Source organism: Anabas testudineus, chromosome 21 (assembly GCF_900324465.2).
Source record: "Anabas testudineus chromosome 21, fAnaTes1.2, whole genome shotgun sequence".
NCBI classification, from domain to species: Eukaryota; Metazoa; Chordata; class Actinopteri; order Anabantiformes; family Anabantidae; genus Anabas; species Anabas testudineus.
Window position 1 is genome coordinate 6,542,347 of NC_046629.1, and position 276,502 is coordinate 6,818,848.

At 40.4% G+C, this 276,502-nt stretch overlaps 8 protein-coding genes across 14 annotated transcripts in view; 2 read left to right on the top strand and 6 right to left on the bottom strand.

Moving 5' to 3' along the window:
• The window catches only part of sec22a (SEC22 homolog A, vesicle trafficking protein), an 8,236-nt gene extending 7,348 nt beyond the window's left edge, over positions 1-888 (bottom strand). The window contains exon 1 of the mRNA XM_026377184.1: positions 795-888. The gene's annotated coding sequence lies outside the window, so the exon portion shown is untranslated. The remainder of the gene's footprint in view (positions 1-794) is intronic.
• Positions 889-5,325: 4,437 nt separating this feature from the next.
• On the bottom strand, positions 5,326-50,022 carry pdia5 (protein disulfide isomerase family A, member 5). The gene is made up of 17 exons (XM_026375956.1): positions 49,883-50,022; positions 42,019-42,145; positions 39,418-39,505; positions 34,924-35,007; positions 34,750-34,795; positions 32,866-32,958; positions 31,851-31,911; positions 30,910-30,977; positions 28,833-28,924; positions 26,074-26,145; positions 24,063-24,199; positions 18,909-18,979; positions 17,990-18,153; positions 17,398-17,528; positions 14,140-14,210; positions 8,854-8,988; positions 5,326-7,833 (listed from the first exon to the last, which is right to left on the bottom strand). The coding sequence occupies exons 1-17, from the start codon at positions 49,946-49,948 to the stop codon at positions 7,753-7,755; spliced, it is 1,587 nt and encodes a 528-aa protein (XP_026231741.1). The 5' UTR covers positions 49,949-50,022; the 3' UTR covers positions 5,326-7,752.
• A 686-nt stretch (positions 50,023-50,708) lies between these two features.
• On the top strand, positions 50,709-179,562 carry sema5ba (sema domain, seven thrombospondin repeats (type 1 and type 1-like), transmembrane domain (TM) and short cytoplasmic domain, (semaphorin) 5Ba). 3 transcript variants are annotated; one of them, XM_026375953.1, is made up of 24 exons: positions 50,710-51,409; positions 74,800-74,864; positions 100,867-101,094; positions 113,604-113,703; positions 114,248-114,293; positions 134,505-134,567; positions 135,374-135,472; positions 135,574-135,787; positions 141,394-141,679; positions 151,499-151,634; positions 151,916-152,123; positions 152,254-152,461; positions 160,413-160,530; positions 160,886-161,070; positions 162,491-162,634; positions 163,506-163,653; positions 164,682-164,907; positions 166,117-166,329; positions 169,352-169,522; positions 171,112-171,186; positions 171,705-171,842; positions 173,559-173,603; positions 174,766-174,971; positions 176,912-179,562. In XM_026375953.1, the coding sequence occupies exons 3-24, from the start codon at positions 100,914-100,916 to the stop codon at positions 177,086-177,088; spliced, it is 3,387 nt and encodes a 1,128-aa protein (XP_026231738.1). In that variant the 5' UTR covers positions 50,710-51,409; positions 74,800-74,864; positions 100,867-100,913; the 3' UTR covers positions 177,089-179,562. The 3 variants fall into 3 exon arrangements, with proteins under 3 accessions (XP_026231739.1, XP_026231738.1, XP_026231740.1); XM_026375954.1 differs by lacking the exon at positions 74,800-74,864 and having other exon boundaries at positions 50,709-51,409; XM_026375955.1 differs by lacking the exon at positions 171,112-171,186.
• A 17,637-nt stretch (positions 179,563-197,199) lies between these two features.
• On the bottom strand, positions 197,200-236,575 carry slc49a4 (solute carrier family 49 member 4). The gene is made up of 9 exons (XM_026375564.1): positions 236,149-236,575; positions 232,997-233,090; positions 226,810-227,081; positions 226,006-226,135; positions 219,745-219,853; positions 214,766-214,833; positions 209,114-209,241; positions 205,384-205,566; positions 197,200-198,960 (listed from the first exon to the last, which is right to left on the bottom strand). The coding sequence occupies exons 1-9, from the start codon at positions 236,441-236,443 to the stop codon at positions 198,845-198,847; spliced, it is 1,395 nt and encodes a 464-aa protein (XP_026231349.1). The 5' UTR covers positions 236,444-236,575; the 3' UTR covers positions 197,200-198,844.
• On the top strand, positions 236,186-247,105 carry hspbap1 (hspb associated protein 1). Of its 5 annotated transcripts, none has more exons than XM_026375559.1 (8): positions 236,186-236,324; positions 237,570-237,823; positions 238,821-239,005; positions 240,644-240,780; positions 242,039-242,210; positions 244,281-244,364; positions 244,791-244,901; positions 246,347-247,105. In XM_026375559.1, exons 2-8 carry the CDS (start codon positions 237,628-237,630, stop codon positions 246,929-246,931), a joined length of 1,470 nt encoding a protein of 489 aa, XP_026231344.1. In that variant the 5' UTR covers positions 236,186-236,324; positions 237,570-237,627; the 3' UTR covers positions 246,932-247,105. The 5 variants fall into 5 exon arrangements, with proteins under 5 accessions (XP_026231344.1, XP_026231343.1, XP_026231346.1 ...); XM_026375558.1 differs by lacking the exon at positions 236,186-236,324 and adding an exon at positions 236,664-236,810; XM_026375561.1 differs by lacking the exon at positions 236,186-236,324 and adding an exon at positions 236,806-236,895.
• Positions 247,106-247,316: 211 nt separating this feature from the next.
• On the bottom strand, positions 247,317-260,092 carry slc15a2 (solute carrier family 15 member 2). Its single transcript, XM_026375557.1, has 22 exons — positions 260,007-260,092; positions 258,627-258,714; positions 257,521-257,662; positions 257,052-257,144; positions 256,745-256,844; positions 256,262-256,352; positions 256,106-256,183; positions 255,328-255,410; positions 255,125-255,208; positions 254,939-255,028; positions 254,320-254,364; positions 253,990-254,025; positions 252,782-252,870; positions 252,157-252,238; positions 251,458-251,583; positions 250,459-250,623; positions 250,302-250,348; positions 250,028-250,135; positions 249,741-249,840; positions 249,509-249,652; positions 248,732-248,836; positions 247,317-248,547 (listed from the first exon to the last, which is right to left on the bottom strand). Exons 1-22 carry the CDS (start codon positions 260,013-260,015, stop codon positions 248,347-248,349), a joined length of 2,106 nt encoding a protein of 701 aa, XP_026231342.1. The 5' UTR covers positions 260,016-260,092; the 3' UTR covers positions 247,317-248,346.
• Positions 260,093-262,893: 2,801 nt separating this feature from the next.
• On the bottom strand, positions 262,894-269,751 carry si:dkey-91i10.3 (cytochrome P450). The gene is made up of 9 exons (XM_026377344.1): positions 269,107-269,751; positions 268,141-268,331; positions 267,414-267,613; positions 266,223-266,420; positions 265,349-265,512; positions 265,058-265,224; positions 264,386-264,467; positions 263,968-264,174; positions 262,894-263,489 (listed from the first exon to the last, which is right to left on the bottom strand). Exons 1-9 carry the CDS (start codon positions 269,344-269,346, stop codon positions 263,373-263,375), a joined length of 1,566 nt encoding a protein of 521 aa, XP_026233129.1. The 5' UTR covers positions 269,347-269,751; the 3' UTR covers positions 262,894-263,372.
• Positions 269,752-271,411: 1,660 nt separating this feature from the next.
• eaf2 (ELL associated factor 2) lies at positions 271,412-275,409 on the bottom strand. The gene is made up of 6 exons (XM_026375567.2): positions 275,243-275,409; positions 274,718-274,812; positions 274,358-274,494; positions 274,033-274,226; positions 273,633-273,854; positions 271,412-272,935 (listed from the first exon to the last, which is right to left on the bottom strand). Exons 1-6 carry the CDS (start codon positions 275,343-275,345, stop codon positions 272,892-272,894), a joined length of 795 nt encoding a protein of 264 aa, XP_026231352.1. The 5' UTR covers positions 275,346-275,409; the 3' UTR covers positions 271,412-272,891.
• Between the last annotated feature and the right edge of the window lie 1,093 nt (positions 275,410-276,502).

A 276,502-nucleotide genomic window follows, 5' to 3' on the forward strand; every position in this document is an offset into this window, starting at 1 on the left:
TATGCCCTTCACAACCAGGCATCATCTGTGACCCAGACAAAAAGGTTAAAATAGACAAAAGCAATGGAAGATTTATACGCAATAGACTATTAGAGACCTACATAGGAAACACCAAGTGTAAAATGGAAAGGTGTAGGTCTTCAACGTCAACATAATTATTGTTAATGAACAAAACATGTCTTCTTCTTCTTGATTGTTGTGTTACAACCATGGACAGCTCCACAGACAGGTGACAAGGAGGCACCTAGAGGCATCATGTCGCGGCATGCTTTCAGTGCACTCTTATGCAAACATGAACATTTCAATCGAACCACAAAACTATTGCACAGTTTGATTAAAACAGTTATATATTTTGTCAGGGGGAAAGGCGTTCACGGTAGCTAGTTAAGCTAACTCGTTAACATTAGCCATGGAGTAAATACTAATTGCAGCTACTGGTTTTATTTCCATATGGTAACAAAACAGTCAGCTAAACGCTTGGCACGCTGTCTACAAGTGTTGCTTTCCGAACATGTATCAATACATTTAAAGGACAGTTACCATTAAAAGAAAATGGAGTGAGTAACATTAGCAACAGTAGAACAGATTAGCCAGCTAGCTAACGTTAGCAGCTAGCTAACCAAATTAGCTTGTTCACCAATATCTTTCCTGCTAACTTTAGCAAACCATAAAGCTAACAGCTAAGACAACAGCTACTTCGCGTACACACAATGCAGTCAGGGCAGCATTAGAAGCAAACCTGAACAAAGCTCACATTCCTGACAACCCAAGATAGACATTTGAGAGTTTAATACCTGACAAACGAGCGTAGCATCATGTGAACATCTGACATATGCAGCTCTGTGCACAGCTAGCAAACCACAAGCAGCGGTGCGGGCTACGTTTACGTGGCTGTTTCGCTCTGCATTATGGGAAAAAGGCCTCTCATCAGTCACACACGCACAAAAACACAAATAAATAAATAAATACGGATGATGTCCTGTAATAAAACATCGGGAATATTTTTATTTTTATTTATTCTGTTTTATTCGGTCAAGAATATACTTTCATTGAGTGCATACCCACCCCTATACTCTTGTTTTGTGTCCTATACTCAAAGACAAGAATGGTGAGAAAACTGTAGGTAAACATGGTAAAAAGCAGATAATATCTCTATAAATGAACTGAAGTTTGAGCAAATACACAGACAAATAACGAGATTATAAAATATATGCACATAATATGCATTTCACCCCCTCAGCAGCTCCATCAGAACATCCTTATTCCTGGATAACTGTCTCTCTAACTGTGAATATAATGAAGCAGGTGAGAAAGACCATCAGCCAACCCAGCAGACAGCACCAGACCCAGTCTGTTTAGTGTTTTTGTCTTGTCCTAATAGTGTGCATTTGCAAAAGTTTGTAATTGGAATATTTGTTTTTAATTCTGTGGAAGTGTTAAATTATTACAATAACAGTAAAGTAGATCCTAATTTGATTTGTGATGTTATTTTTTTTATTTTTAGTACCATACTACTCGGACACCCTCCAAAGTATGATAACAGTCTTTGATTAGATAACACACAGTTAGTGAGTGAACAAAAGATGAAAAAGTGGGAAGCGTAAGTGGATAACACAGAACATAATATAAAAACACAAATAAAAGCACAGATTAAACATTTTCACAAAACGCTACTAAATAAATACACTTTGCAGGCAGCTAGGAAACAGTGTACTACAATACACCCTGGCTCCTTAACAAAGATGGTTAATATTCATGAACTATGCAATAGACGTTTCATAATTCAAACGTTCACTAGATTTCATTTCTCGTTCTATTTGCCCTAGTTGCTATTTCCCTTTAGAAAGCCAGTAACACATTAGTTCGACTCCCAAGCAATTGATGCTCAACTCAGACCTGAAATAGGCCACTATTCACTAGCATCAGCACTTTCTTCTGTTTTCATATGTTTCCTGTAAGAATATGAAGGAAAACATAACTGTGGCCAGAGGAAATGAAAACAATACAGAGTCCCATCCTTCACACATACCCATGCAATCTCCCCAGATTCCAGGCAATGTGTCAGCCTGAAGGGACCTCCTCAGTACCCTCATGACCCGTGTGTGTGTGTGTGTGTGACAGGAACACGGTAAAGGTAGAGGATGGATGTCTGCTGCTGCTGACAGGTTGATGAATAGCCACAGGTCTGGGCGAGTGTTTAGTGCACAGAATGTCAGGTGTGAGGAAGGCAGTGTCGTCATTCACAGTGACACAGTCTAAACATAGGTGCAAACACATCAGTATTCAAATGCATCACTGCCAATGCTCTCTTTCCCAGTATGTCATCATTATACTTTTCAATTTTCAGCTCAGGAATCTCGAGAACTATGACACATCTAAAAATACACCTGCACAATGTTCTTTTAGTTCATCTGCAGGATGTTGACATTTTTCTTCCCAGGAAATTCATGAAATGCATTTTGAAAGCAGTGTCTTGGGTGAGAACCACTGTAACTCAGTCATTACATCTTCCAATAAAGTGAAAGGACATATATCCTATGTGTGAACACCACAACCCACATGGGATATTTTTGGTTCAGTGCCATTTCCTTGATCTCTCTTATAGTTTCAGTGAAGGGAAATATTATTACAGCAGATGATTATATTTCACCCAGTGCGCTTCCAACTTTATGGTGACAGTTTGGGGAAAAGCCTTTCAAGTTCCATCACAACCTGATCCATGAGGGAATTTTTTCCTAGTTGGGTATGGACCAAGTTGGTCGGCCTGCACAAAGCCCTGGAACCAACCCCATTCAACACCTTTAGGATGAACAGGAACACTGAATGTGAGCCAGTGTCACTAGCGCACTTGTGACTCAATATGAGCAAATCCATGCTGACTGGCTTCAAAAACTGGTAGACAGCCTGAAATCAAAATAATGGAGGCTGTAACAGCACAATAAGCTCCATGGTTCGGGAATGATCCCATAGGATTAAAGTGTCTACATCATTTTTGATTTGAGGCTATACATTTAAAACAGAAAGCCTGGATTACAACGGGGTAACTGCTTCCAAAAAAAGAAAAAGAGGAAAGTAGAAGATCCAGGATTTTTAGAACTTGGTCCTCAGTGACGGTCGTTATAAAACGCATCCATGTCAGAATGGTTCATCCGCTGCAGCATTATTTTTAAAAATTTTGCTATTGGCTCTTTGCCCCTTTCCCAAATCAATCAAAGGTTCCCCTCTCAATGTTAATTAACTCTCTGGGGTCTTAGCCTTTTTTTCTGATTGCCAATAACCCATCTCTCATAGTATAGAAACATCTGTCTAAACGAAGTACTGCAAAAGCTGTTTGAACACAGCCCAGTGTATTTCAATATAGCTGGTGCACTGATGTCACGTTGCATTACAAAAGGCTATGAGAGCACCGTCTTAACAGTTCTATCACAAATCCCCAAGCAGAAAGATAAGTGAAGCTCTAAGCAAAGCTGCCTTTTGCTTTGATTCTCTCTATCAAAGTAAAAATAAAATGCCAATAGTTTATATGATATAAACCATAATTCTAAATGTCGACCAAGAAAATAATAATACTTACATGTAAACATTGTAATACAGGAAAATAGTTACTAACATATAATAAATATTAGAATATTATTATATTAATTATAATATTAAAATGCTGGTGTACTGTGCTGCATGTGAATGAACTCTCCCTTGAAGATTTCATCATCCAATCAAGGATAAGCATTTGACTGTTTCACACAACATCAGTGATGGATTTTGTAAACTGTAATTTACCAATTTATATCAACAATATTATACAGGGGATTCGATTCTTGTCTGTGTTTAGTGACAGCTCCACTGAATTGCAGAAAGAGTGAACATATGGATCTTTCAGCAAGGGATGTAAATCATTTTGATTACTGTCTCGTGAGAAATGAGTTAAAGAAAATCTTTATCTCTCCAGAGCAGATACTTAAAGGTCTATTTATTTATTTCATTGACTTCTGGTGTCTTGACCAATTTATCCCAGTGTCAGCATATTGAATAGCAAAAGAATAGAATTAAGATTCATAAATAACGGCACAGGACGTGATTATGTTCAGAAAAGATCAACAAAATCAACACCAGGAAGCTGCTTTTGGCAGGGGTCACATGTGGGCACGGCCTACACCTCTGGTTCTGTACAGAGGTGAGGTGGAGGACAGGCAGGTGGACTGCGTCCGAGTGCAGATTGACGTCACAGAGATAAAATCCTGAACAGCCCAAAACACAATTATCCATAAAGGGAAAATGGCTTCTGTTAAGGGTACTTGAATCTGAGCAGACCTTGACTTTGAATTAACAACCCCGTGCCCTCCATTTCTAATGCTCATTTTCCACAGGTTAAAATGCTTGTCCCTCCCTCCAAGAAAACCCACAAAGATGCAATGAAGCAAAGCTCCCAGGCATGAAAAATGCCCCACCCCTGTGAAAATCCTCTAAAGTGAAATTGGGATTGAGAGGGTATTTCTGCTTGTGCTCACAAGCATTAATCAGAGCGCTATGGCTCAACCCCTGCATGCATCCTAACAACAGTGTTTTATCTAAGAAGACCTGGACGACCTGTAAAGCGCAAACACTAAACACAAGAAACTTCTGTCTCAAAGTCACTCGTCGGCTAGACGGAGCCTCAAGATGAAAGTTGTGAGGACTCAATAACACACAGTATTCTCAGGACCTTGATTGTAAAAGTCGTTCTTGTTTTTTTTTTGCTCCTAGTGTTTGACACGCTTGACATTGTGGAAATGCATAAGTTCAGGCATCGGAGGTTTGACAACTGTTTGACCATGAGTGGGGTCACTTCTAGGTCGAAAGCCATTTTCCAGCCATTTCTCATTATAAAGCCATCAGTGTCAGGTCGGCTGAGGGATGCTTGTGGTCCATTTGCTTCCCTTCTAAAATGCAGAACTTAGAGGAATACCAAGATAAATGGGCACCAGAACTGTCCGTCAGCCCAGCGACCGAAGGAGGTCAACTTGTATTTATTTTATTGTGACAACAGAGTAGACTAGAAAATGCTTTTGTTGAATTTTACAACAACTGCGGACCTCTTCTCACAGTGTGGATAATCTTTATTGAACAAATGAACCTATACCACATACTCTCTCACTCTCTCTATATATACACTCTATATTTATCTATATACTTAATGTTTCCCACTCATTAACCCATTAAATTAACAAGACTAACACTGGATATTGTGTTGTGTGTCCAACTGTAAGACTATTAAAGGTTAAAATTGCACAAATGCATCTAGAAAAATAAATGTATTAGTAAATAGAAACACAGCAGGTATTAAAAGAGTGATGTTTTGAAAATGTTTGACTTTATTCTATTTTTTCTTCCTTACTGTAAGGGGCAAAACTGTACATATGGCTGGGCACAGAAAAATCAACAAAGGCAACAATGACTTCTTGGCATAATTGTGACAAATTCCCACACAACATGGATACCTTTGGGATAAGACAGAGGTGGTGGCTCCATTATTCAACAAACATGTCACTGTGGACACATCTAAACGAAACAAATGGAACAGGAATCAAAAGGTAATCATTTCTCTTGGAGAGGAGAATAAACACCTAATTACAGCGATATGTCAACACTAAACTGTATAAAGTGCTCTTTCAGATGCACTTGCATACTGTGTCATGTTAATAGTCACACTGAACACTGAGAACAGAAAACGTGTTTGGTGCCAGCCAGAACATTTGAGACACTTTAACTTGGAATTAGTCCATTAGGAATTACTAATGTGTCTGATGAGAAATGGTTCAGTAACGTCTACTGGCAAATACATGTCCTCATGATATAGTACAAAAAAAGGACAATCCAATCTTCTTTTCCATGGGATACCATTGTAAACAATAATTAATTTGGTGACCTGTATGGGCTTAAAATGACTCGGCTGGAATGCAAAATTACAAACGAACTAGTTCCCTTTAATTGTGTAGCTATCCCTGAGAACTGTATTCATAATGAAAGAAACCAACGCCTTGAATAATAAAACACAAGTTCAGCTACAGATAAGCCTTTAAATATTTATAGTGGACGACGCGTGGGAGTGGAAAACACACAGCGTTAACAAGAAAAAAGAAAAAGGAAAGAAAATCGCCACAGCAGGAATGATAATGGTCCCGAATCGATGATGACATTGTGCTGTGGAGGGTGTCTGGAGACTTCACTTATTTAATACTTAATTACTCCTTGGATGCACTGTGAAGTCATCACTTTGAGTATGATGGAAAGCATGGGAGAGCACTGTCCGTGCCAAGTGAAGCCAAGCAATTTCACGCAAAGGCATCACAGGCAGATACACAGAGAGACAAAACTGGCCAGAGTGAGTGCTGTCATTTAGCTCCTGGGTCCGTGATGTGTTCAGATCAGTAGTAAGTGGCATGAAACACACTTGGTCCCCATGAACAAAAACCCTGAATGCCTGCAGTGTAAACCAGACGTCTGCATTTTTCCAGCATCTCCCTGCACAATGTATGAATGCAGAGGAGAGGGTGAGATATTGTTTGGAATCCATGATTACTTTAGTGAATTGAGGAAAAATTCATGTTTTGGACATTTTATGATCAACATGCAATATTTACCCACCATATGCCTCTCATACTTATGGAAATGAGCGCTACCTTTGTTAAATCGTTGATGAAATCCCATTATGAATGAGCAACAAATAAACATCACTACAGCTGTGAATGTTGTTAATATTTGGAAATGTATGAATCATAGAAATGTCAAGGGCGATGTGCAGTAATATTTGGCATTTAATGTTCCTGTTTTTTGTTTTTTTTTTTTGTTTGTTTTTACTTTATTTTCCCCTCTTTCTCCTTTGACTTGCACTGGTCCATGACTTAGCTGTGGAACCTGCAGAGGCACCAGGCCTCTGCGTCTGATCTGCTTATCATTTTATATTTCTGCACTTCCAGCTATGTTTTGATGTTTGCGTCTTTAAGGCCACAGTTCTGAGCAAACAAACCTCTATATGTCCTTTCTAAAAGTGAAACTAATCATGAAAGCCGGGAACCATACAGAATATTGCTCTTTCAACCATAATTTGACATACTTCACATGGCTACGTTAACTGATTTCCTACAGTAGCACTTCACATTTTGCTGTACAAGCTCTGGGCTTTTTTTAGATTCTAAATCAAATCATCAGTGGGGGTAATAAGTCATTATTCTGGATGGTTCTGGACTTTAGGACATGAAGATTCTGTACAAAAATACTGAAACCAACATGTGTACATCAATAATCAGCATGTGTCTCTTCTAGAGACAGACCAGGGTCAATGGGACTGGTTTAGGACCCCTGTGGAGAGACGGTGCAGCCTCCATCTTTAACTAACGATGCCCTCCACCAGCATGTGTGTCAATCACACAGACTCCACAGGGCTAAGCAGGGTTAAGTATTGCATAGATACAGTATAGGGTGTAGCTTTTCACATATGCAGTCACAGTGTTCGGGCAAAGAAAAAAAGAAATCACTTTTTTGTCTATGTATTTTCTGCCCCTCAGATTATCCATGAAAGAAGTCTCAAGTGGTCAGTCTGACTGTAGGTACGCTGTTGGTATTATTACAAACATGATCACCATGGTATAAAAAAATAGCCTTTTGCTGAGGTCATCGAGTCTCCCACGTCAGTGCTGATAGGGCCCTTGTCAGGGTCAAGGGTCACAGTGCAACGACAAACTGTGCAGTGCAACACCCCCTCCCTGCACGCTGCCCTCAGAGCTCCTCTTTCCTCTTCACAACTTTTTCCTGGTCACGTCCTCTTAGACTGCGCATGAAACCTGTGAACCCGGCCTCCTGTGGAGAGAGTGACGGACGGAGAGTCACTAAAGCACCCGTTTGATGATCATTTCATAACTTGAAGCAATATGTCACTCTTGAAATGCCCTTTTCTAATCTAATAGAAAACAGAGTGCTGCCATTAAATATTAAAACTACACAATACAATTGTTGTTATCAAGTCAAAGTTCAGGCTGCTTAAACACATCCACAGTTTTCAGATCTTCCTGCATTATTCCCTGTTGTCTATTGTTTGATACTCCGCTAACGGTAGGGCTGAGCTGTGTGCATGAGCCTGGACCTTGACTGTCTCATCTTGTCCTATAAATAATTCACTTTTAATAATAAATAATTCTGTCCACTTGTGGTGACCTGTCCACAGATTGTGGAACAGCCTTGACTAAACATTCCTATAATATTATATCCTGAAACCTGTGTACAAGCACAATGGATCTCCAACAATACGTGTGTGTATAGCACACTAAGTTAATTGTTGCTATGAAGTAAATCAGACATGTGAATCAGCAGATTAATCTACTGTCTAATAAGGTGACAATAAAATAATATGAAATGGATGAAAGTAACACAACGACGAGGCCATTTCCTGTGCAACGATCTGCTCTAGCATTAAAACTGGCATCATCTCATCTTCCTGTGAGGATTAGCCGTTTCTAACCTCAAAGCTGATTAAAGACAGCTACGATCATCACCACGCAGCCTTGAATACACATTAAGATTTGAAATTATGTTGTACTAAACATGTGACACTATAATTGGGACCGTTTCAGCTAAATTCTGTTAACTGTGATTTTTTTATACTGGGGCAAACTAAGCACTTTCTGTGATCTCTGAAAAGCTCGAGTAAAATTGGTGTTTTAATCTAAATAAAAATGTTCTAAGCCCTTTTCTTGCATTGGTAATGACGAGCTAGTACGTGGGAAAATCAGTTCCGAGCTTTGGTTGTGAAGTTGGAGAGGGAGTAAATGACTATGAAGTAACTATGAAAGCAGCTGAGATACTGTATGTAGGACAACTTACCCCACGATCTCCGTTGTATTTTTCCACAAACTTGCCGTAGTTGTAGTAGTTGAATGTTGGGTAGCCCTCCACCCCTTCCTGCTTACAGAGCTCATGGTTCTGTCCCTTCGTACAGTCCACAGCAGCGTACACAATCTGAAGAAGAAACAGAAATGAAAAACCTGTAGCTCGGGATTTATCAGTTTTATTATCAACTTAATTAAGCGTAAAAACATCTTTCATTAATTTCAAGCCATAAAATCTGAAACGCAACAAATGATCTTGTCAGGAATATGGCACGTTTAATAAAACTCCTCGGAAAGCCGGCTTTAATTTATGTTTGAGAAAGAGTTACCCAATGGAAACTTCAGTGCTGGGACAGTTGCAGGCATTTTCTCTGAAAATAAAAACAATGCTAAACAAAATGAAGTTTAATGTGGGTTTTGATTTATCCTGGCTGTAGATTTTCAAGCTGGCACAAACACTGTTCAGCTCCTAAAACCTTCATGTTTATATAGAATTTGGCTCATATCAGATCATTATATTTGTCTGTTTTATTGTTCTATAAAACTAATTTTAATTCACAGCTAGCGTTTTTATTGTTTTGGTGTCTTTGAAAGCACTCGCTATATTTTTGAGGACAAATAAACTTTACTATTATTGTAGATCAATACTATAAAAAGCGTACACAGGATATTAGAAGCCAACTCAATATTGAGCAGCTTAAAGGAGCATTTACTGTACAATAAGTGATTTCAACCCTTCATCTCATCCAAATTTAGAACACCGGTTTCTATTCCCAGATTTACAACGCATTTGTCTTCAGCTAAACTGTCTAGAATGGGTGGTGGCAAAAATAATTCCTACCACAATCACTCCTACATAAAAACAACAAGGGAGATTTATGTTGCGAGGCTGTTGCATCAGTTTGTGACAAGCCGCCCCAATGATGCGTAAACGCCGCCTCACTGATACATGACTCACTCGGCGTGTCCTTTTGGACAGCTGAAATGTCACCCTCTTTCAGGGTGCTGAATGCTGCACATTGAACTTGTCACCATCAAATAATCGCTTCCTGCCTGCGTATGCTGAATGTGGAAATGACAGATTGGTTGCGGAAGGAAAACATATTAGATGCTTTGTCTGTGCATTCTGCCGTGAAGTGGCACTCAAAACTTCTTGTCCTAATTACAAAATACAAGTGTCTTTTGTTTTTTCTGTCCTATGCAAATAGAAATACTGAAATGTTGAAAATGTGCATAAGGGCCAGTGCATCAGCAGAACATCAGACGAGTGCAGTCTTCTGAACATGAGTGGAGACGAAAGAGCCTCTAAAGGTATATTCAAGTTCTCTGGTCCGTTAATCAGGTTTCTTAAAATGGGGCTATAAGTGCTCAACCAACAAGAGGGTTTCATGGACTTATTCACAGCTGACAACACCGTAACACCATCCGATTTTTATGTACTACACCTGGGCAGTTCACCAAAGGGCCCTGTTGCAGCAGCAACAACAGCAGACATACTGTAATTTAAAGACAGACTCCATCCAACTGCTTTTGTCGCTGTAATCAATCAAGTGGTGAATTGATAGAAAATGAAGTTGTAGGCACGTTGTTCTTCACAAGTCCGCCGCTACTTCCATTATTGATTCATCTTCAAGTGACAGTGGACCACACATCATGTCATTGATCTATAGCAACATTTCTGAGGAGCAGCATATTACCAACAGGCCTGGTCTCAATCTACCACTGAAGAGCAGGCTGGAAAGCAAACTGGGCTGATAACACCACTGAGCATGCTCTACTCCAACCGCGTTCCTGCTAAATATGGATATGCCCAGAGCTGGTTAGCTATTCTGGTACTAAAATCAACAAACAGAGTATCTGTTATATTAAAGAGAGAAAATGGAATGGTAAGATGTATTGTTACACACCATTTATTTATTCTTATAGTCCCCATTACACTCAGTTACATCACTATAATACATAAAATTACAATAGTATGTGACTGTATACTACTACCACCTTGTATATATCATTCAGTACAACTTGAATAATAAAAAAAACATAAAAATGCATGATTATATGCTTTGTGATAAAATGTCAGTGGAAATGCAATATGGATCATTCTTTTTTATGGGACTAATCTTATTTTCATAGCCCCGTTAGCAACAAATTGTTTTATTGCTAATGCTGAAGATAGAAATAGGCCTTTCAATTATATTTGGACATTTGCTTTGCTTGTGCAGAATATCTTGTCATGTTATTTCCACCTGTTGCTCAGCAGAACAGTGCAACGCTATTGATAAGTATGTACTGTCACCTGCATGTGCATTATACACAGGATGAACAAAACAGAGATGACATAGTGCACAAGAGAGTTCAAACTCTTTACTCATTGTTTTCCATAAAGTAACAGAGTTCCAGGAAGCCTCCATTTAATGGGGTATTTACGTATATACTGTGCAGTTGCTTTCCAAAATAATGACAATCCAACACAATACAACGCACAACAAGCAGAAACTTCATATTGTTACACGTTAAAACATAAAATGCCTGAAAATCGTGTCCTCATTAGTGGTGCAACAGCCAGCTTTCGGAAACAAACAGCTCCTGCCAATGTTCACCTTTAATGCTGCCATTGATTGGAATTTGGGGAAAAGACAAACAGCTCAGAACAAACCTTGTACACAGCTCCCCCCGCTGTCATACAGCACCGAATGAGGAGTTTTAATTGTTTGCGTCTTCAAAGCCAGAGCTAAGCTTGTGTTTGTCTTTGGTAAATGAGGCAAGGGCAGCTAATAGACTGTGATCAACACTGGCCTGGTACAAGACTCTGGGGCTCAGCTTAATAAATAGGAAAGGATTGCCAAGTAAACACATGCCCAGTTCTCAGATTTACTCTTGTTCAAACACATCTTCACACCTCCACCGGCCACTGGAGGTGCAGACGAAGACAGATCTTAAACTTCTGCATTTGTACAACCTTTGCAGATATGGTGCTCCCCTGGCTTAACAACCTGTAGACATTTCATCATAAGGCTTCTAATCCAAACTCCACAGCTGAGTGGTGAAGTAGTGCTGTAATACCCAAGTGCCCTGAGCTGTTATGGCCACTGGATACTGAATGTCAACAATAAATAAATAAATAAATTCTCCGTTCTAACTCTTTCCTAGTGCTCATTTTTAACTGAATGGTGTCCCAACTACTATTTATCCTTCCAACACCAACATGTGTGTGATGTAATGTGGAGGACTATCATATGACTATGCTGATTGTGGACTGATGATTGATGATTAGTATTTAGTGTAATAATGGAGGTATCAGCAAAGGCATGTTCAAATTCCTAAACTTGTAGCTGAAGGGAAAAACTCAGTTGTCAGCTCAAACATTTCCAGCTCATCTGTTGAGGTTTAATGTTATCGAGAAATGTTACAAAACATTGCCTCAGAAAAAATGGATGACTAAGTTACTGAAAACACATCACTACCATCTGACAATGATTTTGTAAAATTCCACTCAAATGAGAGAAACGTTGTCTGAGCTCTATTGGATCAATGTGCAGTTAACATTAAGCATCTCAGTGAGATTTTATAATCATTTTTTAAGGTGAGTGTCACTCTAAGATGATAGATTGTAGCTCTGGGTGTCGCCAAACACACAACCACAGTGTCTCTCTGTGTGTGTGTGTGTGTGTGTGTGTGTGTGTGTGTGTGTGTGTGTGTGAGTGAGTGAGTGAGTTAGAGAGAGTGTGAGTCACTCTGTTAAGGGGGTTTGGAAATATTAAACCCTGCAGTCAGAGAGTATTAAAGTGGAAAGTCAGAAGTAGGAGAGTGCTAGGACACAAGGAAAAAGGGAATGAGAAGGAGTAGAAACGATGGAAGACGTGGAATAAGTTCTGTTGTGACTGTCTGAACCTGTTTTCTGGATGCTACTGTTATGTTAAGCTCTTATCAGGCATTTTGCATATGAAATATATAAGTGCGGCAGGCCTTCATGCTAATTTTAGAATACCTGCTTAATTTACAAAATTGCAAGTGTGCAGAATTAATATAATACACCAAACATCTGCTCATTTGAAAGTCTAAGATCCATTTTCCAAATAATGTATACACAGTCAATTAACCTCTATGAAGGCAGGTTTCATGAATTCTTACTTACTTTTAGGGAAATATACTTTCTCACCCACAGTCATGTGAGAAGTTATCAGGTCCTCTCTAAAGTCCTGTGTAGACACGCAGTACTGTGCAAATGTTTTGGGGACTTTTGATGTTGAGATTATTATTCATTGCACAATACAATTCAGGGGAAGCATCTGATTGGTCACAGATTCAATGTGGGGTATGGCAATGACCCCAAACATCGATTCAGGCATGAAGAAGAACAAGACGTCCTGCAACAGATGGTGTGGCCCCTACAGAGCCCCTGCTATCCACATCATGGGAGTCAGTCTGGAAATTCATGAAGAGATAAAAAAACACTGAGACGGCCAAAACTGGCAAGTTTCCCCAGATGCTTAGAAAAACCTACGTGCCAAGTGCATTCAAAAGGTGTACAAGTGTACTTAGGAGAACAGGCAGAGTCTGATGCATTAGGAGTAAGGAGGGGGATGATTTTCAAAAGGGTACATGTCATCGTGATAAGTGTGTTTTTGTTGTAGCTGGTTAAGATGGTGACCAGTACAACACGGCAGTTTAAATTATGGTTTTGTGAAACAACAGCAGGAGGTGAGGGACAAGCTAAAGTGCTCTGAGTTTGCTTGTGATGTGGTCTTTGCTTGGATCGTTCATGAATATCTTGCTGACCAAGTTTATTGACATTAATGAGTCCAAGATCCAGTATATGAAGCAAATCAACTGTGGATGTAGGTGTAGAAAAGTCAACTGTGGTTTGTGTTTGAAGAGCTAATGACCCGTTCTTTTGTTCTGTGCATGTTCAGCTGAAGGCAGTTATCAGTGCACTATTGTGTGAAGTGAGGAATGGCGTATTGATAGGCTGTAACAGAGTTCATGTCACTGAGTAGTGAGTTTATGGCAGTGTCACCAGTTTATTAAGTAAGAAAGGCAGTTTAAATTTGTTGCATAGTGATGCCAATATTCCTTTGAACTCTTAGAGCTATGATAAACAGACCCCATTAGCGAAACTGCACATTGCATCAATAATTATGTTCTCCTCTAACTGTGGGTAATGATAGAAAACTAGCATTGTTACTTTGAGTGCCAGCTTGAGCTTGCCAGATGCCACATCTCTACTGCTTGGTGTAAATGTATGTGTATGTAGTTAAATGTGTGACGAAGCAGCACCAACCTTGCGATCTTCTTTGAAGAGCTCTGCTGCTGTGGTGAAGTGGGGGACAGTGTTTTTACAGTGCGGACACCCTGGTGGAGGAGAACACACAGATGGGACATTACAACAGCTCATCAAGACACATTTGCAACATAACATCCAGCTTCATGTCCTAAACAGCACCTTATATGAGTCATAATGTTGCGTAAACTTAGTGCCAATAACATGCACCGATACGACAGTAAATGCATTATATACCCAAACTCAAATATGTTCGCAGAGCACTTGGACTTCCTGCAGTTGTTCAAAGCTTCACACCTCACTAGAGATAGTTCAATTGTATGCCATAAGAGACTGTAAATCTCTTTATTGCTGCTATATATACACAACCTCCTTGATGTTTCCTCTGCTACAGCAGCCCCCCATTTATAGTATGTCAATACTCACACAAATACATCTCATAACACTAGGAAACATATTTACAGACAACAGGTTCACTTAGAGTACAGTAAGTAGAGACAAGCTGCCCACCAATACACTGGAGCTGCAGTATTAATGTGTGACGGGAAGATATTCTGATTTTAGCTACACCTTGCTAAGAGAAAAAGAAGCATTGTTGCACAACACTTGCAAATTAAACTGTGCGAATGCTGTGCTGACATCTTTCTCCTCTTCTGAAATCCAAATCTGACTTTCTGTAGGTGCCGCTCGTTTGTTTTGTTCTTTTGTTGCTGATGTCAAGTACCTACTTCTGCTCATTACAGTCAAACTGTCGCAACCATTGTTGGAAATTGAGTTCTTCTGCGAGAAAGGTGAAAATGGCCAGAACACAGATCGTGGTCACAAATAGATTTTCTAAGAAGCAAATCACAGATTGTCAGTGGGTGACTGAATAAAAGCTTCATGTACTCAGTTAGTGTTAAATGAGCAGTCCACCAGCACTTGATCCACATAAATCACAAATGTAAACAATTAAATCTTGATTTCTCAACATTTCTTTTGCATTTTGATCTAACTAGCCGTTGCTTACAGTTATCTCAAGTTTAGTAATGCTATGCTACTAATATAATGTGCAGGGTGCTGTTGGAAAACTGATAGTGAACTTGTTCTAAGATTATGTAGATCACCGAATGGCATAACAGATTACACCTACATCTCATACTATTAAACTAAATACATTCAGCGATGGACTGAATTTATTCAGTTACCCATTGTTGACATTGGCCTTGTTATAACCAAGATGGCAGGAATTGTTTCCACGAATCATTAGCGGCATTAACACAACGATCTCACCGTAAATGGATTTTACAGGCTACAAGTGCACCGACTGATGGTGGGTACTGTTATAATTAAGTATTTTTATGCCCACAGGCATACACATACACCTTCAACTTAATTATACAGCAACTCTGCAACCGTCCATTTAACATGCCTTCTTTTTCAAAGCTACATATCTAAGCCTGCATTCAGCGTGGCTCAGAAAACCATTCCCCGCTGAAGTACCCTTTTAGCTGCAACATTAAACGACCTTTGAACCTTTAAAGGTCCTGTCGCAATTCTGAAATGAATATGTAAAAAAAAAACTGAACAGATGCACATGATTTATGTTTGTTCCTTTACATGGAGACAACATGCTCATCAGGCAGGATTGAATGAGAGTAGACCGATGACATCACACTGCACACTAACTACTACATAGAAATATTTCTTTGTAGTACTTTATACCTCTGTGTAATATTTATATCTCTTGTCATCCACTCTGCTTAAATGCAACTGAAAAGGTAGTTCTGGTGTTGAGTTCTGCCGCTCTCATTCTCTCCTCTGCCCTGCACGTCTCATAAATGCCGACAGAGACGGCTGCACATGGACATTTAGTAAATTAGGCAGAGATTTAATTTGATATTGTACTGTATGTATCCAAAGGGACGATAAAAACCCAGTATCATCAATGGCAACAGAGAGAGGATATGTTTTAGTTTCAATGAAGCAGATTTGAGGCTAAAAGCTAATAATCCATAACACTGTTTAAAAAAATGACTGTTCTATAGGAAGTATCTCCAGCATCGATGTCGTAAGAAAGCAGCTGTTCCTCATTAAATGCTCTATCAGATCCAAGCTCCCTCACTGATAAAAACACAAGCGAGCAGGGTGCAGATGAGGAGGGAGGGGTCACAGGTTGTTACTCCCTGATGTGCATATGGAGCGTCTCTTTGTAGAAGGAAGCACCAAAGGACCTGACAGCTGCAGCAGACTGACCGTTGTGCTCCGTCTGGCTTTGAAGCCCTCATCAGACACAAAGGGCAAGACAACAAGGACAGAGGTGCACATGTCTACGTGTCAACAGATACTACAAGTTAGTAGCTCTATATTCCTTCACTGTTTTTTTTTTTTTTTTTCTGAACTATGATTCGCAAACAGTTTTTAAATAAATAATTTAATAATAATTCCAATGAAGAACAGAACTCCAACTCCTTTAAAACAGCAGTAAGCTGGAGCCAAAGGTCGACACCAGGGGTATCTGAATATCAGGCTCAAGATAATCTGAAACTCCTGTTAGCCAAATGTGCTCAATTAATCAACTGATGAATTCAATGTGAGAAATCCATTTTCTAAATCTGTAAACTATCAGTCAAGCATCTTTAATTGAGTTTTTAGATATTTAGACGCAGGAGAACTTTAATTAAATCTAAAAATAAACATACGCAAATTTTTGAGCTAATCAAATTTTTGCTAATCTTTTGAAATTACCTGTTTAGAGCAAGTTAGTGTCACATTTCTGGGTTAATTGCTATAAAAAAAATCCTTAAATATTATATTAGTTATCTGATTCAAGCTCATCTCCAGGGTTACAGCTTTTTTACATCCATTTAACAACTACCATTTTTCAGGGCATTTGTTGTGGTCAACTTTGCCATTTCTCAAGTTTTAACTAGAAAGGTAATTTACAGAATTGCGTTTCCAGGGAGCTTTAAATATGAGGAGGAAAAGTAATGTGTTCTCTTTTTTTAACTTGCTCAAATCTATTCTCGGTAATCTGAATCATTCTTCCATCTCCCCATGGCTTAGGTGGGGTTTATATACTGTGCGCTGAGGAGCTTGGCAGGAAGCTCTGAGTTATGTATGCGCTGGTTTAAATCCAGGATATGATCACACCAAGTCCAACAATTGTTTGGAAAATTGTTTCGTTCCAGTAATTCTACACCACTGTGTAGCATATTACTATTTTAACTAAACTATTTTCAAGTGTTTAAGTAGAGTTGATGTAAGTTAAAGTCTTACAGGGAGCATAAAACATGACAAGAGCATGTTTCTTCTTCTTCAGTGCCTCTCGGAAATCCTCTGATCCAAGATGGCTGACGCTAGATGGTTTGTCTTCCCAAGACTGCTCTGGTGGAGGAGGTGCCTGGGGACTGGAAAAGGTGCAAAGCCGTGTTTATTATGTATAGCATAAAGAGTAAAAAACAGTTTAATGCATTTATTGCAAGCAGCATACCTGCCTGCTTTTAAAGAAAAATGATTGAATACTACTAATACAGAACACTCGATGAGTGAGACTTCATCTCTGCTGACCTCTGGTCGCAGACTTTGTGTTTATGGACCCTGTAATTGCCAGAACTGAACTGATGTCATCGTCAGTCCATTGCTTTTTACAATGACCCTTTCCAAAGATGAATTTATTACACTGGGAGGAAGTTTGGAAAAAAAAGGTTAACAGCTAATCAAGGACAAAAGAGAGTGCAGCTGAAATGTTTAAGGTCAGGACTAAGTTACAGCAGTGGCCATTCATTTACATCTGCGGCTAAGTGTGATAACTTTGAATAAACTGCGAAGTAAAGAAGTGATTAAGTTGAAGGTTAAAACTGTGACTCACTTGTGCAGGAACTCGATGATTTTGTCTCTGGTTCGAAGCTGTGGCAGAGTGTACTTCTCTTCACCATTCTCAAAATACTTAACAGTCGGGAATCCAGAGATCTTGAAGCGATCCCCCACAGCCTTGTGCACTGTGGCATCCACCGCTGCCAATACACCTGGACTCTGTGAAGCAGCAAAAATAGAAAACCTTAACTCGTGTGGGACTTAATAATAATAAGTATATATTAAGAATTGAATAAATAAAGTGATAATTATAGAATAATCTATCTAATGTGAGTCTCTTAGACTAAGCTGTTATATCTTATAATAAAAACCAAACATCGTAGAAACAAAACAAGTTTGCAAACAAGCTTTTTGTGTATGAAGAAGTGCTACATGAAAAACACCAGCAGTGAAGCAAGGAGGAGAAAAATAAATGACGTGCTAGGCCATAAGGGCTCAGGGTGAAAGAGGCTCCAGTCCATCCATATTAGATAATGGCCAGGCTTTTCTCATTGACCTCCAGTGCTGGGCAGAGAGCCACAAGGAGAAGGTCCAAGCGTCAGGCCGGGGGGACGCTCATGGATGAGATAATTGCTTCAGTCACCAGGCTGGAGTTTTATAGGCCCTGCCCCTGGCTGGGGAGTGTTAAGATTACCACAGAGGACAGGATAGCGGGGAGGAGAGGTGAGGAACACGCCCGACTAATCAGAAACACATAGAGAGCTGGGCTTTTGCACAGACAGACCAGTGTGTGAGTTGCATTGGCCAACAGCCTTTAGGCCAAGAGGAGGGATTATCAAGATGTGTTAATGAGGCACCGCCATACCCGCGTAGCTGTGCATGTTCAGAATGTGGCCTATAAAGAATAAACAAAACACACAGGGCAAGCAGACGTGCATGCACGTAAACACAAGCATAAAGGTCATGAAACTCACGTCTGCGCCCTTGTTGAGTATTTCAGCAGCTTCATCAAACTCTGGCTTCATCTTCTTGCAGTGGCCACACCCTAAAAGATCAAAATGACACATTAGCAAGATCGATGGCGAATTTCTGAGGCTCCTAATTAATTTGAGATTCAGTTCAGCTCCTATTAAAAAAGAAAATCACCTGTTTTTCTAACAATTCCTTAAACTGGTTATTAACAGTAAATGTAGGAGCAAAGATATGAACTGAGGCAGAATATAAATAATTTAATAAATATACATTAAATGTAAAGACCACAAATAAAAAACAAAAATTCATGAAACAAAAAGAATATATAAAATATTTATGTACTTAAATTTAAGTCATATATAGACAAACATCAGTTCTGAATGTGATATCAGCCAAAGACATCAGCATGTAATCAGCCATATCAGTGAGAGTAAAGACAGATGAAGGAATCACCTCTCAGTTAATGTGGCAGAACATACAAATAACAAGTAACTACAGCGCATATTCCAGAGGAAATGATTTAACCAGTACTCCATTAAAGATGAAAGAGGTTTAATGGAGTAAACTTTGCACAACATTACTTCCACAGGCCTGTCTTGTCAAATGCATCAACAGCTGCAATTCTTTGGTGTCTTGCCGCTTCACCCTTGTTTGTCAGGGGATTAAGAGCTGGCATGCTGAGGGTGAAACTGTAAGTGAGATGACACAGGATTCCAGTGTTCACCGGGAGAGTTAAGTCACATCTAATTACTTACTACGTTTCACTTCCAGGCACGGGTGTGTGTTCGTGTCTGAGTAAGCATGATAGAGACAAACTGAGTGAGCATAAGGGGTGGGAGTGAGCGAGTGATGAGCACAGCACTGAAAGAAAGAGCATGAAGAGGACAAAGGGAGGTGGAGCACAGACCGGTGGAGGTGTGGGTAGAAGTGGGTGATATAGTTGAAATTAATCCCGACTAATGGTGACATATCATATTGTTCATGATAACACCGATTCAAATTTAAAAATGATAACAGGAATTATCTCCCAGCTGTGGATAAGGTGGTGGCTCTTCCAACTTGAGAGGAAAAAATACAAAGAGAATGAATTTCATTACTGCCTCAAACTTCACCATCAACCAAATAATGTATTTCTCTGTTCTCTAATTAAAAAACAGAATTGTATTAGTGTTTTTTTCTCTGTATAACTCTAACATCCCTCTGGATGCAGTGGTGTCTGTGTGCTTGTGTGTGTACATGTGTTTGCAACAAATCTATTCCAGCATCATGAATAAACTCCACGCTTGGTGTGGAGGTTTGTTTAATATTGCATGAGCAGCGAGCAAAGTGGCAAACACTTTATTTTGTGGATTTAAAATGACTTTCATATACACATATACAATGCTTGTCTCACACAACATGTTACATTGGATGAGCAGTGTGTGTGTGTGTGTGTGTGTGTGTGTGTGTGTGTGTGTGTGTGTGTGTGTGTGTGTGTATTTTTGCACAGATGCATGGACCAAACTTTGCAAATTGCCAATGTCAAAACAGTTCAGGAATTCCTTTCTTCAATATAGAGTGCAGTGCAGATGCAGGATATAAATCAAGTTTGATATGCCTTGTGGAAAAAAAAAGTGCTTCTCTCTCAACTGAGTCACTGCAGTGTGTGATCATGCACACTGTGTTGAGGCTTACCAGAGAAACAGAAACTGAAAGGACTTTGTCTGACCCTACAAAGTGATGAGTACGAGAGAAAATCAAATGTCCGTCCTGCGCTCTGCATCATCCCTGCTCCGCATTCAGAACAAGTGTGCATGAGAGGGCATGGTCACTGTGTGTGGAACGGGAGGGGTCAGAAACGACTTAAATATTGCTGATTCAGACCGAGTGTGGTGGAGAAGAGCTCAGAGTCGAGACAACAAACAAACATCAAGCTGCTCTAACTGTAATAGAAATCGATGCACGCTGAAAAGGAAAAAGCCTGGTGAGATCCCTCTGCTTGACAGCAAATGTTAGGGTGTTGTAAGGTCATATTCGCTGGGTTTACTGCAGCAGAAAGCTGAGCCTTTGGCTACTTGCTAAGTTGCCAGTCAGGAGAGATGTCAAAATCTGAACTAATAACTTCCTAGTGCACCAGCTGCAGGCTAAATACAAACATTCAGAGATCAACCATAGTCATTTACAGCCATACAGTATATGCTAGAGCAACATTCTGTGTTCAATATTTTGCTGTGCTTTCTTCCAACAACCCTGGCAGAGAGGACCTTTTGTTTTGGTCCGGGACATAATCAGGCTCACTGTGGGAAACACAGTGTTCAGTTGAATGTTTTGCTGCTGTAAGGAGCTGCACACAAACAACCCCCACTGAGTGCTGTACAGAGGACGGTGAGAATGGCCACGCTGAGAGGTGGACAGAAATGCAAGCTGATGGTAGTGGTTGGGAGACCATTAATCTCACTCTGACAACAGGGCCATTAAGAAACTGCATTGAAGCAGAAAGGTTGGGCATCTGTGTGCGTGTGTGTGTGTGTGTGTGAGAGGCATGAGGTCTGACTGTGTGCAAAAACTGTCGTTGTGTCATGGTGTGAAATGTGCATTTGATATGTGTAAAATATGTACGTGTTTGTGTGTGAACAGAAAAGACATGATGCAGCTTGTTTGAGCTAAGAGCCCTTGTTTTGAGTGTGTGGGCTGCTGTCCGCAGGGTAAGTCAAGTGCAGGACAAACATGAAACAATGACACAGGGACAGAGGAGACCGTTTCCTCTTATTATGAAACACGAGCATTGTGGGAACTAGATAAACAGACCAATTAATGACACTGAAATGATCACTGCAACTTAGCTGTATAATATGTGGTGTCTGCTAATGCTTCAGTAAATGATGTAAGAATATAAAAACTCACTGCTGTACTAGGGCTGGATGGATTTTTTTGGGAATCCTCATATCTCTGTTTTATTTGATGTCAACTAAGTTTAACTACAGGAGAATTACTGCAAAACAGTTAAATCCAACCTGAAAAATCACTAATTAAAGCCGCATGTGCCCTTTTGTATTTTTGGTTGTAACTTGACTGATGTGATGGTGGGTGTCCATTTATACAGCATGTAAATAAATAAACAAACTAATAAATAATAACTGTTCAAGCAAGCTGATGAATCAGCGACAGGAGCTAAAATGAACTATTTCAGACAGAGGGTGAGAAGTGAGAAGAGGTACTGAGCCCTAAATAAGGACAATAAGCAGATTTTGCCTATTGCAGTAGAGCTCCAAATAAAAACCTTCAACCCAAAATCTGCATAACATGGCCTATCGTTTGGTGTATATGACAGTATTAATAACACAACTACTCGTACAAACATTAATTAAAAAGTACTGGTGCATTTCTTCAAGGGGAACTAGTCAATGTTCAGCCTATCACAAAACCTAGAGGCAGTGGGCAACACCCAACTCCAAAGCTGCCTGATTTAAGAATAAGTGCAGCTTGTTATGTACTTTGTACGTCATGACCAAAGGTTAGTCAAAGCTGCATGAAGCATCTGATTCTATCCTAGTCTTAGGTGATTCCTAAAAGATGCTGATAAATGCAATGATGCCTCTAAGCTTTTCTTATCCAACAGATCATATTTATACACATTTGATGTGATTACATTTAATACTACCTATAAACTCAAATACAACAAATAAATATTTACTAACACACCTTTAGGCAATAAGGACATAGTGAATGTAGCAGCTCATAGTGCAGTGTGTGAGTATTAAGGATGTTTTTTAATCACTTCAACAGCTGGAGAGTGTGTTTACCCTCTGGGGGGAGTGCAGTGCTTCCAGCAACCTGGAGGTATGAAAACTCTGCAGCTAAGAATGTGATGGCATCTCGAAAACAATGAATCACAATTATTATGAAAGCTGGGGGAATGAGTCCTATTTTTATTTATTTATTCATTTATTTTTAAAGTGTGGAGACTGAGACCAGCACAGAGAGAAATAGAGCAGTCAAGAAGGTAGAGAGAGGAAGGTAGTCACAAGTGGAAACAAAGCCAATAGAAAAGAAAACAAATAAACAAAGGTCCAGAAATAGTTTACAATATGATCCATCGTGTGTAGAGTAGTCTTTCGTAGGGTGTTGAATCTATTTGTACTTCTATAGCTATGGATCTGTCGCATTTATCAACATGCAAAATCTCCTTTGGACAACTTCCTCACACGCAGGACGGTTGGACCAAAGTAAAGCAATCTGGAGCTTTAAAAAAAAAAAAATTAAAGAAATCTAACCCACTGACAAAATGTGGCATATTCACAAAGTTCTGTGCAACTGCAACAGCATGGTGCGTGAATGAAAATGACAAGCAGGCTTATGTAAACCATATGGCAACAATGAAGTATTCTGATGTGATGTGAGCTCGCGTTTGAGAAAACAAAAAGTTACTGCAGCCAGTTTGTCTTCGAGTTTGTTTTTCATCTTTCTTCGGTTACTTGCTCCAACTGACTGTTAACGCTGAGCTAAAACGGTGATGCTCTTTGTGCAACTAAATAACAGTTCTACCCGAGAGAATCAGCAACAGATTGTTTTACGCAGCAGGAAGGAATGTGAAGCTCCTCTGACACACCGCTGAACATATTTTACAGCTGAAAGTATGTTTCTTTGCTAATAACAGAGGGTAAAAGGGGGTTATTAAAGGACAAGGCTGGCAATATTATGTATAATTTATATTATTTATATGAAAGGAACTAAACCAGCAACAGCAATTTTATCCATTTATCTACAACACAATATTTTTTATTTTCAGTAATAAAGCTTATTAATCATGTTCTTGCAAACCCTCTATTCTTAAGGAATAGATGCTTCCTGCTCTGAGAGCAGGAAGCATCTCAGAGATAATTAAAGCAAACAGGATGCACTGACCACAGTTTGTGTCGCAAAAGGGTCTGAACGCATATATACATTCATTATGGTATTAAAAAAACATAAGGTCAGCTGTTGAGAAAGAAAAACATTGGCTGTTTTTTTAAAATGAGAACATTTGTTTATTTAATCAGTTTTTTAAAACTGGTAATTGTGGTTTTGCCTAAACCTTAGGTACTTGATTATATAATCATATAAAGCACAAATAGCCAATGATGGAAATAATCCCTAGTTACAGCCCTGCGCTTTTTTAATTAGCTTTTCTTACTCACATGGGGCGTAGAACATGACCAGAGCAGCGGGGTGTTCCTTCAGGAAGCTGTCAAAGGATTCATCTGTCAGGTGGAAGACGGCGGAGTCCGTCTCCGACCACAGCACCTCAGGTGTCTTTGGCTGGGGAGGCTGAGGGCTAAACAGGGGGGGGAGAAAGCAAGGGCAGGAAAGGTAAGGCTCATTTAAAAAGCAGACACATTCCAGCTGTAGTGTAATCTGTGTGGAGCAAAAATCAGACCCAGCTGTAATCCACACTCCACCCAATATGTCACTCTCACACTGACAGACACACATCACACGCACAAACACACACACACACACACACACATCTGGACTGAAGCCGCCACGCCTTCATGATGGAGCACTGTTCTGCGATGCCAAGAGCGAGTGGACACAGATATAAACAAGTGCACACTCCCTGCGTACGTGCACATGGGTCACTAAAAAAGACACACATCCAGTTCCCTTCTGCAAGCTTTTATCGTCATCACATAGTCACGGCTGAGACAATTGTGCAACTGGTAGGCTAAAAAATGCTTCAACTCCTCCAGACACTAACCTTTTATCCAGAATGTCATCTGTCTAATATACATCTCTGTGATGCATAGAACGCTCAGGAGTTTATCAGGGACTGATGCTACACCAGGCTTTATCAGATGACATCTTTGATTGCTCTTGTGCAATGTGAGGTGCAGTTCTCTTCTGTCCTGTTTCTACACACACCATACCACTTGGGCTGTACCCCATTATTTGAGACAGGCTGCTGCAGAGACATATGATCTGCAGAGATAATGACTTTTACCTCCACTTTTCTGTCCACATAAACCCTTAAAGCTACAGTAAGTAAGCTAAGATCACTATTAAGTCAAAATCGAGACTTGTTATAATGTGAAATTTAGAAAAACAAAAGACCTCACTCTTCAATAGCATAGTTTGAGGGTTAATGTCAGATTCTGACCTCTATTATTCTGTTGGCAAAAAGAATGATTTATTTGAGTAAAAAGGTGGAATGAAACTGCATGGGGAATTAAAAAACTGGAGACTGCTGAGTCTTAACATAACTGAAACTTCATCAAAATTTGGGAGGAGAATTTGTGTGATAAACAAGGGAGAGGAGATAAAAAAATATGAAGCAGTGTCCTACAAAAAGAGCACAATGGACACAATGTCTTAAAATATGAACACAGCAAATCAGACTAAAACCTTTCAACACAGTTTAGTTCAAAAACCCTTATCAGCTTTTCCCCATCTGCAGCCAAACCTGCATATGTGCTGAGGCTCGCAGAAGGTCAGTCTTCCACCTTACATGATAGTGAACAATACATTTTGTGCTCTGAGGTCAGTGCATTTGTGTAAAATTGTATTTTAGCATTTTTGACAGAAACAGATAAAACAGAAATGTATGACCATTTCAAGTCAACACTGAAATACGAGATGTAATCTATTCAGGATTATCACTCATTCACATGGCAACTATTCTGCCAACATGACTGCTCGATTGCCAGCCTGGCAAACACTTCTGAATTATACTGCTGGGCCCTGAATAAGCAGAGTAGTAATGCTTGGACTGGGGAGGGAGTTGTTATGTCAGTGCGTTAAAGCGGCTGTAGCTGGAATACATCCTCTGCCTATCTCACTCTGTTTCCTGTGACAGCTGTGAAAGCCCTGCTCCGTCCCTCAGGCTGCAGCCCAGTGGACAGCTGTGGTTTTCTGGCCAGGACCTAAACAACACTGCAAAACGGAAGTGAAGAAGAAAGGGAAGCGAAACGAGCAGAGGCGTGAGATCGGGAATTATGAGCAGAGATTGTGAGCCAAAACGAGACGAAGACCCGAGCAGGTGTAGAGTAATGACGAGTGAGTCAAGTTGATGAGAGGCAAGAAAAGTTACAATGAAGGTCAAATGAAAAATAAGTGATTCCAGACATTTAAGGTAAGAGGCAGAAGCAGGCAGAAAGCAGAATGAATTGAAACTTGAGTTCAGAACATGACAACGATTAGGACCATACTCACTTTTTCATCCAGTCTGCGATATCCTTGGCTGTGGCGCCATAGTTTTCATAGTGATGAAGGAACTTCCCCTTCCTAAAGACAACAGAGCATAAGAAAACATGAACTCTAAACCATCTGTTAGCAACAGACACAGTTTTGGCTCAGTATGTTGAAAGTGTTTTAAAAACACTACCATATGATACTTTATTTAACTGAGGTCCTTAGATTACACAACTGAAAAGCTTCCTTTGAGGTATCACATGGTAGTGCATCACAAAAAATGTACTGCTTTGTAAAAAAAATAGACTCAAATAGTTCAAATGGTATATTTTAGATTAATGACATGCAAAGTGAAATATTGCAAACCTGTTTTACACATATTTAAATCTTAGATTATTTCCTAAGAATGTGTTTTCAATACAGAAATGTCCAACTTGCATAACCAAATATGTTCATTATAAAGCACTCAATACTTTTTGGTTTGGTGTTTCCAATTCACAAAGGATAATTTCTTCAGAGCATTAGCCATTTAACAAAACTTCTTCAATAGAAATGTGTTTACTGTCATCCTAACAAAATGATCAGAACACATAAAACATAAAGTGTAGTTAAAAAGAGGTGAAGTCTGATTTCAGATGAGAAGAGACAATGAAAATCGCAGTAATCCAGGTTATATGTGATTAATGTAAAGACAGGGTTTTTAACAAAATATAACCCAAAATAAAACCCTGAGTCAAACAAAACAGCCCAAAGCCAAAAGGAAATGTTCTATGAGAGCTGACAAATGGTCTGATGGTAAGTTCAACAATGACTGATACTTCTTCCTCTGTCTTGTATTTTTCACATCTAGCTTAAGATTGCATATAAGAAATGACAGTAGCCTGTTGTAATGCATTTGAAATGAGCCAGAAGCATATCCTCTGCTCTGCAGTCTGAAAAGATTCAAAACTTAAGCTGATTTTCTTCATAGGAATGAGTTTATCTACTCTATTCACTGTGACTAAATGAAGGCACCGAAGTGGATGTGGTGGCTCAGCCCAAGGGATCAGTGTCACAAGTAACTGGCTCTAGGTAGTGTGATTCTGCAAACACAGAGGGTGGTGATGACCGCAGATACAGCTCCCAAGATACGTAGCGGACACTATTAAAGGTGATACACAATTACACACACACACACACACACACACACACACACTGGATTTGGAGCTTAGAACTTGCATTTTAAGTAAACCGACTTCCGACCCGTCGCTGCTTGGAATTCAATCAGTGAGATTTATGACCAAGTCTACAATCGCTTGCTTTATCTCTGCTGCTGTAAAGTACACTGAAACCTTGTAAAATCAACTTGAGGAAATGTGTGATAAATGTCATTTGCTTTACTGTCTGGTGTGTTTTTCTGTGTTTAAAAGACACCACAAGGACAAAGAAGCTGAAACTGTTTCAGTTACTGTTTTTTAATTGATAGAAAGTTGCTGCTGTATTGAGTAGTTGTAGCTTTCTTAATATGCAGGACTAAAAGGGTAAAAGACCTTGGACACTTGGTCTTACCAGGTGCAGCGGCGAGATAACTCCAGCTGTGTTGATGCCGATTTACCCTGTAGTGATTAGTTGCTGTTTATCAGTGAGAGGCTCATTACTGAAGCCAATGGGCTTGAATGGTCGTTAGCCAGTCCTGCGCTGACACTAATGCGCTCCCAGCTAACAGACTGGCTCTGGCTCGGCTACACATGAGTGCGTGGGCATGTGTGTGTGTTCCCACATTCACACAATACACACAAAAATCAAGTGCACACCTACAGGAAGAGCGCGCACACACCGACTAACCACAGAGGCACTTAATCAGTCCTCGTCTAATTAAAAGGCCAGACTGAAATGAGAGAGTATTTAATGTGGAAATGCAGATGATAAAACTGGTGCAGGAAGAATAAGGAGCAGACAAGAGAGTGGGAGCTACAGAGCGCCAGCAGGCAGTTAACACCACTGTAAATATGAGGATGGTGCAGGGATGCTCTGGCTGGGGGGTCTGCATTAACAAACACCATCAGTCACACTCTCAGTCCTTAATGAGAATGTGGCTAAAAGCTTGAGTCTGTGTATATATACTGTACATATTTAATGCTGACTGAACAGGAACATAAAATGATCAGCTTACCAGCAGCATACATCTCTCCCCAATACTAAAACATACTACATCAATGTCACATGTGACGTTAAGGTGTTCTTGAAGGAACACCATTAAAAGCCTTGATGTAGTCTGACATGCTAATAATTAAGAACGCTGACTCATTTTGACTCAGCACAGCTTTGCTTTGTTGTTGCATTGTTAGCTATTGACGCAACTGCCAACAGAATCTCAGGCATTGTTTGGCGTTTTTGTTTAAAAAAAAAAAAAAATAGTTCAGAGGATAATTCTCTTATCTGTCAACTAATATTTCCAGCTGTACTTCATGCAGCACAACCTTAGTAGTACCAGTGTGTCCTCCGTGCTCCTCTGACGATAGCATGAGCTGCACCCAACACTCCTGTGAGTTTACTTTATTTCAAAAGGAATACCAGAGGATTATAAGGCTTTTCAGAAACTTTCGCCTTTACACAGGATAGAAGCAAGTTCTAGACCTGGAGGATCACGTCTGCAAGGTGCAAGTCTGCCAGCATCACGTCTGTTGGCGTTTAAGAGGCCCGGACTGCGCTTTCTGTTTGAAGTGTCCCTACTAAGATGTTCTGAGCTTTGGAAATGAGGACTGAGCCTAAAGTGAGACAGATGAGAGGACTCGACTCACTCAAAGTAGCAGAAGGTCGGGTAGCCTTTGACGTTGTATTCCTGCTTGAGGCTGTCAAACTCAGCTGGGTGCACATTCATCCCCGCCAGCACCTTAACAAAACAAAAGGGAAATATAGGCATGGGTTGTCAGGGAGGTGAAGTAAAGTGAAGCGAGAGAGACGAGACAGAGAAATTACATTAAACATCACCAAAGACTCCTAAATAAAAAAGATTGATTACTGCGAGTATGAAAAAAGACCAACACAGATACAATGAATATTGATAAGAGGGATGTGATCAAAAACTCAATATTGTCACCAACTCTTTATTGACATTTTATTTAAATAACACAGAACATGACAGATTTGCCTCAACCACATGGAAAAAGACAAAAACACCTAATTTTAGACGTGTTTCACATAACACTTATTCAAGCACCATCTTTCACTGGGTGTAGCATACCTGTTAGCATTAAAAAGGCAATTAGTATAGTAAATGCATTTGTCTAAAGGCAAACTAGCAGCTGTGGGGAACTGTTCTGCTCATTTCACACTAAAATAACATAAGAGGATCGAGGAAGAGAGATTCTGCTAATTGTAAGGCAAAAAACATTAAGATTGTCGTAAGGGTGGTGTCAGAGGAACAGCTCTGTGGATACCTACATACAACCACTGTATCAGCCATCATTTTAGAAAGATGAATGCTAAGCTAATTATAATCATATAACATGAACTAGAATGTATGTCTAAACATTAGCATGTTAACTTGCATGCCAACAACAAGATGTTTATCACATATGCTTTAACATTTCCAATTCTAATGTGTACGGCTAAAGTAAACATACTAATATTATTATGTTCGGTATGCAATATTTTGGATGTTAGTTTTATGACAAATTAATGCAGAAAACCACATAATTTCAAATGGTTCACATACCTTTTGTTGCCACTGGATGTATATTTACGTATTACAATGCAAAATGCACGTTTGCTGCAACATGAAGACTTGATGTCAAGTCTACTATTTTCAAAACAACACAACAGGAAGCCCTTTGTCTTGGTTATCTACCAGGAAGAGGAAGTGAAGAGAGGGACTCCTATAGGTTCCATGGTTGTGCCAAATTTGTAATAATCCCATCAAGGAGATCCTGATCCTCACCTTTCAACCTTTCTGTGTCTGTGATGTGACCAAACGTCTGTGTCAACATCTCACACACACACACACACACACACACACACACACACAAACTTGTGCATGCATCTTAAGTTGAGAGGCTGACATCGAGAAGGCTCCATAATCAAGCAAACATGCAATTAGTTATATTTTCTTCAGATTCATGTGAGGCAAACACGACACACTACTCTACTTCACTGTCTCCTTGGGCGGCTGACTCAAGGCGAAGTGTTTATGAACGTAAAGAATTTGTTTCCCTTGCTGATCTAATAAGCCTTTAAGGCCTTTGTGTGTATGTGCATCTCTCCAATGCTGACAAAAAACATTTCAACAACTATTTTCCCCCAGCGAGGGAAAGGAGAAGTTGGGAAGTATACACAAAAACTGGGCAAACTATACCGACATAAAATCTATATAGAGGGTGTAAACTTCAGCCATAAGGACATTAGCCCTCAATTCTGGCTGCAGGTGCCAGGTTAAAAAACATTTAATACAGTCATTACTTATACACCTGTATAATACTTGTATAAAGCACTAAACTCATTAAAAAACAAACTGCTAGGCGAGATTGGTAGGTGTTTGAATGAACTATTGTAATTGCTCTGGTGTCTCGATATAAACAAAAACCAGATAAAGTATAAATCAAGCACCGCAGAGGGAGGATCCAGCCTTCAAAATAGTCTTTAAAGGCCCTCTGGGTTATTATCCTCCTGAATCAAACCCCGTGCTGCGAAGGTTGCTGAGGTTTCTATTTGAATGAAAAGTTTTGGAGGAAATACAACCATTTAGGCTGATCCACACATTGACTGCTGACACATTTGATCTAATCTGCAAAGATCAGACAAGGACTGCTGCAAATCAGAGATGGTTAATGCACTGAGACAGCTGACCAAGTGTGCAGGGGGAAGATTCAGTAGACTTACATATTTTCCCTTTGTCTCTGTGGCTGCTTGCTGAAAGATTGGCTGCATTCTCTTACATACACCGCACCCTGCAACCAAAATACAAAACACAGCAGAGGATATTACAGAGAATTCAATGGGAAACACTGCTATGACAGCATCGATACAACTGTCAAAAGCTTTCCCATCATCTGCTAGGAGAATTGTTTTTTTTTGTTGAGAGCAGCTTGCAGTGCGCTTTCGGCTGTGAAATATATGATATAGTGAAAAGCACTGACTATAATAACTGAACACTTTACTTTTGAGCAACAACAGGAGACAAGACACTCAATCTATGCCAACTAAACATGACTGTTGTGCAGCTGGTCTCAAAACAATTGAGGTGATCAGTCATCCAATCAACAGAATTTCTCAACACATTTTATTAACCCATTAACTTTTTTTTTTTTAATTAGATGCTGAGAAAATGTCAAACATTTTTCTATTCCAAAGCTTTTTTTTTAGTTTTTCACTGGAAGTCCATGTTTGCACTGTGGGTCAAGCAATACAAGCAATTTGAAGATGTCAGTGTGAGCTCTGCAGACAGGTGACTAGGTACACAGGCAATTTTACAAACAATTATTCAGAATAAATAATGGAGATATTTATCAGTAATGCAAACACTGCACAGTATATTCATGTATACAAAGATGTGTATGAAAAACCCACTGCTAGGTTGATTAGGATTATGACAGTATTGCCAAACCGAGCAGATCTAGTCCACAACTGTATACGCCATGTTCAAGTGGGACATCTTTTATTCTAAGTTCATTTCATACGTTCTGGACATTAATAGCTGCTGTCACTTTCTGGTAGTACACCATCTTCTGATCAGAATGTATTCAGTCTAGCTAAAAGAACACTGCTCGTCTCTGTCACTGTGACTGTGACTGAATGAACACTATAATAATGAAAGGACTTACAGGGAGCATAGAACATCATGAGGATCGGCCTCTCCTCTTTCTTTAGCAGTTTTCTGAAGTCCTTAAAAGAAAGAGACAGAGAGGGAGGGAGAGAAAGAGATGATTAGCCTTTATTATTTAAATATTTACAGTATAAACAATGGCTACGGAAAATATTCAGAGCAATTTTCACTGTGTTTTTTCTCCATTTTCCCTATAATACTTACAGTAGAGGCGTCTGAGCATAAGTAAAAAGGTTATCGAGTGTGATGGCACAACAACTCTCTGGGTCAAACTCCAAACTCTGTGTCTGGTGAACATCTAGTACTGCTCATCACCTGGCTAATGGCATTCCTCCTACAGCATGCTGCAGGGCAGTCTCTCCGTTTAGCATAGCGAACTTAAAAATAACTAAGCACACCATGATCTTTGCTTTTTCAGCAGTTTGGTAGACTGTGTAAATTACACAGTCATCACATCAGTAACGATGGAAAAAAAAACAACTTTCTTCTTTGGACAGCAGGAAGATCAGTTCATACTAGTTTCTCTTTCTCATCATCACCTTCATGAGCTCAGCTACTCCCTAAAAACCTGTATTCAGCATAATCTTTTGTTGAAATATTCAACAAGGCTGCAGGCATGAGAGAACGGGCAGGCAAAAAGTGACAGGACTGATGTCCATTAAATTAAAGAGCTTTCAGAATGCAGCATACATCTATTAATGTCCTAGGATGTTAGGCTATGTGTTAGGGATTTTAAATCAGGTTCCCTTTGACCTGTCTGGAAATATTTTGTCAGGTGTAAAGACAGGATTGTATTAGTAGACTTGATGATCTACACTGACTAAATCTGTGATGATTGAGCTGATTTGTAGAGTTTGAAGAGGACATTAACATTAACTTCCTCCTTACCGTCCTGTCGTGTCCCAGTAATTTTAAGTCAACACTAATGTTCTGGATGTCTGCAATTAACAATGCAGCAGCTCCTTCTTTATAGTTTATCCTGAGAACAAAAAGTTCTTTAGGTCACTACTTACTTTTTCTGTTTCTAGGTGAACGACATCTTTTGCCTCGGGGTTCTCCTCCCACAGTGGGGGTCCTGACGGGTCTTTCAAAAATGCTACCATGGACTAAAAAGAGAGAAAACAGAAAAAGCCATGATGAAACTTTATCAAAGACAACACTTAGCTCATGCAACAAACTGTCGCTGGCACAAAATTGTGCTTCAAACTGTGGAGCGAGTAGTGTTGATTTACGTGAGCACTGCGGATTCCCTCCTAAATTTAGTTCAGGCAATGCTGTAGGCTGTGCCAGATGGAGGCTCATATAGACCAACATGTTTGTGCATCCAAGATGTGTCAAAGTTATTTCAGTACCTTTAAGTGTCTGGTAATGGGTTTGGTAAAGCTTCCTGTAAATATAATGAACCATATGTTTGCAGTGGGAACAGCAGGAAATATTTCACTCAGCAGCACTATAACAATGACAGTGGGGACACGGGTAGAATATTAAATGATAATGATGTTATTATCAAGATTAGTTACTTTGTTATGGTTTAAACGGAGACTTTTTGTGTTATAGTGTTTCGCTGGCCCATCCATCTGTCAGTGAAAGAGATATGGTAAAGATATATCAAAACAGAATAATAAAATAAAGGCAGGTGAAGAGAACAGAGCATCGGCTCAAGTATATAAGTGAATCACAATTAAAGATGAACTGTTTATCATTTTATATATAAATCACAATTAGTTCTATAAGAAAGACCATAATTTGACATTGTAATTTACATAAAACAAGTCTTTATGTTGTGAACCTTGATTTCTCTGGTTGTATTCATTTAAATGTAGACTAATTACATCTGTTATTATAAAATGTCTTTTTTTTCCCTGTATATTTGCCAGAATATTAAATAATAACAAAAATGTTATAGCTGAGAAAAAAGCAACAAGTACTTTCTAAATCACAATTATTATAATTACTTTTCTATTTAATTATTCTAATTTCTATTACCAAAATGAGAAATGCATTTTAAAGGTTTGTGTTGTGGGACAGCAGAAATTACCTGTGAAAACAACACTGACCACATTTTAAATTGACATAAACTAATCATATTTTAAGTTCATATTGCAAATATCTTGGAAGTTATTTATGAAGTTACTTATAAAGTTCAGTATTCACTTTCTTTTAGAAAATATCTGACGGCTGCTCTGTGCTAAATGCTTCTAAATCCGTGTTGTTGACTCTTTGGTGCTGAACAGTGTCCTGATGTGCTGGAGAACTCCCCAAAGCAATGAGATTTAAAAAGAGTAAAGTTGAGAATTGGACATCTAAACAATGAACTGAAACTTGGTATAAAGCTCTGTGAAGCTGAAGGGAGCTGCAGATTTAACTGATAATTCTGTAGGTTCATCACTACAAGCAACACATTTTACATTATCACCCTGTTTTCACATTGTCGTTTGATACACTGTTAAAAATATTGAGTATACTGCATTTAATAAACAGCCCACTGAATGTGACCTACATTCATATTTTCTACAGAAAGCTATAGATAAGATTATAAGATTTAGACAAATAAATCTGCAAGGATCTAAGTATTAATCAATCACAACACTGTATCTGTCTCTTTTAATGTAATGTAATTTAAAAGACATGATTGTGCTTAGTACAAACATATGACGACCATCACTATAGCTATGAGGTCAGGATTTTAATTGCAAACACCATACTAGTAAGAACAAAACACATTTTCATTATAACAAAATAAATACAGTTGCCCTTATCTGACTAAACTATTACATTTTATCTATAAAGACACACTGGGATCCACAGAAATGTAGAATAGGGTTCAAGCATCACTAATATGAATGTGAAGAGCCATTAGCCCATCAGCCCAATTAAAATTATGGCTGAGCACTCACCTTGAAGGTAGCGGGCCTGTTGTACTCGGTGTGGAACGTCCCATCTCTGCAAGACACAGCAGACACAGGGCTCACAACACCAGAAGTAAACGGTGAATAACATGCTTCCTAAGCTGGGAACATGGGGACGCTTCCCAGGAAGCCCTGAGGTGTGAACAGTTTCTGGTTACTCACTTGTAATGTAGCAGCTCTGCTCCCCCACGTTTGGAGCTCGGGTCCACCTTCACTTTCTTACAGAGCTTACGACCCTCTGAATCTCTGAGAAGGAGAGAGATCAAAATAAAGAACGGGAACTTCAGTTTAATCCAAATGATAAACCATATACTGAACACAGGCAAATTATAAAAAGCATTAGAAACTCTAAAGAGAGCACTCCTTTTTTAAGCTGTTGATGTGACAGAATGAGTTGAGCTGTCAAAAGCTTCTTATTTGTCTTTATTTTTTATTTTATTGTCTTTATATAATACACATACTTTTCATTCTGTTCAGTAACTGCTTGAATTTCTGGTTTTCTTGTTGTGTATTATGTACTTAATTCTGTTTAAGAAGCTTTGTCAATGTGTTTTTGGCCACAATGTCTTTCCAATAAAGCTTTACTGAATTTAATTTAGAAAACATAAGAGAAGGCAACTGTATTAACATTCATCAATCTAATCTCACGTACAGTGTTGAATAAAGAAAAACTCACGGCTAATACAGTATGCATACAGAAACACATACACCTGCAATGGGAATGTACAGCATGTCAGCATATAGAAACTGTCTGTAGAACAAAGGCTTATTTCTGTAATTGAAAAAGGCTCTGGTTGGAAAGGAAATAAATATGGTATCTAGCCACCTACACATGCTTCACACTTCTTACACTGAGGCACAATGAGCAGCATGAAGTACTCATCCTCGTCTGTAATATAGCATGGAAAATATGAATTCATTTAGAGCAAGAGATGGAGAGAGATCCTGGCTGTAGATAAGGCTTGATGCTGACGAACTGAAAGAGGTACAATTCTATTACGGCTCTAAGACCTGCAGCGAGCCAAATATGTGTTCAGTCTAGTTTTGCATCATACGAAGAAGAGTAAATCTCACATTATTGACAGGCAGCATCTCAGGTAATGGATGTTTAATTCCACATTTTGCTGAGTCATTAAAGCAGATGGCACCAACCAGGGCACACCAGGAGCAGATGTGACCTTGACACGTATTTGGAGATGACACACAGCGAACCGATTCAAAGCCAGTCGGCTGTTTCTAACTCCCTGAAACGCTGCCACACCTGACAAATGCTGTGAGGGCAACAATACACTTGTATAGAGAGGTCGCAAATTATGTTTCACTAACATGTCAAAGAAACTGTCAATATAAACGCTAGAGAAGGACCCTTTCAAGTAGACTTTATTAAAAATATATATCCCAAAAGATGTAATTTATTATGATTAATCATAGCTGTAGTAAATAGTAATATTAATTTAGCAGAATGAACAGTGCAGGTACACATAGACTTTGGATTAGTATAGTTTTTTTTGTATTTATTGAGCTGTTCAGTGGTGGCATGAAATACAACAGCACTTTCTGGAAGAATGTGAATGTGCCACACACCTGGCACAGACCAGCAGAACAATGGATGTGGATTTTCATCCTCTTACTCATTTGGTCATACTTTCACAGTAAAGCTGAGTCAGAGAAAAAAGGCTGCATGCCACTTTTGTTTCCACACTTCGGTGTCTGGGAACCAATCAATGACAAAGCAGTACTCCTCAATCACAGGACAAAGCCCACAGGAGTTAAAATGACTAACTAGCGAATGTTCACTACGCAAACAACAAAGGCCATGAATAGCATTTCATTAGAGGCCCTAAGAACCAGATGAGCACAACCGTTGTGCATTCTTCTCTAGAAGACGTCACTCAATGCGTGAGCTCCAGATCTCCAACGCTTCAGTATGGAGGAGATCTGTGGCTGGTGATGTAAGAAGGTATGATGGATGTGATGCAGGACACTACAATGGTACTGCTAATGAGAAGAAAAACTATTATCCAATCATGTAACGTTGGGAATAATACCAATGTGCAGAGTAGACAGTGAAATAGAGAAATGGTCAACACTTACTAAACTGACCCATATTAATCATGTTTGTTCAAATGAAAGATTTTCTTTTCAAAGCGGCTGAAGGACACAATGTCTGACACTTGTAGGTCAGGGATACTGTGTTAAATGATTATGATCACAACTCCATATTTTAGGAGCTTTGGTCATTGTTGCCAGCAGTTATGAAAGCAGTGTACTCAACCAGAGTAACTGCAAAGATCTAGGAATTTAATGACAGCATTAAGAAGTGTGATAGACCATGAAACACACACTATCAGACAAACAGACGTCTGAAACACTTCACATAAGCTAAACTAAAGTGGAGGGAAAAAAAGCAGTAAACACAAACAGAGATTTATTTATATCACAAATAGTCTGTTGCTAACATCTATCACAGTTTACAGACCAGTGATCCAACTTTGATTTATGTCATGAGTGCTCACTTCCAATAAAGTGGCAAAATTAATAAGCTGTTAAACAACAGCTAATAAGACAAACTAAAATGTCTGAACGGTCATATTTCTTAACCCAGTGGAATAATGTTCCCAGATCTCTGCAATTACTTACTAATCATAACCAAAACCAACATTATATTAAATTATATTATAAAAGTCTAATGGTTTTGAACACTGGAGCAATGGCCAAAATTCTGCATTAGGCCAAAGTCAACAGGGTCCCTTTCGTAATGGATTAATAATGGATTCATCATGCAAAGAGGATGAAGTCCTGCATGCCATTTAATTATTGCTCTTCCAAAACATAAATCCTAATCCGTGTTGGGATTGTCGTGCTATTTTCATTGATTCGCACAAGACCAAGTTTCTTAGTATGTTCTATGTCTTTTCTGAATTTGCAGAGGAATGGTAGCAGGCGACACAGTCCTGTTCTCCCTTCCTGTATGAGATCATCCATCCCTATGGTGGATCCCAGTTGGCCAACACTCAGGTCCCTGTCATCTGTTCAAAGTGTGTCATTCTGGCCTCTGTGGCCCTCTTCCTTGGCAGGGCTGACCATTCTCACACTGTGATATGCGCTTTACTCTCTCTCTCCCTCCGTCCACCACGAGCACTCAGCTGGAGCTTCGATTTGGAGCCGGTCCATCTGAGATGGTGAAGAAATATGCCAAATAGCACAGTGTTTCCCTACAGTGCCTGGCACAGGAGCCATGTGTCCTGCAGTGAAGAACCCAGCTCGCTCTGGCCCCCTGGCAGGAATCTGGCCTAGTATAAATCTCTGCTTAGCATTCGCACACTCTCTAGCGTGGTGGAGTTGTTGTAAAGAGAGATGATATCATGTAACAACGAGTCACAAAGCAAATAGTAAAAAAGGGCAAGCACCATGGAGACTTCTGACAGTTGTGACTTTAGTTTCTCTTCCTTTATGTCCACTCAGTCGTCAATCCCGATAAGCTTGAGAGGAATTGTGAATGTTGCAATGAGCAAAGGGGAGTTACTGCCACCCCACACTTTCCTGTTTTTAAGAAACATTCTTTCCTCTCTTGTGAAAAAGGCAGCTTATGCAGTTGATGGGATGACAGGTATAAAAAAACATTAAAGAAAGTGAAACTGAACACCAGAAAGAGCAGAAAGAACAACAAGCCAGAGTCAGATCACTGGGGAGCAAAGCAAGCAGAGCTCAGAGAAAACAATTCTTGCCAGTATCTTGGGAGTACCTTGCATGTGGTTAATGTAAACACTTTCACAGTGTGGGCTGGAGATAGATGTGCTCCAGAAAGACAGAAAACAGATGTGCAGTTCTGTAGAAACTATACAAAGTATAGAATCTAACATTTTTCATATATTGGTCATTTTCAGTGGGGTGGTTGGAGGTTGACAATGGTGCAGTGAGGTGCAGCAAGAAGGTCCAGAGTTCAAACCCACTGTTTTCTCATAGAAACTTCGGACGTCTGGATAATCCATTTGTTTAGGTAGGCTTCTTGTGCTTAGTTTAATTTCTATTATTTAAAAAGAACATTTATTTAATGTAGAAACATGTTAATATTTCTTAAAGCCAATCAAACCAGATATCACACATGCTAGTGGGCATAGTGTATAGTAGCACCACTATCAAAAGTCCGGGATTTAATTGAGATGGACTGACTAATCGTGTTAGCTCTCTATACAAGAATGGTGGGAAGCATACAACCACATTTGAAGAGAAATGAAAAGATACAGAAAATCTGGCAAAGTACAAGCAGTTTGTAAAAGCACAAGTGAAGCGGTTTTCAGAAAACCCACACAGCATTAAGCGAGTGCCTTCATTATCACTATCACACAAAGAACGCCAGGGAGGACTGAAATGGTATAAAGACATACAAACAACACATTAGACCCAGAGCTTCAATAATAGTGAGCGGCCTCCTGTCAAATTGTGGCCATACAATGATCCAGTGGAACTACACCATTTACACCCCAGTAGAAAAGTCATAAATTGTGTAGATGGATTCCAGTAGACACACTCAAAAGGAGTAAATAGCTCTGCCTTACAACTGCCATCAGAAAATCTAAATCCCTCCAACAAAGGAGGCTATGAAGTTCATATCAATGGGTGTGACGGAGAAAAGTATTAGAATGTGTAACTTACCCACAGTTTACCCAGGCTATGGTCCCTTGGCCTTTTACTGTCTGGGCCACATCGGACAACAGTTTCAGGTGGGAGTCCCCTGATGTAGCTACACACAGAGAATAAACCATGGTCAGCCTTGTTACCGCAACCGTACAATAGCTCAGGATAACCCAAAACCTTGAGACACAGAGCACACTGTCATGTCAAATACAGAGGAGGGGAATTGAGTTACAGTGGAGCTAGGCGTCTTACTAAAGCACCAAGTGATGAAGAAAGAGATCGCTGAGTTTGAGTTGGTGAGGTGATGGAAGACGGTTGTCTAATGCTTTTCACTGGATGGGCTTAGGGAGGGGGCTTATGTTACATCAGCTTTCAACATCTTACAATAGTGGGACTAAGCAGGAGATGGGCGGATTATATGGTGACACAAAGACTCTTTGGCTGCTGAAGCCGGCCATTTTTTTTGCAAATGAGGTAAACGCAGTGGGTATGTTTTAACAAAACATATAGCCTGTACTGTACCTGCTGCCTGCTGCTTATTACCATATTCTGAGCCATGATGAACATCAAGTGTGAGCTCAGGCAGGGACAACACTGAGTTCATGACCAGGAGAAACTTGCACATTTTATGAGGGGGAGAAGTTACGTCTGAACTGTACAGTTTACTTTCTGTGTTAGGAAACAGGAGAAACTCGTGTGTAAAAAACTGTACCAGCTACAACAGAGCACACAATAATATTAGAGATGATCACATATGGCAAGCAAAGAAGATTCCTTTAAGTAAGAAAAACAAACTGTAATATTCATGTGCCTGTTTGACACAGTGAATCATTTTTAGAGTCCCTCCAAACCAAATGTGTTTTCTTCACTGCATAATGAGAACAATGCTTCTCAACACTCCAGGCCAAAGCTATATTTAGATTTAGGGGCACTGCCAAGACTCCCCAGAGTCCTGCCTCGCACCGGGTCGGTAACAGAAACATCTGCCAATGAAGCATCAGTTTATTATATTGTATGGGGCAGAAGGCAAGCATACACTGGCTGGTAGAATTTCTAATAAGCTCATTGTTAATATTTAATGAGCACTAACCAGAGCAAAGCTCTCCAGGGATGTGGCTGACCTCATAGGGTCAGAGGCTGCTACTGGGAACGGAACAGGGCAAGACTCTTTACAGAAAACAGGGAATGAATGCAATGTGGCTGGAAGCAGTTAGATAATTGGTTGGAGTGGGTGTTAAATCAGCGTGGAAAAAAAAAACCTGCATGAGGAGGGTAACTTTTAGTTTGTTTAAAGAAGGAAAGAGTGTGTGATACCAAAGCCAGTGACCAATCAGCACTACTGCTCGATACATGCAAGACGTATCCAGCGACCTACAGTGATGCAGGCTTATACAGGCCATGAATTATAAAACAAATAAATCTGTGGCCGTGGGGCTTTGAGAGTCCTCTGCAGCATTCTAAGGGGTAGGAGTGTCTTTTGAATAGAAAAATTAATATAAAGCAGATCCTTCTTCGAGCCTGCCGAGTGCTTTCCTCGCCTTCTCAGAATATGCAAATGAAAATGGAACTGAAATCTACTGTGGTGCATTAGGGATTTCCTAATGGTTGGAAGAAGACAAAGTTTTATAACTATGTTTGCATGCATAAAATGTTTTAGTTTCTATTTAGCAACTGCTCTCTAATTCTATAAGATAAGCATTTCAAAGTTCATTACTGAGACAAATCGCTGCAATCATCCCTTTATAGCAGGCTGCAGACTGAAGCTGCATAAAACATTAATTCAAAATATAAAACACTTGACACACCTTATATCAAATCTGGCTATAGTGCCACTGTAGTATTGTGATTTTCATCAATTAAGGGTTTTAATGTTGCACAATCACTCAATTTTCATTCTAAAACAAACATTGTGATGTACCAATCGCAACAATTAGTTGCACAAATGCCTGGCTTTTAAAAATCTGAATCGGGATGTTGGAGCTAAACATAATGTGGACACAGACATTTAAAAAGGTACATTACATTTTTCATTTGGTAGTTTGTGCACCATCTCCTCTTGCTTTAAATTACATTTTCCTTAACAATCTTGAGCGGTTGGGATGTAGCTGTGTGTCTTTCAAACACACCCTGAAAATGTGAATTTCAAGTCACCTTCTATGATCATAATAAAATTATTATCATTATCTGTAATTGTGCACTTAAAGGATTGTTTGTTCTGCAGCAAAAGAAAATATGAAGATCACAGTGTAACAATAAAATAACAGTTAAACTCTAGATGTCTATGAAATACCTGTGATATCAGATTTAGGCCTATTGCCAAATGCTTTTTTGCTTTCCACCGTTTCACAACAATCTCTAAAGTGACAAGCTATTTGAGAGTCATTGAGATAATTCAAGCATTATCCATGATCCATTACTATAATTGTTTGGCAGGACTGCTGTCCCGCCTCCTCTGTTGCCAGAAACAATGGAGGCACAACCAGAAATTAATGCTGCTACATGAGACCACACTTACTGGCAAATTCAACCCCTCATTGTTCTTTCTTTAATATGTTTCTCATGAACCAGATGTATATCCTTGTGTACAGCCTGATCCAATGCATTTGTCTTTTTATTTACCTGTTTTTGTGTAGACAACCAGAACATTAGTTCTTGTCCTGAGCAGCTTTTTGAAGTCCTTGTGGTCGCTGACCTTCTCTATTAGAGGAGACACCTTCACAGCGTGGAGAACTGGCAGCAGCCAAACCTGATGAAACACAAACAAAACCATTATGAAATCTCTCATGGTGTGATGATGCACAAAGGCAGTAACAGGACTTGATATCAAATCTCAAAAGATTTTGCTGAAACTCTGCAGCAATTTACTTTGGACTTTGGACCAGAAGTACTGTACAACAGCATTATTGGATAAGCACAGACATACCTTGTACTGTAATGTGGACAAAGGAACAGACAACCTGTCTTGTCTTGTAAAAATGTACTTATATTGTCAATAATATAATGCGATAAGGAGGGCCTGTAAAGACTGAACGATTTTAATTTTAATTATGTGTTCTACATCCTTACTATTCATACTCTGTTAATTTTTGTGTTGGCTGAAATTTAGTTTGTGTTAAAATTTAACACTAAAAATCACTTGAGAGTAGAGGCGATGCATTTTAAGTGCTCTGCTTTAACTAATGTTGTGCACGTTTATGAAATGTGTGCTTACCTACTACAAGCCCTGTGGCCAATTACCATCATTTTCAGCTTATGTTTATGTTATTTTTTTAACACTATACCAGTCCATATCCAGAGGCTGTAAGTCGTAATTGATATTAATAAACACAAAAGCATTAACTTGCAATTTACACTTGCTTCGGCACAAACATGGCAAGACGTCATTTCCAATATCAGCCTGTACTAAAAGTGGTTTCAAAGACTGCAACAGGTTGGTGCATCTGTATCATTAGTCTGAATGACTCCTTCGACTTTCCAAACACTGGTAGTTGGACTAATTGTGTGAAACACCTAATATAGGAGACAAAGCCCATACTGAGAGGCTCACGCTTTATCCAAACAGCTAAGAACAGTTACGGGGGGAAAAAAGAAACAAGGTAGTGTACACTCAAGCCATCTGCAGTTAATTCCATGCATGCTAATCGTCTGTGCCATCATCATTCATTAAAAAGCCGTTCCTCTCTGCCTACAGAGAACTAAATTAGACACCAAAATTGTCTAAGTCAGCGCATCCTGCCTGATGAATGATATCACCTGTAATGAAAACAAACACCTGTCAAGCTAATTTTCTAATTTTAATTCCCAACTGGATGCTCTTCTGAGGTGAGTCTGATGGGAATTTTAAACACACTGCACTCCCTACAAGAGTACATTTGAAAACTAACCCACAGAAGGACTTAGTTCGACTCAGGTGTGTATATATTTTATATGTATTTGCATATATGCATTATTATTTGTTGGGCTAGGATGTTGATCTGTGCTTACTTTATCATCTGAGGTCAGTGCATGATTAGAAACAACAGCAAAAGGTGGCATAATTAGAAGCCGACAGGTGACACCTGCCTGCATAGGTGAGCATTCAGTGGATGGGAGAATGAGGGCCAAGATTAAGAAGGGATGAAAAGAGATAGCAGTCTGTCTTACTTATCCAAGTAAGACAGGAAATGTGACACTTGACGGCCTCAGAGAAGGATTAAAATGACGCAGGCTGAACAGGACTCTTACTTCAACGTTCCCATCTCCCTAAATACTAAAACATTTACTGCTATTGTCTCTGATACAAATGAACATGCCTATATTGTTCGGCAAGTGAAAATGTGTTTGAAAATTGCTCACAAAGTCAGACTCTCAGAAGTATTGAGAGTGTTTTGGATTAGTTACAGTCTCAAAAAGGCTGTGAGCTGCTACTGGTGATGCATGAATCTGAAACCAACCACAGATAATTACTTTTGTGTCACATGAATGTACAAACAGATGCATTTCCAACAACTTCCTGTAGCATGAAATGTATCGGCTGATACATACACCTACAGATGAGGCAGCCGAGAACAACATTTGCCGTTGTCAAGCCAACACTGCAGATGACTGTGATACATGTCATGCATCATCTTCCAGTGACAGACATACAATAAAAGAAATAACTAGACTGTGCTGACAGTTAGCCCACAAAGCAAGATAAGTGACAGGCCCATTCAGAAGCAGAATTACTGCACTGCTGATGATTTAAGATGGAGTTTTATTACAACGCATAAAGCTATAAAAAAAAGAAAGGATGACTGCAGCAGAGCAGTGTTACTTAGAGTGAAGTCAGATAATATGAAGTGTGGAGGTAACAAAAATTAGACTGATATCAAAAACACAGTCACGATGAGAATCAGATTTATATTTCATGGTGCCTGACGTATCTGCTGAGAGCCGGTGCTCGCTCTCTATCTGTGGCTGCTCGCCTTCTATAATAAATGGTAAATTTTCAACTTAAACCGCAAATGATAAATGTAGACTACAGATCACAGCTCACTTTTTATCAGATCGCAGCAGTCTTGTCATCTCTCAATTATTCACACACAATTTCATCACATTCGTTTTGGCAGTTTGTCCTTTCTTAAGACACCAAAGGATTTCTAACTTTGACAACAGGTCATATATAAAAAAAGAGTCACACTCTAATATTTCTTTGGACCAACTTTAGCTTTGAATACTGTACACATTAGCTGTGGCATCGTTTCAATAAGCTTCTACAATGTCAGAACAATTACTCCCATCAAGAGCTGCATTCATTTTTATCTACGATCTTGTTTTGATGATAAGAGAGTTGAGCCGCTGCACAACGTCTTCTCCAGCACATCCTAAAGATTCTCAGTGGGGTTAAGGTCTGGACTCTGTGGTGGCCAATCCATGTGTGAAAATCATGTGTCATGCTCTTTCACAGTTTGAAAAGAAATGAGAAGCTTCTCACTGCATCGGTTAGGGTTAAATAACTTGTTGCCAGCTGAAACATAATCACCCATGTAGTGATTATCCAATGGGAGGCTCTCGGCTTTTTGCTTAGTGAAATCCAGGAGGTCACTGTTTTTTGGACGGGCAGTGTACATATGAAAGAACTTTCTACATTTTAGGATTCTGTAAAAGGTTTAAAATTTGATTCAATTGAACAAAGTGCAAATATATTTTGTTCCAGTCATTGCTGTTTATAGGTCACAGTTGTGCAGCCTTACTGTATATTGTTCCACCTAAAGCTCTTGTAATTCATGAGACCTGCACAATGCATCAAATTGGGAGTCAAGGATGCAGGACTGATTAAGTACAAGCGAAAATGACCATATTGCTGGATCCCTTGGTGATGGTAATGAGAGCCTGTGAGATGATAAGTAATAATGATAATGAAAGTAAATGTGGCCATTCTCTCCATGAAAAAACATAAATGGTATGCTTTGACTGAAGTTTCTCACATCTAATACCCCCACTGAGTTCCAGAGTACAAATGCATACAGGCGTCTTTATGCTGCATATAACAAAGAAGGAAAGATGATTTATTTTTTCTTTTACTTTAAAAAATTAAGCCTCACTGCCAGCGCCAAGTGTGATGCCAATGCCTCTGAATATGTGGTAAAAATGGACGTAATTTAAGTAACTTTTAGTAACACTTGATGGTTTCTGCCTGGTTTAGTTCATTTTTTGGCATTTTCACATCACATTTTCCCTAGTAATGTGAGAAATGCACTATGTTACAGTGAAATAACACATTCTAAGGTTTAATACTGTGCAGCAGTACAGTTAAAATTTAACTGATTGTTCATGTTTCATGTTGGTATGAATATGAAAAGGCTGTGAGAGTATGACAGCTGCTGCCAAAAGGTTTTACTGTTCACATCAAGTTATACAGCATAGCATGTCACATTTGGATCTAACTCAACTCAGTATTGTTCAGTTAGATTTATTGTAGCTTACTGAGCATTTTACTTGTGCGCAGACTTGTGACTTGAGAGCAGCATCTTTACCTTTCTTCCTTCTGTTCTTGTCTCAGCCTGCCAGTCACCACCACTACAGAGAAACCCTATCAATGGCTACCAATCAGCGAGCAATGTACCTCCTCAGCTCTGAAGACTTTCTTCACACTGCAATCCCTGTGAGAGGCATTATAATGGGGCTGCACTTCGTAGCTTCCCAACACTGTCTTTCCCCATTATCGCAGACTCTTCAACACACACCGCAGAGAGACGGCCTCATTGGTAAGAAGCAGATCAATGGAGATGAGAGACAAGGAGAGCAGCATGGCTTGGTATAACAAACACAAACTAATTTTTCACACAGTTACACAGATATTGGGCTCTGTCAAGAATGCTAAATGAGAAACGGGAACAGAAAGTAGAAAGTGAAAACAGGCACTTGGAGTTCTGAACCACCAGTTTGAAATAAATTCTATTCTTGAACCTATTGATAATGATAATGTGAAAATATTAATAAACACTGTTAAGAACAAAAACATAATTGTCCTTTAGCAATATAAAAAGAGACAAAAATGTTTCTATTAGTTTACCACATGTGGTGGCATGAAGCCAAATCCTGCAAACACAGCTTTTATTTCAGATCTTATTCATTTTAAAACTATCATACAGTTGCATCAACACTGCAATAAAACTGTTTTTTTATTGCCTTCATGAATAAAACACATAGAGCCTTACTGTGTCGAGCCATTTTCAACCAATATCAGGCTGGTCAGTAAAGAGTCAATTAAAATGATCCTAACAAATCCATAGTACTGCAACTGTACTTAAAACTTAGCCTCTGTTCAAATGTCCCACAACCTGAAATTCTTCCATCATCAATCACACAACAACCCTGCATGTGGTAACACTGTTAAACTGGCATTCTGTGATTACATGACTCAGTTCTCTGAGGAAAGCCATTAGTGCTTTATTCATCAACCTTCCTTATCTGCCATAAAGGTATGTCCTGTCATGTTGCTGAAAAAATGTGCCGCTTACTAAGCAGCAGGTGCCCAGCCCCTGCCTGCGAACCCACACCCTCCATCTGCTGTGACAAATCTGCTTAATAAATGGCATCCAGTTCTAGGGGCAGAACTGAATCAGCATAAATCACACCAGTGTTTGTGAAGCACTTGCCTTAAGTTTCCTCTGACTAATGAGCCAGTCAGGTGTGTGCTGGGGTGTGTGTGTGTGTGTGTGTGTGTGTGTGGACTGGCTGATTATAAGAGGAAGTTACGAGACATCCGATAACGCACACAGAGCGCTGATTTAGAGGCTTCTCGGCTCTTAAATGAGCAGAAGAGCAATCAATTAGCCATTATAGAAACTATCACATTTCAGCTATTAGCCAAGGAAGTCAGGGGACACGTTCGGCCTACGAGCACATTATCATATCTGGCATAATGGCTTATTGTGTCTTATTTTGTTGTGAGCTGTCTAGATGTAGGTGTGCAGTGATAACAAAAAAAAAGTTTCCCCCTGTCAGTCAGTCTCTGAGCTCTGCTTTTGTGAGATAAGTCTGGTTATCAAATCTAAATACTTTAATGCTATTGAGTGAAATCTGTACTCGCAATATGGACAGAGACACCAAACAGTGGACCTTTGTTTAGGTGTGATTATGACCGTTTATTGGTTCAGTGCCTGAAAGATCTGCTGAGTATGAAATGCCAGTAAAATCTGTTTCTGGGGGACAAATCAATAAAGACCACCCGTCCTGGTTGCTAACCCAGCTTATTCTATGAATCTGTAAACAAAATGTCACCGAAAACACACATACACACACACACATATCGATTATTTGACCTGAAAAAAAAAAAGAGACTGACAAGGAGACAACATTTCGACTTTACCAGCATCGAGCAAGTGAACCAAATAGTTCATTTAGCGTGTGTGTCTCTGGAGGGAGTTTGGATTAAATTGTTTTGACAGGCAGGCCTCCACCACCCCGACAGCTGCCCTCTAACAAAGCGCTGCAGTGGTTTATCCCCTCCCTTGTAAGACCACCTCAATACACAGCACAGTGCTACCTAGCAGTACACACACACACACACACACACACACTCACAGCTCATTGAGGGTGGGCGATAACAATAGAATGAGTCACACCGTCATAATAGTGTTTACATGTCATAATTAGGGGAGTAGCTAATAATTATTTTCCTTCATCATTAATCTGTTGGTTGCTTTTCAATTAATCTATTTAATCTGTTAAATGTGCCCAGTGTGACATCTTCAATTGCTTGTTATGTCCGAGCTATGCTTTAATAATAATAAAACAGAGGTTCACACTAACAGACGGCTTGTTTCAACATGTTCACTGGCAATTTTAAAATGTCACACTACCAACTTCAATTCACGCTCAACATATTTATTCACATGGCTAGATTTTAGTAAATCAATATACAGAATGATCAATGAAACTGAGGCAAGAGAGCACCCACAACATCAGTGATCCTGAACCCAGAAAGACGGACAACACAAAAGAAACGTATACACCATTTTGAAATGGTCAGTTTTGTATTACCGTCCCCTGGAGTTCACACAAAAGCAGAGTTAAGAGTTAATGTTAAGCAGTGAGTTAACACTGTAAACCTGTGGTCACAGTTTCATCCCGTTTGCTGTGTTAGACGGCCGACTAATAGTGACACTGTCCAAATACACTGTACATATCCACCCAAGCACCGCCCTTGTTTGCATAGGTAACGGGCAGCAGGACACAAACCACGGATTCACAGTATAATATTACAATTTTTATAATAGAGTTTTTAAATCCTTTTTTTTTTCTTGTAGCTTAAGGTACTCTTCTTCTAGAACACACAAATGACTCGACAGCAATAAATAAAGAATTTTCAAGAGCTTGCCATTTGATTATCGTGATTTATTGAAATGAATGGGAAGCAACAGATGACCTTACAATGGTAAAGATATATTTTAATTTCTAAATGATTGCATCCCAGTTTGGTTTAGTTTTAATATACTAAATGCAAAACCACATATGTAGTGTATCACTTACAGTGTATGCAAAAAAAATATGTTTGCATGATTTTTGCCCTTGATATTTGCACTTGAATTGCTTTTGTATGAGAGCATGCCCTGTGAATACACTTGAACATGAACTTGAAAAACTTTTGAAGGAGGCTGACATATGGTCACCATGAGCAGAACTTGCATTTATAACATTTACCACTTACTTAGAAAGACCTTTAAGTAATTATCAAGTAAAAAAAAACAACATGAGCATCTGGGTGTTTTAGACTGGAACTAATTAAACACCTCGCCTTGGACTATTGTTCTGCATTTTACGAGGAAACACACATGCACATTAAATTAGATTAATTAGGGAACAGAACTAATTGGCCTACTATTAGGAAATGCTTTCCATTCTCTGGAGGTCATGTTACCTGACAGTCACGTGGCCTTTAACGATAATAATTCCGGTTTGCCCACATAAGCAGTGGTGAGTTCACAACCGTGAGGTGCAAAGTGGAAAAGTTAACTTTCAATCCTCTTTACAAACTGGAATCACTTTGTGTCCTGCCGTGTTAGCACAGATAACCTGTGGCTAACCTGCAGAACCCATGAAAGCAGAGGCTCTGCTGGACGTAAAGTGCATTTGTTATCTCGGTTATCTTGGAGGTTATGGCCGAGACGCAGGGGAGGAACACCCCGTGAACGTCTCACAGGCGACTCTTTAGCTATAATAAAACTGCTCCGTGCGGGTTGTTAAATGAAGAAATCCTGCGGTTTTACCTGCGCCACGAACACCGCAGTCCACCCCCTCTATTACTAGCTAGTTGAATCCGAGCACCAAGTTCAGTCAAGGGCTGTCAACTTTACCTCCTGCACGGACAGGCTAGGAGCCGCGGTGAGGAGCGACTGTCATGTTTTTCCCTCCTGGATCCCTTCACCAGCACAAACCCGCTCCTCGTCGAGCGGCAATGTCACAGAAAACCACTGCAGATTTACACGACACCCTGATAATACTCGTCGGGACTCACCAGCAACACCAACATGCACATTTTCGCCTCTCTCATCCGACTCCCGTAGCGGTTCCAAGAAGCCATGATGCCGTTGCCACGTCTGGATACGCAGGCGCAATCGGTTGTCCACCGATTCTTGGGCACCGCGCAAGGCGTCTTGGGAAATGCAGTTCTTTAAGGAAAACGCCAAGGGGGGGAGGTGTTGCACCTGCAACACAGACACACACCCACTCCTTCTGTGTTATTAGCGTGAGTAGTAGTCTACATGATTTTGTTTTTATCAGCATAATGCAGCCACACTGCGAAACAATTCATTACACAAGAGGGTAATTAGTAAATTGGCTTGTGACTGAATGGCTTATAATTAGCTCTTTATCAATTCCAGTTCGGTTCATCTAGAAAATTTGGTTTGATTATAGCTGTGAAATGTGCTCCAGCATGTGATTAATACGGAGCAGGGGCCAAAAGGCCGGCACAAAGTAAATATATAGAAATGCAATTATAAGAAAAAAGAAAAGCTTTTATCTAGACTGTATTTTCTCAGCTCATATTTCATCAGGTTTAATTGTAGGCTGCTATAAAAGGGAAAACCTAATTCATAAGTGTTTTTGGAAATGGAAATGTGGTTGTTTTCTCACTATAATACCATATTAGACCTACAATTCATCTCCACCTGTTTAGCATAGCTGTTAAAATAGAATGGAACCAGGTTTGTTTTTAAATTATCAAAATGAATGTTTTGGTTTGTAATAATGATCATTTATCACTGTCACGTCAGACTAACGTCATTACTCACCTCAGGTTTCCTTCAATTAATGAAAATAAGGCATGAATAAATAAAACAACACAAATTGGACATTCTCTGAATGCCCTTTGGCTAAAGCCATTTTATTGCGCCTACACAGGCTGACACAATACAAAACAATGGAACTGGACTGAATGCACTCCAGTCCAGTATATTGCCATCAGTTGAATCCTGTGGCTCCACAGTTTTTAATTTCGCTGTTTAATTTGGACAACACAGCGAGGACAACACATGAATCCCCAGTGGACTTGCATTGCCGGGTTACCCTCCGCGCACCGCGGATATAGCGCAGGTTCCGTGGAGTCCCAGACAACAACATGCAGGGAAAAACCTCTCCCAGAAGCCCTTCTGGGTCTCTCGGGTGCCCGCTGTGATTCACCGTCAGGTACACTGCTCTCGCTCTTGCTCTGCACAACCACGCTGCTGACACACTCTTCCAGTTCTCCGGGGGTGTCCATGCGTACTTCCTCCCTATTGCGCTTGTAAATCGGCCCCATCTTTGCTTCCTCTACCCCCCCGCCCCACTACTCTTCTCCTCCCACCGTCTCCCCTCAAGCCGGTGGTATCGTCCGACGCTCCAGCGGAGACAGAGCGCATTTGTCGACAGCAGGTCGTTGAGAGAGGGACGCGCACCGCGGCTGAGGACGCAGTAGACCCCGTCTCTGTTCTGTCGAGTCTGATTCTCTGCACATATTTACCTGGCTTTGTCATCAACTTGGGGAATACAAACATCTTCGAAGGTAAAGGAAAATTACTTTTTCCCCTCTTTTATTTATCGAAATACATGAAACAGTTGATCCAAAACCACTTTTTAGTTGTGCGCGGACCAGTTTTCAGCTTCACATTTGGAAACGGATGAAGTTGGACAACACAATCCCCTGATTTCCTGCTCAGCAATAACCTGCTTAGATAAAATCCAAACTAACACTCCATCACATCATGCTGTGGGGTCCGATTTTCTCCGGGCCATGTTTTCCATCAGAGCCGAGTTGGAGCAGTGTGGCGTTTGTTTTAATTCTCACTGCCCAGCACTTCTCCTTGCTGTTTGTGCACTTTGGTCGTTTGTGTGCGGGATGATTTGTCCGTTGATATAGCATGTGTTCCTCTGAGCAGTTAGCACATCCTTTATGCCTCCCCAGCTTTACTTTCCACTCACGTTTCATCCCAGGATCAGAGGAGCATTTGTGGGTTGCCGGAGCTGCTGTTGTGCCTGCGCGTTAGCTCTGTCTCCAACTTACTTTGTGCTGCACTGTAGTCCCGAAACGGACGAGATGGGAACCTCAAAAACAATCTTAAAGGGAAACATGATTGATATTATCTGCATGCATGTGGACTGTGAGTGCTTAACTTGTGCGTCTCAAACGCATTTTCCTCACATGGTGTGAATTTAAGCGCGGTTACATAATTTGATCCACAAACTTGTGAAGTTAAATTAACCATTGTTGACCGACTTAATGGCCTAATCGCTTATCAGTTCCAATTAACAGGTCACCTTTTATCCATGTGCAGCCTTTGCGCACATTCCGTGGTGCTTTAAGCCCCAATCTTTCTTTCTTTCTGTTATTTATTTATTTATAAAATCCCATCCACCTAAACATGTGTGCGACTAATTCTGCATGAAAACACTCAAAACGAGCTCTGACAGTCGTTATTCACGGAACCGTCACTTGCACCAAATGCTTTCCCACGTCTCCACGACCCATGCAGACACAGATCAGTTTTATTTTACCTGCTAAAGAGGGATGAGTGTCCAGCGGACAGCATAGCAGCCGGGAGAAGCCGAACAAAGCAGCAGGGCTTTATAAAATAGGGCATTTCCCTCTTGCACTGATTTCAGTGGAGTATTGTGAAAAGCATTGTTGCAGCGGGAGGCGTGTTGTGCTGCTGCAGATCGACAGAGGGCAGTGTTGAGCAGCACTGTACAGCTGTGATGACACCTTTCCAGGTGAAGCTTGCTGCATCATGTGCTGCTGTGCTCTCCACAAGAGAACACAGACTCTGTACTGCAGACCAGGTGCACTGGAGCAAATCTTCAGCACTCGTCCAACCTTGAACAAATTAAATCATAGCTATAGGTACATCGCTTTATTGGATGGTTGCTTTTATGATTTTTTTCTTTCTCGTTGTTGCCTCAGTTGATTAAATGTCAAGCGCTTTTCGAACAAGCTTTTATCTGCAGAAACAGCCCTCAGAGACATTTAGTCCATCGCTGTAATTTTTTTTCAAGGCTTAAGATACTTGACTAAATTCATCAAGCAACTTATTCACTTGAAAGCTATTTTCCAGCACCAGCAGCCACCACCTCTGGGGCTTTTAGAGGCGTTTTTAGCGCTGTGCTCTTTTTCATCTGTAGTATTTTATTGAGCCTCAGTGGTTCAGGGTCTTCAACAGCATCAACGAAGGACACTGTATTATTCATTAACACTCAAATGGCTCTCAAATGTAACTGAGCACGGTTGGTTTGAGTTTTGGGAAACTTATCTGATGACAAAACTAGTTTGTGTTGCAGTTCAGTTTTTTTGAAAACAACTTTTCTGCTTTTTAAAACTCACAAACTTTACTTTACTGTGCAAATGCGAGTAATGTTCTACAGCATAAATGCTCCATTTTATCTTTCACTAGACTAACAAGTGAACGTATCACTGAATCTTGCCTTGTCTCATGTCCAAACAGCTTAATTTCCTCAGTCTGGAATTCAGAACAGCAGGTGGCACATCTCTTGTTTTTACTTGAAAGTCCTATTTGGCCTCATGTTTTGATTGATATTCATATATTCTTATAGGTTTTGTCCGGCCCACATGCTTGTCTTATGGATGATTAACGCTTTTGTTGTTTGAAGAGCTGTTTTAGTATCCTGGGTCAGTCCTTTCAAATGGAAAACAGGTTTTCATCTTTGATGAACTTATGAGGGCTCTTGACAGGTCCTGGTGTGGGGAACTAGACCAGCAGAGCAAAAGAGACCCGAAACAAAACACAAACTGGCTGGAGCCACCCCTCCCATCCACAGCAGCTCCTCTTAAGACTATCTCTATGTTCACTTTCTCCTTCTTTCTGTGCCTTTCTCTCCCTGATGTCCTTGTAGTTACAGTGTGTTAAAGTGCTTTGTTTTTGATTATATGTAAGGGTCTGTATCTTTGTGGCATCTGATGTCGACATGAATAATTCATTTTCATCACCAAACATGATGTGGAGGAGATGGTCTGGAGTAGATGAGCCGGCAGCCACTTCATCAAATTTTTAATGATGCATATTTAAAGTGTGCCATGTGGATTATGTCTGTTGTCGGGCATCATTTGAGAGGGGACAAACGGATATGAAAGTTTAATGTCTGGAGAACTTGATCTGTCTTATCCTCCACCCAGTAAGAAAGAGAAGGATGCCGCGTTCCCTGTGACCTGACGTGAGTGTGTGAGCGTTGATATGCGTCTGTCTGAGCAGATAACAGACAGATAGAGATAACAAGTGTGATTGAATCTGGTCGGAGGTCACACGGTTACCCTTCACATGTCTTCAGGTCTCTAAAACTAGAAAACAAGTTTGAAGGAAAAATAACTGTCTTCCCACTGTTGACAGACTGTTTTGTCATTTCAAGGTTCAGCTTTCACCAACCAAAACCAAGGAGGTAAATCAGCACTCTTACAGCAGCTGTTTGACTTTTCATGCAGGTCAAACAAATACTCCAGGACGTGTGCCACTGCTCATATGAATCAGACCTCTGTATATTTATGCTCTGTAACCCCTAGCACTATTTTTGAATCCCAACTCGAGAGCGGCTGCAACAAAGACGCATTTCCACGCTTTAAAATCTAGGAAGGATGCTCTAAGGAGTGCTGTGAGGCAGTGAGTGGCTAGCTGAGACGTGCTCTGCTGCCTGTTGATCTTGATTTTGTTTCTTTTTGAAAAGCCAGGGCCTGGTATGTGAAAGCAAAGCAGAGAGATCTTAGACTTTAAAAGTGCCCTTCTTGAGCAGGATTCACATGGTAATTAGGTCAGGGCACACTGAGGAAAAACAAAGTTGTCTGGATGCAGACAGAGAGGAAAACATACCGCGTTTTTGTGGAGATGTTTCAAGGAGAGAGACGAGACAGAGAGAGAGTTGTGTACTTAAAGTAGCTCTGTATATTCTGAACAACGCTGCCCCTTTGGAGCGTCTGTGGCTCTCTGTTATGTAAATATAATACCAAATTTGAAATCACAGCTTCAGGCGCTGTGGCTTGTGGTGGCAGACCTTGCCTCAATACTCACTGTGGTCTTTCTACCCAGAATCCAAATGCTCTGCTCCCCTGTCACCTGAATGTGATCATGTCGTCCCACATTGCTGACATAACGTTGCCATTTCCATTCACGCGCTCTCCGAAGCCTGATTGAGGTCCTGCACCCGAGTACACCTCGTTTAGTTTGAGATGAAATAATTCCACAGCTGTCTGATGACATGCAAGGGTTGGCTGAAGCTGCTTGGATTCTTTCTGTAGGTTCAGCTCAGTGTGTTTGCTGTAACCAACAAATGCGCACAGTGAAAAGATAAAATGCTTTTGACTTTAATTCACTCTTCTGTTCATGACAGATTAGGTAGGATGGTGGATATGTACTAACTAGACAGTTTGAGCCATCAGCAGAGGGAGGCCAGTGCTCCGTGTGGTGCAGTCTGAGCCAGTGGGTGGAAATGAATAATTTCATAATGTCTGTCTGGGTCCCCTCAGTCTCCCAGGATCTCATTGTTTCTGAATGCGCAGTGCACTTAGTGTGGCCTTCACTTGCAGCGTTTGACTGTCTGTAACCTGGCCCCTCTCTGCCTCGACACGCAACCTTGGCATCTGTGAAATCTGATACGGCTTCAGCGTCTCTTCACTCTGTCTGCACCCCTGCTAATTAAAGCTTGATGCGACCCAACAGTATCAATTTGTCTCTGGAACATTATCATCATTGTTTGCCCTCCCTTAGCTGTGTTCTTCCTATTGCACCTTTGCGAGCAGGCAGTATAAAGATAAAAAGGGCAAGCCATTTGTCAAGCAGAAAAATGAACTGGAGAGAAAACATTCCCGTCCATAAGTTATATTTATGATGCTTCATGTAGCTCTAAAGCGGTTATTTGATTAAGTACTTGGATAAGTTTATCATTTATGGTATTTAATATGCAACAGTATCAACATTCTTTCTTTTCAGCTTCCTAATTGTGAGGTTTTTATGATTTTCACATTATTGTATATTGAATATCTTTATGAATGATTCATTGATCAATTTACAAACATTATTGATGAGTCAATAATGAATATAATCATTATTGTAACCCAGTTTCACATATACAATATCTTTTAAACTTGCACCTACTGTTTGAAAATCACCCCAAGACAATTGCAGTTTCTCCTCGGCCGCTCATTTGACAGACAGCTTTTAAACTGAAGGTGTTCTTAATGTGTCGGACTGTTCGCTTTCCCTTCTTTTTTTAAACATTCCCATTGTTGCCTCTCATTGTATTAGACGAGGTGTGCGGGAGTGCATGTGCGCATGCGTGCATGTCTGAGCAATTTGATTTTTCTCTTTGTATGCGTGTGAAGCGGACGTGAAGGCATGTGCCTTTTCTCTCCTGTCCCTCCTCTGTTCAGCCCCAGCAAGGTCTGAGCAGAGCGAGAATAAAAGGGGGCGCAAGAGGAGGAGAAAGTGCTCCCACAGTTGATTTGGCTATTGTGGGGGGAGGAACACTATTCCCATTGATGCTCTGGACGCATGGCTGAAACCCCTAGAACCTTTAGGAAGGGAGCTTATTCAAGGCTTGATGTGACCCGGAGGACTGGGTTGGAAGATGGGTGTTGAGCCTATTGTGGGGACGGTGGGAACATTGTCCCTGCTCCACTGCTTTAATACCTCTCTGAACCAGCGGCTCTGTGAGCTGGATGGGCTCTCAGGTTGTCCGCTTTTGCTTTACAAGACACCAGAGAGGTCTCATGTTAGAGGTCTCATGAATTTTCAGCCTCCTCATGAGAAACATTCCTGTGGGGTCGCGTTAGGAAATTGATGGTTAGAGTGCTGCAAAATCTTCTCTAGCTGTTGAGTTGAGATCTGGTGATCAGGAAATTCACAGTAAAAACATGGTTCATGAAATGCTTCCTTCATGGTGTCTGTGGAAACAACTTTATTTAGTTTTTCTTCACTTATTCATTCAGTTTTCCTTTTTATTATGTAAAATTGGTACCAGTCTAGTAGAAATTTAGTTATCTGGACAAAAATATCCTGATACACATTCACACCTGACACCAATAAATGACATAACTCTGCCATATACTATATATATATATATATATATATATTTATATTTATTTATTTATTTATTTATTTCAGGCTGCTGAAATTCAAGCAATGTCTCCCACAAAAGCTGCTGTGTAAAGTGCACAAGTCCCTTCATCAAACCCTTATTTTACTTTGAATCTTCAGCATTCCTCTCAGGGATCTCACGGTTTCAGGTATTTTACTTTGAAAAGCTCCATTGTGCGCTGCTTAAGAAACCCTCCAAATGGAATAAGGCTCATTTCTACCCTGGCATAGCCTTTAAAACGGTTATATCTCTTCTAAATGGAGTCACAGGGTGAGAGCTAAACTCCTTTCTTGGGTCTGTGCTCAGTGAAGTAATAGGTTTGCAGTAAGCTCTCCAAACAAGGGTTGGATTAGGGCATATTGACAACTTTCGGGGTATTTACTGTAACTTGCTATATATTTACAGACTGACGGGGAAACAGACACTTTATAATGTGGTTTATCAAATTTGCTATTGAGATTTGGGATCATTTGGTCCTGTAAGAGGCTGTCATGATCATGATACCAGCTGGTTTGGTGGCTATTAGCTACAGCAGAGGAGAGTTCCTGATGTGTTTTCTTAGCGGTATTATTATATCTAATTCATGGCCTCTGATAGGTTATATAACTCACCAAAGAACAGCAAATGCATCACTGCTGGTCAGTGGTCTGGTGTTTGTCAATGGGACTTTATGTTTGTTTGCACATTCATGTGTTTGTGTCCATGTGTGCATATGTGTGTCTGCTTTTTAATATGTGCACTAATAGCCAGAAAATCAGCAGTTAGCGAAAGCAGGCAGCTGGTCTGCACTTTCGCTGTTTCCCACCATTCTCCATCCCCATAGCACATGTAATTGGACAACCACATGTCAAGCTGTGTTTTGCAATATGAGTCTAATGATTTTGCAACACTAAATATGATGAGAGCAATTGCTCCTTTGTCAGATGTTGGTTGGAGATATAATGAAATGGCTAAATTCACTGCAGACCAGAGCACGACTGGTCATTTCCATCAGCATTTATTTCATGTTCTCTTTTACTCCTGGGTGTATTTACCCCCAGCCCGTGTTTTGCACAATCCTTGCCAAATCCTCATTTTACCATTTAGTATTAGTTAGTTTTCAAAGGGACCAGAACTAGTGCACAGATTTGCACAAGTGGAAGCTGCACCTGTGCACAGCACAGCATAGATCCTGCACACAGGTGCTCACTGTGATGCCTGCTATCAGGCTAACTTGATGTTATCATCTTTCATATCATATTATGTTTTTCATTCTTCACAATCCGATTTCAATGCCTCTGATTAATTTTCTCTGTAAAATCGGCTCACAGCGTGGTTCTGAATTGAAGAATGTGTGTCAAAGGGATGCAATAACAGAGACCACATGCTCTTTTGTGTGGTGGCTATACGACTGTTTCACATCTCAGATGCCAAAACATCTAAACAATTCACCTAGAGTCAGACCAGGCTGTTAGTCAGTGTTTGTGCTTGATAGCTTTTCCTATCTCACCTGGGTAACAATGAGCACTTAGCTGTTTTCCACCTCAACCTGCCAAATGTTCAGAAGATATAATTCTATTGCATCTTTTGACCTTTATGTTTGGCTTTTGCCAGAAATCTCTTGGTCTTAAGCCAACAGGCAGACTGGATTTTCTCTCCACCAATGTGGCAGATTTATGTTGTGTGTGTGTGTGGGCTCATTTTTTAAATTGATGCATGTAGATAGATGGTGCTGCAAATGCAACCTCAATCAAGAGCCTGTTAGTTGACTGCACTAAACATGGAGAACATGCAGGTGTATGACCACTCTGAAATGAACATAACGGCAAACGCTCCCCATGAAAAAACATTAAAGTAAAAAAATAAAAAGCATGATGCATGCAATTTTTGCTTTAAACATATTTTGTGCTGTAGCACCTCGACAGTGCCGCTGAATTTGGTTTGTGGTTGGCTCTGGTTACTATGACGATAGAAGTGGCTCTCGGCGGGGCAGGAGGGTCCGTTTCAGGCCGAGGCAGACAGAGAAATAGAGGAGCGTGACAGTGATTAATACCCTGGCAGAAGCAGTGGACTCTGAGAGCCCCGTCGTCACCATCGGAGTGTTAAGGAGCATGTCGGCCCACAACGAACACTGCGTCTCACTAGCACAAGAATGAGAAGTTTAATCACAATCGTGTGAATTATTTATAATACAAAATCTATTACTTCTCGACTTGGTGGATAAAAGCTGGAGTAAATTGAAATGTTGGATTAGGCCAGGAAGGAAATGAGATTCACCTGTGTGTCTTCTAAAACCAATCCTCCTGATTAATGGCAAAACATATGTCCCAGTGTTCCCGTCTGCTCCCCCCCCCCTTCAATTCTGAAACGTGAAACAAGTTGAGGAGCCTTTACCAGGTGGTGTGGGGAGAGGGGCTCATAGTCTTATAGACTTTTGAGAGACACATGGCACTCTGCCTTCCGTGAAGCATGTTAACAAGGAAGAGAAGTGATGGATGACTAGAGGCAACATACTGTATCTGCATGATAGAGATAAGCGGCCAGCCGTGCTTTTACTTTCCACTGTCCCCCCCCTACCCCAAAATGGAAAAACTTCAGAAACACTTTGCCTGAATATTTGACCAGCAGGGTTTGTGCTCAGAAAGCACACTGTGTTACCTTTATAGACATCACCGATTGCATTATCTGGATAGTCTGCTTCTGTGCAACCATACACACACGTGTGCACAACTTATTCTGTCTTCACAGTGGACACACTAAGGAAACAACCTCAAAGCTTTTCCACTGTACCTATTCCTCTTTCATGTCCCGCACCTGGATGTCAAGGTCCATTAGAGCTCCTTTAGAAGATCTTGGTCCCTGCATGGGTTTTTGCACTTCATCGCACTGTCCCTCCCCTGCTCCCCCATAACACTGCAGCTGAAAGGAGCCTCTGTTGGGTTTCTGTAGTGCATATTAAGTGTATGTGAGCACCATGTACTGCAGTTAAAGCTGGTCTGCAGGAGAAGGGAAGAAAAGCTTCCTCTTCAGTGACCACTGCACCTGCCCCCCCTGCCCACCACCTTCAAACACTCTTTGCTCTCTGTGACTTGACCCTTTGGCCCTGTCATCTTATGTTGACAGCCGTGTAAAGGAGCTCAACTATTTGATGGCAGTGTAAGATTTAGAGAGGACATGAAGACAGACACGCACACACACACACACATTCTTTTGTGCATTCATTCAACTACAGGAGGTAACATTACCTTGTCATTTTTCCACACCTGTCTGGTTTCTTCAACAGACCCCAGTGGAATAGATGTGTGGGCATGTTTTTTTTTATATTTGTGTTTACAAAATGCCACAGGTAGTTTCAACTGGAAGGAAGTGGAGCATTTTCAAGCAATGTGTAAATCAGCTGCTGGATGTTTGATGGCAGAGTAAATGTCTGCCCCCGCTCACAGCAGATTGCTCTTGCTAGTCTTGGCCAGAAGCCCCATTCATCACCTACCACACAGCAGCTTTAGTCAAGCCCTTTTTTCCACTACCAGTTTTGAACCATTGTGTCTCTCTAATAGACAAAAATAGTGGTGTTGTGTTTTATATTTTCAGAAGTATCTTATATAGGGTGTAGTGCATCCTTCATTTATTAATATAAATAGTTATACAACACCCTGCACCAGGGACAACTACACATCAGTGGACATTTTCTGTGTCAGCTTTTGGATTTGGTGTTAATGGAGAAGTCTGAGGTGTCTACAGGGTGGACAACTTCAGCGTTAAATGATTAATCACCCAGAAGAACAATATAAATCTAGAATGAACACCGTGTTTGACACACAGTAACGCCTGCTATAAGTTGCATTTTGCTGCTCATATCTGCAGCATATCTGCAAACCGCATCCTATTGTAACAGTCTAGTTCGGTCATAAGTATAGAAATATTGATTACTGCAGCATTATTGTGTTTATTATTGAAAAAGAGTTGCACAAGGGAAGTTGTCTAAAGTTTTCGTCCATGTTGGTATGAATTCAGGGACAAAAACAAACCAAGTACCAAAACAAGTAGGTTCTGTGTGTGTATATGTGCATTTATGTTGCCCACAATACTTTTCACTGTTGTCTGTTTCTCATTCTAATATCTCCTTGTAGTTACTTCTACTGTAATTGATTCATTGTCCAGAGATCTGAGCCTCCTGTCTACACTAAATCCAATTTACATCGAACGCAATAGGCTTTATTTAGCTCATTTACCAACACTACAGCGGTTTGGTCTTTTCATAAACACCTGGGTATGTAGTGCTATAATGAAAGTTGATAGATGAATACTTACGTCATGTCATTGCTACAGCACTAGCAATTACCACGGGGTCAGACAAGCGGGTGCGAGTGTTATTTAGACACACGCTGCTCTCTCATTTTCTGTGCCGCTCTGGGTTTCGCTTCTGATATCGGCTCCAGTGAGTTATGACACCCTCAGGAAGCAGTGAGAAGACAACAGGAAAGGAACACTTTCACACAACTCTCTTTCACACACTGTTCAGCAACTTTCAGGTTGCAGAAATGACTACTGAAGGTTTTGGAGGCTGCAGCATGGACAGTACAAGCTGGCTCAATTCATGTGTATGAAGATACTGTGGATGCATGTGATGAAGATAATCTTCCACTCAGCTTAAAAAATAAAATATATATCAGTGTTTGCAGCATGGCTGAAGTTGTGTTCATCGTGCATTTAATGTAATGTAACTCTGTTGCTACAAAATAAAATACCAGTGGTTATTCAGATTTTAGAAAACATACACATTTGGCTCGATTGAAAAACTTCTGTTCCTCGCCTACTAGCCACATGGCTGCCTTTTGCTTTGCTGTGATGTATATTGATCTGAAGGTAGCAAACCTGTTTGCTACTGTTTGTTTAACCTATTTACACATCTTTATTGTCGGTATTGTGCATTTTAGTATTGATAATTCTACTTTCTAAAAACAAAACAGCCCATCTGTTGTGCATAACTACATAGTGCATTAGGTAAAAATTTGATTACAGAGGCATTAGTGAGATCCAACACTGATGCTGAGTGATAAGGTCTGACTCGCAGGTAACATTCTGGGTGTTGGTTGGGACTGAGATTACAAGCTAGTCAAGTTTTTCCACACCAAGAAAAGCATTTCTTTATTGTAATGGGAGCATGTTAAAACAGGTACTGGCCCCCCCAAACTTATCGACAAAGGACTTCATTGTCTAAAACAATTGGATAGTATAACAGTAAAATTGCTTTTAAATGGGAAAAAGAACTTCGTCTAAACCATGGGAACCAACGGTCGTCCACATTTCTTCGACTGTCTAGTGAATTTATATTTACAGTTATCACCCGGAGTTGAAGCAGAAGCTTTTTTGCTCCTACATCCACCTCCCCTCACTGCAGTTCTGTGCTTAGAAACCCTTCAGGCTGTGCTGTACCACCCTCAGTGCCCCCTGCTGCCTCGACAGCGTGCCCCTGCTGGCATGACGCCCAGACACCCTTGGCGATTTACAAACCAGCGGTGATGGCGGCTGTGTCCAAGCGTCTTTGACTTTGCTGAAGACGTGCTCCTATTCATTACAGCGCCACAAATGACAGAGGGCCACTTGTGTTCTGTGGGCAGAGGGATAAACAAGACATAAAACACAGGGCTGTTGGGGACAGTCAATTTGTGGCGGTTAGACAGTGTTTAACTTCAGGTGTCCTTTCTCTGTGTGTCTTTTTTCCATGTACTGATTTGTTTTTGTACCAAAAGGGTAACCTGCAGGCAATATAGATGAATGTTTTCAAGTGGCTGCGTATTTCTATGACAGATTTATATTATTAGGGAGCTCCTGTGTACCTTGAATTAGTTTCATCAAACGCTGAGAGTGATTTTTATTGTTTATAATAGATAATGCATTTGAAGTCTGGCGCTTTGTTAGACCTGCAGGAGAACTTCTTGTTTTGTTTGCTCTGCCCTGCAGGTGTTGCCAACACACTGTAGTACCTATTATATTTGAGCGTTTTGTTTGTCAGGCATGTATGATGTTAGTGGTTTTGTGGGGGATTACTTTTTATTAAAGTTAGTTGTACGGACGTATTTCCGTGCTGCATTTAGTGGAGATGGTTACGCCAGCGAGCAGATGTAAGCAGTGTACTTTTAGATCAGTGTTCAAAACGTAATGGTCACTTTGTGATGGCTCAGGGCTGCTAAGCTCCATGATGCAGCAGAATGACCTCGCTGCTCCAAAATATTCTGAAGTGAAACGACCTGGCCTGGGTCCAGCTTCGTGGCCCTGCCTCTGCTGACAACAGTCATTTGATACTGGGGACAGAGGACAGGACGAGTCCTTAGTGCTACTGTATATGTGTGTGTATGTGTGTCTGTGTGACACTTCTGTGATCTAGTGCGGTGTCTCTGGCCTCCAGGGACACCCAGACAGCTGGCTGGCACAGGAATGTGATGAAGACTAAAAGACTTAAGCCACCCCAAGCTATCCTGCTCTTCCTGCAATGCCAACTCTCTGTTTTGTCTTTTCTCTTTTTCCGTGCCAGAGTCAGACGCACCACAGGTAGGCAATTTCAAAGCCTACTGTAAACCTAAGGTTGTGAGAAAAGAATCTGAGATGTGCAAAACTGACACTGAAAACTGAAAAGCTTGGCTCATGATAAAAGCATTGCTTTTCATTTAATCAGAGTATCTGTAAGCACCACTGAGTAGATTGATGTAAAATGCGCGCGGTGGAGCTCATCTTTTGTGATGGATGCTCTGGCTATGAAGCTTTAGTGAACCTTGTTTGAGTTTTTTATGTTTGAACAATAAATTGCTGCTTTTTATGGGATCTCTTGCTGACTGAGTCAACCCCATTTCAGGCTTACTGTTTTTCCAATAAATGATTCATAACAGGTCATTAATAGTGGTGCATTTATCAGAGCACATAATCCTGCCTCCACACTTTGTGGCTCACCACACTGGCAGGTTTTTCATTGGCTTCTATTTAATTTCTCAATTTAAACACATTTCTTTACCAAGATCTTACTTATGGGTTATAGCAAGTTATCTCAAGTCAATTTTATGGATATTGCCTATAACCACACAAGCCTAAGAGGGCTTTATCATTTGTACAACATACATATACAACGTCCTCTGTCATTTAACTTTTTAAATTGAATTCAGTTTTCTTCTGACTTAATTTGAATTTTACTTTACTCAAGTTAAAACCACTTTGCTATTGGTGTTGTAACACAGGTATGACGCTGGTATGTGCACCAAAGCAGTTGAGCCATATTGTTTGAGAGATTTCGGCACATCTGCGTTTTCCTGCACTTGTTTTTGGTTTTTAAACTCATTAGTTAATAAGTTTTGATGTTTGTTTCTACATTTAAATTGAAGTTTTCAGGTGCTACAAAGTGTTTACCTTTATGTGTCCCTGTCTTGTGGTTTTCCAATTGGCTCCTTGATGCTCTGGAGTGAAATGAAGCAGAAATAGAATAAAGGTATGTTAACGTTGGAAACAGGTCTCATTCATGCCAGACTGAATCGCAGTAGGCTTTGATCTGCTGCTTTGAGAGGCTGACATAAGAGGACAGCATGAATCACAGCGTTGATTGGCTCATAGAGTTACGCGAGGAAATGTTTTTTCTTCGCTTGGCTGATGAAACCTGAATTAATTATGTATCACTTGCAAACTGGCTCATGTTGACTTGTGTAAGTTCTGCAGAGGACACCTTAAGTTTATTTAAGGTGTTGTCAAAGTAAGCTAATTGGGTTGTGCAGGCTTGAACATTTCTTCTGGGTGAGCTGGATAGACGACTTTCAAGATTCTGAATGCACACTGATACCCGTGCACATACACATTCAGACAGTGTAACACGGTTTAATGCTTCCTTTTATTCCCCCCCCAGGCCATGCTCCCTTTGAACCCAAATTAATAGCTTCCTTTACTGTGTCACGTATAATTTGAACCTGTCTCACTGTTCTGCAATTCAATCTTAATTGCTAACTACTTCCATTTCAAGAGTTGTTCAGCAAACGGAGCATATGACGGATGACTCTTTGGCAGTAAACACAGAATTACTTAATCAAATACTCTCTATCTCCCTGCTGCCTTTCAGAAAGCCAAGAACTATTTGTTGTCATCCCAGGAGAAGAGTTTGATAAAAGACAGGGGCATTGGTTACATACCACTTTCTTTTCTTTAGTTATATCCTCACACCACAATGATGAATGGGGGTTTCATTCCTACACTTTAAAAGATGGATTGGGAGCTTGATTTGCTGTTAAATGATCTAATTCTTACTGTCTTCTGCTCCTCTTGTCATACTTTCAACATTTATCTCTGTCTTTTATTCTCTCCTATTTACTGTGTATCATCCTTATCATCAGACGCTGCTTTGTAATTCCTGACATTTCTCATTTTGGGCCTCTCTTGTGGTACTCTTTTCATTCCTCGCTTGATGTCTCTCTCCTTCGCTCGCTCATTTTTTTTTTACCTTCTCTGTTTTTTGGTCTGTTTCCAGCCTCAACTCCAGGTGGATTTCCTGCCGATCAAAACCACATATAGCATGCACTTCTGTGTTCACCTGACCAAGGTGTTTTAGGAAGATGAATCACCTACAGCACTTCACTATTGGTCCCCTCTCGTCAGGTCCATCGCTCATTTTTCTGAGTGTTGAATCCAAATAAAACGAACCCCAAGACTGATTGTGTTTAGGTTTAGGACAATTACTACCAATCTCACTATCACTGCTTGAAGTTGAAAGATTAAAGAGATTTAGCAGATATTATGCACATGCTCACATACAGCTTGTACAGTCGGGTCTTCTTGTCAAACATATTACTAATTGATTAGTTGAGTGACTGATGAACATTGTGAACACATTGACAAATATAGAAGTTTGAATCTTGCCATGAATCTGCTGCTATTTTAACTGCTATGAATCCACAGTTGCAAACCCTCAACCAAAAAAAGCAGTCTACAAACCTGTCAGTCACCTTTTAAGCCTACGGGATGTGAGTGTTTGATGCACAAAGCTAATACGAACTTGTGCCTTTGGGCTCAGGCGATGTTTAGTTCCAATAAATGAAATTCTTAATGCTATAAAATAGCAATATTCTAGAGAAAGGTGTGCTTAAAACTAGCAGGAGCTTGGGGCAGAGCTTTTCCTGTTACACCATGAATTTGCCCTAAAACACAAAGTCTGGTCTTCACAGAGCAGATCCTCATCCACTACCTTTGGGAAGGAGCTAGGCCTTATCAGCCAACATGAGGCTCACTTGTGCTTTTTGCCTGACTGGGAGCAAATCCCTTCAGCCAGGTTCCAAGAATGGCGGCCATGTTTTTCATTGGTGTAATGTTTGCATGTCAATGTACTTTTGAGCATGTAGTGCTGTTTTTTTGGGGGGGATTATGAAAGGTCTAAGGCATAAAAGGTTAAAAGGTGAGACCACCCCATGTTTGGTTCATTGCTTCCGGGGTTAATTGTAATTCTCCACTTGGTTCCATGTAAGGGTGAAGTTTCTTTCTCAAAATAAGGGTTGAGTCGGTGTTTCAGTGCTGCAGGCTGAAAACTGTGTTAGCTTAATGCACATAATACATTAGACTAATGGGAACATTTCACTCAATTTTCTACCCGTAATTTACATAGTGGAGGGTAAAAAGGCATATGAGCTGTGCAGTTTGAGCAGCTGAAAAAGCTACTGATTGCTATAATACAGCTGATTCCCTGTCTGTTTGAATTTGCTTTGATGCAGCTGCAAACAGCCGAGGAAACAGAATTTAGGTTTAGTTTCTGTGGAAGATTTCTGCAGGCAAATTCTCCCAGAAGGTGTGCTTTTCTCTGGATTTGCGTGGTGCTGCAATGCGCCCTTCCCCTCTCGTCCCTCTTGTTTCCTCCTCCTCATCGCCCACTCTTTCTTTCTTCCTGAGTCTGGGTGATACTTACCGCTGCTCTGTGCGTCTCCGCTCACTTCTTCCCTTGATGGCAACTGACAAACAGGGAAAAGATGGAGAATTATCCTTTTTTCCCTCCTTCTGGAAGCTGGTGTCCTTTGGCTTGATAAACAATTCCTAGCCTGAGTCTTTTCTGTTCCTTATCCTCGGGGCCCTACATGCCTCAGAGCCCAGTGTTTGTTGGAGTAAATATGCATGTGAACGGCAGGTGCAAATGGTTTTCTTCTCCTTTCAATGCCACATACAGTTCGCCCTCCGAAGAGAGAAATAACCACTTCACGACTGCATGAAAGAAGCAGTTCTGCCTTTCTGTGTTTCTTGAGTGCAGCTGTTCTCCACCCACTAAGTCGGGGGATTTAGCTGAATCGTATTGCTTTGCATGTTTTAATGATGCAGCTACTGTCAGAGTTGTTCTCTGTTGAGATGTGAGGTCGAAGAAAAGGGAGCGAAACAGAGATCAAGCATTTTGGAAATTGAGGGACGGTTGGTTTGAGTGCATGCTGCTGAGGATATTCTCACAAATTTCATTAGAAAGATTTAAGTTTCAGAATGAGAGACGAGAAGCTGGCAGCCAACACTGACTCATAATAAAAATGTAACCTCTATGTTTTGTACAATTCTTTAAGAATGAGAGGATAGATATTGTCAGAGATTTGATAATCTCTCAGTTTCAGTCACAGTTTTTTGCCAAACAGGAACCAGGTCTGAAATTGAAGTGGTTTTGCAACCTTGTAAAGTTTGCAGCTAATGTTTAATTTGACCCCAGCAATGCAGTGTGTCTGTTTTGTTGTATATGTAAGAAAATAAATGTGAAGGAAGGGTACATTTTCCTGTTGCATTTGCAAGGTCGAGCCTTCACAGGCATTGTGAAGGCTTCTTCCACTGACCAAGTCTGACCTTACCTCTGTTACCTGTATGTTGGTTTATGCATAATAATGGGCAGTATGCACAGGATAAATGCTGTCACCCATTCAAACCTCACTCAAGAGCCACATCATGTTTGCTGCAGAGGCAAATTTCTGCAAATGACTGAAAAATAACTGATAATTTTAGTGCTTAAATCAAATGTGATTATTTATTGTGCAAAACACTTACACTCAAATCTATCTATCACTCAAACACAACAGTGCCTCACATGTTCTTCATGTTTGTGTCAAGCGCTGTAAAATGGATCCAGGTCTCATTCTGCCTGCTTGGCAAGACTTGCGCGGCCATTTGGCTGCTGCACAATTTGGATGTGTGGATCAATATTCAGCTCGATAAGTATAATGTTGGTCTGAAGCTGAGGTTGCTGCTGCTGGCTGCCTGCAGACAATTCAATTCCCCCACTGTGCACTTCACTCTGCACCAACACAATAAACTGTAATTGGAACAACCATGTTCACTTGCAGACACATACATGAGAGGAGCCTTTTACACAGAAACAGAAAATTGCTCAAGGACACAGAAACAGAAAATCAGAGTGCACATTTCAAGTACTCATAGATGGATATATCTATACATATACTGTAGAATATTCCATGGCAAACAAAGGCTAACATACAAATTGTGTATGTCATAATACATGTGCATGGAGTACTCCTCATATTGTTGCTGTAAATTTTCCCTAAATAGACATAAAGGTAAAGTCGTCTTTTATTTTAAGCCGGAATTGTTTGACATTTTTAAAGGATCTAATTACAGAGTGCTTGCTTTTTTGTTTTATTTTATTAGTATCTCAATAACACATACATTTCTCGATGGGGACAAACGACCATCGCAAACTTGTTCTTGTTAGCACCAGCCGGTTTGTGGAGCTCCTTAATGCCAGCGATGTTAGCCCAGCTCCTCCACATTGATGAGACCAGCCTGCTGCAGCTCGGCCTAAATTGAGGAGGAAACCAAATGACCTTTTTCTCAGCAGACATTTTTACTTGTAAAAATCCAGGTGGAATTAAAATAAATGAAAAATAAATGCTCCGTTCCATATAGGTGACGCTGAAAGCTCAGTGAGTCATGCACAATACCAAAGCCCTAGAACTGGCATAACTAAAAGAAATGCAGTCACAATTAATGTATTAATTACACCTGTACTTTTCCTGCTATTTGAAATGTCATTTGGACAGGATTTTGCCATTGTTCACTACACAGCAGGCGAGTGCATGGACCTTAATCACAGTTTAAAGTGTTGTGAAAAGGGGAAAGAGCACAAAAGAGAGAGGCATTTACCAAACAAGAAACTAGTTATATGCTATGTCACTTTGAAAGATTTGAATTTTGCAAGCCGAGCCCACTTCTGCTCATGCTGAGGGTATGGTCATGCTGCATGTAGCTACTTCTACTGTTTTACTAGAGAGACTGTGAACATGGAAAAATGTGGACATCAATTAATCAAACCTTATTTATATTGCACCTTTCATATAGGTAAAATGTAGGTTTTAAGTTTACAACCTAGTTTAAACCCTAAACTCTAAAAACATGATTCCTTTTCATTAGTTCTCACATCCTCAGGCAGACTTCAGCATAGAAACTAATAGCTGCCTCATCATTAATGAACATTTGAGTAACAGATAAACAGATAAACTCTCTATAGCTGCAACTGTAGATAGTCAAAGCTTGTTTGTGATACGCCACAACTCACGCTGTGAACTGAGTTAAAGTTAAGGGCATTTATTTTAGAACATTTTATACATAATGGGGAGTGAAGTATTGTATTTAATCTGAAACAACTCCAGTGCAACAACAATGAATCAAATAAAAGATGATTACATTAACACGACCAAAGGGAAAAACGTTATGTATGAATATAAAGACGTAAGATGAGGTAGTACAGTATGAGGTAGTAGAAGTATTAGTAGTAAGCAGCAGTTGTTTAACGTGAGCAGAATGTTCAATAAGATTTTGATACTGTAATTGCAGAAAATCCAGCAGAGTGATGCTTCACTCTAGAGGATCAATTTCAGAAGTAGCATTCTCCCAGTTAAAAGTTAATTCACATAATATCAATAGTTTAAGCTATTAAACGTAATATTTCTGACCTTCAGTGTTAGGATCGATGGCGTCTTGATAAATAAGGTTTGTCAGATTGAACAGGATACAAGCGTTTTGTATTAGATTAGATTTATTATTGACTTATCGCAAATATTCAAATCCTTGGATCAAGATTTATCAACTTAAAGGCAAAAGTACATTTGGAAATATAAATATAAATGTATAATATTTAACCCTGGAAAAGTACAGTGTGTATGAGGTACTGTCACATTTTGGGATCTGATGCATTTAAATAGCATAGTTAGCGCTCCATCTTTTCTAACGCACACTGATGTATTAACAGCCCCAAGCTTCTTTAATGGAGGTACCACTTAATTATGAGAGGGGCCACTTGAGCTTAGTGAGCAATCAGATAGACATACTGTAGATGCACATCACACGAGGACTGAAATTAACACACACGTATTTATATAACACTTAGAGTGTAATGGTGGAGGTGGGTGTGTGGATGCAAACAGCTGCCCTGTTCACATTTATGTTAATGACGCTTTTGTTCCCTCTGTGGTCTTTAAGCTCAAGCCTTGTTTCCATCTAAGCTGTAACCTTTAGAAATTTGTCACCGCTCTCTCTGTAACGCAAGTGACCTTTCCGTTAACTTGGAGAGGCTGTCTCCGAGAGCGAGGAGTGCGAGGTCAGAGGTCATGACGTATGTAAACAGATGTCAAGTGCTATGATGGAAAACCAAGGACATATGAAACTTTGCTGGAATCCAGCCAGGCAGGGACGTAGGAGGACGGAGCAGAATAACAAGGGTAGTGGATGACTTTGCCCGTCAACGTGATGCCATGGTTTCAGGTTGTGCAAGTTAAACCAACTACGTGAGAACCGACCTTTTTTCGAGACGGCATGTACGTGAGTGTGTGTGTTCTCATGTGACCACAGTCACTTGTCCGTCTACAGCCTCTTGACTGTATTAGATTATTTAACCAATGTAATTACCAGTGTCTCGTTTCTTCTCTTACTGTCTTTCAAGTCCAACTGCTATGATTTATTGCGAATTATCAACACAGTAAAATTACCTTGTTTTTAAGTTTTTTGTTCTCCATTTGTTCCTCTCTCTTTTTTTATGCTTTAGTTTTCCACAGCTAAACATTAGAGGGGTAACATATGTTCAGATTGTAAAACCCTCTGAGACAAAACAGTCGTTCTGTGCTATCTTCAAGAACTTGCCCCACTTTCTGCCCCTCATGTGTTAGCACACATTTGGGTCACACAGAAAGGCACTGGTTGAGTTAATAAATCAGCATAGTTTGAATGAAAAAAACACTTATTGTTGTTGTGAAGATATCTCTACAATCCTCGAAGACTCTTCAAACCATCTGGATTGATGAAATATTCAGACCGCTGAATGATAAAAGTGATTTTTAACTAATTTCTCAACTTGCATCTCATTTTCAAGTCACAGGTAAACTGGTTGCTCTCCACCCACCTTGATTTACTTGGTAATATGAGCACCGTGCTATTGTTTTAAGACTGACTTAATGTTTTTGTGTAGTAATTTCAACGATCACATTTAGGGCAGGCCCATCTCTGCCTCTGCATGGCTGGAAAATCCTAATCTTCCTACGTGATTTGAATATTCTTCTTGTGATTTGATGCTATATAAATACATTGGATTTAATAAACTGAATTAATTGAACAGGAATAAAACCTCAAAGAGGGTTTTAAATTTAATGCTATAAAAAGAACATCTGGATCCATATAGCGGTGGAGCTGTGTTCTCAGCCGTGCTGGCTTATTGAGGCTACACCAGCCTGATGGTGTTGGTCAGTATGCCAAAATAAGTGACTGCACGTAATGCACAAATGGTGCTCGAGGTAATTTAGAAACCGAGTCATTACATGGTTTATCTGGCAGACTCATTGTTTACTCTGCTGACTGTGAGTGGGCAGAGAAGCGGCACAGCTGAGCAGAGACAAGCCCAGTGTGGTTTTCCTCTGTTACTCGCTGCATGGTGAAATTTTGCTGTGTTGCTGAATTTATTATCGAAATAATTTAGAAGTTCGAAAACCTCGGCTTATTTTATTCAGTGTGTTTGAACTAATTATAACAAAAACAGAGGTATTTTACTTTGCTATGTTGACAGCACGTAAGGCCACAAAAACATTAAGAACTTCTTTGTTTTATTGTTTGTTCCTTAGATAATTTCTGACCTATGTGGGTACATTACTGTGGCAGATTGTACCTTGAAAGTCTGCATCATTATAGTTGTTCATCATGTTAATTCAGCACTGAAATACCGTCACTTACCAAATTCAGATGTTTCTATGACACTACAACAGATTATTAGGAGATTATTTGGACTGCTGGTTTATATCATGTATTGTTTCCTTGGTGCAGTAAAAACACTTGGTGTGTTTGACTTTAGGTGGCTTCATAAAACAAGTTTGCTCAGCAGCAGCACCCTGCTACAGTCTGATGTAAACTGAAAGCTGCAGGCAGTAATTCGCTCCTAATTAGACATATTTCCTTACTACCCTGAAGAAGGAACGTTAAACTACACAAGTATACTGTTCGTGTGTGTGTGTGTGTGTGTGTGTGTGTGTGTGTGTGTGTGTGTGTGTGTGTGTGTGTGTGTGTGTGTGTGTGTGTGTGTGTGTGTGTGTGTGTGAACTCCTGCTGTTTCGTAACTTGCCTCTTCACCTACTTCCTGCTAAGTCTTCATTTAACTGTCTGACTCAGTTACAGTAACTGCAGTTTAATTAGTAGAATTGGATTTTCACTGCTGGCTCCGACTGCGGCTGTTGATAACCACTTCTTATGGACACAAAGCAGCGAGATGCACTGTGGTGAGCTGCAAAAGTTTTTCAGCATCATACTGTTATCAGAAGGGCTTATGGTTATAGTGCATTTCAAGTTCAACACACACACAGAGACTGACGTACACAGTTGCTGCTTTATATCTGTATGTATGTGTGTGTGTGTGTGTGTGTTCTGCTATAATTATATTATAGTAAAGATAAGAATATGGTGTCGGGAGATGTCTTGTCTTTCAATCAAGATTCAGACCAGTTATAATTATTAAATACTGAACTTGGTTTTGGGGTCATTCAGTTGAGCAAAAACTAATTAAGGGTAGATTGAGATCATCCATTTTATAGACGTTTTCCACAGCAGACATTTTCATTTGTCATAACAGAAACAGCACAGGTGAAGAACATTTTAATTATGAAGACTCCATCATGTGTCACCTTTATGACACAATACCAGAGGCGTGGATCTACTGGACCTTAATGCAACGCGATTGTCTTAATATGATCAATTCCACCTGGGCTTTTTCTGGGCCGAGAGACAAGTCTGTGAAATGGATAAGTCAGTCTATCTGTTGCATATAGGCTAAAAGCACCAATGATCTTGTGTACAAGCTCACGGCTACAGACTTGTGCAATCTCTGAGATTTGTGGATTTATGCTGGCGTTTTATATTTCAGTCTGACACTGTATCTATATTAGATGTTTTCACTTTAAGAGTGATTGCTATTTCACCAATACAAAAGCTCTGACCGACTCGGTTGTTTTTTTCTCCAATCTCGCAAACAGCCACAGTTTGATAGGCCAGAAATAATCTGAAATGTGGACAGTTATTATTGCAGGCAGTGTGGAACCAGGCATCGGTTCTGATCTTATCTCTCGCTATCAACTTACTGTCTGCGTGTCAAATCCCAACTCTGCGCTCTGGTAATGCTGAATGTGAAATTCCTGTCAGTCATATGGTCGGCACGGTTATGTTTTCCCAGACTTTGTTTGTCTGTTCGGTGTAAAAGCATCGCTGCAAGAGTTTGGGGTGTGTACGCATGTACGTGCTTGTGTGTCTGAAAGAGAATAAGAGTGTAGGTCACAGCCTAAGCAGTTTATGGGAATTCTTTCTCCTCACTTGTTGCAGTGAATAAAGCTCGATCCCACACTGACATTGAAGATTATGGGGCGTTTTTTTGTTTGAGCGGACACTTCCTGCTGCTCAGCCCTAAATTCTCAGCTTAGCTCCATAGAAAATCCCCTTAACTGCATTTGACTACCTGTCTTTATAGCTGTTCAGAGTCTTAGCACTGGACTGGTGAATCCAGTAGAGGAACCCTTACGTTGGATTAATTAAAGCCGTTATTTCTGAATAAATTACATAAATTGATTTGAACCCATCATAACGTTAATAAATAAAACTAAAAGTTAGTTGCACCCCTAAATATAATCCACCTTGTACTCGTTCTCGTTTCTGATCATTCTTACTGGACCAGATGACAATAACGGTATCGATCTCTCCTTATTCCTTTTTGCAGTTCTGTGGTGAAGTGAGGGAAACGGCGGCCATATCGCCGCAGTTGACACCACAAGAGGGATGGCATGTCTGAGCTGTTCTTTCAGGTTGCCGTAGAAACCAACCAGGGCTATTTGTTCCAATTTGCTCTGTGGTGTTGAGATCAAAAAGCTTGGAGCCCAAAGTGCTCTCTGCATATTAGCATCTGTGTTGTGATTCATCGCAATCACACATCCGTTCACCTCCTTTGCCTCCATACTGTTAATTTACACTGGAACACATCTGCGCTCTGTTTTTTTTTCGTGTGGTACAACTCCCCTTATGTTATATGGGATTTAGAGTTTAATGTGTTTGAACTGTATTGAACTTTGTGGTTTGTTATTGTCCAGTTAGGCCTTCACTTGATGTAAAGGCATCTCGCAGGTCCCTCTTTTACTGCCAACCCCATGAAGTCTCTCTTTAAATGCCATTCCTGCTCCGCCTTCTCTGCTCCATTGAAAAGTTGGCGGTTTGTTTACGAGCGCTCCAGCACTTCTTTGTGGCTCTGCACACTGCTTATGAGAAGGAGGCGAGCAGCTTGTGAAAGACTCACCCATCCCCCTCCTCTTTCTCTCTCCCTTCTTCCAGATTTAGTTTGAAAAGGACAGACGGCACTCTCAGCCCCGTCCCCACACCCTAGTGATGCTTAGCTGGTGAGTACACTTTCATCTTTTTTCCTTTAGAACTTTTCATGACATCTTCATGCATTTTTTAAGTTAATTTCTGCATCTTTACCTGAGTTTGTTTTGGATCCCCCCCCACAATTCACAAGTTTTGCTTGCAAACACCAAATCTCTCTCTGGTGTGGTCTGGATGTCTCTACAGTGAGGAATAGCTTTTTCTCTCATTCTTCAGTTCTCTAAATATTGTTCTCCCTCTACCCCCTAAATCTCTGTGGCCTCTGTAGTAAAAGTGAGGCGGCCTTTTTTGGTGAAAGCCCTTTATTCTCACTGAGCAAAGTGATTTGAAAAGCAGCAGTGAGTGCATGGCAGTGGAGGCGGAAGAGAGGAGGATAAGCAGGAGAGTTGGGGAGTGAGGGGGTGCAGTTTTACCTCTCTCTCCTCTCTCTCTCGCTCTCTCTCTCTCTCTCTCTCTCTCTCTCCTCTCTCTCTCTCTCTCTCTCTCTCTCTCTCTCTCTCTCTCTCTCTCTCTCTCTCTCTCTCTCTCTCTCTCTCTCGAATCAGTGAAGCTCTCTGGTGCTGACAGCCTTGAGTCTAATTGACAGTGTACAGTGAAAATGTTCAACGGTGATGTGAAGCAGGAGCACAGTTACCTTGTAGTGTCCCCTCCAACACAACAAAGTGGAGTCACTTTGATTGCATTTGCACACTGATCAGTCACAACATTAAAACAAGGGTGAGCATGGGCGCTCTGACCGCTGTGCAGCTCTGCAGGCTCATGCGCCACAAGGTTCAATCCAGTGTGTGTTCTGACACCTGTGGATCATGACCCTGTCACCACTGAAGTGGATTTAATGTTGTGGCCACTCAGTTGTACATCTGAGGCTCATTGTTAAGACGTATTTCTTGTTGTTCTAGGCTGGCACTCATTGAGTGGATGTCTATAGAAATGTCAGGAAATTAGGAGAGAGAAGAGGAGGTAACACACGTGCAACATTCACAGACAAGCAGAACCACTTGATTTGAACAATCATGACTCAATTACACAGTTAGTGTCCAGAAAAGCAGAATTCCCCCTTCATTTTTCTTTTCTTTTTTTTTTTTTTTTTAAAAACCAATTTTGCCTCAAAATACCCAGACTGTTTTTTTAAAGAATCAGAGCAGTTCCTGCATCCAGACATCATTACATTTCCTGCTAGAAGAGGACTCGTACAGCGGAGTAAAAATGGTCCTCTTGTGACAAGAACAGCTCAGAAAGTGCTTCCATCAACAGAACGTTAAGTGGAAATGGGGAGCAAACAATCACTGAGGGCAAACACTGAGTGGTCTCTCAAAGTTTTTATCTTATTACTGAGTTTTTGGAAAATTTTCATTTTATATTGTTATCAAAATAAATGTGCAAACTGAAAATACAGAGATTCAGATATGTTTAAAAAGTGTTTCCCAACACAAATGATTAAAAATTTCAATGACCTTAGTGGTTGTCACACTTAATTATTTACTTTTTGCAGCGACACGTTTGTTTGACACTTTGTGAGGAAGTTATTTAATATCCTTGTGAACTTTAACTTGACTATTAAACAGCTCAGAAAATTGGGGTTTTGTGTAACTGGTTGTTAATTATTTAATGTGAAATACTTTAATGCTGGAGAAAACATCAATCCATGACTTAAGTCTGGTATTCACACTAATCATGCTCTTTGTTTGCATTGAAATGGCAAGATTAAGCCTTTATGTAGATTCTTAAATCACGCATCTTCCTTCAGGCATAATTAGAGATTATGCGATTTAAATGTAGATGTGAAAACATGGTGCGAAGAAAATGCCAGAAGCTGTCTTGTTATTTGTTGTTTTTTTATGAATACTTGGAAAAAAAATCCTCCAAACTCCACAAACAAGATAATCAAATGTCATCATTCTTTTAAATAACGTTTTGATGTACCTGCTGAAAAGCACCAGGTGCCATTTTCCATCACTAACTTTGTTGGATTTGTTGGTAACCACATGGATTGCCAAGAAATCAGATGCCCACTGAATCTCAAATATAAAAGAAGTCTCCCTCTTTAGGGTTTGTCTCTCTGCTCCAACCAAGTTAAATATCCCTGAAGGTTGCACCTAGCATTTGCCAGTGCTCTGTAGTTTTACTGAGACTGTTCTGCACTTTTGTTCTTAGTTACTATGCTCTGATCAAGTTGTGGCCTACTTACAGGATCTTTTTTGCTAATATGTGTCATTGGAGCAGAGGAGTGGTGATCACGCTCGGGCTGCTTTGAAGAAGCTCCCCTGTGTTTGTTCTGGTTCTCTCTGCTCCTCTGGGAGGAGATCAGGAGCTCCAGTCGTGGTTGGCATCTCGTCTCCTCCAGCCCCGCTGTTGTTTGCTGATATTTAGTTCAGGATGACAATAAGCCGGAAGAAAACAAGCTCCTTTCAGGCCAATAAGAGAGAGAAGGGGTGGACTGAGAGGAAGAAAGAGACCTACGATAAAAGGGGGGGGTAGGGGACTCATCCCTGGATGGCGATTCTCTTTAAAGCTTTCTGTTTGTGGCCCCTAGGGCCAAATGAAGGGAGCGTCATTATCCCTGGCAAATTACCACGCTGCCTTTGTGGTCCAGCCATGGTACATTAGGGTGCCTTAAAACGTGGCCGATCCGTGCCCATTCAGCTCACAAAGAGAGGGGCTGCTGGCAGATCCTTGGCCTGGCTCACAGAGGACGCATTCAAACTACACTGGGGGGGGGAATGGTGACGGTGGGGACGGTGATGGAGAAGGTCTACTGAGATGAGTTAAAGAAATCACTCCAGCCAAGGCCGATGTGACATAGCCGCGCTGGTGATGTCATCATTTGGCTTCATCTAGAGTTTAATCAGCCGTGGAAATCCTGGATCTGATGAGGAGACTCGTACCAGTTCTGCCTGCATGCATTCCTCTAGAAATCTGAGCATTTATCCTTGAATCCTTTATCTGGAAGGATAAGGAGGAGTTTCTGGAATTGTAGCTGCTCTAATACTCAGCAAACATCATTATGAATAATGTGCAGGTGTGCACACTGCATCTATAGTGTACGTTACCTGAGGCTGATGCAGCAGCAGTCACAAATTCACTTCTGCTGCAACAAGGACGCAGGAACCTGCAAATGAAGACTGGACTCACGTTGTCCTGTTTCAGATGCCAAAACGACAGCAGCAGAGAGATGAGAGTAAAACACGTTGTTGTTGTTCCTGTATATGCAGATATCTTTGTACACATTTACATCTAAAAACCAGAACCAGACCACCTACGATCTGTACTCAGTTTAAAAGCTCAGTTTAAAAGGGCCACAGTTGATCCTTCAGTGAAGTGCAGTTAACAGAACTTTTAGAGACAGATCCCAGCATCATATTATCATAACATTTTCCTAATAAATAATTAAAATACTGTTTATGCAATACTAAAAAACTTGGCTTCATATGTTGTATGGAACAAAACGGTGTGCTAGAAAACCGAACGCTCATGTTTCAGAAAACGCTCTCAAAGGCCCCCGGATGCCTCCTCTGTGTAATTTTCTGTTTCTGTTCTGTTAATTAGCTGTTTCATAACATGCTCTTGCTTTAAGATGAAAAGTAATGAGCAGGTCCTCAGTCCGGGATATAGGACAGAACTTGGGATGCTGCTTCATCTGGTTAATGCTTTAATGTTTTGGGGGTTATTTGAGATGATTGGATGAACGCTGCTCCGTATATTTCACCCGTCTATTTCTGAGAGGATGAATCCTCAAAAGCTGTAGGAGCTGATGTGGGAATGAAGTCATTTGTTGCAGTCTGCTTCCACTATATGTGTTAGTGAGGTTATAGGGGGCATTTATTACAAGCTTTGATAGACGTTTAGTCCTCCTTTCCAAGATCAGCACGTAGTTCTGACTCAATATAGAGTGATCAGGGTTGATCCTCTGGGCCTGAATCAAGTTTTCACTAAATGCCCGTAAATTCAGCGTGCACCATGAACCCTTCAAAGGAAACTAAATAAGAGGGCTGCTGAAGGCACTGTAAAACCCCTAGTGTGTGAAATGTTTGTTCTTGGCACCTAGCCTTTATTTATCATCTAATCAAGTGGAAGCTTTAACTCTGGCGATTGATGTCTCCTTCATTTTATTTTTCTTTCCACGACAGGTGGGAGATTTCATTACTTTCTAACATTGTTTCCTGCTTTTATGAACTCAATCCCTCTGCTGAAGTAGATGAAGCAAGGGAGGAGGCTTTTGTCCAGAGGCCGCGGTGGAAACCCTGAGCCTGTAAATCCTGTACTGATCTTTGGATCATTAAGCTGTGAGCCCTGAGTCCTTTGGTTCTTTATCACCAGGCTTGGATCCCAGGCCATAATGGAGGCTAACTGGCTAATGATTAGCTGTCCTCTGCAGATACTCCAGAGCTGGCTGCTGCTGCCTGTCTGAATGAGAAGATCCAATAAGATATCTGGCCTCAAATGTTTTCTCTTTTTTATCTGTCTGACTTAATGTCTTCATATCTACAGCTATTCAGTTTTCCACAAAGCTTAGTGTGGAACGTAAATGGGGTGTGATTGTGTAAAGTGATGTTGATTTAAAGTATTGTGGATTTGAATATTCAAAGCTGCTCGTGGCCCTGAAAGGCTGTAAAGCTGCTGATGTAATGAATTCACAATAGAGCGGTGTGTGGAGTGGTTCGGGCACATGTGCTTGTGAATTTGACAAACAACATTTACCCCTTCTTAGCGCTGCTGCTGCCGAACAGACCGTCGTGTCTCCAAACAGTATCTAGGTTTATGGAGCTGAGAGGAAGATGATTGGCTTCTGTGAAAACGAAGACTGAGAGGCTGTGTTTTGGATAATGATCACCTTTTCTTCCTCCTATCAAAAATCCTTGATTAGTTGGAGCTATGCAGGCGTGTGAATGGGATTCACAATGGTCTTTGAAGCAAAGCTAGAAAATGACTATGATCACAGTCCCTCTCCAGTTACAAAGTTGACTTTGAAGTGCCTACTTTTGAAGGGAGAACATGTTAGTTAACTTTTGTAAGTACCTGAAGATTAGATAAGACTGAGATTATGCTTCACAGTCGGTTTCACCGCTGACGTATCCAGCCTATCAATTTAGTCCAGTGTATCAACCCACATCATTAGATGTTCGAGATTGTTGTACAAACATTAAGAACCAGAGAAACTGCTTTTATATTATTCCATTCACTCTGATAGAAAGCAGAGATGCCTCAACACAAGGCCTCACTTTGTTGTGAACAGGAGGGCGGATTCATGCCTCATGCATTCGATTTTCTTTTCTGTATTTTTAGCTGCACCTGTGTTGTCCGATTTGTGAAGATGTTCTTTTCATTTGCCTGGGTTTTGTCTCTTTACGTGGGTTTTCCTAAGCTGTTAGACCTGTTGCAAGGTTTAATGATTAAGTTAGTTCATTAACACAGTTAGTTTGGTTTGGAAGTTATGGAGAAAATACTGTGAATACATTTCAATAAAGTGTGTTTTTACTGAATAGAGCATGATGACTGCTGTATTTCTTACAGCAAATAAGTGATTATGATTTTAGACATAAATAAAATCATGTAAACCATTCTAACCTTGACATCCTTATCTCTGCGTCACAACAGGGGCACTAGGAAAAGAAGATTACTCAGCATGTCTTCATTTTGCTCTTTCTCTCATTTGACTGTCAAAAATGCTCACGTCAAAAATATTTAGCAGGAAACGAGCAGTCCAAGCTGACCACGGTTCACATGCCTTGTACCTGTTGTAGCCTCGACTTGTGGCTCAGCCTGTAACCCCTTTAACACACCAGTGTAAATCCAGCTTTAGTTGTGTGAACGTGTTGAAAATCCTGTTAGAAACTCTTGATATTTTGAGCTAGAACAGCCTCACCTCAGTTTGACCACCCAACAGAACTTATCCCCGTTTCCCCTGTCGGATTTTTCACTCTGTGGGAAAACCACTTTGACCGTCCACAGCCGGGTCGGTTGTGGGTTCCTGGCTGTAAACTTGCTGTTTTCTGCTTAATCATTCAGTAAGGATTAGTGGCAATGTGGCTTTTCTAATTATAGACCTCAGCTGTGCACTCTCCTCCTCTGTGGGTTCAAACCTAGCCCACCAGGCCCTCACCCAGCGGCTTACTCACAGCTAAACTCAACTGCTACTTGCACACATTTACTTCTGTGTGGTTAACTTGCCGTCTCCTGATTGTTGTTCTTTATTTTGCTTTTTATCACTCCACGCTTCTTTTATTTTCTCATTTCTCTTTTACTCCCCCTCTCTCTTGTTGAGCTCACAACAATGACTTTTCATTTGGATCAAATAAAACTCAATGAGGTAGCTGTCAAAATAAATCACTTCCTGTATCAAGTAGGAAATAAGGAATTGCCTGAAAGGATAAAACCCCACACAATCAGTCCATTCCCTTTCACGTCTTTTCACATCTTTTCATTCTTGGAGAACAATAGGTTTGATTAACCCCTCTGGGAAAGCTCATTATCCATTTCCATTACAAAGGTGTTTGTAAGACACTTGGATTTGAAACGCCTGAGCAAAAAAAATGTAGATCAAAGGAATATATTGATGTCCATGAGTTCTGAATGACAATAATAGAAAAATTATGGCTGCCAATCACAGCTCGTGCATCTGGCTCAACAACAGGCCAGATGTATATGCTGCATTGATGTCAGAGATGTGTTTTGATCACAGTGACTGTTTTGTGTCCAATCTGTGAACTGGGATGCTTGAAATGCTATATATTATATAATATAATAGCTGTTGTCTTAGTTCTAGCGCTAATACACATGTATTGTGTATGTAATCCTCACACACTGCCATCACTTTTCCCTTTGCGTGAAGCCTCATGACTACACAGGCATAATTTACGCCTTATCCAAGGTCACATAACAATGAGCCTGCCAACAATTCAACATACTGAATCAGCTCAAAAGCAGAAGTCCTGGTCAGACTGGTGCTAATGGTGCAGAACACGGCTCAAAACTAGGCCGACAGACACTCGCTGACCTTCACCGACCGCCCAACGTTGGCTGATAGCCGACCGTTGGCTTGGTGCGTCGTGGACCTACCTGTGTTTCCACTGGAGGAACCAGACTCTAAATTAATACAGAGACAACCGTTTGCCAAGTCTCCAGTTTACAGTAACCTGCATTTCTGCAGACTAAGGGAAGACACCGCATGAATATATAAATTCCAGGAAGGCCCTATAGCTTACAAGGTTTTGTAGTGTTGTCTGACATTGTTGATTGCAAATAATATGTTAGCAATAGGTAGCAACAGTTATTTCTCCTCCAGTTTCTCACATCTCATCTGTTCCTGAGCCAATATTTTCAACTTATTCAATTTGAGTTTACTTTGTATACTCTCTATGTGGATTGTATTCTGCCCTCTCACCTAGTTATACCATCATAAAATAGGTGCTTTCACTTCAATATATCCCAATGGTATTACATGTAATCCATGCTCTTGTACAGGATGACCTACTCTCTTTGGCAAAATTAGGTTTCTTTACCGAATTAATTATTCTGAGGTTTGGGGCCGAGAAGGTTTCTTTGTGTTTTCAATCACACTGGCTTCTTTTTGCCCCCCTCGCCACCCCCGCCACCCCCGCCACCCCCGACTTCAACATTATGGAGCACGAATGTGAGAAAAGCTGCTATGAGTTCTGCTCTGTGAGTGAATACTGAAATGTAGATTGAATAATAGACACACGAAACATCACAAAAGAGCCTTAATTGAAAGTGTGCCTATATCAAACTAAACTGCCTGCATCAATTAGTTAATGATTACGCTGGTAATTAGATCTTTGAAAATCATTGTTTAGCTGAAGCTGATTGTTTCATGTTGTTCCCCAGAAGATATCTTGGATGCTTAGATTCTGGCACATTATAAAAACCATCCACACACGCACTTTGATGAAAATATCCACGCTGCAGCCTCCAATTTACAGCTCAGCTTGATCAAACTGCTCATTTACAGAACTAATGAGAAAATGAACAAAAATTAAAGAATAATTTCGTTGTTGTATTTCATCAAGGGAAGAAGCTGCGTTTCTTTTTCTGCCACGGGTGATTATATCACAATTACAACACAACGCGGCCCCTTCGGGCATCCGACGAGGGCGGCGGCTCCCGTTTGGGATTCTGAACGTATCGCTGGAGCTAAACAATGCCACCGAGTGATCGGACTTGTTTTCATTTTCATCACCAAATTTCCCGGCATAACTCCTGGGTCACGCATCAAGAAGACTGTAACGAGAAGTTGTGTTGTGAGACCACATAGCAATTAAAACAGGATACAAGATGGGTTTTTTTTCTAATTACATCACAATGGATTTAATTATAGCTGGATGTTTTGCAAAACAGCAGTATTACAAATAGCATCATGCTTGACTTTTATTGGTGACAGGATGTTTCCCCGATATGGGAACAAAACACTGGCACCATTTGGGGAGATATAGAGGAGGTTGTGAAAGGAAACAAAGATCCACTGCAGCTTTTTTATCTGTTTGTTTCTAACATGTAAGTGCCTCAAAAGAATCAAAATAATTTACATCTAATGATCCTTTAGATGATGACTTAATGATGAGTAAACTCTGCTGAACTTTCTTTAATGATCTCAGAGGTTTGATGTCTCACTCAGCGCACGGCTCACAGTCAAAGTTTGGACACTTCAAATAAAGATGAGTGCAAAGGAAGATTTTTCCTTAAAGTTGAACGTCTGACAGTTCAAAAGCATTGTACTCTTCTGACAGCTTATAGTGCTCGTGCAATGTTAAAAATCCCTCTCCCGAACACTTGCTCTTCCACCCTTTGCTTTCAGTCAGACGTTTTGTGAAATGAATTTAGCTTTGTGGTTTCTCCCAAACGTCGGAGCACTTTGTGTCTGCTGGTCTGTGTCTCTGTGTGTGAGATGTTGTTTAGATGTAGCTACATGTGTCCGGAGTGTGAGATGGACTGCGTTTGTCTGAGGATTCACATCCACTGACAACTGGTAGTCAGATTTTGCTTTCTCTCTCTATATGCAAATAAAACATCACTTCCACAATGTGTCTGCAGGGTATGAGCCTTTTGTGGCTTCTTTTTTCTACAGCGACTATGTTGCAGAAGCAAAACTTCAGAATCAATTGTTGCATCAAATAAAAATCAAGAATAAATTATCTCAACAAGTTGAAGATAATGTGAATCATACAGTATGCTTCAGCACCCAGTCACCAGATCTCAACACCTATGCGACGGCTGAAGCAATAGATTTAACACTAAATGAGGGAAAGAATGATGTTAATTCCTTCCTTGCTGTAGAATATGTTACATAAGACACCACTTTGGTGTTACAGAGGACTTTTATTGAATCTCTAGAGGCGGATCATGGTTTTGGAACATGCCGAGCTAATAGGTGGATAGACGTGGATTATGCTGTCACATTTTGTGCAATCTGACTTGTCATCAACCCTTTGTGATAGTTAAGAAATCAGCCACCTTTCAAACCCACAGGTGATAGATAAAAGACAAAGATGGTCTGCAATACTCTGTGTGTACTAAACACTAAATGTGTGTTCACATGAAATCCAGATCGTGTCCCAGAACCGTCTGTCTGGCTGATTAAATTCTTAGAGTGTCTGTTGACTGTGTTAATGGTCGTATTTTTAGCTGTCTCGCTGTCATGAGAAGAATTTCAATATCATGTGAACAGGAACAAGATGTGTGTCTGTGTCTCTTCCTATCAAACTCAAGGGAAAGTGCCAAATTGAAACGCACGAGATCCAAACTGATGTTATAAATCCAGTCATAACAATATAACAGAAGGCCCTCCAAATGATCATTTCATTCTTTTGGCATTATTCACAAAACCATGACCCTAAAGTTTCATGTTTGTGCCTGAATCAGGGATGTGCTCAACAACAGAAGCTCTATATATGGACCGTTTTTTAGGAGAATGCCTTTGTGCATCTAATAGTTGTGCAAGTCCTGCTGAGTGGAAACTGTTCACTGCAGTTCACAGTATATACAGTAAGCTCCTTTTGTGACAAGCACAGTGCTCAAAGTGCTTCTGAAAATAGAGTAAAGAGAAACTGAGAGCGAAACTGAAAATGAGCTGCTGATTATGCACAAGACTAAACGTAAAAAGAAATGACTAAATGGCGGATTCAGAATATTATACCTGTATTTTTAAATCCAGAATCTTATTAAAAAGACAAATAATGAGCTGTGTTAGTTTGCGCGGTGTCTGGGTCAGTGTTGTGCTGAAGCTGTGGGTGAATACGACTCGCTGAAAGTGGGACTGATGCTTATTATATCACAGATCAGACCAATTAACGAGAAGGTGACAGTGTTTGGATTTTCCCGAGGCGATGCCGCCAACGCCACTGACCTGTTGCATCCGTTGTGCTGGCAGAGCCGAGACCACCGAGAGTCTGAGGAGACTTGTTAAGAAGCATAGAGCTGCTCTGCTCAGGCTGCTGCATCATCTGCGATTGATTTTCTCGGCACAGCACAGAGACCTGAACACAGACGCACGTAATCGCCGTGTGTGTGTGTGTGTGTGTGTGTGTGTGAGAGAGTAAATAAAGCTGCCTTACTGTACTTACTGTACTTCCTCTCAGACATCCACACACTCAGCTGCTGGAGACGGCCTACTCAGTGTCACACAGTGCCTTTATTTTTATCTTTTTATGAGTGCAATGTGTGAGTAATTTGAGGCTTTGTGAAATCGATTGTTTGCGAGATGGTTGTATAACCGTCAACAACAAAATTAATGCTTCTGCTAAAGTTCCTCAATTTGGAATGGCAGAGGTATTCCCAGCAGCACGTGTTTGCGTGCAGTTGACGGTTAAGGTTTTATTAAAGTTTTGCAGCCAACCGCCCCTCCCCAAGGAGCACAACAGTAGAGAGTGATGAATGTCCACAGTCAAAATCCAATAAGATGAATTTTGGTGGGGACAGCAGCTCTTGCTCACTCACTCACACAAACTCTCTCCCTCTCTCACCTGTTCTGTCTTGTAGTCTCTGTGCATCACTCTATCACATACGCCCAGTCGCTCATCCACCAGCGGGGGGTTCCAAATCTGTCGTTTGTTCATGGCAGATCAATGCCCTGTAATCAACTGGGGAGACACAGTGCTGGTCTTTAATGGAATGCCTCCTACCTGGGTGGCCTGTCTCTCCGAGCCTGTGCTCCAAGCCTGAATTAGATTCACTGGAGCATTTGGTGATCAACAGCGACAGACAACTCAACTGTCTGTTGTTGTCTCCATTGTGCACGCTCGCTTATTGGTGAAAGTTTGCAGCCTTCTTTACAAACTGCTGTAAATGCTTTCAGTGCAAGTGCAGCATGAAAGCAAAAGGGCTGCATTTAATTACACTCACACAAGATTTGTACTGGATTCCATCGTTGCTGCCTGGAGGTGAAGGTGAACTTTGCTGACTTATTCTACATTTAAACATGTACTTTAGTGTGTTTAAAGTTTAACTGGAAGAATTACGCTGCCCCAGTGTCAGCTGGGATCGGGTAGAGCTACTCTGCAGCAGCTGGGTGCCGCTGGTGACAAAAGGTCTAATACCTTTTTCTGTTTTTTTTTTTTTCTTCTCTGGACATGACGTATCTTCGCCTCGCGGGTAGAACCGAATTTTCACACAACAAAGAGTCGGATGGTATTGGCACGACTTCCTTTGATGTTATGAGCAAGCTCATAAATAAAACTCTGCCATTTCACTGTTCCTGCACACCAAGTTGCCTACAGTGCTCTGACAGCGACGTTCAGTTCAAACACGGACTATGTATTACACCCCAGGTGGGTGTGCAAATGACTGTCCTTGCTTGGAAGCAAAAGTGGAAGTAGTTTCAAAGTCTTGGGAGCAAGTTTGGGCTGCATGTGTAGGTCTGCAAAGTACCACTGTTGACATTCTGCAGACGAACTTTGAGTTCGAGAGAGATCAAGAAACAGCTGCATGCATGATCACTGTAACCATTGACAGCCACGTTGGTCACTTAGGTTTCAGCAAATGCCGGTTAAGACTTCATGCAGAAAGTTAATGAACTCCAAGTAAAACCACTTATGAAATAATACATGCATTGATCTGTAATAATTAGTGTCCTGAGAATTATTTGAAAGTAGAGATGTGCTGTGCTGCAGTTTTAACATCAGCTTATCATCGATAATAATGCACGAGTATATATATTTTTGAGTTATATATTATTCTTTCAAATACTGTAAAATGTCAGTGCTGCAGTTTAAGGATCTCACAGTACATGACATATAATCAAAATCAATTGGAAATGAGGCGTTGTAGATATCCTGAGTTGGTCTGCTGCCCATTAACATTCCACAGAGACCTCAGTTATGGGTCTCACAGGTTGTCAAAGCACTTGCTGTACCAGCTGCTCCTCTTCCCCATAGGTGATGTAAGATTTGTTTGAAATGTTGGCACGCGCTCTGTAATTTTAAAGTTTGATGTTTTTCTGAGAAGCAGAATAAAAAGTGACACAAACAACATGAGTTTTGTGCTGAGCAGAAACACATTCAAGTCCTGATGAGTCGACTGCTAAGTCTCGGTTTTGAATTTTGGTTTTCATTCCAGTGTCTGCTGTTTTGTTTGACTGCTGTTAACTATTATTTTCATCAAGAACTGCAGCCAGAGATGTGATCAGGCACAACGTCCAATCATAGTTGCACATAATACATATAAATTGCTTTCACACAGAAAAAAACAAACATATAAATCTGTCCCAGAATGTGACAATTTATCTGCAAATTATTATTATTTTATTTCCATTTGGCACACTTTGCCACAGCTCTCTCTCAAAGAGGAAAAACAACTCGCACATAAACAGCATGCAAAGAGCCAGACAAGTGGTCTCTGTTGTGTGCGGATGACCAAAGCCTGAGCTCAGAGCCACTGGCCTGGCTGTGTCACTCACATAACACAGACGCAGCAACACACAAGGAGCTTTTTAGACAGAAGCCACAAGCTTGTCTTCAGGCTGCCTGTGATGGATCATTTTGACACAGTTCAATAGTGTGTCATTATTGTGGGAGGCCTTGGAAATGTGGCTCTTTTAGATGAACTGTCATTCCTAATAAAATATTACTGTTGACAACTGTAGCTCAAACGTTGCTTGAGATTGATTGTTGTAAAAGAACTCGCACCTTCTATGAGTGCAGTTGTGCCTTTGTGATGTGTTTAAAGCTACACATTTCCACTTTTAATTTTGTATTCCTCCCGTTAGAATACTAATTCAGACATTTGCTGCATTCTTCCCTGAAATTTATACTCCTATGAGAGAGAGCTGGCATTTGCGTTGATCAGTCATGCACTCAGATCATGCATTCCCGCGTGTGCCATGGTGTCAATTAAACCTGAGGTCTGCTGTGCTCTAGCGGGCTGACTCTGTCTAATGGGGCTCCATGTGAAGAGACTATCCATAATAGAATTAATAATGTGACACACTTGCGAAAAGGGCTCAGTTATCATCACCATCTCATTTGCAGTGAATTCTTACCAAGCGCTTTCGCTTTCAGAAATAAAACATTAGAGGCAAAACTGGACAAAACCTCAAGCCTGGCCATAAAACTCGAAGTTCATGGTGCATTAAATTCCAATGAGTTCCAATTCTGCCCGGCTTCCTGATGATTAAAGCTGCCTGGGTGTGTTTCGGCAGGCGAAGTAGGGGAAGTATGGTGTAGTAGAGTTACAGTTCAGATCTATCAGTGGAGAGAGGAAGGGAGCTGACAAGAAGCAGAAGGGTTTATTAGTGTTCTTCTTCCTGCTTGGTGCCACAGAAATAGCACAGGATGGAGGAGTGATACTGCTGGAGGAGAGAGATGTAGCCTCTCAGGCAAAATAAAGTCATAAATAAAAACTTTTTCATAATATAAATGAAAATTTAAAACAAATGAAAGCGTTCTCAAAGCTGCAGCTGTTCTAAACACTCAGCATCGGGCAGGAGTGTCGTGATGGATGTGTTAATATTTTCAGTGGAAGCGACAGAGGCTGGGATAAACTGAAATAGACCATTTACATAAACATTTCCATCCACTGGCCACTAAAACTGGGATTACCTCATAAGATAGAAGGCTGCTGTTTACCTCATGTAACACAATACAAATTAATTGCCACTGTGCAAATTTTCCAATGTGGTAAAATCCTGTGTCAGTGTATTTTGAACAATGCTGGATTTTGGCACCTGCACACCTTACAAATCATGGCTCTCTCTCTCTATTCAAACTGGATCTAAAAGCACGGCCACCACCAGCAGCTCCATGTGTTGTTTAAACAAATGGCTGATTTCAGTCTGAATCCTTCCACAGCTTCTGTCCAAGGCACCAAATAGCTCCTACAATACTGCAGTGCCAAAGCTCTACCCATTACATCCAAGTGTCACCTAACTTTGAGTTATGACTTTGTGCACCCGTGGTAACTCCAAAGTTTTTTTTATACAATATAGCTGATTCTGGTCTCATACTTTGTGTTGCAGCAACATTTCTTTTGACTTTTTCCAGAGTTTTCTGCCCTGGACGTCAAAAACAATTGGTGAAAAAGCCGTGATATTACCTTGTACTCCAAAAGTACAACAACACCTTCACCTGGACCTGGAGAAGTGTCGGTTGAAAAGCACTTTTCAAGTATTTGAAGAGGCCTGAGTGATACATGTAGAATAATAATGATAATAATAAATAACCACACAGTTTTGTTTTTTTTTTTTTAAGTTAGAAGATATATATGTCCAGTATTGCAAATATATCACGAGGTACAACTAACAAGAGTTGTTTATGCCACTTAATGTCCTGAGCAGTGAGCAGGCTGTAAAAGTTCCTTCTGGTGTGTGTGTCATTGTATTGTGAGTGTTTGTGATACCATTCAGGGTGAGTTATCAAGGCTGCCTGTGGGATTGAGTCCAGCCAGGTCTGCCAGAACACCAGGCTCTGCAGCAAACTGAAGGCTCTTTTCATTGCCTCGATGTCTGTCTCCGAGCATGGCTGCTGCTGACGGGATCGTGGCCGTGGATCACTACTGCTAATAACACTCCACACGCCTCCTCTCTCTAATTGGCAACGGGAATTGCTTTGGGGCTGTGAACTGTTGGTCGGACCAAACAAACAAACAATAAATCAGTTATAATGGAAACATCATCAGTTGCAGCGCTGCTTCAAGTGTGTTTGAGTTTGTAGTAGAGAGCGATCAGTAATGTGGGAGCTGGTGGTGGGAAATTGTCCTCTAGGCTAAAACTGGAGATGCCTGACGTACAGTACATGTCATTTACAACTCGGGAACATACACATGATTTTTAAAATCTAAAATCCCACATAGTCCATGCACACAAACGAGCAGTTTGCAGGCATGTGCGTGTACTCACATTCTGCACAGAAAATCATTTAATGATAGATTTTAGATGAATAATAATTGAAATTGAAATGATGAAACACATTATATCTGTGTTTCATCACATAAATGCATAATTCCATACTAATCTAAGAAGATAGGAGAAAACAAGCTCAGAGGAACTCACTCCATCCTGTGTGTGCCCATCACCGAAACAGCACACAGCAGAGTTAGAGACTAGCTTGTGAGGAAAGTGGGGGACAGATATTTTCCCATCTAGAGTAACGAGCTGAGAGGAGAGCAGATGATATTTAACAGATGTGCTGAAATGACTCAAATGAATTCATAGTGTTGCTTTGTGTGTGCTGGATATGGAAATAGGTGATTGTTTGCTAATATTAGCCATGATTCAAACATTTAAACTCCCCCTCTTTCCCAAAGTAGATGAAATTTAACAAATCATGCAACTTTATTCTTAATATCTTTTAGATATCACATCATGTCTATGTGCATAACAAACAGAAACGAGTCGAACCGTTGGCTCATAAATCATTTGTTTTACTTTTCTAACACAATATAATCATTTATACAACCACAAACATTGTTATGAATATAAATTATTCTTTATGCATTTAAACATTTGAGTAAATATTATTATACAGTACTGATGTCAGGATAAAACTGCAATCATTATTGCTACATTGGTAGTATTAACAGTATTAATGCGAACACAGATCCACATCAGGAAGCTCGATAATTAGCTACAGAACCGTTTTGTGTGCTTCTTATTCATGGTGCTGCACATGCTGCAGCCGCACAACATGCATCTTTGTAGCTTTTCTCATCATATCCAGTGATATGTTTTGATCCAGGCTCTCTTTGAAGTTGGATGTAATAAATTTGCTCATCAATTACACTGTCTGGCTCGACCGTCTGTGCGTGTTTTGTTTGGTGTCCGCTCCAGTTAATTAGAACAGAACGTGTCGTGTCGTCCTTGAGATAGCAGCTAATAAGTGCGAGCTGTCTGAATCGCTGCCTCATAATGCCTGCTCCGCTCTCCCAGCAGACAGACACACCGTGCAGAATGGATGGGTAATGCAGTGAGTGTTGCAAATGATGCACAGGCAGTGCTCCTGAACTGAGAGGGTCATCTGTGCGTTGAGTGGGCAGCCTCGTCGAGGGGTCCTAGATGGAACAAATAAATCGGCCTGGTATTTTCCTAGACCTCACATATCTTTATGTGTGCGCTGGTTTTGGATTCCTCAGATGGTTTGTAGCGTTACAACGTCTTGATGTTTGAAGTGAGGAGATTGTCTTGCGCCACTATCTTATGTTATCAGCCGTTATCAGCCCAGTCGCCACTGCCCGGCCCTGTCTGTATCCCATCACAGAGACATGTTTAAAGCATTTATCAAACACCACATAGCAAAAGATCTGAAGGTAGGTAGAGTAGAGAGCCAGAGACCACCATGGTTCTTAAGATGAAAAACAAGAGCTGAAGTGATGGAGCAGCAATAACCAGTTACTGTCTGTTTGTTGTGGTTTATACTAATGTGATAATGAAACTGCAAAGATGTAAAGAGGCAGCTACTGGTGTGATTATGCTTCAGCTGCACGTCCATCCAAGAGTTCAACTATTATTGCCAATAAATTGAACAAGAATCCCTTTAATTTCCCAGTTACTGTGATTCTTTAATTTGACATTTGCCCACTTCACTGTTGGGTATTTATATTTGATTAATAATTTATAATGACTAAGTAATTGTGGATCAACTGATCAGTTCAACTAATTGTTTTAGCAGTAGTGTTTTTCTTTCTTTCTTCTTGTTAAATACTAAAGGCTTCCTGTCTGCAGAACTTAATAAATCTGAAGAACTCCATTTTTCTGTCTATGTTTCCACACTAAAATATTGCTCGCCTTTGCAGTGGGCCTCTTCCACATGTTATCAGTTCTTATTTTTGGGCAGAGAACACAATCACAGAAGCCTCGATAAAAGCTTGCTGCCCTCCAAACTCGCATTTTCTTTGTGACCCTTGGCTCTTTCATTAACACCATCTCTTCAGAGCGGCGGACGTCCCTTTTTTGTGCCTTCGTCAGGCCAGAAATGTGCCCGACAGACCTTTTGTTTGAGTGCTTACTCATGTCTCGGGCTTTTTGTTGCCTAATTACCCATCATTTGGGTACTGTCCCTCTGACCTCGCACCTCTGACACATTGCTCTGCTAAATGACACAGAAAAATGCACAACTGTGACGAGTGTAAATGTACCAGAAATGTGGTAGAATAATAAAATAAACTGGGTGTGTGAACAGATTCTGTTGAATTTTTTAACCAATTCAACTTATGTTTCCCTACTTTATAACTTTTTAACCCCTTAAAATGAAGCACTACTTGTGAGCTTTTACCTTCTGTACTTTATTTCAGTGACTTATGAGTAATTTGAATAATTCTTAGAAGCTAGAGGAGGTAAAAGTGGATAAGAAAGATTTTATACAGTTTTCAAATGTTAAATGTTGTTCCCTGTTCTGTATATCAACATTTATTGAATTAAACCATTAAAAAATGTTGGAACAATGAATCAATAACAACAAATAATTTTATAGCTATAAAATTTGCATTAACACATGTTCAAAACCTTACAACTGGACCACATCTTGTAAACTATTTACTAATAAAAGCAACACAATAATTATATAAGAATATGTTATAAGTGTTAATTCGAGTCACGTTTTAACTAGCAAATTGCATTTCCTGTTTTCCCACTAATAGTTATGTACAGCAGTGTCACCTCTGGCATTTCCGCGGTGTTTTGAGGCTGAATCGCCTGCGAGACTCGCTGCCACTCATTGTATGGTAACTCCCTGTGTGTGAAACTGGTGGCCAAAATTGAACAGTCTCTTATTCTCAGAGCTTCACCGAACTAGTTGGATGAGTTCAAATCAATATGGGCCGGGGGGCTCCCAGTTCACACAACGAAACAGTATCAGGTAGACAGAGAGAGAAATGCAGTCGATAATATCACATTATGGTTTCTGTGTGTGTGTGTGTGTGTGTGTGTGTGTGTGTGTGTGTGTGTGTGTGTGTGTGTGTGTGTGTGTGTGTGTGTGTGTGTGTGTGTGTGTGTGTGTGTGTGTGTGTGTGTGAATAAAGGTGTGAGACTGTGGTTGACAGTGCCAAGTGAAATCATAATAGAGTTTCTAAGGGCCAGACAGAGTGTGTTATTACAGACTGGGGGATGTGGAAAGCTATAAAATGGCTGGCTCTTACAGGTGTGTGTTTGAAGTAGCAGCAGACGGGTGAGGTTTAAATCTGTGTTTATATCTGCGTGTTAGGACCCGGGATTAACCAATGCATCTTGTGGATCATTTGTGAAGTAGTGCACATGTGGGAGCAGAGGTGTGTGTGTTAAACAAGAAAGGAAGGAGCCACAGTACACGAACACCACCCTCTGCAGAGTCTGTCAATCAATGCGTGTAATCATACTGCAGTCTGAGTGGACATTTGCCGACCATTAATCGCTGTGTCTCTGGCCTCAGCCCATTATTCTTCAATCAAACTCTTCCCCAATCACTCCTGGTCAAATCACACTCTTCTCCTGATTGTTGTCGTTACTACAAGTGCTATGTAATTGTGATCTTCTTCTTCTTCTTCAAACATTTCTTTGGTCTATTCAGTGTAGCTCGGCTGAAATTACACAAAAACCTTCATCTTAAACATGAAAAAACTGAGGGACTACTGTTGTACTTTTTAGGAGATAAATGGTTTCCAGAACTGGTGGAGTTTTTTTTATTATGAATTATTATTATTATTATTATAAGTTGGAAAAGTAGTATGGAAAAAATGGGGAGAAATAGTGGTTTAATTTGATTTATAATTGAATTCAATGTTCAAGATTACTTCACTAGTTTGAGGATCTCATCTACATTAAAACATTATTAAAACCTGATGCTTCTGGGGTAACTGTTACTAATTGAATCGGAGACATTCAATTATATAATTTCACAACATAGCAAGGGCATTAGGTATTAATTGTATGGAACAAATCACTACTTAGTGCACATAAGTTACCCATTTGAGAAGACGGTTTACTAATTTGTTTTGCACAAATGTTAAAAAAAACTCTACGTCTGATTCCCACTTGAAGAAATTAAATGATGCCCTGACAGAATGATCTTAACTTAAGGTCTCCTTACTTGTTCTGGAGATTTCCCTCCCACAGTCCCCCAGATTGCACACAGATACACACACATAGCGTGAGAGGTTCATATAAGTACATAGACACAAATGGATGAACAAAATATGTTCATGTATCCAGTGTCTTTCTCTCTCCGTCCCTATTTTGCTGTTTCCAATCACATCACATCTCCGTTGTCAGTCCCACAGTTATGTGGGTATATCAGATGGCTCTTTCCTTCAGGCACTGTAATGCCTTGATTCCACCACAGCTTCTGATTTGATACCGGACATAATCCAGACAGCACCTGCCAACCTGGCCAACCTCATCAGCCCTGCCACTCAGTGTTTCCCCCAAACAGAAAATGCACATTCACACAAACACACACACACACAGTTTTTTCCAGTCCAAGGTCAACCCTCCCTCATTCCTATAGAGGATCCATTCTCCGGTTGTTCCTGCTTCCTCAAGCATGAGTGAAGTGACTCAATAACTTGCTGTGACCTAGCCATCACCCTTTCTTTCCAAGAAGAGGAAAAAAAAGCTCTTTTATCTCACCCATCTTCATCTCACATTCCTGAGTCCTGCCCCCAAATGTGGTGTCTACATGCTGTTCCCCGGAGACTCACATGAAGACCCTGTTGCCCCCTACCCCACCCCTCCATCACAGTGCAGGCATTAAAGAGATTGGTGGGGTTGAGCTATTGAGTTGAATTAGACATGGTCAATGTAGCCTTGGCTGGACCAAACCCCCTGAGGGCAAGAGTGCAAGAGGTTGAATAGGATGGGAATATGGTGGCAATATGCACCCATGAAGTTGTCAGTGTTTATCATGATGCTGTAAGCTTGGCCAGATTTGCTAGTTTGGTTAATGAGAGACGCATCTACACACTGTACATGTGTTTTTTCATTAAAATGACAAGAGTGAAATAAGCTGTGCTTGGTTCTATTAAAAACCTGCTTGATTTACACTCGGATTTGGAGGCATCGATCTTCCGTTTACTTCCTTGAGGAAGCAGGTGTTATTTTCTTCTGTTCCAATTCATTTTTGCACTCGTGGGAGAATTCCTGTGAGCTTTTGGATGAGAAGGTATTGGTATTCCTGTGCCATAAAAGCTAATGATGAGCACTGGGAGGATCGCAGGAGGAACAATAAATTTTTCACATGCCATTGTGGTGGAGCTTAACTTGAAATCCTGCTAAAAGATGCTTAACAGTGATGTCTAATCACCTCTAATGAATCAAAGACAAAAGGGAGAAGTTTCCCCCTCTGGGGTCTTCATTACCGAAACTAACAATTAGAGTACATTTCTTATCTAATATCTGCAATAATTTTATTCTAAAAGCAACAAACATTGATTTCCCCACCCCTCTGGTCTTGCAAACTAACATCCTCCTGCTCCAAAATGTTATAAAACAGGCCGTTCTTTTATACAGGTGGCAACTGCTTCCCAATAGGCCATAAGCAATTTAATCAGTGTCATAATAGATTTGGATGATATTGTGCTCAGGGAGTTAGCATTGACTTGTAATTAGAGGCACTCCCCTTGCAGGCTAGGTTGAAATGAAAAGACAAAGGTGCAGATCCTCTGAAAACTCCTGGTTTCTGTCTCTAAAGTGATGGAAAAAAAAAAAGAAGAATAAGGAAAACAAAGCAATAAGAGCAGGCGTGGGTTAAAAACGCTTTTATGAATGATACGAGGAGAATCGACACACCTCCTGCGAGGCCATACTGCTTGGAGAAATATGATGTGCTCTGGTGATTGCAGGGATTCATTTTGAAAAGCAGTAGTTATGGCCCCATTGTGCGACCTTTTTCTTCTGGTCTTTTCTTGAGCTGAAGGTGAAGTGTAACATTTGGAGCCAAGGCTGTTTCCCACAGTTGGAGCTAAATAAACATTGGAAGTGAGAAAAGAGATTAAGGGATGAAACAGACATGTTCAAATCCTGAGGAGTGTTTCTTGATCAGCAGCAGTTTTCCAGTTGAGGTTCACACAGATGTACCAGAGTATACAGTACATGTGCTGTAATCACCTAATTTTTGCATATCTTGCTCACATGTCGAGCTTTTTATCGTCCTGAGCTCTCCATTTCCTGTGTTACATCAGTGGGCAGTCCGCCATCCAGCTCACCCCAGGAGGTCTTCGCCGAAATACACTCAACCTGGTTCCGGCTGCTTGACTACCAACTTGCCGCTCTGTTGCCATAGATACATGCTGGCTTTGGCAGGGACTTATGAGAATCTGTGCAAAGGAAAGGTTGAGATTTACTGACTGCCATCTGGATAAAGAGTGGAAATGATTTTTTTAAAGAGAAGAGCTTACCTTGTTTATCTAGGTTGAGCTTTCCAAAATTATCCTAGCACCAATGCACTGTAGTCTTTTTATTATAAGCCACAGGGAGGAAAAACATTAGTCGTTGTAGTGCTTTGGGTTGTTTACAACAAGATGCACCGTGCTCAAGCATCCTGGTGAGATATTGATGCAGTACACCTTAACAGGAAATACGCTGCCTCTAGGTGTTAAACATTTAGGTCAAATTGTGTGCCTAGTATAAATTGTCAGAGTACACAGCCAGAAGTAAGAGTGTACAGTACTGTGCAAAAGTCACCACTTGATTTTAGCAATGCTGTAATGTCCATGATCAAGCTTCTGCAGACCAGGGCAGGATCCGCTTCGCATCCTGATGAAGCTGAACTTCCACTCCTATTTTTGTCCTTGAACTCTTCATATTTCTCTACAAGAAGACACACTCCGTATTTTTCACTCAACTTTGTTTTCTAACATTTTTATTGGAAAGACAGTGATAGTGGTGGATGACTTGTGGTATCCTGCTAATTTACTGCAGATTAAAGTGGGGGAAGGTGTTCAAAAAAACTTGTGCAGTAAAACAGTCAGATATTCATTTCACCCTGAAACTTCCTCAGATACCCCTCTGTGCATGTACTGAAAATCTTTCACAATCAATATTTGCAGTACTTTAGTACATATTACGGCTAATACTCCTGGCGGCATGATGTCTCTGGAGTATTGACAAAGAGACATCCCTGTAGGTCCTCAGCTTATAGGACACCTTTAATTGACTTATTGTATCCAGTGGGAGGCCTGACTGAATGACTGATTGATGGACAAGCAGTGGATCAGCAGCTCTTTAAAGGTATCCACTGTTTGAGTAGGGACAGCTTCCCCAAAAGTATAGATCGTCTGGGTATCTTGCAGACAAACTGCTGCTAATCCCGAACACAGCAGGACAGGAAATTGGATGGACTACACGTTGGAGTGGCCTTAAAGAGCTGAGCTTGGTATAAACACACACACTCATTCAGCTCCAAAAACTGGCAAAATCCAGCCATGGACAGCTGGTCACTCTCCATATTGGGTCATGGCAAGTGAGGAGTACTGGCGCATGCTGTGCACCAAGATCCACTCCTGAGTTGTTGTGTGTGTGTGTGTGTGTGTGTGTGTGTGTGTGTGTGCGCGCGCGCATCTGGGTTTGTGGGAGTATATATATGACTTTCTACAGACATTCGCGCACAAACCTCATCCTGCTGCTGACAGTACATTTCCCTTTGTGTGTCCATGCCAAGATAACTTAACCACCAAAGTCTGAACTTACAGCAGAGTCCTGGTCATCTGTCATGATCTGCTGCCCTTGTTGCTCTCAGTTCAGCTTTTAGACTAATGAGAGGATTTGTAGAGTCAGTCTTTGACATTCAGGAGTCAGCAATTTAAACAAAGCACCTGCATACTATGCTCCTGCAGATAATAGAAATAAAGAAATACATTTGTAGTATGTAAAATTCATGTCCTGTAAGCATAATGATGTAATGTTTGATTTAACCCAGCAGCTGGAATCATATTACGCCTGTCCCCCCATGTTTCATGTCACTCTGTCAGGTATCTCATAAAAAAAAAAAATTTAAATAAAATGTCGGAAAACTAGAAATGAATGTGGAGACTGCTAAAGAAATGACTTCCCATTTATACTGACGTAGCTCATTCCTGTTACCTGTGGATGTGTTATACTGCTTTATGGCCGTATTTGACCTTTATTTGATGTAAGACAAGTGTCATCAGTTTGTAAAAATGTAAATCTCATTGTCACAAATCTGATGATGGAAATGTGAGAAATAAACAAAATAAGACTTTAACCTAACCAGATGACCTAACAGTCTGCAAATCAGCTATGAAACAAACAACCAATCAGGAAAATATGGAACATATGGTTCAACTTTTCAGTTTTAATTAAAAGACTTGCTGCAATATTCTGAATAACAGACGTCGTTCTGCTTCACTTTGCTTAAAGCATTTAATAGTCATGTTTAATTACTAATCAAAATTAAGACGGCTAAAACTGAGACAAAACCAAAATTAAGACTGCATGCTACTAGATACATGGACATTTATACAGTATATTTAGATATGTAGATACTGATACAGTGCTTGAATATAAAGACCACAAACTTATAAGACTGCCACATTAATGACCCTCTAAATGTTGTGCTTGTGATAATGTAACTCAGTTATATTACATAGAAAGAAAACTAAAATGGTTCAATGATTGAACCTTGAGGAACACCATGTTATAAAATGAGGAGATGGAACTATTCCGTGCTGTGTAGACAGACATGACCTTTGAGTGTCATGTGATCTTGGTTATCGCACTGTAACGTGATCTTGCGTTGGTTTTGGTAACAGAACCCAAATGGATACAAGACAAATGGACGTCAGGGCTAAAAGCCGGTTTACTGGGTTGTTGGGCAGGATTACAGTCTGCAAATGGGAGACCAGAGTAGTCACACCTGGATCAGTTACCCAGGTAAGGTAACTATGAATCAAGGGATCAAGGCTCTGAGAAAATGTATTACTGAATGGATCAATAGCAGCTTCTAGAACTACTGACGTTAACAAACAATATCTGAGTAAACAAAGAAAATGAAGAAGAGTAGAGACAAAGGTATATGAGGGAGACAGTTCAGGCGTCACAATTCCAGGATCTGTGTGCAAGTCTTCACTTGATGTCACACTCTAACATTCTTGTTTGGTCTGTAAACAACCAACAAGTCTTAGAAAATCAGACATCTGCCTGCAGGAGTGGCATAAAGCTGCCAGCTCAAGAGGCCTGCATGAGCCCTGTAGAGGTGGTTTAAGCTTTTCTTTGATTATTGCGACTACTAAAATAGTAAAATCTGCATTAATTTGAAAACGGCCTAACTGAATTACTGGGTTACATTTAATCCTTTCACTTGTACCTGTAGCAACATACTGATGCCAACACAACCCATTTGTATTTTTTCTTTCTTTCTGTCAAATGCAGTGCTGTTTTTGGTCTGAACATGGCTCCACAGTGAGCCCTGAAACTTGACAGGCATCCAGCTTGGCTGAGTCAAGTCTAGTGCAGTGTACACTGAATACTTCCACCTGTTCCATCAGCAGTTTGTTGGCAGTAGCTGGGGACCTGTTGACTTCACTGTATTTAATGACAAACACGGGCACTGTGTGCATTTGCCTAATTAGGACCAGCTTTAGTGAGAGGGATAATTGATTGCAAGGCAATATGGTTGATTTGCAACTCAACCAAGCTAATAATTTGTTATTGATTGAAGCATTAGCAAGAAAAACACAACAGAGAGATGTAACCTAGTCAAAGTGCTGCAGAAACTTGTTGCTCTCGGTTTTTAATCTACTTTAATGATATTACACCTCGCTAAGCTAACGTCTTATGGAGTGGAGGATGGGAGATGATGAACTGCCGGTTTCAGCTCAGCACTGTAGACTCATATGTTATGACTGGAAGAGATTACATTTACTTTGAAAGCATGAGAGTGTCTGAATGTGTGTTTTGTCTTGGAACATTTTGTGTGTATGTCTTTCTGTCTGCAGCATGGATCTACTTACACAATTCATTATGTGAATATGAAGGTAAGAGAATGACTAGACGTTATGAATAAGCATCACAAACTTAAAATAAATTGTCGTCCAAACATTTTTCCAGGATATCACTGAGAGACGCAGATTTAAAGTGAACTAATTTCTGCTTCATTGACTTTTGGAAACGTATGCCTCATTGAACAGTCCACTATCACATTCAATTTTCCAATTTTAATCAGCCATTAAATTAACTTCCAAGGTTTAATTGCACATTTTAAATAATTATCTGGAGGTCAGGGGTTAGGTACTTCTTTGAGATGGCTTATTGCTGAAGTGAAAGAGTTCTCTGGGAATTCTTTCCACATGATGTCCTTGACGCTCTTTCTCTCTCTCTCCCTATTTTAGTTTATTCGGCTTTATATCTCCTGTTTCCAGCCACTTTAACATCCTTGCTTTCATCCTGCGGCTATTTCCTTTTAACCAAATTTTTATACTATTGCATTACTTTTCTATTTCAGTTCTTCTTTGCTGGGTTCACCCCTCAAGAATTAAAAGTTTGAGGGAAGGAATTATTTTGAAATGACTCAGAAAGAGCTTCTTTTCTTTGAAGCCAGGTTTAGAGATTTTGCATTGAGGTTGCTGAAGTCGTCTCCTCTTTTTTTCCAGCTGTATCCCAGAGGCCCACCTTGGCAGTTAGAGGAGAGGTCGCCACCATGACAGCGTCCTCGCAGGACTCCATGCTCTCGTCTATGGCCGGCCTCTTCCTGCTCCTCCTCTTCCCAACCATTTTCACGCAGAACTCTGCAGTGCCGACGACCCCGACCCCGTTGCTGTTTGACCCACTGACCCAACCAGAGTGCACAAAGAAAGAACATCCAAAGGTTTCCATCCAAGGTCAGACATCATTTATTACCACTGGGTTTCTACAACCACATGATGATTCTATACTTACCTCATTTATATGGATACAAGACAGTTGGTTTCTAGAAGATTGCAGGTAGTTGATGGTGTAAAACCTGTATTTTCAGTTTGCAAGTAACCAATCATGTTTCTCTTTTCTGTTGAAGCATGGTTCCTTTATTTTTTACAAGAGTATTTAGAGAGAGAAAAGTGAGAGGACAGAGAAAGAGGACAGTGTGTGTAATTTCACAAAATAATCAGCGGTCCATCTGTTCATATCGACTTATTTAGACTAAAAGAAGCTGAAATTTTATTTCTCATTTCAGTGTCAGTTTTAATACGACTTTGGATTAAATTATTTGGATACAGGAAGAATTTTCTCTAACTGATGGTTGTGGCTTGAATCCCAAGTTGTATCCCAGTGTTTCTAAAAATCAGAAATTGGGCTTTTAATCTGGAAACAGTTACTTACAGAAACCTTCACAATGTAACTGAAGCACAAGAGTTGAAATTAATTCACTCTGCTCCACCCCTCACTTCTTTGTTACACTCTCCTACTGTCTTATTTGCTCTCCACAGCTCTGCACAGCTCTGCATAGCCTTTAAGGTGTTAGTCATTGTCAAATTACTATAAATATGAAATTGCAAAAGTCATAAATCTGAAAATGTCCGATTGAGAGAATCTTCTTCAAAAGCTTTTAGAAACAAATATCTCTGCACTGCTGACAGGCTGTTCTGTGAGTCTGACTTTACAGGAGGCATTGACAGCACCTCTCCACAATAAGACTTTTCTTAACTCTACATCTGAGGCTAGAGCTTCTCTCTCTCTCTCTCTTTTTAAGCTCGAAAGCCAACATTAAACAATCGCACTGATATGGCACGGCTCTATAATTGAGTCAAAAAAAGGTAATCTTATTGTGTGGCCACTTTCCATGCCAACACCTTAATCACAAAGCAGAGAAGTTTAGTAATCAGTAACTGACATGGAAGCAGAAGGCAATGAATTAATTGCAAAATAAGCAACAGAATGCATTCACCACTATAAATGGGCTCATAAAAACATGAGAACAAGTAAGAAAGGGAACACTAATTGCTCCCTGGTCTAAATCTCTCTCATCTGCTATTAAGAGAGTGAGACAGTGAAATGGTTTGTTCAGGGTTCATTTGTTGTGAATGAGGTTTAATGCTGCATTTGATTATTATCAAAGCGAAACACTCCTCTGTATATTCATGCTATAGAGCGCTGCATACCCAACCCAACGTGTGTTTTCTGTGTATGGAAACATATAGATACGACTTCTCACAGCAACAAAATCCATTGTTTTCATAACCATATCCATGTACCAGCTCACAGTTTGGCATTGAAGGAGGTCAGCATGCAGCTATAAAAGAACAACAGAAAGCAAGAGGAGACAAGATTGAAATGATTGTGTAGAATAATGGTGTTCACTATCGAGCCTTCTCATCTGTACAATGGGCCAAGAAACAAACTCTTCCTCATGGCATGAAATGGAATAGAACATTTTTGGGGCACCGACTCACTGATAGATACGACAGAATGAAAGGTAAACACACACAAAATTGCTGTGTTTATTTTTGAATGGCTGTTTGTGTTGTTCCTCTGCCGACACTGGCGACTGAGATTGGAGAAGCAAAAAAAAATTGCGTGTCGGGATGGAGGAAAGAAACACAAAAATTGAAGATGTGGCCAGAGGGTTTTTTTGTGATTAGAAATATACTTTACCCCCTCCAAACTATTTCCTTGCGTCTTTTTGGTTTCTTTTGTTTTGGGCCTGCAGTAGTGTTCCTTCCATGTCTCCCTCTGCGCTCTGGGGCCGTCCACCCATGCTGTAGCTATGAACTCTGGCAAATTAAACTGAAAGAGATCTGTGCCATTTGGTCCTTTTTTTGCTGGGCCCTCTGTGTAATAGCAGCTTTAAGTTGGAAAAATGCAGTTTTCAATCTATAGAACCTGTGGAACGGCTATTTTCATTCCCCACAAAGCCAGGCTGAGGTCACCTACATATATTCTGAGTCTTTGCCTCTGTCCTCGTTCACCCACCAGGCCTCCAGATGTCCAGATTAGGCCAAGCGCCACCGGTGCTTCACTTCAAAGGCGTGCCACTTGAGAATGGCTCTCATGGCAGAGAGCTGCAGGGCCTCTGGCCTGTCAAAGCAAGCAGAGCAGGGCATTATGTGAAGGCAGCCATATAGAAAAGGCCTCCACAATGAAAGTGTCAGCAAGAACCTGAGATTAGCCTCTGTGATTGATGAGCGTTTTATAGCAGCTTGTTGAAGCGCTACCTCATTCACCTGGAGGAGACCAGGGAGCCAGCTAAGGAGATTTTACTACAGGCATGCAGGAGCATGTGAGAGCAAACGGGAGCATCTACCCACATATATATAAAATGACAAGTGAATTTGTTTGTGTTTTTATGTTTGACTGCCTAAGTAGACAGGTTTTTGTGTTGCAATTATTGTCTCTGTGTGATGGAGTGCAGTTTAATTGTTGGTGTCTCTGAGCAGAGGCTGAAGGGATCAGATGACTTCGGGCCCCTGAGTTGCTCTGTCCAGTGAAGCATGCCACCTGTATTATATCCCGGCTCTGTTTCCTAGCTTCCTCTAGCATTAAGCATTTCTAAATTTCACTCCAAGGACACTTGGGTTTAATCCAATTATAATTTGTCATACAGTATGTTGGGACAAATTTACTGATACATCTGTCACTAGCACCCAATTATCTTTTTTGTTTTTGTATGCACTGGATAAGATTTTAGGATTATGTTCAGATGCAGCACATTTTTTGAAATGAAAAGTATGAGGAGTCACAAGGCGGTGGCTCGTGGTGGAGGGGCGTACAAAACACAACTTTACTTTTAAATAACAGATTTTTGAGCTGTGAACTCAATTTCCAGATCACTAAATATGGCAGTCTTACTGTTTGTTTACTCATCAAGCAGATACAAAGCATTATGACCAGTTGTTTTTAGCTTCCTGGCAATTGTTAATTCAGTTTTCAGTCTTTCTTAGTTGTTTTTTGGACACATTATTATAAAGATATTAATTATAGTTGTAATCATAATAAGCATGAACACTAAAAAAGAGACAATAATTAGATTTTAAAACTAAAAGCAAATAAGTAAGTAAACAAGGTAAATTAAATAAAACAATTAGGAAGAATAACTCACTGTAGGGGACTTGGGGTGAAATTAATATTGAAAAAGATGCAATTTATTATGTTATTTAATTAATGTGAATTTACATTTTATAGATTTATAGAAAGGCTGTAAATCAACAGGCAAATTGGTGGTTTGAAAAGTAATCTTACATATTTTACCGTGATAGTAGTGTGTAAATACTAGCAGTAGTTGAAAGTAGTGATGCTGTAGGTCATTAGGAGAAGATGCAGGAGCCAGATGAACATCTACCTCGTTGAGCATCGCGCTTTTCCATCAACCTCGACGACATATTTGTTTACGTCTCCTGCTGCTGCAGAAACCACACAGATGCATGCAGAAGTATGACACTGGAATCACGTAACCTTCACCCACAGGCACACGCGCCTCTGCATGCACGAGCCACCAGCTCACGATTCAGATGGATGATACCGGCTTGTGGCTTGTGACTGTAGGTCTGATAAGAACAGGGCATGAGGGCAGGAGCTGGAAATCTCTGTTTTGGGATGGGGAGTCACTCGTGTGTTTTACTATGAGGCCTGGAGAACTAGTTTTGCAGCGTGTATAAAGCCTCAGCCTGGTTTGTAAGAGAAATTGTTAAACGCTGCGCATTGACGACACCCAGTGCAGCAATATCCTTCAAGGCAACAAGATCTTTCATGAGGGAGTATGTGTAGGAAAGTAATGGTTGAAAATAGGACCTTCGGTTCAGTTTTCACTACACCACTTTGTTTCACTGAGAAAAAGAGGAGCTGCATGGGTCATCTGCTCAGCTTAAATCACTGTAATGTGAGAGAAAAAGGAGAACAGAACCAGTGTCTTTGCTCATTTCCTGTTCAGTTCCTTACAAATCTTGTCTTTTTCATTTGCTTTTTATACCCTCTCATATCCCCTGCCTGTCTGCACTGTTCTCTCTAGCCATCCTATCTCCCCCCCTCTCTAATCATTCTCCCTATCCTCTCCATGTTCCTCCGTATTCTCTTTTTTTTTGCTTCCATCCTTCATTTTCTCTTCATCTCTGCGTCTCCATCATTTGCTCTTTCTCAGACTGCTCTTCTTCTACTCGGTAATAGGCAGAGAAATGCATCGCACACTTTGTGCGAGTCAGTTTCTTTCGTCTGGGTAATGGCGCTGTCGTTTAGCCATCATGTCGCCATCTGAAGGGCTCTTGAGCAGTGTAAGAGCAATACCCGTTTAAGACATAACTGTTCACTTAAAGAAAAAGTATTTGCCATAGATTTCATTTGACATTCTGCTCTTACTTCGTCTCGGTTTCCCATCTCATTCATGATTACAGTGGAGCTTCTAATTGAAGATGTGATATCAGAGCTGTGGTGTGTTTACGGCCATCAATCAGACACCTGACTGGAGTTTAGCATGCTGCCGGCGCCATTCTCTCGCTCACTGATGGCATGTCAGGACATCAAATGCAGGCCCAAGAGATAACGGAGGACCCAGAGGCCCAATAGGACCAGACAATACAAAACATTTAAAGCCCTTATTGCCACTTTATCTGAAAAGTAGGAAGGTTGTCTGAAAATTGCTCTGTGCTTTACTGTGTTTGTGCTGTGTCCTGTCTGCGTTGGATGCTTCTTTGAGATGTGCACCTCATTGTGTACATGCATTGGCCATTTTACTTTTATTCAGTTTCATGTTTGAATAAGTTTCTAAAGATTCTCTAAAGTTCCATTACATTAACATGTTCAAATAAGGATATTAATTCCATAGTCATTCCAATAAATCATATTTAAAAGTAGCTCCTTCTTGAATCCGTCCTAAAATCTCTTCTCTTCTTGCCAATTAATGGTATTTTTAAACTGCAAATTGAAATCTGTGCCAAAAGAGTCCAGGGTTCAAAGTGGAAAATGCTTCTTCTTCCTTCCTGAAACAAAAACAAATAAAATCACTTTCACTAACACGATTAATGAACCAATTTGAAACAGTCAGTGAACAAAAATATGTTTTTGTTAATTATTATTGTATAATAATTTCATATTTTGGGTAAAATATTAAAACGATCAGAATCCCCCATAAATACGTGTCACAGCATTAAACTGAATAGAAGTAAAAGGAACTAGAAACATTTATTTTACCAGTAGAGTAGAATTATTATTATTTAATTATTATTAAATATCTTTACCCAGTGTAGACTTTGGAAACTTTTTGCAGTTTACTTTATGCAGCACTTGGTTAGACTCAGATCATAGGAGAACGTCCCTCAACTTGCTTTAATTAGTGACCATCATGAGGCTCATGATTATTAATTAACTCACAGATGTAAATTAACTTGGAAAATAGGAAACCCATTCCTTATGCAGCTTGTTAGAGATCTGAGAAGCCGACTCGTCACTGAAATAATTTCCAGCTCGCTTCTGTTCTGCAGCAGTGCCACTGCTCCCTCTTGGTGCTAAATATCTCATGAACATCGAGGCACTAACTGGTCTGTTGTGTCTGTTTTAGGCAGATACCTGTATTTAAATGTACAAAAGATACTTTGACAGATGTCAAACCAGCAATTTAACAGACACTGCTGAATATTTAGCTGTGATATCATCGCTACCTTCCCACTTCTTTCTGAGAATATCGTTCATATCATTCTTCGTTTTCATTGGGACGTTGTAGAGGCAGACAGACATCTTTACCGGCCGCTGACTGAGAGGCTATTAGCCTCCTGGCCCCAGCGCTATTCCTCCTGTGGCTGCTCTGTCCCTGGTCTCTCCAGGCTCTTTCTCAGCACTATCCGTAACCCCCCGGACCCTTCTATCTGAGTTCAGTCAAGTGGGAGGATGCGGAGAGGAGGATAGAGGGAAAGTTGTGCTCCACTGAGGCACAGAAGCCTCTCTCAAACTAACACCCTCTGCAAGCTGCAGCTGCAGTGAAAAGTGAAAATCAAAAGTTAGAATAGGAGAGATACTGAAGAACAGGAAGACGGGGTGGAGGCTGGAGTGTGGAGAAGGGCAAAGAGTGATATGAAGAAGACCAAACAAAACATATTTCTAGGGATTTAGGCCAGATAAGACTGAGCTGTAAAGAAATGCATGAGTACTGAGCTATATTAGAAATGTGGGGAACTGTGACACTTCTGCTTCTGCTTTATTTGCACAAAAATGTGCTTACAGGAAATGGATATTGTATGTAAATTTGTACATTGCAGGACGGATTCATCCCGGTGCCATTATTTGGCAACAATTGTTATATTCACATGTCTTGTTGTCGGTTGAGCGAAATTTATTCAGAGCGGAATCATATGTGTGCTAATTGACACCAGAGGTGATGCTTCATTCACAGAGTCGTTTGCCAGATGGCAGGTAGCAGCGAGTCTGTGTGTGACCTGTTTCGTTAACAATACTGGATCAACTGGCCTTGCCCTCAAGATACCCATTCTTATCAGTCAGTCTTTTTCCCATTCACAAGACATTGTGTTTCAGTGTACCCCCCCGAAGGAAAAATAATGACAGACAGCCACCTCTAGTACAATATATGTCATCCAGAGCTCATTAAACAGTGCAGCGCTTGAGGGGAGAAATCAACTAGATGCCTGATTATAATGCTAATGATAAAAAAATATGATAATGTGCAGGATTTTATTAGGTGAACATTTGCTGTCAGACTGAGGATGAATAGGTCAAAGTGAAGAAAAGGAACTGTGCTGAAAGACAGTTTTAAAATGTGATCAGAGTTTCGTCCTGCAAAAAGGTTTTGCTGTGTCTAGTCATTGTTTTACCTCAGTCTTTGCTCACTCTACTATTTTAAACCTACTTTTAAAAATCCTAATTATTTTACTAATGTCATACAGTGGAAATGTGTCTGGATCAGGTTGATGGTACATCTGTGCAACATAATACAGTATATCCAAAAAATCTCTCTGTATGTGAGATTTCACCACGTCTTTAATGGCTGACAGCATCTTCCCAGCTCACATACAGGCAACGCTTGATGAGCTAGATAGCACAAGAGCCCAGTGACTCAAATTGGGAGGGATTAGATGCAGGTAAGATTGGATCTTTGTCAAATAGCCATTCCTCCGAGCTCCAAGTTGAGGGGATCTCACATTCCATGAGGTTTTAAGCGATAAACGGATCAGATTGTGCCCGAGCTGTGTGGTTTTCTGTGTGTGTGTGTGTGTGCAGACACAAGGTTTTTGGGACACACAATTTGTTGTGCTTTCATTCCCTCAGCTCTGTAATATGTTGGCATTTTCCCGCTTTGACTGCTCTTCATCCAGACTCGGTCTAATAGTGACTCATATCAGTCGGGGTGCCACTTCACTCTGCCCACATGCTGGTTGTGTGGGAAGAAGCCGAATGTTTAAAAACTGCTAGATGGACGGAGATAGAAGGGTTATGATTTATGTCTTTGTGAGACAAATGTCTCAGCCACTGCCCTCATCTTTCTCCTCATCCCTCTGGCAGCCACGGGCTAATGCATTAATCCGTCTGGCTGCCGATTGCAGAGGGGAAAAAAGAACGCAATAATCATTCATCAAGTCCGGCTTGGGGCCCACGAGTCAACCATGAGGGAAGGGACTTTCATATTCATTCTGCTTTATTGTCCCTGCTCTGCCCCAACACCCGGCAAGACGGTTAGAAGGGAGAGAAGTGAGCAGTGCACATAAAACCACTTGTAAGCAGGAGGATAAATGTCAGTCAGCGAAAGACCCCTCACTGTCAGAGAGGCCTTTCTAAGAGAGTAAACAAGCTCATGGTTCATGAGCTCTCCTGCATGCTACTGAATCAAAGTCAGCCATGCTTCTTCTTTTCTTACACGCTTTGGAAGCGATGTGAGGAAACGTTTCTATGTGTGTAATGCTTCTCAGTTCAAATTTCAAGTGATTTATGCACCACAATAAACTCTGTGAAGTGAACACCAACAGCTCCTGTTTTACTGTTAGGTGCATAACGTTATCTCCCGTTATCTCTTTCTCCATTGCGAGCTCTTATTTTATGGTTCATGTCGTATGTTCTGTTTTAATGGTCATTTTTATAGGGGGAATAAGTCACTTTTAAACACTCTGTCATCTGTCTGAGTGGCATCGATTTCTATTTCTGGATGTTTTCCAGAATGTATTTAGTATGTAACATGGGGGGTGGGTTTTGGGGTTTAGGTTTGATGAGGTTGTATTTTACCTCACACAGATTAGCTTCAGGGTTCATTCTAGTTTTATGAGCATCAGTCCTGTCTCTGTTCTTTTTGCTTTCACCCATAGCGTCTCTGTTACATGATATCACCTAAGAGGGGAGAGAGAAAACCCCCAGATAAATTGTCAGACTTGATGTGTAACTACATGTATTATATTATTGTTATTATTATTATTATCATGTTAATAAAGCAGCCGTGACAGGGTTCTTTTAATAGTCTATGGTTATTGCTTTTTCAAACATCTTTGCACACATTATTATTAATATTTACACAAATCACAAATCTGTGAAGATTCTGCTGCATTCATTAGTATTCTACTGCATAAATATTATATAATTGTCATTCAACTCCATCAGAGAGAGGGACAAGATGCAATACTTGTTTAAACTACGTTAATGGTGCACACCTCCAGAGAGTCTCTCATGCATTCATAATCTTGCGCAATTGTGTGAAGATAGTTGAAGGTTGGTAAAGACATTCAAATGTTGCATACAGCATTTTTCTAGCTCCACAAATCTACCCAGTCACTGCGGGCACAGTGGGCCTGGAATACTGCAAAGACTGTCGACCACAAGTGTGGATGCCTTTATTCTACTGACAAATCACAAACTGTTAGGCTCTAAATTGCTTTAAATGAATGTGATTTCTGAGAACTTCTGGGAACAGCAGTTTGGGAGTGTGGTGATGTTAAAACAGGCGTTCTTGGTTAAATTCGGTTTTGATTGGCCACACGTACGGTAGCGGAGCCCTTCACAAACAGGATATCGGTTTAAAAAAGATGAGAATTTGTACTTTGTCTTCTCTTGTTGTGTTGCAATCAGTAAATTGTTTATGAAATGGATTCTTCCAGCTGTTACCACTCGAGACAGCTGCAGTGTAACATTAACATAGCTTCACAATGTTATTGTGTTCAGTAAAGCGAACACAACAGATATTTTCCACAAATACAACAAAAGTGAAGCTAATAAAGCAGGAAAACTGATTTACTGAGCATCAGCTGAAAGGCAGCAGTCGTGATGGTGCTGATAATCTTCTGACAGTAATGAAGTGTCGCAGTCGGTGTTTAAAGAGGCAATTTTTTACGTGTCAGACTTAAGTCTGTTACTTTTACCGCGACGCTATGCACACACGTATATACTCTGTTCACACATGCTGCAGCTTTGTGCAAACCTGTCAGCACGTTTAAGATTCCTTAAGTCAACTTCAGGCGTGTTTACATAAAGTTGTGAAGCTAAAGATGGTCTACTCTCCCCTCTGCTCCTCTAGCTTTTGCCCTGTGCAGCCATTAATCAGAGAGTTATGTGCAGATGGTCGAGCTCGCCTCATCGCACCGGCCTTGTATGGTTTCTACGCCCACCCTGCATGTCAGTGATGCTCCACCCGTAGATGCATGCCTGAATTTGAGGAATGGAAAGAAATCTATTGTATGTACACCTAATATAAATATTTATCAGGAGACCAGGCGATGGCCTCTTGCAGAATTTGAGTGGTTTTAAAATTAAACTGGGGCTTCGGTGATTTATTAAGTGCACAGAGGTTATCAGTGATTTAGCTCTGTGTGTGTTTTAAAATCTATTATTAATTTTTAAAGGTTACATAACTTTTCTGTGCTGGTTGGTTGATTAATAATAAGAGAAACATGAACGGAAATCGTGTTCTTTTATTATGTTCTCAGTGAGCCCTTGATGAAATAATTAACCATGTAGCATGTTGTTGCTTCAGGCAGCACACGTGTTGGTATGACTGTAATTTTCAGAGCTGCTGGCTGCTACACCCAGTACAGTATGTTGCAGCTCTTTCAAGGGCTGAACACGTTGTCATCAGATTAACACTCGCCAGCATTGGCTGCATAGAACCCTAAATGTTAGCTAATGCAGTCATTAAGATCCTCTATTCAGAACTGAATCAAGTTCATTATATAAATGCTGTATCCAACACATATAAAAGTTATATAATAATTAATTAAGATAACATAGGAAGAGAATTACAATACATCAGTGAGCTGCAGTGTTACACACACTGCAGTAGTTTTATTTCACATACACTGTGTTGCTGTCTACTCTCTAAGGCACCAAGTAATGTGCAGCTGAAAAAAGTCCCCAAATAAATACCGTAAATGTAATGTTTCTTAGAAACTACTGTGTCCAGCTGTTAATATTTGAGGTTTTTTAACTCAAGAAAAGACTTTATAACAGAACAGAGTGTGCCTTAGGTCAGAAGTTCTAAAATATTAAGTAAATAGAATTAAATTTTAATTCAATACCAATTTATTTGTTTCAGCCAAAGCCCAAGATGAATGAAACCAATTAATGCGGAAAACCAAACATGTTTAATTAAGTAAATCATAATGAAAGGTCCATATTTAAGGACTGCAACAGAAAACACTTCTCCCTCCATTAGTGAGTTTCCGTTCTTTTCATTTTGTGCCGTGTGTGAAGAAACTGCTCTTTGTTGGAAGGATTTTGTTGTGTTACTTTGTTTTAAAAAGAGGTTTTCTTCAGGTAGCATCCTTGGTCAGGTCACTTTTAATTCTTCTTTTAAAACTCTTTCATGGTTTTGGCGCGTGAATCATCTTCCACTACACCTTTTAAATCTTACATTTTTGTGCCATGGTTTTCTCCTGGAGGCCTCTGTAGTGTTTCAAGTTATCGCAGGTGGGACTCCTCCTATACCTCATGTTATATTCAGCAGCTTTACCGTGTGCAGCCATGTTTCTTTAGATGAAGCAGAACTGAGTCAGTTGTGGTATTTCTGGATCATTTTGTTCACACAATTAACCTTTATTTGAAATCACAGGCTCAAGCACTTTGTGGAAACTGTTTCAATTTCACTGTCTAGCATCCTTAATTATATTATGTGTGTGTTACTGTGTGTATCTCCTTTATACATGTGCAACCACCACCACACTTCACTATAGATGCAGCTTCTCTCTCTTATCTCTACTCACTGGACATTTCCAGAAGTCCCAAAATCCTTTTTCTACACTTTCATGTCGTCTCAAATCTGTAGCCTCAAGCTTATATGGGTTATTTTAATATTTAATTAAATCAAGTTTTAAGGCTTTAAATGTTTGATTACTGCTTCCCTAATGAATAGTTATCAGCAGTCTGGCTTGAATGTTTCACACATGATGATCGTACTTTTCTTTTTTGGTTTAATTTGCTCCTTTTGTGATAATGTCGTTCTAGCATGTAATGGCTTTAGAAATCACACAAAGCCATGTACAGTTTTACTATATTGTTAACATTAATTCCCAGATGTGCTGCCATTTATTTTTTCTCTGTCTCAGATGTTGGGTGGAAATAGCTGAAAGCTATTTAACACAGCTTTTCAAATTGGTTAAGGGAATATGAATTCCCACTAACCGCTGGGATACTATGTACAGCATGGGAAATGTGGTAAATCCTTCCACGCTGCACAAACCTCCCATGTGGTGGAATCCGTTTAAAGTTTGGGTCACACAAAGATTGAAGAGAAAATGCTCTTTTCCTGCCGTTTTTAATGCGACATTAAAAACCCCACCAGGCAGCACCTCCGCTCCAGTGCTCTGAAATTTTGATTTGTAAAAGCCAGTTTCAAGCAGCGTCGAGGTTTCAGCCTCGTACGCCACACAGAGCTGTGTTTGTCCAAATGTCAGATTCTATCAGGATTGTTGTGTCTAATGTGACTACACAGCGTTATCCTTCTCCACAGGAGACGCCATCTCAGCAAAAGAAGCTTCCCCCTGCCCTGTCCACTGCATGTTTTACCACTACAGCAACAACTAATGATTTTTAAGACAAGGAAATGGTGAACGTAAAAAACTAATGCAGGGACGACATCTTTGGTTTGCTGTCTTTATGTGACGCAAACGCAAATAAGATTTAATTGACAATTATATCAACACAGACAATTTGTCAGTTAGTTACATTTGTGAAGTTAAACCAAAAGATGATTTGCTTTGCAGCATTTTGCCTAATAAGCATCCTTAGCAATTGACTAATTATAATTGTGAATTAAATTTCTATTAAACAACTTATCATTTCAAACATACACATACACTTGAAATACCAAATGATATATTTATTTATACACAAAGGCTTTTGTTTGAGTATTGTCTGTGAATGACGCTGCTTTTATTTCATGAGCTCTGACACAGTTTAACTTTTACTAACCTCTTGTTATTTGGTCTTTTCTTTCATTCTCCAGCACTCAGTCCGTGGATTTCTACTTTCTCCTACCCTGGTGTGAGAGACTACTCCCAGCTCACCCTTGACCTGACTAGGAATGAGCTTATTGTGGGTGCCAGGTAAGGAACTATAAATCCACTCGGCTTTTCGCCCCACGGAGCACATTACTTAGAACGTGATACCCTTTCTGACTCACTCATACTGCGTGGTTTTCGGATAATGATGCTTCTTAAGTGCTCATCTGAGGCTTCGTTGGACCAAGTCAAGTTATGGATTTGGCAGAAGGGATGAACTTGGAAGGAATACGTCATTTCACATTTCTGTGTGTGTGCGTGTGTGTGTGTGTGTGTGTGTGTGTGTGTGTGTGTGTGTGTGTGCTCTCATAAGCTGACATGAGTTCAGCTTTCACCTTGTCTGACCCCGTCAAAAACAAACTCATTCATATGCAAAAACATAAATGAAGCTAAAAACTATGAGATAAGATATATGGACACTCACAGCCTGGCCTTCAGTCGGGTTTGCCTGAGGTTTACAGCAGCTAAAATGACCTGTCACTTCTCTGATACTCCATTTGCATCACTGAACACATTTCTTTTTCTGGATAAATGTTATTCAAATCGTGCTGCACGCTCACAAATCTTCTTCTCTTTCTGCTCAATCCAGAAACTACCTGTTCAGACTGGACCTCAGCAACATGTCGCTGATACAGGTAGGCAGACTCATTTTAATATACTCCTCTCTTTCCTCTCTGGGGAGCATGGGTTTAAAGTTATTACATTATTATTACAATACATATTAAATTATACTTTGCTCTGCGTTTGCAGACGATGCAGACATGTACGCCTGATCTATCCACTTGTTCAGCCTTGTTTTTTTTTCTTTTGTTATCTGATATTACAGTACACTGAGCTTTATTTACACTGTTCTTTCTGAGCTCTGTGTCAAAGGCAGCTGCTCATCTAGCATAAAATGTAATAATGTGTTTGAATACTGACTATAAATGTCACAGCTTTTATCTCATGAACTATAATGCAATTTAGCTTTTACTTTCTTTTGTGTTTTATCCTCTGTTATCACGTATTACACTCTGCTTGTTTTACATTTTGTCTACCTATGATTTGCATCTGCAGGCAGCTGCTCTTCTGGTGTGCAATTAAAAGAAACATCTGCAGGCTGAAATGTTGATTCAGCTTTATTGCTCTAATAAAGGCTTTTTTATTGTGACGGAAAAGGTAGATTTATTGTATTGACCAGTGAGCAAGAAAGTTTCTTCATGAGCATTTACATTGACAGGGCAGGTTTAGGTCAGGAGCTCAGGGTTTGACTGGAGTTGGAAGGTCCATAAAAGATTGATCGGTGACTGCTTGTGTGCGTCTGCATGTGGTATAGCAAAGAAGCACAGATCTCATTCATTCATTATAAGTTTGTAAAATCTCGATGACTTCTTGTGGGTGTAAACATCATCTGATTAGATGCTTTGGGAGCAGTTTATCACAGAAATCTAACAGAAATCTTTACAAGAGCCTCGACCAGAACCCTCCGAAGACAGCTGTATATCAGCGCTTTGATTAACTTTTGAACCGTACGTATTTTCTGATGCTACAAAGACTTTTTCTGGTAACTTTGGGAGCAACAAAACAGCAGGCGAGTCATTTCCTCTGTTCAACTTTGCTTTTACTGAATTCCCAGAATTTGTTAAAAGCATACACACAACTGTCCTGTCAGTCCTACCCTCGCATCTCTTAATTTGTTTTCATATCTAGATCAAAGTTTTTATCAGTTTGTTCTCTGGAAATGTTACAATCAAAGGTACAATTTTCTCAAATTCTCCTAGTCCTTGAACAGCTTTAGTTATTATCTGCTGCCGTAATAAGTTGTATGAGATAGTAGGATTTGACCTATACGTTCATCTGGCTGCAGCAAAAGGGCAAATAGCATTAAAACAGCAGTACTTGCAGTATGTTATGTAACGCCTTTATAAAATGTCCAATGACAGATGAAACCAATTATTCAAAAAGAACCTCCTGCTTTGAAATTTCCCTGGGTACGAGAAACGTGGAATTTCTGAACACCTCGTTGACTGATTTTATTGACATTTTTGCAGCAAGTGCTCACTGCTGCGGTTCTCACGTGTCGATAAAACACAGTTGTCTGTGATTTGACATCTGTTTCCTTTGATTTCCTGTCAGCGTAGTCGAAGTCTCTGTCGATGAGGCTTTATCTTGGGTGAGAACTGCTTTTAACCAGAACTAGAAACATGAAAATGATTTAAAAAACCTCGTCATGTTGGAAAAGTTAATGATGGGATGGGATACTTGGTTTAAATGGCCTTGATGAGTTGCTCTCTGGACGGGTGTGTGAAGTTTATGTATATGCATATATGAGCTTCTGCATCCTGACGGCTCTAACGTGGAAAGCCTGTGCTACTGTGACTGCTGTGCAGTGAAGTAGCTGTGTAGCCAGGAGTGTTGGCTCCGGGACACGAGGTTGCTGTACGGTTGCATCAGGCATCACACATGACAAGGCACCAGGTCTCTATGGGAGCATGTAATCTAAACCGGTATGTCACTGTCACTGAGTAAAGAAAATCAGTCTTTATATAACCCATAGCAGAGTGCACAGTCTCCATGTGCCAAATGACAGCATATATCTTATTTTCGTTAGTTTGCCAAAGGTTTAACTGCTGCAGGGCAAATCTAATTATATATTCTGTTATGGTTAATGCTACTTCTTTTAACTCCAGCTCTCAGTGTAGAGCATAATAACACTAAATAGCTCTCATTCAATAAAAAAGCAGAAATACATTTTTGATCCTTCACAAAATGAACTGTGGGTGTTGGTGTTTAAATTCGGTGTATATTCCACCAAAGCAAATCTCACATTATAATATAGATTTTCCACCTTTCATACAAACATTGCTCTCAGCTGATGCCAATATGAAAAGATGTCACTGGGAAAATGTGGCTGCTTTAGTTCTTGTTTTTGAAAATGTCTTGGAGATGAAGGATTTGAGAATTAGATGCTGTGTGGAAACATGCGAGCTGCAACGCCGGGTGGTAAAAACTGGACGTGGAAGATTACTAATGATAATTTCATATTATTTTATTTGCACTGTACTGTCTTGAAAAGTCAGACTGTAGGTTAAGAATGAAACTTGCAGCATCAGTTACATTTGGATTTCAAGGACAACAAGTTGCATTATTTTACACCAAGTTTCCCCACAAAATGAAAGCACATCACCAGACTCGAACTGCATTTGACAAAGTCCCCCTTTCACAGCAGCCACAGCTGAATGACATGATGTGTACAGCTGCCACCCGTGTGTCACTGCCGATATCAATGCGTCCTTTGTCTGCACGTCCTAGTTGTCTAGTTTTCGAAGAGACAAGTTGACTTATGAGGGATTTCACTTGTTTTCGCCCTGATTGTGTTGTTTTCCACAGCTCCACAGACCCGTTCTCTTTGTCTTGAAAAAGGCTTCTGTTATCTTAACGTCCTTATAACATGTACGCACGCTGTCGATACACGGTGAGAGTGCACACAAATACCCACACACATGCCCTCGAACGTATCATTTATTGTCTTTCTCCCTCACGCACACACACACCTACGCACATATCATCAGCTTATTGTGAGCTATAGGGATAAATCAAGTGCATCCTTCTTTCTTTTAACCGATGCAGAGGTGTCATCCATGATGCCAAGACAGAAATCAATGAGAACATTATACAAACTGCCCAGCGAAGCAGGGAGGAGGGTCTCTAACGCCCTGTGCTCATTTGCCAGTAAACGAAAGCTGTCCAAAGAAACGGAGGAGGGCGGCATCTTAAAATACTCCCTTTCTTTTGTTGTATAACCAAACGGAAAACAAACCTAAATCTCCCACTTGCCAGTCCGAGCTGCTTCTACTACATCAAAGGCTCATTTCTCTGAGGCATTTAGTTTAGATTCCTGAGCCAGTGATATGTTGCTTAAATACCCAAACCACCTGTCAGAGACGGAGGCTGTTTTCACACTGGGTTTGTTTGTTTGAGTCCAAACTTAAGTTCAGCTGTCTGCGCTCCCTCAGGATGCTCGGTTTCCCTCATCAAAGTGTTGCTCTTCACGAACATCGCCAGGAAATGATGTCAGTGAACGGGTGGACTGAAGGAGTGTGAGAACTTGCAGGGGTAAAAAACGCCAACTCTTTTATGATGTGGCAGAAATTCTGTTGCCTGTTTATTAAATATTCACATGAATATTGTGCTTCTTTTTATCATATTGCAGTAATGGAGCCCTTTTTCAGCTGTTAATAGAAACATGGCAGACCTTCACTGTTCAGTTAATAATTCATCAACCTTGGATTCCTTCGTGGGGACTGATGTCTACAGTAGCTGCAGTGGACAGTATGTTTAGCTTGAATTGATTTGTTTTATTCAGTTTAGGACAAAGTAAGATCAATACAAACACAGTTTGTAAGGTTTACACCGCACTGTAGATTCGCAGCCACATACTGGATCTGCTACAGTTATTGCATCATGTGGATCTCATAAGCAACCTTTTAACCAGAATGCATTTACCACACACACAGACCGCCAATACCTTATTCCTTTCCAAGCCGGTAGTAGAGGTAGTCTGCTATGTTGCTCTCTGCTGTCATGCCCACCTGGCCAATGCTGCTTTCACCATCTAGCAGTCCAAGCTATCGAAAGAGCCCAGTTCTCCCTCAGTGCTGCTGCTCCAGCATTGTTCTGCAGGTGTCTTTGCAACCATCACTGCTCCCGCTGCTCAGCTCTAATTAACCCCACCACCGCTTTTGGCATCCACCTGCTTTGATTCTGTATTTTCTATGGGGGGGAAAGATATCAGCCATCATCAGTCTTTCTGTGGAGGCTCTCAGAGATTGTGGGCTGCAGGTATTGAGAGGTCAAAACGCTTAACGCTAACTGTACTGCCGAGCTGTGTAAATTAATTTTCTTATGGGAGCACTGATTGCTTTCTGAATGTGCACAAGCACCACAGTTTGAGATTTGGAGTCAGAATAGTCGTGTGTTGAGGTGTTGGTGCTGAGTTGAGTTTATTTGAACCGACCCACATATGTGTGGTATTTAGGACATTTTACTATGATATGTGATGTTCTTTAAAAATTCAACTCACCTTGTCACTAACATATAAAGGACGAAACCACTTTATTTTATTTTTAACAACAGTCACCCACGATAGTTGGCTCCTGACTTAAACCACTGAAAAACTAAACTGTGCACTTGACACCAGCGGCTTCTCTCTGGAACCACGTCGACCTGTTGAAATAGATGCAAAGCTCGATTGGCTTTGCCTTTAAAAAAAAAAAAAGGTTGTCCATTGAGAGCAGGTGAAAGTCATACTGACGCTGTTTAGAAATGACTTGCTGATTGATTGAAAAGCAAACCAGCGAGGGTGGCCCACTCACGGTCTAATCACAATGCTGCATTCTCTGGCCTCCCATCATCATCTGTTTGGACTGGTTGGCCTGGGTTTTCCAAGTGGGCCATTATCAGGTCCTGTAACCACACACCGCTGTCACCAACACCATCCTGCCCCCCCTGTTAGTTTCTGCTTTTCTCTCCTGTGTCAAGCTATTAGATATTGTGTCGGTGTGTGTGGTTTGTTTGTGTCATTATCCGTTACACCACCCAAGCAGAGAGCTGGCCTGCACCAATCTGCCAAAATCCAAAACAGCCCCTGCAGGAGAGATTAAGAGCTGGATATATATATGTGCTCGCTTTATATATGTATATGCGTGCAGAGGCAGACAGGTTATGTAAATGACGTCTTTGCAGAAGATTTTAAAGGTACACCATGGCCAGAGGAGGCATCAGCTGGGGTGCTGATTCCAGGGCTTTTAAAGGCTGAGCCCAGACTGTTGTGTTCAAGCACCTGAGAGAGCACCTGCCCTGGCCATTAGTGAGCAGGCAAGCGTAGAGGAATGAATGTGCAGGGAATGAGCAGAGAAAGAGAATTAGAGCGGGAAAGAAAGAGAGGAGTCGAACAAGGAGAGTCAGGGAAAAGAAGGAAGGATTGAAGGACAGGAAGGACAAAGAAATTTCCTATAAAACAACACTGAAAATCACACATTTTCAGGAGTTGACATGAAGAAAAACAAGAAAACGAATATAACTCAAGAGAGAACATGAAGGAAGTGAAAAACTTTCAGTCTTCCCCAGCTCAGCATTTGCTCCCTGGACATTTTCTGCACTGAACGTCTGTGTCTCTGTGGAGTTGTACAAAATAGTTTCACCAGGTTTTAGTTCCTGTACAGAAAGTGTCCATGGAGAGCATTCGCAGCCTTCAGAGACTGTTTTTGTAGAAGAAAAGAAGACTGTGGCCAAGTACCTGGAGGCTTTGAGGTCCAAATAAATAATAGGAATATTTCCCTACTGACTGAAAACAAGAGCACATACAGTGAACAAAGCACTTCCTCATGGAGCTGCTCAGACAGATGACCACATATAACTGTTGTCATGTAATGATGAAACGGTACCGTGTACATATAACATTGTTTAAATGTTAGCTTTTCCCTTTATTTAATATAGGAATATAATATCTGTGTTTTTGGCATCATGTCATTTACAGACCTCAGCGCTAAAGTCGTGCTTCAGGTAGCTGACTGGCATCAGCTGTTCATTCATGCATTATTATCAGAGGTTCATTCATCGGCTCCGTGGCTACTTGCCTTTTTACATCTGACTGTACTTCAAGTGGCCAGAACTGAAACACATCACTGAAAACACCTTAGGTGCACAGATTTAGGTTCGGTTGATTTGTGTGGGTTTGTGGCGTGGCTGATGTGAAGGTTTGGGGGAAAGAATCCAGCTTTTGTTATCACCTTGAGATTGGAATATGCATACAAACACCCTGTTCTTTACCCAGATCTTGTACTTGAAACACACACACACACACACACACACACACACACACACACACACACACACACACACACACACACACACGCATCATCATCACCCACCCATCTACCTCACAGCGGGACTGCTCAGGCATCCTACTTGTGCAGAGCAGAGACTCTGAACATCAGATACTGCAGCATATTCTTAGAGTTTGGCATGTGTCCTTCACCCTTCTTCTCTTTTCATTTTTAAATACTTCTCCGTCTCTCTCTCACTTTCTCTCTCTGTCTTTTCGTGGGATGCAGTACCAGTATTAGTGCTGGTGGTGGGCCTGATTGCAATCCACCTACATGCTCTGTCCTAGAAGGACCCACTGACAGAGCTCTCTCTCTCTCTCTCTCTGATGTGCCGGTCGGCCTGATCTCTCCTGCAATTAGAACAGCGAAAGGAAGGTGGTGGGAGGTGCGTGTCTCCTGTGTGTGAGTGTGGTGAGGGATAAAACAGAAGAGTGGGAGAGTGGTTAAAAACAGCAGAGGTACAGAAAAGCTCAAGTGTTGGAAGGGTGGGGGAGGGAAAGGAGAGCTGAATCAAAGGCTCCGTTTCTGTCATCTGCTTCTCTCATTGTTTATTTTCCTTTCTCTCAGGATGCAGATCTGCCAGATGTCAATTCCACTTCTGTCAAAAAAATAAATAAACAAAGAAGCGGTAGTAACTTTTGATGGGCAAAGTTTTCATGTTAAAGATGGGATTGGGCTCCTCATTCCTTTTCTCTCCCCTTCTTTTGTAGTTTCAAAGTAATAGAAAATAACACAAGCGGAGCTCTGTTTAGCCTCTTTCTTTCGTCTGCATGTTGCAATGTAGTAACAGGAGATAGAATATTGATTTGTCTCCAGCTAAAATATTTGCTCAAGATCACAGAGCTACAGAACGGCACTGATTGCTTTTTTTTCTCCAGGTTTTTTGGGAGTTAAGGTAGTCGGTGTCCTTTCGCTTTGTGTCTTTTTGCTCTGTAGTTTTTAACTTTAATATGGCTCGAAGGCCTTTGGTCACATACACTGTTCACACATGCATTCACATTATTACTACAACTACGACGTGCACGCACTTCAATCCTCCTTCCTTCTATATAAATATATTTTTTTGCCTTTCCCACATGCACTCACAGATGTGCGGTTATCTGACAAGGTCAAGGCCTTCTGCAAGAAGATGGTGAAGAATGTAGCTGCTGGTATCAGCCACTCAGTTGGTACAGGGTCCTGACCTGACTTTTTACTCCGCTTAAGTACGAGCATTGACAGAGATGGAGCACGTAGGAATTGAAATAAGAAGAGGAGAACGAATAGTAATGGGAAGGAGGTGAAGTGCAGGTAGAAATATTCAGGAGTCAGAGGAACATTAAAATAACCTGCTTCTTGCTGTCATTTTAGCAGAAATACATTTCATGCATTTTGGACCCTGTTCACTTAAAAGCATGTTTAAAAGCATCCCAATAGACTATTCATGCGCTTACTAAGTTTCAAGCACCCATATTTTAAATGTAGCTTGTTTTGTTGGCAGTAGTATTAGTGATTTACCTTTTGAGGCGGTGTACTCCTGAAATATTAGCTTTCATGTATAGGTTAACCTGTGAGGGGAGCTGTTAAAGCTCATAAAAAGCCATAAAAATGCTTATGAACAGTGAATAATGTTCAGAGCTGTTTAGAATAACTTCAGATTAAGTGAAATCATTTTGGTTTCAGCAGTGGAAAAACAGAATGACAGGACATAGTGTTCGCACAAAACAAATGAAACCTGTGTGTAAGAGAATGATAAGGACGAACCGAAGGGGGAGAAATCAGTTATTACATGTAAGTGTTGAAGAGTAAATGGAGGAGAGGAGGAGGAGGAGAGAGGTCTTCGTCAGTCTATCAGATAATCCCTGCATAGATAAGCCGGCAGCAACATGGAGGTGGAATGTAAACATCATATTACTGTCTGGATCTCCACATAACTGTCTCCATCCATCCACCTTATGTATTTCCTCTATCGCTCCCTCTCCCATGTTGCGTGATACGTTCTCTAAATCCCATCTACTGAAACAATCCCAAGGCTTCTGTCACTTTGTCCTCAGTAGAGCATTATACTCACTCATGTTGTCCGCTGTTGCATTCCTGTCACCTTCATTCCTCCGTTGAATCTTTGTTTGTGCCCATTCATAATCTCACTCTCGCGTCTCGAGGGTTCGACCATTTTAAACTAGTGAAAGAGTTTTTGGGGAGTTTCCTTTTCCCAGTTTGAGGCTATTTGAGGTTGAGGTTCAGACTGTGAATCCCCTTTAGTCAAATGTATGTAGACATAAAATGTCTTTACTCCAAATGTTGTTATACTTTAACTACTGCAGGCTGTGCTGCAGGAAATTATAGACATATATACCCACCACGGCAAAGCTGCTCATTCATCCAAACTTGTATCTCATGTCATTGTAACACCAAGACGTTGTAAAGAGTGCAGACCAGTAGTTGACTTCAGTCCCAGTTTTGTCTCTTACAGCTCTGAAACTCAGTCACTCTGCTCCTGTAGGTGTGCTGCTGCTGCTGCAGTGTTCCATGTGATAGAGCACAGCCAAGCATTTCCCTCTGATTGGTTTGCCCTTTTTGTAAATGCATGGGGGGTAATGGAGTTGTGGAAAGGACAATGGTGCTTTTTTTGTGTGATTTCACTCTTTTTTTTTTTTTGCTTGTTCTGTTCCAGAGCTCCACAATTTCAACAATCATTATCCCTGATATGAAGGAACTCACAGTCACTTTTTTTTTCCAGAGCAAGACTTACTTGAGGTGACCTCTATTTTGTTGTGTCTTTATTTTCCAAGTAGGAGAGTTTTTTTCTTTCTTTCTTGCTGTGAGCATGTCAAAAGTTCTGAGAGAGGAGTTGTCCCCTGTGTGTCTGGGGCCTGGGATTTGTCCTTGACGTGGTGTTTGTGTTTAGGGTTGTTTGAGTTGAGTTGTGGTCTGTAGCTCCCACAGCAAGCCGATGATGAGCAGCCCCCAGGTGGCCGTCGTGCTGTGCAGCATGATGGTCTGTCTCTTTAGGGCTAAAGACCTCTTTACCAGATGCGAGCCTGAGATACAGGCTGACAGCGGCACTCAAGCAAAACTGCACTGTGGCGTCACACACGTGTGTTTTTCACTTTCAGGAATTAAGCTATAAAAGTACGAAATTACAGTGCACGTCCCTTTTTATCTATTGTTATTATCAGGACAGTTAATTTTATGTATGTATTTATTAATATGTGTGCAGTATGGTACTTTTACTGGTACTCACCTGCCTTGATGCTTCTTAAAATTAATGTTAACACACTGAAATATTCAAAATCAAGACGCTATGTTTTAATAATTGCACCACTCCTTCATATAAATGTGTTTTTAGATACCTTTTTACCATTATTTATTCTGGAATATTTCAGAGGATGATTTGGTTATGATAAATCTTACATTTAACAAGTTAAAGGTAAAAAAAAACAGTGGGCCTAAAACAAGGCCATGACCGTTTTCATGTTTATAGTTTTTCCTGCTTTTCCCTTTGAGTGTTCCATGTTCAATTCACCAAAGTGTCTTAACTGGACAAATCTATCATAGATCACATTTCAGACTGATTACAGTCTCTTGTGATGAAGAGCTGCATGTCCATAAAATGTGATCATTAGCATAACCACATTCAGTCATGTATGACTGAATGTTTCATGAAGCCGAGCTTCAAGTCTGCTGTCAGAAATCTGCAGACTAAAGCACAACAGATTTAACAGTGACAGCCGGTCGCAGTAGAAAACAGAAAACAGAAAATATTAATAGTACATCCGTCAGTGACGTGCGATTAGAGCAGTACCGTGGAAAGAGTGTCTGTTCATTATATGTGAAGTTAGACACTTTAAACATGTGCAAAGCAGTCGCCCACATATTAGCATAAGACTTACAGGTGATTTTACACTGTCAGGTGTTGTAAATTCTAAAAACAACAGCACAGCAAGGGAGCAAGTTTCCATTTATTACAGAAATTTAGAAGCTGCTGTGAAATATGCCAATAAAATCACAAAAATCTAAAACACCTCTCAGTAAATTAGCAAACCAGGATGGTGTTATAGGCCTAATTTGTTATCGTCTACAATGTACGCTTTAATTAAATCAATGTCTGTCAAATTTAATACAGACATTAATTTCATTTTGCTCTTACCTAAGAGAAAACTCGAAGTATGTTAACATTGATGACTAAAACTAACTCTCTTCAATCACTCATTAAGGACAAATCGTTTTTGTGTAAGGAACAATATCTGTTACAATACATTTACCAGTTGAGGGAACAGCTGGTTTGTCTGTTTCCTGATGCTTCGTCCCAGAGTGCATTGTTTCCCTGTGGTGGATCAAGGTCAGGAGAAAAAAGTGACCTAAGGGTCAATAGGTCAACTGTCACAGTTTGTTCCTTTAAACAGGAAATGGCTTGAGTAAACTCCCTCATCGACCGCTACTGTTGGAAATGTCCCAGTGCACCAGAGGAAAAATAAATGCATCTGTTAATGTAGGTGTTTTTGTAGGAGCCTTGTGATTCCTCTGGGGCAGGAGGAACTGGCATCTGGTTAAGCTGAAGACACACTGACCGGTTCTCATCCAGGCTTTAGTGTGAACAGTAGTAGAGTATATGAGCTACAATCCACACAGAGCTGAAGGGCAGAGTAGATTCATAAAGGAAGTCTTCTGACTGCTGTCTACAAAGTGGTCAACCCAACAGCACCGGCCCACCTGAACTCCCTCATCCTGGTCTACAATCCCTCTCGCTCACTGTGCTCTGCAAGCGAATGACATCTTGTTGTCCCCTCACCTCACCGGAAGAGATCCATGGCAAAACTCTTCAGCTCGGTTGTTTCTTGATGGTGGAAGGATCTACCACCTGTGCATGCTCAGCTGCCTCAATTGAGACTTTTAAATCTACCAAAAATAACAAATAAAACTTGCACTTAAACCATATCAAACTGAAACAGCCCTTTCTAGAGCACTTTACTTAGATATTTTGCTTTTTACCTCACTTGTAAGTCGCTTTTGGACAAAGCGTCTGCCAAATAACTAAATGTAAATGTAAGTCTGGAATCAAATGAATGAAAGGCCACAGACGAACTGACCCTCTCGGATATTCATCCCCTTGATTCGCCCACAGTATCAATGTCCTCTCTTTTGCCCTAAGTTTGATGAGTCATGGCTGATTCCATTCACACCCTTCATTAATTTCTGGGCCGCAATTTGGCCGGAGATTTAATTATTGATGCAGCCTTTGTTAGAATGGAAGGATAATCTGTGAGCTAAGAGCAGGAGGGAGCTACTTGTCATCCTGTAATGTCCCACAGCTTAGATAACCAGCCTGGGAAACAATAACTAGCTCTAATGGCACACAGGACGTACTGTATGTGCCATGTTGCCTCCATGTATGCAGCATATTTTGTGAGTTATACAAGGTGATTTAAGTATGGACTTATGTTTCCAGATAGTTTAAACTTGTATTGGCTGCTGAGGGTTAGGGGAAGAAGAAGAAGAAAGAGAAGAAGAAGAAATTATTACATCACATATATTAATGAAAAATATAAAAATGCATTGATGCTTTTTAGAAGGTTTGATGCAACTGAGTGAAACACAAGCTATTTTTTAAATGGGCAAAGGAGGAAAAAGCTCTAAATGGCTCATGTCCCGTGTTAAAAGATGCTCCTGAACACACCACTACATATTACAACTTCAAGCAGTGGCAAGATGAGCACAGACACAGGTTAACACTAGTAAACAGTCTGTTGATAAATGATAAATGCTCTTTTTAACACAAACTGTGAGGTTTATGTAAGCACTGCGTCCTCTTTGCTATGTTCGTGTGCACATACATCTGTATTACCTGCATCTTTTTCTGTACTTGTGTGGGCACATACAGTACAGTACATTACAAAAACAAAAAAAAAAATCTTTGAGAAAGGGAGAATAAGCCACTGTGCTGGTTGGTTGGTCATGGAGAGACTGTCTGCTTTCACCTGCCAGCCTCCCTAATGTGGAATTACAGTGAGTGGGAGGCAGCAGCAGTGTGAGTGGGCAACCACAGGCTGTTAGCGCATACTGAACCGTACAGTGTCTTCAACGCTTTCACATCAGAGGAGGAAAAAGCAGCTTCCTGTCCCCAGCTGCAACCTCTTGAATTGCTATTGTTGTAAAACACACACCACTGTGACTGTAAAACAGCTTCTTTACATATTTATACTCACACAGTCACAGAAAAACATATTTCTGTATTTCCTCCACATGTCTAATAGAACACTGTGGGATTTATTGAACACTCAATTTTGATATTTTTATGTGTTGTTGGGCTTTAAATGAGTTTGTAAAAGATATATAATCCTTTATTAGGCTTGGTATTATTGTAAGTTTTCTTATAGTTGTCCTCAAGAATACATGGGAACAACAAGATTGCATGGTCAACTTAACAATCTCTGCTGCTGAAACTCTGATCCTTCTACTTGGTGACTGAACTTCTTTAATGGCATCCTCTGTGGTTTACCTGCAAAACTCATCAGCAAACTGCAGCATGACCACAACTCTGCTGCTCATATACTCTCTCATTAAAGTTCCATAACACCACCATCCTTCAAAAAAACTGCACTGGCTCCCCGTCCCTCAGAAAATACCCTTCAAAATCCTGCTGCTTACTTGTAAAGCCCCTTCATAACCTGGCCTCCCACCATCCCTGCACCCACTAAAATTTGCCTTTAACCACTGATTTCCACCTTTGTTCCTCTCTGCATTTTATTGCAGACTTTGTGTTCTCACTCTCTTGTTTTCCCCGTGGGTCCTTCATTTTCTTGGAAACATCCCAACCATGTTATTCTCCACCTGTCCACCAGAGGCCCCCAGAGTCACCCACTGTTTTCCCTGCTCCTCTCTGCACACCTGCTCTTCTAGTTCTAAATAAAGCCTCGGTGATCATTTGCTGGCCTCATGCTTGTTTGTCATGTTGTCTGTGGTGCTTATTTGCTCTGGTGTTGCAACCTTTCCTGTATTGTACTGTATGTTTACCTGTTAGAAGATACTAGATGCTGGTTTCTCTCTTCAGTGTAGATATAGAACAATTCTGATATTGTATTACTCTTATTTGAGGTATTTTAACAAAATCACCTATTTAAAAACCTTTAAGATCCTTTAATTTGCTCTGATTATGATGTTAAGGTGCATCAGTGTTTAGTGAACACATCTGCGAAACAAACGGGAAATCTGCCCGAGCATCTTGTGTAAACTTGGTGTTTTCTATACACTCTGTAGCATCTTGGTGTGAAATTGAATCACTTTCAAGAAGGCATTGACACATATTTGTTGAGCAGAATTTAGTGTTTTAAACTTCGCTGCTACTGGAATGAAATCTTTGTCAACATGCTGCTTTTCACGCTTGGAGTCAGGCTGAAAAAGCACAAGTTGTCAGGAATGTTTGAAGGTTCAAATTCATGGCTGAATAGCTTTTCTCCCCCTGCTCCTCTTCTTTCCTGCTGCTAGTTGCTAGTAGCTGTATTTTCCAGCAATGTGGACGTTTAGTGAGAACTTTGAAAAGGGTCTGGTGTGAGCTGAACTGCAGACCCTCCCTCAAACCGCCTCCCTCCATGTCTGCAGTATTGTGTCAACTGAGGTGTAGGTTAGTGACCTCATGCTACGCTGGCTCAGACTGTCTGAATGTGGTGTTTGACAGAGAGAGCAATGTGCAAAGAGACTGCTGGTGTGTGTGGAGAGAGTATAAGAGACAAAGGAAAGGATGTGGGTGTGTCTTTGTAGAACAATGAGCTGCAAGACAAAGGCTTGTTGAAACTCGTTGGTTTGGTAAAACGTAAACCATGAATCAACGTGTTTACAAAAGTAAATGTGAACATAGGAGTTATTATTGATCTGTTCATTAGTATCTCCATCAAATGGTGGAGATAACAGAAGATGTGCATGTTCCTATCAAAAGATACATCAATATTGTCTTAGAAAACACTTTTAATTAGAAACTGATTTTAAAAATGAGTCAAATGATTCAACAGGACTACTGTAGATCCAGGGCTGATGCTTAACAGAACCTTATGTCTGATTCTCCATCAAAACACGGACTGTGTCTGTAAAATAAATGAATAAGAGTTACTGAATGTACTCATAGCAAAATATTCAAGCACATTTGCAAAAAGATTTCATTTGGTGCTGAAATGAATGAAATCCTATTCAAACTGTTCCCTTGATTTCACTGAATCTGATAATGCAGCATATTCACTTTTAAAAAAACACAACCCGCTGACATGTGCAGACTTTTCAACATCTTTTCCAAAAGGCCACCCTGTCTAAACCTTTACTTCTGGAAGGGCACAGCACCTCTCAGTACACTTCTGCACACTGCTCACTTCCTAAGTTGGCCCCGGAGTTGCCATCAGCTGCGTTTCACCTGTCAGCCAAAAGATTCACCTGCGGGGCAAAACACCCATGCAGTCTCCTGCTTTCAGCTTCACGCTCACACTGCCTGTGCTGTGCTATATGTAGGTGTACTGCAGCTCAAGTCACAGAAAATGCCAAAGAATAACTAGAAATATAAATGTTACTGTGGACTCCCAGATGCTTGGACATTACAGGATCATGGAAACAGCAAAGCTGTGTGATTTACATTATGACAGTGTTTACACAGTCATAATTTTATTCAGCAATTAACAATCAAAACTTTTTGTGCTGGACAAAGATGGACTGTCTGCTACCCAAATATCAACTATCAATCTATTAAGCCACAGATTTAAAATGTAATTGTAGTTAATTAATTAGCATTAACAGAGAAATAAATAATCATAACTTAACATAACCTGAGGTTTATAATCAGTTTCACACACTAACAATGTGTCACTGGTTTCCCACCTTTGAGCACCACTGGTGGTGTTCACTGTGTTGGAGTTTCTCCTCTGCACCACCTCACTCACACCAAATTGTGCCAAAATTGGCCATATTGTTAAGGTGTGTGTGTGTGTGTGTGTGTGTGTGTGCCCACATGTCAGGTGTAGGTTGTTTCTTAAAATAGCTGATTAAATACATCGAGAGAACAAAGCTAAATTCAATAGAAAGGGGAGTGGAAATAACTGGAAGCAATCAGCAGGGTCAAAGTTGAAACAGAGAGAGAAAACAGACTGTGGATACTGTGGATACTGTGGATTCGTCATCTCCATCCTGTGTTACAACAATTAAAAACCATCCAGAGGAAATGTCAACAGTAAAATGCAGCAGGATGAGTGAGGAAGAAAATATGAGGAGCCCACGAGGTGGTGGTTTATGAGAGAGCGGCGACACGCTGAACATTTCTCCTTCTTATGAACGTCTTCCAAATTTGTAATTACAAACAACCTGTTTGCATGAATAATACATAAAAAGCAGTTTATGTGGTTTTATGCTCCAGAGTATGAAATGAGAGTAAATATTTAAATGTCACAAATTTTCATTATCGGTGCTTCCAGAGTGGAGTTCGTTAGACTCGAGGCATTTTAGCAGAATGTGCTGTTGCAGTTACAGTGAGCTGAACATATTACGTGTTAGCTGTAGCTTAATACAGGCTGGTGAAGTTATTAGGTTTTTGTCTAATAGTCTATCTCTTTGAGAATAAACTCACACCGGTTGAGTGCCACCACACTGCGCTCGTATCGGAATCTATCTTGACTGTAACAAGTGCCAGACAGCTACTATTCAAACAGCCATTACTCCCCTGACACACTTATTTACAATATTCATGAGTTATAATTAGTTGTCACACATGATGTTAGCACTGTGTCAGTGAGAGGCAGCCTTATCAACACAGCACCACATGTCAGGAATGGCCACATTTGCAGCCACTCTCTGTACTTCATTAGCGTTTCTCGCTCTCCGTCTTCTTTTCTTTCTTTTTTTTGTTTCCTTTCTCTGAGTTTCTCGTAAAAATAGAATTCATTTTCGGGCCCAGCCACCATCTTTCTGCAGTAAAAGTGATGGATCCTCTTCCCTGCTACTAATTGTATTTTCTGCCTATTTTATTTGCCTATAAAAAATTCATGTTTTTTGCGCCTCTTCGCTCCTTTAAGAAAGATGCCGCGGGGAGAGATTTTCTTATTGTGTCTAGGGAGTTGAGAAATTGGGAGAAATGGGGTGTCAGGCTCAGGTTTGGAAGGGGAATTGATGGCAGGGAGTGCACATGGTCGTTGGCCTCGCTAATAGATGGGAATGAACTCTAACATGCATCTGAAGCTACAGGCACCAATAATAAACAGAATCTGTGGCCTTGGGCGTACTCGGGCGTGACAAATGGCTGTAAGTTGCTGTCTGAAAGGCAGACGACTTTTTAATTGTGTGGCATTTTGTGAAACGGGCACATTCATTTCAATTACATTTCAAGTAGTTTTTTTCTTAGCTTCTTCTAGTTATGACTAGTTTCTGTGTATGAACACTACTGATACAGACACAGTGGCAAGAAAAAGTATGTGAACCTCTCGGTTCAGAAACAACCCTGAGTGACAGCCAGAGATTTGAAGGCATCATTGGAACTGACTAATATCTGTGTTCATGAGTCTACAGTGGGGCGCAGGGCACCGCATATAATCATGAACACATCCCAGATCAGATCATGTTTTATGACAAATTAATGCAGAAAACCATTTTGTTTGTCTTCTTTCTTGCTACTGTATCTGTAGTCTAATAGTCCTTGTGTGTTTTGAATACACTTACACCTCATTTGTGACCAGTGTAACAGATCCTTGAAGACTGTACTTAACTGTGTGTATTGTAGCAGGCGGTCTAAACTCTCTCTCTTGTGTTTGTATTTACATATTCGAGGAAAAACTGAAGCTTTTTTTCTCCTGCTTCATAAATTTGAAGTGATTTAAATGAACAAGATGTCAGTCTTCATAGATTCAAGCTGTCTTGGCACATGGCATGAAAAGATGCTTTAAAAAAAAAAAAAGGAGAGAGTAGGAGAGATACGTGGTTGAGCTGCTCTGCAAATGCATCCGGCAGACATTCACACACTGGCTAAACTGGCAGTGAATCATTTCCAGCAGTGCTGGAGCTCGTATGTGACAGCCAGGACTGGTGGATATGGTTGTTAGTTGAAGAGGCGGCGGTTGATGAAATGTGACTTTGACACAGGAAACCGTTTTTTGTCTACTACCAACATTTTTAATTCTGACACAGCAAATTAATCCATCATTTTCTCTCCTTCTCACACCTTTCGTTATGTTCTTGGTAAAAACACAAAACATTATACAGCTTTCATTCACCCTGTTGATGGCACTCGGGCCATTCAGGGTTTGGTACAGTGGGAAGGTATTTGAGGGAGAGGATGCTGAGGCAGAATTGGTATTCTCACAGGCTCTGTGTGACTGTGGCTTTGTTCCAAAGTGGTGTGAAGAAGAGATGGACAGAGGGAAGGGGAGGAGGAGGCGGAGGGAGAGAGGCACTTTTTGGTGAAGGTCAGCGGGTTAAGCCGATGGGGATCCTTGGAGATGGGGCCCTGTTGAAAAGATGGTAAATGCCCCAAGCCATGATTCATCGCAAAGGCATCCATCACCCGACGTGTGCGTGTATGTGTGTGTTTACAATGACGTCACCCCATCAGTCCCCAGGCTGTCACGGGCTGACAGCCAGGGGCTGTGGAGGAGCCGTGTTTTTATTTCAGCAGGCGGGGTGATGGACTGCCGCGGAGGGGGTGGGGCTGCTCTCTGAATGGCAGGTGCCACGCTGGTCGCTGTGCTCACGGGATGTGGATTCGAGGTTGTTTACTGCCTGCGCAGAACGAGCAGAGCGACTAGACAGTCGGGCTCCTGCAGATCACATTAGCTACTTTTTGTATTTCTTATTTCGTCTATTTCACGTTCGGCGTCTGGAGCTCGAGTTTCATTTTAATCACAGTTTACTTTATATAGCCGTCCCCTGCTGCTGCTGCCTCTCTCTCCATGGCTGTCTGAAGCAGGTTAATTGAAGGGAGCTGCTGTGGGAGACGGGGAGATGAGCTATAACTATCAATATGGGCCAGAGCCCACTTATGGTGCTCTACCAGCTGCAGCAGCTAAACATAGCTTTATAACACCAACGAATGTGTCTCAATCTTCAGTTTGAACCTGCACTTACAGGACATATGGTTGTGGAGTGAAGAGGGTTTGTCTGTTTTCATGTTTGATTCAGTTTATGGTTGCGGCTGCTCTACTCAGACTAAGTGGAACATGCTGCTTGTGACACACTGGTCTCTCTCTATGGTTTCATGCTTTACTGTTTTGGTTTCACTCTCATCAACCTCATTTCTAAATGCAACAACAACAAGCAACTACAACTGGTGCATGTTCCACTTTCTTCACTGGCTAGTTGCTAACATTGTTAGCCATTATATGGTTATGTGTGTTTATTGAATAGTGAAGCTTTAAATTGTGTCTCAAACTATGAAACATGGTGAAAGAAGAACTTCTTTTGCAGCGTTTTGGCAGCAGACACAGTTCTGGCAGAGTGATCCATCAAAAAACAATCACACAGTTATGAATTTTCTATTAATATAAGCTCAGAATGAAAGCATTAAAAGAAGTCCTTGGATCATGTGCAGATGTTTGACTGGCTCATTAGGCTGTGGCTAGTACTGTGCAGTGTGGCATTTTCACTCATTATCAAGAATTTATGCCGAAGTTAATCATCCCAAATCGTGAACTTCCACTCCTGCAAGCATAGTTGATGTACTCCATGATCTGTGAAATAAAAGCTCTATTTATTTAAAGCGAAATGAACGCTCAGTGAATTTAAACTCCACATTTTCTCTCCAAAAATGATGTTGGCAGATCTCTTAAGTTCTCATTAAATGTGCTTATCCTGTTTTTAGTTCCATTTAAATTCCTAAAGAGCTTCATTCTGTGCACTGAGGATCTAAAAATGTGATTAACTCAAAACTATATTTTCCCAGCAGAATCACAGAGTCCTGAGGCTATACAGTTTTAGTCCCTTCCGCTGAGCTTTAATTAAAGCAAAACGAGGATCCAAAAAAGCATGAACTTGCCCCAGGACACGTGAAAAATGAAATTGTCCAAGACTGCATATAGGTGTTGAGAGTCTGTGGATCAGATTTAGGTTTTTACTCGGGTTGGTTTCAGTTCTCCATTTGGCTCCTAAACTACTGACCCAGTTTTTGTTGACTCTTGCTTGGCCTCACTTGGCAGGCTTCACTGAATGTTGGTTCACAACTTTGTCCCACTGGCCGATTGTCCTGGAAAGGCACATCATAAGCTCTAGATAATTATCTGCAGCGGGTCCTCTCGTGAATGGCAATCCCTGCTGGAGAGGAGAGAAAGGAGGAACGACAACAGGCAGATAGATGGAGAATTAGATTGATTTAATATAATGCCATGCTTGTAACTTGTCCATATTTGGGCAGCCTCCCTGTTTGGACAGTGAGATCAGAGAAGAGGAGTAAATGGGGGAGGGCTGGGGGTCCCCTGGCACCTGCACATGTACAGTTTATGCCAAGAGAGGGACGTCTCTCAACTCTCTTAAAAGGAGCCAGTGCCACTCTGGTGGCCAAACAGTGTTTGTGTGTGTGCACATGCATGTGTGTTTGTCCTGCAGTCGTGCAGCGCTGCAGCCTGCATCTATAATTAAGCCCAAGACACAACCATCAACCATCAACAGGAGTATAACAGGCCAGTGAGATGGAGGAGGGAGGGGGGGGCTGGTAGAGGTGAGAGCTGCAAACTTTCTGAGGAAGAGAGAGAGAGAGAAAGGAGAGGGAGAGAATCCATTTACATGCTAATGCTGTCCTCTGCCTCTTTGGGTACGTTGCCCGCTACCCTCGAATAAGCTCTTCGCTGGCAAGCTGGTCGCCATGTTTACACAATAAACAAACAGCAATGAGGTTAAAGTCTTTTCATGCATCTTTTTGTGCGTGCCTACAGTATTAGCAACAGTCAGCTGTTGCATAACTGTGTTGTGGTGTCTGAAGGTCTCAGCCGACTGCTTTTCGGCCTCTTTGTCATCATGCGACTTTTTTTTTTTCTTGTTTTTGTTTCCTAGGCAACAGAATGGGCACCAGACGAGGAAACCAAGAAGTCCTGTCAGAGCAAAGGCAAAACAGAGGTAACCTTGATCCCACCCCAATTACAACACTTGATGTCAGCACTGCCTGGCTGACAGAAAGGCCATCCTAATATCGCCTGGCTGTGGTGGTGAGGTCCTTATGGGCCTCATAGGAGGGCTCTGTATGGAACAGCTATTTCAGACCCTTCAATCAAAAGTTGTTTTCCAGAGGGCAAAGGGAAGGAAGGGAAAATATGCACTAGCAAGCCTAGGGCAAGACAGTGAGCACATAAAAAGACTTCCTTTCAGATATGCCTAATAACCAACGCTGCCATCAGCTGTCTTTCTTCGATTGTTTAGTGAGAACCGATTGCGACGTCATTTTATCTCCCACAGTCTTCGCAGAGTGACAAATGATACCAAAAACAAAAAACAATCAATTCTCTTTGAAGCCTGTATCACTGCAATTACCTCAGTTCTTCGCCACGATACAAAGCCGCCGCCATTTGCAAAAAAATGATACTTGCATAAAACGTTTCATTACAAATAAATCCATTTCACCCCTTTGTTAAAAAAAAAAAAAAAGATTTTGCTCTTTGTTAGAGAAACATACTTGACTTACTGTATTGTCGAGCGTCTGTCGATGTCAAAAATAGGCTTCCATTCGGTTCACTCAAATGAGCATTCATATTTTTGAACAATGGACTTACAAGAGCGAAAGCACACGCTGAATTGCTTTGCTCTTGGTTGCGTGCCAGTCTGGTAACAGAAGACTTAGCCCATTGTTCCTCTCAGCAACATGCCGAAGAGAATCTCGCCAAGCACCTCGACTGCTTCTCTTAACTTTCTTACCTACTTTTATGCAGATTGAATGTCAGAACTACATCAGAGTCCTGCTAGTGAACAAGACTGAGGTCATGACCTGTGGAACCAATGCTTTCCAGCCACTATGTATTACTCGAGAGGTACGTGTGTGTGTGTGTGTGTGTGACTTGTTGTTCCTCCTTTCTCCCCATGTTTCTCTCCTGTCTTTCTTACCATCTCTGTTTGTTTTCATCCCTCACAGGTGGGCAACATGAGCAGCATGCTGGAGCGGGTGAATGGCGTGGCGAGGTGCCCATACGACCCTCGCCACAACTCCACGGCTGTGGTGACAGAGAGCGGAGAGCTGTACGCTGCCACGGTCATAGACTTCTCCGGCCGTGACCCCGTCATATACCGCAGCCTGGGTGGTATGCCACCGCTCCGGACCGCCCAGTACAACTCCAAATGGCTCAATGGTACAGTAACGTATGATTATATGATGCAAACACACACTTAAAGGGTGATTTGTGTGTCTTTAGTGCTCATTGTCATCTCAATTGTCATTTTAAAGTATTTGATGTCACAAATTTGTGAAAAACTATTTAAAGTTCATTCTTTAACCACCGAAAGCAAAGTAACTGAATGTAAAATAAGCATAAATATTAATGAAATGACTGAATTTATAATCCTATGATCACATCTAAACTCTAAAATACTCCACATGCAGTTAAATTCACACTGATTTGTGTGAAACTATGTCTGAAAATTCCTCCTGTTACTTTAAACGTTTCCCAAGGCTTGTCTGGAGCGGCAGATGGGCGAGTCTGCACTTTTGCTTCCAACTCTTTTGTTACAGCCAAGATGGATCAATCCGACAAGGGGTGTTTTCAATGGATTACAAAGACTGTTTGGATTTGAGGTTGTGTGTGGAACACGCGGTGCAGGTCGGGCATAGGAATAGATGGGATTTGTGGAATAGCGGAGAACATAAAATGTTGTCAGTCGTGCCGGTGTCAGTGTCAATAATCTCATTTCCGCTGACACTGTGTATTTTTTCTCTGAACGTGCTGCAGCAGAAATCCACTCATCCAGCAGAAACGTAGATGAACCTTCAAAGGTTCAAGACTGTGGACATAAAATGGGAGAAAAGTAGGCTGTGATTCCTCAGTAGTGAGCTGGAAATCTGATAAAACATTTATCTACTGTCAAGTTGTGGGTCAGTGCTAGTCAGTGGGAATGCACAGAACTGAAAAATACCAATCAATGACTTCTGTATGTGGAGTGTGTGTGTGTGTGTGTGTGTGTGTGTGTGTGTGTGTGTGTGTGTGTGTGTGTGTAAAGCCAAACTCTCAAAAATAAAGTAATTCTCCAGCCAGTGTTAAAAAAGAATTAATATTGATTCATATTGACTTTGGAACAAACATGTATACAACATATAACACATGGAGTTCAAGGTGATCTGTTTAAATGACTTGTTTGTTTGACCAGGAGTTCAAAGACAATGACTTCACAATCTTATGAAGCAGAGAATCGTCGCAGCAAAACCTCACATTTAAGATGTACGTAGGCTGTGAGAGATTTGGACTTTGGAATGAAAGCACTAGAGAAGCAATATGATTGAATGCGAGCAAAGATAAAAGGTGGGAGAGTGTGAAGGTGGCGAGGATGAGGATGAGGATGAGAGGGAGGCAGAGAAGACAGACCGAGGAGTCAGTGAGTGATGTAATTATTCCTCGCGGCAGGGAGAGGGTGAAATTGCAACACACAGCACGCTTCACACCACACGGGGACCTTGTCTGTGCATGTATGTGAATGTGCTTGTTTGTGTATATGTGTTTAAACTGTATGCACGCTGCATGTGCTGCCACATGTGTCAGAGCTCTGTGTGTTTTACAGCAACACACACACACACACACACACACAGTATGTGGGAGGGAAAAATATGAGTAACAAAATAGATAGTGTCCTCATCTGCATAATCACAGCTGGCTGCATACACACAGTCAAACACGCAGGTTAGACTCCACTCCAGCAACACACACACACACACACACACACACACACACCCGTGCCACCACAGACAATGCCTGCTTTGCTTCATGGCTGATTCTGCGAGGGTTATGGAGTTGAGTTCTCTGAGGATTTGGGGTGTGAATGAAAATCTCATTTCCAGCTCTAAGCCTCTCCAGTTCAGGAGAACCAAAGGCAGGGAGGGAGTCCTGGATCTAATCAATCTGTTCCCTTATTGGATTGGTAGCCTGCCAGGTGCTGACCAGCTGTTTCCCATCATGCATCTGAATGACACGAGGAGCTTGTGAAGCCACCAGTAAAATAATCTAAAGAAAGACTGTGTGCTTCTCTCAATCTCCCACAGAGCCTATATGCAATAATATACTTATTAACATTTGTGACTTGTTTTCACCCTCTTCTCTCAACTTTTGTAGTAATGCCCATAAAAATTAAAGTAAAGCAAGACGATTCTCAATCCTGTATATAACACATACAAACATGACATTTTAAGCTGTCATTGACTTCAAATTCAAGCTTCTATACATCTGCTGCATTAGAAAGCTGAGCAGAGAAATAGTGTAGACAATAAAATGGTCTGAGATGATGTTTTGTAACCTGCTCTAGTCAAACGCAGCACTGTCGTAGTTCATGTAGATCATGTCTTACATAGTTGGTACCATTGTTTAATTCATGGTCAGCTGACCTGTAACATGCATCACATTCATGTGGCCATTACAAGCGGATACCTCTGACTAATTACTCACAGTATCTTCATGCCAGCACTGTTTGCTGCAGCTTCCTACGATGCTATAAATTCTTTATGATGCGAGAGTCCGATGCTTTATTAAGGTGGATTTGCTCTGAAGCACAATCATCATTGCTTTGAGAGCACCCTTAACAATCTGAACCTTGTCCACCAATTACAAATTACAAATTACAAATTGTTATAGAAGGTTAATTGCTGAATGAAAATGCTCTAATTATTTGTTTTTATAGTAATTTAAATGGCAACTCCAAGTACTTGGTTTAAGATTTGAACAAAGAAAATGCTGATTTAGATCATAATTTGCAACACACATACATTTTAAATGTGGAAGTCGTAAACTTCCCTTATTTGTTTTGTTGATATCATTTTTAGTTCAGACCATAATAGTTTCTAGACGCAGGAAAGTCGACTGCTTCAATCTCATTCACACAGTGCATTTCTTTCTGCTTCCACTTGTTATGGATGCAGCTTATTATTATTTTGGTCGACTGTTCCTCAAGCCTGCAGAAACAGCTGTTCACCACACGAGACCTATTTGAATTGCTGTGTAGTCACATTCGGTGGACTGGGGAGAAAAAAAAAATACAAGTGGACGTGATTCAAGACCTTGCTGTGTTTCCTCCAAAAGGTATTTGGAAAAACAAATTATTACAGAAACATGAAAGAGAATATTCAGTTTTTAACTTCACAACTAATCTGATAAGCAACAACTACTGTATGTACAGAAGATGAACAAATAACAGTAAATAACTAAATTAAAATCAGAAAAGATGCAGCTTATAGGCAGAATAAACATTCAGAGTAAACCTAATGATCAGGAATTAGTCACCCCCCCCTTTCACTAATGAGTCATTTTTCATTCTCAAATGTAAATATTAAACAGCCGTGCTGTAACTGTATTTGATCTAAGGCGTCGTGTGACGTTACTGATGGCAGCTTCCCATCTCCAGCACCCGACAAACCGTCCGCGCTGAACAATCTGTTTACCACTCGACAGGGTGCTGTAAAAAAAAAAAAAGGTTTGTCACATTTGCTCCCACGCAGCTTCAGCAGTATCGTGCAGAACCTGTTAGTTCCTTCTGCCCTTTGGCTGACACACACAAACCGTGTGCATAAACACAGGTATGTAAACACAGAAAGAGTCGAGTGTGCAGCCGCACTGCAGCACGAACATGCTGTAAACACATCCTTGAGATTACATAGCTGAGAGAGACATAATCACAATTAGCTCCAACATATTATAACAGTGGTTTTGTTGTTTTTTTTATTTTTACCATCAGTTGCAATAACAGACATGACACCACTCCTTTTTTCCTCTACATGCTTGTTAGTGCCAGTTAACGGAGTGAGAACGTACTGAACACTACACTGATCAATTTGACAAGTTGTTTTTGTCACAGATGTAACAATGAATTATACCTTTGGGCTTGTTGCATTATAGTAATGCTAGTAATTCATCTTCAGGGTTTGATTTTATTTAATTACATTTGTCTTAAACCTGTGATTTTATAGCAGTACTTGGTGAATATAATCTGAAACATGATCAGATATACATGACACTCCTAAAACTACACAACACACTCTTAACTCTGGTGAGCATGGCAGAATAGCAGGAATGCTCAAGTCACTGTACCAAAGAATGGTTGAAGCAGAGGAAAGTTGATGATTTGGAATTTGAAGCAGGCAGTTCACGTCAAAATGCTGAAAGAAAAGAGCTGAAATCCTCCAAGTGGATGTGTTGGAAACATTAGTTGAAGTTATTGCTACAAAACGGCGCCACACCAGTTATTTCTACGTCTCATTTGTTTCATTGGGTTCTAGTTTTTCAGACTTATAATGGTTTTTGTCATTTAGGCAGAAAATTCAAAACTTTAAAGCAAAACTACAAATAAATGCATTTATTAAGTATAAATTACTCCCTTAGCTACCAACTCCTCCTTCTGCGGACGATGCAAACTGTTTGTTTTTCTTTTTTAATCAGATGTGAAATTGTATTTAACGGTGACAGTAGCTGTATTGACAAAGATTTAGTCTTGTCCTGCTTCACTGCAAAATCATATTGTCCTATAAAAACCTCGACCAGCCCCACAGACACATCTCATCATGGCTGTTAATGGGTCATTATGTGTGTGTGAGAGTAAAAGAGAGAGACGGACTGTGTTTATAGCATCTGAGCCTCTATGTTTTTTTTATTTTTTCGTTTATGGGTGTGCATGCACCTCTGCAAATTACCTTTTTTCATCCATTTGTTTTTGTGCTTTATGTGAGTGAGAGTGTCTGAGTGTGTGTGGTATCACTTACTATAAATGGGTCCCAGGAGAAAACTGGAGCGACGGCAGCAGCAGAGGAGTCATTTTTTTATTTCGCCGTTCCCGTGCACAAGTAATAGTCACCTGAAAGAAGAGAAAACGGAGGGACGAAACAAAACTTAGTGCATGTGATGAAGCTGCAGTCAGTTCGGTGTCAACACAGCACCGTGGCTGCTTTCTCTTCAGACTACAAACTACAACTTCTGTGTCAGAAATCTTACAAGGAGGGCGTCTGTGGCAGCATGAATGGATCTACAGCTGTATCTGCTGACAAATAAAGGATTGGTTTACTCTTATTACTCAAACCCTAATTGACAACTATGTATTGATATAAAGTTATAGGTCCAGAGTGACCAGGAGTGCCAGCACTATCTCTGTTATTACAAACTATAAAAGGGGAAATGTGAAAGGTCCAGTTTACAGTCAACACTTTAAGCTTTTACGCGTTTTATAAAATGTATTTAAAGCCTCCTAAGTTTAACGTTCAATCAGCCCAGAGGCGATTTTAGAATAACATGAATGTACAAGCTCTGTTCCGCTGCATGCTCCAACCAATGAATTAGTATTCTGTGATGAGTCATATGTTTGCAAAGGATGACAGTAACATCCCATTCAAACTGTTATTCATTCTGCTCTACCTGATAACCCACCCAGCGGGGAGAGCCATTAATCACTCGCTGAGTACCCCGGGGCAATAAAAGCAGCACGGGCATCCAGTTAAACAGACATACTCCATGGATTTACCTTCACAACATCAAACAGATTTATTAGTCACCATTTTTTAACTCCTCCTCCTTCTCTTCCTCTACATCCTCTCCTCTCGTTTACACCTTTGACATTGAGGCTCTCTTCACACCATCTTTTAGCAATCAATACTAAGCACTACAGGGGTCAAAGCAACAACATATCCTGAAGATAAATGGATGAATCTTGCAAATATTTCTGTTTCCCTTGAGTCATGAACTGATCCTCTCCCTTTCCTCCTCCTTCCTGGCAGAGCCTCACTTCATCTCAGCCTACGACATCGGCCTCTTCACCTTCTTCTTCCTGAGGGAGAACGCGGTGGAGCACGACTGTGGCAAGACCGTCTATTCCCGCGTCGCACGGGTCTGCAAAAATGACATAGGTGGGCGTTTCCTCCTGGAGGACACCTGGACCACGTTCATGAAGGCAAGGCTCAACTGCTCCCGGTCTGGAGAGATCCCCTTCTACTACAACGAGCTGCAGAGCACCTTCTACCTGCCGGAGCAAGACCTCATCTACGGCATCTTCACAACCAATGTGTGAGTGGATGCAAATTAAGGAAATAATTGATTAATAATGAATTATTAAGTTGTTTTAGAGGATTCAGACATTTTAAAATGTTATTTACGCACAGAAACATTGTCTCACTGCCTCGTCTCCCAGGACAATTAGATTACTCACCACAAATTAAACACAGAACTGTAGATAATTAATCACTGAACACTGTTTAATTTAATTTTCTGCTGTTATTATTTCATACATGTTAGATTAACAAGTTATATGCTTGAATAAGTCTGAAGGGAGTATTGCACTGGCAGCAGAGAAGCATCACTTGCTCAAAGTACTTTTGGTGTTTACATGTTTGCACAAGAAAATGAGTGTGTTGTCTGTATCATCAGAGCTTCTCATCCACCTGTTGAATGCAACTCTGCACTCTAATTTGGCAGCGGAGGCCTCCATGTCTGAGTAGGGACGTCTCCACTAATAATCTGGGAGGACAGAGTGAAGTTGTGTTAGATTGTGATGATGGAGGTGATACCTGGTGGTCAGTGTGCTGACAATGTAAGTTATCAGGGGTGTTTGGCCACAAATGTAGTCTTTCAGACAACTTCGGACATCCCACCTCCTAAACAAGTACCAGGATTCTCTTGTGAGCTGTTCTCCGACCAATGATGAGACTAAATCGACTTCCTTGTCTGCTTCGAGCTCTTTCTCTCTGTTTTCCTAGGAAAAGTGAACAGATTTTGATGAGAATTCCTGGTAACAGGATCTCAGTTCCTGGTATCTGACCCCAGTACAGATCCCTCCACAGTTTATTATTACATCCCTCAGGGCGCATATGAAAACACAAATGAGTCAGCACATTGTTCATTACTCACCCCCTGATATCTTTTACTGATATCTTTTAATAACTGATTTCAAAACATTGCTGTGACCTCGATTATTACTGTTTCGGGAGCATTAATGCATTATCAACGTACAGTTCTTTCTTTTCTATTAGAAAATGTTCAGTGCTGCTTTCTTAAAGAGCCGTTCTCTGCTCATTAATCTCAATAAGCATGAATATAAGCGCTGCACTGATACAGGATCTATTCTTGCTTTAATTGTAGTATAATAAAATATAGTAGAGGGAATACTCCAACAAAGAAAAAGGACTTCTTAAACTTTTCTGACATTTATCATTTAAATTACCTCGAGGCGTGTGTGTGGATGATGAAAATAAATGTAGGGGTGTAGGTAAATGGGTTTACTGTTTAATATGCTGTTTAGCCTATTTAAAGAGACAGAATAACTCTTCATACAGTACTCTGTGTGTTATGATACATACTTTTGGTCAAACTACAACTAACCTTAAGTCATCCATCTATTATCTAAACCACTTGTTCTGCAGAGGAATTTATGTAGGAGCGCCTGGAGCCAATCACAGTTGACACTGGGCAGGAGGCAGAATAGATTCTTGACAGGACTCCAGTCTATCACAGGCCCACACACACAGACACATAGACACACACCATTTCCACTCACCAGTATGTTAGAGTCCAGAAGCCCAGAAGTCATATGATACTAAACAGTAGTAGTTAAACATCTATAAAGACGTAGTAAAGAGTTAAATTGCTGTAATGTAACACTTAACCGTGCATTGCTCCTCAACACTGTCCTCTGTGTTGAATAGAAAAGATGAACAACCCCAGTAAAACACGCTGCAGCTGTGCTGAAGAGCCCTTTCAACACAAACAAGAATATTAATGGGGAAACAGTGAGACACACACACACACACACACACACACACACCCAAAGCACTTCAACTCGAGCTTCTCTTCATTTAGCCCTCAGAATTCACCACTTCATATGGTTTGTTATTCCGACATTTCCCCACCTATACAAAAAGAGACAATTTCCCGGAGTTTCGAGTCCCCCTGCTGCTGCTAATGATCAGTGTGGATGCGTGCGGCTTCTAGCCGAGCTGGATATACAGACTGGCTCTGGTGTTTGATTGCTCCAGGTGGGGGTGTCACACACTTCATTACAGAGAGGAAACAGTAAGAGAGTGTGGTTTAGACCTCCTGTTATCCGTTTTATTTTTAGTAATAGTGTAATTGCACCACACGCTTGCCTAACTAGAGGATGGCAGAGTCGCTGCCTTTGTCTCACTCACCTCCTTCCTTTTTAAACTCGAGTCCCCATGAAGTTAGAGAGAGAGAAAACACGTTCAACCTCCTCAGAGGATTAACCCTTTTCACTTTGAGCACCTTCAAAACACAATGTCTAACCCGCGAGCAAAATATTTGCCATCTAAACACTCAACACAGTCTGTTCTCAAGAGGAGAGAGAATTTCTGTTTAAACCAATTTGGTGCATTTTTGCTCCGCTGAGGTTCTTACAACAGCAAACAATGAATAACAGTAAAGGTCTATGGGAATATTCTTATTCTCTTTCTATCCAAACGTTTACTGTACACGAGAGGATACTGAAATTCAGCTGTCCACAGTTTCACAAACTCAAAGATGCTGCATGTTCCAAGGTTTTAGGGGATTCTCTCCACAGGCGAGATGCAAAGTTCAAAATTCAAGCCTATGTTTTTAGATTTGTCAAGTTGAACCTGAAGTCGCTGCGTCTGCAACCGAAGTACATACTGTACTGTGAATGTGTGTGCATGTTAGGTGTGTGTTTCTGTGTTTGTCAGCATGCACAGCCGTTGGTATTCTGATGTATTCTGTGTTCTGTCAGGGGAGACGTTGAATCCTGCCTCTCACCTTCTGCTCTCTCACCTGGTAAGCTGCCACCAGGTGGAAAGAGGGAGTGTGAGAGGGGGGGGGGAAATGGTCGAGAGGCAGAAGAAAATGAAAAACGAAGACGTAATGAGGAAAAATCGGAGAGCTCCAAGCTTTTGTTCATTGTCTTTTGTCTCCTCCTTCCTTGCTCTTGCTTTCTAAAACAACTCATTGGTCCTTCCCTCCGAAACCGCCTCTCTCGTCGGAGTTGGATATGTTAATGCAATCACCACAAACACTATCTCCATCTGTCTGGCCTAAATTGAACAGGCTCACAGCTGCTCCCAGGAGTTCAGGGCTCTAAAAGAGAACAGGAAGAGCTGTAGAGCAAAGTACTTTGTCTGCTCATGACCTGGGCTCGGTATCAAGACCGTAGAGCGAAACCCACCTCGGTGACCTGCCTGATGCATCCAATGAGGATTCACGAATGACTGAGAGAGCATTTTGTATATTGTTGTTACAGATCAGTGTTTTAAAAGTTAATAAACAGGAAAAGTTAAGTTTTCTTAAATTTTGAAGCAGGTAAGAGACTCGCAACTGAGTCTCTAGTAGTGGAGCCTACACTTCCCACAATGCAACTCAATAACGTGTCTGCACAGCCCAATATAAAATCTGTGTCTCACTGTGGTCATGTTAAAAATAGACTTATAGCACAGAAATACCACTGGAGTTGAACAGAAGTCGTTATGCACCCTGTGTAGACGGCTCTATTAATTAACATGGAAGTGTTTCTCTAATGTCAAATGTGTGAGAGCGAGTGGAAAAACACGGCTGAAACATTTCCTGTGTAGAAAAGTCTCTAGATCCCCTTCTGCCTCATAAAAGCCCATGTTTTCAAATCCACATCCCTGCTTGTAACACGCTGACGGCAGAGCTTTGTCAGGGCCACAGGAGATGTTCCACAAACGTTCTCACTCTCAGTTGAGCAGCACTTCTCATAAACGGTCAACTAATTTAGTGGTGCAAAAAAATGCATCACTTGAGAAGAATTATACAGCAGCCATCAATCAACAATACAAATAAAATCTTTCGAGCTCCACTTCAGATGAGGAGAGTGGAAGGAAAAGAAAAGGAGGAATGACTGTGCTGTAATTTTATAGAGATGTGCACCAGCTAGTGGAGCATGTCAAGCTGTTATGTAGTGAAGGGTTTTAGCATTCCATCAGAATAAGGACACTTAAGACCTCCGAGCACGACCAGGTCCTTTAATTAACTCCGGGTCCTTATTGGCAGGGTACTTCTGTCATATGCTCAGAGCAGCAGCAAGATTCTCCTGCTGAGGTGTCTAACCTGCCATTACTAACTAATTATGAGCCTCCTTATCTATTTCTGGGTGACTTCACTGACTCCTCCACTTCACTAGTTCTCTCATCAGCGAGGCCGGGGGCAGGATAAGGATCGCTGAAACAAATGGTCCATTAATTGATTTGTAGATGGACATAAAGTTATTCTACATTTTACAAGTGATTTAGTCATTTATGAGGCGAAGCAAAGCTAAACATTAGCTGGCCTTATGTTCTCAAATGTGCAGATATGAAACTGTAAAGTGGATTTTTTTAGGCTTTGGACTATTAGTCAGACACAACAACTAGTGGAACACTTTTAATTGGAGTGTTTTGGGAACGTGTGAAGGGCATTTTCATGTCACACGTGTACAGTTTGCTTTTAGGAGCCAGGTTTGTTCAGCAAGTCGTCGGACCATGTTGGAATGTGTTTATGGCTGTGTATGTGCTCTCCAAGGTGTGGTGACAGGTCGGTGAATAAATATTGTTTGAATGTGGTGGTAATGCAGCACAGTGTCAGTCTCTCGGCATGCATAACGTGCAAAACAACTTACAGTCATAACAACTTTCAAACCACACACACACACACACACACACACACACACAAATAGATATAGACATTAGACCTTAACTATTTAGACAGGAGGTGAAGGTGACTGCAGTGAAGAAAGGGAAGATATAAAGTGTCTGATAAGGATCATCAAAGCTGTGTTTCAGCCTTTTTTAATAACTGTCAAATCTTCTTGTTTGACACTTATACTGTATGTTTAATGATCTGATTTCAAACTGAATGTACTGATACACGGAGCCTGAAAGGAAAATGCGCGTAACAGTCCAAATACCGGAGTGTTTGTGCAACCTGAAGTGCACAGAACGACTCCTCGAGCTCTTGAATTTGTTCCTATCCATTGAAAATATGCTGCTGACTCAAAGTTGGATCACATTTGACGTGGGTGATAAATGATATGCTGGGCAGCCAAGTGAAGCAAGCCTCATGACTGTACAATATTCCTGATGTTACACAACGTGCTCTTCCCGTCGAATCAGCTCACTGACATCAAATCTACCTTGAAATGAACTGCACACTCCCAAATGGAAGATTGAGCCTGATCTAAATCCAGTTGGACTGAATTAGCTGCTTGTGTTCCAGCAGCTTTATTCTTTCTTCTTTAAATTGAACCCACTATTTGGATTTCATCGGAGTTCCTTCTCTTAAGGCCTATTTGCATTTGACTGGAAATCCTGTAAAAATGGGCCAAGTCATCCTACAGAGCTCAAATTTGCCTCTGACGTTAACATGTCTATTATGTTAGTTCTGTTAATCAAACACCTGGATTTTTGTGCACCCCACTGACGCTGTGGTGTTTTATTGTTCAGTAGAGGTGTTGCTGACTCAGGCTGCCTCTGAATGTGACTGTTTGGGGCCAAAGCTGTTGCTTCTGCTGGCGTATTGTTGTGCAGTGTAAAAATATGTATGGATAATCTTGGCAGCCTCGGTTCAATTTCTGCTCCCTGCAGCCATGTAGCTCTGCTGAGTGAGCTCCTTTTTTCTTTTCTGCTGCGATGCAGGTATTCACTGGGGTTGAAACATTGGCCTTAATGTAGTTTGAGCTGTTGCTTTTTTCAATAAAATGAGGTTAGATTAAAAAAAAAGCTGGCGTTTCAGCTGGACTCCACTGTAGTTCCTCAGCTCCGGTGTGTGTTTGTGTGTACAAAGGAAGTGTTAACGTATTTTTCTTGTCAGAACAGTTTATTTATACAACACATTAAAAACCAATGTTGAGTAAAAGTGCACGAATACGACGTAATATAACCGATTATGTAGTTGTAACTAACAAAACGTTGAAGAAAAAATTATATGTGAACAAGATCAAGAAAGAAATCTCTCAGGATCCGATTTAAAACGTGCACCAGCAAATAAACCAGCATCCAGCCCACAAAGATAAGGTTATCGAGTGAGATGTATATCAGCTATGTGTGTTTAACACACAGTGCTGTAGGTCCTGATCTGTACACACTGAGACTAACGGAGAATCTCATTACCTTTCTAAAGGTGCTAAATCCAATTTGTTTATGTGAATTGACTCACAATAAACTACAGTGTGTGTTCATGATGATCAATGTCCCAGTGCAATGATTTAAATCTGTGTTTTTAACACAACAATGGAGCTCCAAGAATAAGGTACATGAGCCTCAGAATACACAAACGGTACTTCACAGCTGCCTTGGGTCTTTTCAGGTGATTTGTTGACAATAAGAAAATACCTGTTGTACAACTTGCTGCTGCATGAGTGAGCAGCATTTTAATGTTGTAGTTGAAGGTGGAGCTTATTTTACCTACTCATGATCTGTGGGTAGTTTGATGTAGGGTATGAAATTCATCCTATTTGCTTCTTGTTACATAAAATTGTACTTGTAATTTCACTTTAACAAGGTGTCTGATATACATTGGTAAGAAAAAGTATGTGAACCTTTTGGAATTTCATGGTTTTCTGCATTCATTTGTTATAAAATGTGATCTGATCTTCATCAAAGTCAAGAGTATTAACAAATATAATGTGCCTAAAATAATAACAGAAAAGAAAATCAGATCTTTCATTCTTTTATTGAGTACAACCATAAAAACCTCACAATGCCCGTGGAAAAAATATGTGAACCATTGGAATAATTATTAGCATAAGTTAAGTTGGGTATTAGCATAAGTTAAGAAAATTAGTTTAGACGTGTGGACTAGAGCTACTTAGGATTCACTTTTTATGACAAGTTAATGCATTAGGTCACCTTATGGACGGCTTCCTGCTGACTGAACTACACCCAGACCAGTGTTTGTCAGCACCACCCTTATCTTTCGCCAGCTATGGATGGAACTCAATAAACCAGCAGTTTGCCAGTATGAGATCACAGAAATATATTGGTTTTCTTTAGAAATGTCAGCTTCTGAAATCCAGCCGTACATGTTCGAGCTGGAATCTGATGCAGAATATGACGGCGGAGAAGAACTTATAAACACTCAATAGTTGTCCGACTTATTTATTATGACGTGAAAAGGAAAACTTTGTGTGTTTACAATACAACTTAAAGATACTTCTCTTCTCTGTATAGATGCATTTCAGAAGCTGACATGTCAAATGAAAACAAATGTATCTTGCAAGAGCTGGCAAAAGATGCAGGGAAGGACGTGCAAACAGGAATCTGGCCAATCAGAACAGACTGTGACGTGCTGAAATTTATTCTAAGTACCAGTGAAGCCCCAGAATAAAATATAAACACAGAATTCAGCATAATGTTGGGAGAACATGACGTATTGTAGGGACACCACTGTACGAAGTGGTCTTTGGTGACGGGTACTGATCAGAGGGAATGAGGGAGTAAGAAAGAAGACAGCAACAGAGACTGAACCTTCTTCTGAGGTCTTGCTGATTCTTCTTTCTCTCTCGTTCCCTTTCTGTTTCTCTCCTACCATCTCTCATTCTCAGCATAAAAGACACAGCACTGTTCGAAGTGTGCAGCAGAGAACATGCAGTGAGAAATCCAAAGCATCATGGGATGTGATTGATAAATGGGAGGTTTTGATAAAAGGATTTGAACAAATGAGTTCACAGCACAGAAGAAGGAAAAGGACAGGAAGTAGAGTGTGATGAACTCTCTAAATCAGGTGTTGGAGGGAACAAACAGTGACGGGATCAGGCTGTTGGGACGAGATGAATCACTTAAAGAAGTGGCTTCAGTCATCATGAAAATGATCATCGTGGCGCTCGGCCTCAGAGAGCGCCAGAGCAGCGGCAGTAAGCTGCACAGCAGATGTCAAACAGCTTTCCAATCACTTTCCTGGGCTTTCAAGCTGATTCAAAACATATGGGTGGCACCCATCAGTGCAATAGACTGTATTCTGTTGAGTGTTCTTTTTGGCTCTCTCCTCTTGGCGTTATACAGAAACCCACTGTCGAAGGGCAGATGTCAGAAAAAGCTGGACACGGTCAGGCTCGTAGTTTGGCTTCAGTGCAAGATGTAGCTACGATACAACTACAAACCCACAGGTTTAACTTCCTATTATGTCAAACTGTGTGCGTGTGCGTGTACGTGTGTGTGTGTGTGTGTGTGTGTGTATGTGAACTGTTGTGGCCACGGTTCCGTTATTGCAGCTCATTTGCCTGTGGTTTCCTGTGGTTTCCTGTGGTTTCCTGTGGTTCAGATTGGTTACCACTGCTTCACCACAGCACTCACTCCTGCGTTGCTCTTTCTCTGCCTCTCTGTCACTCATGTCTCAACCAGAGCCACTGACAAAAAAAAATATATAAATAAGAGGAAAAGTGTTTTTGCTGAAGTGTGGAGCTCGTTCTGTGCAGCAGCGCACGAGTCAATCAATGAGCCACCTGTTTAGCTTCCTCCATTGTTTAGTCAGAGCTCATTTGGAGCTGCACCGCACTTTGCCACCTTGCAGAAATGACAGAACACAGTTTTCCCCCAACTCTGAACTGAATCACTGAGAAACAAAGATGAACAAAAGCAATGAATCCAAAACGCCACCCAGTAATCAGATTTTTGTCTGTTAGATTCAACAGAATCGGCGAGTGGCGCGTTCAGCATGGATTGTCATCACGTAGGAGTTGTTTGAAGAAACAAGAGGCTCAGGTGTAGTTTAGAGCAAATTCACTGCTTCTATAGAAAAGTTACACTTGTTTGGTTTGCATGGCCTAAAGCTTGATAGGATCTGTACCGCCAGGACAGGAGTGACGGTATCCAAGAGGAGGAAATGGGGTTCAGGTATATCCCATTAGCATAGTGACTTTACTCTATCCCTTCATGAACGGACGTCGTTTAGTGCCGGTGACCTGTCGGCTGACGCCATTCCTGAATAGCCTCTAACTGTAGTCCCTGAAAATGGAAATACAGCCTCGCTAAGAGATGAATGACTGCGTTATTAAAAAAATGAAAATAAATGGATTGAAATGCAAACACAGCTTTGATAACAGGTTGACAACTGCACGTTAAAAATTTTAACTCAACTAAGAAGGTACCAAATCCTGCGACACATTTTTTTGCCTCACTGCTCGCAGCCTTTACTGATTTAAACATTACCCAAGGTACTGAAACGGCCCACAAAGCACCGTTAAATTCTTACAACAGTCTTTCTTTCTTTGCCTCGTTGTCTGAGTCACTCAGACACTCGTGCTGTTTCTCTCTGCCTATAAAGTTATCGCTCACTATCTCCTAACTGATGGTTTATCAGCATCTCACACGCCGCGTTCACGGGTTCTGTAAAAAGTCTGATTGTTTGCTGCGTGTATGGGAGAAGGATGAAGCAGTCAGCAGTAGCAGACAGTCAAGAAACTCATTACCTCACAGCACATAATGGCCGAAGAGAGTCGTGATAATAACTTTACTCACATTTCCAGTTTAGCACCAGTTTACTCTCATATGTAACAACGGTGTGTGTGTGTTTGCACATAATCTGTGCAACTGTCCCCTATATCCTCAGCTTAATACTGTCCTCATTCACTGTGCAGCACTGATAGCGTAGTTTACCCTGCAGCCAAAGCAAGCCCACGATGTAGCACCTGTTTAGTGCAGGTATAAATAATAGGACTTCCATTAAGAGGCTACAGAATGGGTTTTATTACATAGCTCAACCCTGCTGCTATCTGATACAGCTTCACATTTACTGCCAACATGTAACCAAGTAGGAATATTATTGTTGAAATAATATCTTTGTTTATCTTTTTTCCACCACTTCCTGTCATTTCTCCCTTTCCCATCATCTTTATCTCGCTCTCTTGTCCTCCCTGTCCATCTCGCTATAAAGCAACAGTATAGCAGCGTCGGCGGTGTGTGCCTTCAACCTGAGCGCCATCACCCAGGCCTTCAACGGACCCTTCCGCTCCCAGGAAAACCCTCGCTCCACCTGGCTTCCCACACCCAACCCCATGCACAACTTCCAGGTTAGTTTAGCCACTTAATCCAAACTAGTCGCCCACTAAATGCTAAACTGAAGCACAGCATTGAAGAAGAATTCTTATGACCTTCACAATCATTGTAGTTTCCCTTTTCTAATTCTTCATAGATAGCTGTCATTTCATACTGTCTCAGTAAAATCTTGTGTAATCGCTGTAGTTAGGTCAAAGTCACACAACAGAACAGAATCCAAAATTAAAACAGTCTAACCACAGTGTGCCTGTGTTTTTCTTGCCTGTTTGATTCTCACTTCCTTTGTCCCCGTCAGTGTGGTACTATAAATGATGAGGGCCCCAACGAGGGTCTGACGGAGCGCAGCCTGCAGGATGCACAGCGGCTCTACCTGATGAACGACGTGGTCCAGCCGGAGTCTGTTGATCCACTGGTCATGCAGGACGATGTTCGTTTCTCCAACCTGGTCGTTGACATTGTTCAGGGCATGGACACCCTCTACCATGTTATGTACATCAGCACAGGTTGGTGGAGGAAAACAGAACTAAAGTGTGACCTCAAGTATAGGTCTTAGGAATATGCATTGAAGCGTATTTGAATGTTCTGTTTAAACAAGACGTTTCTGAAAATTCTTATTGCTTTTTGCCAAATCAGAATATGGCACCATCTTAAAAGCACTGGCTACACCCAACAAGAACCTACAAGGCTGCTACCTGGAGGAGATGGAGCTTCTCCCATTGGGGGTGCGTGAACCAATCCTCAGCCTGCAGATCCTGCACAGCGACAGGTCGCTCTTTGTTGGGCTCAACGACAGAGTCCTGAAGATCCCACTGGAGAGGTGCTCCACCTACAAAACCGAGAAGTAAGTACAGCATAAAATCTCCATGTCAAACAGAACATTACATCCAGGATAACCACACTACATTTTACCATGTGGCAGTTCTTGTTGCACAGATCAAACTAAATACACTAAATAGGACCCCAGTCATTAAAAAAAAGGCTTCATAGCACCATTGGTGGTCAAATGTTCTGCAGGAAACCTTTAAATTAAAGAAGCTTCTCACAGCTTCATCTGAGTGCTGCTTAGCTGGTGGCTGTACGCAAAAGTACTTTAGTCTATGTTACTACATCAGCACAGCTTGCAGTCATCAGTGTCCGAATTTAACACACTGCTGCATCTTTGATGCACGGCATCGTGATCCTGGATCAAGGCTAGTCTGTCCTGGTGGATGTGAGACTTCCTACAGTTCCACAACTACAATAACAACACAATGAGCCCGTCTCCTCTGTCTGACAGCAGTTTACACAAAATATTGTTCATTTAATGTGTTTTGGCAGTGGATTCATTCTAACCTGGATGGTCCTATTGAAGGTAATTATCTGTCCTCAACTAGGATTAATGTCTGGAAGACCTCGCCTATAATCATTAAAGACCTTATGGAACCAGACAAACGACTGGGGCGGTATCTGCTCACTGAAGGAAATTAATTTGTTTTTCCTCTGTTTTTTGTTTTTTATTTTTTTTAACTAAATTCTGCATAATACAGACAAAGCCTTGTTCTAGCTTTTGTTTTGTGTCTGAGATGAAGTTGAAGCTCCATCATATACTGCCAGAGAAGTTTCCCTGAAGGCACATTTGTGTGTGTGGGAGAGAAAGTTATGAAGACACAGAAAGAAAGAGGGAGAGGGAGAGAGAGGCCTTTTGGTCTGTCATATACAGCTTCAGGGTTATTCATATGAAAATTTCTGTCTCAAGGGTGAGCGAGGGGAGAAAGGCTCCGTGGCTGTATGTTGAACCTTCTGTATCTCATCAGTGCTCTCAATCAGGATCCTCAGTCGGCTACCCCAGTCCTTCAAAGTCAACTTCATTTTAGCATACAAATGGCTTGATGCTTTTTTTTTCTGCTGTGTGTACGTGTCTGCATATGGAGGGCAGTCTACTCAGTGTGATTTGTGCGTGGGTGGGTGCTTGGATGAGTTTTCATATGCATGCTGCCTGATGAGTCAGCTCGCTATTTCTACTAAATCCAAACTCCCAGACACATGGGAGCAGACACACACACACACACACACACAAAGGAGGTAGGGAAACCATTGCCTTTAGTAAGATGTGGGTGAGATATGCGAGATGAAAGACACAGAAAGTAGCAGGAAGACAGAGAAAAGAAAAGCAGAGTCCTATAAAAGACACAGTGAGGCGAAACGATAAGACTGGTGTGCTGGGCTGAGGAGGGAGGATGAGGAAGGACGGGTTGTCCTTAATTCAGTTTGTGATATTCTGCTGACTTCTGTGGCTCACTACATTACACACTGCAGGTGCAAACTGAGCAGCACAATACAGCCTATGTCACAGGTGTATGTATCAGAGTCACAGCTCGGCTCGTCTGGACATGAAGTAAAAAAGGAGGCTGTGTAGTGATTAAATGAAAACATTAACTGAAGGCACATGCAGTTCTTTTGATTTGTAAAATGTGACTAACACCACTTTTTTGTATATGCAGTCATAATTCAAAAAGATAGTTTGAGATAGTTCATTTGAATTGATGAAAACTGATAGAAGCAGAAAGTCCTTGGCATTTAAGAAGCTGCAAAAGGTGACATTCATGTAACTGGGCAGCTATGTGCACACATTAGCCCGATAGTGCTTCATTGAGGCTTGTGTGAGGCTTTTATTTCTTTAGTTTATTGATGGCTGAAATCTGAGTACTAGGGCAGGCACACGTTTTAATATGCTGCTGAATTCATGCAGCGTTTGAGGCTTTGGAAGCTAAACTAATGCATCTGACCGTGCATTATTGTTACCACCAACTTTCTGGCTTTTACCATTCTGACTTTCTCTGTGCATCACACCCCGGGTGTTACATGGCTGAGACTATGTGAAAGAAACCCACCTGCCGTCCTACTCTTTGTCTGAACACAGTCTCCGTCATTGTGATGCGGCCTGAATGAGCCTCTTCTGTTCATCTCTCGTGTGGTGTGTGGTCGTCCCATTCACAGCCATACATCAATTCACATGCTGATAACAGCTGAATATACTCAGATGGTTTTATGGCTCCTCTGCTGCTCCACATGCTGATTTCTACCAGCACATGCATGCACACAGTGAAAAATGGTGGTGTTTACAGTACTGTGGTAGGCGTCAGCGACACAGAGAGGTTGAAACATGATTTATGGACAAATCATAACTTGTCCTTCTGACAATAGAATAATGGATCGGCATTAGTTGTTGTAATTAGTGTGACAATGGGTGGTGCCTCTGATACTCTATCAAGGCCTGAATGCAGGGAAAAAATTAAAAAACGCAATTGAATCATTTGGAAAATGGAAAGACGAAGCTCAGCGTCCGAACTGATCCCTTTCCTTTAATTACATTTAAATTCATTCTGGACCAAAACTGTCCTGACATGTTAATAATAATATAAGATGAGTGCGGGACCAGTAGGATTTCAAATTTACTCCAAGTCGCTGCTGGAGTGCAGAACGAGCTACTAAAAGAAAGAAGACAGCAGGGACACTATTTAAATCTTCAGACACGACCCTCAGATCTAACTGCTGTTGTCACCTTGTCTGACACCAGAGCTGTTGTGAAGGAGTCATAATTTAAGCAGGAACGTTCAGGAATAGCAGCAGACTATCAGATCTGTTGCTTTGTATCTGCACGCTTTGCAGAATTACAACCTGGTGCTGTGATCTCAGCAGCTTCAGCACCTGCACCAATCTGTTGGAGCATCATTCAGCCTATTCGCTGTCGGTCACACTTCGTCTCTGTGATGCCTTTCAATAAATCCAAATTCAGCGTAATACACAAATGCAGTATTGACGTGTGCTTGTTTGCAGACTAGTTTAAAATGCTGACTCTCGCCCTGAGAGCAGAATAACATTTACGTCACCTTTTTTAACTGAAGTACCTTTTTTTTGTTATATTTATAAATGTTTTCAACAGCCTGTTATTTGGATCCTTTTAGTGATAGCTAACAGACAAATGCTGCAGCTTGTGTTCCAGTGTGTTTGTCCTCTATTTGTGGTAATTATATTTGACCTCAGCAATTGGCACCCCTGGCTAACAGCACCACTCTGTCCTCCGCCCAGCCCCTCCATCTATCTATCTCTCTATCTCGCTCTGTTAGTGAAGTGATTTATTTTGGCTGCAGTGGCATTCTAGCTTAGCCACACTGTTGCATCCATCAGGGTGTTTTTTTTTTTTTTGTTCCGATGAAGGAAGAAAGGTGGACCACTCTGCCAAATGGTGGATGAAACTACTGGTCTCACTCAGCACACACTGCAACTTTAAAAGCAAGTGCACTAGTTTTCTTTAAGCGCTCGGTTTACTTGCTTGTCAAAACTGAGACTTGGTGTTGCATGGGTGTTGAATTGAATGTCACACTTTCTTTTTTTACTACTGTTTTTGCAGCTGGTGATGAGGAGAAAACTCAACGAGCACAAGGAAAGAGCAGTTATAACAAGGAGGAAACACTCAATAAATGAGGATAATGTTGAGGGAGCTCAAACGGAACAAATCTGCCTTTTTGTCGTGGCTCTATTTTTACAGTAAAGCTCACACATCTGCTTACATAAACATTATGCTGTATTACATGAGGTACAATAGTCCTGCTAGTGACAGTTAAATTTCCCCCTGAAGGGCTTTGGCTCAATTGTTGTGTGTGTGTGTGTGTGTGTGTGTGTGTGTGTGTGTGTGTGTGTGTGTGCAATTAACAGTGACCTGGCAGCAGTCGTGAGGTCAAGGCAGCTCAGCCTGCCTGCAGCATGAGTTTAAAAGTACATCAGGAAACCACTAAGTGGCCAACGTGGAAAACTATTCACTATAAGCATCTCTGCTACTGTTTGTGTGTGTGTGTGTGTGTGTGTGTGGCTGCTTGTTAAAACCACAGTATATGACATGTTGCAGGAAGCTTCCACTATAATTTAGCATTAGGCCCTATAGGACCTACAGGCTTACAGGCCAGTCACCTGCAAACCCAATTTACTGTCAGCAGGGCCCCAGAGCCCACTGCTGCTAAGCCTGTATGACCAATCAGAGGAGCACTTCACCAGCCAAGGACTGAGAGACAAAGAGAGAGATGGTGTTCACACAGCAGACGTATTTATTACTTCTCCAGAATGCTGTTACTTTTATTACAGCCTTTGTTCTGGCTGCGGCTCAGTGTAATCATTTTGCTCTCTGTCTCAATCTCTTTCTCTCCGTTTCTGTCTATACTGCTTACTCACCCTCCTCTTTCTTTCAGCTTTGATTTGGACTGGCACTACGTCTTAACCTCCAGTTCATCGCCTTTCAAATCCCCTGACGCCGACAAAGTCAAACTACTCGGGTCCCTTTTGGGAGTTTGTTGTAAAATAAAATTGACATAAAAGCAAGCAAGCACCTAGGTGACGGAGATTATCCTCCGTCCCATGCTGTCATGTAATGTGTGTGAGTGCATATATAAGTACAACATAAGAGGATTCATCAGCCTGCAGTTCTTAGCAGCCACAGGTAGTTAGCGATGGGTTAGTTGTTCTTGTTCTTGTTCTACGCTGGTGTTTCGAACGTCTCCTCTCTCTTTTTTGAGCGTAGGTTTGTGCACGTTGAACCTTTTAGACTGTAACTACAGTCTCTCTAAACTGTAGTGTTTCTCTCCTTGCAGACAAAATGTGACCTGGTCAGAGAGAAGAAACTCGTGCAGGTTGTAAAAGATTCAGATTAGATAAGCGGTTTCCAAACTGGATTCAGATGCAGGATGATAAACTCATCATGAGCAATCCCCGCTCATAGTTTTCAGTGCTGCTTCCAACTTTGCCTCTTTTGTTTTTTATTTTTACCCACATTTATATCATCCATCTCTGCACTGTGTTTGCTTCCTTTATTGCTTCCTCTGTTTTATCCATTTTTCCACCATCTATCACGTTGTCTTTTAATATATTTATATTGTCTCGTCTACTCTCTCGCTCTGTCTTGTGGCCTGTCTCTGCCTCCCCAGTGTTTCTCTGTGATGATGCAGCTCCTTTTTATTCAGCGGGACTGAAATTGTATATGGAGACAGCAGTTACTGTACTGGCAGAACGCCATCTCACTTTTGTTTTCCTGAGGTTTGTGCTTTTTTTGGAATCCGGCACCGTCCGTCTTTAGGATGGCTCCAACTGGACCTAATTGGATGTATTATCGCTGAGTGCTAGCAGGAGTTCTGTGTTTTCGATTCATCATGAGCAGACTTCCTAGCGGCCAGCTCGGCCCAGCGCAGCAGGGAAAAAAAGCCCTAAGGACAGGCTCTCCCCTGGAGAGAGGATGAGGAGCAAGAGGAGCTGTCAGCGGTGGTCTCCTGAGAGTGGCTGCAAAAAAGACACAGATTGTGTGGAGAGATGGAGAGAGGCAGACATATGCAGACCTTCCAGACAGCTTCTGTTAACATACTCCAAGTGCTACAGCTAAAACCACTTTATTCCAATCCATAATTTATCGGTTCTGGTGATCATATTTTCAATGATACACTGATGCCCTGCCATTAAATGCAAGGTTGAACTATTGTTTTTATGTCTGGTTGTTAAAGAACCTGTAATAAAAGGAGACACTGGTTTTTACAGCAATCACAAATGGTTTAAACCGCCAATTACACTTCCACAGACAGAATCCGGGAGATTTATCTTCTAATGCCAGTCGTCCAGACATATTGTTATATGGGCTGGAAGGTTTTGTCTGTCAGTCTGTTTAAAATCTAAGAGGCCATGTTCCATGGCTTTCCTGGTTTGATATGTTGTGCCTCTGGGCGTGCATACAACTGAATTAAATATCAGCTAGTGTCCTGCAGACCTGTCAAAGTGCAGCTCTCAGACATAGTCCCAGACAGTGTACACAAACTGAGGCATTCAGAAAATACTCTTACACATTCTTACATTGGTTGTCAGCCCCTTAACTTAACCTAACCTGACCTGAATCATCACAAACAAGTGCCTAAAGCCAGACCTTGTACACATATGTGTAGATGTATTGTGCAGTACTGTACAGTTCTAGGCACGCCCATGTGATGGCAGCTCTGTGAATATCATATTCCTTAAACATACTTATTCTCATGTGCACTGTTATCAATTCGCCTGCATGTCTTTCCAGCTAATATATTTTTCTGGTCTTAAGAGCTTAGAGCATGAACGCTCTGTTGTTTTATTCCCATATTTAAACCAGCATTTTTCTCTAAATTAATGCAAACACAGTGAATCCAGGACTAAGTGCATCTTTCCCTGAGGTCTGCAGCCTCCCAATATGCCTCCTGGTGCACTTTACCTAGAGGTAATTAGGCCTCAAATCTCTTCCAACTCTCCTTTTCATATAACATTATTTATTCCATCCTTGAAATATGCACTTATTAATTGTTACGCTTAGCTGATCTCTGTGATGGTGTGTGCGTGTGTGTGTGTTAGTAATCAGATGATACAAAGCCACACATAAGAGCCGTCACAGATACAATATGGTCGACCTTGAGCCAATATGGCACTACAATCCTCCCTCCGTCCTTTCAAATGGACTATTAGGATCACTGAACTGTGAATTTGTGGCCAACCTCATTACGATTATTGTTTCATCTGTATTGGAGATTGCATACGATGTTGCTGTAATAGTGTCACTTAATTAAAATGACACACAGGAAGGTTAGCAGAGAAGGAGTCAGACTCATGGAGAAAGTTTTACTCTTCATGCTGTGCCACAGATCACCAGAGAACGTGGCCCGTCTCTCCCTCTATGATCTGGCTCAGTCCTTTTCTGTGGGGTCACCTCTGATGTGCTGGCTAAGCAGTAACGTCTTTATTGAATTTAAGCCGACCTCTTGTTCACCACGGAGCCCCAGACCGGGCACAGAGAGCTGTATCAACACTTGGAGATTCCTCAACCTCAAAGCTAAAACACTGCAGGGCTCTTCAAATAAACCATGAAGGTCTGTGCCAAGAAAGAAAAAAACAAAACACAACAATCTCTCCTTTGAGTTGAATGAAGCAGGAGGAAGAAGCGAATCTACAACACTGTGATGGAGTCAAAAAGAAGGAGAGGGAGGGAGGAGAGATGAAAGAGAGACAAAAAGTGGAGTCTGGGAGAAAGAAGTAATTCTGTTGTTCAGTTCAGATGCCTTTATCCTGCGTTCCTGAGGCGTTCACATCAGCTCTTGCGGCTAAGCCTCATCATTAACAGCTTTAGATTTAATTAGCCATCATTAAGCCTCTGTTTTACTGGAGGAGCTAACAAATATTTAATCACTGTTTGGATGATGTGCCATGTATAACGTTGTTTGTGTGAGAGTTGAAAGAGGTGCAATGCAATGAAAAGTCTTATTTATACTGCACGTCGAATGAGTCCCAGCCCAGTTTGTTTGGATGTGACTCAAAGTCTAAGTGATGCCCTGGCGTTTAAACGCTGGACTTTACACACTGTCTTTATCTAAGCAGCGTCTACTTTGTGAGGAGTCTGGTAACCTGTAATTACCATTACAATGACTCTCCATCCCAGTCTACAGTGTTTATTGCACTTCTTTAACTTTATCTGTGAAAAATCAATGACAGTGATTTGTACTTCTCGCCCCAGAAGAACATGAAGTTCAGTCCAAGACGTAAAACACACCTTAACTATAAGGTGAAAACACACACACCACTTACGTGGAGCTGTAGTTGTGCAGTGGATTCGAACACATATTTGTTTTAAGTGTGACTGTTACAAATATCCAGAGGGTCCAGATGTAAAACAGACTTGTTATCTTCATGTTTATTTATGGATACTGTCTTAAACAAATGACTCACTTTAAGAACCACACACTCTCCCCCCTTCCCGTCCCCTGCAGGCTGTGCTTGGATGCGAGGGATCCCTACTGTGGCTGGGACTTCAGGCAGCGCAGATGCACCACCCTGGAGGAGAGCTCCAACATGAGCCAGTGGAAGCAGAACATCACCGTATGTCCGGTAAGAGTGATGCTGCTGCAGCATCTATGGTAGGACAAAACCGAGCATCACCTCCGTTCCCATGGCTGCGCTGTCGATGTCAGTTTTCACATAAAAATGGTTGATATCATTTATTGGTAATGATTTGTCAGTGTGTATAAAAACAGGACAGGATATGAAAGGAAGGTGAACTGGCCTGAATTGAAATGGATTAGACTGCACTGGAATGAGTTGGATTGAATTTAGCTAAAGGGAAGCGAATTGCAGTAAATGTATTCCCCTCTAATCCTCTCTCTCCACTCTAAACTACCTCTAAAGCATATACAACTGAGCTGACCTGAACTCACTAGGCACATGACTGATGTTTGTTATTCAGCTGCGGAACCAGACCACCAACGGCGGCTTCGGACCATGGGCGCCGTGGCAACCCTGCAACAATGATGATGGTGTGGACGGTGTGAGCTCCTGTTTGTGTCGCTCCAGGTCTTGTGACAGCCCTGCCCCTCGATGTGGAGGCAAGAACTGCGAGGGCCCCACCATCGAAGTTGCCAACTGCTCGAGGTGGGAAATTTAAAATCAAGTAAAATGTCATTATCCTAACACTTAAACGTTGTCTTGATTAAATGTTGCATGTTGCGCCAACTTTGGTAGATTTTACTTAGTTTTTGTAGTAGTTTAAACTTCATTAAAGGGATTTATTTATTTATTGAACATTCTTGGTAATTCATTAAACCTAAGAGCCATCATTTTATTTTCCTTCATCCATTTTATAACATTCTGACAATAAAAACTGGAAGTTTTAGAGGAAAATATTTATTTTACAAAATTCCCAAATGAGAGTAAACAGTGTGTGTGATCAGTCTTTGTGTTTTTATTGGCCTTCATGTCATATTAAGGAAGTATCTCAATCTGGCTTTTATCCGTATTTTAACAATTGTGGATACAGTCTATTGTTGTCTTCTGTCTGCAGCTTATTCAGAAATACCAAAAACCAGGAGAACAGAGCACATTAAACCCTGTTCTTACATCTTTACACTGGCTCTCACTGAGTTACAGAATAAGTTCTGAAGTGCTAGTTTATAAATTACTAAGCAGCCTCTGAGCAAAATACCTTGTTAATACAATAGAAGAATATGAAGCTCTTTCTATTACAGTGTTTTAACTGTAGCTCTAATCTATTTATTTTCCGTGTATAGAGCACTTCCCCATGTTCAAAAGGTTGTTTACCTAAAATGAACGTGACGCTGTGGATATGGACTATTATAATAAATGCACTGTTAAATAAGGCACTTTAGAGTATATTAAAGAAGCGCTATAATGAAGGTTGGGTGAGCTAATGATGTATTCTGACCCACTACACTCAACACTGTCAAAGTACTTTTAAAGCTGTGATTCAGCACATTAAACTTGTCATTTTGCAAATAATTCTGTTCCAAGATCAGGCAAACTCTAACATCACCCCGCCACTGTAGCTGCAACGTCCTGATTGACAATGAAGCATTCACCTCGGGGTACTATTTACGCTCCAACAGAACATGAGATAAAGCATGAATGTGAGGAATCTTATTAGAAAACGTAGGTGACATCCACGTTCTCCTTGTAACACCTCTCACCGCCTCTGTCTGCAGGGGAATTGGCCAATCAGTGTTACAGAGAACAGAGCCGAGACAAAGAGCTTGGGCACCTTCATCCCACCGGATATCCATGCCAGATTTAATCCTTGGTGTCGAAATTGAATTGTGCTTTTGCAGAAAGTGGCAATTAAATCATGAGGAGAGCTACTCAGGAACAAAGCACTTAAGCAAATTGAATGAATGTTTCCTGCTCCCTGTGTGCGTTTGTTCAGAATCAGACCAATGATTAGACAAAGCTAAAAGCACGAGCATTAGAGAAAACCCTGCGAAAGAATAATATTAAAAGCACTGGTGAATAATTATGCAGGATTTTGAAACGCCGTCTCTTAATGTTTCTGTTGCTATAGAAATGGAGGTTGGACACCCTGGTCATCATGGGGACAGTGCAGTACAACTTGTGGAACAGGCTTCGAGTTGCGCCAGCGTTCTTGCAACAACCCTTCACCCCGACACGGTGGTCGAGTGTGTGTGGGACCGAGCAGGGATGAGAGGTGAGGATAACCCCCCATGTGTTAATAAGGTTACTTGGAAAAAAAATCCAAATGCTCTGAAGACGGCAACGATGAAATGCGTCTTTCCAATCAAATAATGAAATCAGGCTTATAAAGTCATCCCCCACTGAGAGCAACTGAGCTAGTAATGTATGCAAACAGTGTAAATGATAAATGGGACGGTCGTATTCGAGAAATCAATGCAATGGTACGAGGATACAGCTCAGATTCAATTTATTCTGTCTTTACTCAGCCATATCACTCAGTTGATATCAGAGTTGGGTCATCTGGGGCAAGTGAAAGTTAAGTCTTATAAGTAAATTAAGTATAAACAACAAAATAAGCCATTTATCATTACCTTCATGTGAGTGGTACAAAATAAGATATGTGATGTATATGATTGTCGCATCATCAGGACATCTGTCACTTCTCAATGTTTATAACTATTTTCTTATCTTCCACTGCCTTAAATTAAGATTTCATCAGCTTCAGGTTTGTGTTGGTAAAAGATGAGTTGCTGTCAGAGTCTAACATTTATATGTCCGACCAGCCACTCTGCTCTACTTTATATCACGTCTTTGCTTTCGCTTCTCACTGATAATGGTCTGAATGTGTGAGTACTGCAGTGATATTTCTGATAAAGATGTGATTTCTGACCTGATCTGAACTTGAGACTTGTTTCAGTCTTTTTTCTTTCTTATTTGAAATCTCTGGTTCAGACTACAGTCAGTTGAGTAGGTCCAAGTGAAGTCTTCATTTAGCATTTCTGTGACTTGGGTTCTCAGTATCAACTCTCACTGATGCAGAATTATTTGTTAGTCAGTCCTGTTAAACTGCTCCACTTCCTCTCCCACTACTACCATCACTACAGGTTCTGTAATGAAGGGGTGCCCTGTCCTCAACCTATCTTCTGGTCCCCATGGGGCTCCTGGACCAAGTGCAGCACAGAGTGTGGGGGAGGCGTCCACTCCAGGGTCCGCACCTGTGAAAATGGCAACAGCTGTCCAGGATGTGCACTGGTAGGAAACACAAAAACACACACACACACACACACACACACACACACACACACACACACACACACACACACACACACACACACAGAGAGAGAATAACACGTCCAGATAAACAATCACAAGAACATCTGCCAGTCTCAGTAGAATGTGTGTCTCTGCCTCTTTGACAGGACAAATTCGTTTAGCTTTTTGAGCAGAGACACACCGTTGCTGTCAGAAAATGTTAATCCTATTTGTGTTGGATGTTAAACAGCACTATTCAAATGAAATGAAATGATGTAATGAAACCATTAACCAAAGGTGAGCAGGAGATGATGAAATCACAGATAAGTACAAACTTGTTTTTCCTTTTCCCTCGTGGTCTTGAAGGACTCAACAAAGTAAAGTGGAGTAGGGACACGCAGGATGTGCACATTTAGCTTGTTGTTTACAAAAAATATCTGTTAAATGTCAGTGGAAACCTTGATGTCAAAACAAAATGTCACATTTCCTTTTTTATGTGAAAAATACAGAATGTTTTTTTGGTCCTGTGAGGTGACTGACAGTCTCTGGAGACCACCTGGAGTTTGGTATTCAACAGAAAAAGAGGGAGCATTTTAATTTCGATATCAATATTTTCTCTGTACACAGTACCTACAGTCATGCTTTATATGGCAAATCAGCTGTCTGCCAATGTAGGCAAATGTATCTCATAAGGATTAATATTAAAAAACATTTGCCCTTCTACAAGCATTTACACAAGTATCTCAAAAACGAATCGACAGACTTGTGGAACATTCTTGAACATTTATGTTAACTCAAGTATAAATTAACTACTTAACTACCCGCTATTGACCCCTAAATCTTCCCTCTGCTGCCACTATCTGGTCAAAATTTCCATTTGTACACTAAGAAAAACAAATATTAGTGGACAGATTGTCAGAGGATGAAACCTTGAGATAATAAGCCACATCCCCAGTATTTTATGGTGTAATGGACATTTTTTAAATTGTATATCAAACGTAAAACCCCACTGTGACTTTCCCATCTAGGAGTACAAGGCCTGTAACCTGGAGGCATGTCCAGAGGTGAAGAGGAACACACCTTGGACCCCGTGGATGCCTGTCAATGTAACGCAGGGCGGAGCTCGCCAGGAGCAGAGGATGCGTTACATGTGTCGAGCCCATCTCTCCGATCCCCACGAGCTGCAGATTGGTCGCAGGAAGGTGGAGACACGCTTCTGTCCCAGTGATGGTACAGCAGTCTGCGAGACAGACAGTAAGTTAAATGTCCATAGAAAAATATGTCAGGGAAGATGAACCCCAGGATACAGCCTTTGCACCTTCCTTCATATTTTTAAATGCTTTTGAAGCTTTCACTGCATATTTAGGAGGTTGACTCTTATAATATCCAACTTAGGCTAAAAAAAATCCCCTTCTTTCCCCTTTGATCCCTCCCCCTTTCCATCGGCTAGATGGAAAGGGGGACTTTTTAAAGACTCTCACCTGACGAGTAAATGACCTTATTTCACTGTTATCACCATTGCGTTCCTATGATTCTGTGTCATTTGAATGTCTGATATTTTGATTTATTTATAATCTCTGCAGAGACTCCTTGGGGTGATCTGCTCTGTAAATAAACTTAATGTAAATGAGAAAAAGTCACTTGACATTGTTCAAGTTTAATGCTCCAATTTCCACCTTAGGGACACAGCCGCCTGAGTTAATGTCTGTGTGGATTTTTCCTTAAAGTATAATTAACTGAGTTTTAAGTGGGAGTCGATAAAAAAGTAAATGTGCAGAGAATACAAAAGGTGCGGTCTGTTTTTTTGGGGGTTTTTTGTGCATGTGTGAGGAAATACAAATGTTATCTGTACTTTTGTATACACAGATTTCTACTGTACTACACAGTTACAACAAACACATATTCACCTCTGTATGAATGGAGCGAGAAGGCAGCAGATTTCTCCCAGTAGGAGCGTGACATGTTGAAAAAGCCCTCCTGTTAGACCTGTTAGCTCCCCTACATGCTGTTAGCGATGGGGTCACAGTCCAGCACTCCCACATACACACTGACATAGAGAGAGAGCTACACTGGTTTACAGTCCACTGCTCTCCTCGCGTGGCTTTTTCATGCCCCCCTTCTACTGAATCGATTAAATGTCTCCCCCTGCCAGCCTCCTGGGGGGTGTTCTGCATCGACTCTGACAAACTGATGAAACACTGACAGCAAGGAACTGTGGGATGCATCAGAGATACAGTAGAGATGGAGTTTGATAGAAGGACAGAGAGAAATATGGCTTGTGGCAAAGTCATTCACTGACTTGTACTCAAAGAATCTGCATGCTTCACATCTCATTTAAATTCTTTAAACTCTCAATCTGACAACTCTTCATATACTTTGTCTCATATACTTCTGTAACTTTAATCGATCCTGGAACCTTTTCTTACTTTTTTTTTTACTCACTTACTATTCATCTCTCTGTAGCCCTTGTTGAGGAGCTCCTGAAGACACCAGTGGTTAGAGTAGCGGGTGCCGGCTGGTCATCATGGGAGACCTGGTCAAGCTGCTCACAGAGTTGTGCCAAAGGTTACCGCACCCGCCGTCGAACCTGTGCTGGACCAGAGGGGAAGAGCGCTCCTGTTGCATGCCGCGGCTCGCCCGTTGAATACCAGGACTGTAATGTCCAGGCGTGTCCTGGTGAGTGAAGAAACACCAAAATCGACTCAGTGCATTGATGCTTACTTGGCTCACAAAACAAAATAAAAACATAATCCTACAAAAACAGGTTTAAATTTGATTTAAAATCACAATTTGATCATAAAACGTGGTCTTTTCTATTACTTTAATGGCCCATTTTTCTCTTCACTTTCTAGTATGTGAAGCATTTTCTGAGATGTACCTAATGCAAGATGACCTTGTTTACTGAAAACGAACTACTGAAAGTAGTATAGAAAGAAAAAAAAAAACATGTTTCAGATACATCTCCTTCACAAAGAAGATGAAAAAACATTGCTCTTCACTTCTTTAGTCATTAGGACTGCTAATGTGTTCTGATCTAATCGATAACAGATCAAAAAAGAAACACAGAATAGAAATATATATACAAAGTGTACATTCTTAAATCAATATAACTATATGTTTTAAATTGTCAAGTTTATATATATATATATATATATATATATATATATATATATATATATATATATATATATAGTTAAATGTATTTTAAAGTGCAAATTCAGTCATCACAGCTGACGTAGGTTTGAAGATATATCACGTCTCACATCTACACTCATACAGCTTGAAGGGAGAAGTTCCCCTTACTCCCAATAGTGTAGAAAAAGTCAGACGTTTGCCTTTTTCTAACCTTTTCAGTGTATTATGGGTTCATAAAGAAAAGACATGTACTCTGAGAGACAGAGATAAGAGACAGAGAAAGAGCGAGGTCAATAGTAGTGGTAAAATACTGCTGAGTGGATCATTAGCTTCATTAGCTAATGGTTACCAGCAGCTGCAGAAGCACAGAAAGAACCCTTTGAAAAATGAAGTTACTCATGTCAAACTCCTCATCAAACGACAATCGGCTGACCTACACAGCTCCGTGCACTGAAAGACTACACTTACTATACTAGACACACACACACACACAGGTTGCCATTAGAACAAGGTCTGAACTCCTCTTAAGAGACAGACTTGAATATTCATGACAGGTAGCATATGAATTAATGATTCATGATTGGTTGTGTATTTAGATTTCAGTCACTGGTATCCATATAAAAGTCTTAGTGGTTAGCTTAGCCACTGACACAAGTAGCTTAATAAAACCCATACAAGGCAGCCTTGGCTACCTTTGGAAGTGTTTTACCATGAGTGTCACGTGTACAGCCAGTCTCACAGCGCCTGTCCTATGTAGACACGCAAGTGAGAAGGACAAGGCCAATGAAGAGGGAGAATGAGTACAAAATAGTAATTGATGGTGAGATTAGAGGGAAGGATGGAAGCAATATAGATTGCTGAGGTGATTGAAATGAACAGTGCTACTGGGTGTGGAGGAAGCAGGTGTGTGTCTAAGTGTGTGAGAGAGAAGCAGGCAGAGCACCAATGGACTGAGTTCAGTTATCCAAATTTATGACCAAAAATAAAAATATATTGTCAAATCCAAGCTCACAAGTCATCATTAGTAAGCTGCAAATATACAGGGGTGTCTTTTCCAGCAAGTCTTAGTCCAGGTTCAACTGAGAAAAGTCAGATCACCAGGTCAGTTGCAGGGTAAGTTCAATCCAAGTCAATTACAATCAAATTTCAAGTCAGCCTAAGGAAAGTACAACTTAACAAGTCCAAAGTCAAACTTTGTCTCAAGTCATGCCTCGAATCTTTTAAGTAAATACGTAAGGTGTTCTACAGGGTTGTACAAAACACTGCCTTCTGTCCTTTGATTGACATGTTTTTCTATTCTAAGTCAAGTTTTCAGGGAGTCAAACTGTTGCAATTCAGGAGTCAAGTAAGTGAGTCATGTAAGTTTTACATGAACAAACTCAAGTAGTAAGCACTCCAGCTTGGCCCTTTGTTTACTGTAAAACTGTTTTTCAAATGAAAAGATCACTCAGACCCTCCTATGCCACTGCAGTCTCTAATTGCTCATAAGGACCATTCAGCAGGTGAGTGCATATGCTGGTGGTTCTGAAATTTACAGAAAGGAGCACCAGTGCTACTAATGGAAACAAGTTAGTGTGGAGCCCGGGGAGGTCAGGACTGTGATGTTTCCCACTTTCAGCTTGATTTTTCTGACCTTAAATAAACACAGGTAATCAGCCATACAGGGGTACAGGTCGACTGCAAAAGAGTCATTAAAAACAGTATGTCAGTCAGGTAGTGAGTGAGTCAGACACTCAGACAGTTTGCCAGGTAAACAGCCAGTTAGTCAAAGAGTCAGTCAGGCAGAGCGATTGCTGGCGGCAAGAGCTAGTCAGAGTTAAGTGGTCACAGCCTGCTTCACACTAATCCACTCAGCTAATGGAGTTTTCTGCAGTACTGTGACGTTACCTGGCAACACTGCCTCTCTGTCAGTCAGACATCAGCCAGTCAATTAGTCAGTCACGCTCCTCAGATGAAACATTAACATGCCCAAGGGACCAGGACTACTTAGATCAGTGCAACAGTTAGATAGGAGACAGCAAAGTATAACAGTATGATGAGGAACATCCCAAAGGTGTAATTATAACAATAGAAAGTATGTGAAGTAGAGAATGCATATACAGTATAAAGTCAAAGTGAACAAAAATATGAAGAATCTGTATAATATGCAAAATATAAAATCAAATTTATGCCTTTTATATGAAGAATATAACTTAAAATATGTACAACTGGTACAACTATCAGACCTAAAGGAAACGGTAGAGCAGTACTTTTTTTCCTAATAAAAGTTCAGGTCATCTCACAAGTTTTCGTGAAAGATGTGGTGAGAGTCTCTAATTGATGACCAATTAAGTGCTGCTTTACAAGCCAAGTTCAAGTCCGTATTTACAGATGATTGCCTGAAAGATCTGCCAGCTCTTATTTAATAGCTCTTAAGACCAGAGTTTTTTTTTCCTTTGAAGTCTCAAGTCTTGTCTATAGGGGGTCAAGTTTAAACTCAATTGCATACAGACTGTGTTAAATGGTACCCACGAAGGTACAGTAGTATCCTATGTTTTATAATGTTTGTGTGTGTGTGTTACAGTAAATGGTGCATGGTCTTGCTGGTCATCCTGGTCTCAGTGCTCGGTGGGTTGTGGTGGTGGTCACTACCAACGCACACGCTCCTGTAACAGCCCTGCACCCACCAACGGAGGGGACATCTGCATAGGACTACACACTGAAGAGGCCCTGTGTAACACACATACTTGTGATGGTAAGGTCACACATAAATTCAAAATCTTACTGTGTCATGCCACCACTGCTTGCCGTCCTTTCATCCCGCCTCCAAGCAAGCAATCATCTCCCACACCGTGTCATTTCTGTGTTGTCCCCTTCACTAAATTGCTTCTTTCATCTTTTCCTAATGAATAAACCAGGTTTTATATATATATGAAAAGATAAACAGAGTCATGCCGAGAGAACAACCTGTCCTCCCACCATGTAGCTTCCCGCTGTGCTGCTGCTGAGCGCCATGGCAACCTCTGTGGAAAAATTTCACTTGAGCTGTACGAACCTATGGAAACATAATGTTTATTATTAAGTTTATATGCATGCAAACCACAGTTTTAAGCGTGTGCCTTAGGTTTTACACATTTTGGATCCTTCACTGTCGATATTGTTCATCTGAAATGTTTCTTAAACAGAAAATTTTAAGAAAACCGTAACATAACATTGGCAATTTTTCAAGAATGCACCGTACCTATGTTAAGTTGAAGGATTCAAACTGTAAAATAAGATTAAAAGGTGAAGAAGAAAAGACTAAGTTGCCTACACCAGAGTTAGAAATAAAACTAGGTGTTGTTTGATTTGGAGGTTAGCCTTGCTTTCTCCAAAGTCTCATACCATTTGATGATAAGATGTCTAACAACTCCCTCCCCGTCCCCCTTTCACTCTCATTCCAAGGACACTGAAATATTCATGAGAGATCTACCTGCTAATCCAGGAGGAGAAAACACAAAGTCCAGCATCAGGCTCTGATTCCACACTTTAATATCAAACAGCCTCCTACATTTTGTCACCATAATGTGATTTCCACCTCTTCCTTTTTCATTTTTCTGGAAATGGCCTGGGCAAATTGTCTGGGCTGTTTTAATGTATGTATTTCCAATTATGTGGGTACAGTGATGTCCTGTGGTGCAGATGATGTCTGCCTGAATTAAATAGTTGTTTCCCCTTTACTGTATTCTCAGCTGCTTTTCATTGTGAATCAGCCCAACTGTCATTCACAGGGAGAATAATGCTTACAGTCAGTCTCCCTGGTAATTACCAAGAAAGGTAAATGGCTTTCTGTCTCCCACTACCCCTCTTTCCAGGGATGTTAATCAGCCACCTTTTATCAGGTTAATGTTTTCTTGTTTGATGTGGACCAACACATCCCTTTAGGCGTGTGCCAATGGACTTTCTGCTAACAACCTCTCCAGCTCTTATCTGTCTCCTCATCCATTCATTTATTGACAAGCACAACATCAGTCATCTATCAGGGTCCTCCTGGTGCCACTGCCCTCTCTGCATGTGTAATTAGAGGCAAGCTGTCTGTCAGTCACAGGGATATTTGATGCCCCTGTCGCAGGTCATTTGATTAAAGTCTCCACCAGTAATGGAGGACAGCAGGAAGGACTGCTGGGACAGAATACTAACTAGGAGCCTCAGGCCTGATGGTGTTCCTTCTGACTCAAAAGTGCAATAATGCAGATCGTCTGGGTGACAAAAATAAATGGGAATAAATGAAGCAATTAAAGAAGGCTGTAGTGATGCATGGTTATTAAACTCGTTTGAGGTGGTCGGTGTGTTTTGTGTGTCTAGTTGGTTGTGCTGCAAGAAGGGAGCAGATGGTGGAGGCTCAGCAGCCTGTCAGTGAACACCAGACTGATAGGAAAGGTAAAAAGAGGCCTGTCCTCTTGCCTTTACTCAGGCCGTCTCTGCCAAAACTGCACACTTGAGAGCACCCTGAATAACAAACCAGCTTTTTCATCAGCCTTTCATTGCAGTAGTCCGTGCTCCCTCCACTTCGGTGCTTTTAAATACAGGGTGAAAGGGTGTAGAAACTGCATGGTTCAAAGGGAGGAGCGGAGAGTTGGGAATTTTCTTTCACCTCTTGGGTAGGAGTCTTTGTTCACTGCTTGGTCGCCTGCTGCGGGGAAACAGCACTAAAGCTCAGCACAGGAGACAAACATCTCTGCTATGCACTAAACAAACTCTCCACAGGCTTACTCTTCCAATCCTGTTTACATCACAAACACTTTTTTGGTGTATTTGGGCTGCTTGGCTGGCCAGGAAGGTTAGTGGCCGCGGGTGGTGACAGCTTGGGTGGGCGCGTTGGTTTCCAGGCCGTCTGAGTTTGATGTGGCCTTGTGGTTGTCTGGGTTTGTATTGATTGTTCTTTTTTCTGTGTTTAGGTGGCTGGATGGCCTGGTCACTGTGGTCAGCCTGTGATGATTCAGGCTTGCAGATGAGGAATCGAGTGTGTGGTGCTCAGGGCAACATCCCCTGTGTAGGGAACAGCACTGAGCGCAGAGACTGCAATGAAATACCTGGTGAGTCAGTCAGCTCTCAGATATACCCTGTACCTGTCCAGCTTCAAAGTCATCAAACTTTTCAAAGTCGCTTTAAGTCAAGGTTAGCCATTCATAGGCTCCTTGAGTCCAACGTTCTTTTGCCAGTGTTTTGAAGAGAAGATTACCTGTGTTTACTTTGCAGCGCCAAATGTCCCAAATACACTGCATGCTATTCACTTCTTTTATCGTGCATTTGGGTTGGCTTTGCTAGGAAAATTTTAATACCTGCAAACAGAAGCTTGTAAGCTCTTATTTTCGAGGTGGAAAGCCAATTACATAGTACGCTTGAAAGTCTAATGGTTTTGCTTTTTAATTTTTTTAAAATGACGACATCAAACCTATTATATCATTAGGTATCTAAAAAATTCCACCAGCTCAGAAATAACAGTGGAGAATCTAATAAAATTGTCCATCACAGGTTTACAGGGCACAAAATTATATATTTGAGTAGTTGTTTTGTTTGACCAAGAGTCTAAAAACATTCATTTTACTATTATTATATGCCAACAGAATCGGCATCAGACATACAAAAACTAGCTCTTAATTTGACAGTAGTGTGTAGAACAATATATCTACATATCAATTAGCCACAACATTGAATTCCAGGGTTTTATTTTCCTACACCTGTCGATTATGTCCAATAGTGAAAGAATTTTAAGAGTAAACATGTTAACTACATGTTTTTTAACTACATCCTCAGAAATTTCAGGTTCCGTCCACAATCCTTCAGTCTTCCTTCAAGCCAAAACTTCATCGGCAGCATCATTTAAAAGCAGCAGCTTGTGATGTTGGGACACATTTATGTGCACAGTATCATAGCCATTCAGCACCATCCGTCATCACCCTCACCATCCTCATTTACAAACATGCCTTACCCATGAGTTTGAAATGTTAGCTGATGTGCACTAAACTCATTTGCTTCTGTTAATTAACCCAAACACAACTCCATGTGAATACAAAAAGTTGGCAGTTGACTGTTGGCCTCAGCGCACCTTGTTATGCTGATGACTGTCTCAAAGTTTCTCCTGAAATGATCTTTCATGGCCTGTCAGCACCACTTTCGACGCTCGGAATCTCTACTGAATCCAGACGAAGTCGATTAATATTAATGGGTTGTCACAACACCAAATCACTTATAATTTTATTGCAAACTTGAACGAGGTGAAGGATTGGTATGTTAAGGTCACTAGCTGTGAGGAAGCTGAAAAATTAAACCAGAAACTTAATCAGGAAATGTGGTACTGCAATTAAAACTGCAGTTTCACACACACACACACACACACACGTGCGCACACACATACAGAGCAACCTTTGCTTCTCCCATCTTTCCTTCCAGGATTGGTGGGGGACAGGACGTGCTCTAACTGTAAATTACTGTCCTGCTGTCAGATGTCTCCAAGAGCAACTAGAGAGGCTCAATCTGATGGAGCAGAGCTGTTTTTTCACTCAACAATCCATTTTCACTACAAGGATTTGGTATTCACTGATGCAAAAAAGTCTCCATGGACTGTTTGCAACATTTAAAAAGAACATTTCAATTTATCATTCACTGTTTTTGTTTCTGCATGTGTCAGCTCCCCTGATGTTACAGCCAGTGGTTGGTGAATTCTGAAGGCTGTTTCTCCAGGGATACTGTTTGTGTGCATGTGTGTGTGCATGCATGTGTCTGACCCTGTGCTCCTCTCCTCTCTGCAGTCATTCTCCCTGCATCTGGTTTTGATAAGGACCAACACTGTGGAGGTAAGTGGATTAACAGCTGCCTTCACTATGTTTCTGTGTGCATGTAGTTGTTGTTGTTCTTTTAGTCCCGTTTGTGTGTTTTCATGCATTATATGTGCATTTTCATGTGCATATTTATTTTGGTCTGTGCAGAATTCTAACAGCCAATCAGGATGAGGATAAAACTTTTATTTTATAAAAGTCACAAAAGATATGTTCAACACAACAAATCTCTTGCACAGCATGACAACATCTAAATTATCTCACTTCTGTTGGGCACACTTGTGTCACTGAACTGACATTAACAAAGCTGCTATCTGGTTAGATTTAGCATAAGAAATGCTGCTCTTGAAGGAACTCTGAAAGAAGCACCAATGACTTTGCAGGAAGAAATAATTTCCCTTTTACACACACATAAGCACTATACTACCAAATGACGGGTTTTGGAGATGAAACAACAAAAATCACTGGGAAGGGCGTCATCAACAGTGTAATACGGAGTGCAGGGTAGTATCAGCTTTTTAAAACTGTGTAGACAGGGAAATCCTATTGTCTATGCCTACCTGTGCAAGACTTTATCTGTGGTTATCATTTTGGTTTTTTTTTTAAATACTAAGCAGATTCAAGGACTTAACATTGCAAAGTTTCCAGCCACACTTGAGCAGCTTACTCCATCACCTCGGCAGAAATTACAGCCTTTGAATACAAACTACAATTCAAGGTTTGTAGCACCCATGGAAAGGTGAAGCCAGAGGGTCAGACATTGCTTAAAGAAGCATTTTCTTGAGGTGACTGGAAAAGTAAGCGCTACGCTACAGACAGTAGGGAATGACAGGTTCAGAGGAAATATCTTACTGGGATGAAAATAAAATAAGATAGGATCAAACTTTGTAATAATATAAAAACAACAATTACAACTATTTAAAAAATAGTTTGTTTCTTAGTTTCTTTTATATTCTATGCATTCTTGACGGCAGAATAAGCTTCAGAAATTGCTTGTTCGTAGCAATTGCCACTAAAGATTGTGAAACAAATAATAAGGTTCTGGATTCCTTTTCCTTTTCTTAAATCCTTTTCAAAAGCAAAGTCTGATTTTTAATAAATATAGAATAAACTATGATAGATGCCATCAACTTCTGTCAAGGATCCTAGAATAACTCCTTGTGTTTTCTTAATTTCCCAGCATTCACCTCTATCCACCTAATTGCTACTGGAGTTTCCTGTTTTCTTGGGGCGGGGTTGCTGTCTTTTCTGATCTACGTATACTGTCAGCGTTTCCATAAGCCTTCCCAAGAATCTGCTGTTATTCATCCCACCACCCCGAACCACCTCAACTACAAGGGCAACACCACACCAAAGAATGAAAAGTATACGCCCATGGAGTTCAAGGTAGGCGATCATTGAAGTGCGTTGCGGCTTTGTTTTCAATTATACAGATAAAAGAAATACAAATGGAAAATGTACTATTTTCTTGACGACTCACATGCATAAACATACACAATGTAAATGTTAAGAGCAAGAGTCAAGAGCTATGAATGTGAATCATGTTTTATTTGCAGCCTTAATTCATGAATTTATCTCAATAGTGCACTAACAGCAGAAGATGAATTACTGTTCACGTTTATTCCTTGCTCTTATACAGACTTTTATACGCTTTAGGCCTTTCTACCTGCTCACAAACCAAGTCCTTATTAATGGGCCCATTAGCTTTCTAGAACAGTAGCTAGGCCTCAACTTCACACTGCTATTGGTTCACTGTGAATGCTAATTTACAGAAATATACAAGAAACTATTTCCACCAGAGGTTCATAGACTTTCTGTGAATAGTTCCCTTAGATTTTTCTGTCTCTTTAAAGTGCATTAAAGCATGCTTGTGACACACACCTGTAGATTAATCAAGTTAGAACCTTTTAGACAGAGGAACAAGGCAAAAAGGAAGTAGAAAAAGGCAAAATTCAGGTGAGCAAGAAAAAGCCACCGATGGGAACAGGTGTTTTGTTTTTTTCTACATAAATACATGTAGTCCAATGGCACTTTATTTAGTTTGCTAATTAATATTTCATCAAATTAAAAAGCTATGATTTCAAAATCTTTGCAATGCACAACTAAAAAAAAAAAAATGTTCCATGGTACTTTCTAAATGACCCCAAACTTTTGAACAGTAGTGTAAATTATATTACCAACCAGATATTGACATTTTCAGCAGCACTACATTAGCTATTCAGTACATGCAAAGGCTGGCAGTATGTTTTTAAAGCTGATAAACTACCGTTCACCTCATAATCGTCAAGACATAAAATAAAATTTGTGTCACTGTGCTTGTCAGCCTTCTTGTAAAATCTCATAGTATTATAATCCAATGTGCTGTGCTTTAGCCTTTAGGACTTCAGTGTAGGAATGTATTATTCAAACTGGACTGCTAAATTGCATTTCATCTTCTCAGTGACACCCCTGCTTTTCTTTTCCAACCAAGAACCTATTTCTGTCTGAAGACAACCTTTGACATGCCAGAAGGAATCTTAACCTTTCAAACTTGACAGCATTTAAGAGCCTAGCAACGTTAGGAAAATGCTGCCTACAACCACCATGTCCCATCCCTGAGTTCTGATTATGTCAGCCTCCTGACACTTGATGTCTTTGCTGTTGTTGTGTGGACACTGTGACGACAGCTGTCGTGGTGTTGAGAGCCTGAACTCATTAGCTTTAATGACCAGAGGTGGTGGCCAGACTCTGCTGTATGTGCAGTCAATGTCACTGTATACCACTACACCACTGTTTATACAGCAGGTTCCATCTCCTCCAGGCCTAGTGTTGTGCAATTTACCAACTCTAACCTGATTATCTTCCTGCCTTGGTCCCCGTGTTGTTCAGATGAGTTACATTAGTCTAATGCCTCCCCGGAAAGTGTTTCACCTTATGTTCAGCTTTTACAGAGTACCAGCAATCAGTTGGAATTTAATATGGGTTTTAGACGTATTTTTATTTAAGATACCTACTATGAATTCCTAACATCTTATATTAGTGTATTGAATATGCTTGACAAAATTTGTTCAGTTTGTTTGCTTTCATTACGAATACGGTTACAGCACAATTGCAAGGTTGATTTATTCACCTGTTGGCAACAATGACTAGTTATTTATATTTCTATTACATATAATACTGCAAAATTAATTCTGTCTACATAACTTCATTCAGTGAAATTACCTGAAAAAACATCTTGCACAAGAATAGTTGTAAAAATCTATGAGTTTGATATTATTTAATATCTAGATCATAATTTACATCAAATATCGTTGGAAAGTTATTTTTTGTGCTTTGTACCTTTCCAGACACTAAACAAAAACAATCTGCTGCCAGATGAAAGATCCAACTTCTACCCAACACCACTCCAGCAGACCAACGTCTACACCACCACTTACTATCCTACAACACTCGGAAAATTTGACTACCAGCCCAACTCCTCTCCATCGCCATGCAGGACCTACAACCACAGCAACAACAGCTGAGACAAACCCCATAACCAGCTCTTAAACCCCCCTGCTGCCACCCCAAATGAACACCACCCTAATGCCATGGTGACATAACTGGACCGACATGAACTGAAATGTTTCTCAGAGCTCGACCAGGTTCCTTTGTTTGCCATTGCCTCTTTTCTCATTCCTGTAGTCCCTTCTGCATGTTAGGGTTTGTGTTATCAAGGGCATCTCTGGAAGTTTCCACCAGGAGATGTGGATTTGGACGACAATGCCCATGTCCCAGTGCAGTCAGGGACTTATGCAACTGGCTGGGGGTCTGTTATTGTAGGGGCCTGAGTGGATCTAGCAGTGTCAATTCTGAACTTCATCTTCACGTGGGGATCCAGTGGAAAACTCCAGCAGGATGAGTCATGGCTTTAGACAGACAATTAAGACAAACACTTCAGTGCAGGTGCTGAATCAAGGATCCACAATTGCAGAGATGTACAAAAACAAACATTAAAAGCAAACATTGCTCTGGATCCAGGCCACCACTCTCTATTATAAACCACATTCTCAGCCTGTAATGAACTTCGTGTCCCTCGACAACAAAAAGTGGGAACAGCAGATCTGTTTGTCCTTGACACAAAGCGTAGAGTGAGACAACGACAACAAAAGAGAATACTCAGCGAAGTCGATGATGAAATAAATTAGAGATCAATATCAGCTTGATTGTTCGGGCCAGATCCACGCCATCTATTGTTGGCAGTTCACATGACAGAAGAGATAAGAACTTAAGAGCCTAACATGTTTTGGACAGCTGTTGGTAAGAACAAAACTAATAAGCTTGAGTTGGAGAAAATTATTCTTAAGATGTCTTTATGGCCGGAGTCACAAGCCTTTAGCAAGGGGGACTGTGGGAAATGGTCTGAAATGTACATACGCTTTGAGAATGCCTTGGGTGCCTGTATGCAATAGAGGACCAGGGTGACATTTGTAGTTAGTTTTTTCCTCATTTCTTTCTTATTTTCCCCCCTAGAACAATAAAGACTTCTGAAAGGGAATTGATTGATTCTCCAATTGATTCTCCTATGAATGCACAGATTCTACTGAGTGCTAAATAGCCCGGTGGTCATATCAAATATGGCCAGTGTGCTGGACATCCGGATTGGGTTTTCTATGATGGTAGAATAAGCTAGTAGGACTGGCACTTGTTCTTCTTTTTTTTTTTTTAATGTTTGTTTTCTAAGATAATTGTTTTATGCTCAGATGAGCTGTAGCATAGGAGAAAATATTTTGTTAAATAAGATATAGCTGATTAATTCTTGGTTATCTAATTTCACCTCAGTGAATGAACACATTCCTTCGTTTTGATTTTCAGCACTTTGGTAACCATTGCATCTTCAATACATGAAATGTTAACACAAAAAAAATGTTTTTGTTGGTTTTTATAAAGGATGATTGTAACAATACATCAATTTGGCCCTGCATAAAAAGCTAAAAAAATAAATAAATTATGCTTGCTTTGGAGTCTGCCTGTGTGAAGATAAAAATATGTGTGAATGTGTGTACATGCAGACACATGTATCTCTGCGTGTCTGTATGCCTGAATAAGCAAAGGGGAGTTACTGTATTTTGTACAATGAAAATGCTTTCATACAAAAGACTGAGAGTCTGTAGATGAGATTTTTTGTGCATTATTTTCCACATTATGTTGCTAACACTCCAGACATTCTACTGGTTTTTCTATATTTCATGTATGGGGTGTTAATCATTATAAGTCAAAGCATTGCACCTCTAGTTCCTGCAGAGGTGGAACAGACACTATTTATAGTCAAAGCTTGGTTTATAAAGGGCATTTTCACAGCTATATTTTATTATTATTGCCTGATTGATGAATGCTAACCCAGCAATGCTTTTCAGTTCAGCTACTGTACATGCATGAGATGAGAGCTCTATCTGTATATAGGAGTGACAACCTTCTGCAGCCCATTTAAAGACCCTAAAGAGGATTGTGTAAATGTATCTGTATATTGTATAGCTAACACTGTTTGTTTAAAAAACAGCCTTATAGTTGTTTAAAAAAAAAGTACAGCAGCTATGTACACACCAACCTTGAGGTTTGTTTGGGGACAGAGCTCCACAATGTGACCGACCATCTGCGGCTTATGACCTTTCCCAGCTGCTCAAACATCAAATTCCTACAGAACCGAGAATGGAAAGAAGTAAAGTAGCACTGATAACGGCTATTGCATAATATAAACATCTAAAGGTCACATATAAGGAAAAGTTATTTTGATCTAAACTAAGCTCCTATTGGCCTGATCAAAAAACCAAAAGCATTGATTGGTCAATTCTGAGTTCTGTCCCCTTTGATGTGAGGCTCTGTGCCCTTCTATGCAACTTACCAGGTGTACTGTTAGACCTGTCATGTAGACTGTAATCACTGCCTTTTAGACACTGTGAATTTTTTGGTACCCTATATTTTTGTATATTGTACATTATAAAGGATAATAAACCTTGATGCCAACACAGCAATATGGTGAGTGGGTTCTGTCAGAGTTGCTGTCAGTTTTTTTTCTTTTTAATTTAAGGTATTGAAAGAAAGTTTGATGCATTTCCCTCCAACGTTTAACATCTGACAGGTTTACTCACCAAACACAGGCCGATTAAAAAAAAAAAAAAAACAGACTTTTCTGGACTGTTGATTCTGGAAAATTCCTTCTTTTATATAAATAAATAAATTCTAGGGAAGTGGTGTGTGGCAAGACTTACAAGGCAGGTAACCTATGGAAGAAATCCTTCAACTGTGCAGGACTGAATGAAGTCTGTCACTGTCTGCACTCAGCTCAGTCGGAAAGACAACTTCTCACTGTTCTCCTTCTTGCTTATTCACTACATCTAAGCCATCTGCTACATTGCTCTCAGTTCTGACTCCATGTTTACTTGTCAAACAGTGCAAGGATCAAACTTTTGGAATACAGCAATCACAAAAGTCAGGGCCTATGATGCAGATAGCGTATCTAGTACGACAGGTAGTTTTCAGCTACAATAGAGACATGAGGGCTGATATTCAACTAAAGAGACCTAAACCAACAACCTGACTTGCTAAAATGTATCTGTATAGTGATCCACTGATCCAGCTTCTGTCTTTGTGCCACTGAAATACTAGTACTAAGATACTAGTACTAGTCTTATTTTTAAGATGGCTCAGCACAGATGATGTGTGCTTAGAATATTTCACTAATGTGAAACAACTGGAACTATTGGGATAGAGTGAATGTGCTGGACCCTTCAAATGAAGCTCTTCGTTAATTAAAGGAATGTGAATTCAAGGAAATGGAGGTAGCATATCTGGCAGCAATAACATGTACTGCCACCCAGTGGGAACTAACAATTCTAAATAAAGAAATATAACCATCAGCTGAATTCTTTAGAACTGTAAACATAAAAAAAAGCCAGCCAGCCTAAACTGTCAATATCCTACACTATACACCACCAGTACATCCTTTCAGGCCAGTACTTCAGGCAGATGTCGCATCCTCTCCCTTCATCCCCAGGACAAATGACCACAGTGCTTGAATCCTCTGCTGTATGAGAAGAGGGGAGATGGATGGGACAAATGAGCCAAGTAGTCAGGGTGTGTCCAGCAGAGTGCCCGTGGATCACTGCTGGTGCCAGTGGCTTAGACACCTGCACTTTATCATGACACGACAATGATTGTACTGCTGTGCAGAAAATCAAGATCAGAACTTGAGGACAGCCAGTGTCACACATGACAGGAAAAGACACTAAATAAAATCGGATAATATTCTGTGTACACTCTTTAGCCCGCACATAAATAACTGAATGCAGTTGTGTTTTACACCAGAGCAACTATATCACTGGTTGTCAGAAGTGAGAACACTCTTCATCCCCTAAAACATACACACACCCCTGACTTCATATATCCCTACTGTAAATGTCCTTCTCATTTAGTCCAATGCAGCCCTAGCTGTACCTCTCAATTACAGAGAGCAGTCTCTCCGCAGTTTTATTAATGGTCACAGTGAAAGCATTAATCAGTTGGTATTCTGCTGACGGACAGATGCAGTGATGTGCACTCTGGAAGGCAGCCAGGAGGAGGTTGCCAGGAGGAGGTTGTGGGTTGGTTTAGGCCATTCAGATAAGACAGTAAGTGTATGACTACGATAGGAGATGGCGGCAAAAGAGTGGGAAGGGCACACGCTGTTTTAAAATTCACCCTCTGTGCGACAGTGAGGAATGAGGATCGCACATTCAGAGAAAAACACCAGCTTCAGCCTTGAGCTGATCACTGATATTAATGAGGAGTTTTGTTAAAACAGAGATAGCAGCTATGTGAAAAATGAGTCATTATCTTCCACAAATGGAGTCCTGAGCTGAGCATCACATTCATCATGAATTATCTATGAAATTAATAGCTACCTGAAAGTCACTGTTTACAAATTTATTAGCATTTAATATGACGGAAGGAATTTCTCCTTATTAAATTAAACTTCCAACATCTATTATAATGTGGGTGTCTTTTTTGCCAACTGTGGAGTAAAGCACATTTATCACAGCGTTGTCACTCAAATCAGTTGCTTGCTACTAGAAGTAAAGGTCGGTAAGAGACAATGTGTATCTACTGTTCAGTGCAACTGAACTTGAAGTTATTGAAGACGTTTCACCTTCGATAAGTTCTGATGAAGAACTTATAAAGCCTTCTGGATGGAAAGTGCATTTGTTGGACACATCAACATGAACTAGAGAGTAACCCATTTTCAATCTGTGAAAAGAGTGAAAATCAATTAACCTCTATAAAAGTCATGGAAAGGGCACAGAGAGAAAGAAAGATCTACTCATGACCCAAACCATACATGCTCTTCTGTGAAGCACAGTGGAGGTGGTGTCATGACTTGGGTTTGCATGGCTACTACTGGAACAGAATCTATTAATAGTAGCACCAGAATAAATTACATCACATACAGAAACAGTCTGTCTGCCAATTTATGCAGAGGACTTCACAAATAGCAATGTGAGAGGTATATCATGCAGAAAGACAATAATCCAAAACACAATGCCAACTCAACACAGGACTTCAGTGGGACACATTAGAAGTTGTTAAAGTGGCCAAGTCAGTCACTGAATGGAAAGTCAACTTAACCAATATCGTTTCACCTGCCAAAGAGGAGACTGAAGGGAATACTGCCACCCTGACAACAAACAAGGATGCTGAAGTAAAGGCTAAGTATATCAAAAGAAGAACCTAACTGTAAACACAACAACACAACATAAAAGCTGAAATTCTTAACTTTCATCTGATTTTTATCTTTTGATCTTAAACCCAAATGTTTTCAGAGCACAGCACAAGACAAACTGGTCTTACTGTTTCAATACTTTTGGGGGAAACTGTAACAACACATAGATGTACCAAGCTTTGAAAATACAGATAGGAAGACTCTCTGCGAGGACATTGATGGACTGACAGACTGCATCACTGATTACATCAACTTCTGTGTAGACACCCACGTACCCACAAAAACTATTTGCTGCTTTGCAAAGAACAAGCCCTAGATCACTCAAGACATCAAAGCCATCCAGAATGACAAAAGAAGGCACCAGGGAGGGGAAGGAGGCTTATAGGAGGAAACTAGAACAAAGCCTTCAACATAACAACACCAGGGAGGTGTGGAGGGACATGAGTCACAGTCCCCTCAGTCCCCAGGTGACTAGTTCCCGTGAATAAGACGCCAAGTCCCAGAGTCCTCAATAACTACAGACCAGTGAGTCTGACCTCACATATTATGAAGGCTTTTGAGAGACTGATCTTGGAGTCCCTCCGACCTCTGGTTAAACCCTCACTTGACCCCCTCCAGTTTGCCCATCAAGCACAAGTTGGAGTGGAAGAGGCCATCATATATCTGCTCCTGGTCACAGAGTACCAGGGAGTGGTGGAAAGGTTTGTGGACTGGTGTGGTCAAAACCATCTTCAACTGAACATCAATAAAACAAAGGAGCTGGTCATGGACTCTAGGAGTCCTGTCATCCCTCTCTTTATACAGAGGGAGGAGGCGGATGTCATAACCGAGTACAGATACCTGGGCGCCTACTTGGACAACAAACTGGACTGGACTAAGAACTCAGAAGCACTGTACAAAAAGGCTCAGAGCTGGATGTACTTTCTGAGGAGACTCAGGTCCTTTAACGTCTGCAGCACCATGCTGCGGATGTTCTATGAGTCTGGGGCCGCTAACGGGCTGAACAAACTGATCAGGAGGGCTGGCTCTGTTCTGGGGGTGCAGTTGGACCCTCTACATGTTGTATCTGAGAGGAGGATGCTGTCCAAACTCCGCTCAATCCTGGACAATCCCTTCTACCCACTACACAGTGTGTTGGCTGGACAGAGGCGCATGCTCAGCCAGAGACTGATTAACATTAAGTGCTCCACATAGCACCACAGGAGGTCCTTTCTACTTGGGGCCATCAATCTTTACAATTGCTCCTCCCTCTGTAAGGGGTGGGGGAACTAACAATTTCTGTCATATAATTGCTGTCATTCCACCTTAGACTATAATTCTTGACCCATTTTCATTCATCTCACATATTCTGTATATATGTTGAGACGTCTGTATTGATGTTATTCTGTATTTGTGTTGGAGTGGCTCTTTCCTGGTTGGGGTTCCCTTTCTTTTTATCTGTGTTGAGAACAACTGTAACGAGGCGAAACATTTTCCCTCTGGGATTAATAACGTTTTTTGAATCTTGAAAAGCTCTGAGCAATCCCAAAACACGGGTGATCTATAACTCAATACTGTGGCTCAGCGCCTCATGTGCAGACACATACAGTGCACTCAAGCACCTGCTGCTCATGCTTCTACTTCTTTGTACACACACTGTAAAGACATGGTGAGATTATCCTTGCACCATTTGAATATTGCTGAGTTTTTGCTACATGACCAAGATGATCTAAGAATTACATAGACTGGAGAATTAACATTAGGTCTCATCACAACATCAGATATTCTTGTTAAATGGAAACAATATATCCTAAAGAAATGTAATTATGAGTAGCCAGCAGCCTTACTGTTGCTAGGCTAGAACATTTCTTTAAGTAAGTTTAAAGTATATATTATTAAGTTAGACCAAATGTGTTTTGGAAGTCTACGTAAAGCTATGGGTTGGGCTACAACCTAGTGGGAATCAATTACTATACTATTTAGCATTAATAAACGATAAATAAATGATTAAAAATACATTATGAACTTAAACTTCCACACATTTGTCATATCTTTTGATAAACATTTGACAGCCAGCTCAGCAGCAGCCTAGTGCTGGCCTGAGAAATCTCACACTACGCCCAGCACAGATCACAGTTGCATATTATGACCATCTGATGTTTATTCTGTGTTATCATGTTTACAGAGTAAGCAGCCGGTTGTTTTTGATGTGTGTTGTGTAGTGTCCCAGGAGGTGGCCGGCAGACAGACGTGACTGTGTTCTTGTACAACAAGACAGGATGGGCAGATCACACGCCGTCTGAAGTAGAAGCCAGAAAAAGCTCTCATTGTCTGCAGGGATTGAGAATTTGTCGCCTTTGCCATCACAGCTCTCCATCCTTTCTCTATGGGAAAACAGGGTAACTGTTTGATATGATTCATCATATTAGCATTAATCCACTGGCCATTTCTTCTGAGTGTAAGTGTGTTCAAGGCAAAGCCTGCTGAATACTCCAAGGGAATGGCTTGTATTGGAAAAGTAATCAAAAAGACAGAAGAAATCACCAAAGTGCAATCTGTTGTAGAACTAAATCAAGCTGTCTTTTCAGGTCAGCACCATCGATGTTTCCTTCACTGGCCAAGAAAACAAACATACACGCAAACACTAGACCTTACCTAATCCTCTAAATAGTCACTTCAATGTTATGCTTTTAATCCCATTCTTTTGTCTACTTTTGTTTTTGCTACTCTACCTAGACTGACACACTTTTGTCAGGTGTGTTCATGTTATGTTACATGATGCAGCACATGGTGCTAAACAATGTCCATTATAATAAATTGATGCCATCTTTAGTACCTAGTATTCCGTTTAATAATATATCAAAGTTACACTGCAATCAATAAACTGAGTATTTTTGGGAAATAACAGGCTATAAAAAAAGTGCTCTCCAATTCATAAAATGAAAAACATGCACACATACTTTAAACTGAACGAAGAGAAAAGCTATGCATCAACTTCATAAGGCAGACTAACTCTCTTGTCAAACCAGCCCCTAGACATCGAAAGTTCATGTAGTTGAGGGAGAAGCTGGGATGCTTTCCTTACATTTCCTTGTAAGAAGACGAGATGGGTTAATGGTGCCACGAGTTAACCCTGCCTGACAGAGAGAGATGAGTGGGAGAGACTGAGCCGGCAGTGATGGAGAGTCGTCTTCTCCTCCTAATAAAGCAGAGGGAAGACCAAACGATGTTAAATCACCTCCAACGCCTTCATCTTACACAGAGCCAAATCTCTGCATTCGGCCATTAAAGTAGCTGCTGCAGAGTGGCCGTTTCCAATAAGCTAATTTGACGACCACAGGGGTTTATGGTAGTTGCACAATGCAGAGCGTAAGTGAGCCACTTGCATTTTATTCAATCTACTTAACCAGCTGACGAAGACTGTAAAGGTTGGCAGCTTACTGAGTGGAAGCAATAGCGATGTCAGTGTCGTAAATAAAACCGCTGATGGCATGAAAATATTGATGGGGACATGGGTAGCTATCAATGGTAACATAACCTTGCTGCTCCTCCAACAGCTTACAGAACCATGTAAAGAAGCAGAACAACACACTTTTCATTTTCATACAAATGCATTAACTTTAAAAACTGTGCTTGCTCATATGCCCATAAGGCTTAGAGTTCACTTTATTCCATCTGACACATCTTGCTCCAAAAACACTGTAGTAGTTTCTTCAGTACACACTCCTTGATTTATATTCGACCCACTGCCATGGCAGGTTTGTGTTGCAATATGGATTCCCTCCCTTACTCTCCTTGTGGCAGGGTTAATGCATTCAAAACACACACTAAGAGAAGCCATTTACACTCACATTTGCTTTGCAGATCTTGGGTGGTAACAAGTTGTACAACATGAATCATTTATACTGCCTGAGGCTTTGGTTTTTACATTACAGTTTGAGCTTATGCCTGTATATAGGCGTGCATCTGAAGCATGGGAATTTAAAAGTGCTTAAACAACAAAAAAGGAAATGGGTATTAAAGTTTCAAAAAATAAGAAAGTGACAAAGTAATAGCAAATCGGTCTCAGGCCAGGCATTCGCCACACGCTCAGACAGGCTTTTAAGCAATTTCCCTGTCCTTGTGCTTGTTTGATGCCTTTTCCTGCAATGTCACTGAAACACAAGCACACATACACGTGCGTCAAAGACATTGTGTTCAATTAACTGACAATTTCTTTCAAAGCTGCTATAAGAAGGTTGAAAAAGTTTTCTCTCCTCTGTGCCCTCAAAACTCAGACAGTAGCACAGCAGACAACAGATTAAAGGCACATTCTAATCATACTCTGTCAAGGACAAAAGAAAAACTTCTTGTTTGTTTACACAAGAGGAAGTCGCTTTGACCCTTGATGCCTTGTTTAAATGCTACACATGACTGCAGAGACAGACAGGGTAATAAATGGAACATGTGGTAATTTTTCAACAACTCTTTCCTTCTAGCCACAGGGCATTATTACTTGCAGTACTAATTTAGCTTCACTCCTCCACACCCTCTCCAAACCAATAACTCATGTTCTCTACAATAATGAGTTGAAATAAGTCATGGTGCATCTCTGTACCTGCTGCAGAGCGAACTGGGCCTGTTTTAAAGAGAAGTGCCTAAACCCCCCCACTGCCCCTTCTTTTTTTTCTTTCCCATCTTGTTCATGAGCGTTTCTGTAATATCAGAGCTGCGTGAGAGCACTGAATCCAGGAATGCATAGAATTACAGTCTGGCTATGCAGTTTTGCTCTGCATCCCAGTTGTGAAATCAGTCAATCCGGAAAATAGCTCCAAGCTTTTGGGGTTTGAGTATCACAGGAAGATTTGGCAACAGCTTCCATCTCTGCTCCAACACTTCCATCCCAGGTAAAGCCCTCCCTCATCTGTGGCACTTGCTGTGGAGACAAACCAGAGCTCCACGGTGTTTACCACAAATATGAAAAACTGGTTCATTGTAACAAGGTCTCTCTTCATGTTTACGCTCTGCTCTTGTCTATTGGCGAAGGGATCAGGAGGTTTACGGCTTCTTCACAGGAACAGACTGAACACTGCAGTGACCACATTGCACACGCTGTGAGATACACTACTGAAATGAATCTGATGGGTATACACACTGCTTTGTGTTTTCTTTTGTACTTCTGTCTCTCTTTGAGTTTTAGACTGACTGTAAGGGCTTCTCTGCCAGGCATTTTTGAGGATTAAGACTTGGTCTTTGGGTTATGGTTAAAATCATTTGTAAGTTTATCGAATGCTTTTGGACAGGAACTGAAATAAAGGCCTGCCAAGCACCAAATGGGGGTAGATTTTCTGTTTGGCAATTAAATCTCATAAAACTGAGCCACACTGGAGGGTAAATGTTTATACCAACATAGTCGTGTAAGAAAACAATATTCTATCAATTGAGAGTCAAACAAGAGAATATTAGATTTTAATTCAAATAATAACTGAGCAATTAATGGACTAATAGTTGCAGCTCTACAATTTATTGTGCTATTCAATGTGGAACCTCTGAAAGGGAAAACAAACAAATTCATTTTGGGATGGGTTAGAGTGGTGGTGTGAACCCTAAATCCTATCTCTGTAGTCTTTTTATGTTTGAAATTCCTGCTTCAGAAGTGAACTCTTTTTGAACTTTGCTCACTGTAAAGTCAAACTCAAACTTGAACTCAAACTCACTGCTGTGCTTCTGTTGTCTGAACTTGCAACACAGCCAGATTACTTGCAAAGCAGGACACTAGAACACTGCTTTTAACACTAATTACCCCTTTAACCAAGTTTTAAAACAAGCATAGCTGTAAACATTTGTGCTGTTTCTCAACAAATGGAAAACACCTGTCCTGAAGCTGAGCTAGCTACTAATTCTCAATTTTTGATTCATATATCTATCATATTTATAACTTATCATTTTACCAATATGTGAGGTATACAATTTGCATTATTTGGTACTAAGAAACTAATCCCATTAGCTGGTGGTGCACATTGGGGCTGTAACTTCAGTCAGTCCAATAAGGTGGTCATAACAATTTTATTGAAAGAGTTTTCGAAACAGTCTGTTCCTCATCAACATGAAATTGATCCTGCAGCTTAGCATGGCAAATACTAAAATTGTCACACACTATAAATAAAATTGTAATCTGAACTAACAACAGGGGACTAACTAGAAAATAATGGAATACATTTGTACGATCAAATACAGAAAACATGTAAATACAGCACTCTCTACCTAATAAGGTCAAATTGTCATTGAGACTGTGTCAGAGATGTTGATTCAACTCTGTGGTAACTTTCAATCTGAAAATAATAGCCTCTTTTCTGTCATACAGTAAGAAGATATAAAAAAAAAACACCTTACAGAATAAAAGAAATAATATAGTGAGATTTAAGTTTCCATTATTTTATCCACCCTGTGTATCTAATCCTTTTTCTTTACATTTCTAAAGTACTTTGCTTAATACAATATGCAATATACAATGAAATCTGTTTCGTTTAGTGCTGGCACCAAAGGAAACAATTGGGGGGGGGGAAAAGGCAATTTCATGGAGACATTTTCTTCTCTCCAGCAGAGGATTTAAAACCCAGTGGAGTGTTCTCTGGGCGGGTTACTTGGCTCTAAATTGAAGCTCATTTTCTCTTTATTCCCTTCAGTATTCATCACCCACACACACACACATTCATTCACACTTGTAGTGTTTCTCACAACACAATACACGTCTCTGCCATCTCTCAGGTGGCTGTTTGGCATCTTACAGCAGCTCTCTGACGTCATCATCAGTCACACCATTGACATGAACAGTCACGGTTACATTGGATGCTGTTTCTCTGCTCCACAGAACTGGGATACGTTCATGGAACTGCCCAACCAGCCTGGACACAGTGACATGCTGCACCCGTTTTTCCCACCGAGGAGGCTCACACAGGCAAATGTTACAAACTTCAAGACAACCACTGAGCATTCAACATCCACAAGTTTGTTTTATTTTCTTTTGGCAGATATAATCATAATTTGGACTACTAAATGTTGAATACTACTTAATATGATGCTGAACTACTGATTATTGTCCAGACTCTGGCACTGGTGTCCTTGCAAGAACCGAGTTCATCACATACTGCACTTATGCTTTCTGTATTTACACAATATACACAAAGTAAGAGACAAAATCTGTAAATCTGTTGCTTTCATTCTTTCAACCAACAAATTAGCTTTGCACAATCATTATATTCAATATTTATATTCAAGAGATATTTCAACATGGCAGTAACATCACACACAACTGGTTTGTTATGTCAAAATATAAACCAGAAATTATTTTTCCCCAATTCAATAAAAAATGTAATCTACAATTTGTCATCACTTGAAACTTAATCTGACAAAGGTACATAAAAAAGATTTTTCATCTTTGTCACTGAACAACTTAATTATATTTTGCAAATATAAGCAAATTTAAAGTTTGTTGCCACAAATACCAAAATCGGGTTTGTAAAAAACGCTCTTGATACACCAACCATTCAGCTTTGTTAAGACTTCACATGTTTCATGTGCATATGGGCATGTTTACATGCAGCAAATGCAAGCTTCGAAGGGAGAAGTGAATTACTAGTTTTTATCCGAGCAAACAAAGAGCCAAAGATCATATTTAAAAGCCTACGGCTAAGTAAAGAATAAAAGGTGATTGGCATTACCAAATTAGAGAGTATTTCTTTGTAGCCCAAAGAATGAGATTTATTTGGGCTGCAACTGAGATTTATTGTCTCATGGTGCTGCCCAAGTTATCAGGTAAGATGGAAACAGAAGTTAACAGATGGCAAACATTCGATCTTTATCTAAGTAACAAGTGTAGACAAACACAATATGCTTAGGCAAATACCACATCTACAATTACACACTGAAAGGTAAGAATGGGCAATATGGCCATGGTGAGTAATACTGAGTGAGCTAAAGAGACTGAATGAGCTAAAGAGTGAAAGAACAGAATCTGCACATTTATACTCACAAAAAGTAATATAATCTGTGTCAAATCCTAGCCTGTACTGAGGGTCAAGGAAAGTGCATTTTCGCTTCAACTCACCCTCCTGCTTGGCAAGAATACCAGCTTTTAAGGACTGCAGATTTTTACATTTTTATGACAGTAATTAAGTGGATACATTACACTTTTTAAATACCTTAAGTTACTTTAATATTGCTCAACCCTAACGCAGACGTCAGCTTTCTGTAAGTCAAATTTAGTTAAATGTTTCTTGTCATTTCCATCTTCATAATCACTTAGTTTTAAACCAAATCATTTCCAAATTAAAGCCAGAAGCTATAAATGTAGTTTTAACCAACACCTCCAAACTGGTCCCATTGTTTGGACTTCAGGTTTTCTGACCCCTGACTACAGTAATTTCTACTGATCAGTGACATTACCCTAGAGATTCACATACTTTTTGTAGTAGTACACAGTACAACTGTTTCAGCAGCTGGAACAGATTACATTCATTCATAACTGTAATTTAAGTAATTATATTTAACTACAAGACCCAAAACCAAACCAGGGTCTTCTGACATTAACAGTTTAAGTTCACTAACCTCCAACCTTGGATCCTGCTCCATCCTCTGGCCCAGCTGGAGACACAGGTGGCGGGTCTTTAGCACTTGTGATGCTCCCCTGTGTGAAGCATTAGCAGAGGTACCGTAACTAAAAGTCCCCTAAATCATTTAAATACTGTTTAAAATAGTAACTGTACTTATAATTTAAATGCTATTTAAAATAATAACTGTACTTATTTACCCAGGATCTTGACGTTTATGTGAAAACACGTCCACGCAGCCGCTAACTAGCTAAAGTTAGCTAGCATTAGCATTAGCATAACTTGGCTTCATTTTGGTTTGTATATGTAACTGAACGAAATTACAGACAAACTGCTGGATCAAGGAAATCTCCTTTCAAACCTTTACAAAAATGTAAATCCAAACAAAAAATGTGGCAGCAGTTTAACCAACACTACACTAAAAACATTTGGTTTCTTTAGCGTTAGCTTTTTGACTAATGTTTGTTTTCCAGTTTTCTAAATCCCACCCACTTAGGAATTTGATTGGTCATAATCGACGTTACTGATTGGCGAATAGAGTAGATTGACACCTTGTAAACCAATCAAAAGAGGTGTGACATGAGCGGGTCACAACAGGCTCTGAAACTATGAGTTATATATAATTTAATTTTATTTTATTTTATTTAATTTAATTTAATTTTAGGAGAACAGAGAGAGGGAGACAGAGAGGAGGAAACAGAACTACAGGAGAGAGAAGACACAAAGTTAATGATATGCAATGATGGCATTTAAATGTATAGAGGAGAGAATAAGAGGGGAGAGGAGCTCAGTGTCACTATAGCAGCATAACTACGAGATGGTTCAGAGTCACCTGATCCATCTCAAACTATAAACTTTATAAAAAAGGAAAGTTTTAAGTCTAGTCTTAAATGTAGAGAGGGTGTCTGCTTCCCGAACCTGAACTGGTAGCTGGTTCCACAAGAGAGGGGCTTGGTAGTTAAAGGCTCCGCCTCGCATTCTACATTTGCAACCAAAAGTAAACCTGCACCAAGATGCTTGATTATTATGTGTTTTAAACTCACTATTCTGGATTTTACAGAGAGAAGCTCTTTTGCTAATTCCAGTCAGAAACCTTTTACAACAAATACAAAATATTACTGTTCTTTATTTACTAGTGAATGTTAATGCTTAAATAACACAGTGTAAGACCAATAAAAAATTACTTAAATGTATTTTAATTTTGAAATATTCATATCCAACCTTGTAGCACACCTGCATAATTAAAATTCTGATTGGATTTTCAAGTTTCACATTGTAGCTGGTTAATTTTCCATTAATTGCACGTGTGGAATAACTAAATATGAATTAAATTCTCTTGGCAATGATGATATCTGTGTTCTTCATGCTCTCATCCAACACTGGGTCAAACACAGTGATCCTTCTTCTTCTATACTTTTCTGTTAGCTTGTCTAGCACTGTGGAGACAGTCTGGATCCTAAGCTCAAAGGGTTTTACAAAGCATTGGATTGTGTTATTCTGATCGAAAGTTAATTGAGCAAACTGTTCCCTTAGAGCCTTCAAGGGCCTTCATGTGTGCTTCCATGGGCTCCACTGAGGTGCACGATTTAAATGGCCATAAATGAAACATCACTTAGCGGCCTGTCCTAAAACAAAAGCACATTCACTTACCTTTGATGAGGAGGAATGTCATGGGAAACAAATGACATTTGAAGGGGCCTAAAAAGCTGAATATCATGACAGAAGAGCACACGGGAGCCTGCAGAGGAATCACACTCCTTTTTAAAAGCCCGTCTCCATTAGCTGAGGATGACGTCTATAGCGAAGGTGAGCTGTGATTTAAATAAGCAGCCTGCTGGATCAAAGCATGTCTTGCTGTTCTTCTGGCTACAGACTTTCTGAGCCTTTCCGCTTGCATGGTTATCATAATTGCTCTTGCTTGGAGGACATGCTGCTTCCGTCAGGGCCACGTCCTCCTGCATTAGAGCTAAGGAGCCTCAGCCAAGCAGAACCTGGCTTTGCAGGTACACACCTTTTTTCCTCTCCTTAGAACATCTCAGTACGTTTGACACAGTTAGTTTTAGGAGTAATAAGAGGGTACTTCATCAGTGACAGCATCGTAGCTTATCAGCTTTAGCCAGCCTGTTCTGACCTTACCTTCTAATACGTTTTCATTGACCTTTGAAATCACATTTTACTTTCTGCTCCTAAAACGAAACTCTCAAAATGTATTTGAATATCAAACTTGGCTCTAAAAAGTTGTAAATGTGCTGCTTCCAATACACAGAGAACAGAAGATGACTCAGTGTTGCACAGTAAAGTGTGTCCAGGAGATGGGTGTGCATTCGTGGAAGTCCAGCAGTACTGACGCGCTGATCTGTCATCACGCTCTGCAGCGCCTCTGCTATTATAATCCCTCTTAAACAGCTAAAGCAGCACTGGAAACATCTGTTATATGGGTGAAATATGTGCATTGATCATCGGAGCAGTTTCTTTGGATGTTTTCAATAATACAAATCAGCTCTGAAAACCTTTTGAGGTAAATACAGTTGATGCCCTCCACAGTGGATATTTCAAGATCCAACACTCAAAGGACTTTATTATTCCCAATGGGGAATAGCTTTGCTGTGTTACAGCTACAAAGAATGAAAAGGGAAAGAACTATGTGAAAGAAAAGAACCACACCTCCAAAAATACAACAATACAAAGAAAAAAACAACTTCAGTGTCTGTTATTAAGACTACGAAGTGTAATAAAATGATGTGTACAATAATCAGAGTTGGACAATGAACAGTACAAATGCTGCTTAATGTACAGTATTCTACGTGCTTTAATGTCATTGAAGCATCAATCCAGAGTTTGTATTGTATATGTATTGCTCGGCCGTCACACAGTAACTATCACAGCCTATAAACCTGTGACTAAACTCTATGCACTAAATCAGCCCGCTGTGTGTCTCTCTTACATCTTTAATAAATTCATCCCTTGATTTTTAGAAATACTGGTGGATCATTTATATCTTAATACAAGTATTCCCTCCCCCCTAGGAGCACAAAAATATTTCAAATTCACCAGTGATGAATTAGCAAATTAGTGTCCAGCTGTCAAATGCCAGTGGCGTGGGCTTTTGCAGCCCATCACTCCTAATCAAGAGCACCTAGACCTTTTTAATATGTTGAAGATAAAGTAACAGGCACTGTGATAGCAGTTCTGCTAAATGAGCCATTGAAAAGGACGTCTCATTTTTCATAATAGTGAGAAGTCAATTAAAGGGCTTGTGGAGCTCAGGGAGGCCCAAGGAGACATTGAGGTGCAGCGTTAGGAAAGAGACACAAGTGAGTTTTAGTCACAGGAGGAAGAAAAACAAGCAGCGTCTCATTGGAAAGACAACAGAGACATGTAAAGAGCTGTGTCTAACAGAGGAAAACAAAAGATGCTGCATAAAAATGTTAGATGCAGTGACAGCGACACCAATTTATGTCAGCCAGCCAGTTGCTTTCATAGTCTGTGACAGGCCCATGCAACGAAAGCCAAAACATCCAAATTGGTTGTGTGCAAAAGAAAGCGTCCGTTTCTCTTTGCGTTCTTTCATATGTTCCCGCAAGAACATTGGGAGATGCAGACCCACATCCCACAATGACAAGCAGCCATAGGGAGACACTGGAGTTGAACTCCTGCTGAAAAGCTGTTAATAAACAGTAAGTGTTGCGTCGGAGAACAGTGGGAAATGTATGCATCATTACCTTATCTCTCTCTGTGACAAGAAAACACAGCCACCTCTCTTTTCCCGTGTTTGCAGAAGAAGTGGAGTGTGTTTGCTTAGCCACACACACTTCGTTGTAAAAAGAAAACTGATTTCTCCTTAATAAAGTTTTTATTTCTGCATGAATAAAAATTGCTTCACTTTGCCATTAAGGGATTTAATCAGATTTTCTACTGTGAGTAAAAACCTCCTGCAGCCTCTCTTTGATTTGGACATTAAACTTCCAGCAATTGAAGATTTAACTTGGTCGTATAACATTTTTAATATGTTTGTATTTCTCAATCTCGTAGATTTGTGTGGAAGAGACACACAATAAATCAACACAGGTTACATATATAGATTTTGTTGCAGAATGACGCGGTTGATTTATGACAGAGTTCTTGTTTATGAATTTAAATCCTCTGAGGCCACTAAAGCCTAAAATAATGCCACAACAATGGCTGTTTGTCACTGCAGCTATTCCACATTCATCATAAAGTTTCATTGAAAAACAATAGTTTTTATCTAATCAACTAAGTGTTTGACGATTTGAAGCAACTCGACAACCTTTTCAATTTCCAATACTGCAAATAAACACACACAATAACATGTGAGTTTGTTCTGTTGGTATGTTTCCGTTCTTCATTTATGTGCAGAAACAGACTTTAGCTGTGTTGTTTAATGAATTATATTTTTTAAGAGAGGAGGGAAAAAATCTGTCAATAAACTGAACAGGCCTAAACAAAGCACGTCTCTTTTCAGGTGTGGATTTGTGATGAATGCACGTGACAGCGCCTATAAAACCAAACAGATCACTGTAAGTCAACAGTGGATTAATTTCACATCCCCGCAGGCCTGGTTTGTAAATGCCACGCAATAATTTGAGGCACACCCAACGTTAAACCCTCCAGTCTGATACAGAGCAGGGACAAATGTATTTCTTGCAGTTATTTTTCATGACATTTGTGATTTTGATTCCAGACAGACGTCTTGACTCGGGTCAGGAGTTGGTGCCAGCTTGAATGGCACCAGTTCAAAGATCAGCAACGGAATAATTTTACAAAGGAGGTAAAATTAATCTCAGCATCTTTTCATTCACAGGCACAGCCACTGGTAATAATTACAAACAGACTGACGTTTCAACAGTCTGTTGCATGCAGACTCGCCCCAGAGACATTCATTCTCGCCAGCAACGGAGCATGAGCTCATCCCCAGCTGGGCCACCAGGAGGAGGGGACGTTACGTGCAGGCACTTAATGGAGGGTTAAAAACAGTGAGGTCGTGCAAACACATGTTCATTCACATTTTAATCCAAACAAACGGAGAAGTAGGGAAGAATAAGTGCTTTCCTTCAATGCACACAAGGTGTCCCTGTCAAGATCTACCACTCAATCTGGACGACGCGTGAGAATATCACAGTGCTGCCAAAATAAAAAAGCAAATGGGTCTGGGCCCCCACCAGAGCACGATGTAATGTGCTTCTTAAAGGCACAGCCAGTGGTCCAAGCCGACGCAAAACAAACAAACCCACAACTCAAGTGTGGAACTGTCCATCAATCATTCATAAACAGACTGAAGGTCTTCAATGACGGATCAACCCTGAATGAGTTCATGTGGTTAAATGAGGTTTTACATCAGTGATGCAAAACAGGAGTGAAGCTGATTGAAATGTCTTATAATCAGTTATGTAAACAAACATTTTAAAAACTGTATGTGGGGATATAAAGTATGTAAGGGTACAACGTCAAACAAACGCAGCTTTAAAGAGGAAACGGACGTCTCGCCAGACGGACTGCAGCTGAAAACTAGCCAGCTGGCTACAACTGGCACATTTAGGGAAATGTTGATTTATGAGTGATGTCTATATAAATTAATTTAATTAAATTCCCCTATTTTAAACATCAAGATCAGTTTACTTGTCGGGGAAAGAGCCACTGAGCCTGCTATGATGTCATCAGCAGCTCTGGAAGAGCTTCAACATCCCTGAGAAAATAAATAAGAAAGACGCTTAAGCTGGAGAGTGAAAGTTATAATGTCGAACAGGAAACCGGCGTGGAGTCTGAAAGATGTGACCACTACCCACATACAGCTGAACAAAAAGATGCAACCGACTGCATCTTGGTAACTGCAGGGTCAAATGTTTCTGGTACTTCACCCATAGCAGGAAATGAAAGTCAGGGTCTCAGCTTCTGCTGCCTTGATTTTGACCATTCATTTTAAAATCTGGGTCTCACAGCGCCTTCAGTGAAGAGCTACAATAAATCAAATATTCACTTGGTATCACATAACATATCAGACCCATTAACTTGCTCTCAACTGCCTGCTGAGCAAGTTATATTTGATGATTTAACATAATGACAGAGGAGGGAAAAAAAACTGTCATTCTGTGAGGAATCAATTTTAAGTGAAGCACAGATAACATCTTCACAGACTGACGGCAAATAAAGACACTGCAAACACACAAAAGATGGAGACTACAAGGAGTTCAGCTAGAATAGCAGAAGCAGAGCAGCTAACTACATGTGTGACGCTCTGTGAAATGATGAACTAACTGTGGTGTTTGAGAGATGCATATCCAGACTTGAACCTTCAACAACATGACAACAGCAGCACTGGTATTCTTAAAACGATCATTTTAATAAGGTGCTGAAAATATTCTACGGTCACACTTGTTCTTTTTCCATTCCACAGGACAAGAATATTAATAAGAGTGTGAGCTGCAGAATAGAAGAACATGACCTTTAACAATATATAAAGACAAAATAGTCACAGTGTGGAGGAGAGAGAGGCTGAAAGCACTGCACCGGGCAATTAAGGCAACACGTCAAAAGGTAAAAGACAAAACTTTCTGTACAAGGAGAGAAAAAAAGCACCTGGAAACATATTACAGAGACCCCCTGGAATCGCAGAGGAGACCACATTAAAATGCTTTTTATCACTACTGTGCAAGACAAGGAGACAAAACCATCATGGAGAAGTTAGAGAAAAAGTGTGTCTATAAGTGACAGCCGTTTTTTTTATTTTTTATATTTGCCTTTGTGGTTATGCTCCCCCAGACTTAAAGCTGGCTTTTGTCACAGCTCCAGTCTCGTCAGTCAAGGAATCAAAGAAAATGGCAACTTCCTATTTTGTCAGTAAACTCTCAGTTGGAGAAGAGACACCTGCTGGTGCTTTGGAGCAGCAGCTTGGCAACTGCGACACATCATTCTCGTGTCTGTATAATAAAATATGAGCTCAATAAGCCTCAGCTGTGGTAGTCGTCACCAAACATCCTGTTTCGGAGAAACTGGGAGTGAACTGTGTTAGTGTTGATATTCCAATAAATACTAGTCAGGCTGCTGAGGAAAACAAATGATTAAAAAACAACATTATACAGTTAGATTAAGAAGCAAATCCCCCAGATATCGATACAATTAACCAGAAAAAAGCTCAAATGTGACTGTGCAGCAGTTCAGATAACTGTTTCTTCCACATTGAGAGTTCATTGATGAGAGAAAAAGTGCAAGTTTATCCTCAGTCTCAAGACAGGATCCAGTCTGGTGATACAGTTTGCATAATTTAAATATTCATCGTGAAAGGGCGATAAAACAGAATAGAAGGACCAGCTTCTCAGTGACAGGCAGAATCACAGGTCACTTAACAGTGTCGGGCCGGTGAAGTCTCCCGAGTGAGTAACAGCTCGCAGTTTAGAGTAGCAGTAAAACATCAGGTCGCTGGCGTTTCTATCACAGCCACGTCTGCTGATTGGCTGATGAATCTGTCCCATTTCACCTTAGCAGATGGCGCTGATCTTAAGTCCAGTATACTTTAGAGATGTTCAGGGAAGGTTGATTGAGCAGCAACACAGAGGGGGTCACTGAGAACAATTCTGAATGTAGCATCATCTGTAAACAACTAAAAAAAAAAAAACAACAACAAAAAAACCAAAAACGTTTCCATACAAACATAGACAGACATTTAAAAACAGGTTATGATGTGGTCGACAGTCATATGGCATTGAGTAAATCACACACTGAGAGTAAACACTGATGTAGAATCGCTTTGTGATTCTTCTCTGCAGCCACACAACAGCGAACCAACACCACCGTTCCCGACACACATCAAATAAACTGTACATAAACATCCTAAAATTTTACACTTCACACTTATGTGTGGTCTTCCACGTTCCCTTCATCTCCACTTCCTCCTCTTCTTTGTGCAAGAATACATTTTCAGTCCTTTGTTATTAAGTTGTGCTGTTTTTTTGTCCTCAGCGCCGTCACACGGAGACGAAGACATCCAGGTAGAGACGGTCGTAAGACTCCCTGAAGAACAGGATGAGAACGAGGCTGAAGAGACAGGAGCCGGTGAGACACCAGTTGAGCCACGACAGCTCTGGATAAGAAACAGAAGGATGTTTGGAGTTAGATTTTATGCTTCGGTTTGTGATGACTACACAGAGGAGGCAGGGCAGATTTGGTCTCCTGTGCAAAGTCACTTCAACAGCTCCCAAAACTTTTAATGAACTTATTCTTTTAACATAGCAGGTTATTTTTTATTAAACATTTTTATTTTGTGTTCATTCCTGTTTCAACATGACAACGACAAACATAAAAGCAATGAAGTCATTGTGGACACAGGCCACAACATATGATGATCTCGTCCTCTTTGATACTGAAATATGAGTCATCTACATGTCAATGAACCTACTGAGAGTTTGAAGTCACACTGAACTATTTCATATGGGACTAATAGCAAATTAATAAGAATTCATGACATTCAATGATATCGGCAGTGTTTCCCATTATCGGTGACCTACACCTGAACCTAAACATGGTGCAGAATGAGGTGTTCTATTTTCTCAGCTCTGTTCAAGCTCCATTAACCACTGAAGAGGTGCTCTGTCTGTCTGCAGTGATGCTGAATCTGGAGGGCAGATGGAAAGCTGCACTGAACTATTGGCATCTTAACTCATCAGCACAAAGACTAATAACCTCTTCATGTTCAGCATTTGTGATGCCTACTCAGACTTTCTCCCTGCACAAACACATACTCGCACCTGACACAGACATCAAGTCCGGGCAAAACCTAAATCAATAAGCGCCTTCATTCAAATGTATGAAACAGCGCTCGGTGTGAAGTTGGTCTCCATCACAAGTTGGTGTTTGTATTTGAAGTGCTTTTCCTGACAGACATTTTAAAGAGAATCTACGCCGCTTACTGAGGGGCAACTTCTTAGCCAGGACAGAGGATGTGGTGGCGGCAGGCAGCTGTTCGTGTCCTGATAACAAACCAGACTAAATATAGAGAAACCCGGTTGTAACATGCAGCCGAGCTCTGGGGCCCTGCCAGCACAATGTGGCTCCACTCACGCCAACTCCACTTCGATATCAGTCAACCAGCTTTCCATAATGTTGTCAATCACCGGACCTAAAGAAAGCACCTGATCAATGCATGAAGAAACCGGGGCTTGGACTGAACAACGCAGCCTCTTTGTGATAAATTCAGAGTTTTGGCTGTAAGGCACAAACCTTTCTGTGCTCGAGACTTCACCTCTTCCAGGCGGAGAAAGGATGTGGACTAAAAGGAGCGAAAATTAAAGGGCGTGATAAACCGAAGCAAAAGAGAGGTGAGAGATTGGGCGAGGGTGTTTGCAAAGTGTCGAGACTCCTGAAGCAGCCTCATTAATCAGGAGAGAGTGAGTCGGACTAGGGGAGACCTGGTGTGGAGGCGGGTTAATGGAGTTGTGTTTATCTGACCTGCTGTCCTCTCTGTCTAACTCCGTCTTGTTTTCTCAAATGTATGCCCAGCAAAGACTCGTCTATTTAAAGTTGGCCTTCAAAGAATGCTAAGGTGGAGCTGGGTTATTCAGTTGAGTGACGTGGCAAAAAGTGGACAAGCTACTCAATCAATCCCATCTGATGAGGATGTACAGTGTACAGAATTAAAGATCCGATAAGCACACAGGAGAAGGTTTAGAGATTAGAGCAGAGGCAGAGCTCTTCTGATTCTGGAAGATTCTCACCACTTTACTTTATAGTTATATAGATTACTATTTAAAGAACAGGTGTGTCTGATTTAGGTTTGTATTAAACCTTCCTAAAACAAACTGTGCAGCCACAGACTCTTGCTCTTAACCCTAAAGCTGAGAACTAAAGGTGACTGGACTAAAGGGCTTTGAAACACTTAAGGAACTTCTACAAAGAGAAATCATTCACTTACTTTTGATACTTCACTTTCTGTCGTGTCCTTTCGTTTCTAACTGCTCTAATTAATTTGTAGAGGTGGTTTTTATGCTGATTGTTAAAGCACTTTGTGGAATTATTTAAGTGGTCAATAATTAAGCTACAGAAGAGGAAGGGGTGATGATGTGGAATATTTTTAGGCATTAGGGCCTACACATTACTTATTATTTTCTACTGACTTTTTCTACATCTTACATAAACCAACCTGCAGCAACCAACTTGAGATCCACTATTTGAGACTACTTAACAGTTTTGCACATTTCACAAGAAGAAGTATAAAGCTGGGTGCCTTGTAAGTTGTATGGAAACGTTATTGGAGTGGTTGAAGCGGTGAGCGATCATAAGCGGGGTGTTGAGGAGGAGGATCGTCAAGCGATTTCGACATGCTGTTATAAGTTTGAAATGAACCATAAATATTGGATGCCAGCCACAAAAGGCAACTGGATTGATCACTGGTGTCCTGAACTTTAGCGGGGTCTTAGTGACAATATGATCGCATTCAGAGGACATCAGTGTGAACATCGGGCAGTTCATCATATTAACAGCCTATTACTGTAGTTGCCACCGTCAGCAGAATGGTGCTGTAGATGAAGACTGAGACGTGGACCGACAAGCATCTTATAGCCCTAATCAGTCTTAATTGAGGTCAATGCGGTGTTGTAATTAACGTGGCTCAGTTGTCCTTTGTGCTCAGAGCCTCTGTTTGAGAACATTGGGGTCACACATGAAGACACACAAACAAGCCTTGAGTAAAGATCAAGATCATCTATCACACAGTGACCAGTTCATCATTACAGTGCATAGGTAAATATATACTGACAGGTTGACGAGTTTGCCAGTAGTGGAGACATGATGATAATGAAGGCTGTGTGTACTTTCTAAGCATATAAAATGAGCTAATGTGTGGCTCTTTGTCAGTTTTTTCTCACTCATCATTCAAAACTTTCTCAAAATAAAAAAAACAGCAATTGAAAAAGGCTCATCCTCTCAGGAGTGACTGTGCACTACAAAGAACAGTTGTCTGTTTTTTTTTCCCCTTTGTCTTAAAAACACCTCCATAGTCTTTACAGAGGGTTGAAAAAGTCTGCAAAGGCATTTTCACTGTGAATGCAAACTTTAGCAAAAAGGCAAAAAAGTTCTTGGGATTAAAGAACTGTGACAATTATTTCTCTGTGCTGAATAAAACTCAACGCCACCCATCTCCTCCCTGCTCATCTTCCTCCTCCACAAAACCTTTGAGGCTCTTTTTGCGTCACAATACTCCTCGACTGCTCTGTATTCCACATGAAGCTCAGCGCTAAATGACACAAACACACAGTAGATGAAATCGAAAAAGAACGACAAGTGCAGATATATAGCCTGGAGGCTTCAGTCATGTTTCTCAGTCACATGGAGACTTTGAGGATTTTAAAAAACACAACAACAGAGTCAAAAGGCCAAAAGTTAGGGCTCACTGAACCAAGACTGGCCCCTCATGGATATTAAAATGAACTAAGAGGTAAATTTATAAACGGCTCCCTGGTTGCAGGAAAAAGAAGTCGTAATTCAGAATGCATAACGAGGCAGTGGGCAGCCAACAGGGGAAAAAAGGGACGGTAAACTAGAAATAGATGGAAATCTTTAAAGATAGAAGTTGCCAATTTTCAATATCAGGAGGTGAAAGAGTTTTGAAGAGACTCATGCGAAATGTATCATTTTCAAAGTCTGCTTATGATTTGCCACATCCATTACGGGGCTACAGAGAGGAAATTAGAGTAATGAGACAGCCCACTAGAATACTTCCAAAGGGAATTTGCATAATAAATTAATCTCTGACGGAGTGATCTCGTCAGGAGAACAGAATGCGACGGATTTCCAAACAGGGCAGGAAACATGCACTTTTTAAAATCCCTGACTAAGGTGATTAGACAATTTCAGCAGTTTTAACATCCACGTCGAGATTCAGAGTACACATCTGGATATCTTGAAAACCCAGGAACGCATGGGGAAAACATGAAATTCCATGCAGAAAGTTCCCATTAGCTGACTGGAAATCCAGACATTTTTACGTTGCACCACTCCCAACTTAAATACTAACGTTTTAAAATGAAAATAAAAAAATTTAACTCTCTGTACGCCAGTGCATATGCTGGACAAATTACAATTTCACTCCAGAGAATCAGCAACAAGGCACATCTCCCTCCTTTGCCTAACAGAATGTCTTCTACTACACTAACTTTCAAGCCAAATTGCTGTGTACAGAATTACTGACATCTGCTGGGAGTACTACTGATCTTTGAACACTGTATCTCATGGATCCCGGTGAGACTGGCATAGCACATGATCAGTAGGTGACTACGAAGCAAAGCAGAGACACATACTCGTCGCAAATTCACTAACTGAGAAGATGTTTCCTTTGGATATTAATGTATGCACGAATAACCCTATATACATTATAAGAATTCTAAGGTCATTTTAAGGTCATTCCACAGCAATGTGCAAATACAACATGGTGGATGGTCACAGAACATAATCACTGCTAAAAAATATATTCAAGCTAATTTCAACTATTTGTGACCACATTTTTAAGATCTTCAATAGGAACGAATGAGACTGAAACGGAGTTCCACAGACAGGGCGTCAACTATCCTAGGATCTATTCTGAAGTCTGAGAGCAGACTTCAACAATTTTGTACCAACAGACAGTTAGTATAAGGATGCAAGTATGTGGCAATCTACTACTCAGGTCTGCAGCTGTGTGAACTTTCTGACAAGGGAACTTTGATGCAATGTACTCTTTCTGACGACTTCAGGGTGGGAAGCGAGGAAAAAAGCAATGAAAACCTCCAACATCTCAGTTTGATCATCTCCCAGGCTGTCACAGGGAACTTGTCAGGATCCATGTCAGCATATCAGATGCCCTTCGGCTCATCCGCACACACATGCTGGCATCTGTACACCCACACAGCCACACATATCCATAAAGGAGCTGCAACAAAGTGCACAGATATACACATTGGGAAGGATGCATACACACACACACACACACACACACACACACCAAGCTTTCTATCATTCAACACTGCAGAGATTGTTGAGCAGAGGATACATCATGTATTCTTTATGAGTTTCACTGTTGTGACTGTCTGTGTGTGTGTGTGTTGGCCGGCAGCTGCTCTGTCTATCTAAAGTGCTTCAATCCACACCTGATATACTGATGTCTAATCTATGTTTTATCACCATACTGACATTTTACCGGCTCTGAGAATTCAAAATACATTACTTGTCATCGAGATTACAACTTTCACACAGGCTGATTTCTGTTTGAGTTATCCTTTACTACCTTTCTTTAGACAACTAAACTAAAATTACAAATTACAGACATATAAACAATGAAATTAACAGTAACAAAATACAATGTTATGAATTTGTTGATTTACATAACATGTATGCCCATAAAGCTAGGGGTCAAGCTATTCATCAATTAGTCATAGCTTTAGCTACAGCCTTGAAATCATCCCACGTTGACTTCTGTGTCATGTAAATGTTTAAGATCCGCAGCGTTTGACAACACAAGCTGCATTCATGTCCTGGCTGTCGTACTTCTATTGTACACCCCACGGCTGTTTAGGTCAAACAAGAGTCAAATCCACCTGTACTGGCAAGAGAACCCAGAAGGCAGGATCAAGATACAGTTGTCAGGCAGCAGCTGTCAGTAGCCTCGTAGCAATCAGGAGGACTTGGCAGAAGAGAAGGAGGAAGCGCATGAATATTTATGAGGGTCTGAAAATATATTTCTTATTTACTAAAACAAACAGGGTAGAATGAGTGTGGATCAGAGATGGATCAGTCTTTCCAGCTGATTGGAACTGTGATTCATCCAAACTTGCAGTGAAGGATAATGAAACTGTTGGCAGGTGGGCAAAGATCAGAGTGTCGCCGGCTTCACGGAACGCAACAGTGTCCAATGCAACAAGACGGCAAAAATATACTTACAAAACACACACACACACACACACACACACACACACACACACACACACACACACACACACACACACACACACACACACACACACACACACACACTTACATGGATGACTAAGCGCAGTTTACTTATGAATTTGCTTTCTCCTGGAAGCCACAGAGGCAGAAATGAAGATGAAGCAGATGACATGCTGTCCTCACTGCTGCAGGCTTAAATTATTATATCAAAATATACCAGGCAACCACATTCAAAAGATCCGACTCCGACACCAAATTACAATAGGAAGTTTTCTGTCTTTGTGCCGAACGTGTCAATTGCACTGGACCCTAATTTTCCCACTGTCCTCCTTTTATTGGCAGCATCTGCAGGGCTGGAAATTGATTTTTGAAAAGAATGGAGCCTTTGGCTTTTAGTGAGTGAGAGAAACCTATGGGGGGAACAGAAAGCTTCTGAATGGAGCAGATTTAGATTTTTTGGAAGTATAGAAAAAATATTTAAGTGTTGTTATCCTAACCAGATGACACAAATCTGGCAGTGGGTGCATAAAAGGAATGAATGAATTTATGAAATAATGCATTTTTTATTACAAATCTACTTGTCTCTTACCTTTACAGTAAAAGGTGAGAAAAAAGAGGAGCAATCCAGTGAACAGGTTCCCCAGAAAAGTGACCACTCCGCAAGTGATGCCTTCAGGAACTGGATAGACTGTCTCGATGAAGAGCTCGAAGAATATTGGCACACTGCTGTTGATAAAAATGCCCACCAGGATGCAGGAGGTATACAGGATGGCTGTAAAAGGGCCAAAGACAGAGCAGAACAACAATATATTACAGTTTGACTGAGGACATTGATGTAATTGAGCATCAAATGCCATTTAAGCAACTATTTAAAAAGATGACGTAATGGTCATTTTAATGAAAGAGTGCCAGTGATTTATGCCACCTTCTGAAGCTTCCTATTGTACCATTTCTTCTCAGCAGCACTGAGATTTATTACAAACCCTCCTGAAACAGCATTTCATTTAGAATGCCAGCCCTTAAGGTGGCAATTTATTTGAAACAGGATGGATGCAACCAAAAAACAAGTGCTGGTTGCAAAAAAGTGTTTCAGAGACATTTTGTATTATATTTGCAAAATATTTGTAAAACATATATTGTGCATTACAAAATCACACTGAAAACATTTGCAAAAAGCATTCAGATCCCTACTTTAGTACAATGTAGAAGCCCCTTTGGCATCAATTACAGGTTTCAGTGTTCTTAGACAAGTCTCTACAAACACCATTGTCTGTTTTTTGGGGTCTTCGTTAGACCACTTATAGACAGTCTGAGACTTGTCCCAAAGCATTGTCTTGCCTGTATGTATTGGATCATTGTCACCACAGCCTCAGGTTTTCTGACCAGTTGCCTGGTCTCTGCTTTTAAGAAAGGTCATGCTTCACTCTAGGGATGATATTAGCCAGGTGATGAGTTGTGCACGGTGTTTGCAAGACACAATGCCTGGATTCTGCCCAAAGAGTAAAATGTTTTGTCTCATCAGACCAGGGAATCATTTTCTTCATGCTCTCTTCCGTCTAGCCACTCTACCGTAATGTCTGAGTGATGGAGTGCTGCTCAGATGGTCCCAAAGTGTAGATTGTGAAACCTTATATACACAGGTGTGTGCTTATACCCAATCAATCAGTTAGATTTGCTGGAGGTGGATTCCAATCAAGTTCTAGACACATCTCAAGGATAAAGGGGATAATTAATATCTGGCCTGGGTATTAATTAGCCATATGAATGTTGTCATGTCACAATGTGCTGACTGGCTCTGTCAATTTCCCACAATTAACCTTTGTAGAAGGGATCTTTCACAAAGGCTTATTGCTACAGTATACAGCATTTCATTACCAGCTGTTTGTGTGTGTTGTGCAGAGCAATCAGAAAGCGTTCAGTATGTTTGGCTATCACAGGGTATAATCTCAGCTGCAGTCTTTTGGCCCAGACCTAAAGTAAAATGTGTGAATGCGTACTAGAGTGGATGTGCAGAGAGATTAAGCCATCACCTCTGGAGCATCACGGTACCCTCCATCTCCCTTATCACAGCAGATTGGTCCAAATGAGGTCCCCATTAGCGTGCACGTCCCTTTAATCACATTGCCTCTCAGGACCATTGCACGTCCGCCTGCTTGCTTGCCTGCCTGTAATGGCGAACCCAGGCGCCACTCATGCAGCCATCACATACAGGCTTCTCCCCTCCTTGTCTTTATTCAACCCTAACGAAGCACTGAAATCAAACACTTAGGAGAGCTCCAACAACTGCTCTTTCCCCCTCTTGTTATTTAGCTGGAGTTAAGTGGTGTTCCTTGAAGGAAGAAGACATGGGATGGCCATAGCAGAGGAACACAGGATGTACTGTACCTCATTAATGTTGAGAGAAGATAATGTTTTTTTTACCCCCTAGTAATTATGTTAGGGGACGATTTAGCTGAAGACTACATTTTTATTCATTTGCAGCCAAAACCATCAATCATCCCATCATGACCACTGCAGATTCCTGAAGCTCAAGGTGACTTCAGCAATTTGCTTGTTTCATTCAATCCAGAGGACTAAACCAAGTCTGACCTAAAGGAATTTTCTGATAGCTAATTAACCAAAGTGCCTGTTTATCTGCCAGGAAGGAATCAGAATAATCAGTCAACTCAAGTTAGATAATGCAGAGTTAAGAACAGTTAAAGGAAATTCTTACAATGTTTCCCCATTCCCCATCTATGGACTTATGTGTCATGCCTCGTGCCACTCTACTGTCAAGGCATTGGGAAGTTGGAAAGTTTACATCATGCAAACCCTTGCTGCTATGCAGGCAGCGCAAGTATGATTTGGCTTAACTTTATTACCAGTGTGACAAAAAAAGGATACTAGTAGAAGTAAGTTATACTTTATGGGAATGAATCCTTGATACTGATTTAAGGGCCAACTGCAGCCAGAAAACTAAGTCTGTGCACCCAACCTTAACCCCATCTCATATTTGTACCAACACGTTTGCATTAACTTCTATCAGTCTACTGTTTTTAGTGGAATTAACTGACGGACGAGGCTTTTGAGTGAGACAACAAACTTAAGTGCAAATGACTTTTTTCTAAGACTGGTCAGTTGTTCAAAAACTGCAGATTACTTTTATATCTGTGTATCTGCTAATGATCAGCCACACTGTGATTTTGAGGGCTTTTGATACATTTTGCTGCAGTATCACAACACCCTCTTGTATGATATGCCAGGTGGATGAGCAGGGTTGCAGCAGAGTGCCTGCAGACTGCCAGTGTCTAGGATAAGAGGACATGAGACAGAAAGAGAGCAGTGCCAGAGCGTGGAGAATTATGATGGATGATGATGGCTAAAATCAATGGCTTTGAACAACATGCCGGGGTACTCATTGGTTTGGCTTTGGAAAAGTCCACCAATGTCCCTAATGGGTTTATCACTGATGTCTACTAATGGATTGGTTCTGCTGAATATGTACCAAAGTGCAGTCTCTAAGTATAGTTTTATTGATTCGGCTATGTACTTCAACACTTGAAATGAAACACTGACTACACGGTTTACTATTTAGGTGGCGTTTGAAGGGGTTTACATCCATACTGGTAAACATGCAGAGGCAGCCAAAGACATTTGGGTCAAACTGTAAAATGGTTCTTGAGTATCTGAGTTAGACATATGATCTAGATTTAGCTGACCATATGTTTTATTTGTTGGGGACTAGACCTGGGGTGTAAAATAAGCAAGAGGTGTAGTGGAATCTGAGAATTAAAAAACACATTTGAACACATTTATTAGACCTAAATCGAAAAAAGTCTTTTTGTGCCACTGAATATGGGGAATTTGTTTTATTGTGATTTATTTGGTGCCTTGTTAAATTATGGGGACTGTGTGGCTATCAATCACCATTATTGCTCACCTGATATAAAACATATATAATATATAAAAGCTGTAAGTCAAACTTTATAATTACTGCTTCATCTCAAATCCAGTGAATTGGAGTTGGATTTGGCTTTCCAAAATTATGGTTCGGACATCCTGATTAACTTTTTTTGTTTCTGATTTTCTTACTGAGTCTACTCCAGCTAATCAGGATGTTTGAAGACAAACAGGACAGTGGCCCTTGAGGAACAGGGTTGGTCAACCCTGTAAAAGTATAATAGTGCAGCAGATGCAGAACAGAAAAATCTATCGATTGAAAATTACTTGACAAGTTATATTATTATTATCATAATTATTTTGACAATAATTAGGGAGGTCACGTACTATCAGGCAGCTTTGACACAATGCCACTTGACATGATGCTGTTATGGACCCACCTGCAGTGGAGGGAAGGTGAGTGACTCTGCTCAGACAGGTGAGTGCGAACCAGGTTGAGGACAATGAGGCTCCTGCCAGCATCAGCACCAGGATCAGCTTCAGCATACCCCGGATAGAGTCTGCAAACCTGGGGGTGGGTAGGAGGAAGGAGGATTAAGAAGGAACATCAATGAATAAAAACAACAGTGATGCAAAGAACAATGTACTCATCATGCCTACCCTAAAAACACAGGTCCAAAGCAAACAGAAACAAGAAAGATTATTTCACAAACACAATTTCACAATGTCTGCATCTTCTGTGACTTGTGTCATAATCTATTAATGGAGACACATTTCAGAGAAAGGCTAGATCACTTACTCCTTCCACTTTTTGAATGTGTTAGATGTACTTGTCATTACACCAGCAGACCAAGTGTTCCAAGTGTTGATTCAATTTGTCCCACCAGCTAAGCAAGCAGACTTGAAATGCACATATCGTGGAAGACAAGCCATCGGGTCTTTTTCAAACTCTTTTGTTCAATGTGGTTTCTCTTTGTAGACCCTTTTTTCAAACTATTATAGTTCATTAACTCCTCTCTGCTCCTCTGGGTGTGCATTTCTATGTTTGTGAAAGACGAAGCTACTGAAGCCTGTAGCAAAGACCGACACTAATTACTTTTGTTTTGTTGCTCACAGATACAATGCTTGAGAAAAGACAGCTGACAATGAACTTAATGCAAGAATAAAAATAAGTGTGGAAATGGCTGATTAGTTCAGCTAGGTTGTGAAGTTCTGTCAGTTCTGCTGATAGCCAAGGGATGAGGGAAATCATCCCTCGTACCGATAATGAGAACATCTCTATTCAGACAGTCCCAGGGTGGCACTTTTAGATGACATTAATGTCTCCTGGGTTTGCATGAGCTGTCATTCACAAGCTCAACACATTACCTCCATGTTCAAAGGACATCCACTACATTCTGTATTCCTACCTTTGGACCTCAAATCACTGTGAGACTTAGAGCATTTCTATTTTCATGAATGAGCTGGTTGCAGTCTACTCAGACAGCCAACTTCCTGCCACTACACAGAGATATCTGGGTTCTCTGCCCACAGTTATACCCCTGAAATTACCCATCTGCCACTGACTGGCTCACATCCACAACCCTTCAACTATCCCTAGTGCCAGAGAGGGAAGATGTCCTTAGCCTGCACCCAGCCAACCACTCATCTCTTTGCAGAGAGGATCACAAACCCCCTGTATCCCCTGTATCAATTCCAATCGATCCTCTAGAAACACTATAAGCAGCTTATTTCCCATAGTCCACCTCTGATGGTCCCTGAGTCCAGTTGATAAAGAGCTTGGTCACCGATTGGCAAGATAAGGTGGGTGTGACACAGTAGGAATTAAACTAATACAACAGAGCAGAAACTAGGATTTAAAGACCAGTAGCCTAATGCTGGCTGACGGTAATATACATATTCAGTCATGGTAAGTACTATTTTAACGAGTACTGTCAACATTCTCCTGAAGGCTAAACCCAGCAGTCAATGCTACAAACATGTAATGCATGAACATTAAAGCCTGATGTGAGGTGAGGTACAAGGCAGACTGTAGACTTGGATAAGTGATTTCAGGTAGGCAGGTGCCTTTGAGTTAAGTGGAGAAACGGTGGCTGATCAAAAATGAGACATGCTGCTGCATTTTGGATCATTGGAGGGGTTTGATGGTGCACTTACCCATCTAACCCCGTCAGTAAGACACTGCAGTAATAGAGACGAGATATGACCATATTGTGTTACATATTCAGAAAGGTAGGGTCTGATCTATCTAATGTTGAAAATGGCAAATCTGCATGCCCTTGAGATAGAGGAGATGTGGGTGGTAAAGCTTAGTTGCTTATCAATGATCACCACCTGGTTTCTGGCAGACTATGTGGATGCTGATGTTGTATTGTACTGAGGGTCTGGCTGGGATGACGAGAACTTGGAGAGGTTGAGTTGAAGATGCTTCTAACTCATCCAAGCAGAGATGTCAGAGAGATATGCAGAGATGCGTAATGGTACAGTGGAGTCTTCCAGTGGAAAGGACAGGAAGAGCTGTGTCTCGTCAGCATAGCAATGATAGGAAAAGCCATGCAACTGCACCACAAGTGCTTATTATAAACAAAGTAGGGTAGTCAGTATGTATTAAAATGCTTTTTGGTTGGATTTATTGAAAAAAAAAAAAAATACAGAAAATATTGACCAAAAAAACACTTGCTGCTGATGTGCACGTCTCTAGTAATGTCATTCAGAGCTCTGTTACACTATTCAGTGAGTAAAGAGGGTCATGTCGTCTCATGAGGTAATGTCGGAATTAAAAGCCTATCTTTTACACTCCTCTAACAGGATTTATTGGCCATAAAGATATCATCATTTAAGTCGTGTAGAATCAGATTCCATTTTCTGGTCTCCCGGTGTCTCCAGGGTATGACAAAATATCACCGTCAGTCTGATATTATCATTTAGGCTTGTCTACATTTTTAGTGAGGGACATGCAGTAAATAACCGAATATATTTTAATAGTATAATATGATGACCAGCATGCAATCACAGATTGTGCCTGTTTGTAGACAAAACAAATTAGACAGTTGCTGACACTCATTTGCTTGCTTGCTTTATCTCATTATCCTGGAGCATTGTCTATTTCAGACCTTTGTGATGTGAAGTCTAATAACCTGGTTCTGGCTTCTGCCACCTCTTCTCCCTGACCTCCACTCCTCCTCTTTTCCCAAGGGTTGTAATGGGATGATAAAGAGGTACTGTGTTATTTTTTCAACACTCCTCAACCTGTGGGAAAAAAAAAGTGTGCAGCATGCTGCTGTCATCCAATCAGCTTCTGTCCGGGCCACACAATTAAACAGCTGCCAGAGTGTTTGTCAAATGTTTGCATGATGGTTGCTGTACCTTGGAGCATCCACCACCACTAATTGAACCTGTTGTAATAAGCTCCCTGCCATTTAACTTTCCACCAGCAAGACACAAGCAGTGAAATGGTTTGCAAGCAGCCAGCGCTTTTGGCAAAGGGCAAGTGCTGATGCTCCAAGAAATTTTGCTTTGCAGGAATATAAACCACTTAAAATATGAAACTGCAACACCTGCAGCACAAAATGCATTTAAAGGGGGCCATTTCCTGCCCCCTGTGGCAAACTGTGCTGAGCACTGGCATGGTACTGTGCTAGCTAGAGGGAGAGGCCAGCTAGGGGCATATAATAAGTCACATCTCGACATGAACATCTTAAGGGCTGCTAGCGGGTGAGACATGGGACAGAGATTGCTCTGTGCTCAGTTCATTACCACGAAAACCTTCCTGGGAATGTATCTAATGATGTCATGTTGCAACAAGCTGTGAAGAAAGAGAAGAAAAAAACAGAGAGAAGTATCGTTTAGTTAGAAGGGAGTAGAAAGAAGGAAAATTAAAAAGATACTGTTTAATTTCTTCTGTTTCTGCTATTTTAAAACATTTCTCTAATCAAAGAGCTCCAGCTGGATTAGATCCAGGGGCTAATCTCCCCGCGAATGTCACAATCAAAGAGGAGATGTGAGGAAAAAAAGCCCGGTAACTAATGATACTTAATGAGAACGTCTGCTTCCTGCTGTGTATGACCCAGCAGCAGCAGCTACTATGTTCACAGTTCAGTCATGTTTATCCTGAGCATAAACTTATTAGACAGATATCGATGTAAAGACATGGATGGTTGAATTGTAACAAAAATGCTGGCTTTCAAATTCTGGCACAATAATTATCTGTGTGAAGTTGTGTAATTAGTTTTGGAAAACAAACTGTATTAAACATATCCAACCTGATCCAACTAAATCTAAAACTCTCATTATGGTTTTGACACAGATGATTTCCATAAAGAGAGCTTCTCCAAAAAAAGATCCACCAGTCAATAAATAACAAAATCTGCCCTTGATGCCAAGATTTATGGTTGACCAAATACAGTCAGCATCTAGGTGGAAAAGTTCAGTTCTTTGCAATCAACTAATTTTAACACACATAGTAACAGAACTCTCATCAACCAGTATGACTATTTTGTTAGATGAATGTGTATTCATAAAATAGTGTTATGATCATCTCATTACACCAATGCATACATTTGTTTGCTTGATAAAACTCAACAGAAAATATTTTAAAATGTCATCCTGTTAAAAACAAAGTCTAAACTGAGAGTAAATGGAAATTTAAAAAAAAAAAAACAGTAAAAAATATAATGGAAAATGGTTACCAATTTCTGGTAACTGAACCCAATACTAAGATATGATAAGAGACAAATTCAAACTCGATCTCTGTCTTTTCCCGATCTGTGTCTCACACAGTTGCACATAAAGCAAATGGCATGAGGGCAATTGTTTAAGCTGAATTTCATTTAACTATCAACTGTTGCACCAAGGAGAGACCAATCAATCCCCCTTCGTAATCAACACCAATAAACACCAGCTCTGTTTACATACACTTTCATCTCATGCTGCAAACAGCTTCATTGATTAACAGTGGGAGTTATGGACTCATTTCCCTGATTACAACTTAAAGAAAACAGTGGGCCTGCCTTAAAGTGCTGATTGGGCCTCGGCCTGCAGTAAACATATCTGTCAGAGTGGGAATGAATCCCCTGCTTTTGCAAACACCACACTTTGTCTTTGCAGTGTAGCTCCCTATCCATCAATGGAGGTGAAGTGGCAGTTGCATTAGCATCTATTCCCCACACTCTATCACTTTGTCACTGGATTCAGATCATATATTAAAACAGAGTAGATTAAATCAAGGGAGCAAGAAAGAGAGAACAGTTTTTACCCCAAGTCAACCCCTCCACTGTTCTTTACATAAGATGAATTACTCCTGCAACAGGTGTTTTTAACAGTGTGTAAAACTTCTACTTGTATTAAATTAGCAGATGTGTTGGCCCTTAACACTTTGGAAGGTTCTGCACCCAAGGTCAGGAAACATTCCTCTTTAAGATAATTGCAACAACATATAGCTCTTTTAACAAATAACACTTGTTACATCAAGTAAATTTTCAGTATTATGTAGCTGAAGCAGTAAAGTAAAAGTCTTCTGAAGCAGATGGGAGGTGTAACCTTCTGTCATACTGTGGTCACAGTGTGTTAATTGTTATTCTGGCCATATCAGAACAACACTGCATTGAAAGTAGCATGTGGAATATATCACTTTCAGCTGCAAAGAAGATCTGAAATTGTAACAGGTTACAGTAAATGCTTATTTTCTAATTTGATGCCTCACTGGGTTCATTACATTTTCACCGTGCTTGGTGGCATTTGCCTGATAATCAGGCTGAATTGCCATTTAGTTTTGACTTCAGAGATCAGAGATGTGGAGGACAATTCAGAGTTCTGCAACTAAGTGAGGATGGCACTATGTCTGTACGTTACATGTTCTCTTTTAAAGCAAGTTTACACCATATTCAATTGTTTAAAAAAAAAAACTCGACATAGATGAGAAGATTGTGCACAGATGTTTGTTTATGGAGATAATTAGTGACTGGTCTATACTGTATATACACAGGTCTTAGCAGTTTAGACTTGCTTGTTCAATGTTGCCAAACATCTCGATTGCCACCTTACAACCAAATTCACTGATAAGAAGACAGACAGCCACACACAGCATAGCTTACCTGGCCATTGCTACTCCAAATACACATCCACCGACAGTTGACCAGAAACCAATCCAGCCTGCATCCACCTGTAAAGTAGAGTAGAGGTTATTCATTGTCCAACATGCAATTCATGACGCAAGAGGAAAGAGAGGAAGCACTAAGTGTACGAAGTGTGCTGAGGTCTGTCAATCACTGTGTCTCATAGATTCCCCAGCAGTGAGTGTGTGTTTGCATGTAAGATAGTTGTTCTTTCTTCACACGGATGAAGGGTGACATATATACTTGGCATTAAATTCAGGAGAAATGGACGTTAAGGCCAAGGGACTGCAGCAGAATCAATACAAGGTAAAGAGTAGTCCAAGCGCACACATATCCACACTCGCACACAAAAAACCAATCAGTGTGTGGCACCCAGGCACAAACATCTCAGAGTGCCAATGAAGGTGTTTGGTTCCCATCAATCTCCCAGAGGCAATAACTCACATTCAACCAAATCCAACCAGATGGAAGATGAGACAGCAAGGGAGCAGTATCTAAAGTAGGATCTGATGCTCTTTGCTTAATCATACTCTGCGACGACCTGTCAGCAAAGTGTATAATGAAGAAAAGTGGACTATCAAAGTTATTAAGTGTAAAATGAATGCCACAATGTCCTTATATTTGATCTAAATTACATCTAAATGTAATGTAGATCTACATCTGATCTAAATGTTTTGTATGGGCCAGTCAGTTCATTTAAAACGTATCCATCTCTTGTTTGCATGGCCTTAAGCAGCATGGTAAAACAACAAGGATCAAAATAATTGATTCACACACATTTTAACACTCGCAACCACATCGCACCTCCACCTAACTGCTGTTTATTATCTCTACAGGCTGTGCAGCACCAACCCAAGGGTTTTCGAGACATGTAATGTCACATTTTTTGCACCAATTTAGGGAGCTAAACACAAATTGCTTGCCAGGCCATTTTAATTCTGAGTTGCAAATTACTGTGTTTCATGTTTGGGTGAAGAGTTAATTAACTGCAGTATTCTTACTGGATTGGAACCCTAAAAAAAGACAGATTTAAGGCTTAATAATGCTTGCTATATGGTGATTGTGTCAATAAGCTGGAGGCGACTGGTGTTAGAGTAGAGGGTGCTTGTTTTACTGAATTTTATATGCCATTTAAAACAAATCATCAAAGACCATATCCTTAGCTTTAGTTCTACACGGTAGTCCTTCTCTAAGTCACTTCACGTAATCCCAGAAAATCCACAAAACACTCCTAATAGCCAAAAAGTGTTCTATGTAAAGCTATTGCATGCATTTTGATAAAATTAAACCATCCTCCAGAACTTCACAAGTGCTTTTGGAAAGGAATTTAAAAAAAAAAAAGCTTTAATCCAGCTAAGAGAAGCACTTCGGCTCAGCTTCAGAGTTCTATGCATTCTCTCAAATAGCTCGTATCCATCAAGGGAACAATTACATTTGACTGATGAGCACAATACCATACCTGTTTCCTGAGTCATACTCATTATGGTGATGCTAAGCTCCGTGCTCAATCCTTCTGTCAGCAGGTCTAGAGCATTTCCCCCTGTAGAGCTAACACAGCAGGTATTTAAGCCCCAGGAGTTCAGTGCTTTGAAAGAATGGTTACTGTTCTGGTCTCACACTAATTCCTACTTCCTACTGTACCCAATGCAATCACAGGAAAAAGTATGGTACATACATGTGGCTGCAGGTGCAACGACTGACAAGATTTGATAATAATGCAGTCTCAGGCTGAAACAGGCAAATCTGTCCAACTCTGTTATTATTTCTTTTTTGTGCCAGGTGGCATCAGTCGGGCTCAAATGAATGTGGAAATGTTTTGTGAAGCAGTACTTCTAATGGCTGCTACGTGTTTACAGGAAAACACTCTAAATGCATATGTGAGCTTCTTCACTTGGCAGCTACCGACCTACAAACTCTGACCAAAGGAGCAAATCCAAGCTTGTAGGTACTGTTTCTCATCTGAACAAGTTCGTATTAAGTGTGCTGATGCCCAGAAATACAACTAAACAACAGGCAAAAAGCAGAGATATAATGCTAAACTCATTCCTGCACTCCAGTCCTCTGCTATATCTCTGCACTGAACTCCTCTGCTGCTGCAAAACATGCAAAAACAATAGCTATGCGTGTTAGACACACTACTTACACACCTTTCCAACATAAAAGCCTGAGCCTAGTTCTGCTGGAGGTTTCTGTTAAAGGAAGTTTTTCCTTTCCACTGACGCCCAGTGCTTGCTCAAGCGGGGTTGTTGGGTTCTCTCTATCAATTTATAAGGTTCTGACCTAATTATGTGGCCTTGAGATGATTATTTTGTGAATTGGCGCTGTGTAAATAAACTTGAATTGAATTGAATTGGACAAGTGTCCCCCAAATGTGCTTGAATATCGATCCTATTTCATCCTTTCTTCACCTAGAGCCCATTCCTGAAGTTTAAAATCACACAAACATATCAGTCCAAAACAAAACAGGGTAGTTTGGCATGTAGCTAATATACTTGATACACAAAACCCTAGTCTGTTTCAGTCTGATCACCTCCTGTTACGTCATTTGCAAGCCAGCTGATCCCTGAGTGTCTCTGCCTCTGAGCCTTTCATTTGCAGAATCGATCCTTATTGAAGCTGTTTCCAGGTCATATTGAGTAGACTTCTCTCCACTGGTCACAGTATGACAGCTGCCTTGGTGCTTGAAACCTTTTGATATCTGTAGGGTTCTTTAACACCTGCATGTAACCACACATCTGCACCAAACACAAATTATAGGAAATTAATAAAAAGTATGAAATTACTCTCTTGGCATCAATGATTTGTGTCTGAGGCTCTTAGTCAGACTAAGGCGAGAGAAAGCTGTGAAAGGAGCAAGGAAAACAGAGCATGAAAATGTTTGCTCCAATTCAAATTCATAGGAGTTCAGAAATAGAAAAAGGAAACAGTTCTACATGCATCACATCTTGTGGTTGTATGAAAAGCTGATTTCACTCCCTGAACAGCATGTGTCTGCACTGTTTTTGGATCTGAAAGCAAACAGAAAAACGTCAGGAATGAGTTTAAGCTACGATTAAACAAAAAGAGGGTGCAGTATTTGCTTTTCCTCCCTTCAACCTAACTTTAAGAACAAACACCTTTACGCCTGAAGAATAATAAAAAAATATTAAAAAATCTTCTGAGCATTAGTACTCCTCCACCTCACCATGTTTAGATGCACCACTGTGTCTTTTCATTTATTTTTCGAGCTGGATGTTTTGCACTCAAGGGATATCCTGTAACAGATCACCTCAGAGCAGCACACTTTTATTCTTAACATTTTTTATCTTCTTAACTAGCATGGATAAAAGAAATGTAGGAGAGAGAGAAATATCTTTTGAGAACAATCTTCAATCTCCTGACAGAGGTATGAAGATAGAGGTGTGACGAGAAGTGTCTCATTCCCCGCTCTCCTCTGTGTGATCTCCTCTCAAACAGCACCTGTCTGATGATAACCTTGAAAAGATCCTCCTTTTGTCTTTCGACATGCTGTTGCGTCAAGACCTGGATACTGGATACTGAGCTTTTTCTCCAACCTGCACCACGCAACCACTCCTATTCAACTTGTCTTCCTGTATTGTCTGTAAGACTGAAAATGGAGAGCAGGTATGCAAATTCTGAATTGCAATAGATTGGGCCCTTCACAAAAGATGGACAGAAACAAAGGGGCCAAAATGGTTTAACAAACAGGAATGATCATTTTCCTCTTTTATTTTAATTTCCTAGTAATGATCTGCTTTCATGTTTATGAACTTTCAAGTAAATTCACATGAGGGGAAGAGTAGTTTTATAATTACCTGCAGAAAAGTTCAGCTCTCTCGAGGACTTCTACATTTTAATTCACTTCCAATTTTAGTACAGCACCTTATACTGAGTTCAAATGTTGGGAGGCAAAGTAGCAGGTTGTCATTGGGCTCTTGCGACTTGGTAGTTCTGGAGGTGTGTTATCTTGAACACATAATTTACATTATATGCTATGACTGGGCAGGTGTGTTTTAATGTATATGTATACGCTGTACTCACTATAGCTCATGTCATAGAGAAATGGGCAGACAGAGACCACGATGCCTGTGGATTTTCCTCCACTGTGTCAAAACATATCTCGCTGATGAAAACTAGTGACAACAACTTTTGTCTCCTACGTCTTTCTTTGGGGAAGAAAACTCATTGCTGCTGTTTGTTGCTGGAATCAAGATGATCCCGGTTGGTTCTTGGTTGGCTGTCACAGCATATCTGCATGAAGTTCACCTTTCTTCAACTTGTGCATCACATTGTTGGGGCCCTTTTGTCTCTTTCCCACACAGTGGGGTGTACTGAGCAACTATGCCAGGATTCCACTGACAATGTCAGTTGTTGCTGGCCCAGTGATTTGTGTCTGTATGTGTGAACGCAGCATCCCGGTTGATTATTCGTCACATTCAAATGCAGCGAACACTATCGGAGCATTGATGTTAAAGAGCATCAACCATACAGGCCCCACTCTGAAAGCATGACGAGTTTCTATAATGTGTTTCAAGATGCAACCATGAGATAAGACTCAAGAGAAACCTTACCACCTATTCATCCCATTGTTCATTTGAGTGGGCTACATTTGTGAAAAGCTTTGCAAATTGCTGGCACAGTGGAGGTTTTCAAAATGGGAAAATCAAACCTGGCAAATGGACTACTCATGCAGCTTCATTTTTATGCAGAAATACAAGATGAGCCTCTATTCATACTTGGATGAAACTTATCCATCTAAAGGGTAACAATGATGAAAAATAGAGTTTATTGGAAGGAGTATGTGCTGACCTAGTCTCCACATTTGCAAGAGGTAGAGAAAATAGCAGTGCTAAGGACTGCATGTGTTTTGTTCAGATCTTGTTTGGAATGATTCCAACACAAACATCTTTTGGCTAAATGTGGACTGTAAAAATGTTCACTGTGTGTTCGTTGCCTACCTGGCTAACTTTTGCAGGTGTGAGGACCATGTCAAGGACTCCTGTCCAGCCGGCAATCACTCCTGTGGGGACCGCATAGGCCATTGCTATCATCAGGAAACGCATGTTGCTAAAGGAGACAAACATAAGAGATTCAAGACAAGGAGTCAGGAAAAGAAAGTGTGCCAATAATTTTGTGCATGTCTGTAAATGTTGCTCCCCATATAAACCGAACACTGCTTAAAAAAGGTGTTAAAACTATTTAAGATGACGTTTCATGCGCAAATCAAAAATCCAATCTGGAAAATAATTGAACAAGTCATCCACATTGTCTTGTTTACATTCATCAGTTCAAGCTGCAGCATTTTTATATGTACATAACAAAAAAGTCTGATGTACTGATATTTAGTGATGTGTCTCTGATGATTCATTCTGCAGTTTTGCAGTTATTTAATTAAGAGGACTGGAGGAGTTATAAAACAAATTCACAACTAGAATACAACAACAAAATGTTTATTGTGTAAATGGTCTCCTCTGAGTACAACCTACATGCCTACAGCACTGGCTTGAAATAAAATGGTGAAAGCAGAATAATGGAATGCATCATTCCCTCTGCTATCAGTTGCAGGTCTTTTCATTAGTCTCCACTATATTGTCACTTTACTTGCACAAACATGCCTCTAGTGCAGAGCATAATGACACAGAGATAAAAAGCTGCCTGATCACAGTTGGCATAGCTGCCAGAACAAAGGTAAGATGTATCACAGAGGGCAACATACAGTTCATCTACAAGTGAAGCTTGCATTCCTAGGCTATGAATGTATTTTATTATTCATAAGAGCTTTTTTGTGCTGATTTTAAAGTGATTCCCTCACTGGATTAGTAACCTGATCATCTATTTTTCTCTGATAAAGAAATGGAATATGTTTTACAACAACTACTAATACTGACTCAGCCAAAATTTGGGCATTGGCATGTGATTATTGTTTATTTGTTGATAGTTATTGAGTATAGATTATACATTTAATCTAAATCTGATCTTTAAATGCTAACTTCCAGTTTGACAGCAGTCCTTAATGTTAGTTAATGATATTTAATACCATTTCATACTGTTCACAGTCAATTTTAATGATTAGACATTTAGTCCATTAAGCATAACACATTCTTGGACTCCAAGGTGATATTTAAACTGCTTGTTTTGTCTGGACAACAAACCAAACAGTGATATTATAAAGTTTAAGGCAGCAAGTCATCAAATTTGAGAGCCTAAAACAGAATCTTTGCTATTTTTGCTTGATAAATGACTTTGTAGTATTTAAATATATTATTAAAACAGTTGCCAACTACCTCCCTGGCAATGTACCAATTAATCAACTGGTTTAACTTTTCAGCACCAGTTAAATGTCTTGTCAAAAGATGGCTGCTTCTCAAGTTATCAACTGAATTCAAACTGTAGGATGGAGATAAAAACATGTACCACCTCCCAGATTGATAAATGACTTTATGCTACAAATACCATGCTGCAGGGTCTGACACAAGCCGACTGCTAATATATCATCAGTTCAGTGAACTGTGTAAAACAGTGAAGAAAAAAAGGCACCTCAATCTGGTTATGTACATGTCCCCAGTATACACAGAGAGCACACCTCTTTAGGGTATATGGCTCCTCTCCAATCACATGCAACCCAATTACAATCAGTTGGAAGACCCATGCTAATCACTTTCACCCAATGAGGTGGCAAGCTGATTTAAATCAGCGCCATCTCCTCAACCCCAACATTGTGATTAGAATCACTGGGCATCTAACAAATGAGTCAGTGCTGGCAGAACAGGCAGCAGATATATAGATTGTTTTGTTTTCATGCTCTCGTCTTTTTTGTTTATGGGCACTGTTTAACTCTGGCATTTATTCTTCACCAGCTTTGTTCATTATGATTCAGTCAGCAGTCTGAACAGTATTGTGCAGGGACATCTGGAGAACACTTTGGGACTCCTGCATCCTTGCTATGGCTTCAAATGCTCCACACCCAGGCACGGATCAAGTTCACACACACATAAACCCCATTTCAAGAAAGGTTTGGACTTTTTCTAAAATGCAATAAAAATTAAAATCTATGATTTGTCAATTTGTCTGAACCTATATTTATCTGACAAAGATTTTCAGCCTGATCAACTTCATTGTATTTTGTAAATGTAAGCACATATAGAATTTGATACCTGCAACTTATTAACAAACGGTTCATTATTAACAGGTGACAGTATCATAAAATAAAAGGTATAAAAGGAGCATTCACAAATGGATCAAGCAAAGATGTGTCACAGCTCATCAGAGTATCAGAGAGTATCAGAGATCAGTTCCATCAACTACAACACATAAAATTGTCAAAAGATTCAGGAACTGCAGGTAACCTTGGTGTGTGAAGACCAAATCAGAAACCACTGATGAATGAATACGAACTTTGAGCCCTCAGGCAGTAGTGCATGAGAAAGCGTCATGTTATTGCTCAGGAGTATTTTAGAAAATCGTTGTCACTGAACACAGTACACTGTAGCATCCAGAAATGCAACCTAAAAATAACCTAAAACTCAAGGAGGAAGCCATACATCATGATTTATCAAGCCTGAAAGCAAAGTGACTGAGTTTATTTAATACGTTTGAAAGGCAGGTGCAATCTGCTTGTGCACAGATGACTGCAGCTGACGTGCTGTTGGAGATATGGAAGAACGTATCGATAATATGTGTTTACCACTTGATGGAAGATGTCATGGAGAATGGGCAGTTGCATAACATTTTTCTGTACTCAGGACGCACTGAATGGGGCCAAATGCATTTTTTATGTGGTAAATGGTTTCCTGAGAGTTGACTGACTGTACAAGCTGTGGGATCAGATCCTTAAAATATTTTTTTATCAGATAAATAAAGGCTCAAGCTATTTAAAGGTTGGAGTTAATTGCATTTTAGAAAAAGTTTAAACTTTTCTGAAAATGGCATTTGTGCATATACAAGTACCTAACAGCAAGAGGCCTGTTGCTGTAAATATATACATGCCCTTTCCCTTTCCTGACTCTAGTGCACTCCAAACAATGAGTCACTTTTATTCACATAATGTTTTGAGTTCACAGCTTGTCTCTCAGCTGCAAGCCTGTCCTAAGAAACATGAACTTTCTTGGCTTTGGAGAGGGCATGGGGGAACAGTCATAAAAGTACTATGATAGAGCATTCACACTGCTTTTTTCCCCGAACACACTTTTCATTAACCTTGCTACGACAGCAGGAAATCAATATCCATGCATCTTTTTTGCCATCTGGGAGCTTATTTGGATAACCAAATGTAAGCAAGCAGACACTAGCTACTGGGTAAGAGAGAAGATTTTTTTTTTTACCCTCCCTTTCTGCTGGTGATGAAATATTTCCGAAGAAGTCTCAAAGCTGGCAGCGTCATCAGCTAAGTGCCATTTGTCCTTGGCAAACTCGGCTGGAGATCAATGCATCAAGATGACAACTTTCAAAGCTAAAGTGAGTTTGGCTGGAGAGAGGGCAGTCAGCAATACTCAGGCTTTTGGGCCGTTTCCCTCAGAGTGTGATCAGAATACAATGATAACTTTACACCACATGTAGAGATATTCAGGCTTCTAATTAGACTGCTGCTGTGGAAGCAGATGTGAACAGCTGGAAGCACTCATCAAGCAGAAGATCATTAACCAGTGCTCGACCCTGACAGGGTAAATGAATGAACAGATACATCAACGGATAGGTATCAGCCTAACTGATTAGTTGGCTGCCATCCATTGTCACTTTGGAGGCTGCAAAGTGTCCTACACATATAAACTTTACTTGAGAGCGGATCAGGTGAGGTTCAGATGTGACTAATCCACTTTAAACACACTTTTTATTATGCAGTGTTTTGTTATTGTAAAATTTGGTGCTTATGCTACATATGTCAGGTTCCGCCAGTGCATCAACATGGTTACTAGTCCTACTGCATTCCCTATTGTGGGATTGGCAGATGCTAAATCAGTAATCTGCCAATGGCTTGTGATGAATCTTGAGAAAAGACTTGGTCATATACTGTATTGGCAACTGAATCACAACTGATGTAAAATAAAACAAAACAAAACCAAAACAAACTATAAATCTGAAGAGTCAGTGTCAACAACACCCTCAGCTGGGGGTTGGGTCCTCAACAACTTAGACAAAAATATCTATCTATTCAGCTGTTACACTGTTTCTCACCAGTCAATCAGTTACTCTGACGTATAGACTGGGCCTGCATAGTATAGTGGTTCTATGAGGGCATTTTACTTGAAAGCAGCTTTCTACTACTGCTCCAAACGGATGTGATGAATGCACTGAAAATGAACCGAACAGTTAATGTGCCATAAAACCAAAACAATGAGCTAAACAAGAATAAAAAGCTCCACAAAGCTGCACTGCTGGTAATAGTTCTCCGAGTGATTCTCTCTTTTCATTGCAAGCAGTCCCTTTCAGATCCTTGTCAATGGCGGACATTATTACCAGTGAATTTATATATACCTGTATACCTTTTTCTTGAAGTGTTTCCATTATATATGCTTTTTAGTAACACAGCCACAAAAGTAGTCACTTTTTCCTGCTTCACATCAGTTGCTGCAGGAAAATTCTAAGGCCTGTTGCTGCATCACTGAGATACAACATGTTGCTCAAACAGGTCATTGGAAGACTGCCTATCACAAGTGGAACAGAAACGCTTTCAGCTGGATGGCCTAGTTCTATTGGCCAGTTTATGAGTATGTGTGTTCAACCGTCCAAAACTATGCAATAGAATGATGACTGCTTGGTCCCTGTCATCTATCAGAGGGAGCTACTACAAGAACTTAAGCCTCGGGTCAGAGGCCTGTGGAAAGCCTGGTGCTCTAGTGAAGCTATTTCTTACTCCAGGGGACCAAGTGTAGCCAACAAAGTTAGGCCAACTCCCAGCCTGCCATCGAACAGCTTTTCTTCTCCCTTCTCTAGTCCTTTAATCCCTGGCCACTGCCAGGGGCCTCATTCTTCTACAAGCCAGGCAAAAGGCAAAACACTCCCTCCCCAGGCTATGCCATTTCCTCTTTGCGTGGTAGATAAATTCTGCTTCTGTAGAAAGTGTGAGGACGGGGCATTGCCCGGTTATAGTGACATGTTATTCATCATCCCAGATTTACAATTAGCTCTGCCATTATGATTTTCCCAGGAAGAAAGAAAGACAAAGATGATAAAAAAAAACCTCAGAGACATTATATCTAATCATATTCTCACCCAAGACGACATAACGATGGCCTCAAGTAATACTGTGAGGTATCTCCCACTTCCCCTTCTAAACTTCCTTCTTCCCAACCTGTCTAGTGTTTTTGCTGCTTGTTGTTTCTGTTTTTTTGTTGCCTGGTGTTCTTTTTTCTTTCCACTCACCCCAACCGGTCGAGGCAGATGGCCACCCACCCTGAGCCTGGTTCTGCTGGAGGGTTTTCCTCTAAACTTAAGGGAGTTTTTTCCTCTCCACTGTCACCTAGTGCTGCTCAAGTGGGATTGTTGGGTTTTCTAAATAATTCTGTATACAGTTACATTCTATAAGGTCTTTAGATAACTTCTGTTTTAATTTGGTGCTCAGCAAATAAAATTTAATTGACTTGAAACATCAATAAATCCATTCTACCAATATTGAGATTTAACTTGGTCTTACGAGATCATTGCGCTTTTTCTAACTTGAGTGAGTGGTGTCTCAAGGATAGATTGATAACTGACCCTGATGGCAAAGATGCTAAGGACGATGTGGTTTTCAGCACCTACTAGTATATTATGGCTTAGTAATTAATCTAGAGGGAAGGCTGGGGTTTCTTTGATAACAACCCAAGCAGATGGTGAGTGGCAGACCCCTTCATTAAGATTCCATATCCTTCTGTAGCACAAGGTTCTGTCACTTTAACTTTCTAAGACAAGAAGCTGCACTGCATGAGCAAATAAGAAACCATACCAGGCCTAATGGGCTTGTAGACACAGTGGTTTGAGAGCACTGAAAGTACTACAAATCTCTGTTCCTGTCTACTGTCATAAAACATGACAGCACTCAAAAGTAATTTTAAATTAAGTACTTGAGTTACACATGCTTTACACAAACACCCAAGCTGAATGAAAGATACATGAAGGTAGGTATACTGAATAATGGACAGAAAGAATGGTTTCATTAAAAGGCATCTTATGGTACAGAACTATTGTATGACTTGCTGTGTACAGAGTACTGTATATCTATTAGCCTGTGTGTCTGGTTTTACCTGAGAAGTCTGCAAATGCTGCTTCTGTAACTGAGTCTCTGACTTGCAGCAGCAACACTTGGCGGGATCGGAGGGCGTGATGGGAAATAGAGCAGGATGGCCGCAAAAAGCACAGCAACTGCAGCCAACTCTGTCAGAAGAGAGCAACACACATGAAATAGAAACACGTTATTTTCATAAATCACAGTTAGACAAATTTGAAATTCTAAAAAACATCACTCTGACAGACAGAAACTAAATGCATGTCCAGTTATTTAATTTGGCATAGTGCTGGTTGAAAAAAGCTCAAATGCGACTATATCTATATTCCCCTTCCATTGGCTCAATCAAGCAGCAGCTACAGCCAATTACTTCATGATAGACTTGCTTTCCCGCTCACACTGATCTGTCATATGGATGCAACAGCACCACAGTGCCACAAATTTGCTTCCTATGTCTGTACTTTTTCCTTTTGATAACCTTAAAAACATTTTGTTCACAAGTGTTGTCTGTTTTGTCCTTGAAATGAATAACAATTCTACCTTGGGTTAAACAAAAGCTGCAGCCTCAATCTATTTCACTTGCTTGTTTCTCTTTTCAGCGTGTTTTTAATTTTCTGAATCAGTTAAGCATAACATTCCCAGGAATCTATTTTTCAAAGTAGTGGTTATGAAGATTATAATTGGAACTTTTTGGGTGTTTGTGAAAAATTCTTGGATCCCCTCGCCTGGTTGCATTTTTGTCTCCTTGCGCCCCTGACATGATGTCAAAATTATGTGCTATCGATCCTCCATGCCCTCAGAGGACCTCTCTTGCTGTTAGTACCTGCATACATAACCAGCTGGATCCTGTCTCTGATGGAGCTGTCAGAAACTGTTGCTGCCATGGTGGTTACTGCCTTGGTGTCATTGGGAGCTGGCACTACCAAAGGTCCTACAACAAATGAAGCAGCGCCTCCCAGATAGGAGAAGAGTGATGCTACTGCTGTTGCAGTGGCTCTCTGGTCAGGTGCAAACCATGTGGTGGAGAGGTAGGGACCAGCACTCATTATGGTAGGACCAGCTAAACCATTCAGAAACTGGCCTCCATGTATAAACCTGTAACACACAGAGAGGAAGGAAAAAGCTTAAAATCTTTTATAAAAATAACAAAATAAATAATAATCTATGGGTGTAATAGGCACAAACACCAGTGCTGCTGTTTTCAACAGCACATACAGTATAAAGAATAAACAAAATTGAAGATGAGCATAAAAGCATAAAATAGTAAAAAAAATAAATTAGTAATAATTTGGCTAGTACATGCAAGCATGATGAGCTGAGTCACACATTTAATTTTTTAAAATAATATTAATCCTTTACTTTATTGATACCCTTGAGGAAATTGTTGTCAGACAGCTGCCAGACAATAAATGTCTACTACCGGTTTTTAGTGACTAGTAGACTAGGACATCTTGACATGAGAAACCAGGAATCAAACCACTACAAATGCTCTACCCATTGCTTCTGCTGTAGCCCCAAAGAAATGCATCCTGTCAGGGAACTGAACCCAGGTCTTGTGTGTGACAGGCAGAGACCACTATACTATACTATACTATACTATCTGTCTGAACTCAGTGCATTTATAATGACTTCCAAAAGCTACTGTCAATAAATTAATAAAAATGTGATCCCTCATGATATTTGTCCCTGGCCAGAACTGTGAGGTTTGCAACACTATAAAATTATCTTGGTAGCAGTAATAAGTCATGAATTAGTGTAGTTAAATACAAACACATACAGATATGAAGTGATAAAGCACTTGTTATACACAATTAATACAATAATAACAAAGGAATAAAACAGGGTTTAATTATCTTCAGGTATTTAAGTAACAACCTGCCCCTGAGGGGGTCCAAGTTACTGTCTCACTTGTGCACCTTCCAACTGATTTGTGCAAGACAGATATACTCTCAGATGTTCCCTGATGGCACCACCCTCACCATCCAGTACTGTCTGACTGAGACAGCCAGCCACTAGAGACAGTGCACAGTTGATTGATTGTCTGCGAGCGCAGTAAAGACACTGTTCATTCAGAGCAGTCTGTGACGGCTCAGCAGGGAGAAAAGGAGAACAGGGCAAAAGGAGAGAGGAAAGAGGCAGAGGGAGAAAACAACAAGTACAAGAGAGGACAAGGACAGATCTTGGAATAATTCAGAGTTTTTGGTATTCAAAAATATGCAGTATATTTGTGTTGCAATTGGAAATGTGACAGCTCAGAGACAAAAGTCAGTGCAGACACAAAGGTTAAAACTGGATTTGTAAGTTCTATATGACTATTTAGAAAATTCACCTAGGTGAGAAACTGACAAATAATACACACCATGATAAATGCAGAACTACATTATCATATATTTTTAAGTAATGAAGCAATTTCATTTAGTATTCATTCAATAGCTGAAAAAAATGAAACATTTTACAAAATTTATACTTTGCGCTGAGAAGATTTGAAGATTTATCAAGCCAATCTTGTTCCAGTGCCCATCCATGGTTCTTGAGGTTTAAATTTTGTTAGGTAAAGTATTGAGGTCCAACACTCAGCCTACATTTTAAAACAGCACTATCTTCGGACATAAAGCAGGCACAAAGCGACTTGTTTACTCTTCAGTGTGCTTGCACTTCTCTGCCCTCTAACTCTTCCTAACTTTGCTGTCCACTGCCTCTGGGGTTCACAGATAAATGTGTCATGGCAGAATACAAAGTGCTGTGGCCAGTGACAGATTGATTGGTAAATAACTTGTTCACCTATATCTCCTTCTCACATCTCAGACCTGTTAACATCGCAGCCTACACACCAGCACCACCTTCAACTCTCTATATCTTTTGCATTTTATTCAGGCCACTCTTTATTTCTTTGTTGAGTTTTAGGTCTTGAAGCCTAAACGGGGTTCTATTACAGACTAGAGCATTTCCATAATGGCATTTTTGAGTATTTTTACACACTAGTATCTTGTTTTAATCAAGGAATATCACATGCATCAGAACAACGTGGTTATTCAGCTCACTGTTTGGGTGGTGCACTGTATTTCTTCATGACACTGATACTACTACACTTAGTTTGCACCTAACTAATGGCATCACTCTGCTATTTTCTTTTCCATTGTATTACGAGTGATATGGACCGGAGTGAGTGACAATATTTATGCTCCCTCATCACTGATGTCACATTTTAATTATCATTGTAGCATACTAGTTACCATTAAATTATTTGTCATATTATTTAGGCCAAAAAAGAATAAGATGTCCACAACTCACTAAATGACACGTTAGGGTCAAAAAAGCATATTACAGCATCTCTGTGACTAACAGATTATGGGTCTTCCCACTAACCCAGGGGTGTCCAATCCCGGTCCTCGAGGGCAGTGTCCTGCTTGTTTTGCAACCAGTCCTGCACTTCCAGCCTCTGATTGGCTAAACAAACCTGATACAGGTAATCAGCAGTGGGTAGGGCAGAGATGGTAGGAAAACTAGCAGGATAGTGGCCCTCGAGGTGATCACTTTCACAATGACTAAAACAAATGACTCTTTAATGCAGCTTTAATCAAATGCCTTATTTAGAACTTAATAATAATAATAATACTTCATAATATTATAATTAATAATAATAAATACATTAAAATGCAATATCAAATACCGAATTGAAAAGAACTTTGTATAAATACATTAAAATGCAAAATGAAATACTGAATAGAAAACGCTGATAGCTGTTGTCTGTAGTTAAAACTATATAATCAAACTATTATAAAATTACTATATAATTCCATGACAGCCTTCAGTACTTCATCAACTTTGTGTTACAAAGTTTGCTCAGTACTTTCAAAGTACTGAAGTTCAGGACCCAGTCTCACTGTCTATTTAATCTCAGGATGGATGCGACTGAGAAAATTGCTTTTAATGTGACAGGTGATGAGGACAGATGGTGACTAACATGAGGATGAGTGGTCACACGAGGCAGCCGCACTGTGGCAGAAAAGGGAAAGAAAAGGAAGAAAACAGCTTTTTTCAAGAGATGATTAACTTAATCAGTATTGATGAACACTGTCAGATGGAATCTGATCGAGAATGAGACAAAGAAGCCAGCATGTGGTGAAATCATCCCACTGCCTCTGGTCCGCCAGGGCTGACAGACCCAATTCTGCCATCACAAAAAGGCCAGACCAATTCTCGAAAATGGCACCACAGCAATCGTCACAGTAATATGACAGCCTGCTGCGGGGCCCACAATGTGTTCTGATGGCCAATCAGACAGTGTGTGTATGAGTCTGGGATCTAACTGATAGGACACTTAATAATCACACAGCCAATCTGTATTTGAATATATGACAGAGAAAAGGATGATTGCGTGAAAACACAAGTAATTGAAAAGGATGGAAAGTTGATGTCTTTGATTTGAGAGCAGACCCAATCACAGCAAGGGCTCATCAGTGACCACTGGTGCAACTGTGTCTTTTCTCTCCTGATCTGAACATCACAAGACAAACACATCATTTCCAAATGTGACTGGGGCAGCTGCAAAGAAAATCCTGGTTATAAATGGCAGGAAATTCCACTGTTGTTATGTTCACAGCTGCCTTTGATTTACTAAAAAGGTGTTTTACTAAAATACACAAAAACTTCAAAACAGCGGAAGTTTATGTCCACATAAAGATAACATAAAAATCACCTGATAAAGATGAAACAGCTTGTATAACAAACAGATCTGCAGGGGGCTGTCAAAAGAACTTGAGGCCAACTGTCGCCACTTATGGCTCGCATTTGTGGAGCCAGCTAGACTCCACCATTAGTTCGCCTTACTTTGCCGTCAGGTCATCTAGGTCATTGTGTAAACCCAGGTTTTTTTTTTATGAAAGACAGCACATGGAGCAGCGTCAGGGGTAACTAAACACCTCTAACAGTCTAGTATTGTTTCATCTCCATTACTGCAAAGCAAAGAGTGACATCTACTGGGAATCCAGTGACCTACACAACAAAGGTTTCTGTGAGTCCTGCTCTGAGTGTGTCAAAACCAGTAGAGGGAAAGTTTTCTTGTGCTTCTGAAGGACAGTTTCTATTTGAATCAATTTCCCTTTTATGGTAAAAACCCCTGAGAAATGTTAGCACCAAGTATTCATATATGCATTTACAACACTATGGAATTTAACTGAACTGCTGCTGAACAAAGATCAAGACACATGTAGTCTAGACATATTTTGTGAAAGCAGGTTCCTTGACTGGGCCTATTGTGAAACTGAAATATGTGAGACTGAAACAGTGCTGAATAAGACACAATAAACAATTTTATACATAAAGCCTATAATAAACTGTGTAGCTCTGGGGGATCTTAGTTAAATCTTGGATTAGACTGAGAGACTACACATTTTAGCATTTTCACTCTAAAAAACACTTGGCATAAATTGTTGGTACAATGTGGAAGGATATGGGCTTTGATTTAATGCTAAAATTAAATTAAAATTACTATTTAATTTTTGAAGGGCACCAAATTTAGAAATGCATGTGTGCTTAACAATGCAGGTCTAATTTAACACCCTGAAACCTGTTTAAGTCTGCACTCCATTAAAACCAGTGGAGGTTGAGTATGATCAAAGTTGCTGCTCTTCGAGAAGCTCCAAGTGAAGAGCCCTGCATCACATGACCTTTGTCAGTTGCCATTTGTAAAACACAACCAAGACCTCATTATGATATTATCAACGCAGTGATTTATATAGTTAATTCATTTTCTCCCTCTTTCCTGACTGCATCACTCAACATTAGCAGTTCACTCTACTAATGACTTTCTCAGTACTGCCTCATGAGGCAGAGACAGTAGGAAAACCAAAATTGATATATCTGCTTATTGAAGAAAAAAAAAAACTCCTGAGATTCATGGAGTGAAAGTGACGTGAGACTCATTCTGTGGATTTCCTTTTTGTATTGGCATTTTATTAAATATTACCTCACTGTGGAGCCTAATAGCAGTCATTAGAGAGATTACTACTAAGAAATATTAAATGAAATTTTTTAAAAAGGCACATTGTAATTGGAATGACCTTCTGAGCTCTTGCTTTTTTTTTTAAAAAAAAGGAGGTATGCTGAGCACAAAAGTAAAACTGAGGATTAAACACTGAGAATAATTTTAAGATAATAATAATAATTATTATTATTATTATTAATAATTATAATAATAATAATTAAATAATTGTTTTCAGTGATGGTCTGGCAAAGTGTTGTCTAATAAGGGATGAAATTGGTATTAAAGACAAAATACAGGAAAACAGGATTCCCACAGTTTGGAGCTGTCTTTGAAAATACAGTTCTCTCTAGCAGTCAAATGTTTTCTGACTGTCCCTCTAGTTACAGGTCTGTCCAAGAGAGTCCCCTATACTCTCTGTATATACTCTCTCTCTGTCTTGGTGCTGACATGCTCTGTGACCTGTGGGACCTTATGTAAACAGGTGTGTGCCTTTCTAAACTGTGTCCAATCATTTCAATTTGTAGTTTGCAATACTACCTAAAATAAGGTATTATGTAGATTTCACCTTTTTAAACAGTCCAAAAAAGCCTAAACATATTCAGCTAGGGTTAACCCTATCCCTATCATTTATAATAATAAAAAAAATTGAATCCTTCTGCTCCATACAGAAGCTGAAGACAGTAAATTACATTTTGGTTTGAAAAATCACTAAAACAATGACTCAAATATAAAAATAGTCACCTATTAGTTATCTTTAGAGTGGCTAATCCATTCATCTGCTGAATTTTTCAGCTACATCACAAATCTTGTTGACTTAGACAAGGAGATGTCTTTACTTTGGCAACTAATGCACATAGCTGGTCCTGAATTTACCCAATAAATCAAATTATGGAAATTATGGAAGGCTTATGACAGCACCAAGGATGATGAGTCATTCCATGTGTCCTTTCTAAGATGTTTGAAATGATCATCACTTACAATCCTTAAATCACCTACTACTTTGAAGCTTACAGAGGCGTCTTACCATCTTCTGAGAGGTTGTTCTGTCAGTGGGATGCTCCTTAGAGCCGCACCGAGCAGCATGAAGAATGCAGAGAGCAGAAGGGATGCCCGTAAGCCTGGATGGCACAGATAAGGGTCATGGAGGGAAAGAAAAGGGTTGAGATTATTAAAAGTAGGGCTTCTGCTAAACATTTCTTTCATTGTCAATGAGTCTGTAGTTTGTTCAGTCTATAAATATAAAAACACTGTAAAAACAAAAAACTGACGTTTATACCTTTATAGGTTTTTATTGCAGAGCTTGTTCATTTCAGCTACGTAATAACCTGAAAACTTACTGTATGTGACCAACTATAACACTAACCATGAAAACAACCAACAGGAATGTCAAAGTTATTTGTTCAATATCATTTGTGTGACAGCAATAGCTTGAAAAAAGTAGCTTTCTCTGTCAACTCGGCACTCTCTAGTCTCAGTTTTACCCACATGACGCCCATTTGAGGAAACTCTCCACTTCTCTGTTCTTCTCTTTCCATGTGAAGTGTCATTTGCTGAGGTTTTGGTTAATAAGCTGCAACAAACTTCGGCTGGGGTGGTAGCTGTACTTTATCAATTCCAAATAGGAAATACAAATCACAATATGCCAATATGGCCCAATTAATATGTTTTCATGTCACAGCAGGCGTGCATTTAGTTAGTCTCTATGCTTTGCTCAGCTGTATTAAATATTACACACATATCACTAGGAGTACTAACAGAAACTTAAAATTGAACTCCTCAGTGGATATTGTGATTGTTGATTATGTGGGAATTTTAAGGTTTGTATATGATTATAAACCTACTACCTTTAACCAAAATGTAATACTCAAGAAAACCATCTGATAGTCCAATAAAAAAACAAAACTGCAGCTGCAATGAGAACAGAGGATTTTTATTAGATTTCAAAATCCCGTGGATATTCACAATTAAAAATAGCTGGGGCTGCAGGGGCCTAAATGGGTCAAGAAGTAGACCTGCAGCTGCCAGTTTGATTCTTGATCATCCGGAAAAACCTACACACCTATTCCCTCTTTATGTGTCCTTAAATTAGATACATAATGACCCAAAACAAGAGCTGTTAGTCGTACTGGGCAGCCACAATGAATTTGAATGAAATCAGGCAAGTGCAAAATAAAAAAAGGATATTTGTTAGAAAAACTAACAAGCCTTGAAACATTATTCGACAAGTCAGATAGTAGAGAGTGGTTTTAACTGCTGATTACATGGGTATTTCTTAAGCAAAAATATCAAAGCTTTTTTTGTCACATAATTTTCTATTTCTTTTCTGGTTTCTACGTATAATTGTTTTAACACAAGCAATTACTCAATGTCATTGAGATTTTATAAACTAAATGATTGCTAGAAAAGGTAAAAGGCTTAATGTTCCAAGATCAGCCTTTACAGTACACTTTTAAATTGCTTTTATTGTTTTCTTCCAAGTGTATTTGATTCTTTCAAAGGAGAACAAATTGTATTTATGCAACATCACTTTATAACAATGCTGCTGCAGAGACATTACTGTACTTTATAATGACGCATGTGGACTAGAAGTTCATGCAGTGTTGCATTTCTATTGAGTGGCAACAAAGTCAGCAACCTACTGTATATTCCTGTGAGGCCCTGGAGGTTAGTTGCTGCAAGCAGGACTTACAAGCTTTACAAACGCTCTGGCTGACACATTCTGAAACATCAGCATATATGTATGTCACACTCTAAGCACTTTGCAATGGTTTATATGGGGCATCAAATCTGACATGATGTCTTATGATTGCAACCACTGTGTTGTTGATCATTAACAGTTTTTACTTTTGTGCAAGGGGAACTGCCTAAGAGGGAAGCCAAAAGCTTTACTCCATGACAAGTTGGAGCAAAGCTAGTGTGTTTATGTGAGAGACAGAAAGAATAGTGGAGCAGTTAAAGTCTGCTGCAATCTCTGGATGTTATGGAGGTTGTCTTAAACCAGGTCTCACCATGGTTTAATGCAATTTTAGAGTTTAGAATGAGCTGCCTTAACTCAATATATGACTCAGAGGCAGACTTGGTGAGGCTGGAGATCAAGTTGAGCAATAACTGTATATGTCTAAGAGGAATTGAGAGTTGGATTATCTTGCCACAACTTGTCAGTAAGGAGTGTCTACCACTCTGAATCCAGCAAATATGATGGGATAACCCATGTTTAAATAATGAGAACAATAATACTAATTGCTGATGAATCACAATCACAAGATAACTTTATGTAATAATTTCGTTTTTGCTTGTGGCTAATAACTCAACTCCAGCCCGGTTGCTGTGTTGTTGCTACTGTTTTTGTCACCTGACGGTACAGGCAATGACTACATGTCAATCAGGTGATGTAGAATAACTGGTTGGATGAAAGGCCTCAACTCCCAGTAGCTGAAAAGTGCATCAAGTCTGTGCCATCATTCAAAAATTACTTTACATATGAATTATAACCCTTATAAAGAGCTGTTTTCAAAATAGTGGTATGAATATATTTGTTATTCTAGCTTTTTGTGACTTGTGATGGGCCTTTTTCAGTGTCAATAACAAATATTTATAGTAGTATTATGTGTAGAATACTTATTTTTGTCATTTTCTCTTTTCACACTATAATTATAATAGTTGAGGAATTGTCTGATAACAGTGAGATACATTGATTAGTAATTTATTGATTGACACTGTACATTTAGTAATTTCTAATGTTTCATCAGTTATTTAAAGAAATGCTGATTTATTTATCAAATATTGACACAGACAGGCAGGAAAAGTAGACATATATTAAAGTTACAGTGGGCTCGTTATTTTTTTTTTAATAGTTACTAAAATAAACTATGTGAGCAGGATATATATTTTAAAATAAATACGTTTTAGCTGGAAAGGAAAACACTGTTTTAAACCGGACTTTACCAAGAACCCCAGTGTTTACAGATAACACTATCATGTGTGGGATTCACGTTAAGTAACCGCACCAGGTTTTTATGATCTAACTAGTTGGCTACCTCCGAAAAACATCAATACACCATGTGTTATTTAAGACCTGCTGTTGTTGTGACTGCGATGGAGCCAAAATAAGCCCATAATAACAATAATGACATGTAGGACACCTTGTACCGATTTAGCTAGCTAGCGTTAGCTCACCCTTTTTATCCATTAACCACATGAAGAGCAGCCAGGGCACGAATCCCACCGGGCCCCACAGGACCAGGACCGCGATGTCGGACTTGGTGAAACCGTAAGCATGAGCGGCCGAGTTCTGGATAGGACCCCAGAAGTTCCACACCATCCCCTGGAGGAGTCCCAGCAGGGAGAACAGAGTGAGAACCAGCCATCTTCTCCCGTACACCCTGCTGTTTACTGGCGGACTGTTTGCCTCCGCATGACTAGGAACGAGAAGCGGCTCCCTTTCGGCCTCGGTGCTCGAACTGGCACCCATTGTAGCTTATGTGTCCGTTTGTTAAAGATCCAGTTTACACAGCTGTACAGCAATGAGGGGGATAAACACCCGTCGCACCGGGTTTCTGTCGGCCACACAAACAAAACAGCCCTCGGCTCCTGTGTCTGACACTTTAACTCCACTGCGCATGCTCCAACGGAAACGGTTCGCGTTGTGAAAGCTGTGGTTACGTAGCCGCCATTTTGGCTCCTTTGGTGTATTGGCTTGTGTGGCGCCGTTGTAGCGCGGACAGAGCCGAAATGGAGCAGATTCACAACGGGGCGTTCCAAATGTAAATTTGAACCCTTCCGCGTCATGTGATTGTTGTTTACTTCCGTCCGAGCCTGAGCTCCACGTGTAGTGGAAGGTGAGTCCACTGTGTTTTTTCCAGCGACCCCTCTATTTCTCCGAAGCTGGCTCGTCTTAGCTTTCCTGGGATATGTCTAGCAGAGGTTAGCCGACAGCCTCACCACCACATTGTTTCTGACAGTTTGAGGGGCCTTTTTGCACAAGTTCACGTATGATCTGAGTTATCTGATAATAAACTTCCTCGGTAACTGGTTGCTCATTATTTCACTTAGTTAGGTAACGTTATCCATATTGTCTCAATATGTAGCTGTAGTAACATTAAAGATTTAGTTTTATTAGGAGTTAACATAGTCTGTGCGGCAGTAAAAAGTACCTTCACCAGAGTTTGTACAGCAAGTTCGTACAAGACCTAGGGTATTAGAAATCAGGAACTGTAAGAAAACATTGATTATTTAATGTGTATACACAACATTGTCAAGCATTTTAACAAAGATCCATGGCATTCTGATTAAGATTTGCACGAACCAAAACCTTTACATTTGGAAAATAGACATTTCAAATTGAATGTGTGTGTGTGTATATATATATATATATATATATATATATATATATATATATATATATATATATATATAATCATTTAAATGAGGTTTCTTCTTGTTAAAGTTATTAAGACATCATCTTGTATGAGCTATTGAGAGGACAGTGTCAAGAGATGATAATGTATAAAACACATCTTAGCTACATAGGTACTGGTATTATCTCTAGGAGTTGATGGTAATTCATCACCTTAACGGAAATATCTTTTGTTTACCAGCCAATCAATGATCTACATCCCCAGTGCTGCAACCCACTCATAGTGTGAACCAGAGGCCATGGCTGCCCCCAGCTCCTTTAAACCATTCACCCCACACGAGACCCAGGGGATTCTGCATCATCTGCAGCAGCCTGCAGTCTTCATGAACATGACCTGTGGTTGGCCTGTTCTCCACTGGACTGCAGAACACCTGTCTGGCTGCTTTGGTGACAAACTTATCCAATTCAGACTTGGGAGTAAAGAGGAGATTAACAGTAAGAACAGAAGATTACTTCAGACAGATTTGGGCTGCAATAACTCTTGTGTAATTAATCACCTAGATTGAACATGCAGAATGAATTAGGATCCAGTTCAGAGTACCCACCAAGCACTCCTAGCAAACTGAAATTGTTCTGAATGTGATGTAGTAATTCTATTCCTACATTTACATTTATATTCCTTAAAACTGGAGGTCTGTGTTTTTTAATTAAAATCTTTACCAAACTTTCCACTTCACTCTAAGACATTAAGTCAAAATGGTCTGACACATTCCTCGTGCAACAAATTTCCATTTCCAGTATGAACTTCCAGCATAATTTCAACATTCATCAAGTTCAACATGGTAAATTAATAAACCGTTTCTGTTTTTGTGTTTCTGATCACATCAATGCACCAGCTTCATACGCCAGTTCTCTAATTTCAACCAATTCATCACATTATAATTGTCTGCAGTCTAGTGTTTCTCATCCTCTGACAAGTGATTATTTACAGATTAGACTGAAGTTTGCAGGACCTGGAGTATTAGAGACTGTTTAATGGTCTAATTTAAAATGTCACACAGGTTTTCTTTGAGCATCTGTGCATTTTGCCCTGCATGTGGCTCTAAAATGGCTACCGTAATGATTCCTCCTGTGATGAATGACAGAGAGTGTGTCCTGTAATAAAACCTAGCTAATTAGATTTCGAAATCATCTTTTTCAGCCACGACAGCTGACAGGTGGGCATTTCTCAAGACAGATTATAAATGCAACCACTCACGCATTGATGTACTTTGTTTACTTCAAGAAAAGCAAAAGTAAATCACTACAACTGTGATTTATTTTTCTCATAATAATGGGTAAAACAACATTTCATGCATCTTTAATGGTACGTAGTGCTATTATTCTGGTGTATTAATTGCATTTCGTATAAAGTAGATAAATGGAATTATTGTACTGATTACTCTCTGTCTTACACTTTACTTTCACTTGCTATTTTCTCCTGTTCTCTTAGCACCTCTGTTTGAAACCCAGTGTTCATATGTGGAGGCCAAAATGTCACACTTCCTCAGCTGGACCCGGGATCAGCCTGGAACAGATGTAGGACCTTTTGCCGAATACCCCTACTCAGATTACTGGGCCTATGCTGACTACAAATACATTGCCATGCTGTTTCAGGACCAGCCTTCTATCTATGAGGTATTCAGCGTGCTGTGTACAGTACATATCTCTATGTTGGTAAGCTATCAAGCCAGTTTTATAATGCTGGCTTTCTTAAAAAGCACAACAATTTTTATTTATAGTTTTAAAAAGGCAAATAGTCTTGCACAAAGTGTTGATGGATGTCAAATAGATTCAGGTCAGGCATTTAAATAACATTATATTGTTTTACACTAATGTTCAAAAGTATGGGGTCACTTGTCTGCCTTGTTTTTGTACAAAAAGCTAATTTTATGACATAAAATGAATGAGAAATACATTGTTGTCATTGTTGATGTTGTAAATAAGTATCAGCAAACATTAGTTCCTGTGCGCATTGTGTTCAGTTTAAAAGATTTCATAGAAAATAAAAAAAATCCATTTGAAATTATGCTAGTTAAGCTGAAAACATGTTGTAAACTTTTGAACCATACTGTAAGTTTATCTGTTGGGATGAAGTGCCAGCTACAAAATTATATTGTTGGGTTAGTCAACAACATAGGTTTATGGACACCAGTGCCTGAACACTGTAGTTATATTGTGTATGTTATGGAAAATACTCGTCTTCCTTAAAACAAAACCTGTGTCAGTATTTTTCAAGCAGCACAGTCATTATTGTATCATTTTATCTACATTTTTTAATTACGACTCACAGAATGTGACTGAGAAAACAGAAGTGGATGTAACAGAACAGCAAACATCCCATTGTGGTTGTAACCTTGAAGTAGTTTAATGTATTAACCTTTAAGTGAGAGAAGATTTGTGCCATTGCTGCCAAATTAAAACAAATAAAAGATAACCCAGGGTCTAACACATTCACATCATGTTACTAATCTAGTGGCAACACCTTCATCTTATCTACAAATTAAAAATTAAATGGAAAAGAAAACACATTGAAAGAGCCAAAATATTCCTTTCTACTCTCTCTTTTTATCAGTGCTCATTTATATTCATACCTTTTCCCCTTGTTTTGACATTTTCAATTAAAATGTTAAGCTTTTCCTTAACGACTTTATATCAGCTGCTATTTCTGTCCTCTGCAAGGCAGAGACATAAAAGTGCCATCCTTTCTCGAGTCACTGCCACACGTTCATTTCATTTTTACCTCAGTGATAAATTTTTATTGGGCATCCACCTGCAATTATTACCCGTTGACATTCATGCCTTTGAGACAGGCAGACATGGGCTTTTTACAGGATAAATGGTGCTGGGGAAAACGCTGCCTAAAGGCTAGATTGACCAGTCTGTCATTTACAGCAGACTGTGTATATGGTAATGACTTTGCTATTCGGGGATGCTGGTATGATTGCTGCACCTTTGTGCTCTGACAGGACATGATTGACAGGCCAGCGTTTCTTGAAAGATGGCAAATACTGTAGCTTGATTTCTCTACACAGAGACATCAATTGGCTTTCTATAATAGGCCCTGTCAAAGTAGTTGATGAGGTGGGGGTACATCTGTGAGCTTATGGCAGAATTGTGACAGTTGTGAAAATGTGAGTATTGTCTCCATGTCATGTCATTATCACAGACAAAACGAACGCACACATGGAATTTAAGAGTCAGACGTTATTTATTTTGTCCCATTATTTTAGATTGATAATTGTTGTTTGTATGTGGCGTGTTTGTGTGCTGCAGGATGTAAAGTGGTCCGACTTCGGTTTTGAGGGACGTAATGGGAGAGAGAGCACCTTATGGATCGGCACACAGGGGGCCAACACGCCGTGCCACCTGGACTCTTATGGCTGTAACCTGGTATTGCAGGTACAAGGACGGTAAGGATCGTAGCATGTGGTTGCTGCTTTATATGCACTAAACAAAGTAGCTGGATTTAAAACCAGTATCCTGATATTGTATACACCAAATGAACAGCAGAGGTTTCTCGTTTATATTTCCTTTTATCAGGTTAAAAGACAAGTGCAGTCAATAAAAGACGAAAATGAAAAGTAAAAAGTTACCATAATAATGAAAAGAAGTATGGACTAGAAATAGTCCATTGGTGGTTCTATATCCCGTTTGTCATTAAACATTGCACTGTATTTACATATCAACAAGACTCGTCTCAAACATAAAAATCATTACATGGGTAACAGTTGCTTTGTTCTTATTCAATGTTTAGTTTAACAATTGTTATTAAATATATAAGATGAAAACCACAAATGGAGATGCTGAGAGGATAAGAGAGTCATACCTGTCATAATGGCTTTGTGTATTTAATATACTGGAGTACAAATAACAGCAGCTATAATTCTCTACATTGGTGGTGGATGAAGATCCCTTCCTGTTAACCACCTAGCTCTCCTGCAGCATGAAAGGTGCAGGGTACTGTAACTGCTGACACAGAATGTGGTCTGTCCTTTAACCACCCGAAAGAGAGTTAATTTGTCGCAAAGCTCAACGGAGCGAGGGGGAAAATGGAGACGCAGGGTGAGGCGCTGTATGGGGCACTGTGAGTCGAGAAACAAAAGGGAAAAGGTCTTTTTGTATCTTATCTCAGTCTGTTGTTCTCCCAGAGAGCAGCGGCTTTATCTCACTTCTTGTAATTGGGTCCCGGGCTCTTTTATTTGGTATTGATCTCAGATGGAATGAAATTGAGCAGGAGCCGTTCTCTGACATTGCTGATCCATGAAAATACAACAGTGCTGACTGATACCACGACAGGGTCAGATAAACAGAAAATGACGTGCGAGTGTTTTTAAATAACACCCATATTATTCAGAGCTAATCTGAGCTTCAGGAGAGAAAAAACAGTTTTATAACGGCTGATTTGCTGTTCCCTCTCAAAATGACGGGATTTTATTTTTAGATTTATAAAACAGTTGGATTTAAAAATAATAATTTCCAATACTTTTGATTTTTTGAAAACAGTGTTTTTACAACAAGCTGCTCAGTGAATTAACAGCTTACAGCATCATTAACCAACACCACTGTGTCTGAGCCACACAGTTGAATTAGTTCTTAACAATCTTTGCCTGATCATTTAGTCTGAATTTGTCCCTGCGATTCAGCAACTGCCATGTTTCCCTTTTGTAGGAAGCGCTGGCATCTGTTTCCTCCAGAGGACACTGTCAACCTCTACCCAACCAGGATTCCCTATGAGGAGTCCAGTGTCTTCAGCCAGGTGAATGTCCTCCGTCCAGACCTGAAGAGGTTCCCGGCCTTTCAGAGAGCCAGGGCCCACATCGTCACTCTGCAGCCAGGACAGGTCAGGACTCTTGACAGCAAACGGAGCTCACATTATCAGCACATTTTTATCATTTATGCCGTTTTCTTTTTATTTATTGTTTAGTTTATATAGAGTGAATACCAGGAGGGATGGTTAAATTAAGACTTCACTGTCAGGGTGTCGTATAAATCAGTTTAATTGTCTTCTCAAATCACAGATGGTCTATAGATAATGAGCATTTTTCACTATTTTGTGGCATTTATAGTTTAAATAGATACTTCAGTAATCAAGAAGATAATCAGCTAATGAAGTAATAACAACATTAATATAAATCTAGAATATTTAAAAATCTGTGTGAAGGAGGAATTAAACAATCTTCAAATCATAGTTTGTTCTCAGTCAAACTATTAAACTGTGAATACCATGTATCATACTACAAATAGAGCTGAATGAACGGAATCACACGCCTCAGGCAACACTTCTATTTTAACAAAAACCAAAAACATTTTCTTACTGAAATGTAACAAAGAGAAATTGAACACCTCTTTGTGTTGTTCAAATCAAATGTGTTTTTCTGAAAACAGAAAACCACCAAGCAGGACTTACTGAAATCTGATGTTATACAACACTGTTAGTTCTGCAACTATGATAAACTGCTTGTGACACAAAGGCGATAATCATAAAATATAGTTATATTGGTCCTTAAGCTCTGCACATGTAAAATTAGACTCAACAGTAAGATTTATTCCTTGTGATGTCCTCATAAAAGTGTGAGGCAGGGAGATGGTTGTGACTTGTGTTCCAATTAAAATCTGGCCTTCTCAGTAATACTCTATCACCTTCAACACACCGGGGCTTTTAGATGGAAGGAAGTGGAAGGTTAAGCCACATTAAAGTCGGCTGCGCCGTTACTCTTGATGTCTTGTCAGGAGACGAGTCACAGGGTCAAGTCGAGGCCAGTAGATCAACTGACAGATCAGTCAAGTTCCTGTCATCTGCTCTGCTTTTAAAGCAGGTGAGTTCAGAGTCAGTGATGATTGAAGTGTTTCACAATCAGAGGCTGACTTTCGTGGTGCCCCAGTTTACAGAGACGCCCTTTGCTGCTTTTGAAGTAGTTTTCCATTCGGAATCACAAAGGCAAAGTTTTCTAGATGGATTCGCCCTACTTCTCTCTGTTTCCGATTCCACCTGCATCGTATTGTTCTTCAAGAATCAAAATGGTGACAGGGCAATTATGCATTTCTCTGTTTTCACTGTCTGCTCGCTGGATCTCCTGTAGTGTGCAAAATCAGGTCCTATAAGTAACACAAAACCCTCCTCTCAGGTATGTGTGGTGGCTGGTTGGGGAGTGATGTGCAAGTCAGGTTCTCTGTTGATACTATAGCAGGCTGCCTTTGTTTATCGTTAATGTAAAGATTAGAATTGAGTATCTTATTTTAAGTAAAACCACCTTCTCTTTTAATATTGTAATTATATCAAGGTGGTTTTAGGGTAAGTAAAAGCTTGACTAGTTTGAGTGGATCCTGTGGTTCTAAGACTCTTTTGAGCATGGATGGTCATGCTTGATATTTGGGAACTGTACAAACAAATTAAATAATTAGGAAGGGAGATGTCCCAGTTGTCCGTGTCTCAGGTGTGATCCCATGACCTTTATTTGCTGGTAGTAAACCCCACGCAGATCATAACCCCTATTTTGATTCAACACTGACCTTGATGTTATTGACCTCCTTTTCCAGTCAACAGTCTCACTGGGCTTGGTGCGAAGATACAGGTACAAACTAATCTTCTGTTGTCACGAAAAGTATAGTCTTCAGAAATCCTTTAGAAGAATCTACCACTGCAAATCAAATCAAAGGACAGATCATTCTTCTTGTCTTGTCAGGCTACAAGTCATGAATGAGTGAAGACTACGAAGGAGGCAGGAAATCAATGAGGCTCACCGACTGTAATAAAGTCAGTTGAAGAACTGACAATCTAGGGGGAGAAGGTGTACGCTGCCATCTAGTGGAATATATTTCATTTACCAGAGAAATGGAAGGAAACAGGACAGGGATGAGTAAACTGTTCACCCACTTGAACCTCTGATGACTTTTTATCCCCTCTGCTCAGGTGCTTTATGTCCCCAGGCATTGGTGGCACTATGTGGAATCAGTGGATCCCATTACTGTCAGCGTCAACTCCTGGATTGAGTTGGTAAGCAACCCATTTAGGTCTCTTCCTCATCCTGAACTGTTCAGCTCAAAACCTCAAATAATGATCAAAAAATGTGAGACAGGTTAGCGCTCCTCCTCTTTACCCTGGAGAACTCCTGCTCGGGTTGATTCAGGTTGATGTCCCCTCAGCTTTGAGTAATGAACAGGCCTGGCAGTATAAGATTCGCTGTCATTATGATGAGTGTCTGTGCGCAGCAAGGAGCGTGTGCTGCATTAAAACAGCACCCCCTCCGTCAGACAAATGTTTATTCAAAGCCCAGGTCCCTCTCCAGCTTTCCCTGCAAGGTCACAGACACAACAAAGTCGTCTGTAGCGTCACCTAAGACGACGTCTTTATCGTTTAGCGTGTTTATCTTGATATGCAGAACTCATTCTTGCTTTGCTTTGTCTTTCCTTTCTTGCACAGGAAGAGGATGATGTGGCAAGAGTCGGCGAAGCTGTGACCAAGGCTGTTATCTGCGCTATTAAAAGTGCTCAAAGTGACGACAACACTGACGACTGGCTCAACCCGACCGAGGTAGCAAATGAACACTCTCTTATATGAATTACTCATCATTAGTTTTTTATTCTTAATTACTCTCTCGGATGAATAGCTACTTATTTTATTTCTTGCTACTCATCATGATGACACATATAATCTAAGCTACCACAAAAATACATTTTTATTTGCTAAAGGAAATGTTTGTCGCCAAATGTTTGTCGTTTTTTTTATTATGTAATAAAATCTATGAGAGGATAAAATCAGAACACATTTTAAGTCACTACTAACAAAGAATTGATGAACAATGATTCATACTTGATTTTAAGTAGAATATTGTCTTTGTTTTTGCAAAATTACATGAATACACTTAACCAACATTTAATTAAAAACAAACAAAATTTGAATATCTGTGCTGCCTTTCACACTGTATATACTGTATATAAATGAATTCTACAAACTGTTTTAGTGGGATATACTCTATAGAGATAAGCAAAGCCACGTGTTTGACTCAGCATCCATAGAAAGGCCTTTATGCGTGTAATTCCCCCAAACACTTGTATCGGTAAGCTCACAAGCTTCCTCTTTTAAGTTGGCGTGAATTGAAAAGCTCCACCTCTTCAGACTCTTTGGTCACGTCCTTCATCGTGCAACATTATTGGTGTAAAATATAAATGATTTTTTTTAGCTGACATGATCCAGAACTACTTAAGGTTGATGAGACTCTCGTCTGGCTGTGATAAATTACTAACCCCAGTAACTCCTGCAACTTCATTTTTCTCTGTATCAGTTGGCGTAGCCACTTAGCCTTTCCTGCTTTTACTGCACAAGGTTTATTTATTCCACCAACAGGAAATCATTTACTGTTTAGTCACAGCATCAGATGCTGTGGGCAACCACAGATGTTCGGGAGAGACTAAAGTTTTGTGTACCTACAAATAGAGAAGAGGACCTTACCTTGGAGCACTCTCACTTCTCAGTGGTTCAAAAGCTGTTTTTGTTTTTCAGGAGCTGTACAGGTGGTGTTCAACATTGTGCTGCACTTAAAAGTGTACATCTGAATATTACACTGAGTCTAAAGAGTTTAGAAACTGGTGCAGTCTTCAGAATATATAACAAAAATATATTTTTTGTTACCCTTTTAGTTTTAAAACTAATTCACCAAACAAGACATGAGTTGATTCTCTGACTTTCAGTTTTGTTTTAGGACAACAAACACGTTGCGGTAGTTTTTGTCAAGCATAGCACAAAACTTTGAAACAAAGGCCTCTAAAATAAGAAGTGTTATTTAAATGACAGGCCTAACATTGGGTTCTAACCTCAAAATCAAACACTGCCCTGCACCATAAACCTCATCTTGATCGTATTCACTTAGCAGCCTTTTATAATAGTAACCCAACAAAGGGGTGAGCAGGTTATGTGTCGGACAACTGCTGCTCAGAGAACTCTATGTGACTCTGTGTGTTTGTGTTGTGTTTTTCCAGCATGGTGTAACATCCCATAATGAGAATATGCAGTACGTGAACCTGGCAGTTAGAGCTTGTGCCCAAAGACAGACAAATCGCTGCAGCATCAAACTGAACCAAGACCAGATAGAGACTCGTCCAGTGAAGCGAGACTCCGCCGGACAAATCAGGAAAAATAGCGACCCACTGAGACACTGTTCAACCTTCAGTGTTCCCTTTGGGCCACATCTCATGCCTGTGCACTGTCAGCAAAAGGATTCACCAGAAACAAGGTCAATGACCACAAAGGATCTGGAGGTCGAGTCTCGTGGAACTTGCGAAGACGACTTTGCACAAGATTGCGCTGTGAGCTCAGGAGCAGCTCCGAGAATTGATCCTACATCTGCGGCCAGACTCCACCAAGCCGTATGTGAATGTAGCCCTGGTTTTACTACAAGTAAAGCAGGTGACTGTGTGGGTGGGACGTCAGATGAATCGAGGAGCGCAGTAGTAACCACTAATGACCTGTTAGACTGCCTGCTGCATCCTGATATCATCAATCGCGTAACTGAGCTTTTACTGGAAAGACACACAGGAAGTCACAGGACCACTTCACTGTCATAATCACAAACTGTACACAACATGCTCCTCAGTGGACTGGTAATGGTCTCAGCTTCAGGAGCCATTTCTAATGCTAATGATTTCAGGAGCTGAGCTGCTTTTTTTCCTCCCTCTGGGTTTCACTGTCTTCTGTCATGAGTTCTTGGACCATAATAAATAAATTGTATGTGTTTCTGATATCTGAACATATGTTAATTACAGATTTTACACAACATCATGCATAGATCAGCCACAACTGGTGGTTTTAATGTTGTTGTGGTGGACAGGGGTCAGCATGGCCAAAATGTAATGGCCCTGATCACCACTGAACTCTAAAACCACCAGTTGTAGCTGATCCCTGTATATTGTGATGCAGAATTATTCTATATATGTATATAAAAAGAACGAAAAACGTAATTTTTTTTAAATCACCTTATTAAAATTTCCAACAGCACAAAAACACATTTCAGCATCACAACTGACTATTTACAGACCTTAATAGGGAGCTTCCAATTTACACTTTTCCCTGAATAACAAAGATTTAATCAAGTATTTTGTGGCTTTAAATGACCCGTTGGCACATAGACAACAAAACACATACTTATCAACAGGCTTTTTTTCACAGCTGACATTTTCACTTGTCATAAGAGAAGCAGAGATAATAATATACTAATAATATCAATGATTACTCTGTTTTATTATAAGTGTCCAAGTAAAGAGTGACAGTCAGTCAGCATGAACGACACCAGGACCCTGAAACTGAATCTGCTAAATGCACTTCAGCGTCTATTACACATGTGCTTTCCTTAGTATGATGTGTCACAATGTCTTCAAATTAAAAACGCAAAATCAGTCTTGTCCTAAAATCAAACTGTATAGTAATACAGTTGCAAGACGTTCAGCTTATTGTTCAATAATGTTGTCCCATCAAACAATTGAATGAGAATTTGATTGTTTTCCTGCCAGTTACTGATCTAAGATGCCAAACCAGATAAGCGTTAACCGCTGTTTCCAATGGGTTCTAGGTTATTATTTAGTGTCAGAGAAAACAACATTTTTACATAATGTGCAACACACATTTACAGAATATGACATCTGACATTAATTTATAATCTTACTATTGATCGTGGTGTGGGAAGTCACACAGTATTTCGCCTCAGTTTAACACTATTTCATGTATTCAGTCTCATTCAGAATATTCATCCCTGGATTCTTTTACATTTTTAAGCGATCAGAGTCATGAAGGTTTTAGATATTAAGTGAGGTTATAAACAAATACTGGGCTGCATAGTACTTTTTCACATGAAGTACCATAAAACAAGAACTGCGGTAAGAGAACATTCAACATGGCTTCTTGTTTAACTGATCCGACGCTTCACCTTTTGCAGCCAAATTAAATCAGCTGCACTAAAGAAGATGGTAAATGTAATTAAGCACAGTTACATTCTGGTCTCCTTCCCCTTGTTGTTCATCTGTATGTCATCAGTCTTTTGCTTCTTGTCATCTTCCTCCTTCCCTGAATCCTTCTGGTAAATCTTGTCCAGCTGATCTGGGTCAACGTAGGTGTAGAAGTAGGCCATGAAGGAGAAGATGATGGAGACACCCAACAGTAGACCAGCAAACAGCGCAAACTCTTTCCACTAGGACAACAAATACTGGTTTTAGTGTGTGGACAGTATTGGCAGCAAATGAAAAAAGCATCATTTCTATTTTTTGGGGTTTCTTGAAATGCTTTCATTTAGTTTCGAGACATTTGTTACTATTCAAGACTGGAACTCAGAAAATTCACATCTGCACATTTTGTACAGGATTTTAAAGTTGTACCTGTTCCAGTCCTGCTCCCTCAGCCACAATCAGCACTATTACATTTCCAAACGCGACAGTGAGCAGCCAGCCGGCCTGCAGGACAGACTTCATGTTGGCTGGTGCCTGAAGGGGAGAATAAGTCCAGTGTTAGTGAAGAAAGCCACAGAGATTTATAGACTGTTGCTGTATATAACCAAACAACAATAAAGTTAAACTAGTTCACAGGAAGGCAGGATAGCTGGAGCATCTGCCATTATGTGAATGGTTGGAAAGTAAAGTCACTACTGAAATTAAGGTTTTTCCATGAAGTAACAGTTTCCCAGAAATTTTATTTTCATGGAAATTTGTAGGTTTCACAATAATGGATTTCATAGTAAAAAAAAGTGTCAGTGCCAAAAGAAACTTGAGAAACTGCTCCAGCATCATAATGTCTTCCTCACTATCTGCTTGGATTGGATTCGGTCACTGGGTGAGAGGCAGGGAACACCCTGAACAGGCTGCCAGTCCAAGACGGACAACCATTCATACTCACATTCACACCTATGGGCAATTTTAATTCACAAATGAACCTAACTGCATGTCTTTGGACTGTGGGAAGAAACCGCTCCACAGAGTAGAGGTTATGTACAACGACATCGGGAACTAAAATTTCATTAGCAAAAGATCTGAACCAGATTTTCAGAGTAATCGATTGAGGCAAACAATGTGTCTGAGTGTCAACCTCTTCCTGTCTTGTAAACTCTACAAGGTACGGAGTCAGCACCCCATTTCAAGTTAATGAGTATAATGACAAACCTGTGAGTAGGAGAACTCCAACCCTGTAATGGAGAACATGACCTCTCCAGCAGTTAAGAGCACGTACTGAGGGATCTGCCAGGCAATGTGCACGTTGTTGGCTTGCACATCCTCCATCTTATGAGGCACAATAGTGTCTGACTCCTAACAGAGTGCACAGACATGGTTTCATGAGGGTGTGTAATCTTTTGAACATTTGTATAAATGTTATTTATATATCAAGCATCCTGACATTGGTTAGTATGACAGTGTAGGAAGCTCCAAAGTCCAGCAGGCCCAGATTAAGATCAGAGCACTCCTCTGACTGTGAGATGCAGCTGACATCAGGGTATCTACGCAGAGGCAGGAAGTACATAGAAAATGACATGAAACAGAAGAGACAACAAAAACATAGCATGTTTCACTAAGACACAGAACATTTTTATCTAATAAAAAGAAAAGAAACTATCAATGAAAATTTGCACTTGAGTGTTGAACTGAATCATCGGCTAAACTGGAATCGTCTTCAGTCTTACTCACTCTGACCGAGGCACGGTCTGGTTTGGAGAAACGCTGTAATCACCGGGCACGTGGAAGGATTCCTGTCCAACTGTCAGGTTTATTGCTTCTGGTTGTGTGTTGAAGAATCTGTTAAAATTGAATAAAACAGACTCATGATCAGACTTAACTAAATAATCAAGTTATTTGAGTTGACCTACATTTCTATAAGAACAGAAATACTGTTTGTTTTACGTTGGACTTTGAGGCTCAATGCAATTTAAATGTTACAGAGTCAACGTTAAACAAATTTTACCTCAGAAGAGGACTCCCATTTTCATCTTTCGTAATGGTATCTTCGGCCTGGGCGATAAATAAACATGTTAAGAGCATCCCTGTCAGCAACATCAGTTTATTTTCTCCTATTTATGTTAATAATTTGAAATAAATAGCTAGTTTTCAGGGACACTTACTAGTACACACTCAATTCCAGCAGTTGTGGAATAAAAGAACAGACTGTATGCTGTTTCTTCTATAAACATCTGGGTACACTCAGAGGTGCTTCCCTTGAACGTAACTTGAATCTTCACTTCCTTGCTGGACCCTTCAAGTGGAAGTGTTTCATATTTTGGTGGGTCCTGAAACAGAAGACAAGGGGTTCATCTTCCAGTTCTTTACAATTGCTTCAGCTTTTGAGATAATTAAATATAATTTATCATTCAGTATTCCACTTTATTAGTACTGTTGAGCTATAAACCTACTATTGCAGTGTATCACATGCTGCAATTGCAAAATTATCCATAGACTACAGACAGTCACGTTAAGTAAGTTTATAATACCTACAAAGTCCAAGTTTAGCTTTTTGAGTTCATTCAAATGCAAATACAAATTAATGGCATTGAAAAGACAAACAGTCAAATCAGTACCTTCAGGTTGTACAGACGTGTTAACTGCAGTTGTTTTTTGTCTCGTAAACTGGATGTTCATAGTTTTACACGTTCCTTCTTATCTTATTTACATTTAATGATTTGCAGACGCTTTTATCCAAATCGACTTACACGTGAGGTACAAGGCAAAATATCTACACATAGGAGAAGAGCTTTAAAGTAAAGTGCTCAACTGTTTCTGTTTCATGTGAAGTGCAGAGAAATAAATGAATGAATGAACAAGAGAATGATCATTATTTATACTCCTCATACAGTATGTTACATTTAACATTCTCTGTTCTGTGCTCCTGGTATCTCAGTGCAAACAAACCTCTGCAGAACAAATGTTTAATCTTAGTGTGGAATTCACTTGATAAACAATGATAATATAATTGATTGGAGGGGGCGATAAACCCTGCACACAGCAACACTCTCTCACACGACCGACATTGTCACATACTGTACACTCAAACCTCTGGTTCTCCTCTACCTCCACATTAAACTGTATTTTCAAAAAGAAGTACTTCACTACTCTTTTCTGGTTACCTGAAGATATCCTATCGGCTCTGGAAACAGGTTGTTACCAGGGGTCTTCACGCTGATATCACCGTCTGCCAGGTTAAAGACCTGCAGCAGACAGTTCCCTGCAGGTGCAGGCTCCACCACTGTTTTCTAGAAGACACACAAGGACATTAGAGTTCTATACTGATAACTATTAGAGAACACTATATTATTGTTTTAGAAAGACTAATATAATTACACTTATTTTCTGTGGAACGCTCACATTTTTAGATATAATCAAAGAAATCACAAAAGGAATAAAATACAATAAGCTACACATTTATTATGGCAAGTGGACAACACCGCACTTACAGAGAGGGACAATAGACCTGGATGACACTGTTCACATAGGAAGGTGCTTTACCGTTGACAATGGTCATGTGAGCAAATGTTAGAAATTAGGGATGTAGTATACATAGATGAAAAAGAGAAGAGGGCTGAGAACAGAGCCCTGGGGCACTCCAGTAAAGAGGAAATGAGAACTGGAGACTTGCCTCTGCCAAGATACTTTAAAGTTTACCCATGTAGGTAGGGTGTGAGCCTAACAGTCACGCCCAGCTGACAGACACAGATCGAGTGGGATTAGGACTCAGCACTGAAGGGAACTTACTTCAAGTAAGTAAAGGTTTTGACAAGTGTCTCTTTGTTTATGTAAAAAGAGGAAAGACTGTTGCTCATACGTACCACGACCTGCACCTCCACTAGTGTGGCTGCTCCAAAGGCGAGGGCTGCAAAAATCATCCCCGTGACCATTTTCCTTAGAGGCCTGTAGACCCAGAGTTGGTAAAAGTCAACACTTTTTACATATTTTGTGATTTTAAGTCCAGTGTGTTGTTTACTGTTCTGACAGTCAGACTTTATCACTTTTTGTATTGCAAGGGTGATTTCCACATCCTCACTGATCTGACTGATAAGAGACTACCTCATCAACATCTGTTGTAGGTGTCATTTACAACCTGAGTTATGTACTAAACAAAAAAAATCAGTAATTATAGCGACACTATAGCCTGGTGTTATTTGTGTGTTGAACCAACTGATACAACATGTTTGCTCATGAAAGCACAGGAGCAGGTCTTCAGTATAAAAATTTAAACCTTTTTGTTTTTCACTGATTAAAAATAAAGGACTTGGATGTGTTTTTATTTGTATGTGTGTGCAAACATTTCCTTTATTTGTTAACTATTTATACTCCTAAAGTGTCTCTGGGATATAAATGACAGGTCACATGGCTCATTTTCCCCATTGTAAGAGGCTTCTTAAATGTCTGCAATAAAGACAAGAACGTCCAAAACAACCGGCTCCTACTCACGTAATGTTGATTCTGCAGAGGCCTACGAGTGGGTATATGAGGAGGTCAAAGATGGGTACAAAGACGAGAATCAGCAGAGCATTCAACATCTAGACAACAGGGAGGGGTGAAACTCAGCTTTAAATCAATATAAAAGCTCTATAAAAACTTACTTAAACTCATAAAATCATAAAGATTAGAGTTACACAACAACAAGACACTAAGAGAGATTCTATTTAGATATCACCAGTGGAGAGATGGCAAGATGCCTGTGATAAACAGCTTTAAACGTGTTTTCGTGACAGTAACAGCATCACTCAAAAGTCATCTTTAGTAGGTTACATGAGATATAGTGACGTGGCACAGGGGTGTGTGTTTTCATTGGAAATTATCACTTACGCCATGGATGTGTGTACAATATAGTCCCTAGTATTTGAGAGCACAATAACTTGTAAGGTCAAAGAGACAACTTTGAACTTTAGGCATTAGAGGTTGTTTACATCCAGCCTACAACAATAAAGGACCCTTTTAGACAAGGTCCAAAAATGTTCCACATGACCATACTGTATGCTTGACTTGCTATAGACCTTCAGACTTGCAGCGAGATACCAACTGTCTGCTGACTTCGGTTAGTTCAACAAACAGGCACCAACAATTACACACGATGCCTCAAAGTTTATTTAATCCTGATTCTTTGTATACAAAGGGTTGACTTGGATGTTAACAACCTCAATTTAACCTCATAGCTATTTTTAAAGTCCAACCCTATTCATAAGTCATAAGTCCATACTGGTACTATTGTTTACAGCTCTCTTCTCCAGCATGTTGGATGTGAAATGAATAACTGTCCAACTAACTACAGAGTGCAGTCTAGTTCTGGTCAATCATTTAATCCCTGTACTGAGCTAACCTATGTACTGTATCAGTTAAACTGACCACAGCAAACCTTTAAATGGCTTTAGTTTGTGCTTTCTGTGATATAGATTTACATATCCACAATCCAATGACACCGAAAGTGATTTGGTGATTTTCATATACGATGTGATTGAAATTATGGATCGAAGTTTCAAACCTTATCCTAAGCTTTAATAGAGCATTAACAATATGCATACATACAGTAATATATGGTATTTGACACTGTCAGGCAAGAAGTTAAATCAGCTGCTTTCCTGTATCTATTTGGAAATTAAAAAAAAATCTGCAATGTCCAGAAATGAGATCTCACATACCTGCATTTGGTCTGGTTTAATAATGAAGGTATCTCCCTGCAATAAAACAAGATGTTATCTGCTTGATGGGAAAGACACTTAAACTTTAACTTCATAAATCTAAACCTGATGAGCGCAGGATTTATCGAGGCTATAAAGAGTAGAAATAACCGAAATGAAATACTTAATTGTTACATGTCATCCCATAGAGGAATCAATATGAAGATCTGTTTTACAGGACATGTTGTGCAATCAGAGGAACAGCAGAACCCACCCAATGATATCAAAGTGCAGTAAAATATTATCAGCTGTTTGAAATTTAGCTTTTACTTTATGTAAGCAAACTCTTACAAAAGACAAGTTCATCCTCCTGGCTTGAAGTGTCCAGCGTGAACCCTGCAATAAGGAAAAACACTGTTACTGTCACAGTATTTTGATGCGACAGCTTCACTGTTAGGATATTCAAACAACCCTTAAACCACAGCAGACTTTTGTTTGGTTCCCTGGAGAGGATGATGGCGAACTGGTAAACATGTGATCTGCCTTCTATGGAAGGCATAGGTTTTTTTTCTGTTTGCAAATACAATAAGGAAGAATGAGTTTGGGACAAAGGAAATTCAGGAACGTTGGGCACGGCTTTGAGGTTTACCATAATCACATGGCTGTGTTGAGCGTCGGCCAGTAGAGAAGATTACACATAGTTACAGGATTTTATGAAAGGGCTGTGACACAAGACCTTGGCTTTGCGCTGGCTGAGCAGATTGATCGTGTATGTACGCTGCATACACGCAGCAGTTACCAAGAACTGTTTATGACACTTGACCAGTAAAAACCCAATAATGTGTTCTACATTCTTAACACTCTCTGCTGCTGCAATGATGCTAAAACCTGCATCAATGGTATGACACATGGGTGTGAACGAATTAGTTGACTGACGCTGCCCACTCTCAAGTCTTCTGTTCTTCCATACCTGCTGATCAAAGAGAGCCCAGAACATCGGCAGCGGGATGTAGAGCACCAGAACCCGAAGCACCATCTTAATCTCCTGTATGAGACGCTTCTGTTGACACACAAAGACACACACACGGGATGGATTACGAAATGCTCTTTCGAATACAATCCTCAGAAAACATATTTTTCTGTTGCGTCATTATACCGAGTACTTCTCTTCGGCCCAGTCCAACCAGTGTTTCCTCTTAGGGTCATACTTGGAGCTTTTCCAGCGGTTTTTGATGGCAAACTGAAAAATCAAGTAATGTACTCGTGTCTTTATTATAGTAGCAATAGCAATAAATCAGCATATTTTCACTCAAAATATTATAAACTGTCTCATATGATTGGAGATGGAGGATGACTCACGCCAATGCATCTGCAGACTTCCAACAGGATGTTTCCCTGGGGAGGATTCCTCTTGTACAGCCCGCAGCCAGCAATGAACACAACTACACAAGATGGATGAAGAGTTAGACTTGACTCAGAGGAGAGAAGGAAACAGTTTACTCGAGAAATGGTTTGGCCATTGTGCAACTGCTTTATTTGCCTCATACCACGAGTATCAACATGCTTTCATCAGCTTTCATTAATATATCAGCGAATTCAAATGAGGCAAAGGACAGACAAAAGCGTAGACTTCCACTGGCTCGTGAAACCCTTTCAGGCAATAAATGCTAACATGTTGTAAACCTGCTCCAAGCTTCTATTAGTGAAGGCCATGCTTTGCCTCACGCTCCCTGGCATCTCCACTAATAAAAGCCCTGTTTGTGTTCACAGTGACCAGTCATCCAAGCATGAATCCCACAAGGATCCGGGGTGACAGGAATTCAAACACTGAGACAACTGACTGTCAGGATGTATGTGGAGAGGCACTGATCAACAGAAAGCCCAGCCTGTTAAAAGCTGGACTTACGTGGTGTAAAAACAACAGATCGCAGCCTGAACCAATGCTGTCTTCTGATATTTGAGTTTGTTTGGACACTGATAGTTAAATTATTAAACTGAAGTATTAAGTTATAGCCTGTTGTTTCCTGTAAAATAAATATTTTTAGTAGCAGTAGTACTTTCTGGCAATAAACCAAAGTATCTTTCACTACTCTGCGGGATCACATCAGACCAGTGATGTTGGAGGCTGGACACTCACCCAAAGCAACGACCATCAGAGCTGCAGGAACTCCGAAGGCCAGAGCGTAGCAGTCTCCACCGAAACACTGCACATCCCCTGCAGGACACAAATGTTAGCAGTGTCAGTGCGGCGATGTTATTCACACAGGGTGGGCAGAAGACTGTGAACACTCACCTCTCAGTATGGGCGTTATCACAGTGGACAAGAGGCTTCCAGCATTGATTGACATGTAGAAAATGGAGAAGAATTTCTGCCTCTCGCTGACCTGGAGGTGATTTACAGAATAATCAGAATACACTGTTTTATTATTATACTCTTTATTATCTATGTATAGTCAAACGATCGTTCTGCTGTACATCACTATTCTGTCTCGTACTTTTTAAACTATTTAAGTGTTCTACCCAGGGAAATTCTGCATTTTTGGCCACGTGCAGATAGAAAAAACAAGTTTACAGATTAGTTTACAGAACTTTGCACTGATTTTTTTTATGGTTGTACTAAAGAGACAGTTAAGCAGCCTTTATAGATGCCATCGCTACCCCTCCCTTATACTGCACAAGACCTGAAGAAACGCTGTAAAATGAACACAAACTGGCGGGAGGTCAATTTACAAACCTTTATTACCAACAGAGGATACTAAAGATGTAGATGCCTTACATTCTCCTCGTCAAACTGGTCTCCTCCAAATGCTGCCACACAGGGCTTGATTCCGCCAGTGCCAAAAGCAATAAGTATCAGGCCTAACATGGACAGAGCGCTGGAACACAAAGATACACAAAACACTGCTGACATCGAGCTTGATTAAGGAGAAACTACCTATTAACAGCAGTAGTGAAAACACATTGTTAATTGACCAGATGACAAAGAAACTGATTCATCATGGGCTCTGGAAATCTATGATAGTCATTCCTTTAGTGTTAGTGATTTAAAATGAATCAAAACTGGTGAACTGCAGATAGCTTACATGTGCATTTCTTTGTTTCCTACAGTGGGAATGGCTCCAACCGACTTGACCACATGGCCGATCACGTAGACAACAGACAGGTAGATGATGGTCCTGTTGACAGCAAACGGTGATTATGTACATTTAGAGCTGCACTTTTATTATTATACAAGATCTCAGTGTGTGCTCAGAGTGATTCATCTCCCCTTGTGAGAGCTCTGAGGTTAAATGGCTCACATTTTGAATGATGTATCGCAAACTCAAAGCATGTGCCACACATGGTCACACATCCACAAATACATGATGGCTATATCTTTTCATTGCAGAATTCAAAATCTCTGACTGGCTCTATAATTGCAATGCTTTAAGCAGTCCAGACCACAGTGATACAATAATATCTCTGCACATAAATCAAATGGCCTAATAACGTGGTTTAAATTGTTTAACTAAGTCTTTAACTCATTTGGAAATGAAGGACAAAATGACTCACTTGAATTTCCCGAGCCATGAGTCAGCGATGAGGGCTCCCAGTATCGGTGTGAAGTAGCAGAGGCCGCTGAAGGCGTGGTAGACAGCGGTGGAGAGGTCCGGGTCCCAGCCCAGGTAGGAGACGAAATAGAGCGTCAGCACCGCTGTAAACCGACAAACAAGGAGAAGTTGTGTCCTAGTTCAGGGAGCTCCTGAACCTAAGAATCCCTGAATCCAAAGCATGTTGGTCAAAACTTCAGCAGCATCTTTATTCAACCCTCGTCAAGGTCAGAACATCATAGACTGCACTGTATTTACCAGATATTTGTGTTGGGACACTGGCAGATTCACTACATCAACTGGACCAAAAGAAAAAGGACCAAGGACCAAGATAGGTACAGAAACCAGCTATGTCCTTTGTCCAGTCAGTCATCACAAACTCATGTTGTGCAGCCAAGCATTGTTCAGACCCAGACAGTTTTATTTTTACTTATTCTATGCTGAGGAGATCCCAAAGATCGCAAAGAAACCAAACCACAAGAGCGTTTCCAACTCTAAATAGCTGCACCTCCACACAGAACCAGCACTAGATATGAGCTGGAATTTATTCTTTCTGGAGTTGTCCAGGGCGAAATATTATTTTCATCGCCGGATGTCAAAGTGCAGCCAGAACGTGCTCAGCTGCTGGACCTGACGCTGCCTGTCTGTTTTTTACAGATGATAGTTCATTAGACCTGCAGTCGACACTCAGATGGTTTACAGCTGAGTCCCAAGAGGAGGTGGAAAGCAGCAGAAAATCAATGGATGCATCAATAAATGTGTGAATTCTGATAATCAACTGATGTGCTAAATTAATGTGGTTATCTAAAGGACTCCCAGCTCCTAAGTGGAATTAATTTGATTCATTATTGACTCACTGTCTTCTCCATGTAAACTGCTGAACAGGTAACTGGGCTTTTGCACAACATCCTTAAACTGTGTCTGTGAACTGACATGTGAGGAATAAGTGAGGTCATGTGAGGGGAAGCTCGAGCATCATTACTCCGTTTTTTACTCAGTAGCTACTCTGGGAATATTAAATCAAATCATATCATATCACTCAGGTCAATCCACAGAGAGTTTTCATACCTTTCATGCCATAGTAGGAGAAGCGTTCACAGAACTCATTCACCACTATGAAGCAGATGCTGGTCGGGTAATTGGTCCCACATATTTTCTAAAAGAGGCAAAGTTTAAAAATAATATATCATTATATACCAATGATAAGAAATACGAATAAATATAATACAATAAGAGTGTACTCTTATAAGAATGGCAGTTTTGTTCTGGTTATTGTTTTATTGTATTTCTGCAGTGCAGGGTTTTTTAATTGTATAATTTATATGTTATAGTTTAACTAGACCTTTATTAATTTATCTGGACAAGACAACACTTGTAAATTAGGCTACATACAACAGAATGAGCTGAATAGCTCAAATTAATTAATTTCTGGTTAATGTATAGAAATTAATTCAAAGCATTTACGAATGATTAAACGTTTAGTTTACTCATCAAGCAATAAATGTTAAATATTATCTAGTCCCAGTTTACACAGTATTTTTTTTTTTTTTTTGTCTTTATTATATCATCATTAACTGAACATTTACAGTATCTGGAAACTGGCTGCAGCACATTCAATTCTTATTAAAGACTCAATGAATCTAAAAATAATTATTATTCAACAACGACAATAAGAATTGAAACTAAAAACTCAATTCCCCTGAGTTGTGTCTGTCTCCCAACTATTCACACAGTCTGTACGTGTCACATAAAACATAAACACATAAAAAAATAACTGCAGTAAAGTTCACTTACACTGAAAAAATCTGTATTCAGCAGTTTCACATCCCCTGCACAACAAACTGTTTCCCCTCCTGTTGCAAACCATTCCCACCGTGCACCGTGTCTGAGCAATGCTCAGAGCATCGGAAAATAGCATTTAAACAGGTTTTTAAAACAATATAGTGACAAAGTTTGCAGAAGAGGTAAACACACGTCGATCATGTGAAGCCTCAGAGCTGCTGCACACAAGAAACGGACCGAACCAAACCGAGCATCCACCCCCAACCATAGATCTAGAGAGGAGGGGGTTAAATGCATATGTTTTCATTCAATATGGGTGAAAATCCCCGTATAACCATTTTCTAGCACGGATGGTGTGTGAGCAGCTACACACCACCCTTCTCCAATCTTTTCTGCGCCTGTTGCATCATCGCGCAAACACCCACCGACACGGTTCAGTGAGACTCGCTGTGCGCGGAGACTTGAAGCGCGCCTGCGCTGCCATATGTCCACGAAGTCGTCCGGGACAGATTCGTGCAACTTTTTTTTTTGTTGTTGTTGTTGTTTGTTTGTTTGCACTGCTTTTAAAAGTCCATTTTAAATCGTTTCCTCCACTAAATCGTGCAATCAACCAACTTAAACGACTTGATTTGATGCCACACACACAAAACTATCGCTTCCAGTTACCTTAGTCATGTTGCTCTGCTGGTTGTGGGAGAGTTTGGATCTCGGCTGCTGCCTCGGGAGCTGCTCACTCAATGACTGACTGTCCAAGTCCGTCCCACTGCTCTCTGAGGACATGCAACTCAAACCTCGAGCATTATGCATCACCGCTACTTGCTGGAGTTAATGTTCCACCACAGATCTTCACAAACGCTTTAATTGCTGTGGGATAAACTCCAATCAAGATTAAAAAAAATTAATATATATGTGTGTGTGTATCATCCAGATGAGATGGTTTAGGCCTATATTAGGTCTGATGGTTGTAAGAGGGGGATCAGGAGCTGCAGCCTCTCTGGTTGTGCAGCTGCGTCGCTGTTAAGCTCACAAGCGCAGAACTGAACGTAGGATTTAAGATAAAAAACGATGGTTTTACACTTTGTAAAAGACTATTTTTGTTCATTTAATTATTGAATGTAAGGTTTTGAAATATCCAATATAACATCCTCCTTTAGATCTGGACTTTTTAGGCCTCTTAAAAGTAAAACAGAAAACTACAGGGGGACGTTTTGCATTATTTTTTCCATCTGAATTTACTTAAATTGATTAATTACAAATCACTTGAGCAACTAACAGAGGTACATAGCTGATTATAATATTTTTGTAAGCTACAATAAGCATTTAGACAAGCAGCTATTGTAAATAGGTTTATTTCTGGTTACACGTGGATAATGAGGGGTCCCCCAGGGGAGTGTCTTGGGACCATACCTTTTTTTTATTATATACTATTCATTTAAAATCTGCCTGTGCATGTGATTTATTTCTTTATGCGGATGCTGCTGCTGTGATAATGTCTCACAAAGATAAAACTTCTGCAGTAAATATACTGCCAGGTGGAGCTGTTTTGCTGTTATTGCATCTGGTTGTTTATCAAACTATTTGTTTAGCGATCTTTTAGATTCCATAGTTTAAAACATTTAAAGTTCTTTATGCACTGCAGGACTTCTCTAGAACAGCTGAGTGTATTTAAAGCCACAGACTATGGAGAGGGGGTTTAAATTCTTCAGAAAGTAATTACTGTTGAATAGATAAGTATGAGTTATCATTTTGTATTCTATATTATAGTTTATTGGTGTGTTATGTTTTTTATGTCTGTGTTGGTGACAGTCAAGGCCGGAGGCATTTTGTTTTTGACTTTTCCGTCCTTTTTCACAACTGTTAACTTGGACTCATTATTGAAATGTTTAGAGTTTGGTGACCAAAGGTCAAGGTCACTGCTTTTCTGAGGTGAAGAAGTGAACTTACTGGGATCTTTCTGATCAAGCAAGACGCTGCTACCATTAAGTCTCCATTGCTCCCAGCAAACTCAAGTGACCTGGATAACTGATCTGTCTAGTTACATGCTGAGCTCCGCCTTGGTTATCATCCAATTTTGCCACTTGTAAGTAAGACAAATCATGAAAGTGGTGATCGTTTGACATTTGAAAATGTGCAATCACTTTTTGGACGAGATATGTCAGAGCTATTCTAACACGTCATCAGGATATCCTATGAAGTGTCGCTGTGAAAGCTGGAAGCCTTCGGCGTTTACAGTAGTGTCTGTTCATGTGATTTGTTACCGATATAAAAATAGGCACATGATTAAGGCCTGAATTACAGTGGCGAGTTGTAAAGTCATGTTGTAGTAGTAGTTTAAACAGTCCACAAGAGAGCAGCATTGATCTACTAATGGATCAACCTCAACACAGACACTCAGCAAAAAACTAACAAAAATGTATTAAGCGCGGAGGTGGAAGTCTTTGGTTTACGTGGTTAAATAAGAAACATTGATGTTATCATGTGACAAATGCCATTTAAATTGTTTTTTTCTTCATGGTACCAATATACTACTAGTATACTACAGTATGAAGTAGCTTTGTTACACTTGTGATTTGAATTATCTACTAAAGATTGATAAATGCCAAAATATATAATACAAAGAAAAATTGTAAAATTATACTGGCAAATATTGTATATTGTGAAAAACATTTATATTGTAATTTGAACATTTAAGTATTAAGCATGTACTACTGTACTCTTCAACATATTTCATTACATTATTTTAACTTCTCTGCTGTAATACTTCAGGAGTTGGGCTGTGCAGCTTCACACAACACACGTCCGTCTGCCTCATTTTCATCAAATCCAACTTAGAATTTAGATGGAGTTGGGACATAGCTTCAGTATCACATAATGTAAATAAGTGACTCTTAAAAACACATGAAACTATGTTGTTTTGGTCATTTCTGTCTTTATTAGACAATGAAAAGGGAAGAAGATTTGTGTTGTTACAGAAATGTTGGGCATGTGGTAAACCCTACATTTATATCATATATCGACTAAACATGAAACAAATCCACTGAAAACAGGGTTAAAATCCTAAATGTGTAAAAAAAAACTAAACATGTAACACAGTAAACCATCTCAGGTACAATTCCAGCGTACTGACAGTGCTTTTATTTTTCATTTTTAGTTTCCACAATCTTATTTTAACATTTATATTAAAACAACTAAACTAATGTATGGAAGAATGGTTCCTAATGATGTAAAAGAAAAAATAAAAGCACTTTATTTGCTGATAAAACCAGTTTATCATAATATGATGTTTCCATGTTACCTTGAACAGAGCTGATTGGCCACTGCAGTCATTTGTAAAGGATAAGTCTGTCACCTTAATTTTCTGAATGCAAAACATACAATTAAAATTGACAATGAACTAATATTGAAGTAGGTCTGGGATATGTTTTTACTCTGTGCCATTGATTCTACTGATGTTAAAAAAATATTAAACACAAACACATATAAACACAACGGCGCAGTTTTACTGACATGTTCATTTCAATAAATACACTCACTGTAGTTTAGTTTTTACGGCTTTTTTTTTTAACTAATCGTTGTAAGTCAATACAATTTAGAAATGTAAGTTTTCCTAATGGTTAATAATGTGAGTCAACCAGACTGAGAAAACAAATTCAGAAAACATAAGATATTATGTTTAGTTACTGAGACTTACAGACTTTTTTCAGTATAGAGTCACTTGAAGAACTTGCAGCTTTGACTTTATTATGAAGAGAAACTCTTGTTTTAAAATCTTAACAACACATATGCTATTTATTGTTTCTTAAAAATGTAAAATGTAAATTAATATACCGAGCGATCGCCCAGCAAGTCAAAATAAGTTGAAGAATTTAGTCGTCAGATCAGCTGGGTTTTATGCCAAGGTTTCAGAGGATTCAGCCCGTGCTCATGAAGCGAACTCTGCAAAAACAAGTGCTTGGTGACAGGCAGGCAACAGAGTGTGCATACTAAAACAGCTGACTGAGAAACTCCTGCCTCTGCCCTCGGCTCTTCCTGCTAAACTCTTTCCAGGAACTGCAGATTGACTGGTGTCGCGGGGCAAAGTAGGGTTCTGGTGATTGGCTTCACTATGGTCCCTGCAGGGTCCGGCCTCACCTCGTAGTGCTTTATCAACTTTAAATTTAAAGACACAGAGTATTGTTTAAGTAGAGATACATGTGGAATTAGGTTTTCAGCAGGATATTTATTGATTGACTTTCACGTTAATGATTACAAACTGCTCTCCAGCTGATCAACTCAAAACTGTGGCTTTTGGCTGAGACCACTCAGTTCAAAGTCAGACGACTGGTTTGTGGTTTGAGTCCATCCCAGTGCCAAAGCTAACAAAGACGAGCAGTTAATCAGTATTGACCTGTTACTAAAGGTCAATTCTGCTCCCTGAGTATAGCTCAAAAACGACAGATTTACTGGGAGTGAAAGCAGACATTGGTATTTACGTTTCTCAGTTCACAAGACTAGAAACAGTAAGAACTAAATATTCAAAAAGCATCAGGGCTTAAGAAAAACCATCAGATATCTGTATTTTAAATTATTATTATCATTATTATTATTACTGAGCAACGTTGACATTTAAACTTCTTTAACTTCTTACCCGGGAGAGGAGAAGAAACATCTCAAGTTCAGCTACCCGTCGCCCCAGGCAGGCCCGTATCCCAAAACCAAACGGCACTGATCCAAACGGGTGCTGCTTGGACTTCTCCTCCGGTCCTCGAAGCCACCGCTCTGGCATAAAGGTGTGGGGGTTTGGGAAAATGTTCTCATCATAGGATACCGCGTAGTGACAGAGGTGGAACAGCGTCTGTGAGAGAGGAGGTGTTGATCAGATACAGCTGCTTCCGAACGTATTCAGACACCTTCACTCTTTGTAAACTTCATTTGTAGTAGATTAGTAATTACAACAGTAATTTGTAGACAGAGAAATTGAAATGATACATCCTTCAATTACAACATATAGTAAAAATATCACATTTTTCATTAAAAAACAATATTACAGGACTGATGTGTCTCACATTTTTGGGGAAGACATGATTTCCCACCACAATCTCATTGTCAACAACGACTCTGGCATTTCCTGGTACTACTGGATACAGCCTGGGGACCACAGAACACAGACATGTTGACATGTGAATACTTAATGTCTGACACGTTTGGGAAGTGTGAACTGTCAGATGTCTCAGTGACCATTCTCACACATCCAGATGAAGTTATGTGGAAGTTGAGTCATGGCATGGGGTTAAATAAAACCACAGCATGGTTGGAAACAGATTGTGTCTTAGGCCTCCATGGAGGCGAGGATGTTTACTACCCAATGGTTTAAAGACCTGATGACTCCAAGTTTGTGTTGCAGTGGGTGGAGGGTGTGGAAGAAGCCTCCGACTTAAGAAGCTACTTGGATAATTAGTGAAACAGTCGCCATGACTCAACCTCCACATACAGTATGAGAAAACCTCAACTCAGCAAATACAACATTGATAAATGAACAGCATGAGAGAACAATAAATACGCTGCTGAGCAAACCCAAAGGCACAGTGGAGCTGAAAACATCACAAACAATACAGTAAATATGCAGATGAAGCAATTTCAAACAGAACAATTAAGCAGCTCAGATCAAACTCCTGGCCAGTGACTCTTCTTGTGCTACTGATAACAATAACTGATGGAAATATAAGAATCCCTCTAACCGTAGCGTCTCTCTGATGATGGCCTTCAGGTACGGCATCTGAGCAATATCCTCACTGGTTGGCACCTTGTCTCCAGGGCAAACACTTATCACTTCCTGGTACAACTGTTCTTGGATCTCTGGCTCTTTTGCCAAATGGTACAGAGACCATGAGATTGTGTTGGAGGTCTGCAACAGAGAGGACGCAGACGGGTATCGTTTATTGTTTGATGTCACAGTGGTTGATGCACCACGAGATAAGACTTATATACAGTATAATCAACATATGAGCGGAGTGAGTTTATCTACTCACTGTGTCGACTCCTGCCAGCAGAAGCTCTGTGATGCTGCCCAGGATCTCAGTGACCGTCATCTGTTCACTGAGCAGCAGGTGAGTGAGGTACGCTCCCTCCACGTTCTGGTCCAGGTGCACCTTCTCCTGTAACTCCTTGATTTTCTTCTGCACCAACTCATCGGCTACAGAAAGAAAGACGTGATTAACAACAGACGATTAATCCTCATTCGTTCCTTAAATAAGAGGAGACACTTCTGGCCACTAGGTGGAGAAAGACACACACTGTGGGAGACATCTTGTTCAGACACTGAGGTGGAAATAGAGCAGCAGGATTTGTGACGTGAACTATGTCCTTTCAGGGAGTCGTCAGAGTCTAGTGGCCTTGGATAATGCAACCTGCCATGTTTGCGCTCTAGTAACCTTTTGGGACAACAATCAGTGACAGGGAGTGGCAGAGAAAACACTGTCAATAGATCATAATACATACTACTAACTAGGAAAGAAGAGACTCAGCTGTGGCCTTGAAATCAGGCCCAAAATATCTGAATTGAGGCTGCAGTTTATTTAATTTTGCATTTTAATTTAATCTAAACAAAGATTATTTTCTTTACACACAGCAGGATTCAAAGCACAGTTTGACTTGAACCTTTGTTCAGACTCTTATTTACTTAACCTTGGGTTCACTACAACTGCTTGTAGATCGTGTGTATTTTACCAAATACTCTGATCTAGTCATGCACTGTAAAAAAGTAAATGTACTGTAATGCTTAACTGAACTATAAAGGTCATCTTCTACATATTAAATACGGATCGTCTTTCTGTAACAGAACCTTCTGAGACATGCTGCACTTAGTTACACTTGGTTGTGCTGATCAGACTAATCGTTGCTCACCAACTTTGAAAAGATGATCCCAGGTTGCCACAAATTGTTTCCAGAAGGGCATGTAGGGCCAGGTGGACTTGGGGAAGAGGACGATGATCTGGGAGAGCCGGAACATTTCCCCCACTGAGAAGATGAACTTTTGGGTTTCCTCTGGCACCACCTCGTTCATGCAGCCCATACGGGTCTCAAACAGCACTGAACAGATCCCTGCATTTAAAACAGACATTACACAATGAGAGCTTGGCTTCCCGGGGACAGAGCAGGTGATTTTCCTAAACCATAAGCTTTAATATTCTTCTATAACATCCTCCATTTTTCTGTCAGAGATTGTCTCTCATTCTGCACCAGTCAGCCACTGATGTTTGATGATAAGGTCTCACTGACAACAGTGCTGCATTGAGATCAAGGTGCACGTGAGTGAAGTTCACACAAACCTGTGAGGGATCATTTATTAAAGAACCTGGCTTTATGCATCATCATGTTGAACCAAGCAATGGTCACAAACACAAACTGTTCTTCATAGAAACAGAAAGGCCTGGACCAAAAGTTTATAAAATATGTACAAATACCATATACTGTTGTTTTTATACAACCTTTTTCATATCTGACACAAGTTCCTTGTGTAAAATCATTATAGGCAGAAAGTAAAATAGACATTTTTGACATTTGAGATACATAATGTGAGTCGGCTGTTGATTTGCTTAGCACAAAGTTAAGCTTAACCAGCGTGCACACAACCTCTTCTAAAACCAAACTGCCAAATTATCATTTTTGCAGCACAGTTCATAAGATAACAAATTAGTTAGTGAGAATAAGAAGTGCTGATAGGTGGACACTACTATCTGAACTGGGTGAGCAACAACCTTGAACATAAAAGGTTGTATGATGCAGCTAAGCCTCGCTGTGTGATTATAAAAAGAAGTCCACTGTTTATCGCACAATATCTAATCAGTGGTCAAGGCCAACAGCCGCAGCACCTGTGTCAAAGTCAGCTTTTGTTGCAATCAATTGTGACAGACATTAAAAAGTGATGACTATAAAGCAGTGAAGTTCACTACAGTGACGCAGGTACAGTATTTATATATAAAGACTTCTTAAACCAGCAACAACTAGGCGCCATCTTTCTTTCTTTTCAGGTTCCTAAAGAAGAGGAGCCTCCACAGCTGATTCAATGCAAACATTTCATTTGTCTTTGCTGACCTTCAAAAGCAAATTTGTAAAGTTCTCCAGCCAGGTCATTGACCATAACTCCCTGGCCGCTGGTTTCCTTCAGCCAAGCCACTCTTTTGATGAAGTCCGTCACCACTTCGTTGATCGTGGTAGTGTAGGACGACACGTGTTTGGGTTTTAGCATCCTGGGGTTCAGGATGCTGCGGATGCGCTGCCATTTGGCTCCCATCCTACAATCGAGGACGAATAAGAAAATATGACCTCTTGGAAAGAATGAGATAAAGTTGTTGAATACTAATTTAATGTTTGTTGTTCTAAGTTTGAGAGGGTTTAACATTAACACAGTGCTGGTAGATCATTTTACTATGACTGAAATGTAAAAGATCAAGTAAAGAGAAGTGTCCCGAGCAGAGCGCCAGACTTCTGTCAAGGTAATGTGTAAAATAACAATGAAAACAGCTTCTCTTCCAAAAAACACCTGAATTGTTTAAGTTGTTTTAAAGCTGTGATCTATGAGACTAACTAACATTCACCACCAGTGTCATGTGCAATGAACCGTGTCCCCTAAGTTCACATCAAGCGCATTATGCACACAGCAAACGACACAAAGCAGCTCAACTAACCTGTTTATTGCTCTTAGAACTGAATCGTTCTGAAAGGACTGTGTTTACTGAGCGTGAAAAGACACTGTGCTATGTAAGTTATACTCATGCTGTGTTATTCTGTGCTGTGTATCCTCGTGGGAAGTCGGACTCACTCTGTTAAGGGTCCATGGGCCTGGTTCCTGAGCTCTCTGTAGTTCCTCCAGTGGGGCATGTCGGTCCGGACTGGATGTCTCCCCTCCTGCCTCAAAACCTGCTCTATCAGCTCAGCACTGGCCACATTCACCACGACCAGAGGGCCGTACTTCGATTTCCACAGAGGACCGTAGATCTTGCAGTGCTCGATCTTTGAGAGAAACAGGCTAATTAGGTGTGTGCCGAAGAGGTTATAAAATAATTAATGATGATGACTGAGTTGATTTAATGCATCAACATCTGAAAACTACAAACAATGAAGTCTTTCATCAGTGAAACTGAACATGTTCATTTACACACAAGGCGTTAGCTTTGAGCTTCTGGTTTAGTTGCACAGTTTTCTAACCAGCTTTGTGGCAGGACAGCAGTGACGGGCTTGATGAAGCAAGATAAAGTCAAACTCACTTCCTGGTCTGTACAATGTACCTGCACTGAAAACCCAGCTGTCAGCTTTGTGCCATCAGTGCAGACAGTTATTTGTTTTTTTCTATTTGGCTCCAACCAAATCCAAAGTAAATGAAAATGTGATTTTTTTTTTTTAAATATGCAGTGTTACAACTTATTTCTGCTGTAAATCAGACAGGAACAATGATCCTAAAAATATGTTTACATTATAAAATATCATTTTAAATACAACACAAATACAATCCCATCATTCTTAATTGTGCTGTTGTTACATAATAGATCTTCAGATGCAACAAACCACACAAACCCAAAACTGTCTGCATTGATTAATAAGCAATAAATTAAACTATTTGATATATTTACTAATCCTTCATTATTATAATAATTAAAACAGAGCTATTTAAATAAAGGGGGTCTGTGCACAGTGTCTGGGTTCACTGGAGTTCAAATGATAAGAGATAATTAACAACTCAAGACTCGACTGCACTTTATTGTCCTCTCGGCTCCTAATCCCCATTTACCTGCATTTGTTGCGTCGTTTGGAAATAGCCCTTAATAAAAAGCCAGTGTAAGGTCGTCATGAAACTGGGGCCGCCTAATTCGTCCATAGTCTTCAGTTTGTTGTTGGCTCCCATCACGGTGGAGGTGGATGCGTCACGGCGGTGCACGTCTCCATGGCTCGCTGGACTCAGTCTGTGAATCCCTTTCTGCTGCTGACGGTTCACACATAATCCGACGTCCCTCAGAGATTTCCTCAACATTTCCACGGTTTAAATCTACGTGTCCTGCAGGGACCGAGCTGCGTGTCTCTCGGATGCGGAGGCTGATAATGGTTCCTTGTTTGCATTGACAGCGCAACAAACCCAACCTCTGAGCCAACTGTGGACTGTGGACACTGTGATGAACTTCAGTTACAGAGACAGCTGTTGTTGTTTAGTCTTTGTGGAGAATCGATTAATCACACTACAAATAAATCACATCACTGAAATAGAACAGCTTGATAACTATTGTGAATGCGCGCTGCAACAAGTGACTCAGTAAAAAAGACAACAAGTGTCTCCATCAGATTTGATGTATTCAAATATTTAAATGTTAGGAATCCTATTTTTGCACTCTTTGCATTAAAAGTGCGCCTCTTTTATTTTAAACAGAAAGTCTAATGTGTGTAGAATATGACAGCTCCTCACTTTAGCGCCACCGTGGGGTAGAAACGCATCACGACTGCTGCTGTTTGCAGAACTGAGGAGAGACAAGAGAAGGTCACAGACATGACATCAGGTATGTGGGATGAAGAATTTGTTTGTTGATGTAGTAGAAGGGGTTAACAGATACAGGTCACAAGATGAGATGGAGCGTTTATCTCTATTAAACGGAGATGGTTCTTCAGTTCTTCTCAGACCTGGCAACACTTATATACAAAACACTGTTAAATATTTTTATATAACAACAATAATTATATTAATATTTTTTAAAATGATGACAATTTACTGGTGAATAGAACTTCAATGGCACAATAATAATTAAAATTATTTGAAATTCAAATGTCCCTCTCACCTGGCGGACCCTGTCCACCCACACACCCGTTCCCTTTTGAGAGTGTTTTCACAATCAGGCGGCTTCACAACTCAACTCAGTCCCAACCATGAGCTTTTGTAATGTACACGTTTTCCTTTATCAGACAGGCAGATGCTGTCTCCATCTTCTTTGAGGAGGAATCATGTGTATGGTGTTTTTTTTAGATCAGATTGCTTAAAAAAAAAGGAAATAAATCGAACCCTCGGATGAATCTACGCTGAAATAATGTCCTTTATGTGGCTCAGATCTTTCGTGTCAACGTCTACCACTGACTTGGTATAATGTATAGTTCAATAGGGAAGTTTGTCTGCGGGTTCATGTAATATCACTGCTACTAATACCACACACTGCTACTTCTGCTTTCCTTCACTGTTCCTTCAGTGACGGACCTAAAAGTGTCCAAACAAACAAAGGCTTGCATCAACCAGCAGCTGCCTTCTATTTCACCTCCCCCAGCATCCAGTCACTAAAAATCCATGTGTAAAGTAAATCTGAAATTACACGACTGATAAGAACAAAATTAAAATATCATATGACTATTGGTGTCAAAGTTAGTGAGTAAGTACATTTACTTAAGTACTAAAGTTTGTGGTACATATTGCATTTCTATTCCACTACATTTATTCATGGTGAAGAATGTTCACTCTGGTTTCAGTTTCTGGCAGATGTTCAGTGAGCAGAGGAACAGTAACAGACTTGTTTTCACTTGTAGTGTTGCCTCATTCCACAGAAACACGGCTTCTTCTGCATCTTCTGAAGTGCGTTGAGCCACACTGTGGTATGTTGTTGCATTATACTATAGTATTTAAGTAGTTAAACACCAGTGATTAGTTATTGACAGACTTGTGGAATTATATAACGAAGTGTAACCTGACCACAAAATCTAACATCACCAGTGAACTGTAACAGACAAAAAGGTGCCGGTGCTTTTAACAGTAAAAAAATGATAATAGTAATTCAAGATGACGTGTATGTTCAGCACCTCTTTTAGTTTTCTTGTGTTTATAAGTGATAAAAATAGTTCAGTGAGGAAACAAAAATGATTAAGGACGGCGACATCCAGGATATCCTGCTGTCACCATCATTCCTCAGCGTCATAACAACAGATGGGAGTGGGTTTTCCTTTAACGCATTAACATTTCTCACGTTAGTTCTTTTATATGGTAACAGCAAGATGCTATTTTCACCTGGTTCAGGAATGTGTGATCCACACATACATCTGGTATAAATATTTTACACAGAATCACAAGAAACAATTAAAATCTTTATTTTTCTACAAAGAAATTACTCTCAGATAGTTTACAAATGATACTCAGAGGCCACCTCTCCGTAAGGCTAACCATCGCATTGATTTCTCATATTAAGACATCTTCATTTCAGTCCTCGACTATTTCAATAAGCTGGGGCGCCAAAAAAAAAAAAAAAAAAAAAAAAAGATTCATAAACAGCAGCTTCTTGTTTACTGAGACAGCTCAGCAGTGATGGGGTTCGTAACAAAATAAGGCGGCCCTTGTTAGACTGGCAAATAAGGTAATAAAAAAGAATAAGGCAGATAAAGGCACATCAAGTTCAAGACGTACATTGAGGTGCAGTATCAAAGCATCTGGCTTGTTTTGCGATACAGTTCATAGTAACCTGTGATTCCAATTGCTTGGTTATTAAAATATATATAAAATATATATTAAGCAATTTGCTGTTGGTCAGTATAATTTGAAATATAAATAATTAATCAGATTCAAGTATTGCAGGTTTAAAGCTATAAAGCACGTCCCCAACTGAGCCAACAGAGCACTGCTGCGCTTAAATCAGACCAACTTACAAACTGGAATATCACAATAAACAAGGCTTTACACACAACTTAACTCTTGAAGCTGCTGTAACCATTAGTTCAATGTCGACAATGAATAAAATGATCAGGTGCAACGTAAAAGGGGTCTCTTCCAGCTCACTGTCTGCTCTCGTCAACCCTGCTTCCAGTCAAAAAGCCTCGATAACCTCACTGGATGCTACCTGCTCACTATCAAAAAGCAGAAAGGCAAAGTCAGAAACTATCTGGTGAACAAAGTGGAGCATCTTGCAGCTAAAGAACCAGGACTAATCTTTCAGGAGTCTTTGATTTGCATTTTTCATTTGGAAAGAAAAACTACAAATGAATGCTAATAAAGTTGATCCCCGACTTCTGGATGTGTACATTAGAAACCACTTGCTAACGCTACTGCAACAAAATTTCTAAGGTGTTAATATATCAGTGTTGTGCTGTCAGCTTCTTTCACAATGGTTTGTATGTTTACAGAAAACTTCACAATAATTCTATTAGACAAAAGTAGAAGACTGATCAGTGTGGCTCACGCTAAAATAAAAGAAAAATATTGCAATGTGGTCAAGACTCTTAAAAACGAACTAAACTGACAGATATTGCTACGCTGAAATGCAGAAACTCCAGTGGTGGTTTAAGACGAGTGATTGATGGCCAGGAACCATCAGTTTACCCACATGTGCATCCAGTGAGATGAAAACATTGCGGATCGTTCATAATTTACTACTTCGGTTACATCAACCACATCACATGGCTGAGCTAAGGCAATACACGGTCCTCCCATCCAAAAAAAACAAACAAAAAAAAAAAATTATGTTTGATGTTTGCTGGCAGATAAGCAACAAATTATATTTGTGAGCAGAGTTGCGGATATGTAGATGGAGCAGGACACTGAAGTTCACGACATGGTGGAGTTCAGTCACTTTCACTGCCAGATTCGCTCAGCTGGAGATCGTTCTCTGCAACACATTTATCAGAGTGAACGACAGGTTTTATGGACTGAACAGATACATTTGTACTTAAATAGTGACACAGATATCATCAATTTGTCTTTTTACACCACAGAAATGAATGTGAATAAAACAGTCATCATCCCAGGACTGGTGATTGATGTTTTTGTGAGGGGCAGATTTACATGTAACACTTACAACATCACAAATGTCTGTGTGACTTGTTTTCATGAATCTAAAAGCAGTCTACAAAACGCATTAGTCAATCAAGTCATCTATTGCCACACATTTAAGTTATTCCAGTGATGTATGTTTCATGAGTATGCAGGTTCCACAGAGAAAACACGTTGTTACAAAGAGCATGTTCATGTTGGAGACATTCTTAACACCTTAATGGTCTGAATGAGGAACGAGTTTTGACTTGTTCTGCATAACTCTATCACGCTTTGTATGACTTTAAATGTGTATTTTGTCTGGTTATGCACATGACGGCTAGAGCTCCAATCAAATAAATGACATGAGTCATCTAAGTAGAAAGTTGTTTGTAAATGTAATTTGAATCACCTGTGCGTGATAAGTCAGTACAGAGTCTACAGTTTGTCAGGGAGTGGTGTCCTGTCTTAATTTTTTTTTTAGGTGTTTATCGTCTTATATGCAGTGTTAATTGTTGCTGCAGTTAATTAAGTTGATTAAGTAAGCTACTTACTGAGTGTGTTCATGAGTCCTCCTCCGCTCTCCTGGTGGCTGCTGGTGTTGATAATAGGCATGCTGTGGTTGGCTGGGGCTGAAGATGGCGCAGAGGTGTGTTCATCCTCTGAGTCGCTGCTGCTGGAGCCGTCTTCGCTGCTGGAGGATGAGGAGCTGTTGGAGTCTGAGGAGCTGTCGCTGCTGCTCATCTGGTCCATGACCCGTGCCTCTGCCATCAACTCTGTACACAGTGGCACAAACAAAGATGAACAAGGGAGCTACTCGGGAAAAGTGCACATTAAATAACAACCAAACATGATCACATAAGAAGTTCATCCTGATGCAAACTGTCAAGAAACATTAAATATTGTTGATAATGAAAGTCAGTAAAGTTGAAGACATTGTGACCAACATGTTACCTCTCTCAATGTCATCCATGGGGGAAGCCGGGGAAGTCTTCTCTTTGGGGGGAGAACTCTTGGAGCTGGTTGAGGTCTTGTTACTGCTGCTACCACTGCTGCTGCTGTTTGTATTGTTGTTACTCCTCATCTGCTGGCTCAAGCGACTGGTCTGTTGCTCCAGACGAGAATGGATCTTACTGCTGCCCTCCGCCCTGTAAATGCACAGGTTGAGTAAGAACAACAATCAAATGACCAGTGCACTGTTTCTATCAACTCCTTCAATGTGAATATATTTAAGAGGCTGTGACACTTTAGCTAATTCATCATTAGTAATTTCACCCACCTTGTCTTCTTCACAGCTATGTTGCTGTTGAGTTTTTCCAGTCTGTACTCTCCTGTGTCATGGTTCACAATAAGGATGCACTCTTTCATATACGGCCTCTTGGATCCCTTGAAGACAGTTACAGGAGCACTTGAACCCTAAAAACACGAAGACGACAAAGCCTGTAAGCATGAATTTAAAACACTGGAAAATGTACTACACAGTGCAAATACACACAAATATTTGTCAAACCAAATCCACTAGAACGAACCACATACTGGGCTACCAGACAAGTATGTAAGTATGTGGCCAGTTCTCTAGTGGGCTAATACACCCACACATTTGTGGTGAAGAAGGGCTTTTGCGGCATCACACACTGACCTCTAAATTGGGTAAAGTAATTGTGACTTGCTCTCCTTTGCCCACTTCAAGCTCCCCTTCACATGTTGTATCAATGGAGGCTGGTTTGAAGTCATCTATGACAGGAAAAAAAACAAGAAAATAAAGTGTTAGTACATCCAAAATGCTGTTTATATGCTAATTATTTAGTGCAGCACTGACATTATAACACGGTTGGTCTCTGGGTGCTGCAGTTATCTACCTCTACCAGCAGATGATGCTAGTGTACGGATTGACACAATGCTAACACTAGCTAACAATTTGACAGCTGGTGCTTCAATGGCTTGTCATAGTTGAGATTTAACTAATTAATGAAGCCGATAAAGAACACAGAGAAATGTCAGGCCACTGAAACATGGTAAAAACAGGTGAATACACGTGGATTGACAACTCGGCTGGAGCTGACTACATGTCAGGTTGTCACCTTTGGATGTTTAGCTGATGAGCTAACTAGCATGCTAGTGTTAGCTACAGGAAAAGCCAGACATAACCAAGGGATTCACTTACATCGCACTGTATGGTAGGCACTTTTGGGGTGTTTCTCAAACGTCTCCCCCAATTTCAGGACGTGTTCTTGATTGTCAAAGTTGGAGTACGCTGTCCCATTCATTGTGAGAGTTTCATGAGCTGTAAACTTTCTGCTGTTCTTTTTTTATCCATGTAGCCCAGGCCGCCTCATTGATACCGTTAGCTCCCGCCCTGTCGCTGTTATGATTGGTCAGCGGGCCGTTCTCCCACTGTGATTGGCTCGACGTCCGTCACTCAAAATGTCGTAATGACAGGGCAGCTTCAGGTCGAGAATTGGAACCTGGTGGTTTAATGTCTTTTATTAAAGTTATTAACTATTATATATTGTGCTGTGCAATTTTCTATAAAATCCTATATGTTTAATAAATGTTTACATTCTAAATTGTAGTATGGTTCCTTATGGCTTGGCTATAAAAAGGGCTGTGTTGACCTGCTACATCTGACCTCATTGTTTTTTAGCTATTTACTTTACTAGAGGATTAAAAATATTAAAAAAAAATAAAACAAAATCAGCATGTTTTACTGTGGCATCTTTCAGGTAATTGTGGCTCATTTGTGCATGTTAAATTTTATTTGCATTTGCAAACCTAAAAATGATGATAATGATAATAAAGTGCTAAAATGCAGAGCTAATATCAGTCTCCATAGCAAATAAGCAACAAGAGTCTCAGGTTGCAACACTGACCAGCTATTAGCACTATTAGCTGCATCAGTGGTCTGAGCTGTAAAGCTAATTACTGAATTAGCTAAAACAGCTAAAACACTTCCAACGTCCTGAAGGTCTGACAATCAGAGACTAATGAACTAAGGCAGTTACACTTATTGACTGCAGTTTCATGCTCCATAGGGGCTCGGAGCTCCACGAGCCTCCGTGACAGTGAAAATAATCTCTTTTCCTTTTCTTTAAACTGTTAATGATTCCTAAGCCTTAAATTCCTGCCCTGTCTGCACTTTACTGAGGCCATATGTTCTGCTGCCTTCAAACATTACAGGTTCAACATCTAAGACCAGTGGAACGGCAAGATTGCACAAGTGTAGTATCGGCAACTTGTCACAGCATGGTCCTCCTGTCCACTTATTTGATGGTGTGTAGGTGTACACTTAGGTGGGTAATTATGGAAGAGAAGTGATGAGATGCTGACGATCTGGAACCGGGTGAGACAGAGTAAACAGTGGTATTAAACAAACAGTGGAGCTCTAAATGAGCCGGCTCCGTAGTCTCTGATTGTGATAAAGTTC

Bases quoted from the DNA above. Each gene is read 5' to 3' on its own strand.
- eaf2 (XM_026375567.2), bottom strand. From the start codon at position 275,345: ATGAATGGGACAGCGTACTCCAACTTTGACAATCAAGAACACGTCCTG. The intron at 274,495-274,717 runs GTCAGTGTGTGA...TCGTGTTTTTAG, and splicing joins TTACTTTACCCAATTTAGAG to GGTTCAAGTGCTCCTGTAAC. The intron at 274,227-274,357 runs GTGGGTGAAATT...GTGCATTTACAG, and splicing joins ATAGCTGTGAAGAAGACAAG to GGCGGAGGGCAGCAGTAAGA.
- pdia5 (XM_026375956.1), bottom strand. From the start codon at position 49,948: ATGGCTTCTTGGAACCGCTACGGGAGTCGGATGAGAGAGGCGAAAATG. The intron at 34,796-34,923 runs GTGAGTAACCAG...TGTGTCTTGCAG, and splicing joins GCAGAGCTGCTACATTACAA to AGATGGGACGTTCCACACCG. The intron at 30,978-31,850 runs GTAAGTCCTTTC...TTTTGGTTGCAG, and splicing joins CATGATGTTCTATGCTCCCT to GGTGCGGTGTATGTAAGAGA.
- hspbap1 (XM_026375559.1), top strand. From the start codon at position 237,628: ATGGCTGCCCCCAGCTCCTTTAAACCATTCACCCCACACGAGACCCAG. The intron at 237,824-238,820 runs GTAAGAACAGAA...CTGTTCTCTTAG, and splicing joins GAGTAAAGAGGAGATTAACA to CACCTCTGTTTGAAACCCAG. The intron at 240,781-242,038 runs GTAAGGATCGTA...TCCCTTTTGTAG, and splicing joins GTATTGCAGGTACAAGGACG to GAAGCGCTGGCATCTGTTTC.
- sema5ba (XM_026375954.1), top strand. From the start codon at position 100,914: ATGACAGCGTCCTCGCAGGACTCCATGCTCTCGTCTATGGCCGGCCTC. The intron at 135,473-135,573 runs GTACGTGTGTGT...CATCCCTCACAG, and splicing joins CACTATGTATTACTCGAGAG to GTGGGCAACATGAGCAGCAT. The intron at 171,187-171,704 runs GTAAAAAGAGGC...TTCTGTGTTTAG, and splicing joins ACACCAGACTGATAGGAAAG to GTGGCTGGATGGCCTGGTCA.
- si:dkey-91i10.3 (XM_026377344.1), bottom strand. From the start codon at position 269,346: ATGTTGAGGAAATCTCTGAGGGACGTCGGATTATGTGTGAACCGTCAG. The intron at 267,614-268,140 runs GTGAGTCCGACT...CCTCGATTGTAG, and splicing joins GCCCATGGACCCTTAACAGA to GATGGGAGCCAAATGGCAGC. The intron at 264,175-264,385 runs GTGAGACACATC...CCTCTCTCACAG, and splicing joins ATCATGTCTTCCCCAAAAAT to ACGCTGTTCCACCTCTGTCA.
- slc49a4 (XM_026375564.1), bottom strand. From the start codon at position 236,443: ATGGGTGCCAGTTCGAGCACCGAGGCCGAAAGGGAGCCGCTTCTCGTT. The intron at 219,854-226,005 runs GTAAAACCAGAC...TGTCTCCTTTAG, and splicing joins AGCATTTGCAGACTTCTCAG to CAACATGCGTTTCCTGATGA. The intron at 198,961-205,383 runs GTAAGAGACAAG...TTTCTTATCCAG, and splicing joins TCTCACCTTTTACTGTAAAG to AGCTGTCGTGGCTCAACTGG.
- slc15a2 (XM_026375557.1), bottom strand. The intron at 252,239-252,781 runs GTGAGTAGGAGC...CTGGGTCTACAG, and splicing joins CTCTGCAGAATCAACATTAC to GCCTCTAAGGAAAATGGTCA. The intron at 249,653-249,740 runs GTCAGGATGCTT...GCACTCTGTTAG, and splicing joins ACACTGTCATACTAACCAAT to GAGTCAGACACTATTGTGCC.